At 40.3% G+C, this 288,358-nt stretch overlaps 5 protein-coding genes across 10 annotated transcripts; 2 read left to right on the top strand and 3 right to left on the bottom strand.

Annotated features, from left to right (window-relative positions):
- Nucleotides 1–23,071: 23,071 nt before the first annotated feature.
- Nucleotides 23,072–39,131, bottom strand: lrrc3b (leucine rich repeat containing 3B). The gene is made up of 2 exons (XM_029514701.1): nucleotides 39,002–39,131; nucleotides 23,072–23,997 (listed from the first exon to the last, which is right to left on the bottom strand). The coding sequence occupies exon 2, from the start codon at nucleotides 23,852–23,854 to the stop codon at nucleotides 23,072–23,074; it is 783 nt and encodes a 260-aa protein (XP_029370561.1). The 5' UTR covers nucleotides 23,855–23,997; nucleotides 39,002–39,131.
- A 12,666-nt stretch (nucleotides 39,132–51,797) lies between these two features.
- On the bottom strand, nucleotides 51,798–57,958 carry oxsm (3-oxoacyl-ACP synthase, mitochondrial). The gene is made up of 2 exons (XM_029514328.1): nucleotides 56,762–57,958; nucleotides 51,798–56,133 (listed from the first exon to the last, which is right to left on the bottom strand). The coding sequence occupies exons 1-2, from the start codon at nucleotides 57,748–57,750 to the stop codon at nucleotides 55,731–55,733; spliced, it is 1,392 nt and encodes a 463-aa protein (XP_029370188.1). The 5' UTR covers nucleotides 57,751–57,958; the 3' UTR covers nucleotides 51,798–55,730.
- A 214-nt stretch (nucleotides 57,959–58,172) lies between these two features.
- On the top strand, nucleotides 58,173–66,986 carry ngly1 (N-glycanase 1). Its single transcript, XM_029514327.1, has 12 exons — nucleotides 58,173–58,361; nucleotides 58,849–58,963; nucleotides 59,098–59,313; nucleotides 60,788–60,950; nucleotides 61,058–61,277; nucleotides 61,469–61,590; nucleotides 62,652–62,797; nucleotides 64,411–64,521; nucleotides 64,620–64,793; nucleotides 65,435–65,620; nucleotides 66,131–66,308; nucleotides 66,399–66,986. The coding sequence occupies exons 1-12, from the start codon at nucleotides 58,261–58,263 to the stop codon at nucleotides 66,572–66,574; spliced, it is 1,908 nt and encodes a 635-aa protein (XP_029370187.1). The 5' UTR covers nucleotides 58,173–58,260; the 3' UTR covers nucleotides 66,575–66,986.
- A 1,294-nt stretch (nucleotides 66,987–68,280) lies between these two features.
- Nucleotides 68,281–96,096, top strand: top2b (DNA topoisomerase II beta). Of its 4 annotated transcripts, none has more exons than XM_029514308.1 (36): nucleotides 68,281–68,779; nucleotides 72,595–72,759; nucleotides 73,382–73,472; nucleotides 76,437–76,500; nucleotides 77,303–77,448; nucleotides 77,538–77,635; nucleotides 78,956–79,168; nucleotides 79,831–80,004; nucleotides 80,089–80,190; nucleotides 80,276–80,413; nucleotides 80,521–80,659; nucleotides 81,327–81,484; nucleotides 82,332–82,457; nucleotides 84,021–84,131; nucleotides 84,561–84,666; nucleotides 84,796–84,905; nucleotides 85,868–85,960; nucleotides 86,226–86,340; nucleotides 86,431–86,552; nucleotides 86,877–87,025; nucleotides 87,203–87,434; nucleotides 88,397–88,531; nucleotides 88,730–88,930; nucleotides 89,017–89,212; nucleotides 89,296–89,387; nucleotides 90,328–90,483; nucleotides 90,583–90,666; nucleotides 91,226–91,420; nucleotides 91,498–91,624; nucleotides 91,777–91,935; nucleotides 93,107–93,326; nucleotides 93,718–93,800; nucleotides 93,991–94,086; nucleotides 94,362–94,490; nucleotides 94,584–94,669; nucleotides 95,475–96,096. In XM_029514308.1, the coding sequence occupies exons 1-36, from the start codon at nucleotides 68,738–68,740 to the stop codon at nucleotides 95,640–95,642; spliced, it is 4,821 nt and encodes a 1,606-aa protein (XP_029370168.1). In that variant the 5' UTR covers nucleotides 68,281–68,737; the 3' UTR covers nucleotides 95,643–96,096. The 4 variants fall into 4 exon arrangements, with proteins under 4 accessions (XP_029370168.1, XP_029370166.1, XP_029370164.1 ...); XM_029514306.1 differs by having other exon boundaries at nucleotides 95,472–96,096; XM_029514304.1 differs by having other exon boundaries at nucleotides 94,359–94,490; nucleotides 95,472–96,096.
- Nucleotides 96,097–97,655: 1,559 nt separating this feature from the next.
- Nucleotides 97,656–201,500, bottom strand: LOC115050626 (retinoic acid receptor beta). 3 transcript variants are annotated; one of them, XM_029513556.1, is made up of 8 exons: nucleotides 201,467–201,500; nucleotides 146,748–146,896; nucleotides 126,781–126,922; nucleotides 118,280–118,440; nucleotides 111,804–111,980; nucleotides 107,988–108,192; nucleotides 105,879–106,037; nucleotides 97,656–103,984 (listed from the first exon to the last, which is right to left on the bottom strand). In XM_029513556.1, the coding sequence occupies exons 3-8, from the start codon at nucleotides 126,890–126,892 to the stop codon at nucleotides 103,719–103,721; spliced, it is 1,080 nt and encodes a 359-aa protein (XP_029369416.1). In that variant the 5' UTR covers nucleotides 126,893–126,922; nucleotides 146,748–146,896; nucleotides 201,467–201,500; the 3' UTR covers nucleotides 97,656–103,718. The 3 variants fall into 3 exon arrangements, with proteins under 3 accessions (XP_029369416.1, XP_029369414.1, XP_029369415.1); XM_029513554.1 differs by lacking the exon at nucleotides 201,467–201,500 and adding an exon at nucleotides 162,371–162,603; XM_029513555.1 differs by lacking the exon at nucleotides 201,467–201,500 and adding an exon at nucleotides 162,371–162,603 and having other exon boundaries at nucleotides 107,988–108,054.
- Between the last annotated feature and the right edge of the window lie 86,858 nt (nucleotides 201,501–288,358).

Genomic DNA, 288,358 nt, shown 5'->3' with positions numbered 1-288,358 from the left:
ATGAGATCATTTACTAGTAGAGATTTTGATGATAATGATCGAATGTTCAACAGTCCACATTTGATCGCAGTGTTATTTGAGACTAAGTTTGTGGCTGTTTTAATTACAGTTAGGTTTTTGTTTTTAGCTCCTCTTTTGTTTAATTTGAGTTTATTAACTTTTTTAAATTTAGGTCGTCGGGGGACAGACACGGTTTCTATAGACCTAAACATAGACAGAGACTCTATTCTATTCTCGGCAGATGACCGCTCTGACTGAGGCGCAGAGGAGCGTGTTAAACTGCGGCTCTGCCTCCTGGTCTCGACCCGGGATTGTCAGGGTTTTGGATTTCTAATAAAATCGGCCATATTTCTAGAAATGAGAGCGGCCCCGTCCACGGTGGGATGGACACCATCTCTCCTAATTAGACCAGGTCTCCCCCAGAAAGACTTCCAGTTATCTATGTAGCCCACGTTGTTTTCGGGACACCACCTCGACAGCCAGCGGTTAAATGACGACATGCGGCTGTACATGTCATCACTGGTCCGATTGGGGAGGGGGCCGGAGAAAACTACAGTGTCCGACATCGTTTTAGCAAAAGTACACACCGATTCCACATTAATTTTTGTGACTTCCGACTGGCGAAGTCGGGTGTCGTTACTGCCGACGTGAACTACAATATTAGCATATTTACGTTTACCCTTAGCCAGCAGTTTCAGATAAGACTGGATGTCGCCTGCTCTGGCCCCCGGGATACACTTCACTATGGCCGCCGGTGTCGCTAACTTCACGTTTCTCAGAATAGAATCACCAATCACTAGAGTCGGCTTTTCAGCGGGTGTGTCGCTGAGAGGGGAGAACCTGTTGGAAACGTGAACTGGTCGATGGTGGACCGGGGGCTGCTGCCTACGACTATGCCTCTTGTCTCGGACAGTCACCCAGCCGCCCTGACTAGATCCCGGCTGCTCGGGAGCCACTGGGGGGGAGGAAACTATCTTAGCTGCCGTATGAGCTCGCCTAGGTTGGTCCGCACCGGCTACAGGGGGGGGGGCTAACTACACTAGCATAAGTTGGGCTAGCTAAAGTGCGGAGCCGGGATTCTAACTCATTAATCTTCGCCTCCATTTCTACCATCATCCTACATCTATGACAAGAGGTGCTATCATAAAAGGAGGCAGAAGAATAACTACACATGAGGCACAGAGAACAGGAGAGGAGAGGAGGAGGAGAAGGAGGAACAGAGAGTGGAGACAGAGAGCTAGAGGACATTGCTAATCGGGTAGTTTGATTAGTGGAGGAACAGAAACGGTTATAAACTTTGGAGAAAGGGGAGATATTGACTTCTAAAACCTAGTGTTGGTGTGAAAATAATTTTCTGCCTGATTACTCGAGTGAATTAGGAAATAATAGCAGAAGAACAGTGGAAACAACACAAGCACAATAGAGAGCACAACCGCCAGTGACCGGAAATGACGCAATACGCTTACCGCACGCAACACGCCTTACAAACCTTACAAAGAACTAGTCCATCTTCTCAGTCCAAGAAAGGACAAGACCCTGACTCTGCTGTGTTTATTACATATGGTAAAAAGTTTTGTTTATCTATGAAGGGTAAAAAAAAAACTATCAGGGTGTGTCTGGAGGGACAAAATCTTGGACTCTGCGTTTACCAGAAAAAACTCAATTGACCGTCAATCACAGATCAGTTACACTGACGTGACAGGGAGGGGTTTAAAAAACCAAGAAGCACGCAGAGGGCCACAGCGAGCACAGCCTGTGTATTGACAAAACGATCGATTGACAAGTTGTGATCAGTTGACCACTCGGAGCGACGGAAGAAAGAAATGAGCAACGATAAGTCATTTTAAGATAACGCAGTTAATTGATTGTTTCTGAAAAGGTTTTTTTTGTGATGTGTATATTTTCTTAAAAGACTTGTTTTTACAGGCGGCCTTTTAGAGGGTGAGTTGGAGTGTCTGACTTTTGATGATTTTTCTGATGGTAAGTGTTGCATGTTTATCGAGATTATATTCAAATTATTTTTATTTTTTACTATATTTTTTTCCGGGTAGTTTGTACGCAAGATCTGGACGAAATCAAGAGAGTTTTCAGAGAAAGTTCTCCCGCACCAGCAACCGCTACAGCCGTGACCAGGCCCGTACCAGAGACAGTTCCAGAGGCTGGAGGCTCCTAGAAAGCCACGGCTGAAGAACCGCGACCGTACAGGGATAAACAGCTATTCCAGGACCCGGAGGTCTCAAGACGAGAGGAAGCTTGAGGAGAATCTAGGAAAAGATCCAAGGAGTCTTCAAGCAACTCTTCTTCTTCATCTTCTTCCTCTGCCGCTAGCAGAAGAGATTGTAAGTTTATTCTTTCACATCAGCCTGTACTTCAAACTGTGTACCTGCATGAACAGACCGTGTATAGCTCTGTGGGAAATCATTTTATTTATTTTTTCAGACTATAGGAAGGAGAAGAGGAGGAATTTGCGCTACCGAAGAAACAGGTCCCCATCATACAAGAGACCAAGGTCCTCATCATACAAAAGAAGCAGGTCCTCTTCATACAGAAGAAGAATTAGATCGCCATCCTACACGCGGTCACCAAACTGCAGGAGGATACCGTGCAGACACCTCGATAGATTCCTTGACAGGTTGTATGCACTGGTGTATGAGGTTTGAGTTCAAAAAGGTGTGACATGGAGCAAAAAGGGAATGACGGTTGTAGGATTTTTTCAGATGACCCTTTTCTGGCGATAAACCTAGCTATAGATGAGTTGAATCATCCTGAAGCTCTAACGAATGCTATAAATGAACTTCGTTCTGATTTAACTATAGAAAATGATTCTGCCACTGAGCTCCCCGTCTCTCCTCATTTCTCTCGGCTTGATTCACCTTCTCCACCGGTTGTTTCACACACAGAGTGTTTGAATGCCATAGACAGGGCCGTACACCTGTTAGAGATTCAGGAGGGGGGAAACGCAGATGTAGTTTCAGGGGCTGAGGAGAGGGAGGGGGACAGAGGGGTAGAGCTAGAGGAGAGGGGGGGGGGGGGGGGGGGGGGTTGTGATTAGAAATAGATTCAATAATATAGAAATTAGGCAAATTTAAAATTTCCCGACTCTGACGGGTGTAGCCCATTATGGAGAATTTTACGGCTCTGTGATGGGAGCCGCTCATGACCTGTTTGAAAGAGCATTCTCACAAGCACAGCCTCATGACGTTGTACAGATGGAGCTGAGAGGCGACAGACTGAGTAAGAGCGTGTCCTCTATAGTCAGAGCTGAGAACGCTGATGAGGGTCTCTCCGCCTTTCAGAATCTCCTGGACGAACTGGTTCAGTCCAACATGTCTGTCATGATGGACGCCGGTCTTGAATTAGTGGTGCAGTTGATACGCACCACCACAGTTGATACGAGGGAAAAGAAGCGTAGATAAAATGTTGGACGAGGAGGTTTTGAAAAAGAGGAGAAGATTTTTGTACGTGGTGGAAAATCTCCACAACAAAATGTGCTTTGCTAGTTTGGCACACCTGCTGCATCCCCATCTCTGCGATAGAGAGGCTGAGAGAAAGGCCAGAGAGTTTCAGACGGCTGTAGGTTTCGATGATCAGACGGAGGTGACGTCTGATGATGTTTCAAAGTTTGAGAGGGTCTTGTAAAATTGTAGTGTTTTATAGAAACAAAGGCACACGAGCCCTCTCCAAATTCCTTACCCCTAACCCTAGAAAAGACAAAACTGTGTTTATGTATTTACACCAGAATCACTATTACGGCATAAAAATTTCTTTATAGGAGCCCGTCACGTGTGTGAGTACTGTTACACGGGGTATGACAGTGTTTGCAGCCACCGTTGTCCAGGGTGGTGCTCCGCGTGCTTGGACGGCTCGTGTTGTAAAGTCAGGTTCGAGCCCGTCCTCTGTGTAGATTGTAACATAACGTGTCGGTCTGCTTACTGTCTGAGTAAACACAAGGAGTCTGTTGAGAGGGTAGGGTTTGGGTTGTACGCCAGTCAATGTCAGATGTACAAACAGTGTGAAAAATGACTGTGGTACGTCGCTATGAACGGCAAGAGCAAACCTCACATGTGTCAAAAATTCAAATGCAACATATGCGGGGAGGTCACCGGTGACGAGGAGGAGGAGTCAGGGACCGAGAAGCATCTGTGTTACATGCAGCCTTTACAGGCAGACACAAATCATAACCAGAAAATAGTCTTTTATGATTTTGAAACCTTCACAAATGAGCAGGACGTGCACATGCCATATCTGGTGTGCACAAAAACCTTAGACGGCGTCAGATGGAACGCCTACGGCGTGACATGCGCTCTAGAGTTTGTCAGACATTTCAGAACGGCCTCTTATCAGAAAGCCGTCTTTATAGCACATAATTGTAAAGGTTTTCACAGCTACTTGGTCCTCAACGCCATGATAGAGCTGGGCATAAAGCCGTCCTTGGTCATGCAGGGTAGCAAAGTGATTTGTTTTTCAGAAACCGATTACGGTCATAAATACATAGTTTCGCTGAGTTTTCTGACCATGTCTCTCTCCGCCATGCCCAAAGCTTTAGGTTTTGCTGATAAAACCAAAGGCTATTTTCCTCACGGTTTTAGCTCTGAGCAGCGTTTGAAGTACGAAGGCCCTTACCTTCGAGCTGAGGATTACTGCACAGACCGCATGACAGCCGCGGGCAAGAGGGAGTTTGAGGCGTGGTACGAAACGGTCAGGGCGGAGTCTTTAACTTTGAAAAAGAAGCGCTGTTTTATTGTCAAAACGACGTGGACATTCTCTCTGAGGCTTGTACCTTTTTCAGAAACAGTTACATCCAGGAAACGGGTGTGGATCCTTTCAGCAGATCGACCATAGCCTCGGCCTGCATGAAAGTATTTCTCACAAATTTTCTCAAGCCCAAAACCTTAGCCATTCCTCTGCCCGATCATTGCAAACGTCAGTTTAAATCTTATTTGCACGACAGCATACAGTGGTTAGAATGGGTTTCTAACACCCGCAGCGTCTTTATACAGCACGCTCTGAACGTCGGTGAAAAACAACTGGGAAAGTACTTTGTAGACGGTTATGCAGAAGCAGGAGGCTGTCAGGTTTTGAGTTAATTCTGGTGTTTAGTCTTCTGTCCACATAACTTCCTGTTTTATTTTGTAGTCCTGGTTCCTTCGTGTTCCCCGTTATGTTACTTCCTGGTTGTGTCCCATGTTGATTGCTTTCCCTGCCCTAATGTGGATCACCTGCGTCTTGTTTAGCACTGTGCATTTAAGTCCTGTTTTCAGCCTAGTCCTTGTCGGAGTCACACCTGTTGTCATGACGGAGCACAGGTGGGCGGAGATGAAAAAAAAAACACACGAGGGGGTGAAAGATTTTCTCAGACATTACGACGCTCCTCAGCCTCTGTCACCCCGCGAGGCTTTGTACGGAGGCAGGATGTGTGCCGTGAAGCTGAGACACACGGCTGAGCCTGACGAGACCGTCCGTTACGTAGACTTGACCTCCCTGTATCCCTATGTAAATTGCAGTTTCCCTTATCCTCTGGGTCACCCTGAAATAATTCTTAAAGATTTTGAATACCCCAGCAGCTAGCAGTGACGAGGCCAGGGCTTTAAAGGGGGTCTGGGTCACGCCGGAGTTTAACAAGGCTTTGGAGATGGGCTATCGTTTGGCCAAGATCACAGAAGTGTGGCATTTCGATTGCAGGGATGACACCGTCGTTCTAAAGTACATGCAGACGTTTTTGAAAGGTAAACAGGAGGCTTCGGGTTACCTGCCCGAGGTCGTAGATGAGGAGAGCAGGGAAAGATACGACAGGGACTATCAGATGCATCAGGGTATTTTGCTGGACGCCTCCCAAATTAAACCAAATCTGGCTAAAACACAAATTTCTAAATTGTGTCTCAACAGCTTCTGGGGAAAGTTTGCTCAGAGAAATAACCTCTGTCAGACGTCTCTCATCACAGAACCCGAAGAGTTTTTCTTATGTTTTCAGAAAAGCACAAAGTCAAATACTTTTAACTTCATCAACGACAAAGTGGCTCTGATCCAGTGGGTGCATGGAGATCGCTACATCGCCCCTCCCAACAAGGTAGACAGTGTGTTTGTAGTCGCTTTCACCACGGCCTACGGCAGATTAAAATTGTACGGTTACTTGGAACAGATGCAGGACAGAGTTCTTTACTTTGACACAGACAGCCTCATTTACACCACTAGAGAGGGCCAAAACACACTGCCTTTGGGCAACTACCTGGGAGAATTGACCGACGAATTAGATGGGGACAGCATACAAGAATTTGCCGCAGCCGGTCCTAAAAGCTACGCTTATCAAACCAGGAACAAGAAAAAAGCAGTGCTCAAAGTCAAAGGTATTACGCAGACGCATGACAGCTGTCAAAGAGTCAACTTTGACAGCGTCAAACGACTGGTGGAGAGCTATGTGAGACAGCGTGGTGAGAGTGGGGAGGAGGGGGAGGGGTTCATTCAAACCCCTCAGCAGAACATTGTAAGGGATAAAAGGGGATTTCTCTTAAAAAATTCTTCATTTCAGAAAAAGTTTTGCGTTGTGTTTGTCAAGAGACGGTTGCTGCCTACCGATCGTACTTTGCCTTTTGGTTTTTTAAAAAATGTCACACCTTGTTGAAGAAATTGATTTTGATCCTAGATTGGTCCTGCCCTTTTCATGCCAGATTGTGGGACCCAGCGGTTGTGGAAAAACTTTTTTTGTAAAAAATGTATTGGAAAATTGTCAATATTAAATTTGTCGAAGGACTGCCGGATTCTTTTGAAGACGCTCAATTATTTCCCCCTCAACAAAACCATCTCATTATATTAGACGACGTGTTATTACAAGCGGTGGATCATCCGGAAGTGGTAAGAATTTTCACGCAATACAGACACCATCAAAATATGAGCGTGATGCTGCTGACCCAAAATGTATTTTACAAAAGTAAATACAGTCGCACCATCAGCTTAAACAGTAATTACCTGGTGCTGTTTAAAAACCCACGGGATAAATTGCAAATCAACATATTGGCTCAACAAATATGTCCCGGTCAAAAAGATTTTTTTATTTAAAGTTTTGAAGACGCTACTCGAGATCCTTTTGGTTATTTATTGGTGGACCTCACACCTGCCTGTCCAGAAAGAAACCGGTGGTTTACGTGCCTAAAACAAAGTGAAATCATTTACATATTTGAAAAAAAAAAAAACGGTATGTTGGCGAATATAAAAAGGAACGCTCCTCTACTGAGGGCCTTGAGTCGAGCCACGCCGCTGAAATGTAAAGACATTCTCCAGCACTGTTCCACAGACTTTCTTCAGTGTCTCAGAGAGCTCTGTTTAAACGTGCTGAAAGGAAACGTGCCGTTGAACGCTTGTCAATATAAAAAACTCAAAAGCTGGAAGAAAATGATCAGGCTGCTGGCAGACAAAAAAACTACTCTGAAGAGAAAACGAGGGGTTTTGATGAAACAGACCGGAGGTTTTCTTTTGCCTCTGCTCTCGGTTGTGGTACCCATGTTCGGTCAGCTTCTCGGCGGTCTGATTCACAAAAACTAAATCATGAGTCAGAAAATGAGCCAGAAGATGTTTCTGCTGAACCCTCAACAGCTGAGCTGACTGACGCAGACGGAAACTCCGGCTCAAACCATGAGACGTGAGACCGAAAGTGATGAAAAAATGGGATGAAAAAATGAGGGCTGAATTAAACGAAACGGGACCAACCCCTTACGAGAAAATTAAAAAATACAACGCCCTGTTGCAAAGATATCTCATCCTCGTCAAACAAGATGACAGAGAGGGGGTGGTGAAGAGACAACAACAGCAACAGGAAGACGTGGTCTCTGAAGTACTGCAAAGCCTTGCTCCTCGCGATCGTAAAAATGCTTCCTATATCATGAAGAAATTAAGCAAGAGCAACGGTGGGTGGACTCCAAACAGTGAATTTGTGTATAAGGGAAAGACTGTGAGAGGTTCTCACATAGTGGACCTGTTTAAACATTTGTCCTCGTCTTATAATAAAAAAAATCCACAGACCGGCGCTGAAGGGTTGAATGTTTTTTTTTTATACTCTAACGGAGATCAACATTACCCTATCCTCCGTGAATAACCCTCAAGCTCGCAAACAATACAGCAGACTCAGAACGGGTGATGAGGAAGAGGAAGAGAGGAGTGGTGGTGGCGCTGTTTTTGAAACCGCTCGGAAGGAAATCATCATATCCCCACGATGGAACACACCCTCCAAAGAGAGAAGACACAATGATGATGATGATGATGATGATGATGAAGAAACACCCGCGGTGGAGAAAAGATATAAAGAGATGAAGAAACCTCCATGGATTGAATTTTAATAAAGTGTATAGTTGGAAAAAAAAAAAAAAAAAACATGCTTGAGACCGTTTTCTTTTTTGTGCGTGTGCGTCTTTTATTTCTTATCCAGCTTGTGACAATCTTCAAACATTTGTAAAGAACAGACGGTGTGGTGAGAGTCTTTACGACTCCTCGTACAGCTTTGATATTTTTTCACAAAATGAGTTACTGTATCATAATTTTTTAATGCCTCGTCTTCACCGCCGTACAAAGATAAAACATTTTCAAAAGTGAAACCGCAGGCTCTGTGACATAAATAATAAACACAATGCTGGCCGCAGGCCGTAGACAAGGTGTGTTGCAGGTGTCTGCCGTGATATGACACGGTTTTGCACCGTCTTTCTAAAAATGTTAAAATGTCTTTAGGGTAGTATATAAAATCAGGTGGGAATCCAAAAGAGTCGAAGAAAGTCCCCGTTCTGTCTTCTTCCAGATTAAGGACCAATCAGTGTTCTCTGGGCTTGTGTCCCGGATGTGTGTTCACAATCATGTAGATGGGGAGTGTGAAAGATGACGGCAGTAAAGGCAACTGATCCAAATCTGCTGAGGTCCAAAGTCAGCAGAAAACATTTCCCAGTAAACGATGCATGAGACTTTCTAGCTGAAGGTTATTCATTTTTGCGTAGTAATCCACCAACAACACTTGTCACTTGGAGTTGATTTCCAAAATAGATTGGTAGCAAGCGTAAACGATCAGGGTGGTGGTATAAGGTAACGGTACCCTGAATCTCATTTCCAGCCTTAAATTTCCTTTGGAAACAGGGGATAAGGTGTCAGTGTCTTCGGCGGCGTTGAGGTAAAAGACAAACAGAAATTAGCCCTGCTCAAATTCTACCCTGTTGATGCTTAGAGGTAAATCTTTCAAGTGTCTCCCTGTGGCGGTAAATATGTTGTAAAACTCTCTGATGGACACACCTTGGTTAAATTGAAGTTGAAAAGCTTTGCCACAGGGCCATGTATTCCACGTCGTTGTGGATAAAATTGAACAGAGACAAGTCTCTTTGTGGTGCACCATAGCCAAAACAACGTATTTGGGCATGGTCCCCAAAAATAGATTCTCTTGGTTACATATTCGAGAATTCTCCGGGATGGAATAAGTTTTCACGTTCACCTGGGCCAAAGGATAGAGAGCGTTTCCCTTTGCTAAGGCCACAGCGTGTCCTAAACGCACCGCGGGGGCCATGGTGGCTTTTTTCACAAACAGATAGGCTCCCAGCACTTTTAAATGGTAGGTGGCATCACCGGCGCACATGAGGCTGGCTTGCTGGCTCTGGTGAGCTTGACTCTCAAATCCACCGCGTTCAAAAGAAGCCTCTCGCTGAAAAATATGTCAGCATGGAGAGGTCCCAGCAGGTGGACCTCTTTGCACTCGGAGGTGAAAGCAGCCCTCTCGCATAGGCCTTTGTTGGGCCCGTTAGTGACAACCACAGAGTCCATAGCACTGGCTGTGTCTTTGAAGAATTACCCGGCACTGAACAGACTTTTTAAGGCATCTTCTGAATAGTTTAGTAAGGTTTCTATCATGGCCCTGTATGGGTCATCATGGGCATCGTTGGCCAAGTCCGTGCCGTCCGTGTTGGTGATTTTTACCCTCAGGTGCAGCAAGGTGTCGTTCAGATCCAGATATTTGTCACCGTGGAAAACAACGAAGATGAACTTGACCCCCAGCGTGATATTCAAATTTCTTGTGAACGTCGTTAAAGACTAGTTTAATGTCCGAATCGATACGTCTAAGGAACGTGTTACCTTGTATTTCTTCATCAGCCTCTGGAAATTCTTGTTGAAAAATTCTTTACCAGGGTCTGTTTGTAACTTTTCGGGGTCCGGCACTCTTTAAAAACAGATTCAAAAGCCTTCACAGTCTCCAAGGCACTTTTATTCTTTAAAACTCTCACATAGGCCTTTTTGGAAAATACATCTATGACCGTCAAGACATAACGATAACCGTCGTTGTCCTCGGCCAAAGCCTGCATATCGCAGAGATCGACCTGAAATTGAACCATCGGTTGTGGCACAAACACTCTATTCCTAGGAAAATTTACTCTGACCGGCTTATGCAGAGTATAAGCATCCTGCTCTGATAGACTTTTTTCACATTTACTATTTTACCTGTTTCATCTTGCAAGGCTCTGTGGAGTCTGTCCGCTCCTCCAAAGCTGCCCGGGTGAACCAGGTTATAATATACTTTTTTCATGACGGTTTTCTCAGACATGTTAACACCTGCGCCTCTCCAGAGTTTATGAAAAAAAATCGAGACTCTACTTTTTTTAATACAATTTTTATTTTTCATAAAGCATCAGAAATACGTTGCAAATATATAATGGTTCAAAATATATGAAGGTTCAAAATACATTGAAAATATATGATGGCTCAACACACACACTTTATAATATTTAAACTTCAAGGCTGTACAGGGTGATCAAGGCCGCGGCGATGGCGGGAACAAATTTATCCGTCCAAAGACTCTCGTTCACCTGCTCAAAGTACTTCAGGTAGAAGTAGTCCGGCGCATCCTCCAGACACTCGTGCTCCCTCTGACTGCGGTGGTTGGTGATACAGCCGTAGCAGATTTCCGAACGAAAAACGCAGATGACGTGGTTCAGCAGATGAGACACCACGGCTTTCACCATGTTCAAAAGAACGGTGGACAGCACTCCGTCCGTTACATCCCCTCTCTCCACCGAGCTTTCCGTCGAAGATTGGCTCGCCTGCGGGGAAGGTGGTGTGTCATGAGCAATCTGCGTAGCTGTCGGGGAAGGTGGTGTGTCAGGAGCAATCTGCGTAGCCGTCGGGGAGTTTGGCGGCGTTGCGTGATATCCGATCAACGGATAAGGAGCGATCCGGGTCAGATGTCTTTTCCTACGAGACCGCAAAGTCAGTGTCCCAGGAGGACGAGGACTCAGCGGACGGACCGTTGTGGGTATGAAAGACATGATTTTATCTTTTTGTTCTCGTCGTTCCTTTTAAAGTACGGCTGAGAGGAGGTGGAGTGACTCGCACGCCGTGTTAGCCGTGGAAGCGTGTTGGAATTGGTCGGGAGGAGAAGGAGGAGGAGGCCGAGGGGTTATTCGTAGACCAATGGCGTGGAAGGGGTGGAGTCTAATACACCAGAATTTTTCTCACCAGCAGAATGTCTCTGAAACTGTAGGCTGTGGGCTGTAAACCTCATCTTTTTCCAACTGGTAAAAACACATCTCTTGAGAGGTATAGTTGAACACGTACCCCCAGGCACCGCCGTCCGACAGTCGGGTGCCGGAGTCTGAATCCCACACAAATACGTCACCCACTTCTTCGGAGCTCCTCGTAATTCGTGATAACTCAATACAGGAGTCTCGCAGATCACCACATTTGGGGCGGCAGACTCTGATCTCAAGTTGTTTTCAGCCATTTTTTTCTTACAATCCTCAACACTTTGTTTTTTTTTCTCCTTTCAGTGCAGCACACATCCAAACTCTTTGCCCGTCACTGTCTATATGAATTGAGCGCCGTTCTGCTCGTACCCGGCCCCCGTATGATCTCATTGGTTGTAACCTCAGGGGTGTGGACACACTAGGGGACTGGTTATGGACGGATCAGTAGGCAAAAACGTACCTCCTCTCCAGTCAACCCTGAGTAGAGAGAGAGAGAAACACAGAGTGTTGTAGGATCCGATCCTTTCATTACAACAAAGGTTTGAACAATGGATGAAAATTACAAAAGACCCTAGTAAGTAACCCCTTCACAGGAAGAAAACACAACTTTCACATGATTTAAAACCATTGTTTTGTACCCTCTTTGTAGAGAAACACTCTGTGAATATTTTTTTAAATACATACTCAATCTGCTCCTTTCACTCTAGCAAAACACATCCTCCCTCTTAGCCCGTCAACCTGGAAATGAATTTACCGCCATTCTGCTCGGCCCCGCCCTCGAATGATCTGATTGGTTGTGACCTCATCGCCAGGGGCGTGGAAAACACCGGGGGAGTGGTTACGAGTGGGAAACGCTCTCATTGGTCGAGACCGGAGGGGTCAAAAGTTCAACTAAGATCAAAGGACCTGTCAAGTTTGACGAGAAGGTGTACATATTACTCTCTGACGGTGGAAGGAAACCGGAGTACCCGGAGGAAAACCCACGCAGGCACAGGGAGAACATGCAAACTCAGTACAGAAAGGACCCAGGCCGGCGACCGAACCCGCGACCTTCTTATTGTGGGGCAACTAACCACTATGCCGCCGTACTGCCCGGTGAAAATATTTACAGGATGTAAATCCAAATCCTACACCATTACAATAACTGACCCAGAATCCTTTGCAAAGGACCCAGGGCCTGACAGCATTCTAGCAAGGATACTGAAGGCCTGTGCCCACAACCTCTTGCCAGTGTTCCATTTGCTCTTTTAGGAATCCTATTGGACTGCTACCATGCCTATCCAACCTCCATAATCCCCTGACTCAAAAAAACCCACTGAACCCAACCACTAAATAATTGACAGTTTTAAATACATTCTAGCATACTTTCCAGGAGCTTCCTAAAGACTTTCCAAAAGTAATAAAAAGTTTTTGTATGTTAATAGGTCATTCATACATTCATTCATCTTCTACCACTTATCCATCTCCAGGTCGTGGGAGGTGCTGGAGCTAATCCCAGTTCACATGATGTTTTTGAACAGTGGAAGTAAACCAGAGTACCTGGAGGAAACCCATGCAAGCACGGGGAGAAACCCGCGACCCACGACAAAGAGAATCTGATATATCTTTTTATTACTTGTAAGAATGATGATTCAGTTTGTCCTGTGATCTATTTGGTCAGTTGTCATACTGCGGACAGATTTAATTTGATCCTCTGAAATTGACCTGCTCTGGAGCAGCAGATGTTGCCATGGTGATCTACCTCTGCTAAATGTGAAGCATCTTCATGATATGAGAAATTGTTGCCTAAAAACAGTGGAACAATCCACCATTCTCACTTTGTAATACAGATTTCATGCTAATTATATGAGAGTATATGAGAGAATATGAGGTGTCCACTATAAATTATTACTATCCAGTCTGGACCAGATAGTACCTCAGTGGCCTAGTATTTCAAACAACCATTTATGCTTATATTCTCACCTACAGACAGTTTAGAGTCATCAGTTAACCTGGTGTGCATGAGTTTTGATGGTAGGAGGAAGCTCCAAAACTCTGAGGGAACCCACACAGGAACAAGGAGTACTTGTAACGCCCTGACTTCATACTTAATATGGGGCAGTCACTGAAGATGTTCCAGCCAAGCCATCATCAGTGTAAGAAATGTAACATATACAGAAATATACACAACGCATACACATGCAACACAAGTGACAACTCATCAGCAGCAATGAAACTAATGAAACGACAAATATCAGAACTTTACAGTCAGGAGTAGATTTTTATATTAATTGCCACAACCAAACTGCTTGACATTCATCATGACATTCACCTGGAAACAGATAAGCAGTAGAAGATTCATTCATCTTCAACTACTTATCCGTTTCTGGGTCGCGGGGAGCAGTAGTAGATGAATGAATGAATCAAATATTTCATTCCATAGGAAGAATCACAGTCTTCTCTTCTTCACGATTGTCTCCAGGCTCATGTATTTTTCTCTGAAAAGTCCAAAAAGAGAAAAGTGAGTGTTTTCACTATGTTTCTGTACACAAAGAATTAAAGAGATGCATGTAAAACAAAGAGCAGAACAGATGGGAGCATTCATTTGTTTCTTCTTTATTCATATGTGATAACTGGAGCTCAGTGTTACTCCATCTGTTGCGCACATGGCAGTGAGCCCTACAACCATATGAGCCACATACCAGTAAAATAATTCATCTCCACTGGCACATACAGAAATGTACACATCATCATCATTGTTTTTTTTTTTTTTTTTATTAGGCTAGATTTCTTTCAAAGTTTGACGGAAAAATCCAGTTGCATTAGAAATGTCAGAACATGTCTCAAAAATCAAAACACTTAACAACCAAATTTATTTTTTAATGAAAATAAATTACTGGTAAACCATTAACACTACTGTCCACATTGTAACTGTAGGTACATTTCCATGCAATGATCTTATGTAACAGTAAAGTCTAGTAAAACTACAAATCTACACAGAGTGCAGGGGCCTGGAGTCATAAATAACGATGAGGTTACACATTTCACTCTCTGTCTCTCCCTCTCCCCTGTCTCTCGCTCTTTCTCTATCATGCATAGGATCAGACAACACATTTTGGCAGGATGCAGGTGGAGGTGGACCAGTATGGACAGTACAGTGTAGGAGCAAGCTAATGTAGCGATGGGGGAAAAACCTGTGGGTAGCAAAGAGCTGTATTCACTGCAGTCCCCACATTAGCTGGATGACAAGTCAGTGAACATTGCAAAGAGGACAGAGTGACTGAATGAATTAATCTGGATGGGGTGGGGTGGTTCAGTCAATCCTCTGTGTGCATTCACAAGCACACTATAGTCTAAGTATTGCACGACAGCTGATGAGTCACATGATAAAACTTATTCAAAATACATCAGGGGTGGAGACAGCAGTTTTGGCCAGAAGGGAACTGTCAGAACAAACCCTGGTTCCTTACTGAGCCCTGTTTGTTTTCCCATGATTCTCTCCACAACCCTAACTATCAAAACTAAAAACTAAAAACCTGAGATCAATATTTACAAGTCAGATCTCTTTCAAGCCACCTACTCAGGGTGTACACAGGGAGGCTGGAAGAGCTGTTGCTTTTCAAAATAATAGTATGAGGCATCTACTTTCCATAAAAAAAGGACTGAACAAAGAGGCTTTCACTTTTATTATTCCCTCTATAAATCAGCTGGAGACTCTGTGAGCGACAGACACACATCTGAGAGTTACAGAGATGCAAACACTACCAATTTTTGCAAACCAGAATTAGATGACAATATGACATATGAGTCACAATATCAGATGGCATCATGATGTTTGCTTTTTTACTAGCAAAAATAGGAAGATGATAATCATGTACCAAACAAGCATACGCTGTCACATTTGAAAAATATAATTTGTAGGCAGGGATGCCTCTGTAGGTCAATGCTTTATTAATCTGAACTATTTTAACAAAACTGTGACAGAACCCACTGGTTTGCAAGGTGTAGTTTTGAACTCTCCAGTTCGTATTGTGTCTTCTAGCCATCTTGGTTTCTTGAAACCAGAACAAACCATATTTGGAGAATAAAGTGGTGGTGAGGATGACTGAGGGCTGGATCTGACTTACTTGGTACTCTTTCCTGATTGGGTGGTAGAGTCTGTCAATTACACAGTAGCCACAACCTAATAAATATCTTGCTTTCTGGTCTATTTTCCTCCAAATGGGAAGATAATTTGAAAAATTAACATTATGTTGCTTTGGAGATTTGAAACTAGAATCTAAGACTAAAACTCATTAGGAAAATTGAGAAACAATCAAATAAAAGAAATGCTAGCACAGGACTTTGTATATATAATAGTAGTGGTTTTTTTTTTTTGTAAAAGAGGATGGAAATAAAGTCTATGTTGATCTTTTTCCATGTGAATCATCTGCAGACTAAGGACATAGACACACCTCCTCAAGGGTTAGGAGGTGAATAATTCACTAAATATCTTCTTTTCCTTTGTAAAGCAGAGTATGCCAGTATTTTTCAATTTATTTATTTTTTAGATCTTTTTTTCTGGTATGCTTGCACCTTTTAATTTTGCAGTAATTTTGAGTGAAGGAACCAAGTCAGCATCACCAGTCGTTAGGTGTTTAAGTGACTAAAAACAGATTGTCTTCCCAGTGTGCTGCTCCTCAAGGTCAACCCACATACTGTACAGCCTGCAAGAACAAGAGCTGTGACCTCATACACAGCAGAAATCTGTTTGTAGTGTTAAAAACAACTACAGTAGCAGCAGAGATAAAAACAAGAGCATTGTGGGAGTTGTTGTGGCTTCAGTTTCTCAGACTAAACACAAATGTGTCCACAGCGCAAATACCTTGCTCTTACATAATGTAACTGCCATTGCATTACAGCTCAGCTTGAAATGTATAGCATATTTATAAAGGGAAAATGTGAAATGCACATTGTGTGTGTGAAGAATGTTTTGTTCATGGAATATATTTTTCAGGATGGTAAATTTGGGCTAGTGAATGCATCCAAAATCGTCACAAATCCTATATAGGAGGTAGTATATAGCATAGCGTGGCTGACAAAAGGGAGAGTAACTCTGCAGGCCTGAAAAAAAAAGAAGGTGATGAGGTGGTGAGGAGATGATGCATCAGATTTTTGACAATCACTCTGATTTATTGTCATGGCCGTACATGCTTGAAGTCAGTTCTTGACTTGAAGTGATAGGTTGAAGTCATTCTGTTCAGTCAGTGCATCAACAAGATATGTGAATGGACACTTCATTCTGTGTACTAGAAGAGCACGTTCAGGAAAACTAACACTTTTGATTAAAGCTCAAGCAGCCTCAGTAGTGTTTTTCCACAGAGTGACAGTAGGCATGCTCATGTCCCTTTGAAAAAGTCTGGTTCGTGGTGAAAAGAGAGCCATTGTGATATTGCAGCACTATATGTATATGCAGATGTGTGGAAACATTTGCATTAAGCTTTAGGAGGCAATAGCTGCAAAGTAAACAAGTGAATTGTCTTGATTTGTCATCTCTGTGTTACATCTGCAGTTAGATTGAGGCACTGATTATTGTCACAGGAGAGGAGGAGCCACTTTTAGGAATAGATCAGTACAAGAGTTGATGAGAGAGACAGAGAGGGAAAGACTGGTGATGTTGCTGAGTAAGTAGAGATTTAACTAGCTCCTTCAAAGGTAGCATTGTAGAATGTGTACACAGTGAGAAGCGAAACAGGAAACACAGAGGAAACTAAAAAGGAACAAAACAAACAAAATGGCAAGGACTGAGGCTGGGGGAAAGACAGGCTGTGGTTCAAAAGTGAAAATAATCTTACCCTAACCTTGCCATCTTTCCCAAACCCTTCTTCTAGAACATGATGGAAATGTCATGGAAACAGTGGTGCAGAAAGAATTATAACTGAAATTCACAGGGGGGGGGGTTTCTTAAATCAAATCTGTTTATAACACATGGATGATAAATAATCCTTTTCTAACCACAAAAGCAAACAGCCTTCAAGTGTTGAAATAAGAAAACACGGTATACTAGGAAAGAGAAGGGATCCAGTACAATTATAATCAAATAAAAACAATGAATTTAGAAGGGGGCCATATAATAAATGATATTCAGACATTTAAATAAACAGTGTCCTGATTTCTGTACTAGTTATGTTGGCAAAATAAATGCTCAGTGTTTCACACTGAAAATGATTTAGTGAAAAGATATAGTTAGTAGTACTTTGCTACTATGATATTGTTTAAATACAAAATCTGGACAGATTTGAAAGAGAAGAAATGTACATGTGAATTCGGAGCTCAGACAGTCAGAAGAGGATTTGTATTAGTTCTGGACTGCAGGTTTCATCCTCTCTTTTGGTCCAGGAAGGTCCTGGCGAGGCTGATACTCTCGTAGTTCAGGTCATTTTATTCAGTTACAAACCTTTCTGAGCAACAAAGACATCAACCGCAGCCATAGATTTAATACTCAGGGGAGGCAGGATGACTGGACACAGCTGATCCACATTAGAGATGAGCAGGAGACCTCAGCAGAAGGAAACCCGGCGAAGGCAGGCAGCCATTCAACCGTACCACAGAAAACACAAGTACTTTCAAAGTAAAATAGCAAGTAGTCAACAAAAACACATGGAGTTTGAACAGGTCATCATTACAGGGTCAGCCTATAAGACATGGCTGCAGCATGAACAGTTCTTTTATGCTATGTGTTTTTGCATTTTGAGTGTTTTAACACAATATAGGCAATAAATACCAAACAATGCAGTTAGTTTCTTGAAACTATTTTCATAAATATTTTATTTTCAATGTCACAGTTTTAGGGAAGACAACTATATGAGAAAGGCTTTCCAACTACAGCCTGCATATATACGAACACCGAAAAAGGCTATAACACTGCTGATAAACATTTACTGCCCACAGGTATTCATTCAACAGAGATAAAATATACCAAAGACAAATGTGTACTTTCTTTATTTAATTTTTTATGTCATGCCGTTACAACAAAAACATGATCACTATTGCTAACAATTTCAGTCTTCACTGTCTATCACACACTGCTGTTTGTGCACAGAGAACTATAATATGGTTTAATATAAGTGAATTGAACGGTACCAATTTCTTGTTTTTTTTAATTTCCAAAATCAATCTAAAGCAAGAAATACAAGAAACCGTGAGAATCCTAATTCCTAATCTAAGAATCCAGAGTATAGACGTGGAGGTGGAGAATAGTGTAAATGAAAAAAAAAAATGAAAGGATGAGCTATTCAGGCACTTAGAAAACTTTCAGTTCCTTGGCTACACTGTGCTTCATTACAATTTACATGCATTTTTTAGTCTATCCACCTCTACACCTCTACAAGACAAGGCTAAGGGTTGTAGTATATTTAAGAACAACTAATTAAACTAATTAAAGGGATTTCAGGTATTGAATACAACATCAATGTTCCTATTTACATGTGAGCTTAGTCTTCTATGCCTACATGTTTTTGTTGCACATCCCTTAAGACATCACTTTGACAACCGTTACTGAACAACGTCTGTGACAAACATTGTAAATGACCTGAAAGGAAGTTTTACAATACACCAACAGCCTGCATCTAACATGCCACTAACAGTACAGGATTTCCTTTGGGTAAAATGTTGCATTCATAAAATAAGCCTTTTTGGTGAAAATTTTATTTTCTTAAGTAACGATTGTCCTCCTCTGGTGTTTTAGTGCGCTCCGGTGACTGAGAAGCCATTTGTGAAAATGAAATCATCAAATTTCTCGTCACTGTGTGCTAGAAACATTACTGTAGTATTATTAAATGGAAATTATGCATGCATTGACTTGGAATAAGGAGGCTTGTATGACTATGTGATGTCAAAGGTGGTTGTGATAAATCTGTCCTCCCCTTGAAAGGACTAAAACCACCACAAACTGGCATTTAGTTTTGAGCTGACTTCTGATTGTGACAGATAACAAAAGTAGCTAATTAAACACAACAGGAACAAAAGCAGACACACAGATGTGAGGCAGTACAAACAGCACAAGATAGATTGATTGAAAGATTACTCTAATTCAATATGTATGTGAAAGAAGCAAATGACATTAGAGCTGATAATAACATAACAACCTTTGATGGAACTTGAAGGGCCAGAGTTCTGTCTGGTGATAAAATCAATTACAGTTGAAAACTGATGTAACAACTAAGTTTGCTCCGTTGTCATCACCATCAGTACCATCAACCCAACCAGTCATGTCAGATGGCAGCCCCCTCTGAGTCCCTGAGGTTTCTGCCTCAGGGGCTGATTTTCCTTACCATTGCTGCCAAGTGCTTGCTCTTGGAGGGATCTGTTGGGTCTCTTTAACAACTCCATAAAGAGTTTGATCTAGACCTTCTCTAAATGTAAAATGCCAGTAACTGTTATGATTTGGTGCTATATAAATACATTTGATTTGATTTGATCACACAGCATAGTAATGTCACCTTGTATATAAAGACATTCCAATAATCAGACAAAACTCTGACATTAGATCAGAACAACAATGGGTTTTTTTTTTGTTTTGTTTAGTCTTTTTTAACTTTCATGCCAAAGTTTAATTTAAAATTTTGAGAAATGTCTCGCTTGGAACCAGTGTGGAACTGGTGTGAATACTTTTAGGTGACTAAAACTCTCATGGTTAAGGTTATAAAAAGAAAAGCTAATATTTTTGTTTCCTCCAAATCTAATCATGCTACATGCTCTTCCGTCACATAACTCTCCACAACTTTAATTATCAATTTGATATTACCTTGCTTTATTTTTGCTTTTTTTTTTTTTTTTTTTTTTGCTTTATTCCCCAACTTACTCCGTAAATGACATACCAATTCTTGTATTGGCACTTAAGGTTGGCAAAAATCAACAGATACAGAATCAACCAATGGTAATGTACTGTAAGTTCTGGAGCACCTTCCTGGTTTCTGATGTTGAATGTGATTGCCCATCTTTACCTTTCTCTAACCCTCTGCTGAAAAAAGTCTGACTGAGTTGTTCCTAGCCAACGCCGTAACCGGCCCAGGTTTAGTGTACACAAACAGCTGATGGTGGGTCCAGTGGTGATTAAGTTTGATTCTTTGGGTCCTTACCTCATCACTGATGTTGTGTTCCTGACAGTTACTGCATAAGATATCAATCCTAGGTAGAATTGTCTGAAGTGAGTACCAGCAGACATCTTAAGGTGTTGAGTGCCTGTAAGTTCAGAAAGCTGAACCATGGGAGGGAGTCCTGCAAGATATTCCTGGTGGCTACAGCAGTGTTAATTCTGATCTAAATCAGCATGATATTCTATTAATTCACTCTTTTTTAATACAGAGCATTTCTGTCACCCGATCAAAATGGCCATGGTCCAGAATGATTGTCGTTTTTTGCTTTCTCTCTTCTTGAACAGGTCTGGAGCCTTGACAAAATGCTGTCAAGTATGTATTGTATCTTATATGTTCACACTTTTTCTCAACTGCAGCCCATTATTGTTTTAGCACCTCATTTTTAGTTGTCTGTTTCTCAGGAATGGAACTAGATGCCATTCTAGTCATCAATGCATATTTCTGGCATTTGTGTTGATACAGTATAGATCTTGATCTTATAAAGATCTTTGTTGACACATATGTTTCAAAAAAGTTTGCTCCCCTCCACTGGTTGGTCTGCTGTACACTCTATGATGCAATACAACTGGCAGTTTGGTACTGGCACCACTGTAGCCAAAATGCCGTTACAAAATTTTATTTTTGATGATTTCTAGAACTGCCCAAAAAGCTGAGCAAATCCCAGTCAATGAGAAAGTTTTTATCCCAAGTTTTGATTAGTTAGTCACAGCAAAAAAAAGAAAAAAAAAAGAAAAAAGAAAACTAAAGAATTTTGAACTTAATAGGAACCGGTGACAGTCATTCAGTCTATTAGTCATGGGCAAATGTAATTTACATTGCTGGTCCCTATTAGATATAATGGAACTGAGCATCTTGGGTGTGCCCAGCTGGACAGATTTAGAAGCACAATAATAAATATGATTTACAGACATAGTACAATGTACAGCAGCAACAACTTCTTTATTTTTACTTCCACACCTTTGACTTAGACAACAATACCTGTTTTACGAGACTGCAACTCAAATAAGAAAAACCTGTAAGCACAAAGCAGTCTGTTACAACAATTACATACTGGTAAATCAGGAAGAAAATCTGTTTGGAGAAGGAAATAGCAAATACATTCATCCAGAGAATGTATGGAGCTTTTAATTAGCCACTTGCATGGCCACTAACTTGAATATTAATCTTGCTCATTTTCATTCAGAATCATTATTGCCATAGCTGGGGTTCTTATAAGGTGCCAACTGTAAATTTTATATTTTAAAGGTTAATTTCTCAGCCCTGGACTCAAAACATTTTCTGACACAGCTAGGGCTTGGGGCAGCCCTAATTATTTCATAGTTGAAACTGTGCAAGATGTTATGGTGTGTTGTGCAGGCGATTACGTCCTCCTTCCAGGTCCTGTCTTCTGAGCCAGGTTCACATTTAGGGCAGCAGCCTTCATTTGTGAGTTACACCCTGTCCTTTACTAAGCTGTTAAACTGTTATCATGCCACAGCTCCAACTTGGAACTGGAACCAATAAACCACTCAGGCTCATTTGGCCTGTTGGAGCAGGTGACATGACAAGCTAGCTAAATCTAGAAACAATTTTAACTCACCAGCTCTCAAAAGGCTTACAAAATTTGATGTTATACTTCTACTATACTTTGACTCCTTAAGTATACTGCTTTTTTAATCCTCCTTAACATTTCATACTTTTCTTTTTCTTGGCAAAAATGGGCTTACATCCAGTATTCGCTTTAGCCAAAATGTGACATCATTCACTAGATTTTTCAGTGATGTCTGACGAGACTTTTAATATGCCTGTGATGTGATTTGTATCTCTCAACAAGAGAGTTACCACAGCTAAGGAAGAGCAAGGGCGATCCGATTACTTGATAACCCTTATAATAAGATGCAGTAGTCTAAAATATTACACAGTGTTAAGATCAAATAGTTTACATGGAAACACTATGGATTCAGAAGTGTTGGAATTTCTTTGTGGAACTGTCAAACTCATCAATATTGCAAATTAACTTTAATTTCAAGAGGCTTGAAAGGCGAAAATTGTTTCAGCAAGTGATAAAAAAACCTTTATATTTATCTTCCTATGGGCTTTGAGATACCAAAGTTGCATGTAGGGTGTCACAACTTACAAATATATTTCTCTTATATTTAGGAGATATTCCAAATTTTCTTCTAAAAACAGCTATAATCGTGCCAATATTTAAACCTGAGATCACAATTTTTAAAACCCAGTAATAAGCAATTTCTGTAGAAAAGATAACGTTGGTATTAGACTATTAGACTCTGTGGCCTCTTTTCTCATCTTATCAGATCAGTCATGAACAAACTGTACTACATTAAGGACAGTCAACATTTCCAAAATACAAATATTTACCAGCTGTTTTGATGCTCACATCACATGGTTAAATAGTAAACATTTGTGTGGGTCCTGTTACTTTAACATTTGCGTGCTCTTTAGGTTTTGATGGACATAGTATTTTCGATACCACCATCAGACAACAGTGCTAATATCATCAGCCTCATCCGGTTTCTTCGGCTTGCTTGGTAGAGATTTGAGGTACTCCAGGTGGCGTCGGGCATCTTCCTGGTTCTGCCGAACATAATATACCACATATGAAATAACCATTGCAAACCAACCAAACATGGTCACCAGCATAGCATAGTCTGTGGTCCTTTTGGCCAGGTTACAGAGGTCAGTGTCCACAGCCAAGAACGGTCTTCCTTCCTGGTCACGAAGCTCTGAGCTCCTGCAGAGTACACGGGCGGCAGCCTCATGGTTATGGGCCATTCCACTAATAGCCTGCTGCAGAGCGCAGTCACAATGCCAAGGGTTATCATCCACAATAACCCGGGCCTTCAGACGAGCAAAAGCGTCCTTGTGCACGCTAGTAATGCGGTTGTGGGAGAGGTCCAGTACCTGTAAAGTTGCCTCTATGCCGCTGAAGGCTGCTTCCCCTAAAGTCTCCACAGCGTTGTATGAAAGATTGAGCTCCCTCAAAAGCCTAAGTCCATGGAAGATTTGATCAGGTACGGCTCCTATCTGGTTGTGATCCAGCCTCAGCAGGACGGTATCAACTGGGAGGCTGGGAGGGATCTCTTTCAGACGGGACTGGCTACAGGTAATATTGAGTCCATGGAGGTGGGGGTCACGTTGGCAAATGCAGCCCTTTGGACACATGCTGGCCGAAGGGAAGCACAGGGCCATGAGGACAAGGCTCTGAAGGAGCAGGCACATGGGGATGGAGCGTGACAGCCACAGGTCCAACAGAGTCATACTGACTGGCCTTTGGCAGCATCCCGCCTGGGCCACAACCCCCACTGATCCCTTACGCACATCGCATGGTGATGGCTGGTCCTCACTGATTGCCCACAGGAGATACTACAGTGCAAATTGATATTATCATGCTGGGCTGAAACCTGAAACAAGATCAAACAAAAAGGCAGGTTAAGCCATTCAATTTATAGGATTTGTGTAACCTGCTTTTATTCTCATATAGCATCTGTTTCTGAGTTTGTGCATATTAGCATCAGTTTGAACTTGGCTAACATGGTGATAAGAGACTAACTTTTCATTTAGTTTGACTTTAATTTGAAAGTTGTTTGGACATTGAAATCAAACATCAAATACCTTTAAGCGGGACCTTTTTCATACGGTAAATTGATCAGACTTTTGGCTTCTACTTTAGGTTGACACACTACTTTGACTTGTTTGGCTCTTACTTCTGTCAGTGATGTACTGATGATAGGGTACACAACAGCCTGTCTGATCTACTCTTCAAATGGAATAATTATCTACTCTCTGAATGTGCTCATTGTTATTGTAGCCCTTGCATGGAATGTGTGCTCATTTGGGAGTGCATTCTGTACTTTCTCATGGCCTTGAGACAGGTATCTGCAGACCTTCCAGATATCAACCCTGTTTGTGCTCATCATATATAATTGCTGAGTGCTTTGAAGAAGGGGTCACTCACTAGTGATGGGAAACTCGAGTCCTTTTACTGACTCAAGTTTATATAAATCCCTCACCAAGGCCAGCAGGTCAGGTGACATGCTGGCCTATAGCAGATCACGGAGAGACCTGAGGATGGGCATAAGGGAGGCATGTGGAGAGGAATCAAGATCCTGATGTACTGCAAGTGCAGCAACACTCAGGTCAGCAATGACAGAACACTCAATGACACTTTAATCCAGTTCTTTGCACACTTTGAAACACAAGGTGCACCTCAGGGTTGTGTGCTCAGTCTGGCCATCTTCATACACGACTGCACCCCCATCCATGCCTTCAACACCTTTGTTGCATTTACCAGTGACAGTGCCGTGGTGGGCCTTGTATCAGACAATAATGAGACTCACTACAGAGATGAGATCCATCACCTGGCCCAGTGGTGCTCAAACAACAACCTGGTTTGGAACACCTTCAAGACAAATTAGGTAATTGTGGACTACAGGATGACTAGAAAAACAGCACATGCACCATTATTTATACATGGGGAGGTGGTGTAGCATGTGGATAACATCAAGTTCTAGGGAATCCACATTACAGCCGACCTCACCTGAGCTTGAACACCTCTCACCTGGTCAAGATGGCTCAACAAAGGCTCTTCTTCCTGAGGAAGCTCAGGAAGGCTGGACTTTCCTCTAGGCTAATGGTGAATTTCTACAGGAGTACCATCAAAAGCATCCTCTGTCTCGGCATAGTCATGTGGTACACCAGCTGCATGGCAAAGGACAGCATGGACTTGGTCCGGGTAGTGAAGCCCTCTTCCAGACCTGGACTCCATGCATACTGGCCACCTCCAGAGGAATCACCACAGACCACACCCACCTGGGTCACAGCCTTTTGACCACGAGTTCTGCCTGAGCGTCTCTTGTGTCTGCCAGCCTGTTTCCCTGGTGATTATCCCCGGTGATCTGTTCCCCTGCTCAGCATTCCTCCACGCTTCCTGCTGGTATCCACTCACCTGCCATCCTGAGCATTATTACTGCTGCCACTTTACTCTGGACTGTGCTGTTCCCTGGCCCCGGTTCTGATTCCCCGAACCGTGCGCCCCACCACGAACTCGCCCAAAGAACCCCAGACTCATTCACTCATCTGCCTTATTGCTTGCTGTGACTTACTCAAAGACATTACAAATAATTTCTTGCTGTTGTGCTGCATTTGGGTCCTACACAAGCCCGTTTCACGGAGGGCCTTAAAGACAAGGACTAGCAGACTGAGAACACCTTTACGTGCTCAGTACTCAGTCAGTACTCAGTCAGTACTTCAGCCCTGAAGTCCTAGAGATCAAAAATGATCAAAGATTCCTATCAGTGGAACTGTAGGCCAAACTAATGTCATCCAGAGTGGTTACATGATCAGCTAATGCTTCTCTGAGGTACTTACAGCCAAGTAGAATGACTTCAGTTTAGTCTGAGTTCAGAACTAAAAAGTTTCAGGTCATCCAGCTCTTTATGTCTGTAAGACATGCCTGAAGTCTGATCAGCTGATTAGTTTCATTTGGGTTCACTGACTACTGGGTCAAAAAGACAAGTTTATGGTTTGGATGATGAGACTGTAGAAACTAGCTCAGAGAGATTTAAAGGTGAAAAAGATTCCAAACAAAACAGGAGTTACAGCTGATTGAGAAACTGCCCATTGTAGGTGGAAGCTGTTGAACTTTGGCTCTGAGTTTTATGATTTTATAAGCAAAAAAGCCCATAAAATCATCCCTGCTAATCACTGGTTCCACTGAGCTATGACTCTGTCAGTCTGGCTACCGAACTGAAGAGAAACCTGGGATTGTTCTTGTTTTCTTCAATGAGTGCTGAAGTGTAGGAGCTTCTTTCACTGCCAAGAACCTTTTTAAAAGTGTTTTTAAGCTTTCTTTCCAGGCTAAGTAGAATTCATCTGCATTACTGGACCACCACTCCCTTTCCTATTTTCATGACATTTGCTTTAAGTCATGAATTTGAGTGTTATACCAAGGTGTCTGCCTACACTGTTTCATAATCCAAATGAAAAGAAGTCTTCTATTGACTTCAGACATGGCAGTTTAGCAAATGATGACTGAATATCCTCCTCAAATTTGCCCACAGCAATTTCAGATAAACATCTGACAGAGCTGAATTTATTCCTAGATGCTTTGCAGCCATTTACTGTAAACTCCAATGTTATTAGGTGATGGTCGGAGAGAAGAGGACTGTTAACTGGTCAATTTCAATACCATATGTTAACACCAGATCAAGAGTGTGATTGAAACAGTGAGTAGGTTCATTCACACTCTGGGAAAAGCCAACTGAGTCCAGCAATGACTTAAATGCAGAAATGTTGAGGCTGTCACTGACAGCATCTGTACTGAATATTAATCCTGCTAGGAACTCAGAGAACTCTAATAGAAACTCTGAGTGCGGAGCAGGTGGATGATATTCTGTAACTGGCAGAACTGGTTTTTAAATTTTCCAGTTTGAATGGGAGACACTGAGGTTAAGGCTTTCAAAGAGCTATAACCAGATTTTGGTCTAGGATTGATTAATAAACTGGAATGAAATATCTCAGCCTCCCCTCCTCGTCGACCGATGGTACGAGGAATATGACTGGGACTGAGTGGCAGGTTTACATTGATTTATACTGATGTACTCATTCTGCTGAAGCCAGGTTTCAGTGATGCAGAATAAATCCATAATATGATCAGTGATCAGGTCATTAACTAACAGGGATTTGAATGATTCTAATCTAACCATTCAATGCTCCACATTTCATTTGTGGAATATTTAGATCCCAATTGGTGGTAGTTTTGATTTCAATTAGTTGTTGTTTTTAGTTCCTTTTCTGTTTACTTTTGGTTTAATAGAGCTACTAAATGTAGGAGGTCGGGGGCAAACACAGTTTCTAGAGACATAGCTTCTATTTTATGCTGGGCAGGCAACCGCTCTGACTGAGGCACGGAGAAGAGTGTTTAACTGCAGCTCTTCCTTCTAGTATGCACTCAGGAATGTCATGGTTTTAACTTTTTAGTAAATTCTAAAATATTAACAGGAACTAGGAAAAGAGATAACATCTCTCCTGTGTTAGCTGCTCTTCATTGGCTGCCGTTAAATACGGAGTAGAATTTAAAATCCTTCTGTTAACATATAAAGTTCTTAATGGCCAAGCTCCATCATATCTCAGAGAGCTCATAGTTCCTTACTGTCCTAGTAGGCCACTCCACTCTCAAGATGGAGGTTTCCTTGTGGTTCCTAGAGTCTCCAAGAGTAAATCTGGAGGCAGATCTTTCAGTTATCAGGCTCCTCTTCTATGGAACCAACTTCCAGTATCGGTCCAGGGAGCGGACTCTAGCAATTTTCAAGACCAGGCTTAAAGGTTTTCTGTATGACAGAGCTTAAAGTTAAGGTCCATCTACTCTTTAGCTATGCTGCTATAGGCCTAGGCTGCTTGGGGAAGGACTGAGCATCCCCCCTCCCCCCACATATGCGCTGACAATTATCATGCTTCAAAGAAATCCCCATTTATCCTAGTTCTAAGCATGTGTACTGCATTCACTAACCATGTTCTCCCGAAGTCTCTGTCTCTCCCAGTTCCTGTCCTCAGCCTGCAGGTGGTGACTCATTGCCATCCCATGTTCCTGCAAGGCATGCTGCTCCCTTATCCTCATGAATTCCATACTACAGCATCATGTTCCTGCCTACACCTGTTTGAATACCCTTCCCACTGTCGCCAAGTGCTTGCTCATCAGGGGATCTGTTGGGTCTCTTTAAATAATTTGGTCCAGACCTGCTCTATATGTAAAGTGCCTTGATGCAACTTTGTTATGATTGTCTACTCATCACAGTTTTCAGCAATTTTATATCTTTCATACTTTTTAGGCAACAAAAGTTCAAGTATCATGCTTGATTTTCAGTTTATAATGAGTGCACAGAATGTTCAGAGGTAGAGTGATATTTAGTTTCATTAGAGTGGAGAGCTGAGGAGAACATTTTCTAAAAAATATGAATAAATCATCCTCACAGGCACATAGTTTGAGCTAGCCACATCATTTTTTCCAAAGTAGTAAAGAGATTTTTGTTCTGTTTCAGACAAACTGTCTACTTTAACAGTGAATCAAACAGAATTTGATCTGTGAGCCTCTGAAAGACATGTCCACCATCTATTTCTCCAATTCACTCCAATACAGTTTCTCAGGAGAATGGCTGAACTCTCTTGTTTCTTACGTCAGGCTCTATAAACACCAAAAACTAGACACAACTTCAGGAAGTGGTTGTAGTGATCACCATCTAGTCAGCTCTCTGATAGGAGAATTCCATTTGTTGTAAGTGGCCCAGTTTGAGGGCTTCGGCAAGCCAAAAATCAGCTTGTTTTGGGCTGTCTGCCTCTGCTCTCAGGGCGTTGTCCTGGCAACCATGGAGCAACAGGTGTGTGTGCATCAGGAGCAGACTACTCTGATATGAGAGCAGTTGATCTCTCTCACACACATACTCACACACACAGAGCTAATCTCAGTGTTGCAATGTAGCCCTTGGAATGTGTGCTCATTTGGGAATACACTCTGTACTTCCTCATGGCCTTTGTTACAACCCCCTAGGGCTCAACAATCAGGGTATATTTTAATTGACTGGCCAGCAGTCATGTGAACTAATGAAGAGTGTCTTTTATTACTCAAAAAACAAACCCTATAACTAACCAACAACTCAAACAACACAATTCCAGAGCAAGCAAACTTCAACTGAAGGGTGAGTTGGCAATAAATAAACAGAAGTGGTGAAGAATCCCAGGCCAGCCCACTAAAAGGACCATCAGAACAGGGCCCTTCTCCCTGCCCCTGAACAAAGCCCTTTTACCCTAACTTAAACTAAAACCAAGAAGAAAGACTGCCAAATTCCATCAAAATGAGAAATTAAGCATAACAAAATGTCGGTACCTGTTCATAGCTTGGCTGCTGGAGAAGAGAGAGAGTAATCACAGGATCAAGCCCTATTTATGGGCTGTGCCCTCAATCAGCAGACTGGCTGCACCTAAGTTCCCTCAGCTCTGCAGGCCCAGGGAGGGAAATATGTAGTAGCTCCACCCTAAGTTACTTAACACTGTAGGCTGCAAGAGAGGAAAGAGAGCACAGAATAACACTCTTGACAGAATACAATGTTTTGCAACAGAAATGGTCAGCTGTTTGTGGATGTTCACAGGTGCGACAATGCATTGGCCAGAACATTATCCCTGCCTCAGACATGTCTGACTTCCACACTGAAGGCCTGCAATCTCCAACTCCAGTTCATCAAACATCAGTTCCTTTCCCCATCCTGTTCAGAAAAACAAGAAGGTTAGGATGGTTGAACACCATTTCTGATGACAGTCCAGATGACAGTCAGGCCTTGTTACTTGTTACCACCCTCCCTCGTCTCTCTCGCTCTCTCTCCCTCTCTCAACTCAACCAGTCGAGGCAGATGGCTGCCCCCCCTCGGTTCTCTCCGAGGTTTCTGATTCTTAAAGGAAGTTTTTCCTTGCCACTGTTGCCAAGTGCTTGCTCATTGAGAGATCTGTTGGGTCTCTTTAAATCATTTTAGAGAGTTTGATCTAGACCTGCTCTATATATAAAGTGCCTTGATGAAATTTTATCTTTTGTTATGATTTAGCTCTATATAAATAATTCTGATTTGATTTGATTTGATTTACTCCATTCACTTTCCAAAAGTCGGTACAGAAGTCGTCCTCACAATTAGCCTTATCCACCAACAAGCACAGAGAACTTCACAGACAACAACTACAACTAGGCTCAGTGATGTCATGCTGTACCATATACTCCACCTGCTTTTTAAAATGGAGACACTTATCTGGATTAGCATATGGATGTTGTTTAACAGACTTTGAATCACCCTCATCAATATCGTGCTTCAAAGCATGTGTGAGTAGGAACATCAACAAAGTTTTGTTTGACTGAAACTCAATTAACTCCAAATGCTGTGGCTCAGAAAGCTGACACAAAAGAGAAAACAAGATCCTGCAAGAGCTCGGAGTTTGATTCTGGTTCAGCACTGGACAGCTCCTGTTCAAGTTAAGCACTTAAACCTGTTTGTGCCTCTCATATATAAGTGCTATGAAGAAGGGGTCACTCCTCACTCCTTGCCACAGATTCCTGAGCTTGGTTTGACTGAGTGCCTCTTGCTGAAAGATACATAATAAACAAAGAGCAAGATCCTAAAGCCTGCTATTGTTATTTTCACCAAAAAACATTTTTTCTCCTTGTTTTTGAAAAGGGTCCGACAATGCATTTGTCAAATCAACCAGTCAACCACCTGAGTATCAAAATTCAGTCCTTACTGGCAGTTGATAAGCAGCAGCCAGACCCTTTGATTAAAATGAAGATATAAATAGGAATACAGAGGACACAGTAACCAGCTTATGTGACACCACTGATGCTACATTCAAGTCATACCCTCATTTGTGTACTTAACAGTTTCCAACTGTTACCTATGGTGTAATTCTGAATGTGATATTGGATTTTTTGGGAGAGTTCAAACACCATCTTGCCACTTTCTGAGAATGAAGTGGGCCCCGATGGTGCGTAGAGCAACAGCACTTAAGGGCAGTTCTAACCACAAGGCCAGTTTAAAATCTCAGCTGAAGCTTTGATGGCTCCCCCCAGACTTTCTTTTCATTTCCTTACCATCTACTCTGACTAAGAGTGGAGTAACTCTTGAGCAACAGATAGAAACTGGTTGGAACAAGACAAAAAATGTCCCATGTTGGAATTTTTTGGCCACTGGCCACCCACAGCCAGGATAAATCAACACAAATATAATAGATATACTTTTATATTGTCAATTCACTGTGCTGCTTTTCAGTCGCAGCACCAAGTCGGGAAATTATGCCTGTCTTCATGTTGCTGCAAGTGATAAATGTTGGAAACATGCCTATTTATAATATCCAAAACTTAGCTTAGTTAGGCTTGGACAGTTTAATTGATGAACTGCAGATTTTTTTTTCCAAAAAGGTCAGGCAGTTATTTAGCCTGTTATGCTAAACTTAAGTATATCTCTCTTGGAAAGAGGTGATTAGAAATTATCCTAAAATAATTACATGCACTTCAGTTAGCATAACTAGGCATTCAGAAATTCTTCAGAACTCTTAAAAAAATAAGGCAGATGTATCCTGGTTTACCTAAATGCCATTTTTTAATGTTAATGTATGTTATGTGTTAATATGCTAATGTAACACATTTACCCCAGACATAGACAGCTCCAGTAAAAAGGTGTCAGTTTTATGTGTTTGATGTTCCTGGTATACTTCATGTTGGTCATCAGGAAAGCTCCCTGGCTATTTTTACTGCAGCTGGGAGGCAAGATGACGTACATGTCATGCAAGCAGTGTGTCTGCTCTAACCTGTTATCATGGGTGTCAAAATGAAAGCAAGATGTTCTGCAGCTGCCATGCGCACACCAAATTGCCAGTGTCTTTCTGGTGTGATAAGTACTGTCTGCTGTAAGCCTTTTAACAGCTGTGGATTATTATTGGAATTTAGATGCATTTATTTGCATTAAGACATCAACAAACAACATACAATTTGATGAGTTACATTTTGTCCTCACAGTGTAATTGCAATGGATATAGGTCAGCACTTGCACAACTTTATGAGGCCTTCAGAGTGTCTGACTTACAGTATATTGTTGCCTCAAGACTTAAAAGAACCCCATACCCAGCAGCCATCATTCTATTCTGGCGTTAAGCCAAGCTAGCAATATTTGTTGATCTCCCTGGCAGTGATATTTTTTGGACAAATTTATCCCAGACATTCATTTTCCCATTAAGATGAATTGTAACCATGCCTCTGCTAAGTGTCATAACTCACGCCTCCTTTTCTCAGTTTAATATAAGGCAAATTAACCGATACAGAAAAGGAATTGGAATAAGCTCTTGTGTATTCATTTAAAAGCTGATTTCACACCATTAGGAGAGAATTTAGTCTTGATTGAATACCTACAAAACTAAGCACAAGGTTTTTTTGTGTGTTTTGTTTTTGTTTGTTTTTGTCTCAGTTGCAGCAAAGATTGCCAGTTTACATAATCAAGTGTGTGAGCATTACCTGTTAAACATTAGCAGTCACTGTGGGCATGTTAGCTGACATGCTGACATTAGCATTTTGCTCACTGTACTGTTCCTAAGCAGCCATGGTTTTAAGTGCTTACATTTTAATTCTTGTTTCCAAGGCTCTGAGAAGAAACATAGGGCTAATTGGTCCCGGCTTGTCTTGTGTGACTTTGTGCCACTGTATGAGCAAATGAGTCCAGAAATTTTATTTTATTTATTTTTTAACAAACTGCCAAGTGACAATGTGAAAGCAATGAGAAAAAGCTTGGTTGTGGTGATGAACATATGCATAAAATTATCAGGTGACTCTTCCGATTTTCTTACCATAGTGGGCTTAGTAGTAAGTTTCAGTTAATTGTGCTATGCAGCAACGTATTCCATGGCACACCTGGCACTAAAAGGTGCTTCAGCTGATTGAAGTGTTGACAGTTCACACTGTGTTGAAAATGTCTCAACATGTCTCCTAATTGACCACTGTTGGATCTCACTTGCCAGCTCGATATGTAAATACACAAGGCTGTTTTCCTACTACACCTCCTACTGTGACGGACAAGACTGTTGTCAATGTGTTTGTGTGTGTATGTGTGAGAGATAGTGAGAGAGAGTAAGGCCATGAGTGGCTGAGTGAATCAATGTGTTTGGTTCATTATGGAACTGTGTTGGGACTCATCAGACTGTGACAGAGCACTTCTGCAGAGGAGATTGTTTCACAGATGAGCAGCGTAGGTCCTTCAGAAAACATCAGTGAACTAAGTCTTTCATAGGACGTCAGTAGAGGAGATCATCCTTGAGAATATATCAACAGAAGATTACGCTTTTCAGGGGGTCGCGAGCAGAGGTCTCTGCGGTACAATTTGGCCAAGGGGGATATTTACATTCGCGCAGGTAAAAAATGCTGGCCCCACATGGCCATCTTGGGTGCATTTGAGGACCTGTCAGATCACCGATAATGCCTAATTAACTGCTAGTTAAATATTAGTGTTTGAGCAGAACTGGTGTCAATTTAAAAGTACAGTTTATCGCCATGATGATATCAAAAATTGTTTACTAAGAAAGAGATAACCTGAGACAAATATTAATACCAGGTGTGAACAGAGCCTATCACCATCATGAAGTATGAAAACGGGGACATTGGTGAATGTTCTTCTGGAGATCCTTATTTTCCTGCTGCCAGCAAAGCCAAACAGGATTGAGTATTAAAATGTGTATATCTTTGAAGCTAGACACTAATATCAAGATGCTAATCGGCACCTATGGCAATATTACCTCTGATGTTTAACATTGTTTAAAATGTTCATCATCATATAGTGAATTTGGCAAAAGACAAATTTAAACATGAAGTTCAGCTGAGGTTAATCATACACTGGTTACACGAAATTGTAACCAGACGATGGGCCTGGCTGAAAAGTTCTCAAAATGGTTTAACAAAGGTACAGGAATGCCATAATGGTAAAACAGATTAAAGAGCAACAAAAAATAGAAATGTAAAAATCATGGTGACACTAAAGAAAAGGTCACTTATACACTGTTTGGTAGCCATGAATCTCAGAACTGGTGGTGCTTGAAGGAAACACACTATAATAATTGTCACCATGAAATGTCAAAAATGGCAATCAGTCTAACAGTTCTTAAAACATTCCAGTCCGGATCAAAGTGATGGATCGACATACCCTCCATCCCTTGGGGTCAGACAGTCATGGAAACATAAAAAACAAAATGAAAAACAATCAAACAAATAAAAAAGAAATTTGAAGTAATGTCAGGTGGAATTTGGAGGGATTGGTTTGAAGACCCTTTCAGATGATATGAATATGCTGCTGAGTGAAGTTTGTTTTTGCCTATTCAACCAAAAGTGTCTCAGAAAATCTTCCTCAACAACTGAAGGCTTATAAATGGACTCTGCTACATTTGGTTGAAAAGCTGTTTTTTGTTGTTGTTGTTTTTTTTTTTAAGATAGGCTCAGGTCTCAGTGAGCTTCAAATAGACTTGTTTCTTCCAAAAACTGTTTCAAAAAATTAACATCATACTGTATTAAAGACTTGAAACTAGAGACTGAAAGCATAAACTCATAAGGACACTGTGGATGAGGCCTACTATACTATGGACACAACAGCACAGACTAAAGCAGTCCTGCTGAGAGTCAAAGGAATGGTGGTAGACACTGCTAAAGTTGCACCCAACATCACAGTCCTCAACACTGAAGAAAAACAACAACAGCTCAATCAGCTAAACAAATTCATGTGCTGATTCCAGAAACCACTGCTATCTACTAAACTAAACCAACCATACCATTCTGATGAACACATAACTGATTGTTGTTAAATTTGAGTGTTTGACCAGAACTGGGGTCAACTTAAATGTAAAGTTTGTAGTTCATCACTGTGGAACGGTGATTAATAAGAAACAGCATCAATGAACATTAAAGTAACTCCAGCAACTGGAAATAAGACAGGAAACTTGCAGCACATCAGCATGGGAATGCCCACTAACTATTGTCCCTGAAAAGAAATGTTGCTTCCACAAAATGACTCTTGTAAAATATACTGAGATACATGTAAGTCAGTTCAAATGTACTTTTTGAGGGCAGAAAAGGTAAAACATGATATGTGATAGTGATCTAATTATATATGATAAAACTACAATTATTATCAAGCATCTTCAGGTCTGTGCATATACATGTGGGTGTATACTGAGTAACAGAGTTAGCTGTACTCAGGTCCTCCATTGGTCAGAAAATTTTATTTCCCCATTGACTATTGCTTTCTAAAGCTGAAAAGTTTACATAACATATTGTTAGATTTAGAAAGAAAGTTTAGCATGCACGTCATGAATAAAGATTGTACACTTCCATTTAGTGCCTTGTTTTTTTTTTTTGTTATATTGTTTTTCTTTGTATATTTGATGTAGTGTGCTGTTATTTCTGTTGTTTATTTGTGTTGGAGAGCACTAGGTGTTTTTGATTTTTTTATGAAAGGTGAGTTAAAATTTGAACCAGAATTAATTGGTAGACTAAAAGCTGAATATTTTCATTTTTGGACTCGCTTTTTACTTTAGCTTATGGTTTGTTTAAAGAGCTGCCAGCATATTAAATGTTATCAGAAAATTGATCGGGGTGCTGAGAAAATGCAATTAAACGCAAAGGGAAGATACATAGGGAAAGGGATAGGGAAGTTTCAATTTCTGTTTTGTTTTTTGTTGAAACATTGTTGAAACATTCTCTGCCATTTGGGTTCAGGTGTAGATGTCACTCTGCAGCTGCTGCTTACTGAATAGCTGGTTCTGCTAGCACAATGATATTTTAGCAGGTAAGTTAAAAGATTAAACAGACAAATTTGGTCTAAATTGTTTGGTAACGCCTTAAAAGAATGAGCTCAGTTGGTTTGTTCCAGGCTGTGTCTCTATGTTATTGCTCTTCAAATGCAGAGTCACTCTAAAGTCTTCATGAATTTTTAACTTGTCTGTACAAATTAATCAATTTTTTGGCTTCAATGTCCTTATATAATTTCCAAGTTTTGCATTGGAAAAAGATGGCCTGCCCATTTCTTTGCTTGTCCAGCTAAATTAAATTTCTGACTACGCCACTGCTTGATTCTATGCACCAATCCCAATCCAGGTGATAAGGGAATGACTGACAGCCAAATTAGATAATAAAAGAGGACTTAATGGCTTAATGTTTCTGTTCATGTTTGACTAAGGTTTTAACCTGAGACAGAAAACAACAGCACTCACATCACATCCAGAAAAGTTCAGAGTATACAGCTGTTATTTATTCACTTTTTGAATACAGCACCATGGATCATTACTCAAGATCAGCTGATACACAAGTTTGGGTAGCAGAGGAGAAAATAGAGACAGGTCTGACTTCAGCTGACACCAAGCGCGATGTTAATAGGATATGATCATGCATACAATGATTCCACAAGTTTGCAGTTTCGACCTGACTTTTGAACATTGATTGATACGGCTGTACAGTATTATATCACCTGGTTTAACCCGATGAAGGGGCTTCTTCGGCCCAGATAACCTCATCCTGCAGATATGACTGAGGACAGCAGAGTGAGGGACTGCACTTTGTCAACCTGGGAGGAGTTCACATAATATAGCTAAAACTAAATGCCTGAAGGCAGTTTTATGTACTAATTCCATATATTCAGACCTTTAGGCTGCTATGTAAATAAGTAAGAAATAAGTAAGTCTAGGCTTTCAATACTGCTTCCAATATAATACCTTACTGAGGAATATAAATGTTAGGGTACAATAGTGCATCAATGCCAAATGAGTCTGGTCTGTATGTATGCTTTGTGATTCAAACACGCAAATGGCATATCAAAAAAGTCTGAATAACTGTGGACCATATTCCAGTAGGCTCACATCTGCCACAGCGTCCATCAATATGTGGCAAGTCTGACCAATGAATACACAGTAGCTATTACTACTACTACTACTGTCTCTGGGCAGTTTAGGCCTTTATTGGACAGCACAGTGCAAAAAGACTAAGGAAGAATGGAGGAGAGAGCCTTGCTGTCCACGAGTCCAACCAGGGACTGGCCTGCTCAGAGTTCAGCACCTCAACCACTGGGCTATCAGGTCGTCCATGTAATTTCTGCAAGGTTAAAGAGGTTACTGAAGTTTGATACTCAGCTTGAAGTTGAATTAGATTTTATCACTTTGGATTTGAGAGCATTTAGATCTTCATGTTGGGAAGCTACAGTACATTAAGAGAAAAGAAATAGACATTGAGTTATGAAGAAACATCTTTGTCATTGTCCATTTTACACACTAAATGTTCTTCACAAAAATACTTGAATAAATGGGAAAGGTGAGGTTAATGTTCGATCTTGTGCAACAGTGTCCTCACCTGTGAAGAGGCATCTATATAATTGTTTTTATAACTGATTAACTCTTCTTGATTCCTTGTGAGGATAAGATTTATATTTGGGGTAGAAAGTCTTACCTGTCAGAAAAAAAAATTCCTAAAGGTTTGTAGAGCTGGAATCTTGTCATGAACCTTTTCACTACTTTTAATTTAAAAAATAAAGTAAGAGCTCATATCATTCATAATAAAAAATAATAGCTTGTAGATGTAGTTCCCTTCCCCAACAAATAGTCATTTCAACAATTCTAATATGAACATGCCACCACACAAACATGTCTTACGTGTATGGCATATTAAGATATCAATCTCTTACAAAAATTGAGTAACATCTACTGACATTTTGCCTCTTCAATTGGCCTGTATTAAAGGGAAGCAACGGCACCAACTGAACTGAATTTTAACTTGAGCTTTCATAGCTGCTTTCTTGTTCTCTAACAAGCCATTTCTAAAAGTTATTGATACTCAAAATATCCAGCAGCTGTAATACCTCAGCATTGAGGGGACACATCCTTACAGTGCCCTCCATAAATTCAGACAGGGCTTAATGACTGCTGAGGGATTCACCTCAGGAGTGTGCTTACTGTGAATGTGACATGCTTAAGGAAACAGCCAAAAGTGAATCACCAGAGCTGGTTGTGCCAGGTGAATCAGGGGTTTGCAGAGAAACCCTGCCCGAGGAGACACACCAAAAGGATCTTATCTTAATCTTCAGTCATATAAACCTGATGCTGTCTCAACTGTAGTTACTCGTCAAACCTTGGAAATGGAGAGCACGTCATGCAAAACTCAATGGGATAAATATGCATTTTAATGTATCCATCTTTACTTGCGCAAAAATATTGAGACCGATTGCACAATAAGCCCTGCAGCCCGAATCAGGAGGAGTGTTCTAGTAATTCGGTGACCATTGAATATATCCAGCTTCAGTTATCTGCATGACATTTCAACTTTTAGAGACGGTTGGCGCCGGCTGCTGTCGACCGGGTCATTTGATTGAGAAGAGATCACAGGGAACAGCAGATGAAGAAGGAATAAAGTGGGGGAAATAAAATAAACAAAGGTGCGAGCGCAGGTTCATTCAATGACGAATTAATGTGCGGTTAATAAGATCTTGAAGAGTATGTTTATTTATGTTTCTACATTATGTTGTTTCGGTAACTACCAATGAAATCTGAAATTAGACTTTTTCCAATGGAGTCTGGCAAGACATCGTTCGTGAAAACATCACGCAACAGCCTCCCAGAACTACCAACATAAAAATCTATGCCTGATATAGTCTGATCACCATAAAGGGAAGAATACGTCGTGATTGGGAAAACTCCACACGTAGAGCCGCGCAGTATCTGAATTATACATCACAGCAATGCAAAAACGTTGGTCCATGCAGAAATGCATGAAGACAGAGACCGCAGCAGAAGGAAAACAGTACAAGCATAACACAACACAGCAGAGACAGGCAAAGGAGCAACAGGCGACACAAGTCTCCTCACCAGCAGTCACACTCATCAGCTGTAGTTCGACTGTTCGCATCACAGAGCGGCAGAGAGCGCAGCCCGCCCGCTCCTAAGCCCGCTCCCTGGCGCCCGAGTCGCAGCGAGAATCCGCATCTTTACCTTCCAGTGTGAGAACGGACTGAACGGTGAGAAAGGGAGGGGTTCGCTGTGTGAAGTCACCGGGCGACAGAGCCAGCATCACTTCCGATCCCAGCCTTCAGTGTAAAGCCAAAGTTGCTGTCACCAGTAATTAGATGTCTGTGATGTATAAGGTGGACTCGTCGATCTTTTGAGGAGGGGGCTCGACCACAGGCGCACAAGGACGCTCAGGTGTCGCAGCAGCATGATATTTCGGAGATTCGACTCGTGTGCATGGTCGAAGGATTTAGTCAAGAAGGATGAGCCAAATCCATGCTTCCTTTGATAAAGTCCAGGACACACCCTGGTTCCCCTGTGCCGGGTCTGGCCTGTGTTCTGCCCACATATGGGTGGATTTGGGTTGGTATCCTCCAGTGTTGATTGACAGCTGGAAGATTTTCTGTGCATTTGTCAGAAGTGGTCCAGAGGTGGAAGTAACATTCGACAATATGTGGACCTGTCCAACGTGTTGAGCCACGGAACCGGGGTGTATACTGGGCCAGAGGAAACACAAGCATGTGGCCCAAGTATAGGATGGTTGTTTCTTGCTCACTGGGAATAAATAATTTTCCAAATAATTCAATTTATGTAAGCCCTAATGTTGACACACACTTCTCGTTATAGAAAGCAGTGATTATAGCCTGACTGTGGGGGGGGGGGACCCATCTGTGCATTGTATACTGTCTCCTGTCATCTTCAGTATCTCATCAAGTACAAGTTACACGGTAGAATATGATAGCTTCAATTCATGGTATGAAGAAGCCAGTGCTGGAGAAAAAGCCATTTCCTCTGTCTCTCACTTTACTCTCACTGTACTCTAAGAGTACAAACAATATTTCTAAAATGTCTTCTGAACTAAAATTATAGTGGTCCCAAGTCAGGAGTTTCATTGTTGACCATGGAAACATGCTTATTATATTTTGAGTACTTTTGCTCCAGTCTGAATTTTGAGTTTAAAGGAATTTATCAAATAGAGACTTTTTTGGCTGCCAAAGGATGCCATATCTATTTGGAAGGCCGCAATGTCAAGCACTGGGACCAGGAGTCACTGCTTCACAAGGTGATTAACTATCTAGTCCTGGGACTACCTTGCTTTGTTTCTCACATGGCTCACAGTCCCTGGGCACCACAATATTTTCAGCTTTTATTAATCCATAATAAACACACTTTTATCCAAAGCAAGGCTTTATCCCTAACTTCCTCTGTGCAACATATAAAATTGGCCTCAGCTTGTTTGGAGTTGCTAGAGTTTGCAGTGTTACAGTTACTCATTATGTATTACAAACTCATCACTTCCTGTAATTGATTCAAATTTGATAAAGTGAGTGGACAGAAACCATTTAAGCCTGTTTTTACTGCTGTGCTACAGTAAATGTATGAAATGATGTATAATTTCCCGTTGCTTGTGCTTCTGTTGTTTGCATATTCTCTTGAGACCCAGTAATTCATTTTTGTCCTCTGTAGCAGATATTAGTTTTTGCTTGAGTCTTTTAATACCTTCGGATGCACCTGATGCAGAACATTCAAACAAGCAGAAATCTCCTTTCTGCATGTTTTAATGTTTTATGATTGACATAAATTATGTCCTGTTGTCTACTGCAATGCATGTGTTATAAAATTTTAACCAAGTTTTTTTTTTTTTTTTAAATGTGTTTTTTACCACCCTCACACAATTTATCCCCAAAAAGTCAAAATGACACTCCTAGGTCTCAGGAGGACATCACTCTTTAATTAAACAGTTAAACAGCATTGGTTCTCCCTCCCTCTCTCTCGCTCTCTCTCTCCACACAATCTATCAGATGTTCAATTATTCCTCTTTCCTCCTTCCTTATTCCTATTCCTCTGTTAGAAAAGATGCATGTAATACAAGTAGTTTGACGAAAGACTCAGTATAAGTGAATCACCCCTTTTTTTTTCAACAGTTATTGGGCAGCCAGGCACCAGAGCAACTCTAACTGCCACAAGAGGTTGAAATCCTTAGGAGCCCACAGTCCCAGGTTGGTATCCATACAGAAGCCAGTCTGGTAGCAGGTTTATATACACAGTTTTTGTAAAAAAGTCTGGAACGAGACATAGTGTAGCGAGCCAAGTTAGTGTAGCGTACCTACCTCTGGAAGGTCAAGAGTTGAGGGGATGATACATGTTAGTACACAGTAAAATCGCCAGTGTAAATATGACAAGAGTTAATTTTAACACTACCTCAGTGAGGTAATGTTAAAAGAATTACATTTCCAGAGTCAATTTTACTCTGGCTAGAGCAAATATTTTACACTACACTGAGAAGTGTCAATCAAGTTTTACACTATGTAATAAGTAACACCCATAGTGTTATTTACATTCAGCACTAAGGAGTTAAGTGTTAAATAATGTTTCCAATGTTAAACCTACTTAACACTATATTGATTAAGAAACACTCCAGAGTGCTCATTTTTCAACTGACTCCTACCAGTGTTAGCTATCTACTTGTGCAGTCCCAGTGATATAACATAAAACTTAATGTTTGCACGGAAAAAAAACACAACCACACTATTATATCCATGCCTTAATTCATTTACTCCAAGTAAACATGAAATATTGGCATTAAAAGTAAACATCAAATACCATGTTATAATCGCCATCATAAAACACTTTCTGTTGAACTCTTGGTACATGTTCGACTGTACAATACTGTATTGACATTTCTCACAGCCATGAAAATTATTTTACAGTGCATTTAAAATGCTACACAGAATATTTTTTAAGAGCAAACCTTGCCATCACTAGAAAACAGCCAACCAAGTCAAACCAATGCTTTCCAAACAGGTCACTGAATAAGATATGCGAGTGCAAGTTTTTCCACAACAAATACAGACAAATGAGGTCTGCAAAATTCTCCTTAACAGAAACCTTCATTGTTAGTAGCAAAGATCTTGGTTGGAATCTGTCAGTATGGTGCTAGATGACAGAACAAGATCTAAGGTTGAATAACAATAAATAACTTTTGCTTTTATAAAACAATGCACCCTCAGAAAACAATGGCGAGTCAATGATTTTCAGTGAGAGGGAATACAAAGTCAAAACCAAAAAACTCTGGTCAAGGCTGCATCATATGGCAATATGGTACTGCAAACAGGGAAAAATCTGTTGATCCATATGCCATTTGAACATCCATAATTTTAAAATAGAGCAACTCTTGAAACACCTTAGGTACCTGAGATGGCTTGTACAAAACGCATGGAATGCATGGAAATTTTCACCAAAACAAAGTTTCCACACCGGAGGCAATATGTACAACTTGCTCATCTTTCACTATAATAGTGCTGATCTTAGAAAATACTGGAAACTCTTCATTAATCTCAAAACACACTACTAAACCAGGGCGATATTCAGAACCATAATGCTTTATCCATTTCATCATAAGAACATTAGCAGATGTGTCTACATTTAGTTTGGCAGCAATTTCAGGGCCTTCATGCAAATCTGTAATCTGTAACCTGTACTCTGTAATCTTTCCTGAAGCAATAGTTACTCTGCTCAGGCTGAAAGATTCCTAATGCAATGCCATGTATTTCTGGTGTTTTTTGGCCAATGTTTTTGTGATGTTTTTGAAACTTTTGAGTTGAGTTTTGAAAAAGTTATGCTTTGCCTCATAACACATACACCACATGTGCAGGAGTGGTCCTATATTTCTTATACATCAAGGGTATGTATCATGAAATGTTGCTTAGGCAAGAGATTTATAGAAGGAAACAGGCGTTTAAAAAGATGATGATGGTCAATAATGATGTGCTTTAGAAAGATGGTCATACCACTTGTTAGGATGGGAGAAAATATTTACTATCTGCAGCAACAACATTAACAGATGCTAGTGCTCATTGTCTCTCTGCACTAGATCACCAAATATTAACACAGTTAACTGTTAAATGACATACCTCCAATGATTTCATAGTAAAGCCAATAACATGATGGACATGATTTCAAGGATGACTGTGTCATCACTACTACCAGTAGACAGTGCACTGGAATTTGCTTCTTGGGGAACTGCTGGACAATGTTTCCTTGAAATCTGTAATTCAGGAGAAAGAGACATTTTGTTTTTACCAATACAAAAGTGCAATTCATCATTACATTCCATTGATTATAGTGAGCAACTATACCGCCATCAAACTTGATGGTTAGTATGCCAGTGTTGGGCTGGTGTGCTATGTCAGAAAAGACCTTTGCATCCACCTCTGTTCCTTTTTCATCAAAAACCTTGACACCTTCATTGACTGGCGGAACTGAAAACTTCAAGAAAGCTATGCCCCCCGCCGCCAAAAAAAAAACTAAATAAGATTTCAATTGATACTGCCAGCATCTGCATGTCCTAGACATGTTCCAGTATGCTCGACCAAATTGTGACGTCAACTTTACATTGACTTTGCAGCCCTACTGCCGACACGTGAAGTAGCGGCTATTTTAACGTTATTTAAAAAAAATTAAAAAGTGCAAGCATGAATTATAACACACCACAATAGCCGATCCTCGCTGACATTAACATTACCTGGTGTTTTTTTTTTTTTTTTTTTGTTTTTTTTTTTTTCAATTCGGCGTTGCATGTTCAGCCATGTGGCTGGTAACTTACGTTTTAAGCTAGCCGCCGACCCGATATCACATTAGCCGTGTGAAATTTGGTATTTGAAGACACACACCCAAGATTGACGAGTATGGAAAACGATGACGTTTCTTGGCTCTTACATAAAGATTCTAGCTGGATGAAAAAACAACAGCAGTAATTGTTGAACTAGATAAACTTAACTTACCGCAGTTCTTTTGGTGAGAAGAATATGGCGATACCAGACTCGACGTTCTCAGTTTGACCGAGAGGATGATGGTGGGGGGGCTTTTCAGAGGATTTTTTTTTTTACACTGGAAGGTATCTTAACTCTGAGAGTCAATGACACTGACAGAGTAAAACATCCATTAACTTCAACTGTTTTCACCAACACTGGGCATTATCTGGTTCAATTTTACTCTGTCCATTGCTGGAAGAATTCAGAAAGAATTCAAATACTTTGACACTGCATTTTTTACACTGGAAAATTTACTGTGTAGATTTACTGGGATGTTAAGAATAAAGCAGCATGCTAACGTCTGTGAAATACTGCAGATGGTGGCAACAAAGTTAAAATCCACCGTATCGACAAACAGCTAGTGCATGAAGTTTGATCCTGTGAAAGAGCAAGAGGAAGCGAATAGCAGAGCAATGTAAAGTGGTGTGGCACCAATTTTACTTGCTCCCTTGATATCCCTTGACATGTAGTGCGACTCACTGCTCTTGTCAGCGTTCAACAGGAGATAGTGTGGCGACTCAGAAAAGAGTTTCAATGCCACACATGGCCAAGAATGAAGTCCTGGATATCTTCTTCATGCTAGACAACATGGGGAGTGATGATGACTTTGACAGAGTGGTAAACAGTTGAATGCAAATACGCTCCTTAGAAAAATATCCACTCTGACACACATTAAACTAGTAGCAAACTAGAAGGAGGAGAGTAGAGAGAGGAGAGGAGTGGAGTGGAGGAGAGGGAGGAGGGAGAGAGGGAAAATGTGTGGAGAAGAGGGGGAAAGGAAGGAGAGGAGCAGAGGAGGGGGGAGATTAAGAAGAGAAATCCAGAAGAAAAAATATACTTTTTGGACTTTTTGGGCTTTAAGTTGAGTTTACAGAAGTTTTGCCACTGAGCCAAGAGGTTTATTAAAACGTATTTTATTCAGCATTTTAATTTTGAAAAGGGGTGATTTTCTTTTAACAAAAAGAACAAGACAATTACAGTGTTGGTGTCACAAATCACAAAAGAGGACCCTGATGCAAAAAAAGATCAGATAAATTAAAGTCTTCATTTACAGTAAACAAAGTCCAACAAAAAAACTTTATAACTACATGAACTTTACACGAACTTCCTCAGCAATTTGAGCAACAGTAGCTTGTATGTCAGATCAGATCACACAGGCCAGCCTTCTTTCTCCTTGGCTGCCCATGACCCTGTCATCAGTTTAACTCTGTTCCATCCTTGGACCACTTTTGATAGATATTGACTACTGCAGACCTGGAACGCTCCACAAGAGCTACAGTTTTGGACATGCTCTGACCAAGTAATCTAGCCATTACAACTTGCTCAAATCCTTCTGCTTGCCTGAAAACAAAATGTTCCCATGCTGTCCCATATATCCCACCTATTTGTTATTCACTTCACTTTGTCAGTGGTCAGAATGTTATGCCTGATCGGTCCCCAACACTAGAGCCTTACCTGTTTGAATGATGTTCTTATTTTATTCACTTCCAAGTCCTGCAGGATTGCACCTAGATGAATGTGAATTTTCAATTCACCACATTCACCAGTTTCGACCTATAATATTCCATGTATGATTAAATATTGATTTTATGCAATATCTGATGCAAACGTTGATTTCATGTGATCTTGGTGGAGAACCCATCCCAATACCTCTAACTACAGCACTCACGTCACAGGCTGATCCTCCACCCAGGGGCAAGACACGAAAGAGGATGAAGGACTGAGAACCCCCATTGTCATGCAGCACAGTGACTGGCGCTGGTCCTATGCTCTTCCTGTGAGGGAAACAAAAGTAGTGGAGATGAATAGTTTGAAGCACTTGGCTCGGTCTGAACGGCCAGCTGACCACTGGGAGAAATTGTCTTGTTAAGCCCCACCCCTTTTGGTTGCTCAGAGGGTGTAGCCTTCTGCTTGCACTTCAAAGCCAAGCAGTGTGCTACTATGTGACCAGGCTTGTGCCAGTAAAAAGAATTGTTTTTCACCCTTGCTATTTGACAGAGGAGGTTCATGGGTGACCTGCGGGTCGCTGGACTTCTGTGGTGAATCACAGTAGGAGAAGTCATGCTTGGCAAACACACAGCTATGTGTGTGAGCACAAACTCATTGTTTCAGGGAATCGGGTGGCAGTACACATGACAGTAAGAAAGAACTGGTTACCAGGTGTTTTCCTAAGGCTGCAGAAATCCTGACGCACTAGCACATATACACGCAGGCTAGCACCCTTCACCCTGTCATACACTACACTATCTTCAATAGAAAGCTATCTAGATGCATCCTAAACTTTACTGGACATCTTACATTGCAGCTGTATTGCGCACATGTCCTTTGGCCTGTGCAAAGCGGGCACTCTGACTGAAAACAGGGTCCAGAGAGATGTATTTGCTCCAGAAAAGTCCAACCCAATTTCCAACCTGTGCAGCAGGATTCTGTGATCTACAGTGCCAAACACAGCACTGAGATCTAGTAAAGCTAGGACTGATATGGGACTGGAATCAGTATTCAGCTTTACGCGACGTAAGGGGTTGGTAAGTGGACCCAAAAGCAGACACAGAGGCTAATTGGTAATAGTGAAAAGAGAGAAACGTGGGGCCTGAGATGGAACATGATGTGCTTCACAGTGGTGCAGTCTCTACAGTAGCAGAGAAAAGACTCTCTAAATTATTTCAGAGCCAGTGTTCTTATGCAGGATGTCAAAAGACCCTATGTGCATCATACTCCTCATGCCATCTGGGTGGATTGATAGAATGGTCAAATCAAATCAAATCAGATTTATTTGTATAGCGCCAAATCATAACAAAGTTACATCAAGGCACTTTACATATAGAGCAGGTCTAGACCAAACTCTTTATAAAATTATTTAAAGAGACCCAACAGATCCCCCGATGAGCAAGCACTTGGCGACAGTGGCAAGGAAAAACTTCCTTTAAGAGGAAGAAACCTCGAGCAGAACCAGGCTTAGGGGGAGTGGCCATCTGCCTCGACCGGTTGGGTTGAGAGTGGGAGATAGACATTGGGGGGAGGGTATATTCAGGAACATGTTGCTGCATGAAGTTCATGGAGTTGAGCTGTAGTACAGAATTCATGAAATATGGGACCAGCAGGTGTTGCAGGAACATGGGATGGAGATGAGTCACCACCTGCAGGATGAGGACAGGGAGAGAGAGGAGAGGAACTGGGAGAGACAGAGACTTTGGCAGAACATGGTTAGTAAATGCAGTATAAATACTTAGAACTGGGTGAAACTGTGTTTTTTAAGAAGGATGGTTCTTATCAGTGCATGCACGGGGGGAGGAAAGGAGAGCAAGCGAGAGGGAGGTTGCGAGAAAGAGGGAGAGGGGGAGAGAGGGTGACAGGGAGAGACAGACAGCGAGAGAGAGAGAGAAGCAGTCCCCCAGCAGTCTAGGCCTATAGCAGCATAGCTAAAGAGTAGAGGACTTTAACTTTTTAACTATAAGCTCTGTCATACAGGAAAGTTTTAAGCCCAGTCTTGAAAATGACTAAAGAGTCTGCCCCCCTTGACCGATACTGGAAGTTGGTTCCATAGAAGAGGAGCCTGATAACTGAACAATCTGCCTCCAGATTTACTCTTGGAGACTCTAGGAACACAAGTAAACCTCCATCTAGAGAGCGGAGTGGCCTACTAGGACAGTAAGGAACTATGAGCTCTCTCAGATAAGATGGAGCTTGGCCATTAAGAGCTTTATATGTTAAAAGAAGGATTTTGAATTCTACTCTATATTTTACTGGCAGCCAGTGAAGAGCAGCTAACACAGAAGAGAGATGATCTCTTTTCCTAGTTCCTGTTAATATTCGTGCAGCAGCGTTCTGAATCAACTGAATGCCTTTTAGGACATCCAGATGGTAATGAATTACAGTAGTCCAGCCTAGAAGTTACAGATGCATGGACTAGTTTTTCTGCATCATCCTGAGAAAGGATGTTTCTGATTTTCCTAATGTTTCTCAGGTGGAAGAAAGCTGCCTGACTAACTTGTTTTATGTGAGGGACAAAGGATATGTCCTGGTCAAAGATTACTCCAAGGTTTCTTACAGTGGAGCTGGAAGCCAAAGTCATGCCATCCAGACTGATGAGATGATTAGATTAGATTAGATTTTTCTGAGGTGCTTAGGGCCGAGTACAATAACTTCTGTTTTGTCAGAGTTGAGAAGTAAAACATTTCCAGTCATCTAGACTTTTATGTCTTCAAGACATGCCTGCAGTCTGACTATCTGAGTGACTTAATTTGGCTTAATTGATAGGTACAGCTGAGTATCGTCTGCATAGCAGTGGAAGTTAGTTGCTAGCTAGTTGATACTGGGTCTAATAGACAGGTTGACGGTCTGGATGATGAAACTATAGAAGCTAGCTCTGAGAGATTCAGAGGTGAGAATGATTCCAGATGTAAGAGGCGTTGCAGCTGATTCAGGAGTTGCTGTATTCAGTAGGAGATTTTTATCTAACGTAGGCAAGAGCTGATAAATTAACTAACTAACCCTAACCCTCTCTGATCGTGAGAATTTTATCTGCAAAAAAGTTAATAAAATCATCACTGCTTAGAGTTTAGGGGATCACTGGTTCAACTGAGCTATGGCTCTCTGTCAGCCTGGCTACAGTGCTGAAGAGAAACCTGGGGTTGTTCTTGTTTTCTTCTATGAGTGCTGAGTAGTATGAACTTCTAGCACTGCGGAGAGATGTTTTTAGGCTCTGTGAGACTCTTCTGACTTACTGGAACGCCAATTTCTTTCTAATTTCCTTGAGGTCTGCTTTAAGGCACGGATTTGGTAATTATACCAGGGAGCCAGCCTCCTCAGATTGAATACTTTCTTTTTGAGAGGGGCTGCATTGTCGAGATTCGAACGCAGTGTGGCCATAGTGCTAGTCACAAGGTCATCAACCTGCGTATGGGAGAAATCCTCATTTGAATTCAGATATGGCATTGTTGGGATTGATGACCGAATGTTCTCTTTAAATTTAGGCACAGCAGCTTCAGATAAACATCTTCTATAGCTGAATTTATTCCTCAATGCTGTGGAGCCCATTAAAGTAAACTCAAATGTAATAAGGTAATGGTCAGTCAGGAGAGAGTTTTGGGGAAGAATTGTTAGCTTGTCAATGTCAATGCCATATGTTAGAACAAGATTAAGGATATGATTGTAGAAGTGAGTGTGTTCATTCACATGCTGGGAAAAGCCAATTGAGTCTAGTAGGGAAAGAAACCCAGAACTAAGGCTGTCGCTTTCTACATCAACATGTATATTGAAATCTCCCAGTATAATGATTTTATCTGTACTGAGTACTAACTCTGATATAAACTCAGAAAACTCTGATAGGAATTCTGAGTACGGACCAGGTGGATGGTATATTGTAACTAACAGAACAGTTTTTTCACCTTTCCAGTCCGAGTGGGAAAGACTAAGAGTGAGGCTTTCAAAAGACCTGCAGCCAGATTTTGGTCTGGGGTTGATTAATAGGCTTGACTGAAATATTGCAGCCACCCCCCCTCCTCGACCTGTGGTGCAAGGGATATGAAAGTTAACATGAGTTGGGGGTGTAGCTTCATTAATGCTAATATACTCATCCTGCTGCAGCCACGTTTCAGTTATACAAAATAAATCAATATGATGATCAGCAATGAGATTATTTACTAGTAGAGATTTTGATGATCATGATCAAATGTTCAACAGTCCACATTTGATCGCAGTGTTATTTGAGACTGACTTTGTGGCTGTTTTCATTTCAGTTAAGTTTTTGTTTTTAGCTCCTCTTCTGTTTAATTTGGGTTTATTAACTTTTCTAAATTTAGGTGGTTGGGGGACAGACAGTTTCTATAGACCTAAACATAGACAGAGACTCTATTCTATTCTCAGCAGGTGACCACTCTGACTGAGGTGCAGAGGAGCGTGCTAAACTGCGGCTCTGCCTCCTGGTCTTGACTTGGGACTGTCAGGGTTTTGGATTTCTAATAAAATCAGCCATATTCCTAGAAATGAGAGCGGCCGCGTTCACGGTGGGATGGACACCATCTCTCCTAATCAGACCAGGTCTCCCCCAGAAAGACTTCCAGTTGTCTATGTAGCCCACGTTGTTTTCGGGACACCACCTCGACAGCCAGCGGTTAAATGACGACATGCGGCTGTACATGTCATCACTAGTCCGATTGGGGAGGGGGGTGGAGAAACTTACAGTGTCCAACATCGTTTTAGCAAAAGTACTCACTGATTCCACGTTAATTTTTGTGACTTCCGACTGGCGAAGTTGGATGTCGTTACTGCCAACGTAAATAACAATATTAGCATATTTACGTTTACCCTTAGCCAGCAGTTTCAGATAAGATTGGATGTTGCCTGCTCTGGCTCCCGGGATACACTTCACTATGACTGCTGGTGTCGCTAACTTCACGTTCCTCAGAATAGAATCGCCAATCACTGGAGTCGGCTTTTCAGCGGGTGTGTTGCTGAGAGGGGAGAACCTGTTGGAAACGCGAACTGGTCGGTGGCGAACCGGGGGCTGCTGCCTACGACTATGCCTCTTGTCTCGACAGTCACCCAGCCGCCCTGACTAGATCCCGGCTGCTCGGGAGCCACTGGGGGGGAGGAAACTATCTCGGCTGCCGTATGAGCTCGTCCAGGTCGGCCCGCACCGGCTACAGGGGGGAGGCTAGCTACACTAGCATAAGTTGGGCTAGCTAAAGTGCGGAGCCGTGATTCTAACTCATTAATTTTCGCCTCCATTTCTACCATCATCCTACATCTATGACAAGAGGTGCTATCATAAAAGGAGGCAGAAGAATAACTACACATGAGGCACACACAACAGGAGAGGAGAGGAGGAGGAGAAGGAGGAACAGAGAGCGGAGACAGAGAGCTAGAGGACATTGTTAATCGGGTAGTTTGATTAGTGGAGGAGCAGAACCGGTTATAATCTTTGGAGAAAGGGGAGATATTGACTTTTAAACCTAGTGGTGGTGTGACAATAATTTGCTGTCGGATTAATTGAGTGAATCAGGAAATAATAGCAGAAGAACAGTGGAAACAACGCACGAGATGACACAGAGCACAGCAGAGGGCACAACCGCCAGTGACTGGAAATGACGCAACACGCTTACCACAAAGATGAGCGAGATAGATGAAGATGAAGAGAGAATGGTCTCAAATATCACTATCAGCTCCCTGACCGATGTATCAACTAGAGCTAGATTTTTAGTTTTAGCCATTTTTATATGCCAGGTTATTGAGTCATCAATGACAACTGTGTCTGTTTCATTTGATGTGGTGTTGCTCATGTTTTTTCCATCCCTCAGCCTGGTAGCGGGTTTGGGGTTTTTCCTTGTGTTTTGGATGTCCCTTGACTGAGTTTGGGGCTGTTTCTTAGGTTTTTGCCCTTGCAGTGTTCACAGATTTAGCTGCTTTGCATTCATCATCAGACATTATTTGGAGTCAATGGATCATATCTTTTGTGTAATGAAACTTTGAGTGGTGGAGTGAGCATTGGCGCTTTCAGATTTAATTTCCTGCTGGAACTCTGGTACAACGGGCGATATCAGACCAAGTCCTGGCTGGGGTTGTTGATTTTGGTCTAGCCCTGGTGCTGTGCAGCAAGAGCATTTCCAGCTATTCCAATGTCATTCGGACACATCGACGGGAGTGTGTCGGCCAGGTCTGTGGCAGGAGACTCCACATCGGATATTATATTGCTCCACCGCTTGTGCAGAAGGTGCAATAGAGTGAGCGTAGCGTCCCGGAAAGCTATCTGAAAAAGGTGTAGTCCAACCTTAAAATGTTGAAAAAAAGGCTGCAAAATAGAATCTATTCAATAAAAAAGAGATGAAGTGCTTTATTGTCCTTAAACTACAGTCCAGGAAAATGCGTACAAGCAATAATGCCCTCAGCTCACAGCCCTGCTGGGTGAGAGGCATAGACCCTAGTGTCCACCAAAATACCACCCTTAATTGGGTGGGTCAAATAATCAATTAACCCCATGGGCCATTTTACATATCCAAAATCATTGCAAAACCAATTTACATATTTTCCACACCTGAAGGCAGTTAACATTAGCACAAGGGCTCAATTCAGAAATGTATTCATAATCCCATTTCAACCCCACATTTGGTATGGTCCAGTAAGATGGTCCAGGCATGCTCCCTACACATTACTCAGGCATTATAAAAGACAGCCTGAAACAAGCCTTGGGTATTTTGTTACTGCCCAGCACCAGGAAGCACTGTGGTAAAGAAAGAAATATTAGAAAGAAAGAAATAATTAGATACAAGCTTATTATCTCCAATCTTGAAATAATAAAGAGATAAGCCAAACAATAAATGTGTTTGTGCATGATTCCAGAAACTTTCTGGTCATAAATGGTACAGCTTACTAAGATGTTATATGTAGCTCAGTGTGTGCACCCACCAAACTAGGAATAGCATGCCTAGCTAATGTGTGGTCTGTGTAATGGATGATGGTGTAGTATGCTAATACGGTATTACCTGTGCCTGGAAAAACTGCCACAACATGCCTTTCTAGTTGTTTGGTTACTAAAAATTTCCAGTAGGTCTGAGTGTGACTGTGAGTGGTTGTTTGTTCAATTTGTCTCAATGGGTTGGCCCAGGAAGGGACCTGTGATCTGTCCAGGACGTACTGTCCCACCCTTGCCAAATGTCAGCAGTGGAGGATGAATTAATGCAGCAATGCCCTATATGCACACAATGCCAAAAAATATGAAGAATATTACGTGTTCAACAAAAAGTGTAACAAACTGAAATTCCAGAATTCCATGAATGAAGATCATGCTAACACTGGACCTGAACCATGAAGGCTATCTAGAATATGCCACAGAGAGAGGCGAGCTCTAATTTTAGAACATGTGATAAGCTTTGCTCCCGGTGGGACAGGGTGATATCAAAGGAATACTAGCTGACTCTGTTGCTATGGTGATCATAATTCAGCTTCGATATGTCCTAATTATATGGCAGGCATGAAAAAAGGGAAGAGAAAGGGGGATAAGATATGCTATGATACTATTTATATGGAGAGGAAAGATGTGGTTACCCTAAACTTTCAGAGAACCAAGGAAGACAGAGTCTTGATTCAGAGCTGCCTCTCAGAGAACATCACTTATACGTTTGATCATCATGTGCATATGTGAATTTCGAGTCAATAAAAGTAAGGAATCCCAGCCCTCTGGCTGTGCTACTTTCTGACCTGATGTACAACAAAAGAGTGGTGCATGTCAGCTCATCCTGCCAAGATGAACAACAAAGAGTAATAAACTGCTGAAAATCACTGACACATGCCCTTGAATGTTTGAACTGAAGCCAAAATATTCCAGATAAAAATGCTGGGCTTTCCCTTCTAACCTGAAAAACGGCTTGTGTTTCCTCATTTATCTGTGTCAGATTATTTCAAATTAAAAAATTGATGAATAATTGATTTATTCATTAGCTGGATGAGACATCCAGAAGAGATAATAAAAAACTCTGCTCTCTAAAAATGGGTCTGAGAAGACATTCCCCTGTACAGTAATACATCATCTAGTTCCAGCTTTACATCATGTTATTAAATTAAGTCATGATGGTACAGTATTCATCAAGTGAAACACAGAGCGAGGGCTCCAATCCACCCATATACAGTGCAGGACATGAACTATATATCAAAGCCATCAAAGCAAAAAGGCACCATTGGAATATTATAGATATACTATAGTACCTGATAGAGTTGTCATTGGAATAACTATTAGGATGAATTAAATCAGTTATTGAAAACAGCACTGTTTTTGCACCAGGGTGTAAGCAGGCTTATTTCTGCTATCATGGGAGTGTGAGGGGACTGACTCACTGTTGGAACCAGACTCTAGTGGACTCTAGAGGATCTACAGTTTTTGGTTGTTCTGTCAGTTGGATAAGCCATCGATAAAAACAGCATTTTATTTTTACATTCCCAAGAGGATAAACTGTACAATCTAGGTTCTTTCAGACAAATACAAGTACAAATATTTGGATCTAGTTTTCAGAATATAAATGAAGTGACAAGAAGTGTATGTTGGATCCCATTCCTTCTTTGAGACTTGATGATATTGCACCTACTGATTGTTAACTTGTGGTCACACCTCCATCCATTATCTATACAGCTTTTTCCAGACAGGGTTGCAGTGGGCAATCTCTTTTGACACTGGCTAAGGGCAGGGTTCACCCTGTCTATCACAGAGCTAATATATGTAGACAAACACTCAATCACACTCAAATCTCTCCCCACCGGCAATTTAGAGTCATCACTTAACTTAATGCTCTTTAAAGTGTTGGAGAAAGCTGGAAAAACTGAAGGTTACCCACACAACAGGGAGAACACATGCTGTAGAGGCCATAAGCCCATCACACGGCCAAGACACACTGACAGTTAGAGACGAGCAACCAGGCACACTCAGACCAACAGACAATTTAGAGTCACCAATGAACCTAAACATTCATGTCTTTGGATGCTTAGAGGAAACCGGAGTACCCGAAGGGAACCCATGCAGGCACAGGGAGAACATGCAAACTCAAGCTGGGATTGGTTCCAGCACCCCCATGACCTGGAAATTGGGCCCTCCCTGCCTCTGTCTCCTGTGTGTTTGTGTGCCACTTCCTGTTTTATTTTTATACTCGCATTTTGTCTCGTTTCAAGTCACCTTACTTCCTGTTCCCGCAAGTTTCCCACTCCTGGAAGTATCCTAATTTGCCTCATGTACTGAATGAAAAATTAATATGTTCTCTGTATTCTAAATTTATATGATTTTAGTGTAGACTTTGTCTTTTGTATTTGAAATTTTTTTTCCTATTCCATTGTAGTTATAAAATCAGGATGTGACAATAAGCACTAACTTTTAAGGTTTTACATATAAGAACTGGATATGAGGTAAATTCAGTAGTAAATTGGTCCAAATCATTTCTAAATTCATTCCAAGCAAAAAAAAAAATAATAATAAAAAAACTTGTTTAAACTTCTTTGTTAAGTAAATGTTTTTTTCTGCTTTATACCATAATAAACTGAAACATCTGAAAATTTTCCCTCTGGTTTCACTCTTTCCTGATATTGTATGTGCTCCTTATTCTCTCTCCCCTTGCGAGTGAGGATTTACTCATTCACTCACTTATTTTCCACCGCCTATCCATTTCTGGGCCGGGGGGGTGCTGGAGCCAATTCCACTGGCAAAGTTGGGGTACACCCTGGACAGGTCACCAGTCAATCGCAGGGACAACATACAGAGACAGACACAGACGACCAACCTCTTGCATCCATATCAAGGAGCAATTTAGGGCCACCAATTAACCTAGACATGCATGTATTTGTACTTGGGGTACTTGGATGAAACCCATGCAGATATGGGGAGAACATACAACTCTGCACAGAGCAACAGGGCCAACCACTATCCTGCCCTGCTGCTCAGGTTAGGATGTATTGTAGCCCAATTACTTTGTTTGACTGACCATAACCCACTTAAAATTTTTGCAATCCATCAAACAGATTTATAAACCATGTCATGTAAAAACAAACAAAACAAAAAAAAAAAAAAACAAAACTCAACAACAAAAAAACAAAAAACAGCACATCTCCTCAGAAACTTTAATCTTTGCAGTTGCAAAGGTTTCATTTCAGAGAAAAAAAAATCTAAATTTACTTTTCTGATGTAATTAGTTCATCATTCAAGAGCCAAGCAGTAACAGGAATGATCACTGATTTTACTGATGCATAGTCAATAACCAGAGGTAAAGAAAACATCTGATCTAATAAAAAGTCAAACACTCCTTTCAGACGCTGGCAAGGCACAGTGAGGCATTGGTGCCGCCAAATCCAAAAGAGTTTGTGAGAGCAACCCTCCGGCATTGTGTCTGCCATGACTGCGCTGTGCAGGGAACATAATTCAGGTCAAACTGTGGCTCAGTGCGGTCCAGGTTGAGAGTGGGGGGTAGGACCCCATGGTAGCAGGCCAGAGCGGTGAACGCGGCCTCCAGAGCACCAGCTGCCCCAAGCAGATGCCCCGTGGCTCCCTTGGTGGAGGAGACAGCCAGGCTGTCAGTGTATTGCTGGAAGAGCCTTTTGATGGCTGCATTTTCAGCCGCATCACCCAACACTGTGGACGTGGCATGAGCATTCACGTATGTGACCTCTGCTGGAGAGACACCAGCATCTCTGAGGGCTGCAGACATACACCTGTGAAGACAGTGGCGAGATGGTGAGAGTGCTAATTTAGATCAATTTTGATGTTTACTAAGCAATTATATCTGTTAGTAGGGTGGGATAGTGGTGCATTATTGCCTCACAGCAGGAGGTGGTTTTGAGTCCTGGGTTTGGTTCACATATCATGTTTACCAAGTCTGGTTGGCAAATTGCAAATTTAGTGGCCCCCTATCCACCCTCTGTTTATTTTCCCCATCAATCCATCTAACAGGGGTATTTGTTCGCTCATTTTTATTGACCCATTTTTAGTAATGTCCCCCCAACTGTATAGAATGTTTTATGCATCATCAAACAGCAGATGGACACCATTAAAGATGTATTTCTCAGGAGCCATGTGTATATATGTGCATGAATATATCCTTCCCTCTAATTCAGTTATTCACCCTCAAATTTAACATGCAATGTCTCTGGGTTTCTGAGCCCCACATGACGAACCATTGCTTTAATGACTAACTGTGGCCTTTGAAATAATCATGACATTTTTGTCATTATTTTATGGTGGAATGTGGAGTACAACCCAAAATCATTCCTTCTCACTTAAGAAAAAACAAAAACAAACAAACAACAACTCATCTGATCTGAAAACCCAACAATGGGTCACCTGAAAGCCCCGTCCCCGTCTGCAGTGGGTGCAGTGATATGACTAGCGTCTCCTGAGAGTCCATAGCCGAGGACCTCTGCGTAGATTCGGGCTCCTCTCTTCACAGCATGTTCCAGTTCCTCTAGCAACAGCACAGCGGCTCCTTCTCCCATCACAAAGCCATCTCTCTCTGGGTGAAAGGGTCTTGACGCGAGCGTAGGATTGTTGTTCCATTTGGTGGCAAGAGCACGTGCCCTTGCAAAACCAGCTACTGACAGCGGCCCTACACAGGACTCTGTTCCCCCTGTGACCATAGCATCTGCATCTCCATGGGCAATGAACCTGGCTGCGTCACCTATAGCATGTGCACCTGTTGTGCACGCTGTTGACACAGCATGATTGGGACCCTTTAATCTGTGTTTGATACTTATGTGCCCAGCAGCCATGTTGACCAATATACGAGGCACAAAGAAGGGACTCACTTTGTTATAGCCCCTTTCCTGGAAAGCAGTGGAGGTGAGGGCTATCTCATCCAGTGACACCATGCCCATACCAACTGCCACCCCTGTGTTGAGTTGTTCCTCTGGGGCGTGGGGGTACCATCCTGAGTCCTCCAGAGCGAGTTGAGCAGCTCCGAGGGCCATCACTGTGGCTGGTGACATGCTGTTGATCTCTCCGCGAGAAGCAAACCTTGCCTCATTAAACTGACCCTCTCCAGTCCCTCTGGTTACTAGAGCGGCCACTTTACAGGGGACAGTCCTGTACTCCTCTGAGTCCAAAGCAACAATCCCACTCTGGGCATTGATCAGGTGGTTCCAGGGCAGAGCTGTCCCAGTCCCCAGAGGACACACCAACCCTATCCCAGTAACAACAACCCTCCTTCTTTGCTGTCCTGAGCTGTGACGCCTGGATTCTTGATTTGGACAAACACGGACAGTCTTCAAAGAAAATGTCTTTATGTTGTGTGGCCTCAGGAGTTTGGTCCAACAGAACAGTGACAGAGCAGACATGTTGATGTCTTTCAACTTTTGTAGTTAGCTTAAGGTTATGTGAATGCGTTATTGGCATGAGGGAGAGAAAATGTAAACATATTTACGGCAATAGCTTCCTGTCAGAGAGACGATCTAATGGGTAGCGGTCGGTTTATCCACACAACATAACACAGCACTTACAACTATCCGTTCATCGGGTCGGCCTTAAACTTACAGGTTACGTTGAAACGCCTGTCTTAGCCCCACTCGCTTTTATCGTGAAAATGTTCAGTTTGAAGAATGATTAGAGCGATAAAAGAGCCTTAAAACTAATAAAACAACAAAAAAAATCACAATATCTTTGACTGAGAAGAAAATTTTATACAATACTCTTAAAACGGCAAACATTTATTCAGGCGTAGACGGGGCAGCTCTACTCAAAAGGACCCAAAGCAGCTCAGCCGAAGTTGTTTTATTAGCATTAGCATTAGGGTTAGCTATAAGACTCAAAAGTACAAGGACTACTTGTTTGGAAGACAAATACCGGGGATGGCTGTGTCACCGGCAGTCACAGCATTGTGTGAGAATCCAAACGAAGTCTTCCTGGACGTCGCCAAGTTGTTACTAACATACGCCGATAATATTTTGAGGTACGGTTACGGCCGTGAAGTCACCAAAGCAAAGCAATGCGCCGCTGTCCTGTCAGTTGAGGTGTTTTATGTTAAACGAAAATTGTTTTAGAAACTACCTGTAACTTAAACCCATCAGGAGCTCATATCATGTCGAATTCTCAGTCTAAAAGAGACGGTATAAAAGCCGTCAAGGCTGGTTGTACTGCGCCCCGCCCGATACACAGGATTAAACTAAACTGTCTGAAAAATCAGTCATGTATTTGGCTTGGTTAGTGAGTAAAGGCCCACCCACGGACCTGCCGTGATGTCGGAGCATTTCAAGGTTTTAGGCTGATTATGCATGTACGTGACTCATAGGTTAAAGCTAATGACACAAAGGAATCAATTGTGTGTATCCTAACAAATCAATGTTAGCCCATTCTAATATGAGATTGCTCCAGAGGAATAAACGGTACGGATAACAACCTGTGACTGCAGCTCCTTATCTGATGCTTCCTCCCCTCAGGTATCCCAATGAAGAAAAGTACAGGTCGATCCGCATAGGTAATCCTACTTTTTCAACCAAGTTGTTGCCCGTCAAAGGAGCCGTGGAGTGTCTCTTCGAGATGGGATTTGAAGAGGTAAAAAAAAAAAAAAAAAAAGCACTTAAGACAACCCTACAAAGCTGCTATTGTGTTGCCGCTTTGCCTGAGATGTATTTTGTCATCAGTTGTCTATCTGAGTAAATAATATAATCAGTTGTACCCCTTTTTAGGCTGAGACCCACTTGGTGTTCCCCAAGTCTGCATCAGTGGAACATCTGAAGCTCATCAGAGAGTCCATAGCAGCAGAAAGGGATCAGAGGCTACAGGGAGGACAGCTTGTCCAACCCATGGCTGAGGCTGCCTCAGCGTCAGCGTCACAGCCACAGAGCTCTTCTGCTTCTCCTTCTGTTCAGCCAGTTTCACTACCTCCACATCCATCATCCTTGGTAAAGATGTTACCAGTTCCTCATTTAAACACAAGAAACACTGACTAAATATATACAAAATTTATATCACATAGCCATAGTGTTATTGTAGCAGCGAAGGCTAAACTCAATGGAACTTACTTTGCCAACTCAGATCTGTTTTAATTTGAAGTGAAGACTACACAAATATATGTGAACATCTTATGTTAGTAACTAAAAAGCCCAATAAGTACTATGCATATTGCCAGACCAGGAACAGACAGAGATGGAAGTTCATCATCATTGGGTCTCCTGCTCAGTTACGGGGGCTGTGCCATGTGTAGAGCCAGTCACTTTCACCAGTCCTCTCCATCAGGCTCAATCCAGTGCCAGGGTCTTGGCCTCAGCCAGTGACAAGCCCAAAAGGTGCAGGCCTTTAGTGACAGCATCAATCTATTGGGTATGAGGGGTGATGTTGGAAACTCACTTATGCCATATAATACGCTCTATTGTGTGTAGCACTCTCGAGTCAAAATCATCAATTTTGTCAGTTGGGGTCTTGTTGAGAGGCCAAGTTTCAGCTCCACAGAGGATGGAGAGAACCAAGGTGTTGTAAATACTGAGTTTGGTCCTTTGGAATATGGGCTGGAATATGAATGGTTTCTACGGTGATTTCAAGACAGTGGCTGTCAGGGCATGTCACTGGTTTATCTCTGTTGTCATGTTGCCATTGTTTGTAATGATGGATCCCTGGCTGGTAAAAGAAGTCACAAACTCAACTTCCTCCCCACTGATATACAGCGGAGGGGGAGCTTCACCTCCGATTTGCATCAGCTTGATTGTATGAAACATATAGTTTCCAATTCCTCTTGAAATATACTCATTGGTGACTACAGTGATTTTGATAGTGGGGTTTAAATTAGGGTGCTGCTACTTGTGCTTTTTTGTATTTTCACAGTTTGGTCCACATAGTCTAAATGTGCCTCTGTGTTCTTTGACTCTAAAGTATCAAAGGTCTCAGTCCAAAGAAAAATGCTGATTGCTTGTATTCAGAAATTGAACCTTAAAATCAGCCATCAGAACAGTCACTCCACTCAGCATTACTAGGTCAACTTGAGCCATTACCCAGTCTAGCAATAGCTGGCTTCCCTGAAATTTTAAGTGACAAATTGCTATATTTTCATTAGGTCACTCAGAAAACAGCCAGCTGATTCACTGGCTTAGTGATGTATTGTTGAAAACTAGATTGTGATAGGTCTTATTGGTAGCAACACTTGAGAAAAGTGAAATATTAGACCTTTTAATGATGAAACACTGTTCTTATTTTATTGATTAATGAAAGGAACCATCTTCGTTTTCAAAAAATTTAAATAGCTTTCATCCACCCCCCCATCTCTCTGGAGAACAACAATATACAAAATGCCTCAGTCATTTAACAGTTGTGAATCCTGTTTTTTTGCTCTTCATTATTACTTAGTTTATTAGTGACCTGGATCTTTACTTGTCTTTCTGTCAGGAAAACAGTATGAGCTTCTTTGTGACTCTCCAGTCTAACTTCCAACATGTGATGCTCTATGAAAACTCTGAGCTGCAGCAGAAAGCCCGGAGCCACATCCCTTACCAGCAACTGTCCATGGCTGCTCAACACAAGCTGACAGAGGCTAAAGATCTCGACTCAGGTGAAATGTCCTCGCTATTGTATCACACCGTCTGCAAACAACTCTCAAACAAATCATGCTCCTTTCCACAATTATTCAGTGTGTGTTACTTCTGTACCTGTTTGTAGAATGTAAGCTTGGAATAGAAGACTTTCTGGTCCTGGAGTTGCTTAGATGGTTCAAACAGGACTTCTTCTCCTGGGTGGACAATTTGCCCTGCAGCAGCTGTGGAGGGACAACCCAGACTGCCAGCTCCCTCAGTCCCAGCACTGATGACCTCCGCTGGGGAGCTCAGAGAGTGGAGAATCATTACTGTCAGAGCTGTGGCCTGTCTACCAGATTCCCCAGGTATGTGTGTGTGTTTTTAATGTCTTGTACATTTTAGAGACTTTAATTTTGGAATTCATTGTTAGTTTCTTAGAATGTTAATAATTCATATATGCCTGCTGAAAACACAAACCACAAAAAATACAATGCTGTAATTGCTTGAGTTGATTACATTTGCTTTTTGTATGTTTCCTTTTTCTTATTAATACCAGGTACAACAATCCTGAAAAGCTTTTGATAACCAGGAGGGGGCGCTGTGGGGAATGGGCTAACTGTTTCACCCTGTGCTGCAGAGCCCTTGGCCTCGAGGCCAGGTACATCTGGGACAGCACAGGTATGTGTTCCATCGCTTTTTAAATTCTAAGAGGAAAAAACATACATTGGCAAGAAATAAGATGGTTTTAACTTTTTTTGTCTTAAATGTGATCTGATCTTCATCCAAGTCAAACACGTACACTAACTCACTGTCCTTGAGCTGATGTCATGTGAGCATTATAATCTTTTTTTTGTCTTTATTGGATATCCATTTGATATTTGCAGTGCTGGTGGAAACAGTAAATGAGCCCATGGAATAATTAAACCTCATTTGGTAGAAAAAGCAAATAGGTTCTTCTAGTAGCTTCTAATCACACGAGAACAATGTTGGTGTTGTGACCTTTTCAGCAAATGTAAGTCAGCTGTTCTTTATCATATATTATTCATGTGTTTACAAAATGTTTTTTAGACATTAAAGTAGCTCTCACCCTCACCTCTAGTCTGGTTTCAATGACTAGATTCCAGGTTTGAAAACTCCCAACTCCCTCCAAAGCTCTACTTTAGTGGTTCATACATTTTCCAAATGTTTATAGTATGTTTTATAAGCTATGATAAGCAATAGAATAATTAATCATTATTTGAAACAGCCAAATTAATCATGCAAGTCATGGAGCTGACTTGCTGTGGCAAACCCAAATCGGAAAAAAGCTGAAGGAGGGAAATTAGTAGAAATGCAACTGATTTAATTCTTGAAGTAGCAGTACAAACTTTGCTTTGAAATTGAACCCATTTATTGGCAAAACAAATAAAGGTTTAAAAAATAAATTCAAAAAGGGTAATATTTTTACTATATTTTAGTCTTCTTGATTGTATAATACATATCTTGGGTTTGTGAAAAAGTATACAAAACATAAGGAGGCCTTTTCTCCATGGATGAGGCTGAAAATATAAAGTAAAAAAAAAAACCTAACAAAATCTGAATAATGTTTTATTGGAGAGAAAAACAAACAAATAAAAATAAATAAATGTATCCCTTTAACATGACATAACATAACAATACACTTGGCTTCTTAAATCTCTTATGTTGACTCTTGGTCAACACAGTTGTGTAGTGTGATGTTATTCTCTGGTGTGTTTCAGACCATGTGTGGACAGAGATCTACTCTGTGTCTCAGTGCCGGTGGTTGCACTGTGACCCCTGTGAGAATGTCTGTGATCAACCTTTGCTGTATGAGGTCGGCTGGGGGAAGAAACTGGCTTATGTTCTGGCTTTCTCCAAGGACCAGGTCAGAGAAACGTACTACTGTAGTTTTATATACACTAATCACACTGGCTTCCCTTTACAGGTGAAGGCAATCTAGTTACAATGCCACCTGTCAGTGGGTGGGATAAACTACAGAATTATTGATGTTTTGGAAGCAGGAAATTGGCAAGTTCAAGCATGTGAGTGACTGAAAATGCAAAAAAAGTGGTAAAAAGTAGATGTAGTGGACACAGAGGTAGGTTTCTAAGCAGGAGCATCAATGTGAGACTCTGCTGTAATGTACTCCTCCATGGTCTAATTTCTCAGCCATCCCAGTTTGAGCTTCAGACAACAAGGACCAGGACCTCACCAAAACATCATCATAAAATAGGTTACATAGGACAAAAACAAGATTGCCAATAGTATTAGCAATCTATTAGCAATGGTTATATTACTATTTTAGAGACTGGAGTCCCTTACAGTAATGAGGAGAGTAATAATATTGCACTTATTCCTTCCTGTCAATCTTGTGTTGAAAGCTCCGCAGGGTAGTTTAAACTTTTCTGTTAGAATCAGAAGTATCAGAAGCCTTTATTGTTGTAGTATGATTCCACACAACAAAATTAGGCAAAAAAAGGCACTTGGTCGATGCATTTAAATAAGTACAAAATTACACAAGAAACAATCATTTAAAATGCAGAAGAAAAAAATATTGGGCGAATTTGCAGTAAGTATTTTGGATCAAATCAAGATATAATATGCATTCATATGGAAATAATAGGCAGGCAAACCAGCCTCAATGCTGCAGTGCTTGCAGCTTTCCATAGAATTTTGGTGGAGCGTACACTCGTCTCACTTCCTGGAATGGGAACTGCTCTGGTGCTGAAGCTCACCTGCAGCAACCTTCCTTCCATTGAGACATTTATATTAGCAGGTGCAAGAGCAGTGTATCATGGGTGATCTGACCCACCCAACCCATGAACTGTTTGACACCCTCCCCTCAGGCAAGAAGCTGCAGAGCATTAAGAACAGAAAAACTCAGCTCAAATGCAGCTTCTACCCAGAGACTGTTAGGCCAGTGAATTCCATTTGACACTTATAGAGTAATTATTATGATATATTACTTCATAGGTTATTTTTTGAGTTATTTTAACATATACTTACCAACCGGAGTCCAAATTTCGTTACATGTACAAACGTAATTGACAAAAAATTAACCTTTTAACCTTGAAATAGTACTGTGTAGAATTCTCACTGGCCCCAAAGCAGATTCAGATTGGTGTCCTCCTCATAAAATTGATCATGGAATAGCAACATATGTGCACACACTCACACAATGCTGTTAATTGTGTGCAGGAGTCATGCTGTGGAGATCGATGGTTGGACATAGAACTTTTGGTGCTTTTGGCTATATGCAGTGCTTTAATTATCAATGATAAATACTATGATGATAGTTTTGTTGTAAGAGAGCCATAGAATGAATGTGCCATCTAACTGTGATCATTTTCATGCTGAGTGTCAGGGTGATAATTGAGTTTTGCTGTGTACCTAAGGGAGCTGGTTTTAGATTTCAGATTAGATCAAGGGGTTAGGGATTTTCTTTTGTCAGTGATTGTCCCCACATTGCTACTTAAATGAATGTTGTGTGTGATACAGGTGGTGGATGTGACATGGAGATATTCTTGTAAACATCCAGAGGTTTTGTCGAGAAGGACCAGTGTTCAGGAGGCCTGGCTGCTTCACACCATTAATGGGCTGAATGCATCTGTAAGTCAGAACTCTGTAACCCTTAATGTAATACTGTTACTGTAAAACCTCCCTAGTGACTCTGTTGAAGCCACATTCTGTCTGCTCTGACCCTGAAGAGACAGCAGTCCCTGAGTTCAGACAGAATGAAGGTCCTGACAGAGAGGCTGCTTGTGGAGCTGGTAGAGTTCATTTCTCCAAAGAGGCCAAAACCAGGAGAGTTGGGAGGACGCAACTCTGGCTCTCTGGCCTGGAGGCTAGCAAGGGGGGAGACTAGAGCGCCCTCAACACAGGTCTAGTATATTATCTCTTTTTTTTTCTCTTTTTTTTTTTCTTTTTATTAACATTCACTGATACGAATAAACATTTACTTTGTTGTACATTGGACTAAAATCCACCTGAGTGTCCCTCTTTTTTCTTAACAGAAAAGAACCAAAATAAAAAAATAACATAACATGAACCTCAACCTGTAGGGAGTGTTTTCATTTTGCTATTTTATGTCTATTGTCTATTTTATACACATAACATTCTATCCCAAGTCTGCAAAATTAAAGTCAGGCCTGCTTGGTGTTACATAATTAATCCATTTCTTCCAACCTGACATAAACAAGTCCATTTTGTAGTTTACACGTGTCGTTATTCTTTCCATCTTATAAATGTCGATCGTAATGTCCATCCATGTCTTCATAGTTGGGCTCTCTGGTAGGTCAAGTATATTCTAAAAGACAAAGTTATGTTTTATGAATGAAATTGGTCAATATAAATTTTAGTTTTTGTTTATTTAAACGCTTTCATGTCAAATTAGCATACAGTAAACATGATTGGGCCTCAATTTTACACATATCATTCTTAACATTGCCAGAACTTGAAGAATTTTTTTATGTCTGATTTGAAGTCAGTGTTTGATGGTGTGCATCTTTGTGGTTTTTCTCAGACTCCAGGTTACGTGTTTACACCCACTGAAAAGGAGAAGAGTGACAGAATACTTCATATGTGCTACAGTTCCACCAAAGACCAATACTGTCGACTATCAAACGGCAACGAGGTCATTCAGAGCTGGGATCAGTGTGTGTGGAGGGCCGAGTCAGTCTTCAGAAAGGTGGAAAGTGACTGGCAAATGGTACGATGTTTAACAAAGCCATGCATTCCAGTTAAGATTAACTATCCTTCAGTTTTTTGTTATTTGTAACGATAAAGACAATTCTTACTTATCTCAAGGAAAACTTTCTGAACAATGTTAAGTTCAAATCTAATATTTTTCAGTCTAAACTGTCTACATTGTGATATTAAATATCTGATTTAGAAGTATGTAATAGTAGTGAAGACATTTCTAAATACAGTTATTTTTCAGTGAAAGATGAAGGTAAAAAAAACACCATTCCCAAGTAGCCACCAAGCAACTCAAGTTTGGCCTTTTTTCCATTTTCATTACATTTTGAATTTCTTTTTTTTTTTAAGTGATATGTTTTCTTTGTTAAAAAAGTGTCTGGAAACCTGTGATTCAAATGATGAAAAGCTCTTGAGTGATTTAAAATGACAACATTTGTAAAGCTTGAAAACTGATGGTGGATGAATTTACATTAATTCCATTAAATGAGTGACCAATTGTATACTACTGTTCTTTTTGAAGGTGTACATTGCTCGGACAGAAGGTTCTCCTATAGGACAAATCAGCTGGAAGTTTGATTTGGCTTCAGTGGGACTGAAGATAAAGTCTATCTCCGTCAAGGCCAGTAGTGAGACCTTCCACTCAGGGAAAGTCTGCTGGCACTTACAGTCAGGGCAGGGGACCACAGAATTCTTTGGAGGTATAGTTGTGTAGTAAATAAAGTTGTTAAAATTGAATTAAATGGCATGATTAATCCTGATAGTGTCCTCTCCTGTGTCTGAACCATCAGATGGGAAGATGCAGTCATTTCCTACTCTGTCCGGCTCTTCAGACTTTATCATCGTAGCAGAACTTAGTGGCGGAGAGGGGGAAACATCGTGGCAGCACTCTCAGCTGTTCAGACAGAGCTTGAAGGAGACAGAGGAGTCTTCATTTGAAATCCTCATTCGTCTAGAAGATGGTTAACAATTATTGTACACAAAAAAATTGGACCTTTCCACTTTTGTTTGCACTGGCATGTTCAGAGGTAATTGTTCAAAGGGATGTTTGGGCTCTAAAATTGGTGTATGTTGCAAAATCACTGAACTGTGTCATTCTCCATGATGATTAAATATGCATGGTCTAATGATAAATGGATGACAATCCGAGTTTTGCACCTTTTGATTGGATTGAAAGCTAAATAACCCACGAGACATGCAGTTTCCATGTGAAGAGTTCTAACTATAAAGCCATAGTGTTTTCTTACATATGCCTCCACTGTCAGTGTGTCTATAGTCTGTCATGCATGGATACATTCCATACAGCCAGTCTGTGTTAAAATATTTAGTTCCCTATACCTGAGGTGACAGAACTCTGTTTTCAGGGTATAAACTCAAAGGGTCAGAACTTGATTGCTTTTGTTCTTATTATTCATTCTTATTTTTATTCACTAAAATAGTTTGAACAGCAAAAAAAAACAAAAAAAGGAAAAGCAAAACTACTGTAATCATGTAAAATTGTACAGCAATCTAGAAAATGGCTTAGTTTAGGCAAATTTTATATTCATCTTCTCCATCACTCTGCTATTTGGTAAGTTGCAGATTCATATGAGATTTGTTTTGCACCATCTAGGTTTATTGCTCTACCTGTGCATCACCTTTCAAAAGAATGCGATGTAATGAATTCACTCGTACACCCTGCCGAGCAGAAATGTTTCACACCTCCACTTATTTTTGACAAAATTAGGTTGCTGCTGCCACATTTGGTCAATTCACGAGTCACTTTATACTTTCAAAATATGTTAAATCAACTTCCAAAAATATTAATTCATATTATGCTATAATTGACAGATGTTCTTTTGATTGATATCAATGTTTCAAATGGTGTTTGGATGTTAAGCCCAACTCGAGGTACATTGTTGCAATTCAACTCTTAAGCTACTCAGACTCAAACTATATTTGTTAGGGTCCTAAACCAAACCAGATATTGTAAAATGTGCACTACATCATTAAGAATATTTATATGTAGCCAAGATAAAAAAACGAACAAAAAAACCCAAACAAAACGTTAATTATTTATGACATGAACGAAAACCCTGCTCTGTTTGGAGATTTAAAAAAATTATTGTGAAGACCATCATACTTACAGGTAATAATACAACTAATAGAAAGAAAGAAAGACAAGTAATCAAGATTAGGTGTCAATTCTCGGCCTTCTGCGCTGCTCCATATATATATATATATATATATATATGTATATATATATATATGTATATATGTATATATATATATATATATATATATATATATACATACATACATATATATACTGACTTTGTTTGATACTGCACAACTGTATTTACAGACAGTCAATTATTTTTAAATACACACACTAATAACAATGTTAGTGGAAAGTGCATATTGGAAAATATGCCGGGTATAATAAGGATATTTTTACAATCTGGTAGTAAAGTCCAGAACAAGGTTACGGCATATTGCGCATTTGCACATATTACACTGGTCAGTCTTTCGATGATTCGACCTAAGTGGTTTTTGCCGCCATCTTGCGTTGAAGAAAAAGGACGTGAGCGCTTTAACGTTGAGTTTTCCTATTGGTCAAGATACCGGCGTCTATGAAAACCCGTTTCCTGATTGGTCGGTTTTTCCTCGGGATGATTCGCCGTCTGTCTTGCAGATGGCGGAGCCGGACAGCGGATGTTGCTGTTAGCAAATAGTCGTTTTATTTCTAAATGAAAAGTATTTAAGTCGGTCGTTTTCGGGGCGTTTCAGTTAAACTTATACTTTATTCGGTCGGGTTTTCACATGAAATTGTAAACCCATTAGTGCGCGCGCTTTGTACAGTATTTATTTTGCAGCAAGTAGCACGGTTAGCATCTTTGTTGGAAGTTTAGGCCTACTGTGCCACCGCTTGTCGATTTTAACAATAGCCGCGATACACTCCCCTCCTCCCCTTGTTTTGGTACACTCAAAGGCTTATCTTCAACGCAACAGAACAAAGAACATGGGAGATGGATATATTTGCGTACCTTTAAGCGACTGAGACGTTTGTAATGCTGACGGACTTTTGAGTTGACGGGAATTGAGTACATTTTGTGAGCTGCATCAGTAAAAATTTGGATCACAAAGGAAGATGTCCAGCAACGCAGCAGGAAGCGGTGGTCTGGCTTGGATGGTAAGTTAGTTTCATATCCAACTTGATGAGTAACTTATATGTACACTGTAGCGCTGTTTGTTCTATAAAATCTAAAAGTTTCATCATCGCACTTAGTGCTGTGTCGCTACAAGCTTTAGCTAGCATTTAAATCTCGTACCAAGTGTCCGTTCTACTGTCCACTGATAGGCTTACCGAGGACCAGCCGGCTGCGGTCTCCCATTTAAATTCTGACCGGGTTACAAAGACTGTGGTCTTGATGCAATGGCTCTGGGAGGCTTTTTGTAGTCTCTCTACATCTTGACAAACCACACTTTTACACACGGATGACTGTAGCGTTACCGTAGCTCACCGGGTCCATGATTTACGTGCAAAATAAAGTTTGGCACGAACTTAACGAGGAAATGTGGCCACTAATTCATTAGTGATTTAATAATTAATAACAAACGGAAGAACTTTGAGGCCCAGTCTTTTAACATTAAGTACTCTAATGAATTGTTTATTATCGTACAAGTACAATGAATCGCACAAGTTTCACCTAGGCGAGTCGTTATTGTTCCCAGTGGTCCTTAAAAGCCCCAAGTTTGGAGCAGTAGGTATTATAGTCAGGTATTTGGAAAGATCTATTTAATTATCTGAATTACTAGATTTTTAGCTGAACTCATTTAACTTGTTTGAGGCTAGTCTCCTATTCTTAGTCATCCTGCGGCAGATGTGTTAAACTACCAATAATGAGGTGACACTTCGTGGGTAATAACCAATATGGGGACCCCCAACCCACCCAAAGCAACCTCAGAGTCAAACCCCTCTGATGATGGGTTGCTGTAACAGTTCAATGCCATAGTAGCTTGCCTTGGCTTTCTTTTTCCTTTCTTTTTGGACTACAGATTATTTACCCAGCATTATCCCTTCACCCCTCATCACCCATATAGACGGTTAAACTATCGACAAATAAGTTTGATATATAATTTTTTTTTAAATATGCAGCGTTCCAAGTGAAGCCAGTACTTAATGTGTTCCCATCGAGGACATTAGAACACATCTCTCTTTGTAGTACTAGGTGTGATATGGACAAAAATGTATATCCTTGTATAGGTAATTTTATATCCAAATAACGATATATATTCAGATATAGCATTTTTTCCTTAAAATTATATAGATACACACATGAAATGAATGTCAATTTCTGTTATCTTTTTGCCTTTTATTTATAAAACACATTTTATATATATATATATATATATATGTGAAAGGATAACACAATTTAAACACCAAAACAACGAAATAAATACAAACTGAATAAAACACAAAAATCTAATTGACAAATACCATTCAAAATATCTGGTAGTGTAATCGGTTTTCCAGTAATGCACATTTCAGTTATTTTTCAGTTTTTAAGTCTAGTTTTTGTTGCATGTTTACGCTGTCTCTGTACTGTTCATACTGTGTCTTTAAGTGATAGAAACGATTAGTCATGTTGTAGACAAGTCCTCAGGGTGATGTAAAAATACTACCACAACGCAGTAGCATTGCTGCAATTGCATTAGCTGAGTTCACCCAGTAGCACACACTTTAAAATTACTATATGAACAATAGAGCGTTATATCCTACGATAGACATTTTTATGTTGCACTATAATATATATCGTAATATCGCACAGCACTACCTCAATTTGATAGGAATTTTTGGATTGAGACGTTTTATTACAGTGTTAGACACCTGCAACCAAAATGATCATAATATATTCATGGTGACGTGGTGTCGATAAAGGATAGAATAATGGTGAAAATAAATGAACCCCCTCTTGGTTTCAGAACCACGTCCTCTGGCGGTTTGAGAAACACCAAAACAAATAGCAAATGCAAGAGAGTTGCTGTGACTGTCGTCATAGGTTATGTTCTGTCTACTTTAAACTCATCCTCTTTTTACCTTTTGTGAAACTTTTTTTGTAATACAAGTTTCACTGTAATGGTGCATATAACAAAATTAGAAGATCAGTAAATTGTTGCTGTAAAGGGATTAACATGGTCCTCAACGATGCTGTCACAATGGCAGCCCAAAGTAAACCAAGAAAACATTCCTCACACTATCACACCAGCACCACTGGCTTCGAGCCAAAGTCTGAACCCATCATGAGTGATAGCTCTAGACACAGTTGAGGATGAAAATCCCAAGAGATCAGCAGTTTAGCAAATACTCACAGGAGCCCTCCTGACACCAACAATCATACCACAGTGGGATCAGCTGAACCACATTTCACCTCATTCTGATCTTTGATAGGAACGTTATCTAAAGCTGCTGACAGTAATCTGCAGGATTTTGTATTGCACTGCTACAACATGCTTGGCCAAAACAGTGCTAAGTGTATAAACTTGCTTTACCTTGTGTTAAGACTGTTACTAATGGAGACCACAACTTCCTGATTTCATCTAAAATGTGGAACTGCAGAGAATTATGACATTTTAAGCTGTAGTTGAAGAAAAAGATACTTTATCAAGTACTAGACTATGGGTTGTTTGTGATCAAAAATGGCCACTTATCCATCAAATTTTCCATCTATCACAAAGTGCAGACACTGAAGGGGTGCCTTTGCCCTCCATGTTATTGACATTTGCTCAGTGCATTAGGCTGAGCTTGACTTTCCTTGGTTTTAAAAAGTGCACAGTTAATTGAAATAAACTAAAAATGTGCTATATGTTTAAGGGCAGTATCCAAAGCTAAAATTGTGTGAGTGAATTTGTGCCGACATTGTTGTGTACTGCTTGCAACATTTAGTGCTGTGGTGCTGCAGAGATACCACAGCTTACAAATTAACCGCTGAATTACTTTTGACTTGCCTAATGAACCATTTTGGAGTTTTTCTTTTTTGTTGTTGTGTTTTGTTTTGTTTTTTTTTTCCTCAAGTAAAACAAACCATTTGCGAATTATTGTCATTAACTTCCATGCAGTCTGAGGAAGCACGAAGCTCTGCTGATGCCAAGATGGCAAATTAAGGGCGCGGGGAAGGGACAATTATCAGCATGAATTAATTTGATTTTGAAAAATAAATAACACACCTTTAATAATAGCCTTTTTATGGATTGCGATTAATGCTGACAGCTGTAATTATTTTATAATTGAAGCATGATATTTTTGCATATCCTGCATTTATTGGGTTGAATTGTGATGAACTGTGAATTATTGATTTCTTTACTGATTTTAAGTGTTACATCTAATAGCCTGTAGCACATTGACCCTGATGTTTAAGAACCATAAAATGCTATTCTAGTTTGTATAAAAGAAAAGATGAGTTCATTCTAAGCCTAGCCTTACACACTCCTGCCTTACATTGACACTATTTGGGATTAAACAAAGTTCTGCATTTTGACTAAACTGCAAGCCTAAATAGACAAGGAGTACCAACCTTTCTACATCATGCTAGTTGAACAGAGCAGTGGGCCCAGTGAGCGGCTCAGCTAACTGTGCTTCAGGACGGAGAGGCAGAGAAGGATCCTTTGTCCCCACAACCATTGGGCTTTTTAATTCCTATAAAACCCCCCCCCCCCCCCCCCCCCCAGGACTGTGCTGGGTGCAGCAATAATCATGCTGGGTTTTTTTTGGTCTTGATATTATCTATATATATATATATGTATGTGTATGTGTATATGTATATGTATATATATATGGACGGAGTATATATATATATATATATATATATATATATACATATACATATATATAAAATTTATTTTATTTTTTGGTGTGTGTGTGTGTGCTGCTGGACACCTGAATTTTCTCATGGAGATAAAGAAAGTATCTTCTTTATATTCTCATCAAAAAACAAATCTTTCCAACAGGAGGCTGCAAATGGCAGGGGTGATACTGGCAAGATGGAAGGTGCCAAGAAAGACAAGGCAGGCTCCAAGTTGTCCGTAGAAAGAGTGTATCAGAAGAAGACCCAGCTGGAACACATTCTCCTCCGTCCAGACACATATATTGGCACTGTTGAGCCCATCACGCAGGTGAACCCTGAGCACACTACTGACAACTGACAGATGCTGCAAGGGCTGCATTTATTTTCATGTTCCCATGTTGTTATGTAAAGCTTTTTTTATGTCTGTAGAAGAGTGATGATGCTTAACAGATTAAAATTTTTTTTAGGGGTCCCACCAGAAGTGCACGCCTTAGGTTCAAATTCACTCCATGGCCCTTTGCTGCACGTCATCCTCCCTTTCCCTCTATTTTTCTGCAAAGGCAGAAAAATTCCAAAAATAAACAAATGAATAAGAAAAGTCACACTTTAACTCACAATGTTGCATGAACTATAGGGGATCAGTTACTCATTTGACCCATAGAGGCAGCAGTTAACTTTTACATCAAGCTCACACAGTACAAAGATCTTATTGTTCCAGATACACTGATGGTCAGGGTGTGGTCAAAGGGTTAGGGTACATTGATGAATTAGTTGCCTACTGGACTTAACACTGCTCTATTGGAAGTAGATGGGAGATCGAGGGAATGAACTTTGGCATGAAACAAAATGTGGCATAATAATAGTCTTATTTTGATTATCTTGTTTTCATAAACACTGAAAGACATGTTGTATTTGTTTCTCTGCTCTTCATTTTTTTGTATACCTTTCAGCAAATGTGGGTCTTTGATGAAGACATAGGCATGAACCAGAGGGAAATCACATATGTTCCTGGACTGTACAAAATCTTTGATGAAATTCTTGGTAAGCGAATGCAACACTTCATTGTCCTCCACACACTAATTTGCACTGTTAGTTTATAGGGTTGTTGGAATATTGCAGTCCATAAAAATGTCATCATCATTTACTGAATTGCTGGCGGCTGTTGGCTCTACCTAGCTGTCATGATCTTAGTTTCTCTCTAGGAGCCTGTCGATGTGTTTGAATAGAGATATGAAATGTTTGTTATTGCTCATGATCAGAGCTGCAGCCATCCTTTGTAAAGTGGAGATGTTTGCTAAGTCAGCTTTTCCTTGGCAAATACGATTTAAAAAAAGCAGTGGCATAAAGTCTGTTATGTGTTAATTTTAATGACTCTTTGAAATCCTCTGAGTAATGCTGGGCTCAATGCTGCTGCTAATAAGACACAGCAGTGTAATCACTGTTTAAATTATGCTGGTCAACATTTTGCTCACCACATGGGAGCGTTGTTGATGATTGCTTTCATATCTGCATGCTCGACCCCCACCAAGCCTGAGTATTTGTAAAGGTGTTTGATTAATGACATCATTGTCTGCATATTATCATGGCATATTATCACTGTGTGCATGTAATTTAACGAGAGGCATGCAGCTGAAGGAGGCAGGCGCATTCTCAGCAAAAATGAAAGCTGTGTCCTTAAGCCTCTGTGAAATGAATGAATGATTTATGTATGTTCATTCAGTTAATATTTTACTTCATTTTTTCTACATCATGCTCATTTTCCACATGTTTCATCAGTTGTGTTTGAGTCATTTTAATTTACTGCTGTAATTAATAACTAACTAATAACCTGTAAAATACTCACAAAAGGCTACCAAAGAAATCCATGTGGAATTTTCAGATTTTAACCAACAGTCAAAAACCACAAAGCCAGTTTGGTGACATAAACATGAAAATTGCAGCTAAATCTCACAACGGAGGATTTACAACCAGTGAATTTTTGCCATTAAACTGAAGAATTGGCTTTCTAACATACTGTTGTGTGTCAGGTTGTCTACTTTTACTGAGAGAAAGTTTATATAGCTTTTGGACACCCCTGTTGGTGTTAACACTTGATGTCTAATTCGTCCTTTTGTCTGCAGTGTGCTGGGATATAGAAACTGCAGTGCATTGTCATCCTGCTGACCATTTTTTTATTTGTGACAGGATGAAATTCTACTTTTGATGTGCACTTCCAGTGAAAATGCTGTTGATCATTTATTCACCTTCTACCTTTTTCTGGGTTGCGGGGCTTGCTGGAGCCAATCCCAGCTCACTTGGGAGAGGGTGGGGTACACCCTGGACAGGTTGCCAGTCCATCACAAGGCCAACAAACAGAGACAATCACTCATTCTTAAGGGCAACAGTGCTAACCACTATGCTTCTGTGCTGCCCGCGATTGATCATTGTTCAAACTATTCAAGCTCCACACACACTGCACACCCGACAGGACATATAGCGAAAGCAGGAGGCTGTTCGACTTTTCCCTAATTGAGAAGAATAGGCCTAGTAAGCATCTCTATCCAACAAACAACACAGTTTGTTCTTGCTGCATGAAGTGGCCAGATGGTCAGTCTCCCACCTGTATGACAAGCCCCATCTGAGATGAGCGTAACAATGATGGTGATGTCTACAAACTTAAGAAGCTTGACTGGCCAATGACTGGAGTGCAACAGTTGGTGGTTTGTGAGTTTGAGACATGTCTCCTCAGCTTCATGTGCTGCCTCCTTTTGGACAGAAAGTGAGTGATCCAGCTGCAGGTTGAATCTGACCTGCTCAGCTGGGAGAGCTTCTCCTGTAGTAGGCCTGGGATGATGGTGTTGAATGCAGAGCTGAAGTTCACGATCAGGATCCTGGTGTAGGTTCCTGAGGAGTTCAGGTGCTAGGGGGATGTGGTGAAGGGCCAGTGTTCCCAGCGTTGTCTACAGACTTGTCGACTATGTAGGTGAACTGCATGACGTCCAGGAAAGGGTCAATATAGTCATTGAGGTGGGCCAGAACAAGGCATTTAAATAACTTCAAGACCACAGAGGTCATGGCGACAGTTGCATCGGGGTCCATGGTTTTTTGGGGAAAACTGTGTCTAAAAATTGATGTCCCAATTCTACATCAGGTCTTTCTTCTACATTTATACAATTAAAGTATCAAAAGTCTCAGTCCACAGAGAAATTCTCACAATATGTATTCAGAAACTGAGCCTTTAAATCAGCTGCCAGGACCACTGGGACTTTGTGATGTTAGAACAAAGCAGCCACCACAGCCACACTCCAAACCCAGCCCAAGAGGGGGTCAGACCCTCTCTTCTCATTTGCTTACTGACCTGCTGTTAATAAAAATTAAATTCCAGAGAAGTGCAAACTAGGAACCTTTTAATGTGGTGGGTTGCAGAGTGCTAGATTTCAGACAAAGCTCCACCCTTGGAGTGAGCAGCAGTTCATGTTGAAGTCGGTTGTATTGAAACATGAACACAGCTGTTGTTTCACCCAGTGCCCACATGTCTAACTAGCTGGAGTCATTGAAAACACGTGTGGACTGATTAACCAGCAAGCATTCACATAATAATAGTGGATTTTTACATCTTTTCCATATGATATTGAGTGATATGAGTGAAATATTTAATTTTGACACTACTCAGTGACTTAGTCAATGAACTGAGAATGATCAGCAATTAAAGTAAATTACCTATTTTTAACAGCAACAGGGGGGGGAAATGACCTGCTTTTCTATCTGCTTACCTGTCCTTTTTCTTTACTTTTTTGTAAAGGTTTTTAAGTTTTTAAAATCGAACATCTTGAACTGTCCAAGGAAAAAGTTAGGTGTTAAATTTGTCTTAGAAATGCAAATTCTTCATTCAGACACATTTGTAAGCATATTTGTAGTGAAGTGCTTATTCATTTAGATTTATGAAAACATTAGCTTGTAGGCTAATGTTTGCATAACTTATTATTTATAGTGTTGTCTTTTTTCCTTTTTTTTTTCCTTTGCCAGTCAATGCAGCAGACAACAAACAAAGGGATAAGAACATGACTGCCATTAAGATCAACATCGACCCGTGAGTGAACTGTTTTATGATATAATTACTGATATATATGCGTGTGAGAGAGAAATGCTCATGGTTACCCTGCTTAAAAAAAAATCATACCTCTGTTTTACTGATGGCTAAATAAATCGCTTCTCAATGTTTTTGCCTGACAAATCTCATTGGGTTTAAAGTCAGCTTTGAGTCCTGCACTAGGATGTCTGACACCCTCCCACAAAAACAAGTGGCTAAACAAATCAAAGGCTATATCGTATTGTTACTGTAATTAGTATTGAACTTAACTTCCCTTTAACTTTAATTGCATACCACACAGCTTTAACTTCATGACAGCAATTTTTGGTAGCTAGCATTGCCATTGTTCAGTGCCAATCATTTAGAACACCGTGATGCTTCTGGAGTCACTCAGCATCTCTTTTTCTCTAAAAATGAAAAAAGCCCTTAAGAGTGAAAATTGCTATGAACCCTATTGAATGGAAACAGTCAATAGATATAACTTAAGTGCAGAAATTGGATCCATGGACTATCAAATTAAAAAATCCATAATTTGTTTTGTACAGGCATCAATAACAGATTTTTTTTATTTGGTTAAATATAGGAAATGCATCAGTGTTAGCCATTAAAGAATAAATGGTCATTTAAATATAGCTTAATCAGGAAATAAGTCTAAGAATCTGACTAGATATTTCGTTGCTACCCAAAAGTCCAAAGGTTTATTGCCTGGCCCATATGAATATGTTTCAGATAGTACGCGTCCAGGCTCGATTCATTACAGCTTCTAAAACTCATTTATTTCTTTCTCCTCTGCCTCTACCAGTGAGTCCAACACTATCTCCATATGGAACAATGGCAAAGGAATTCCTGTGGTAGAGCATAAGGATGAGAAAATGTATGTCCCAGCTCTAATTTTTGGCCACCTGCTCACCTCCAGCAACTATGATGATGATGAGAAAAAGGTCACAGGTGGGAGGAGCCATCTTGAATTCTTTATTAGTGGTTGCTTTAGTCAGTTCAGGTTTCAAGGTGAGTGCTAAATGCTTTCTTTTCCACAGGTGGAAGGAATGGGTATGGTGCCAAACTCTGCAACATCTTCAGTACCAGGTTCACAGTGGAAACAGCTTGTAGGGAATACAGACACAGCTTCAAACAGGTGAGGATGACTCCTCTATTAAAAATTATTTCAGAAAACCATTATTTTTTGATCACCAGCCAGACATAGAGCCAGTAAATATTTATTGGTCTGAAATTCTCCAATGTTTTGTCTGAATTGTTATCCATAAGATATATTTATGCTTTTACTCATTGTTTTATTTTGGACAGCCAATATTCTGATTTCTCTTTCAGGTGGGCTGTGCTTGAGGCATGGCTGAGAGTGGTATATGTTTTGTTGGGACATCATAAGGTTACAGAAATCCCGACACTTTCAAGGCTTAGTTTCTTAATCAGGGTTAGATACTATTCTTTGTGATTTTAGCACTTTGATGCTACAACTGTTCTATATTAATACTGAAGTAATAATACACAGCTGCGGTCCCCCACTGGTGGGTGGGGCCCATTGGATGACCAGGTTGAATAGCAAGTGGACCAAAAAACAGATACATTTTGAACAAAAAACTTTCATAATGGTTCATGGCAAAAAGGCAAGGAAAAAAGTTGATAATAACAATGAATATCTTAAAGCAACATGAAAATTTAAAAGGAAAACTAGAGACAGAAAGTGATATCATCAAGGGTCAAGGGTCTGCTGATTTAGAACCAAGACCTCCTTTGGAATCCAAAACCTATGTAAATCTGATTTAATTCAATATGGGGCAAATGTAGTTTGATTTTCACAAAGATGCTTTCATCTTTAGATTATTACCATTACACTTAGAGATTAACCAGTTAGCTTCAGTAATCAATGTTTGTTTGTGTTCGTTCTCCATTTAATTCAATTTTTTTTGTGTGTCTGATAAAACTCAGTCTTTTGTTTGTGCGGGAAATTTTGCATCAATTTCCTGTTTTGTAGAAGCTGCTGTTTTAAACATTTGCTAAATCACAGTCGTATCCTGAAGACTTGTTCATTTACAGACAGTGACTGATTTAATCGGATTGTGGCCTGTTAAATATAAAATATTCACTAGTGCCACTTTGAATGAATTAAGTTGTTTTTTTATAGGTTTATGACATCTTTTCATATCTGAGGTAAGGTTTGGTATAAAATAACTTCTTCAGCTTCACTGTTGGGGGCTGAGTGAGGAAAACTGTGGAGTCACTGGGTGTTTCATATCACATTTGTTGGGGCTAAATGCACTGAATACACTATGGGTTTCCTGATTTTGAGTGTTTTATACATCACCAATGTGCACAACGTTATTAATTTTCTCCAATGAGTAAATGAGCAAATGAATTAGAGGTTGATAAGAAGACCTTTTAGGAACCAGAATGTATCCGTATCAGTGTCTGATACATTGTGCTTTTCTTACCTCAGACATGGCAGAACAACATGACCAAGACTTCTGACCCCAAGATCAAGTTCTTTGACGGGGATGATTTCACCTGTGTTAACTTCCAACCAGACCTCGCCAAGTTCAAGATGGAGAAACTGGACAAAGATATTGTAGCACTTCTTACCCGCAGAGCATATGATGTAGCAGGCTCCTGCAGAGGGGTTAAAGTGACATTCAATGGGAAGAAGTTGCCTGTAAGTGTTAGTCTGATCAGACACTGCTGAACGGTCTGTTTTAGACATTCTATTGTGCCTCTGAGACTGACATGTCTGACATGACATGAAGCTTGTAAATTCATTTTAGATGGGACATTATTAACAAGTAGACTACAACAGGTGGGATTCTGGACCCAGTTGCTGTTCTATCCAGACCTAGACATATGGCATAGGACATCTCAGCATTTGACCCTCTAATGGTCTCTCTCTACACTAGATTTTGATCTCACCTTGTTCTAAAATTAAGCATGAAGATGCATATTTTCATAGCTTTCTATTATTTGCTTTTAATTTATCAAGTTATTTATTATTATTTAATTTTTTTTAGAATTTGAGCTAATGCTTTGAACAGAAGACGACTCCACTCTGAACCTGGTGACAAAGGGGCTTGTACAAAGAACGTAGTGTCTGAATTTGAGACTTTTGCAAAACATTTCTAAAAGATGTATAGACTTGGTCGTTATGACATTGTATACACTCTACATGTACACTGTTACTGTTATTGTTTTCATGCTTAATGCTGGTGTGGTTATATTCAAAGAAAGGTTTTCTTATTCATTTTATTTATGTGACTGTTTTGTTTTTTTTTGCCGTGGACCATGACTAACACAACCTAACCTAAACCTGCCTGCCCACCATAGGTCAATGGCTTCCGCAGCTATGTGGATCTGTATGTGAAAGACAAACTGGATGAGACGGGTGTGGCTCTGAAGGTGGTGAATGAAACTGTGAATGAGCGGTGGGAGGTCTGCCTCACCATGAGCGAGAAGGGATTTCAACAAATCAGCTTTGTTAACAGCATTGCTACCACCAAGGTCTGAGAGTCAGTGGTGACATTCACCTCTTGCAAAGTAGAGTCACAAAGATTAAAGTGCTTAACATATATATGTGTGATTCAGGGCGGCAGACACATTGACTATGTGGTGGATCAGATTGTGGCCAAACTAATTGAAGTGGTGAAGAAGAAGAACAAGGCAGGAGTGTCAGTCAAACCCTTCCAGGTGGATTGACTAATTATTTCTAAAACTAAAGTGAATGCGATTGTCTCACTGCAGATATGTTGACCTTTTCTCTCTCTTGCTTCAGGTGAAGAACCACATCTGGGTGTTTGTGAATGCGTTGATTGAAAATCCCAGCTTTGACTCCCAGACCAAGGAGAACATGACACTCCAGACCAAGAGCTTTGGATCCAAGTGCCTTCTATCAGACAAGTTTATCCGGGCTGTAAGGGCACTTCTTCCTTCCTTTGACAACTTGCTCTGTCCTTGGTTTCTCATCTTAAGTAGTTGGACATCTGTCATGAAAGGATTTTGTCTGTTTGTCACCCACAGGCAACCAACTGTGGGATTGTAGAGAGCATACTCAACTGGGTGAAGTTCAAAGCTCAAACACAGCTGAATAAAAAGTGCTCATCTGTGAAGTACAGCAAAATCAAAGGCATCCCCAAGCTAGATGATGCCAATGATGCTGGTGTGTAAACTGTCTATTTGTTAGTGGTCAGACTCTGAATGTCCTCTGTTAGTGGCATAGCTATAGCTGTTACCCCTTGAGAGTAGCATTTTAATCAATCCATAATCCAGGTTTATCACTATCTTTGAATTTCCCTCATCTGGTAGGAAAAATGCACTTGATAGTTGTGCTCATTTAATGTGTGGTCATGTTACGGTTTCTTTTACCACTGAAGGCTTCTGTGTACATAAACAAGTAGTGGTTTGAAAACTGTGGCAATGCGCTTAGCGTTATCATTTTAACAATTGTAATTCACATGATTCCACCCAAAGGATTGTTTCTCTTTGTCGATCTACTATGCTGTTTTGTTCCACCAAAAAAGAAAAAGGCAAAGCAGATGTAGATGAAGTGAAATCCATTTAGCTGTTTTAGATTTACACTGTCTTACTGGGACTACTGTATAGAATATTTTGCCATTAGTTACACCTGTACTTGTACTACTATTACAAGTACTAATGTCTTTTGTTAAAACAAAGACTTTTGTTTTAAAACAACCTTTCCATTTAAAATCAATACATTTTGGAAAGTAGCTTTTCAGATAGCTACTCAAAGGAGAATCTCCTCTGAGCTGACATGTAGACAATAAAATGCTACACACAGATTAATTATTAATGTTATCATGTCCTAGGCGGCAAACACTCCTCTGAATGCACACTCATCCTCACTGAGGGAGACTCAGCCAAGTCACTGGCTGTGTCTGGGCTGGGAGTCATTGGACGTGATCGCTATGGAGTGTTCCCACTGAGAGGAAAGATCCTCAATGTGCGAGAAGCAACACACAAACAGGTTTGAGACCAGATATCAGACGCATTACCTACATAAACTGTCAGTCACAGAGTTTTAGTGACAATAACTTGCAGATGGCAAAAAAGATCAATGTTCACAGAAAAATTAGCATTTATGGTAACTCTTTTCCTTTTGTTATGAAACCACTTTTGCCAGAACAAGAGGCTCTCAGAAAAACTTGCCATAATATACAGGATTTTTTTGGGGGGGGCAGGGTGTGTATCTGTAAGGGACCGGAGTGGAATAAAAATTGGTGTGTGCACCGGTTACATTGCCAATGAAATTATTGCTGCTACAGGAACAATGCCAGATGAAGTTACCAATCTTTAGCCACTAATTTTGAGTGTGGTTGTGTATTGCGCTCATTATATAGATTATTCCAAACTAATAAAAACATTAAGCCTGAATGAATGCTGATAATACCATCAAAATCCATAAGCATTCCATCCCTGGTAGTCATCATCAGTGTGGCAATACATGGTTCACAGCCACATGACGAAGAGCACCTGTGGCTGTACTGTATTACTCTGCTTCTGCAGGTCAGCTGAGTGAAACTTCACTTTATTGTTACAGGAAGATAAAGAGCCCAAAATATAAATAAAATAAAAATATAAGTATTTATGAACAAATACTTTTTAAATATTTGACAAAATACTTTCCAGAATTTCAATTTAAGAATTGACAAAAATTGGGTACTGCATGAACTAGGGTTATTCTGGTTTTGCCGACTCAGTGAGATGAACCCACCATAATTTTGACATCATGTGGTTCTGAGATGATTATAAATAACATGGAGCTCAATTGTTGTGTCATATCTTCCATCTAAAGTTTCCCTTTTTGTTTTCAGATCATGGAAAATGCCGAGATCAACAACATCATCAAAATCGTTGGCCTCCAATATAAAAAAAGCTACGAAGACCCTGAGTCACTAAGGAGTCTGCGATACGGCAGGATCATGATCATGACAGATCAGGTAACCAGACACACACAGCTTCGCTATAAGCACAGCACCATTAGCTGAGTCAAAGTATTTGATGGAAACTCTTCTCCAATACAAGTTAATTTGAATGAACAATAAAATTAGTTACATTTTTTATATAAATTTAATTTTGAAGTTTGTTTTTTTTATATATATATATATTTAAGTATTCAAAAGTACATTATTTAACACTAGAACTACCAGAGCCCAGCCATTTGGCTTTTCTACCCACAAAGCACAAAGCTAGCCAAATGGCTGGATTAGTCTGGAACTAATATCCTAACTCAAGTGTGAACACCCAACTTGTCACCATTGTTCTGTAAATGAGGTGCCTAGTATCATTTACAACCACGCCCACCCTTCCGCCACACACACCCAGTAGGCCTGCTTTTACATTTTCCATCAATCATTATATGTACTTTTTAGTTATCTATTTTCTTATTTTGTTGTTTTCACCAGGATTCCTGTGTTTGTCAGCAATAAAGGTCAAAAATTTTAACTTTATTTAGGCTACTCAAAGCACCACGTGTCAACTTTGCATGCTTGAGATGCACTGCACAACACTCTTGAATTCAGGCTTTCAGCTGGTCAAACTTTTTAATAACACTGAATTTTTGTCATGTAATGCACATATTCAAAGTTAGGTCTTTAGGTGGCACCAGGAATGCAAATGTACGCACTCTGGATTTGTGCGCTCAAAAATCTGTCAAACTGTTTTTTTGTGCGACTTTGGCAAGCAATATCACAGATATTTACAGCTACAACATCTCTTAGATGTTTGAAGCTTCCAGGCTGTATTCAAGCATACCCCTCCCCCTGATCTGAGCATTCTTGTGGTGGTCCACCACATTCTGATGTAATGGCTGCATTTACAAAAGAAAGGTGGCTAATTGTAGGCTGTTGAGTTGTAAAATTTAAACCAGCAGCCTTTTGGCTGTCCTCTGGGCATTGTGGCAGGAGTAAGAAAACCTTGGGTTTTCTAGTGTTAATGCAAGTCATGATTTTTTTTTTTATTCTGAAATTACAGAATCTACTTACTCACATCAAGGAACCTGCTGAATGAACTGACTTTACAATCTGTAGAAAAAAGATTGCATAACCAAATAGTACTACAAGCTGTTTAAAAGTTTATATGGAATTGAAAAACCTTACATACCCCAACATGTGTACTTGATTTGAATGTTGGCAGCATAGAAGTTTGGTGGAGGTTCAGACATTTGCAAAGGATACTTCCCATTTTTACATGGATTTCAGTTAAACCATCTGTTGCCTCATCTTTAACAGAGGTGTTGCTCGGACAATGACAGGTTTGAAATAGACTGTTCAAACTTGGCTGACAGTGTAGCAATTGACTGATTATTATTGTTCTTGTTTTCAAAATAAAAGACATTGAGTTTCACTAACTAAAATCTTTATTCAAAGTCACAAGTGCTTTGTCTTGTAAGTGGGGAAAAATGTACTAAGCACAGGAAGCAATTGTATGTACTTTGTTACTGTCTACCCCTGGCTTTGAGTGATTGATGTTATATAGATATAACATGTCTTCTCTTGTTCCAGGATCAAGATGGTTCCCATATAAAAGGACTGCTCATCAACTTCTTCCACCACAACTGGCCCTCTCTCCTTAAACACACATTCCTGGAGGAGTTTATCACACCTATTGTCAAAGTAAGAAACACGCACCCTACACTTTTAAATGTACCAGATATATATAGCTATCAAATCAGATTTATTTGTATTGCACCAATTCATAACAAAGTTACATTAAGGCAATTTACACATAGAGCGGGTCTAGACCAAACTCTTTATAAAATTATTTAAAGAGACCCAACAGATCCCCCGATGAGCAAGCACTTGGCGACAGTGGCAACAAAAAACTTCTGTCTGTCTGTCTGTCTGTCTATCTATATCTATAAAAATGGCTACTGGCAACAACATTAGTTAGGGTCATCTCTGCTCTTTTGAAGTTACAGGTTGCAATACACCTTAATTCCTATACAAGTTATTGTATTGTATATAATTAAATATTTGATTGATAGGATAAAAAGATAAATACTGTAAATTTGGAATTCAGTTTTATTGTTGTGTTGTTTGCAGGCGACCAAGAACAAGCAGGAACTTGCCTTCTACAGCCTTCCAGAATTTGATGAGTGGAAGAAACAAACAGAAAACTATAAAACCTGGCACATAAAGTACTACAAAGGTTTGCTCCTCAAGTCTTCAAATATATCTGCTTAAACACTGTAAAGCAAAATTTTTGTAAATTCAGTCTTCCCTTTTTTTTGTTGCTTGGAAAAACATTGGACTTGGAGGCACTAAAATTCTTTTCCAGGTTTGGGAACAAGTACAAGCAAAGAGGCCAAGGAATATTTTGCTGATATGGAGCGGCATCGCATCACCTTCAGATATAGTGGTGTAGAGGACGATGCTGCCATCACTCTGGTGAGTTTAAAACAGGAAACACACTGTATAAATGTCTTCTGTGTTCTCTACCTATTTATAAAGCATGCAGGATACCTGTGTGATCTTTTTATCAAAATTTTTAATTGGTTTTGATACATTTTTGACCAAATGTCTGTCTCCACATACAGCTGCTGTAAGGATTAAAAAATACACTCAAATATTTTTTTTCATTTTTGTCACATATATCAGATTCAGCCTGGACACAGACTACAGTGGCAATTGTCAGTTTTGTGTACTGTATTGTGTTTTTTTTTTTTTTTTTTTGTTTGGTGTTTTTTTTTGCATTAAGGTGCAGTTTACAAGTAAAAAAAAAAAGCTCTAATTTACTAGCATGAATGCAGAAAGCCAAACTAAGACATCCTGCAGCTGCGACGCACTAGTAACTGCCACAATACCACAATCCCATAAGGATCGAAAAAATAATTCTATTAAATATCTGACCAACAATACTATGCAAAGAACACAGTGTTTTTGATAGATTGATTCTGCTATATATGTTACCTGACATTTTTTAGCACAACAATCACATAGAGTAGAGCAGAAGTCGGTCTGGTCAGCTCATCCAGTCCCCATATGGAGGTGTCTTTGGGTAGTATGCTCAGCCCTAAATTGCTGCTAGTGGTTGTTCCATAAGTGTATTGGTGTAAAGATGTACGGTAGCTTTATATGAGTACCAGTGGAAAGCTCTGTATCAATGTATGTAAATGGGTCAGTGTGGCTTCCTTTGTATGGCTTTTAGTGGAATAAGACTGGAATAGACTTGAAAAGATCTAAATAAATGTGTTTAGCATTTTCAATTAACAGATCATCTAAAGTGATAAAGTTGATTTAAACCAGTCAGAAAAGTCTGAACCTTTACTGAAACAATAACAAAAAAAAAAAAAAACACAGCTGCCAGTAAGTAGATGCTGCGGCAAAATTTTACAGCTGATTTGTTTCAGGCTTTCAGTAAGAAGAAGACAGATGACAGAAAAGAGTGGCTGACTAATTTCATGGAGGACAGACGGCAGAGGAGGATGCATGGCCTGCCAGAGGTTTGTGGCTTTGATCTATCCAGGAGTTTATTTTGGGTTGGTTTAGCTGGTCATCTTGGTAAGCACCACACATCGCCTCTTCATATTGGATTTCATTATCTGGTGTGGTTCTGCTCACGTTTGAACATTAAAGATGAATCTTCAGATTTGTTGGCAGTTTGTAAAATGATATAGGTCAGTCTGAAACCACACATGTAAAAAATACAAGAGATTGAAGAACACTGAACATGATCCAACATAGATTTTTATTTGAATCAATTTTCAGCAATACCTATATGGAAGTCAGGCCAGACATCTTTCCTACAACGATTTCATCAACAAGGAGCTGATTTTGTTTTCTAACTCTGACAACGAGAGATCTATTCCATCTTTGGTTGATGGTTTGTATAAACATTTCATCTTTTCAGAATTAATTAATATTACATTTCTGCAACAGTCTCCCACTGATGGGATGTGTTCCTCATTTCCAGGCCTGAAGCCTGGTCAGAGGAAGGTACTATTCACTTGCTTGAAGAGGAATGACAAGAGGGAAGTAAAGGTAGCGCAGCTGGCTGGCTCAGTGGCTGAGATGTCTGCCTATCATCATGGAGAGGTACAGTCAACTCATTATCTTCTAGAGATTTTGGAGAATCATCAATAGCAGTTAATTAGAATTTTCTATTCAAATCAGCTCATCCAGAGCCAAAATTTTGTATGCTTATTATCATAAAATGCATTGAATAACTGCTACGAAATACCTTGCATTTTATGAGGTGGGGGCACATGGATGTAAAATGGAACCGGAGTATTTGGTAGAGATGTGTTTATTTTTCAGCAGTGGTAGCTTTTTAAAAGGAAGTTTGGAGTTTGTATGTAAAGCATGTAATGTATACTCTTCACAGATTCTAACCATCTACTTCTCTTACAAAAAATGTAGCAAGCTCTCATGATGACCATAGTCAACTTAGCCCAGAACTTTGTGGGCAGCAACAATGTGAACATCTTGCAGCCTCTTGGACAGTTTGGTACTCGCATCAATGGAGGCAAAGATGCTGCCAGCCCTCGATATATCTTCACCATGCTCAGGTAGTGCAACAATGAAAACAATGTAACTTGTATTCATGTCAAGTTCAGGCCATGCTATGATTTTCAACTTGGAAGTAACTTTGAAGTATCTGTATTTCAGCATTGACTGTTCGGAAACATTGAATCCATTGATATTCAGTTACATTGGTTGTAACTTTTTTGTGTGGGTTCCCACAGTCCTCTTGCCAAGCTGTTGTTCCCAGCAGTAGATTCCAACCTGCTCAAATTCCTGTATGATGACAACCAGAAAGTGGAACCAGAGTGGTACATCCCCATCATTCCACTGGTGCTGGTGAATGGAGCTGAGGGTATTGGCACAGGATGGGCATGTAAGATCCCCAACTATGACCCTAGAGAGATCGTTAACAATATCAACCGCATGCTCAATCACCAGGATCCACTGCCAATGGTAAGTATCAACTAGAAACCATTTTTCTATAGCAGTTTGACTTGTTGACACGGGTGCAGTGTTTGCTGATTGATGTTGGGTAGATGAAGTTGATAAGGATTTGACACAATAGAAAATCTTGGCTTAATGTTTAGTATTGAGGTAGTTTACCTTCACAATTAATACTACTTACCTTAAACCATGTGCACTTTGATCGACAGTGCCAACATTGTCTCTTGAATTTACTAATTTACAAATGATTAAATTATAAATGATATTAGATAAATTACAGGAAATGTATTCTGGAAGTGAGTGAGACACCAGTTAGTGCAGCACGATGCTCCTTAGTTAAGGTTTATTTGGTGTAGCAGCATAGTAGGTACCATGGAATGTGAATTTTTGAGGAATTAAACACAAGACATTGACCAGTGCAAGGCATTTTTTATTATTTTATCCTGAAGGTTCCTAAACATAGCCAGCTATTTGGCACACATGAGAGTGGTAATCCGTTTCATTAGGGATGCCAGTCAAGGTAAAGTTTACCTGGTGCTTCTTTGGCTTTGACTAGCCAGTACCTATATTTTCATCTCTGCAAGCTGATGGAAAAGGCTTCAGATCCATTCACTGTCTCAAACAGGTTTAGAGACCTCAATTACAACTTCCATCAATTTAAAATCATCGGGCCAACCAATTACTGTGAATTACTGCACCTTTTCAATGCTGTAGTGAATTGCAAGTCTTAGTGGTTTTTGGCCAGTTATGCTTGTTCTATTTTTCTTTTTCTTTTTTCTTTTTTTTTTTTTTTTTGAGAGAGAGAGAGAATGAAAACACAGCAGCCCCAACCACCTGTTTTTCATTGATTGTTTGAATTTCTCAGTAGCTCTTTGCTTTTTGTACAGATAGCGGGAGTCCCCTCCCTTTTTTTAAATTTGAAAATGAAAGCATTCTCTCATTCCTTGTCTCTGTTGACTATTCCCATCCAGCTTCCCAGCTACAAAAACTTCAAAGGCGTGATTCATGAACTTGGTCAGAATCAGTACTTGGTCAGTGGAGAGGTGTCAGTCATAGATAAAAACACCATTGAGATCACAGAGCTTCCTGTCCGTACATGGACACAGGTAAATTCCTGCGACCTTTCTTTGCCTTCTCGTATTGCTATCGTAATTAAGTAGGTGTATCCACAGGAAGAATTGCATTATCCTATGCTTAAAATTTTGAATAGAAACAGGGGTAATCATGTCCTTATTGATTGGTTTATTTCTTGTTTGTTTTGTGTTTGTCCTTCTGAATAACTGTATGTGTCCACTTGCATTCAGGCCTATAAGGAGTCTGTGCTGGAACCCATGCTGCAGGGCAGTGACAAAACACCAGCTCTCATCAATGACTATAAGGAGTACCACACAGATACCACAGTTAAGTTCGTGGTTCGCATGTCTGAGGAGAAACTGGCCCAGGCTGAGGCAGCTGGACTTCACAAGGTCTTTAAGTTGCAGTCCAGCCTCACCTGCAACTCAATGGTAAATCTAAAACTGAACCAGAATATTTTTCTTTTGGATCTGTGTGAGATGTGTGAAGTGATTATTTTCAACTCTTCTGACCTCAGGTTCTGTTTGACCACATGGGTTGTCTTAAGAGGTATGATTCAGTCCATGACATCCTTAGAGAGTTCTTTGAGCTCCGCCTGCATTACTACAAGCTAAGGAAGGATTGGTTGCAGGGAAGCCTGGGAGCCGAGGCTTCAAAACTGTCCAACCAGGCTCGCTTTGTCCTGGAGAAGATCGAGGGGAAAATTACTATTGGTAAAAAATACCATTTTGAAAAAACACATTTATATATTGCAAACAGAAATTGTTTTCTGTAAGCTGTCTTTTTATCCTAATAGAGAACAAATCAAAGCGAGAACTGATGCGCATGCTCATCCAGAAAGGCTATGAATCTGATCCAGTGGTGGCCTGGTCCAAAGCACAAGAAAAGGTACTATTCCTCTACCTTGGATGCACATTGCATCTGCACGCATGTTCATATAGTAACAATCTTCCAGAAACATCTCCAGGATGCACTGAGACACATCATTATCATTGTAACCTGGGGTCATAAGGTGTTTTGGGTCTCGCAACATACACCCTCATCTAGACGACATCTAGCCAGGGTTAATTAGGACCCAACTTGCATCCCAGCAGCTACCCATGGATCAGCCCTCTTTAACCGAAGCCACTTAGGGTCTTTTTCTGTGGCCTCACTGGCAGATTGAATGGCCCTCTTCTTGGCTGCTCCTGTGAAGCTCAATCAAGTGAGGACCTTACAGAAAGAATGTCCTGCAAATCCTCTACAGCCAACTTCTTTGGGCTTGTAAAATCTTTTCCAGCCTCTGCCACTGCACTCCTTCACTAGTTCCTGGTTATTGGCACGCTTCCTCTCATTAATTTCCTCAATGCACTCTTCCCAAGTTGCTGTCAGTTCCAGCATGATCAGGGGTTTTTAGGCTTCTGAGATGATGATCATGTCTGGATGGAGTGAAGTTACTGGAATGTGCTGTGGGAATGTCAGCCACTCTCCTAGGTCAAGCTTCAGCTGCCAATCGGAGGCTGTGGAGGAGGCCTGTTATTGGTTTTGGCTGAGTCTGGGGTTTTATCCTCCAGCTTTTAATGAAAGAGACTGCTTTCTTTGGCGCGTTGTGTTGTTTGCAGATGTTAATGGCTGACACTAAACTCCCAGCAACAGCGTTAAGCACCCAGTCATGTCGCCATTGACAGCGACTATCTGCAGCTGCTGAGGAGATATTCTAATGAGCCACTTCCAAAGCAAAACAACATTACAGTGACAAACGAGATCTTTATCTAATGACAAACACAAGAGGAACATGTTCCTGGATCACTCGTTGTGTATGACAATGTTTCCGGTTTATCTCCATCAGGCACAGGAAGAAGATTACCGTGATGGAAATGAGAGTGACAGCTCAGTGGATTCGGGCTCCTCATCAGGGCCAAACTTCAACTACATCTTAAATATGCCTCTGTGGTGTCTGACTAAAGAGAAGGTGGAGGATTTGCTTAAACAGAGGGACATAAAGGTGATAATTAGTTAATGATCCAGGAGACCCTTTCAAGTTTAATGTATATTAATGTGCAGTGATTATATGTTGATGAGTAATGTATATATTGATGTGCAGAGAGGAGAACTGAATGATCTTCAGAGGAAATCCTCTGAGGATCTGTGGAAGGAAGACTTGGCGATATTCATTGAGGAGCTGGATGTAAGTGCTGTGTTTTACTAATACCTCAGCACATATATGTGCCTCCACGACCTATGTTAACTAGTTTGCCTCAAAGCAAATTTGAATATTTTCTGAAATATCAGAAAGATTTTTGGAAACGTTGTTACACTGATATCCTCACCTCAGATTGTAAACAGAGCAAAAGTTATCAATTTTAATGTTCACATATAGTCTAATATCATGTAAAGACTGCATTCGAAAACTGAAACTTCAAACCAGCTGTCATGACTTCTGTAATGTCACAACCCAGCAATCCCTGACCTCAACCCCTTTGAGGATTTGGTTTCTCTGAGCGTTTACCTGAAATATGCTATATTTTTATTTCTTCACTCAGAAAACTATCTTCTTTTGGGCAAAACAAAACAAACAGAATTTGAAATATGGAGCATTAGCAATATATGTTTTTTCAGTGCAGGTTATTGCACCCTAATCTTTTCTTAAGGTTTTATGTGCCATTTTTATTTGTTCAGGCCCACGACTTTGTATTTCAGAAGCTCAAAGTAATGGAACTTAAAAATGCCTGTGTGTTGTTTGTCAGAATTTGGAGGCCTTAGAACGTGAGGAGCAGAGTTTGGGGAAAGCCATCAAATTGGTAAAGGGGAAAGTGGGTAAGCCAAAAGTGAAGAAAATGAACCTGGAGGAGACCATGCCATCACCTTTCGGCCGCAGGGTGGAGCCTCCAACTCAGCCGATCAAGTCTGACGCTGCCAAAAAGCTTACCAAAAAGAAGAAGGTAACAACTGCTACAAACTGCTGTACGAGTCATATCAGGGTATCGGGGTTTGTTACAAGTTGTGTTTTTGTTCTCAGGGCGATGCGGATGTACCTGTGAAGTTGGAGTTTGACGATGATGGTTTGGGTGGAGAGGGAGGAACAGGCGAAAATTCTGTTGCAAAGCCAAAAACTCCACGTGCCAAGAAAGAGAAGAAAGAGCCTGGTTAGTGATCCTGCTAGTTTTCCTGTTTGCACTGGTCTGTTTTAACAATGCGACCCAAGGTCTGGTTGATGCTCTGCAGTCCCATGAGAAATCTTAAATCCATTATTGAACATGATCTGAACAGTCCAGTCTCCTTGTGTATTGTGTTGCAGGGGCACCTAGAGTGAGAAAACCTCCAACACCCAAAGGCACCCCTGCTAAGAAGGTGAAGAAGAGGAACCCCTGGTCTGATGATGAATCCAGGTCAGACAGCGATCTGGAAAACAGTGAGCGTCTCATCCCCAGAGAGACCAAGTCTCAGAGGGCATCAGGTAGGACGGTGCCCTTGTATAACTGTAAAGCTGCAACGATTGCTGTACTGATAGCGAGGTAACGGATCAAAGCTGAGGTGTTGATGTTGATTTTTCCTTTCATTGTCACTCGTCTACATTTTAATAATTTAGAAGTTGTAATTTTCTAAATTTCTAAGAAAGACGGTTGGGCTCACCTCACTGTGAGAATTTGTCGTATACAGTAGTACACTGTCTGTTGCTGAAATTGTCACTTCTTTTGGACCATGTTAAAGATAAAATAAATTAACAGGAAAAATTTTTCAGATTAATAGATAATAAAAGTAGTTGTTGCTCCGATTTAATATGAATATTTACTGTCATGAGTACTACTGACTTAAGGTTAGTTTCTTTAAGCAGCTGTCTTCCTTATACATATACTCCTTCCTGATACAACTGTCAGAACACAAAATGTGAATTAATAAATTGTAAGAAATCTACTCTTGAATTTAAGATACAGTGACAATTGTTTCTTTGGAAATCACTGAGCTTTTTTTTTTTGTTGTTTTTTTGTTTTTTTACAGAAATTATACCTTTTGGAGGTAAGGTTAGATCTTCAGTAGGAACCAACGCTGGTAGAAAAGTTTTGTCAATAAATAAAATAGCAGTTGGATCATTGGATGCATTTACAACAACTGAAAAATAGAAAAACTTATTTGTTGTCAAGTAATGTGATTCATCGTCATCAAGTTTCAGATTTTAATTTTAATTAAACACTCCTTGAAATCGAATTCTTGGCTGTGTGCATTTACGCAGCCAAGGATTTAATTATCCTAGACCTGATCTATTATCAAAAAGGACATTTAACTTTGTATTATACAGGACTTTTAATTATGCCATGTATTTTTAAGCATTTGTTTTTCTGTGAATATGTGAAAATATTTGATATGATCCATAGCCAGCGTTTGGCTGTTGCAGGGCGTATAGCATTTCATTTCATTCCACAGTGTGCTCCTTCACGTCAGACCACCTGGGGCCAAAAATAACTCAGCAGCTTAGGCAAGGTTACCCCAGGCTCATTATCATTCGTCAACTTCAAGTGTTTGAGCATGTAGCCTGATGCAACCCAGCTGAAAGAGGAAGGATGATTGTACAAGCATCAGAATCCACAGCAATAAGAATTTGGCTTGACACAGGCTCTGCTTTCTTCCAGCATCCAAGCCAAAATACACATTTGACTTCTCTGAGGAGGAGGACGATGCTGAGGAAGAAGAGAACGGAGATGATGATGTGGTTTCTTCTCCAGTGAGGTCATTCAAAGATGATTTTACCTTGCCTGATACTAAGGACTGCTACAACGATCAAAATGAGGATGATGATGATGATGACGAAGACAATGAAGTTTCATACTCTCCTCCCAAACAAAAGCCCATGTAAGCCTACAACAGACACTTCAGTGTACTGTGATTCTTTTATAATGTACATGGCAAAGAATGTCAAGAAACAGGTAGCAGCTAACTGTTAGCAAGAGGCACAACTGAGTAAAGGTGCTCAACAAAAACTGTACAAATTCATAATATTGATAAAAGTGAGTAAGTTGATCTTTTTTCTATTGCTACAGGCCATCTCCTAACATTGAATCTGTAGATTAGTTTATACATATGCCTCAATTCAGAGTCTCAGTGAACACGAAATAATACTTACGGAGATGGATATAGTGTGAAAGTAGCCATCAGATAGCTGGTTCAACATCTCTCGCCTGTCTATTGTCTGCTAAAGGCACAATCTGTTCCATTTTTGCTACGCACTCTGTACATTTTAAAGGTCTGCACCTGTAGCTAAAAAGAAGGTGACAACCAGCATCTTCTCAACCAAATCAGCTTTCTCTGAAAAAAGTAATGACAGTGGTGAGTACGAGTCTATACATCAATTTTCTCAATTTCAAATGGTAAAGGGAACAGCATGAAAACATTTAGAAATGCATAGTTTAATTTAGCTTTGTGTTGAGAACCTAATTTTCTAATCCGAGTGCTGTTCACCTTTCGGACTGCTGCATCAAGTGGCGGTTGAGATGAATGTTGACTTGTGTTTGTGTAGATGGGTCGAAGTTTGACAGTGAAGACGACAGTGGCCCAGTGTTTTCCACCTACTCCAGCAGCTCTGCATTTGACAAAGCTTCGCCAGCAAAGAAAGGTGATAAATAAGAGCATCCAGCTGGGGGAGCTGTAATGCAGCATAACAGCTTCCACACAGCAACATGTCTTGTGTATGAAGTTGGTCACACTCGTTCTCAAGTACAATATTTATTAAGTACTTTATGGATTTAACCGATCACAGTGTGACATATATAAAAAGAGGTGAATTAGTCATTGTGGTGTAAAACTCCCCATGTAAGTGCTTTAAAAGAAAGTGTGAGATCAATCATGGACATAGTTAACCACCAGGTTTTCATTTGTGCTTTGCAGCAGTTAAGAAGCCCTCTGATGTAGCTCCCAAACCTAAGAAGCCACCAGCACCAAAAGCAAAGAAACCAGATAAATCCATCTGGGACTCTGACTCCGATACTGGGTCCAAGAAGCCAGCACCAGCTCTTAAAGGTACATCCGAGAGAGATTCAAGATGACTATAGAGGGGGAGGACGTGTAATTGTGATGGTTTGGTCAATTTGCGATTTGGTTGACTTTGTGCAGGTAAAGGCCGGGGGAGGAAGAGGAAGGGCTCTGGCTCTGAAGACGAGTACAGTCCAATGAAGAAAACAGTCAAACCTGCCAGCAGAGTGAGTTTATTCCTGTGTTTATCAATGAAACGACAACTAAAAAGTTGATGGTCAGAACATGAAGGCAATTGTATCACATACCTTAGACTACCAAAATACACTTATCTATTTAAGAATCTTAATCAAATAAAAACAAAACTCCTTCAAAATGCTGCCAGTGGCAAAAAAACTTCCATTGGTAAATAATGTCCAAACGTCAGAAAAAAATTTGACAAAAGCAAATAGGATTTTATCTCCTGCGTGCCGAATCACTGAGCAGAATGTGATACATGATATATGGGCTGTCAAAATTAACGCAATGATAATCCATATTAATTCATTTGCATGACTAATTTGATAAAACATTTTTAACCCAGTTAACATGTTTTAAAATCCCCCCAATCTGGCGATGCATATCTGGCAGTGCAGTAATGAAGTTTGTACAAGCAGAGTTGCAGCGAGCCATCAAAATATTACATTTAAAGGCAAATCTCATTACAATTCTTACCACACAAATTACGCCTTGCTGTAATTTTTTTTTTCCCACACGTGAATAGTTAGCCTGTACTACACTCCTTTTCCCTTTTTTTTTTTTTTTTTTTTACACAGGACAGCCAGGTCCTCCATTACGACCTCAAATTGTTGCTAGCAAGCTACAAATAGACACAGCTCACTCTGTGTGTATATGTATATTATTACAGCTTGTTTTTCTTAGATTGACATTTTTATGTTTACGTTTTTTATTTTACTATTGTCAAACATGTTGGCTTAACACACAACACCAATGAGATGTACTTAATTAAGTATTTATGCTCCTTGTTAGCAGAAGCCTCAGAAACCTGCTTCTGATGATGAGGATGACGGCAGCAACAGCATGAGTGTGATGAATGCTCTATCTCGTGATCGGCCAGGCCGCGCCAAGAAAGAGGTGAAATACTACCAGGAGTCAGACAACGAGGAAGAAGACGACGACGACGACAACATGTTCGATTAAAACAAAGTTCGGTCATGTTCAAACACACTCTTCTTGTATTGAAGTAAACCTCCTCCTTCTGTGTTCCCACAGACTTTTGTACATTTCCAGTTTCATTTTATTTTCATTAATGGTGATGTTCAATGATTTTTAATGTGTAGGTGTTTTACACTTTTTATTATACATATACAGGTTTCTTTTTTATGCTCATTAAAATGTTATGTATTTGTCCAAAGTGGCTTTTAGATGTTTAGACGCTGTGCTTTAGCACATTTTAATTGTTAAAATACTATGTAACTTTTTGAACATGAAGTTGAAAGTAAACGATGAAATGTCAGTGGTTTTGCTGGCCTGGTCCTTTTGCTTGTTAGCACAATTACAAAATCACATTGTTACATAGAGAAATGGAATTGATTCTTTTCTTTCTTCGTCTTTCCTGTTTAAAGTCTGTGGTATAGGCCCCAGCTGTAAATAAAGATGTATGTAGTCTCTTGAGGTTACCCAAAAGTTTCTAAAGAGCAGTTCGGAAGCTCAGCAGGCTGCTCCACAGTTGCCATATTGGTAGTACCTGACTCCATCCCCAATTTCCCCACAGGTTCTAAATGACTTTTATCCTTAACAAAATGAAACTGGTAATTTATACAGAACTTGTCCTTACTGTCTACAGGGTTATGTTCAAGGCTGTAAACATGATTATTTCTGCTTTGGAGTCCGATTTTTATCCCGGGACTCAATGGGGACTGACTGACTGTTGCAGCCAGACTCTAGTGGTCAGTAAAAGAACTGCAGGGTTTTGCTAATTCTTGGCTTCATGTTTCAGCCTTTGGCTTATTGGTGTAAGCTGTTAAGCGAAGCATACTAGTATGGCATGCAGCAGCCACTGAAGATTTTCAAGACATTGAAGTTATCCGCTCCTTGGCTCTTTTAAGATTTTACTCCAAAGGGATAAGTGCAAGTTTACAACATTTCGAAAACCTTTGCTCATCTTTAATGACAAATAAAATACCCTCACTGAGTTTGAGAGACAGGCTACATCTCTCAGGGAGGAGATTGATTCTAACCTCCAGTTGATCATGAGGGGCACCCAGCAGGAAGAAAGGTTTGTTTCTGGGCCCAACAAGTTCTCCAACTCGCTGCCCTTTGCTTTGGTTTGCTATCTTTAGAAACTAATTAAGGTTTTTTGCTGACAAAAAAAGCTGAAGTTTATGTTGAGTTGGTGAGTTGCCACAATAACTGATGTTTTAGAGCAATTTTAATGGTATATACCATTACATACACATATGCATAGCCATGTCCCCATCACTCAGTTGTAAAAAGTTACTCACAATTTCCCAGTGTTGAGAAACATTTCTCATTAATGACAGTATGTCAATCAGTGTAGCTCTATGTAGCAGGTAAGCTATAAGAACAGCAGGAAATATTTAAGGAGGGGCGTGACAAGTTATCTGCCATTTTCCTGTGCTTAGTTGTGGCTAAACGTGAGTATTATAAAAACACATTTAGTCTACAGCTTAGATCTTTGACTTCTTAGGTGTGACAGAAGCTGTTCATGCAACCCTGGCATATAATCAACTGACATCAACATCACCCAGTTAGAGAGGACCATTATCCATTTGTTCTATTGCTACACATAGCATGTGAGCAGCTTCCTGGTTGCTGATGGATACTTGGCTTTGTGTTGCAGTGTAAACAGCTGCTGAACAAAAACAGAATGGGCACAAATTTCTCCAGTGAGGAACATGCTTCCACAGGAGCAGAATGCTTTTGGTTTGTGGCTCAGTCTATCACCGCAACCAAGTTATAAGTTCTCTGAGATGCAGAGGAACAGGAAAAATAATAAGTTGTTCATTGTTCATTGTTTTACTGATCGTTATCCATTAAATTGTATTATGTAAAAAAAAAAAACACTTTATACAGAGGCCACTGTCAGGGCTTTAGTCAATCTAGTAAGGCTGTTACCTGATAGAAGCAGTTATATAATGAAGGCAAACACAAATATTTTAAAATAAATATATTTTATTACTTTGCCAGGACAGGTCATGGTAAAGTTAAACAGTATATGAACATAAAAAGCATATGTTAATGTACAAACAAAGACAATATTCAAAATGGAGAGCAAACAGATCAAAGCTTAAACCTCAGAGCAGCTCCTGAAGTCAACTTCAACCAATGGGCTTGGCGGCGTGGAGCTCATGGGATTAATCCACATCAGTCCCACCCCAAATTTTGCCCTCAGCAAGATTTGACCCTCATGTCTCATATTAACATATGACTATACAACACTGCATATGATTGATAATGAGGTTCTCTGTAAGATGGAAAAAAGGCAACTATGGACGCCTAATATGTCGACCAAAACATTGTCAGGACTACATGCTGTTAATGCCTGATACTGAGGTCCATGGTCGTGTGTTCTGACTCCTGGTGTCAACCCGGGATGGACTGATACGTGGGGATGATACAGGGTTTATGTAACCCAGTTGTGTAGCTCAGTAGCTGGTTACCTACAAGTAAACGACTGCCAGGTTAACGTCAGTGTATGAGAGGAAACAACCTGTCCTTTGACTTATCCTGGGAACATTTAATACTCAGTGACAATAACTACATTAATTACAATTATTTATCTGGTTTCACTCTTTACCAAGTCATTAAAATTATATGGCCTAGTAAAAATAGCTAGTTTGTGTTTTTATAGTTTGACTACAGTCCTAGAGGTGTGGTAGCCTCCTTTGAAATCAACCTGTTTTAGTGTCCATATTAAAAGCTTTGTGATGATTTTAATATCTCCCTCTGACAGTATTTCAGGGATGCAAGTATTTGTTCATTTCAAGCATTCAAAAGCCTCTTTAATATTTCAAGAGGCAATTCAACATTTTGAGTCATTTATTTGTATTTCAAATTTTACTTTGTCTTGGAGACAGTGGGCCATACGTAAAAGGTATAATCACGCTTTAAAGCTGACAGAGACTCACATTCACACACGCACACACAAATAGATACTTTGTGAGGACATGATACCTTTCTTTGTCCCTCACCCTAATCTTTGATATCAAGTTAAATTAACTGTAATAAACTAATGCTAATTTGAACACAGACAGTGAGGGCTGGAGAAAATGTTGTCACTCTGCTGGGAAAATGTTTGGTCCTTACTATGATTCATTCACACAGCACAAGTACACTTCTGTCTTCCTCAAAAATGTTAGGCCAAAGTTGAATGTGTTCAGATAGATTCCTGACGTGGACATTTTTATGAATCTGGGCTTCCTTTTACTTGTGTAGCACTTTGTAACGCATTAAGAAAATTGCTATATAAATACAGTTATTATCATCTTATAAAACTACTTGAAGAGGCAGAACTGCTCTGTCGTGAAACTGGGTGATAATTTATTGTGGAGCTGTACCTATGAGTGATACCGTTCACATTTACAATAGTTAGAATGTATGGTGTATGATTAATATAAAAATATTTTGTAGTGCAGTTTTAATTTGTTCCCAGTGGAGGCTGGTTGTCTGGCTATCTGAGGGGTGATACTGTTAACTACAGCTGATTAAATCTGATTAAACTGAATCCTGCTGCTGTTCCAAGCACTTACTCATTTACTTAGTCAATTATTAGGTAATGACCTGTTTACCAAACAGCTGACAATTGATTGGTTTTGATTGATTGATGACAGCTGATTGGCTTCCTGGTTAAGAGTTAGAGGTAGGAACAGAAAATATTGACAATATTGACTGCTTACATGACTTGGTCGCCCATTTGTCCTATTAATGGAGTTCTCTTTCTCTCTGTTGTCCATTACATATGTGTGTGTTGTGTGAAGTGTGACTTGGATGCCCAGACCAGCCCACCACGTTCCAGTTCCTCCTTCTTTTTTATACTTAGATGTGAGTTGACGTTTCCAAGGACAAACAACTGAGCATCTTTTTAACAGAGCTGCCAAATGAAATGCAAAGCACACACCATTTATGTAACACCTTTGCAATGAGCTAGATAGAAGAGTATTACAGTTACGTCGGTACAACATTCAACAGAAACAAACAAGAGTAATTCAGCATTGTGAAGTAGTCTCCAAAAGGAACAGATAACAGCTCCTGCTGTGTCCTAAGCACCTGAAGGCTCGATGGACACTTCAGGGGTGGATGTGGACATTCGTCGGCTGTGAAGGTTTTCCAGCTTCAAAGAAGAAAAAAAAAGAAAGAAAGAAAAGAAAAACAGATGTTCTCACCAGGAGAGCAAGACAGAAATCAAGGGAGAGCATTTCTTTGTTACATTGATTATTGTAACAGGAGTAAATATTCCTTAACATTGGATATCATTCCTTTGACAAATTTCATGAAGCTATTCACATTCAAACACTTAAAAAAACTGAATAAATAAATAAATAAATAAATAAAAGAACAGCTCTGGTTTCCCTTATGATATGTATTTCTGGGTGGGGATGGAATGCCAATGGGTTTTTATCATGTGCTGCTGGGGCCCAGAACCCTTCATTGCCTGAGTCACTGGAACATGGAGTTCAGTTGTTTCTGCTAATATGTAAGGGAGTGTGTTTGTCCCCCACAACTCCCAAAGAAAGAAAGAAAAAAAACAGGTGCCCAAAATCCAATTTGATTTTAAAACAGGTTTCAAATTTGCATTACTGTGCATATTAGTAAAGCATCTTCTGTTCCAAAGTCAGGGTTTATCGAGCCTGTTTTGCGTCAGTGACGGGTTAAATGTCACATGACTCTATTATCTGTAAAGTGTTAGGGTTAGCTTTGCTGCTCCCTTGTTAGATATTTTGAGGGTATGACATTGTTCTGTTATTATAATGTAGTATTGTAGTATTCAGATGATTTCATATTGTTAAAATCTCCAGAAACAGCTAATCAGTGGGCACTGAGTTCAAAACAGAATTATATTTGTACATTTTAATGCTAAAGCTTCTCCAAAAGCCTGAGATAAGAGCCTGGCTCACTCCTGCTGAACTAACTGATTCCAGACTCCTGAGTGACTAAATTCAGTTCCCAAAATTTTGCTCCCTTTAGCATCATGGAAAACATTTATAGATCTGTTTATAGATACAACTAAGCATTTTCTATACGCTGATGGGGAAAATGTGTTTAATTCCAAAGCTAAAAAACAACCAAGTAAGAGGACTTTGAGTGACTTTATTTTGCAAGTTAAATAAAATAAATTTTTTGTTGATGAATTTTAATGAATCTGTTCAAATACATTTAAATAAATAAAAGTCTGAAATCCTGCTAGGTCAAATATGTTCTATTGCAAACTGGTGCATTTAAAACAAAAACTCAGGCTGTGACTGTTCTAAAGTCATCTTATTCACATATACTTGTGAAGAGGAAACCATTTTATTGAAGTAGTTTGATAATATTTCAATACCTGTTTTAAAATCAGCCTTCTTTTATGATCGCTTTATGTTCATTTGCTTTATGTTGGGTTATGATGGGTTGCTGCTGTTAGCCTTTGCACTGACATCATTGCTAAAGCTATGTTTGCAATATTCAAAGTGCTACAGTGAGTTTGTCCCCTGTGCTGTAAGTGATGACACTTGAATGAAGCTATTCAGCCAGCAGGGGCCAAAAGACATGGAGCAATTTCGGAAATATTTGGATATAAGTGGCTGTAATGGAGGTTAATTGTCTGATAAGTCTGACATCAACTTTGAAAAGAAGCTGCATTCTTGGATCATCTTTTAATTTTAGAATAATGACCACATCTAATACAATTCCATCCTCCGTGCCAATGAAATTAAGAGTTCAGCTGCATCTTCTGTCCAAAGAGCAGGTTGACTTAACTTCCTCTAAGCAGTGGAGGGTCATCTGGGATCTGCTTTTGTAGAAATGTCACTGTCAAGTCTAAAGTCTAAGGCGAATGCTTGTGGATACCACCCCACTGTGTGCTTTAGTGTACAATCTCCCCCGACCCATGGATCTTGGTCATCAGTGTTTTAAGGATTGCATTGCCCCTGTGTATCATTAGCTCAAACAAGACACTTCTGAAAAGGTAAAGAAAAGCAGGTTGAGGAGCTCTGCTCATAAGGCCATAACAGAGCCCATGTGTATGTGCAGTGCCTTGGTAGTTCTTGCTGTTGGTGAAAGAAACACACTCATTAGGTTGACATTCAGGAAAAGTCATTGGCTGTGATCAGAATGGAAAGTCCAAACCTAGAACTGCCAGTTAACAGAGGAAGCAAGGATAAAGGGGCAGAAGGCAACATAGAGGCTGATGGGAACAGTGCTGTCACTCATGTACCAATTAGAAATCAAGATCTTCAAGAACATGGTTAATATTACCATAACCAAGACAAGCAATAGCTCCACCAGCTAAAACCTTGGTTCATTTTATCTTGACTCTCTTTCTTTATCCATAATAACCACATACTCATTAAATATAACTGTTATGGAAACTGCATAAAATGATAACAGGACAAGTAACACACTTGGGTACTAATTTTAAATGAAGAATTTTCTTTGCAGTATTTATGAGGAGAAAGTAAATCGACAGATGAATTAGCACATTTGGTCTTACAGAGGAAAAGAAGAAACAGCCCTCACACCGAGGGTTTCTGCAGCTGCAGTCTTGTTCCTGCATGAATATTGGTGTCTCATGTTCGGAAATGTTAGCTAACATTGGATTGATATTGCGCAGAACTGCCATTAGAGACTTCACTGACTTGTTGATGCTACCATTTGTGATACTGTTACATTATGTTTTAACGATGGTCATTATCCTTTGCTACTTGTTTGTTTGGAGATGAACAGACTCATTAAACCAGAGGAGACGAATGCTGTCTCTGCTCACTAACAGGAGTATGCATACTTGTATGGATACTTCAATCTTGGCTTTTTTGTAATCCTTCATATTCTTGGCCCTGATATATTTTCTGAACTTGTGTTTTTTCCTCCCAGCAATGAAACCAGAAGATAAATAAATATGAATAATCTCAATGTGAAGCCACACACCCTCCTCATGCACTTGTGGTTCAAGGTCAGTGAAAATAATTGTAATACCTTTAGGAACCTAATCTTTTTCAGGGGGGGAATTAAACTGATAAACATTTGTATCATGGTTCAGCTGAGGTATAGGATGTCCTATGCGATCACAGCCTGTTGCAGAAAAATCTCTGGTAACTATCAGCAACATACTTTACTTAATTTTATTTTGACAGATAGTAAACTTTTGTTCTCAGGAGGCACAGCCACCAAAGGAGTTAAATTCATCCATTTTAAATCTAATCTGGTTTGTTGGGCCATGCAAAAGCTGATAGGTTATGTTAGGTTTAGTCAATCTGATGAGTGTGTGTAAAAGGCTTTTGCTATTGTGCTTCCCTCCTATGAGAAAACAGTTGAACAGACTTGGCTCTTGATGTGGAGAGAAGCTTTGCATTCTGTGGACATACACTCATTCATGTAGAGACATGAACTCATAAGTGTTTTAAAAGACAAAAACAGTTTTAAATATAGGAACAAATATAAAATATTAGACTTCCATAACGTCTATATGCAATAACATTCTAGATAACTTTTTGAAGGACATACAATTAGTCCTTCTTTAAACCTTGATGTATCGCCTCAAAGATAATATTTAAGATAATGAAAAAAGCACCACAAATTCATCATAGAAATGGAGATCTAATCATACAATGGTATGTACAATGTATGTATGCCAACAATATTAGAGGTGAAAAGACATCAGGACAGAGTAAGAGAGAGAGCATGAGAGAAAGAGAAGTAAAACCACTTATCCAACTCCCATCATGCAGATAAGAAGTTACACAGGAGACCTGAGGAGTATCGACTCTGGTGGTTTGCGAAGGCCACGCCTTTTGTGTCACAGTCCCAGAGACACCTTGCCAAATAAGAGCTCAATTCAGAATTATAACCAAAGCACTGATCCTTTGAGGCCTCCGTGTTGTTTCATTTTTAAGGAGGGAATCTTAGGGGAATGGGAGAAGAAGGATATAAAGATAGCGTAATACCAAGCGTTGAATACTTGGGGCGGAGGGACTTTAAGAGGTCAACGTCTTGCGCAGCCGTTCTTTTTTTGTGCAAAGTAATAACAGAGAAAGTCTCAGAGTCACCTGTGGGTGCCTCCTAGGGTTTGCCATTGGGTGGTGTGGCTGTGGTCCCATCAGTGTCCAAGGACTCCTGCGACTCCACGGCAGAGGTGTCATCACTGGGGCTGTCCTTGCTGCTTGAGCCATCCTCTGCCTTTGCCTCTGCCTTGGCTGAAGTGCTGTTGCTGCCGCTGCTACTGTTGTTCTGGCTGTCTTGGCCCTCTGAGTTTTCCAGCATCTCCTGGATAAGAGGTGGCATAGAACCCGGGATCTCCATCTTCAGAGAGATGACCCGCTCTGCTCCTACAAATAGAAAAATTGGAATCTGAATGTTCTTTCTTGACAGTGTAAAATGTAGTTTAAAAATGTGTAGTTTTTATTTGATTGGTCCTAGATTCTCCAGTATTTAAAGCTGAAGATTTGATTACGATGAGAAGATATATTTGCGAGGCCATCTCAGTACTGTTTTACGTCTTGTCTGTCAGGTTTCTCTCTGGATCTCTGGTAACAACAGATCAGTGCAGACAGCATCTGATCCACTCTTCTGATTGACTGTTTAAGAAATATATTGCAGATTGCAGAACACTTAGAGAAACCAAATCCGCCTAGGTTGTTTGGTGAGTGGGGGGTGGGTGAGGAGGACGGTGATGACATCACAAAGTCCTGGCAGAAGTCCTGAGACCTTTGATACTTTCACTAGATTAACATAGAACCTACACCTGATTTATAATCAAGGAAGACATTGAGGTCTAACTACAGACTGTATGAACCAACCTTTATGCCGTACTGTACTTTATCATCTATCTGTGGACTGCATGGGATCATCAAAAAAGACTTGATCTGGATATTTAGGTTACCATTAGCAGTTTTAAGGCAAATTGGGACAATTTTCATTAAGGGTTTTAGATACAACAGTAATTTCAAATAATGATAAAAGATAATAAAACACTGCAACAAACATGAATTTATGTAGCACAGCCATGATACACCGGAGTGGGGTGTTTTTGTTTGTCTCTCGCTCTCCTGTACTTATTAGAGAGAAGCCCATGATCTCCATCATGTAAGAAGGACACTTACTTGCCTCACAACATGAAGGCTGTTAGTGGTGGACTCATGAGCATTTTCTCTACCCATGTTGTTCTTTGTTTCTCATCATGGTCAAGAATCTTGGGTTCTGTTGTTTCTGTAATTTCAGTTTTGGGGTTGGTGGTGATTGGTGATTGGTTTCTCTTGTGGTGTAGTTGTGTGTGGTCTTCTTTAAGCAATTCAGGATGAAGACCGAGCTCTGCAACTTTTCTATCCTTTGTTCTTTTTCTCTACCTCCACTGACTGATTTTCTTAGTATTTTGAGCAGAGTTTGATATGTTTAAAATGTGTCAAGTTCCAGCATGGACTGTTTTAATAAACCAAAAAAAAGAAGAAAATAAAACCTAGAATACACAAGATTTCATGAATCAGTATTAAAATTTAACAACAAATGTTTCAAATCAGAAGCGTTATAAAAGTTTTTCCAAAACTGCCCATGCGGTAAATTAAGCCTCACTACTGGAAGACCCTGCAGATGTTTCATGCTGTTTACGGTCACCAGGATGACAACAGGAACACGCAAGATGTGTTGTGTGTGCATGGTGGCTGTGGTACATGTTGGGTTATGTGCGATCTAGAGACTTATCTGTTATTATGACAAAAGTTTAGGAACAAAATCAAACCAATAAAACCTTTCAAAAGTGACAGACAATTGAAAATTATTGACAGAACAATTTTGAAATTAAGAGAAACTTTTAGGTATCAGCTATTTATCTATTTAAAGAAATAGAGCTGGGAGCAGCTGAGCAGTATATGTGCACTTTTCTAAAGCACATTAGAGACACATAAATTGCACATCAATTGTGTCTCTGCTATGGGTTAGTTAGCTTGGTTGTAAACTACCAAGAATTCAGCCTTAAAGATAGGGTTAAGATAATAAACTGAATAATATCTATAGTTCCATTTTTGCACATATGTTCAAAACCCCAAATCTGTCATGAAGTATATGACACTTGCCTTTTTTTTTTCTTTTTCTTTTTTTTTTGCTTAATCACCACTTTGTCTTGTATTTGAGTTGAGAGGTCGGTTGTTCAGGTGGTAGCCAATATTTTATTCTGCTATTTACAATCCTGGAACATCCTGACAGCTTCAGGTGACATATCTTTCCCACCTTTAGCGCTGATGCTGCGCAGATCTGTGATCTTCATCAGGGTTTTGGGGAACATGTGCGGTTTGCTGGGCCGGCGCTTCCTCACATAGATTTTCAGAGCTTCCAGGAGTGGCTCCTGGAGCTGATCCACCTTGGAGGGCTCTTCTAGATCCTGACGATCTGACAGACAGACAGACACACACACACACACACACACACACACACACAAATCGTGTAAGACTTTGAAGCTGAACTATGAAAAATCCTTGTCTTTGCTTCGTCTAATGTAGACAAGCTAGAGGCTAATACACATGTAGCAGAGTGAAGCCTGGATTGATGTGGTGGTTGATCTCATTCTGTGTACTCATTTGTAACAGAGAAGCGACTGCAGTAACAGATAACTTGAGCAGACAATCATTCAAAGATTTATTCTCTAGAGTGATCATCTTTGAGGATTTAAAGTTAAAACTGATCAGCAGTAGTGGTCATATAAAAACACATGCATCTACTCAGAGATCATTTCTGTGCAAATAGTGATCATTAGGTTGAGTAAGTGGTGAAATGCACCAGTGCCTCAGCTCTATCAGTGAAATGTTTTGGTCTTTTAGGCTGGCAGTTCCTTTTCACTACAGAGGTTTTATACATCTTTATTATTTATTTATTTAACATTTTAATGGCTTTTATTAGACTTGATTATACTGGAAATCATATTCAGCCACTACCAATGTGGAGAAGACCTACATTGATTTGATTTTCATCACATTATCATTTCTCTGCAAATTTTACAGTCTATAGCGATTACACAACACAGTGTTCTAGGTGGTTGGAATATTAATTTTTGCATGATGCCAACCCTGAAGCTTATAATACATATGCAACAGCTTCATGTTCCATTGAGTTCCTTCAGTTTTCCATTGACAGCTTTTTCATTCTGGCTGAAACTGAACAGAGAAACACAGATAAAATCCAAGTTGTAACAACAACTTTCATTCTAGCCTAAAGGTAGATGTTGAAGGTCCATACAGCTCAAATATAGACTTCCATGCCTTCTTTGACTTTAAATCTTTTCTGTGATAGAAAAATTTGTGACATGGCCTTTTTAAAGACATCTCTTCCTAAAGTAAAAACTTTCACAACCTGCTGCCACCATGGCAGAAAAAGAAACAGACAAACAGCTGGGTGTGCTGGTCAAATCAGGTCAAAGGCTTTTTTGAGCAAATCAGGGAAATTGTGATGATAATGTTGTAGCATGAGGATTCAACCACTTGACTTTATAAAGACTTTGATGTCTTTAATCTGAGTAGTGTGTTCTGAACATGTTTCTCTGATGATTTAATTTCATTTTGTATCTATTCTTGAACATGCACTCTACGATTTGGTCTTCAGGTGGCAGTGTGTGTAGTGAAATCATAAACTGCTGGACCTGAAGTGAAGGTGCACGATTATAGATGCAATCAGATGTGTCTCACGCTTTCAACAGATTATGCAAGAGCCCGTAGTATTTACCAAGGCTCTGGGGAATGACAATATAATGAAATATTTTGTTGAATGGAAACCCGGCGGCAATGCCTAAGCACCAATGAAAATGATAGTTGGATAGAGCCATGATTTGAACTGTAGTTGTGTAACTTCCTGTTGCCATACTGTAAAACTTGATGTGTGTGTGTGTGGGTGTATGCATTAGCTGACATGAGGACATCAGTCATACAAACAGAGGGTAATTTTCTCTCGGGGGGCTCAAACACACCACTCAGCCAACTGATGCTGCTGTAACATACCTGTATTTAATGTCTCTCGTCTGTCACTCACATGTTTGGCAGAGTTTGAACGTAGAAAGGGTCAGTTTAATCACTCTGCTTGATGAAAGTCAAGACAACATTACTTTAAAGATCTATATCTATAACGATATATTGTGTAACAGTATGACAGGCAGGTCTGTGTACGGTCTGTGTATGTGCGGGCAATTTGATTTTGACATACTGTGTTGTGGTTGATGATGAATACCACCCATCATATTGCATAGAATCCAGCACATTCTAAATTGTGTCCTTAACTTTCTCTGTGAGTTGTGCTGATATTTTGCCCTCCCTCCCCTCACTAAACCCCAGCACACTGCCTGGACTCGCTCACCTCCCGAGATGAGACAGATGGCGCTGAGGAGGCCTGTCTCCGTGTCGTCCATCTCGATGGGCAGCAGCTGGTTGGCAAAAGTGAACACCAAATCGGTGAGTGGGCCAAAGCCTGCATTGTGCATCTGCGTCCTGTTGAGGGTCAGCCCATCGGAGAAGGTCATAGTGTCCTGGTCTGGGGTGTACCTCGTACAGATGCGCAGGATCTGACAGGGATGGAAAGAACGCAGAAAGAGGCTCACTCAGCAACATTCCGAACCAAAATGTGTTTATCTCTTCTTAGATAGAACCAGTAAATCCAAAAGAACAGCAAAAACCAGAATTAGCGCCTTTCAAATATTGCAAACTTCTCCATACCTCAAATATCTGTAATATAAACTATGCATTTCTTGTGTTTTTAAAATTAATGCTAAAAAAAATACAAAAAGTAAAAAAGTCAGTTTTCCAAGCTGACGCGAAAAAATCTACCCTCTCTTACATTACGATTGAACCACACTGACACATTTATCATTGAGATTTTGCTTTGTGGCAAAATAAAGGCACAACATTGATTGGGGGAATTTTATCTTGTTGACAAGTTGTTGCTTTGACAACTGTCTGGTTTCCCTTAGCTCTACCACCCACAAGACTTTGGGTATGCCTGTGCCAGGTAAATCTAAAGCTGGCAAAATGTTCATCATCAGGAAATGTAAGCTTGCATATTAATTGAAAAAAGCTAAATACCTGTATGTCAGCCTGAGTTACCCTGATTAGTGATGAGAACAATACAGTAACAGTTATTTTTGAAATGGGACCTACTGGTGCAACCCATTGTATCAATAGGGTGAGTGTTATGAAAACTAATGTTGCCAGTCTGGTTTTGCCTTGTTGGCTCATCAACTTGAGAAAACCTTTAGTTTTGTGTAGTTTTGTGTGGATTTATATGTAGCAAATTGTTCATGAGTAAACACCACAGTTGTGTTAGCATGTTCACTTCTGCAACTTTATTTATCAAAACTATTCCAAAATGGAAAACATCTTCAAAGCTTAAATGGGAGGTGTGACATTTGGGTGGTGTTTGGATTAGCCTGAATAAGATGGAGTCAAGCACCACCAAAATGGTGACAGTAAAGCAGCCAACTCCAAGCTGAAAAACCACTCTTATATTATTCATTTAAGTATGTCTTCATTTAAAGTTATATTCAGTAATTATATCTAAATTTGTGTATTTCTACTTATTTTTCATATATTACATTTATATTCCGGTGTCCATATGTTAATTAGGCAGGGAGTCCGAGCTCAGTCTTAAAACTGGATTGGTAATGGTGGTTGCATAGATCTGCTTTTTTTTTGTCAATATGATTTTATTTCCATTTATTTGTATATTTCAATATTTAAGCAATAATTTATTTCTAACTAAGTCCCATTTTTAAAATATTTTTTTTCCGTTATGTGTGCAGTAGCCTGTGGCTTCAATGACTGTATCTGCCAGTTCTACTTAGGTCTGTAGAGCCTTTTAGCACTATTTTGGTTCAATGGCAGCAGCAGCAGCAGCTGTTCTCAGCAACAGAGCTGTGCTGAATCCTCTGTTCACTGTCCAGCATCAAACAGCTATTGGACTAAAGCAGCACCTTATACTTTGGAGGCTTAATGTAAATCTGGAGTCATCATAAATCTGTGCAAAGACTCAATAAGCTGATAATATGCCATGCATTGTTTCCTGCCTGCTCTGCCTCCCCCCAGTGGCCAAAATATAAATTCATACAATGTCCAAGGGACAAAAAACTGAAAGTAATTTTGTTGAGCTAAACCTTTAATAAGAACGAAGCAGATGCAAACAATGGCCATATAAATAACATAAATAACTCTTCACACATCCACAACCTGAAAATGTTGCTCAGAGGTTTCATATTTGAGCAGTTCTTCTGAACAAATATCCTAGACTTATTGAGGTCTAGAAGGAGCCTGAACCAGGTCTAACAAGTCCCCCATAATGAGCAAGGAGGCAACTAGCACAGGCAAAACAATGAACTTCCACTCATTCAAAGAAAATAACCTCCCTTCTGTACTGCATGCTATACTGAATGCGTGTGTGTGTACGTGTACGTGTGTGAACACTTAATGAAGCAACTGTCAGTCGATGTGAAGTCTACAGTCGCCTTTGAAGCTATTCGAGTGGGATGCTTCTGACAGTGAGTGGCAGACGTGTCTGCAACATGAAACAGAATAAAACATGGCTACTGGCGGTACTCACACCGGCTGGCCAGGCCTGTGGTTAGACACTATCTCTCTCTCACACACACACACACACACACACACACACAGTGTTTGATCTTTACTCCGATACTCCATAACCCAGCACTTGTGCACAATATGTATGCCCTTCACCACAGAAATGTGCTGGTGAACGGATGCTGATGGTTGAATGAGAGCCAGAAAGTCGTCACAGCTGGCCTTCAACTTCTCACCCCTGTGTTCCCTGGAGTTCACTGCAGCTCCATAGCTTTGTCACATCTGACAAGTATGATTTACTCAATGAAAACTCAAAAATCCATGTATTAAAGCACCTCTGCCACAGAAACTATACCTGTTACACAGTTCAAACAATTCGTAATTTTAATCAGCTGTCACTCATCCACAATATGGCCAGAAGTTATGCTTACTGTACACCAGAAATAAATAAGTATCTTCATGTATTAATCACATAATGTTCTCACCAAAATGCAGATGATCCTGTGTATCACTTCCGGTTTATATACCTGGCTACAGGAAGAACATGCCTCTTTCTTTGTAGCCCTTATGCATTTTAATCAGTGGCTCCTCAGTTCTTATTTTTCTGGATCCACCAGAAGTCTTAACTTTTCTCTGAGACTCTGCTCCATGTTGACCTCACTGCATCGCATCATTTCCGCTCCAGTCTCTTGTTGTGCCACATCCCAGGGGTGGTCTACTGGATCCAGGTTTGGAGACTGTCCTGGATGCACTGTCACGTCGAGGAAAACAACCTCAGACTGTGACATCCAGACCAGGGCTGATTGGTAACACCCCAAGTCAGTCAAAAAAACAAAAACAAAACAATCCTCCAAAACACCACACTGCCAAGAATCCAGATCCACCAAATGGTGTCTTCAACAGTCCAGGTTTTAGTAATCGTGTTTCCACCGTTGCCTCAGATTTCTGGCTTTGGTGATGAGAAGTGGAACCTGACGTGTTCTGTGTTGTTGTAGTGTGTCCACCTAAAGGTTGGATGTACTGTTAACCGTGAAACTTCTCTGCCCAACACAGTTGTACAGAGCTCTAGTTATCCAAATGTCTAGAGCCTTTCTTTCAGTTCTAACCAATCCACTCTCTGACCTCTGATCAATAAAGAGCTGCATTTAGGATTTTATAAACTTAAGGATAGGTTATCAGCATGTTTTACACATAATCTAAACCACCCAACAGCATTATTCACAGAATCTGTAGACATCAGGTTTATTCTTCCTCTGAGTTACCAACACCTAAACAAAAACATTTGCAGAGTTTCTTAGCTGATCCCTTTCCATGTAATGGTACTATCACTGCTGACGCCCTGTGAGAAAGCTGTTCAGCAAGTTTAAGTCTTGTAACTTCCACCAACATTGAACAGTGAGAGGACGCTAGAAAGAAAGACGTGCTATAAACTTGGATGTAGACTATGGGTCTGTGAAATGAAGCCAAACTTTAGCTCTGAATCAGGTTAACAAAAGATCGCTTTATGCTTTTAGTATGCATGTCTTCTCCATTCTGAGTGATAATCAGCGCTGTATAAGTGTACAATGTAGAAATATGGCAGTGGCAGTGGCAGAGCTGCACCTACCAGAATGTCCAGGCAGGCAGCTTTCAGGAGCGTGATTTGGTCCGCGATGGTCAGCCCCGTGAAGCCAGGCACTCGTTTGGCAAATTCCACGATCTTGATAATGCACTTAGTGGCCAGTTCACTGAATTTGTCCCACAGGCCCAGGTCCAGTCTCACACGGTGGTCTGCACTCGAGTTCTTAAACACCCACACACACACACAATACAGAGGGAAAGAGCGAACAAGGCATCAGACAGATAGGCAGCTACTTTTGTCATTGCACAGACTGTTGCTAATGATTTCCTCTGTGCAGCCTCTTCACTCTGCTCCATATGTGTCAAAGTTACATACAGTAAATAAGCTCAATAAGAGCTGAGTTCTCAAACACACTGGCAGGATTGTAGCTGTGAATATCCTGAGCTAAACCGAGATGGGTGGCCAGGCCCAGCATTAATGAGCGCAACAATGTCAGTGGGATTCTATGGTGATGATGGGATGCAGAAACAACGCTGTGACAGGTAGCTCAGAGTGGTTTGAAGGCAGAGATACCATTAATACAGCTATAAGGTCCAGAACCTACATGAACACTGGTGGGGAGTGGATTGAACCAGGGAACAATAAAGACAATGACTGAAATGTGGTGACCGAGAGAGAAAAGAGAGGGAGAAAAGGGTTTACACTGAGAGGTGGATGGTGTGTGTGTGTGTGTGTGGGGTGGTGGGGGGGGCAATTAGGAGAAAAAAGAATTCTGGGTGCTCAAGGGAGGGGCGAGGTTTGAGCCAAGGTAAGATTGATGCATCATTTTGTTGATTTAAGCCTTTCTTTACAAATTAGTATTCATTTCAAATGTTCTGTGTGCTGGTAACAAATAACCACTGACACACTGTTATAATCCAAGCAATAACATGAAAGATGGCTGATTTCCATTTGAATGTTTCAGTTCAGTCTCAGGTCTTGGGCATGCTGGTTCACTGCAGCTAGTGACAGCAGTAACCCTTAACTCAGAAACTTTGGCAAAGGGGTCCCAGGTAATTCCCTCGAAGACTTACAACATCTACAAACAGGAACGGTTTTCAGTACAGTGGTGCCTACATACAAAATGACTACGATTATGAATCCAAAGATAATTAAACTGACTTGGAATACCTAAAATTTTTGAACAGCTCCTCACTGTTGTCTAACATCCCTGACATCTAATATAAAAAACTGTGCATCCTGAATACATTAGTGGAATAAATTGATAACTTGTTATCCTGACATTTACATTAACTCACCTGTTATACGCTCTTATCCAAAGAGACTTACAATGAAGGTCATTAGTGGAGCTTTAGTGCAGTACAGGTGTGGTGTCAGTATTGAGTTCTGCATTTATGACAGTGACATACAAATGTAACATGTAAGAGGTTCTTTCTGAATACATGAGTTTTCAGCTTCTTGAAGACAGAGATGAATGTCCCTGTTCAGTAGAATTCAGGATCAGGTTCCACAGTCAGATAAGAACAATTTGGACTGAGATGGTCTTGTATTGATGGTGAAAGATTATATATTGGGAGGAACACAGTCAGTGAGAAGGAGCAGAGACATGATTGACTGAGTTCAAGTAAATGGCAAACTTCAGTTACTTTGAGGTGATTTGGGTGACCATGGTGAGCCAGGAAGGTTGATCAGTTGGAGAGCGACATTTGCCCTTTTGGGTTAATTGAAAACCAGATGGACTGCTGCATTCTGAACCATCTGTGAGTGTAAGGGTAGGCTTGCCAGAAGAGAATGGCTGCAGTCAAGGTGAGAGATAACCAATGAATGGACCAAGGAGGAATGAGCCAGGTATATTAGCACTTCAACATCTGTATACTTTTGACAGCACAAGTAATAACCTTGTGTTATTCTTCATAAGTGAAGAACAACCCTCTAGGGTAGAGCTACAACACATCATCTCTTCACTTTCTCCGTGGGGTAAGAAAAAAACAAATACAGACTCAGATGTGTCATTAGCTCAGGTCTTAAAGGCTTGAATATAGATACGGTTTAAATTTGGGTCTTAATATCTGCACATTTCTTTCCCTCCTGGACTGTTAAGTAATGCTAATATGTTTTAGGATCTACACTGATCAGGGTTAGGGTTAGGTGATTGTAAGGTGTACCAATATGAACGATGTTGGCAATTGCAAAGAGAAAGAAGAATTTTCCATTAATTCTGATGGCTACAACTAAATCCATAATTACTACAATTTTGGGTTGAGCCCTTGTAATAGTTACATTTTCCACAACAACAAGAAATAGAACTTACTTCCAAGCACAACACTGTTCCCCTTTACTTCTTCTCCTACATCACTATAGCATCTCAATACTAATGGTCTGTTTTCTGCTCCAGCTTCTTTGTTATCAGCAGTTTGTTTGTCTGAGATGCAGGATAAGAGAAGCATTCAGTGGTGATTCGGCAAGGGTGGAGGAAAATGTTCAGTTGCTCTAAATTTAGTGTGGATTAAGGCAGCAACAAACATTGTAAAAGGGAGAGGAAAAAATGGAAAGAAGGGACCATCAGAGCAGAGTTATGATATGAAAACCAGATCCAGACAGGGAGGAGAATGAGCAGCAGTTGGAGAATTGTTTGGGTGGAGAAGAGGAAAGCTGCGATCTGCTGGCTGACAGTGGGGATGGAGCATCTGATGACCATTTTGTTTCCTGATGGTTTGCATGGAATAGCCCATCTGTTCTACATGGGTGAGTCTGCACACAGAGCAAGGACACACTCACAGAGAGGGTGGTGGCGACACACTGACACATTGAGGAGAAAAATTCTAACAAAATCTCCTTTGGAAGTTTGAAACTGTTGAAACATTTTAAATTAGAAGGCCTAATTTTTAAGCTTTAAAGGTCGAGCGTTAACCCTAACCCTAACCCTCCTCCGCCTCAAGGTAGATGTTAAAGGTCCATAAGAACTAAAGGTAGATCTCAATGTCTTTTTTGATTATAAATCATTTTCTCTATTATTACTGAAGGATCAGTTTCCACAATCAGGATCAGAAGAGAACTAACGATTGGATGACTGGCCTGTTATTACTAGAGATCCATGTATACTTCAGAAATTCAGTTACCAAAACCCCAAGTGCCTGCAGAATTTTATATGGTACGTTTTCTGGACAGATTTTCCTTTCTAAGACTGATCATGGGAGGGAGTGTGATGGAGGTGCCCTTAAGCCTTTGAATTAAAAAAAAAAAAAAAAAAAAAAATAGAAAAAGTGACAACCCGCTAGCAAACAGCAAACATCAGTGTGAGTCCTCCCCCCCAGGAGCTGTTTCAGTGTGAAGAGGTCTTGAACACAGAAGCCCCCTCCAGCCCCCTATAGCCCCCAGATCAGCTCACTGAAGTGACTGTGAAGACAGCTATAGCCGCCCTCTTCCTCACAGCACATCAATCCCCCTGAGGCTGTTATTGCAAGGCAGTTAGCAGGCCAGCTGCTGGACACTGTCACGAGCAAACAATCTATTGTGTGGCCACCCAGGAGAGGGTGGAGGGAGACAGTAGAGAAAGTGAGATCATTAAATATGATCTGGGGTTAAGTGAGAGGCACATTAAGGCTATGCTTAAATCACAGAAAACGAGCTGCAGTCGACACAACAACACTATGGATGCACATTCCACTGATTGACGTCTGATTTGATGAGGATGGATGAAAGAGGTAGACTTCTGTGTGTGTGTGTGTGTGTGTGTGTGTGTGTGTGTGTCTGCGTGTGTGTGTATGAGAGAGAGGGGGAAGTGTGTTTGTCTAATCCACATATGTTAGGGGTTGGAGGTGGCTGATATTAAAGCAACTTATCTTGCTCTTCCCTGTGGCTGGAAAGGAAAAAGGGGAGCAGAGGACGGAGGAGGTTGATATACTTTACCCCCTCCCCCACCTTTGCAATTTCAGTCAATTACACCCGTCTCATAATTCAATACAACAAAACAAGGAAGTTGCCAGGGAATTCAAATTTAATTTAAGCACATTTAACCAAACAAATTGTAAAAGTTGCAACATTGTAAAAGAAATTGGCGGTGTAGAGATGAGTGTGATGCAGTCCATCAGCAGAAAAGGCAAAGGCAGTAAAAGCAGCCAGCACCTATGACAGATAGAGATGGCGGACAAACTGTAATGTGGCTAATATCTCCACACCGGGGCCATGCACTGTACAGCTGCAGCTGCTGCCTGGAGCACCAGACCCCGCCAAGCACTGATGTTTTACTTTGTCTTTGAAACTGCCAGGCTTGTTTTTCATTGCCGTCACTGTCAATGACACATTATTCTTTGTTGAGCTAAGCTCTCTCACTCGCACAGCTATCTCTGCTAACCCAGAAATGAACTCCTAAATCACTGCAGACTAGGATTTAAATATTTCACCACATAATTGAAGCTTCAACCTAATCTGGGGGTGCAGGAGCTTCTCGTCTGTTTCCAATGAGGGGGGATTCAAAAGGCACATCAGGATCCAATCACTAATAATAAGGAACTTCTCAGCCTTTGAGCAAGCATAATTACCACTGATCCAGATTAAGGCTTTATCTGAGGCCTAACTGCCACTCCGACAAACAGCAAACACTGGCTTCATATTATAACAGGGGAGCAATATTATTGCTGTAATGTCCTGCTATTTTCAGCTGTGGATTTCGCTTCAATGCAGACTGATTTTTTTTAAATCAGGAAGTGTCTCCTGGGAGATTGAATGGTTTGAGGGTGGAGTTACAGCAATTAGAGGCTTTGTGTTTGGACTGAAAGGAAAGTTAGGGCTATGGAAACTTACTATATGTTGAATATAACAGTGGTAGCAGCTTACAGCTGCACCCAGCAGAGGGATAATAGCTACACTGCCAGTGATCTACTCATTTAGCTTTTCTCACCCATCTCCTCTTCAAACTTCACTCTCAGTGACTGAATGATTTTCATGACTGCAACAAGAGAGATACTACTGGATTTATTATTGTATAAAAGGTTTTTTACATGATTGACAGGTGTCATGAAATTTCCAAAACAAGCCCCACTAAACCTTTAGACATACCCCTCCCCACTCCTGCTCTGCAATGTTCCCCAAAGATGAGTGTTTGTGGAGCGCTTCTGTCAGTCATGGCTCACTCCTGTTGACTGTAATCTATATGTAAGTCAACTTTAAAAACAAACGTACTAGATGCTGTCAGCTGCCTGCACATTGCTGCCATGCCTACCTCCCAATCAAAGTCTATTTGCACTTGCTGTACAGTGACAGTCATTGTGCAAAGCCTCTCAAAACTCAGCTGAACTAGGGTTCAAATTGCAAAGCACATGGAGGAGGTTTTCATGCCGTTTGCTTGACCTCAAACCTGAGCCTAAGCAAACCTGAGGGTTTAGGGACAGCACACACCCCTCAACCTTGACTACTGCCGAGAGATGACAGGGAGGATTAAGCCATCTCAAACCCTTGCTTTTACTTGCAATGCAACATAATAAGGTACCCTTCAGCAGGTGTCAGCTGAAGGATACAGAGGACACGCAACAAACAAACAAATTCTTTTATATCTGGTAAATATTATCTGTGTATACGTATACAGTACAAGCAAAAAGTTTGGACACACCTTCTCATTCAAATGAATAGGAAAGTGTGTCCAAACTTTTGGCCTGTACTGTCTCCATAGCACGACAACGCTTATAGTGCTAAAAATTAAGAACAATGTTGTGAAACATTTTAATTTCATCAAAAAAATTGCATCTCCTGAAAGTTGGACAGTACACTTGTCCATATTGCGCCTTGATTATATTTTCATTCATTCTCACGTTGGGTGCTGGAACCAATCCCAGGTCACACTGGGTGAGGGAACGGTACACCCTGGACAGGTCGCCAGTCCATCACAGGGCCAACACACACAGACGAACAAAGACTCACACTCACACTCAGACCTACGGACAATTTAGAATCACCAATTAACCCAAACATGATGTCTTTGGATGGTGGGAGGAAACTGAAGTACCTGAAGGAAACCCATACAGGCACGGGGAGAACATGCAACCATGCACACCACACACAGAAAGGCCGCAGGCCCACAAACCGAACCTACATTTGTCCTGTTGTAAGGCAACAGCACTAACCACTGCACCACCATGCTACCCATGTTGAGACTATCAATGATGTAACTTGAATGCAATTGTATAACAACTTTAAGAATGACAATAATGTAAAAAAAAAAAAAAAATTGTTCCCTGACTGTAAAAGTGATTAAGAGAAGATGAGACATGTTGGTGAGGACTTGCCTGGACACTTAGTGACGTGTCCGAGTTCAGGCGCTGCCTTGGATGGGGATTTATAGTACAGTAGAAAATATTGATAATCATTAAGAGCCCTGCATTCAGGGCTTGTTCACAATATTGGATCAAAGAGACGAACCATGTTACTGGCCAGCTCAATCAATGTGAAAGAGTAGCTGTGTTATGTTTATGAATCAAAAGACACTCTGATCAATCCACTTTATAGAGGTAGGACAGACAACTCACCGTGGTGTATTTGCCAAGCTGGCAAAGGGACGGGAAGGTTTCTTGATGAGCCTTACGAATCTTTTCAATTATGCTCTCAAGTTCGGCTGTCAGCTCATAGCTCTCTGCCAGGTCTGACTTTGGGCTGTCCTTCTTCTTCTTATTCCGGTCATTTCGAACAGCTGAAGGAGAACAATGAATTAGGATCAGTGTCAACAATGAAGATTGTAAGCAGATGGTTTATTTGCAGCAAATGCAGTTGTTGAGGTGGTTGGAGTCAAATACAACACAATTTAAGGAAGAACAAAACTTTTGCTCTACTTTTTAGAGATGCAGCAAGTTGTGAGCTTCTAAAGTCAGACCTTATATAAGGGCAGAAAGTATGGAGCTGCAGACTGTTCTGTCAGATGAATCAGTCTCTGTCAGCTTAGTGCCTATGGCAATGTCTCAGAAAGACATAGTGCTTCACAAATGGATTGTGTGATTTGTGTGACCGTTTTGAAGTAATTTCTTTTTCATTCATTTCGTTCCACGTAGTTTGATGCTTTTACATGTGGCTCTCCTGAGTAAGCCATGTTCAGAACTGTAAAATAATGAATAATTAGCCATTTTATTCTGTCTTTATTCATAATACAGTATATAAAAAAACAAAAACAAAAACAAGCGGGATAGTGAGTCCACAAAAAGTCATTCATCTATGTATGAAGTAGTGACTGAACAGGCTGAGGTAGAAGCAAAAAGCTTATATCTATGCCAAACATTCTCATCATTAAAGGCTAGCGTTCAGAATGAAAGAAAACAACAAAATCCCTCAAACCTAGTTTTACAGAGCTCTCTTGAAAACTACAAGTGAATTACCGATTTTTAAATGTATACTTTGTTCATTCCATAATTTTACTCCAATATTAGAACTACATCTCCTTTTAATACCATTCTTTAGCATTTTGTCCAGTAAACTTCGTAATAACCCTGACATCATATTCACTCTCTCATTTAAAAAAAAAAAAAAAAAGAGTCGGGAAGTGACATTAATTTTGCTCTCCATATTATTTGCATTACTTTAATAATACAGCAAGTCATCAAGTTTCTTGTAAGGCAGAATAAGGAAGCAACAAATTCTGTGCCTTATAACTTAATATGTCTCTAGATTTAGACAGGATTGATACTGACTTTGAAATTTTCCCTTCAATACATTTAATACAGTACAGTCCAAAAGTTTGGACACACTTTCCTATTCATTTGAATGAGAAGGTGTGTCCAAACTTTTGGCCTGACAGTTGGTACTGACAGTTTATGGTCAATCACAACCCTGAGTAGTTTTGTCTCAAAAACTCTTTCAATAAAATTAGACATTATATATGCAAATACAAGACATCACAAATTAAAACATGCAGAAACCTTTGTTATAAGCTCTGTTATTCAAAGCAGACAGGAGCCACAACAAAGCCCAGACTGTTGTGCTCGCTGTGTGTAAAGTGAGTCCTTTGCTTCATTAGGTGGAGATCTTTGAACTGTGTCACAGCAGGAGGTTCAAACAGACCTATCAGGTTTCTAACTTGCGACACAGCACAGCCATCCCAACATCGCAGGTCTGTGGTCAGTAGCACGCCTCGCTTTCAAAACAAAGCGTGAAAGAGAGAGCCTGGTTCCATTGTCAGTGCTGAGACACCCAGGGGACCTTCCTTAGCTGACAAAACAACAGTCACATAGGCTGCCCTAGTTTCCAATAGAACCTCTTTATATTCACACAGTAAATCTAGGGTTGGAAACCTTTAAAGCAGATTTGCAAATATGCAAATGCACACAGCCACAGACACAAACACACAAACACACACACACACAGATATATATATGTAGAGAGAGAATAATTTTATATACAATGTCCTACCTAAACAACTTAAACAGAAAACACGGTGAAGCTTATGAAACCTCTGCTACAGAACCCACTGTTGCACCAACAGTTTTGAAACTTGACAATGGAGTGCCATGGCTGTGAAGTTGGATGCAAGTGTGCAATCATACAAAGGGTTGGACTGTTATTACTGGGGATTGTTGCATTGAAAAGCCAGGAAGGAGTTGTTGGTCGATTGTGTTGCGAAATTATTCTAGAGCACAAACGCTGCAGAGCCCTGATGCCTGTGACTCCATATTACATTAAAGTAGTTCAGTTGTAAAGTTTATTGCTACAAAAATACAGGAGGATAATGTTGTAGTTTCAGTGCTGGAGTTTGAGAGGGATGATGGGAATAAGGGAGAGAAACGATCCAACCAAAATCTGTCGCGGCTGTGACTCAAGCAGATCTTTGGTCTGTGCAAAATTACCAAGCAAGAGGCTATTTATATATCACTATGCAAATCTGTGATTCATTTGTTTAGTTAGTATGGTGGCTTTACGGTGCATGTTTCCATTTCAGCTTAACACCCCTAAAACAAACTCATGCCAAAAATCAGAGCTGCACTCCACTTAATTTATAATATTGATGATTTGTTAAATTTGCACTTACCAATATTTAAGTATTATAAATGAATGAAATGGTGTCATCTGAAAAGTTTATTCAAACAACGATGTTGCTGCTTATTCTCAGAAGCTATTACTGCATTATAATGTCAGTATTTAGAAATTATTTCTACACTATAAGCTCAGTGCTGAGTGGTCATTCCAACTTTATTACATCACTCCACAGACATAAACAACTTGTGACAGTCCCCAAAAACCCCCACCAGTTGCTACTACAGCAGGTGGTCATGATCAGACTTTGCCGTGATGACACACATGAACACACAAGAAAACATTACAAACTGCGCTGTAATGACATCTGTAGAATTTTGGAACGTCAACATGAGTGACAGATGCCCCAGCTCACATTATCCCAACACAAGATGTCTCTAAATTGACTAGAAGATTAGCACTAACGATTGTATCTCAAGTAACATCTGTGACCTCCCATTAGAGTGGCCCTCTAAGGTCTAGTTAGTGTGGATTAGTGGGTAACCAAAAAGAATTCTAAAAAAGAAAAAATACAAATATTCATGTGTGATATACAATGCAGTTTTTGTTGACAACATAAATTTCATTCATGGTGTGTGGGTTTTTGAGCTTCCATATTGTTGGCTGGTTGTATGTGGTCTATAGCCATTTTTGAGACTTTAAAGTGCTTGGAGTTTGGAAAGGGAATAGTTAATCCAAACAGTGTATTATTCTGTTTAAGTTTCCCGACCATTATTTGTGGCATATTTCTGCAGGAATTTCTCCCTAAACTGAATAGCTTGGGTCTCGAGGTGATTTTCAACCAAACCAAAGTTGGTAAGTGATGAAAGGATTTTCCACGAGCTGGAGGATTCAGCTTTTTGATACTCATGATGTTTAGAGGAAAAAAAATCCCAACTGTGCTGAGCTGTTTAAAAGAGCATCATCCGGTCTGTTAAGGCTCTAATTCTTTTGAAATGCAGTCAGTGGAGAGTGCCCTCTCTGAGAGACGACAGCCTGTCAGCTGTGTGGCTGTGGTTGGTGAACCTCCCTTTAGATACAATGCAATAACACATTTCCCCATGGTGTGTGTATGTGTGTGTGCGTGCGCACGTGAGGGGGGGAGTGAAAATGGGGAGGCATCACAATCTATTCAAATGTGAGGGCATGTCCCAGTGCGGTGAGAGTCTGCGTCTGGAGAAGGGGCTGTGGTCATCACACAGACCAGCAAGCCGCAAGAAGTGACGTGCCAAATCCCCCCGACTCATCCAAGGCAATCAATTATCACGGCGCCCCGGGCAAATGACTGTGAGTTTGAGCAGACACATCAAAATGATGCATCAGACAAGGAGCCATTCAAATATATAGCTTTTTAATAACCACAAGAGGGAAATCCATCCAGTGCAGGGGGATCTCATCATGATGCAGAGTCTGTGATCACTACTCCTGACTTCCACAAGAGAAGCATCAGTACATTTATGGAAAAATTTTATGGCTTTATCTGAGCTAAATGGACATTGAGATTGAAATCAGCACAGGAGGCAGCGTTGGTGTGAGGGTGTTGTTTCAGGTTCATTTGAAATGATGAAACACAACCCCGCAGGGTAACTTGTGATTATTTTAAACAGATCTACAGATGTGTGTGTCCCACATATGTTTTCCTGAATGTGTTGGATTGCACAGCAAAAAAGATTGAGCCAGGTTAATCTTTCTCTTTGTGAATGACCAGTGGTTTTTGTTTGTTAGAGCATGCTGAATTAGAGGGCTGTGGTCTTTTTACACTGACAAACAGTACAATTGTGACATTGAAATAGCAAAACTCTGATTTAACATGAATCTCACGATAGGGTTAGGGTTAGGGTTAGGGTTCATGATATATTATGACTTAATTAAATAGCAAGCATATGCTTGTTCATTGTTCAACACATTTATTCAAAAACTATGATGATGCTTAGTTTCAGTGCTACTTTAAAATGTGTTGGTGATGAGTTTCAACAGTCCTTAAAAATGTTCACTGTGCAAAAATTTTTTTCTTTTTTCCTAAATCAAGGGCATACACACAATTTATGGAGAAACAAAACTGAATTCCCTCTCTTCCTCTGGAAAAACATAGATGACTGAGACACTGCTGGTGTTTTAAATGTGAGTCTCTGGCAAACCATCTGATTTCAATCCAATATAAAAAGCAGCATTTGAAGCAGCAGCTGAAGGAGTGTGGTGTGCTCGCTGGCTGACAGAAAGGCTGGATGGAAGATTTTCACCCTGCTTCTGTGTCAGGCTTTGAGTGAACACTGTGAATGAGCAAGTGTTTAGTGTTTTTGAAGTGCTCTCCAGAGTGTTAGGCTAAGGGATGAAGTGAGTGGGAATCAGACATGCTGGTAAATGCACTCTTCACAGCAACGCCTACTGCTACTCCCGTCCCTAGGCGTTCCAAGACACTCAAACTCCTCCTATTTTAGCAAACCCCCAACATCCTACCCTCTATCTTTTGTCCTCTTCTTCATTTGTTTGTTTTGGGTTTTTTTTTTATAGCTACTGTTGTGCCCCTGGTGCATTGTCCATTTGTTCCCTTGCTCTGCTGCTTTAGCTGTATTAGGATGTTTTTTGGCTTAGGGGCAGCCAGCATAGATGACGGCTGTTGCTAAGAAAACCACCAGCGAGCCATCTGTGTGCTGCCAAGCTCCGCACTTTGTCTCCGCAAGCAAACAGATGCAACTGTAAATAAACACCATCTATCTGGAGCCCACGTGGTCCAGCCCAGGCGACTTGCCACAGCATTTAACATGGCTCTCTAGCACTAACCAGGTGGGTGTCAAGTAACAATGATAAGTCTTTGCTGCTGCCAGAGAAGTGAGTCTAAGCAAATTGTCCTAATGGTGCAGGCGAGCGAAGGGGAGAAGGGGTTGTCAGATGGCAAATCTGCTTTGTGAAAATATGACACTGGAAAAGGAAGGGGGATTAGGTTGCCACATATGTAGCTTAGAACTGATAAGACTGTGTCATCATGGTCTCACTGAGTTCCACATTGACAAGACTAAATAGTTTTTGGCAAATATCCTTATTTGGCATTCAACTCTGACTCAGACGAAAAAAGTTAAATAAATAAAAACAATCATCCTCTCAGCCAAACTGTACCCACTCTACAAAACCTTATGTCACATTCAGTGGCAGAGCTCATATTTCTGTAAAGCCTCAGGACACACATTGTCTGCCAGAAGGTTATTAATTATGGTTAGGTTTTTTTGACAGGTGACATCCAATGGTCATAGTTGTTATGAAAGGCACTAAGGGAAAAGACTATGAGAGTGGTGTTTATTCCCACGTGAAAGTAGAATTCCTATCTTTTCTTAAGCCTAACCAAGCCATGGCGGTTGCAATTGTAACTATGCCCGTGAAGGTATGTATGTTTCCGTCACATGTGGCCCACAGTCAGATATTACAAGTTTGCTTGATTTGGTGAACTGCTATTAATTTTGATTGACTCTCTGAGTGGCTGACTGTGTTTTCACCTGTCTGAATTGTAGTTTTTGATACAAGTGTCAAGACTCATCTGGTTTGTCATGTTTTTGTTGTACACATTCTTGCCTTCCTGTTTCATTTGGTGTGTACTCACCTTCTCATCTCATTTCAGCTGTCTTGACTTCCTGCCCTCATGCTATACTTTGTGTGCTGAACACAGCAGTCCTGCCCTGATTGTTTGCAACTGTATCTCTTTGTCTCCCCTCCCTTTGTGTATTTTTGCCTTGTGATCGGTGTTTGTCTTTGCCAGTTCGTCTTGTTCGTCACATCAAGAGTTCCAGCCTTTCCTTTTGAGTTTCTGTGCTAGTGGTTTTTGATCCTTTTCTGACTTAGCCCTTCTGGTATCATTGCTATTATCTACTGTCTTCCTGGTGAATTGACCCTGGATTGCCTGATGATTGCCTGCATGTTTTGGTCAAGTCAAGTTGTACATTACAGCCTTTTGTCTCTGAGTTGCGTCAACAAGCAGGTTGTAATAGCAGGTTTTTCACAGTCTTGTAGCAGTCTTGCTAAGTCGGCACATTGCCTCTAAATGTTTTTATTCACATAATCTAACAGGTATAAACCTGGTCCAAGAATTGACAATGGGGATCTTTCATGCCTTCTCTAGAGGAGCACTCCCACTACATGGAGCCTGATCTCATTGACAACAAATAAAGAACTTTTGTCCCATGTGTTCATTATTAAAGAAGCCAGAGGAATAACTACTGTAAGCATCTGGCACTCAGAGGAGCAAGGGCGGGAGAGAAACTATCACTAACTGCTAAAGAAACTAGCGCATCTGAATGACATTTAAACACCAGAAACTAGGCAATCCACTGACTGCAGCACAGCCAAAAAGATACGTTAGCGGTGTGATTATCCTTGGTTAGCATGGTTTTGTCAGCCACAAGCTGGGTTGAACAAAAGGAAATTTAAACAACAACAAAAAAAGGCAAAAAAAAGGTCGGATTCTGTAGCAACTCTTCTGGATATGCAAGAAAACAATTCCTTCTTGGCTGAATGTTGACATGAAAGATTTGCAGGTGATACTCCACCTTTCTCAACTACAGTACAATGATAATAACACAATACCAAAGCACAAATGTGAGTGCTAAAACATATTTCAGAAATTTGTCAACAATAAGTGCAATATCCAGTCAGTATGGATCATCTGGAGCAGGTGATCAAAAGACAGCAATACATCACCTCCATCCATGAATATAAGATAGGGAATAGTCCGCTTTCTCATCAGCAGCTCTGTGGGGGGTTAGCCTGAGGATTTCAAGGCATCATCTTTTCCATGATTCTTCTGCTGAGGTGTGAAACAACATAAGAGGAAAGAGCATGGAGCTAATGGACCATGAACTGGACCTGAGCTATAAATGCTGATGCAATCAAAGGATGCCAATTACCTGTGAAATGCAAACTCTTCCTATTGATGACAATGGATTAGACTGAAAATTGTGGCCTCAACAGCTGCACAAGCAAACAAGACTTTTTTCATCACTGCTCCAAACTGCCACAGAGAGCAATTTTAATCTTTCTGAAGGCAATGCAAAGCATCTCTAATGCAGAGTTTTGTTTCTTTACATTGTTGGCTGCTGGAGGCTGGGTGAATAAAGTCACAAAAGTCGCTTTACTAAGCTTATCAAACGAGAAGTAGGGCATTTTCCATAGAGATTAATACAATCTGACTTCTTCATGCAACCAGTGCAGACGCCCCCCATGGTCATTAGATAGAATGCAGGTTTAAGGCTTCAGCATTGGCTTTGCTTTGGAGACCCAGTCTATGGTCTAAATAGGTCCGATGTTTTCTACCATCATATTTTTAATTCCTAAATGGTACAGGCTTTTTTCATAAAGGCCTTTGCGTGTCAAGTGAGGAAAGAATCCACACATGGAAGTGGATGAATGTTTCCTTAGGAAAGGTTCAAGTTGTTGTTTGTTTTGGCGTAACTGCTATTTTTCTCACATTTTTTTGTCTCATTCAGAGGCCTAGATGTCAGCTGGTTGTATCCAAAGTCTCTGGGATCAATTTATTTGTATTTTTTTTATCTCAGCGTGAGGAGAAGATGTCTGGGTTTATTGTAGTGACAGAATAAAGGCAGAGAGACAATAAATATCATTACTGGTCAAAAGAACAAGCAGAACTCATGATCAGATAAAGATAGAAACCTCAACTCTAGAACAACACACACACATATGGAACTATCTGTGTCTTTGGATTTTATGGTTTAAAGTGTTTCATCTATAAAATAAGAAAAAGGTTGAGGTCTCTTTTTGCTTTTTCTTGTTTTAAGAGCGGCTAACCCTTATAACAGTGCATCTTAAAAAATGGCAACCAAAGAAAAACAAAAGGTAAGAAAAAAACAGAAACACCTTAATGTGGGTCTATAGTAAAAACAAAAATAAAAACAAACAATAAGTGACTGTCCTAAATTTGATCAGGGTCAGGTTGGAAAAATCTCTGAAATGGTCAAACCTAGGGGACAACAACCCCTCCTTTCCACCCCATAACACTTATGAGCACCACATCAGTCCATTGTGTACTCACACTCTTTGGACATTCCCACTGCAAAGCACTTCTGCAGGCGGCAGTACTGGCAGCGGTTCCTTGTCACCTTGTTGATAATACAGTTCTTTTCCCGGTGACACGTGTACACCATGTTCTTCTGGATGCTACGTCGGAAAAAACCCTGGGGAGAGAGAATGGGAGGTGTTTGTAAAAAGAAACCATTTATGATTTTAAACTCTTTTTTTTCTCAAATCGTCTGAGTTGCCCTATTCTCTCCAAAACATGGTCGAGCACCATTGAAATATTATTCTGACACAAGTCTGTTTTCCAGTTGCCATTTAGGGCTAAAAGAAAGGACGGAAAGTATGTCCCTGCTGGGAGCTCTGTGGCGCTTCAGACGCTGGATCTAAGCTCACACACGAAGACCTAATGGATACAAAGAGAGAAAAATTTCAGGGTATCAAACAGTGAGGCTGCTGGTGCAATACCGAAAACACTGGGGACTTTGGTGCAGTTATGGCTTTAGATCACCACGTTTGTACCTGACAAGGTGACATTGAGCTTGTGTGGAAGACCAAATCCACTTTACTTCCACAACAATACTTTCATTGTGAAGTAATGGATCTTAGTTGGTCCTATTTAATATTTGTTCCTACAGTCATATAAATGTCAAGAAATTTGCATTTAAAGAACTTTTTGGCAGACTTCTGGAATTGACATTATTATTATTGTGATCAAACTCATCACAATAACGTGTTAAACTTGAAAAACAACTATAAATACAACACTGAACAGAAAATACTGTTAGGGTAAATATGTTGTTGAACAAAAATTTCATCACATAAAAAAGAAAACTTGAGTTGGATGCACATTTTCATTTATGTGCTACTTTAAAACCTGCATGAGGCCTTCAACCACACCCACCACCTGTGGACTTCAGATTGACTGGTGAAAGAGTAGAAGTTGAAGATGGTCAGTGGAGCAAACCAAATCAGATTTAGTCACATGAGCCTCAGTCAGACCCAGACTCTTATTAGGAGACTTTCTAGATCAGAACCAGAGACAAGCAAAGATACTGTTAAATTATTTCATCTGTTTACAATGCCTATAAAACATATTCACTCTGTGGCTTTCTCTTTGTCACTCCCCCATACAGCTTCGACTGCTGAAGAACCCAGGCAACAGTTGTTGCATATAAAGTCTCTGAAGCTCTAAACTTCTTCATAGAGGTCGCAGGTGTCTTGGTGGCTTCCCTCAACAGTCTTCTTCTTGGCCGATCATTCAGTTTGTGAGAACGGCCAGCTCTAGGAAGATTTAGACAAGTGTCATACTTCTTCCATTTCTTAATTGAACTGGATGTCCCATAAGTTGGAAATCTCATCTCTTTTGTTATACTTTTCAGTTGTATTTTCTCTGAGTTTCTTGGGGTATTATTTTAGACGTTTCCCCCTTTTGTTGCTTTTATTAATTAAATCATGGTCAATATAGTTGATGTTGCAATTGCAGCAGGAATACTGACTGGACGTCCCAGAGACAGGTGGTTTTATAATACAATCAACTGTACACAAATCTTCTCCATTTAACTAATTGTGACACTGCTGGCATTAGCTAGCTGAATTAGGACAGTCCCTTTGCAGGGGACTGAACATTTATACAAACACTTATTTTACACTCTTTATTTTTTAATTAATTGACAGTAGTTTCTGTTTTTGCTTTGACATGAAAGAAGCTTTTTTCGATAATTCTTCTCAAATAGCCAAATTGTATTGAACATGATTTCATTAATAAAAGCAACAAAAGGGGTAACATCCAATGGGGGATGAATACTTCTTATAGGCATATATTGCTTGCTTTCTTGCAACTGGCAGTGGCTATGCTAATGCTAACTCACACCTGGAGTTTTAGATGGGATTAACCCCACTAACCCATCCCTACAACTCCATGGTGCTGTTACCTCAGGTCTGTGATGTATGAATCCCTGAATGTGTGAGTCTGTTATATGTAACAGGGCTATTATTGACAGTTTGAAGTTTGTCAAAATTAATTTCTGGGTTCATTCAGGTTTATACTCTTGGCTTTTATTTATTACTTTTTCAATCTTGTCATTTCCAATTTCTATACATAAGGAATACCTTAATACGTTTATCTGTTTATCTAAGGGCTTCCTTAAGAGTGTTTGATTATAGTGTGAGAGGTAGTAACTATAGTAACCGGAATTCGTCAGTTCGGCCCTTTAGCTACCGCTGATTTCAAAGGGCTCCGTGTTTTCTTTAAATACTGAGTTATAAAAACGATTTTCTCACGCCAAAATGTATATTAGGCGACATCAATAATATTGCAACGTTTTGTGACTAATTTGTCATTGCTAGGTATTCATTTGGTGTTTATATAGTTCTAAGTAAAAGCTAGCTGCTGCGCCATACACACTAGTGTTTTGAAGATGTTCGGTGGTTGCTTCAGTCTGTTAATTGTGCGAATGTGTAGGGGCAGACCTGTACGTTCCAGTGTGTGTATCACCACCAACCACTTCCATGTGTTTGTTAAACAGCCATACTGTGTCACGAATAAACGCCATGATCCTGAAGACCTGTGACTGGCGATTTCTTCATCCTGCTGCGGTAGAGCCAGTTAGAAGGGGCTACATATATTTATCAAACGGAAAGGTGAAATCCTGCAATATGATTGGTTGTTAACTGTGATATAATGAGCATATACCACAGCTATTATTCTAAAGCCTTGTAACAGCATATCATTCCGCGTCAGGGAAGCAACAATGTATCCAAGACAACAATCAACTGTGTTTTGGTTTTGTTTAAGGTTAACTTTCACCTCCAAGCAGTGTTGACAACAGTACAGTGGATTGAAAAGTGATTTTCTCCTGAAAAAAAGCAGAGGAAAAGACGACATGTAGAACGTCAGGAGAGGTGGGACTATTTTTTTCACAGTGGAGCAAATTTTATGAAATAGATTGTGTATTGCTTTTGCATATTTCCATTATTGGTAACTGTTTTATTAAACCAATACATTGCTTCAGGCCAGGGTGTATTGCTTATATACGCCATTTTTTTCATGTTTGTTAAATTATTGTGTGAAATTTGCCATAATTGCACAGCTTTGTTGACCCTTGACCTCTAACCAACAGATGACCTGTTCAGTTTATCTGAGTGTGTCCAAGAAAATATTTGTACCAAAGCTGATGAAACTCTTAAGGATGCTCTGTATTTCAAAGGTTAAACAAAGCTCTTAAACAAGGTTTTCATTTGTTAACAAAAAATAAATCATTCATGAACTAAAGTTTTTTTCAACCATTCATTACATTTTATTTATACCATCGTTCAACTAAATAGCCGCAGGACTTTAATATGATAGATTTGTTTGATACCAAAAATTACCCTTCTAAAACAATGGAGCCGTTTTCATCTAAAGCCATATTCAGCCATGTGGTGTGACACTCACTGAGGCACTCACTGCTTGAAGGAATGGGATAATGAAGGCAGTGTAGATCCTCCTTGAAAGTCTTGCTGCACAGAAACAGGCTGAGCTCAGCAGCATCTGTTGTTGAGCAGAGTGACAGGAAGGAGAGGAGGGTTTGTAGGAAGCTGGAGTCTTCGCTGCCACCCCCCGCTTCATATTAATTTTCCATAGCTCTGGGGTCCTTTGCAATGATCGTCCATCATCCAGGCCCTTTTAAACTTTGGAGGGGGAAGGGGTTAAAATCCCATTTAACATAGCTGCCTGTAACGGATGGGACCTTGCCTTTTCATTAGTGAAGCAGGATGCACGATGGGTAACAGATTAGATCACAGGAGTGAAACGGACTCCGCAGCCCATCTCGCCTCGGCCTCGAGCATCCGTCAACCCCCACACTGCCTTCTTGGTAGCGCAGATACTAACCAAAAGCAGCCAATCATGCCTCATCATTGATGACACATGATCAGTCTAAGGTCACCTCTCCTCCTTTGGTATTATTCATTTTCTTAATAGAGGCCTTTATCTTGGCTGATGTAAGCCAACTGAGTTGGTTGACATTACCTGGGAAGTCTGATTGATGACCATGGATGCAGCCTGCATCACCATTAGCTGTCATATAACAGTGTTCAGGTTGGGTGCAGAACCCAAGGCTGCTCAGCTACTTATGTCATTCAAGCCGAGAGCATGCAGGTCACTTAGCCTTGGAAATCTGTGTGTGTGTGTGAGTGTGATAGGTACTGCACAGTGGGCTTGTGGGTTATACTGTTATATTTTGTGTGTTGTGCACTCACTGTTTCCCAAGACGGATTTGCATTTTGTGAGCTTCAGCTATTTGGTGAGGGTTTGTTGACAGTTCAAGGCCTAAGCTCCTCATTTAAACTTTCCCCATCCACATTATGGATATATTACATTAAATATACATATTGATGGAGGAAAGGAAACAAGATCTTTTAGCATGAGGAAGTTATAGATTCCTGGCAACTAGGTTTTTCTAGTAGGATATTTCTGCTAATATTACCTATAAAAATAATTTTGATGACAAGAGCACCCAATGATTCCCCCTGCCTGCAATATCCAAGCAATATTTTCCTCTTAAAGGTTCAAATGGTTTAAAGGTATACCTCAATCTGGTCTTTAATATTAAATCAGGTCTCGCTTGTGTATTAATACAGTGAAAGTATCAAAGGTCTCAGTCCACAAGGAAATGCTCACAGTCTCTATTCAAAAACTGAGCCTTAAAGCCAGCCTTAAGGACTTTTAGACCTTTTTTGATGCCACAACAAAGCAGTCAACATGGTTCAGGCCCAGCCCACCTGGACACACTATCCAAACCTGCTGGATGTGGGCTCTCTGCTTGCTTAGTATCAGAAGAGTCATTCAGATCAGAAAAGAATCATACTTTTTTCCCCAGTCATTTTTATTCAAAAAGGCAAACTTTATTTTCTGGACCTATATAAAGTAGGTTTAAATATTTTAAGCCTTTTTTGTTTCAATGATCATTACAGTGTCATGTCTTGAAACTCAGTGTTGTCTTGTCATTTCCTGTTTTATTTTGAAATTCTTACTCTCCTTGTGTTTCAGTTTGCTTGCTCTTCCTCTTGAGCTAGCCTGATTGTCTTTCCCTGCCCTGACTGTATTCAGCTGTTCCCCATTACCTTGTGTATATATAGTCTGCATCTCCCTTTGTCCTGTGCCAGTTTTTTTGTGTCTCGTGCCACAGTGCTAAGCTCTCTCATAGTTAAGTCCAAGTCTAGTTTTCTCCAGGCACTGTCTTCTGGCTTTTGTTTCTAATTCTATAGTCTTTTACAAGCATTTCCTTGTGCTTTTTTTTGCTAATTTTGCTATTCATTTTGCACTGGTTTGTTTCCTTGAAGAGTGATTTTTGAGTTGAACTTTGTAAATAAACATTTATTAATTTTATACTTTGTTTCGCGAGTTGTGTTTCATTTCAGAATCGTATCGTTCTACCAGTATGAACTAGCCAAAATGGGACCAGCCAACTCAGAAATGCTCAAAGCCACTGTCCGTTTCCTAGGTGCCCGGTTAGACCAGCAGGAGGAAGTGATGTTGACTCTTCAGAGCGCAATCAAGGGGATGGTGAGCAGCCAGGAAGACTTCAAGTTCACCATGGTCACACAAGTGCCCCTTCTTACCTCCCAGGTGCAGCAGGTCCTCAGTTTACTAACTAAAATCACACCTGTGGTACACCTGGACACTCATTCTCTGCTCTTGGCTGCAGTTCCCGTCGAGATGGCATCTGTCCTCATCTGCATTTGAGTTTGATAAACTGGGGCTTGCCAGATAGATCGGGCTCATGAGTGAGCAGCTTCCTGGACCCCTGGAGGCTTGTGTTCTCAACTTGAGCCAGATTTTTCAGGTGACTCACAGGAATAAACCAGTGGAAGTTTTTGTGAATGAACATCACAGGAGTTCAGGAGTTTTTTTTTCTACCCATTTTTTTTCTACATTTCACCCATCACCCTTGAGGTTTCAATTGTTATTGGAACACAATCCCCATGTGGACTTGAGCACGAGGAAGATGTTAGAATGGGTGGAAAGTTGCCAGGACAGATACCTGAAAGTGGAGCCAAAAGCCATGCATAACCAGTTCTGCATCTCGCACAGGCTCTGCACCACCTGACCTGATTTTTTATCACTTTTCACTTGAAGTAAACCTCAATGAATAAGTTCAGATATAACACTCTGCCAACAGCAAGACCTTTCAGCCTTGACTTTCTGCACTGAGAGCAGTCTTCTGGATTGCTCACAGTGCAATTGGACCACAAGCTCTGCGTGGGCCATTGTCATCTCCAATGGTTACTGAGCAGCGGCAGCAGCGAACAGATGCTGTGACTTAGAGTACTTCATCTCTACAACACTCTACTTCAGGCATCATCAGTGTCTGAAATGACTCAAACAATTACCACATCTGCTCTTTTGCCTTGATTTTATTTTGCTTTTTCACGTTCTTTCTTTATTCTTTTCTGTATTCTTCCTTTTCCTTCCTTTTTCCTCCTTTTATTCCCCTCTGCCACCACAGGACACAAGTGTCCCCCAGACCCCAGACTTCTCTGACATTTGCCAGCATGAGCCCTATGGGCTCACTCATTTGAAGCTTATAAATGAGAAACCAAAGGACCCCCCTCAAGCTGAGTCTTGTATAAAGGTGTTTACCAAGGAAGTGTGCGGAGGGATCGGGGGAGCGACAGTGCTGGTGTTGGGGGTTATTACTGCTGGGCTAAATAAATTATTGGATCAGAAGTTTCAGCTGCAGGGCCATGCTGAGAATGAATCACATCTCATACCCAAGGATGCAGAGGAGGGCAGAGCTGCTAAACTCAGTTTACCTTCTGACACTCTCTGTGTAGAGTACTGCACTTCAACTAGTATAATTTCTGAAAGGTGATCTAAATATTTTTGTAAAGCTGCAAGCTGCTAAACAGCTTCTGTGCCATGACAGTGCTTTTTTAAGTGTGACTTAAATCCCATATTCCCATATTGTTTGGGAAAGAATATAAAATAGTATCATGGACCATTGGGTAATAAAAGCCAAAAACAATCAAATACATTCACGCCTGCATAAGATCTAATTTAAAACCAGTAAAGGTTCAAAGCGTCCTATATACAGTGTTTCACTATACTCGTTACATAGCATCACATCCATCATAGTATGACATGGATGATTTAAATTTTTGTGAAGTATTTCAAATGCAAATCTTATTACATTCATGGCGACAAAGGCCTGATAATCTTTTTAAGGTATAATCAACCCCATATATAATAATAATGATAAATTTTTATTTTTAATGCACTTTACATTTTAAAGAAAATCTCAAAGTGCGACAAGGTTCAAAACAGATAAAACACATAACAAATGGACATTGGTAAGAACAACAACATTGTTTTGGATGTATTGAAGCCTATTAGGCTCTGGCCCTAAATAGGCTCTTCATCCGTGCTTCTATCTCCTCTAGGCAGGCGGTCAGGGTGGATAGTGGCAGGGGTGTAGAGGGAATGGGGTTTGTTTTTAAGTATGGTCTGTGTGTCATCAGAATAGCAATAGAATGAGATTTCTTGCCTTCTGATGACAGGGGTGAAAAGGGTGGCACCCAACACCAACACTTGAGGGACACCGCAGGTGATGCTCTGGGTGTTGGATTTGGCCTGTCCTAGTGCAACATTCGGCTGTCAGTGAGATATGATGTGAACCAGTTTCTGTCTGTGGGGCCAATCGTAGAGTGCAAGCGGTGAAGGAGGAGTTAGGGTCCACGGTGTCCAATGCAGCTGTAAGGTCCAGGAGAACTAGGAGGGATGGAGAACCAGTGTCACCTGTCATCGGGAGGTCATTGGTGACCTTGACTACAGCCCATTCTGTGCTGTGTGCAGGGTGGAAACCAGATTAAAATTTTTCAAACAGACTGTTGATTTGACTGAAAACTGCTTTTTCCAGTCCTTTGTATATGAATGGGATGTTTAAGATTGGTCTGTACTTGGCAAGGATTTCTGGGTCTGATGTAGGTTTTTTGAGGAGTGGCCTGATGACAGCAGTTTTCAGTTGAGATGGGATGTGGCTGGCCTGTAGGGAGTGGTTTATGATGGTGGTGATGAGTGAGATAGCTGTGAGATTTGACTTCACCAAAGCTGTGGGGATGGGGTCCAGAACACAGGTGGATGCCTTCATTTTCCATGATGATGTCCTCAACTTCCTGCTGTAGTATGGGATCAAAGCAGCAGAGGAGTTGGGCTGTCTGAGGCAGGGGTTCAGTTAGGACTGGTAGGGTGGTGGAGAGGAAAGAGCGGATGGTATATACCTTCTTCCTGAAAAAGGTGATGTAGCTGTCGCATCTCTCCTCTGTGGCCTCCAAGTATGTTTGTGGTTTGAGAAGGAGATTTATAGTAGAGAAAAGTTACTCTGAGTTTCCAGGGTTATTGTTGATCACGGCAGAATTGAATTTTGGCCTATATAAGTTGGGTTGTGTTTGTTAAGGGGAAGATGTTGTTGATGACCACAATATAGTTCATCAATAAGCATACTGCACACACCAGCATATTTAACCAAATCATTATTGTTTCAATGGTTACTGCTGGAAAGCAATTTGTTCTTGTTATGCATTATATCTGAAGTGTGGCTATGCCTAAGAAAAAAAATCTGTGGCTCCAGTAACAACAGGTCGGTCAACCAGTCAGATTGTCATGATTCTGATTGAACCAATAAAAATAAATCAGTTTTCCAGTAACCACTCAGTGAAAGCAATTCTTCTGGATGTTGGGTCTGGGTGAGCGGGACTCGGGCCATGAGCAATGACCAACTTCATTGTGACATAGCAAAGTTATGTAAGTCCTTGTTCTCATTTCAAGGCTCATTTTCAGAATGTTGCTCTGAAACATGTGCATTTGTCTACAGAATGAGTACTTTGACAGTTTTGTCACTGGTGTGACAAGCCCCAGCAGCAGATTTGTCTTCAAAAATCAGACTCACACCAGTGTTGTGCTTTCATCTCTGATCACACATCCTGACATATATGTATAAAAGGTAATTATCAAGACTGCTGATTTACAGAATGGCCAAAATGATAAAAAAAAATACTTCCTTGTATTTGCTAATAATTATAAACAATGCTTTCTGAAAAGTAATTTGTATATCAACTACAGGCTTGTTCTGGCTCTTCATACCAGGACTTGTTTTGTTTTTATGTGCATTCAGCCATACTGAGCTGTAATGTTGGTGCATCAGGGAACACAAACCCAGCCACCTGGGAGATGAGGCCACTTCCCCCTGGAGTGATAAACTGCACCCTAACCAAGATCATTATCCAACATCTTGTTATCTTAATGGGCCGGGGATAGGATGTCAGCGCAACAGCACCACCATCTTAGGCCTTCTCATTTACAGATTAAAAAATGAAAGTACCTCTCATTAATTATTTAACTATAAGCCAATCCCCTGTCCACCTGGCCTACTCCTCTTTCTGTCTCCCTCTCCCTTTCTCTCTCTCTCTCTGCTCCTGCCATCAAACGGCTGTCCGGCTCCTTGGACTGGGTTGCACCGTTTTGTGTTGCCTGAGCATTCAGTACAGCCAAGGGGAGAGAGGCAGAGTGGCAGATTAGCTTTCACTCTTAATCGTGTCGACATCTTATCACTGCCGTGAAAAGTGGAGAGGACACTGAAGACCCTGGGGGGTTCCAGAAAAATGAGAAGAGGTAGAGTGGAAAGTAGGAAGAGGGGGAAGGGGTGATAATTATCCAGTTTATCCAGTCCACGCTATTACTTACACATGTGGTTTACAGAAGAGACACCACAGAGTTCAGGGAGGGAACATTATGGTGGCCCTGAGAGCTCAATGCGCTGCAACCTCAGAAATCAACAACTGACAAACTTCAATTATTAATTATAGTATTTTACATTATAATAAACACATATTGAGACGAAAGGTGAGACGAAAGGTTTTCTACCATATGCACACATTAATAAACACACTTTCCCAAGTAAATGCATCGCAACTCAAGTGGGCTTTATAGAAGCTGAAAATTGACATTTTGGAAACACAATAGTGTGGTGGGATTGCGGTTCACCCTCTGTATCACTTGGAAATACATAACAATGGGACAAGAATGAAGGACTGACTGAACAAAGACCTGAATTGTCCCTTTAGCAAATGTGAAACCTCAACTGATAAGAAACAGAGAAACATTCAACAGCTACAGCCCTGGAAAACAAGACCCCGGTTCCCCAGGCCCCCCACTTTTCTCTGTCCTCTAGACCCCTGATACTCAGCCAGTGATTATCTGTGCAAGTGAACACCCGAAGTGCATAGATGGACAAGGAAATAGGGTAAAACTGAAAGGTGAGATAAAGTAATGTAGAAAAGAGAGGGTAAAAAAAGGTAGAAAAAGTAGGTGAGAGATCTGAACAGAGGCACTGTGTGACTCGCCCAACTCGTTCTGAATAGCTAGAGACACAGAACTGGAGCCCTGACTAGAGGTTTTAAACAACAACAGAGAAGGTTTCAGATCAGCCAGTCTTCCACAGATGTCCCACTGTGGGTCTATTCTCTCTGCCCTGGACTGGAATCAGAAGTCATCTTTAAACTGGGCTTGGGGGGTCCTGTATTTTACGTTAACACACACTACAGAGAGCCTGACCTGTCCCATCCAACACAGCAAGGCATACATTAACTAAACCCAAAATTTATTTCACTGATAGTGGCAATTCCAGTACAATGAACTGCTCACAGTGTTGTGATCATATTTTCATATTACCTACTGTGAAAATCAATGTATTCTATCAGCAGTGAATTTATAGTTTTTTACGTGTGCAATGGGTCCTGTGTGTACTTTGACCATATAAATTCCAGTTCCATGTCTATAGCTTATCCTGGGTTGGTCTTCGATAGTAACACAAATCTTTATGTGATGGCTTCATCTCATGGTGGTTTATTTTCACACCATCAAATATTCTGCTCACGTCAATGTCATAATACGTTAAAATAAATTAAATAGATCCATGTTAAAATTAGCTAGTTGTTTTTTTTTTTTTTTAAATGGCCAGGGTGTAACAGGTCACCTTGAAACGTTTGAAGAGGAAGCGTTTCAAAGTGACAAATGTAAATTGTGGGAGTTGTTGAACCCCAAGCTAACAGATAGGGTCTCAATAAACAACGCAGAGCACGTCTATTATGATTTGTCAACCAAGTAAAAAAATAAATAAAATAAAATAACACAATGATAAACATATATATTATATGTGAGGATGAGAAAGAAGTGCATTAAATATTGTTTTGGACTGTGAATGTATTTGTATGTATGTATATGTAGTTTTCTTCAGAAAGGCTGGAATAAAAGCCCTGTGGTGCTTTGTTTCACACATTTTCTACAAAATCCAATAAATAAACAAATGTGTTCACAATAAACACCATCACACCATCACCCCAATGGTAAAAAAAATAAATAAAAACAAAACCATCGCTGGCATTTTGGAATACCTGTATCAGTAATCAGGTGCTAATTCATCTGACAAATTGGAAGTCCCCCTCCACTGCATTATGCACGAGGACACCCGGCACAGTTATTTCACTTCATACATCAACAGTAACCTGAGTTCTCTCCACTGCAGTCACACTCCAGCTGATACTGATGGCTATGTGTGAAGATGGACAATGTGGTATTGGCATAGATTGTAAATAAAGATGGCTGGAGTCTCCATGACGTCACCCATGGAGGTGGTATGCTAAGAAACTGCAGCTTTTATTTCTTCATCTCCACCACACTCTCCCTATACAATAAGGGAACGCAAAGATACAAGCGCCATTTTGTCCTGCTGACGTAATTTAGAACCAGGAGGTAGAGGAGTGGGTAGGCCCTGACACCCAAGGTAACAGTCAAAGTTAACTCAGTAAAACCAAACGTATCAACCTAAGTATAATAATAACTACCTCAAATGAATGAAACCATTTATTTTTCATTCATTCATCTTCAAGCGGGGGGGGATGTTTGAGCCAATCCCAGCTTACACTGGGTGAGGGTGGGGTTCACCCTGGACAGGTCACCAGTCCATCCCAGGGCCAACACACAGAGAAAAACAACCACTCACAATCAGACAATTTAGAGTCACCAGTGAACCCAAACATGATGTCCTGGGACGGTGGGAGGAAGCCAGAGTACCCGGAGGATACCCATGCACAGAAAGGTCCGTCATATTGTGGGACAACAGCGCTAACCACTATGTTGCTGTGCTGCCCTGAAACCATTTTTGGTTTATGTGTACTTTGATATGTTTGCTTGGCTGTAGGTCAATGAGCTAACATTGGTGGCAGGTAAATGAACTGTAGCACTGCCAGCCAGAGAGCATGTGTTTCATCTCACTTTTGGGGTGATGTATATTTACATACATTGCTTAGATGACACAGAATTCAAGCCTGGCTTCCAATGACTGAGAACAACACAAGAGCTTCACTTGCTGAGGAGTAGAGTATACTGTAAGGAAAGTAAAGTAAAAAGATGAATGTTCATGCTTTAACAGTCATATCTATTTCTTGTCACACCTCTGTGTTGCTGACCCTCTCAGTTAGCACTTCTTTTATGTTTTACAATGTTGACAAATCACATAATAGAGTGAGTGTGAGCACAGAGGGGAGCTGTATACATTATCGTGACAGGCAGAACGCAGTCGGAGAAAGGCCCCAGCAGATCCATGTGCTCTTTTCGCTCTCTATCTCTCCAGTCAGCTCTCTGGGCTCTTCATCATCGACATCCAGCAACAGTAGCAGACAGCACAGAGTAAATAAAGATATGAAAATTGCATGCGGGAGAGGGATTATGAGAGGTGAGGAAGGAGCTGCCAAGTCAAGCACTGCTGTGAATGTAGCCAAGGGAGTAGTGCGGAATATATAGATGGGTTAACTGTGACCAGCTGACACATGGAAAACCAACAGCAACAACATGTAGATGAGTATTTTACTACTACTTTATTACTTCATATATACTATTTGTATTAATCCCAGGGACATACACACAAAACTCAACCAATGTGTTTGTGAGATCCCCAAATCTGTGCATCCATCAAAGCCAAAAATAGATATGAAGTTTTGTTACCAGATTTATAAACTCCTGCATAATTCATTTTTCCACCCAGGAGGTTGTATTTTTAGTCCTGTAGATGTGTTTGCCAGTCAGCAGGATACCCTCTGACAATCGGCTGGCTCAGTGCTGTACTTGCAAGAGAAAGAAGACCAACTTCAACATATTAAAACTACGTAATTGTGCCTTCTATATTCTGAACAACAGTAAGAGATGTCAATAAAAAAAAGGAGAAGCTCAGGAAGAAGTTAAAAGTCGATAGAAATTTGGACTTACCCTTCCTACCCAAAACTCAACACTAGAACCCATCATCTGCAGCTGTCTCTGAATGACAGTAAAGTTCAGACAAAAGCTTCAGGGGTGAACAATACATACATAAGGCTGTTTTTGAGACTGTGATTGCGACAGCTTAGTGTTAGTTTCAGTTAACGTTTGTCTTAACATAAGAAGACAATTTAACCATTTGCCCTCTTCACCTTTGCTACATAAACCACATTAAAGCCCCCATGTTATACACTTCTCCGGTGTTTACTATAGGGTCTAACTTTAGTTTTTTACTTTCTGCAAGAAGATATGTTTGTGGCATTTGGGACCAAAAACTATGTTGCTTTATACCTTGTCTGTCAGACTTTTCTCTAAAAGCCAACTGCCAACCAAGTCAACATGCCAATCAGAAGACAGGATCCGAGTCTCTACAGGACCTTGAAAAAAATGTGACCATTAATACAGTTTAGATTTAAGTACAGTTATAAAATAAAAAAATATAAATTTTGTTAATGTGGTTATGTCAATATTTCTGTGAGATTATTGTTATTGTGTTCACAAACTTGAGATTCATGTCAACAGTTTATCATTAGACTGACACGGCTTTTGTGTTATGCACAACTGTATCTGTATTCAGCTATAATTGTAAAGGTATAATAATAATCATTATGATGATGATGATGATAATAATAACAATAATGATAATAGTAATAAGAAAAAGAAGAAGAAGAAGTAGAAGAAACTGTCCAGTGCAGAAGATACTGTTTATAATTATGGAGTTATATTTTGATTGCTGCTATCTATAGCTTTGATCCAAAATGTAATATTTCTGTATAGCCCAGTCCAGCCCAAGTTTAGGTACTAGCAACTTTTTGTCTGTGGGGAAGGTGGAAAAGGCATTTTTTAATACATTATTTATGTGTCAGATCCCCAGTAGGTCTGTGAATAGTGAAAAAAGCCCCCAAATCTCTAAATTCTGCTTTGGTTACAAAGTGGATTTGTAGGTGAATACAGGTGATTTATTCCTCCATTCACGCCATGCCTATGGGTCTGAGGTGGAAAAGAGAGAGAGCAGCCAGGGCTGTGGGTTCAGAGAGAAAAGTGTTTCTCTTTGCAGTGTGAGCATTCAGAATTGTGTTTTATTCACAGAGGTTATGGTCTCCCGCTTGTCAAACCAGTTCCATCAAACTAATCCCACTGTGTCAACATTGCAGGATCCAACATGTAAGGGAGAGAGGGGGAGGAGTGTTCACGGCTTTAAGTTTTGTCTTATCCCCAAAGGCCTGTCAGCACTGATGACATGCACAGAGATTCAAACCATCTTTCTCTCTCGACATTTTAGGGCTTATGCAAAACATTGTTAAGATGTCACTTAACGTATATATATATATATATATATATACGTTAAGTGACATAAAAAATAATATTATATATATACATATATATATATATACAAAAATGTTGTAATGGAGCAGAACTACCTTTCTGGCAATCGATTGAACTGATGCTGAAAAGGTAGAAGTCTTAGTTCTTAATTCTCAATTCAGCTGTTTTATGTTTGTCACAGGACTAAAAATTACAGAGTCCATTCCAGCAAAAATAGCAGATGAAGCTTCGGTACCTTATCAGACTGCAGTTTAGAGTAATTCTGCAGAACTTGTGACATTCTGTGGAGTTCTCAGAAGGACGTTGTTAAACATGTCAAATGGCAGGAAGTGTAGGGGTGACTAAATGTGAGGGCCGCCTCGACTTTGGAGCAATTTCATTGACTTTGGGTCAACACAAATGAAACTGTCATCTGTTGCATATGCATGTGCTTCTGTTGGCCCATATGCCATGCACCATTTTTAACAATTCAAATGAGCTCTGTCCATACAAAAAGTCTGCTACTGGCTAACACAGAGGGATTCAGTTATGTTTGAATTAAACTGGAGTCAAACTAGTAGAGGTAGTCAAACAAGTCTGATAACCATCACTAACTGATGCTATTCCCTGTTGGTTTAGGCTTGATCACAAGCTGGAGTAATACATCAATAGAAAAGGGAAACAACTGAAATCATCTCTATAATTAATTGGAAGCTGAAGTAATTGATCATTTAAAAACTTCCAACTTCTTTGTTGCTCTATAATTATAAACAGACTATCTTTAAAATTTGAAGGATTATAGATTATTGGGTTCGTAAAAAATGAAGTTATTGATCTAAACATCCATCTATATCGATATTGTACCATTATCCACGCAGAGTTGTGGTGGGACTGGAGCTAATCCTAGCTGACATTGGTGAGGGTGAGGGTGATGTTCGCCAGTCCAGGGCCCCCAGGGCCGACATACAGAGAGAAACAGCAGGAAGCTGGAGAACCTAGAGGAAACCCATGCAGGGAGAACATGAAAAATCCCTACAGCAAGCCTGTGGGCCCAGGGCTCAACCAAAGAACCTTCTTGCTATGAGACAACTACCAACAAACTAACCACTGCAACCACCATAGAAGATATTCATCAAATCATTCAACAATGAAAAACCTAGTGAAATGGACATAATTTGAGTGCAGCTGATGTGTGATTGTTTTGTCAAACCACCTGTCTCTGGGAGGTCCAGTCAGTATTCCTGCTACAATTGCAAATGAAGCGAAAATAATACTCCAAGAAACTCAAAAAAAAGATTATTGAAAAATATAAGACATGAGATGGCTACAAGAAAATTTCCAACTTACGGGGCATCCCACAGAGTTCAATTAAGAAATGGAAGAAGTATGACACCTGTCTAAATCTTCCTAGAGCTGGCCACCCTCACAAACTGAATGATTGGCCAAGAAGAGGACTGTTGAGGGAGGCCACCAAGACACCTATGACCTCTATGAAGAAGTTTAGAGCTTCAGAGACTTTGTATGCAACAACTGTTTCCCAGGTTCACATACAGCCGAAGCTGTATGTGTTGAAAAAAAAAAAAAGAAAGCCACCGATGAGAAATGTTCACAGCAAATATTGCTTGGAATTTGCCCTACAGTAATGTGGGAGACTCCAAGGTCGATTGCAAGATAGTTCTTTGGTCTGATGAGACAAAAATTGAGCTTCTTGGCCATCAGACTAGACGCTATGTTTTGTGAACACCAAACACTGCACGTAACCACAAACACCATCTCCACTGTCAAGCATGATGGTGACTATATAATGCTCTGGGGATGCTTCTCAGCATCAGGTCTTGGAAGGCTTGTAAACGTAGAGGGGAACATGCATGCAGAAAAATATAGCCAAATCCTGGTGGATAATCTGATTCAATCTGCAAGAGAACTACGACTTGGGAGAAGATTTACTTTCCAGCAAGACGATGACCCCAAACATACAGAAATGGTCCAAACAGGGTGAATGTTCTGGAGTGGACAAGTCAAAGTCCAGACCTCAATCCAATTGAGAATATGTGAGCTTTATCTATTTTGTAAAGAATTCAGCAAAAAATTGCAGTTTCCAGATGTGCCAGACTAATTGAGACATCCATACAGACTCAGTGCTGTGATTGCAAACAAAGGTGCATTTACTAAATACTGACCTGAAGGGGATGAATACTTATGCGATCATTTACTTTACATTATTTAATTTTAATTAATTTACATTATTTTGTAAAAATGTGTTTATTTTTTGATATTAAAGAGGTTTTGGGTTGTTGTTGTTGTTTTGTTTTTTTTGCATATTCGTGTCAAAAAAGCCAAATTGAAAATGTTTTAGTTTATAAAAGCCATAAAAGGTTGAAGCATCCAAGGGGGGTGAATACTTTTTATAGGTATTGTAACAGGCATGAGAGTCCATAAAGAACTCAGTATGACCCAGAGCCTGGTGAGTGAAGTAATCACGCACCTCCCTCTGGGCCAAAAGCTCCAAAGGATTCCTGGCATACCAATGGTTCTATTATAGAAGCGGGGCAGAGCAAACATTGCTTCGCAGTCTGAATGCATGGGTGAAAACTGGAAGGCCTAGGACAGGGGTGTTCAAGTAAAATTCAACAAGGTCCAGCACTATAAAAAGGCCTTGAGCAGAGGTCCAGTGGTGATGCATGTGTGTTCCTGCACCTTAAATTTCATACAGAGGGGTTTCCTTGTGTATCTTGTGTGTCTATCAAATAATTGCCTTTGCTATGTTATTATGTGATATTCAAGTGAAGTTAAAACTTACTTTTAAATCACAGGAAGTATATTTCAGTAATATTTCAGCAATATTTTCTGTCAGTTTTAATTTTTAACTTGAGTGATTTTAAATCATAACAAGGCTACTATAAAACACATGCTCTTTTCTCAATTCAAGTAAAACCAGGGACACATCAAAAAATACAATACATATCAAAAACTTAAGGTTAGGATGGTAAGGATTCTGAGTATAGCTTCACATTCCCTTTTTCTTCTTTTTTTTAAAGTCCATTTGGCATGCTAACAATGTCAAACATTTACAACAATCTCAACAGATCTTTACAATTGGACTACCTAAACAGTTCCAGAGTAAATGGTTTCCTGTATTTTCTGTTATCACTCCACATAAGAGACAGACGGGTTTGAACTGCTCTTGGGAAGGAGGAACATTAAGCAATATGTTAACTCTTCACTTCACTGTAAAACTCCTAATGCTTCTTTTTCTTCCATGCATTTATTGGCAGATAATTATTCTTGTCATATTACTGACTCCCGCTCTCCAACTATGACTCTGTCGCTCTCGGCTCATTTCTTTCCAGCCCATCTGACCGACAGATTTGGGAATGCACACTTTTCATTGGCTGAGCGCATCACATGAGATGACAAACTAGTACTTTAAAAGCTAAATATGCTGTGCAGGTCAAAATAGGAATGCCCAGTCAAAGTGCAGTAATTCTCAACAAATTGGCCTTGGTCTGGATATTCTGGCTTCAGGGTCCACACCTGGACTACGGTCTACCAGTTGGCAACCCATTAGGGCATTAGGGTATCCAAGTGGTATTCTAATAATATTTTCTAATGGCATTCTGCATTATACTTAACTAAGTAATTTAAATATTTAATGTTTAGTGAACAGCTAATATTTTTGTTTTTAAATGTTGTTCACAGAGCATCTTATTAATGCATTAAAGGTCCATACAGTCTAGGTTAACCTTCAAACTGTATATTCTAAATCAGGTCTAAGCTGTACATTAACACAGTGAAAGTATTAAAGGGCTCAGTCTGCAGAGAAATGCTCACTGTCTTCAGAGAGAAAATGTAAAACTACATTAAGATTTTTGGTTTGTAAAATCATACATGAAAAATTCCTTACACTCTGTCCTTGTTATGTATTGTTCATGTCTAAAATGTGTGCAGTTTCATGGCAACAACTGCCAAGAGCACTATAGGTAAGACAGAAGACAGAAGAAATGCTGGCAAGGCAGATATTGGAACAACAACAAAATGACCTAAACCCATCTATAGTCCAATCAACAATGGTGTAACCTGAATTAATCACACTTGCTAGTGACATCGGTGGCCAGTATATACGTCAGCCCTGCAGTTCAGCTCTGTTTAGACCTGGAGACTGGGAAAAAAACAAAAACAAAAAAAAAAACAGGAAAATGATGAGACACTCCAAAAGAACACTATGATTACTCATTGATGACCTCGGAGAGAGTACATAACCAAATTAAGTACCATTTACATTCTTCCTTGAATATGATTTTAGTATGTTTATGTTGGAATTGACAATTTTCCACTAGGCTGCAATTTAGAATCACCACTTCAGCTAGGACCACACTGTATTGGTGTCTGCTTCTTAGTTTCATTGTAAACTAAAAGATCACATCTATGGCACAAATGGGATTTTCAAAATGAAGAACCCATTAGAATGAGGAAGAATCAAAGGGAAAAGCGTCAAGAGACTCTTGTGTTTCCTATGTCAAACAAAACAGGAGGCTTGAGCTTCGACTGCTTTCAGTTCATTCCTTAATTTGCATTATCAACCAAATAAAAAGGAGTGTAAAAGCATATTGTTTCAAAGGTCAGATGTGGGTATAATTCAGATTTCCAAGTGGAACTGCTGCTTGAAACAGGAGGAAAGAAAAAAGAGGAAAATCAAACGCAGGAAGGCCATTCAAGTTTTCCTTGCTTTGAGGAAACTATTCAGCCATTATGCCAGGCTACCAAAGGAACAACTATCTATGGGGCCCAGCACTGTCAAAGGCCCATTCAGCTTATGGTTTAGAGACCTAGTCTTTCATAATTTTAGTACCTCCATCAAAATTATTTAATTTGCTTGCTTTCTTCCCAGAAGTTCAAAGTAAGTAGCAATGTTGATGCAAAGCTGGAGGCTAATGCTAACTGGACTGGCTACATAGACAAAAATAGTTGCACTGAGTTATGTTACTAGGTGCTACAGGATGCCAAAAAGAAAAATCAACTGCTACCCCAACTATTAGCTCCTTAAGAGGTGTGTATTATATTTCTCTGGTGTCTGTGGTTGGATCTTGATATTAATACACTGCACACACCATTATATATGTAGTAGTAAATAGATGTTTAAAACAACCATTTACCTCAATGGATTTACTATAGTGAAATACTATACTATAGTGAATAAACACCAGCAGTTGCGTAAAAACCACTCTCAATGATAAGCAGTCCGGCTAAAATCTGAGTGTCCATTGTCCTTGAGTCACAGACAGAAAGCAGCAAATCACCTAGTCAGAGACATACGTAGCAGGAGTACTTACCTTGCAGCCCTCACATGCACTGACACCATAGTGGTATCCAGAGGACTTGTCCTGGCAGACAAAGCAGGGTTTGTAGACTCTCGGAGGGGGTGGTGGGGACGGTGGGCTGGGGACGAGCTCCTCAGAGCTGGTGCTCTGTGTTTCGATGGCTGCAGGAAATGGAAACAAGAGGCGGAAGATGAGAAGCTGATTTTCAAATGAAACCTACAAAACCAGGTCCTAAAGTCTTTATCTTACATTTAGCAGTGCTAGGTTTGGTGCTATTGGTTGTGATTAACAGACAGGGTTTCCAATTAAAATGTTAAAATGTTGCAGTTTGATGTTTAATATTTCTAATGCAACTTTGTGAAGTTTTGTCTTTGAATGGAAAGTGTAAAAAGGTTTCATCATCACACAATAAGCAAATTACATTACATAATGATCTGTACAGAGTACACACTATAAATATATAGCATATATGTAAATTGTGCAAGGAGGAAAGAAGGCCGGGGGCTCATATAAGTCCCTTCCCTATATGAAAATATATTATACAAATTAAAAAAACAGATGAAAAAGAATATTTCAGTGGTTTAACTGTCTAAGCAATGTTTAATTCAAACTTCAAAGTTGTTATTAGTAAATTCAAGGTATCAGAAATTATGACATCGAAAGTACAATAGTCATTTAAGAGTGAATCCCAGTAGTAAAAAGAAAAATTATGAAGTGCATTCTGAAGGTCAGTATCTGTGAACATTGAATATTGAATCTCTGTTAAGAACCAACTGTGTATAAGCATAATAAGATATTTGTAGTACATAGTTCTAGTTATTAATAGTATTATTGTACATTTGATACAAGAAGACTAATGAAATTGCTTGTTTAAAAGTACAAGAGTAACAGTAAATACAAGCCTTAGGCTATTTTGATGCAATCAAAACAAAAATGTTTGGAAGAGACACTCTGTTCTTTTTCTTTAGGAATTTCTGAGGATCCATCACTTCTGGAGGGTGTTTGTCTGAGATGTTTATACAAAAAAATCTTTCCATTTCAAACTTCAACTGTGCATTTGAAGTACATCCAAAGAACTTTACAAAAACATCCCAACAGTTAAAACTCGTGGCAAGGGCAAAATCAAATACTGGTAACAGTATGTTTAGGCTGATGTGCGCAGAGAGGAGGGACTTTTCACAGAGGAATGCACCATGTGCATGTAAGAGCAAGAGAGCAAGAGAGACAGTAAAAAGTAAATGCATCTGGAACATCATGTTATCTTTTTTAAAAATAACATTTAAAAAAAAAAGGCCGCCGCAAATAAGTCAATGTATGGGAGACACTGGAGCAAAACACATCCAGCCTTCCCTACTCTTCCAACAACATGGCAACTGACATATTCCAAACTGCCTGCTTCAATGGCAGACTACACAGAAGGTTGACATTTGCTTAAAAAACAATAATTCTGGAGACTGTATGATTCTTATCTTTTTGATGGTTGGTACTGCACACACAGAAAGGTAACACTTTCTGTCACATGCAGAAGGAGAAATCTTACAAAATTTTCTGTCACCTAGGAAATATTCAGGGTGAATATTAAACAGCAGTCTCAATAAGAGATGTCCATGTAGTTTGTAATTTTCAGATACAAAACATGCATATAACGATACTTCAACATAGAGGTAAACAATCATTGCAAACTAAGCACTGTGCTGAGAAAATGTGGCAGTCTTTGTATCTGTGCTGAGACTCAGATCCTGCCCTCATGAACACAACTTATCTACACAGAAAATGGAGAACAGTCTCTCCAGCATCTCTACTGATTTGATTACATTCTTCCGTACTCAATCAGTGTAAACTCAATTACTGACGGTAGGGGACAAGCTCCCATAATTACTTGACTGTCATCCTTGCATGGCATTACCTGACACTTTAATCAAATATTCCACTACATTCTCCCTGTGCGACTTTTTTGCCTATGCCAAATATGCAGTTTTTTCATTCAGCAACTTTGGTTACTTGAGGGAAGACTTAACTAATCTGTATGTGAGGATAACAGTTGCCTCTGAAATAAGTAAGGAGAAAGTAAGATGGCCAAGAAGGTTAATTAAAATGGGATGATTTTGAAATATATCTGGGATTCTTATCTGAGTTTGAGGAGAACTTTGGACTTCAGGAAAAGTCTCTGTGACTTGGCATAAAATTGTGACAGCACCAAACACTTAAAAGTTCTGCAAGCTCTGTACATACACTCACATAAAGTTGGCATAATGATGCTGCGTCAGGATTTAGAAAAGTTTGCTGGTCTGAATTTTGAGTGGATCTGAGAATAAATAACTTCAGGAGGAAAAGTTAGCCATGTTGTTTCCTCTCAAACCTGCAGTGTGAGCTGGTTTTGTTGCAGAGGACAGAGACGGATGTTTGTCGTCTCATTGTTCCATTTGCACCAAGTGATTTCTTTCCCCTGCTGCAGAGGGCAGGGGCGAAGGCAGCTTGTGCATGCAGATGTTTGTTGAGACACCAGAATTGAGTCAAACCAGGGGTCTGGCACACAAAGCCCCCTGATGTAAAAGGAATAAGAAACATGGACACACTTGTCGAACAATCTGCCTTCACTTAAGATGCTACAGTGACACAGAAAAAATAACATCATTATGATTGAATGATTCCTACTTAATTTAATAATTTTCCTGTACTTTTACAATGTGAAAATATCAATAAAATTGCCGTGAATATACATATCTAATCAAAACTTAGTTAAAAAAAAAAAGCTCTATCTGTGAACACCTGAAAAATTTAAGGTAACACATGTTCAAATAGTTTGTGGGATAGGGGTTAGTGCTGTTGCCTCACAGCCAGAATGTCACAGGTTCAGTTCCTGGCCTGGGGCCTTTCTGTGTGGAGTTTGCATGTTCCCGCTGTGCCTGCGTGGGTTTCCTCCGGGTACTCCGGTTTCTTCCCACCATCCAAACACATCATGTTTGGGTTAACTGGGGACTTGTGTTTGTCTGTAGGTGTGAGTGTGAGTGGTTGTTGGTCTCTGTCTGTCTCTGTAAATTGGCCCTGTGATGGACTGGTGACCTGTCCAGAGTGTCACCCGCCCTCACCCAGTGTGAGCTGGGATTGGCTCCAGGGTCAGGACAATGAATAAACAAACTATTAAATTCAAGTTTAATACAGATGTAAATGGAGACAAATGACATTTGGACAAAAATTTTTTTGCTTGGCAGATATTTAATATTTTTTCTCATAATTATCTAATAAAGTCCAACAACTAACAAGCTGCTCCTTTGTATTGTGGCAGTATTTGATCATATTTATGTTTCATTTTTTTTTTTTTCACGATTAAAAATTCTTCACTAAACATTAAAAAGTCTGAAAACAGTTAAAATGTCTTAAAAACTTAACAGTTTTAACTATGAAAATAGGAAAAATATAAAAGGAACTCAGCAGCTCATTCTCAGTCCAAACTGAGAAGCACTTTAACTTTGGCATACTACATGGTGTATCAGCCATTCAGGATATGCTGCAGGGACCTAAACCTTGGCTGGTTTAGCGTCATGTCATAATCCTTGCATGAGACCTGAAGGAAGAGGCGGGGGGGCATGAGGGGAACTCTGAAATGTCATGTTTGGACAACGTCAAGTTATGCTTCTGATTTAGAGTTACAGTCTGCAAACAAATACTTTTCTGTAGGTAAGGTCAAGTCGGCACTCGTTTCTCTAAAGAAACTTCCAATTTTAAAGATACACAATCTTGCATTCACATGTGATGCAAATGTGAAATTAATTAAATGCTATACTTTACATGCATACAAACTCCTGTGCCATAGTCAATCTAACATGGAGGAGTCTTTAGGCTACTGAATTTTGTAATGTAAGTCATACAAAAGTTACACATCAGTAGACACTGTCCAGATAGACTGAGTATCAGCATAAAGGGTATACATTTAATGAAATCAAACATTACAATATATTATCCAATATATTAGCCAAACTTACTAGGTTTTACTAGGTTTTCTTCCTCAATCAACACATGAAAATAAATGAAAGCAGTGCTAAAGCCAAGATATGGTCAGGATACGACTACGACTGAACTATGAGATGGAATTCTGGGGAAAAACATCTTGGCCTCACGCCTTCAACAACCTCGGTCAGGGTAGGACAAAGCCACTGCTAAGGTGACCACAGTCCATATTTATATCATAGACCAATGCTTCTAAGTATGTCATGGTGCCTGTCTCCAGCAGGGACATCAGTCCATTGATCAGACTCGGAGATGATTTCATCATTATGAAATCCATCGACAATGATGCGCTATATCAAAGTTGACCTGTCGCTGCACATGGCTTGGCCATTGCCCAGTACAACAATTCATTTATTCATTCATTCACTCATCTTCTATCGCTTGTCCGCTTCCAGGTCGCAGGGGGTGCTGGAGCTAATCCATGCTAACATTGGGCTAGGACGGGGTACACCCTGAAAAGGTCACCAGTCCATCACAGGACCAACTTACAGAGACAGACAGAGACCAACAACCACTCACACGCACACTCAGACCTACAGACAATTTAGAGTACACAGTTAACCCAAACATGATTTCTTTGGACAGTGGGAGGAAACTCACGCAGGCATGGGGAGAACATCCAAACTCCACATACAAAAGGACCCAGGCCCGGGAACTGAACCCATGACCTTCTTGTTGTACCCCAACAGCGCTAGGTTTGCAGCCACTATGCCGCTGTGCATGCTGCCCTCCAACACAACAATACAGAATCATTCCAGATTTTTCTGTTTGAAAATTAATTTTTGGGGGATATGTGGTGGATTTGGCAACTATAGAGTGAAATAAGCTGTGCTCACATTCACTTCAGTCACTGGAATGAACATAAGAACCTTCAGAGAATCTCCTTGAAGAGCAGTGGGTAGACCAAACCCACTTGACAGAGTTACAGGAAATTAATGTTTCATAACTGTCTCTGGTATAAGAACAGTGTCTAGCATTTGGGTAACCTTGTAATCTCTGTGAAAAGGTGTATCCCCCCCTAAAGGGTATGCGGCTCAGTGTGACATGCCATGTCTTGGATGAAGAGGCGATAATAACTCTCCTCAGATCATCTTATGTTCTACATCATTTAGCAATAGTCTTCTGGTATTCTGAATACTTGCTCTAGGTTTCCCAGCTGCTGCTTAAAGCTGGAGGCGACAGCTATTTTGTATTGATACAAGGCACATGTTCTTAAGACAATGAAGAACTCACATGTCTCAAATGGGAGCAGCCTTAGCTGAACTAAAACAGGCTTGGGTAAAGAACTTGGGTAAACTCTGATCCTGCTTCCAATGACTACTGTACCAGTCCAATCTCAGACCAGAGAATGGCCCTGCAACTTCTACTCTGTTTGGCCCTTCATAAGATGATTTTTAGTTGGAAATTTGACATCAGGCCAAAGATGGATGGCTAAGCATCTCTACTTTATCAAACGCATTTTCAGTATGCTTGAGGAAATCCTCTGTTCCCTTGAGGAATGGTCTGACAGCATAGCCGATGACCTCATCCACCCTGGGGAAAGGGGGACCATCCATGAATACATCTCTAGGGCAAATGGATGGATATTGAGGCTCTAATCATGAAATCCATTCCGAGGATCAAAGGAGGTGGCAGGTTTTGGATTGCAAGGCAACCATATAAACTAGACTGGCTGTTCTAGTGTCAACCTTGTAATTGACTGGCAGTCTGTTTTGGTTGTACCCCGCCTACAGCCCAGTGTTAGCTGGGATAAGCTCCAGACCCTGCTTGACCTCAGAGATAAGCAGGAACGGATAGATGAATGAGAATGTGTGTACAGTAGTACACATTCGGTGTGATATGGCTAACTATTACACAAAAAGGAAATGGAGAAATTACTCACATTATGGTAAATTCAGGTCTGAAAAAAAAAAAAAGAAAAGAAACAGAAATATAACCTACTCTGTCCTATTGGGAAGCAGCACAGAATAGGAAGCAGTGTGAGATCATTAGGCTGATGGCTGCCTCTCCTGGCTGGCTCTCTGTACTCGAAGTGATTTTCAAATTTCAGGTTTTATTGTTCAATTGTGAGGCATGGGTGTCCTAGTTTGTTGTTCAACTTGCCCTACTAGAAAGAGTGACCATGCTCTTTCTAGGTCTCTCACCTTTAAGAAGCTTTTATCTATTTCCCTTTGTTTTAGTGTAATCTTTTTTCTTCACATACACTAAGATTTCATTTAATAGAATTGTAAACGGGCTGTGTTTAACTATTTTCACAATTTAATTTCATGATCACTTGGATAAAAGATGGAAGCTCCTCTCTCCACAGAGAACCTAATGCCTCCCATATCGAACATACAATAAGTGAAACAAGGTCTTCACATTCGATGATGATGAGGATGTATGACTGCTGGAGCAAAAAACAACTTTTGCCACTGATATCCCTCCAGATCATTTGTGATAGCTGGATAGTCCCACAATGAGGAGAGGCAGCACCAACCATTCAGCCCAATGCCTATTTGAAACCCATGGCTGCATCTGGGAGCCTGCATGACCACCTGCAGACAGATGGGATGCATAAACCTTGATGCATTACAACCCTCAGAATGTGTGTGGAAGAGTGCATGGGGGGTGGCCAAAGGGTACCTGTACATTGGTATATAGGCCGTATCAGATGCTGGGGAGGCTTTTTCCATTTTCTGCATGATTAGACTTTGAGTCAACTTGACTGCATGTTAACATACACAGAAAGCTCTATTAGAGAAATAAAGACTGGTGACAGACAAGCACACACGACGAACCTGGCTTAAGAGCAGGCAGAGAAAAATGTGTGGCTGCCATGGCTGCTCAGCCCGTAGCCTTTGGCTGAACCTGCTATAGGGGTCAAACAGGAAGGCACACACTCCCTGCTGGAGGCTACAGCTTGAATGAGGGGAAAGTCTAAAGAAAACAGACCCTTGATTGCTTTGTCCACTGGGGCTGATTCCACTGACAGAAGGACAGTACGGATATTCAGCGCCTCTGATAAATATCAGCCAGAGTGAGGCATGCGCTCAGAAGTGGATGAAAGGATATATAGACTGACCAACTTGCATCGTTCAGTTCATTGTGACTGACAACTTGACCTGTCATCATGGTTTTGCAATGGTCTAACTTTATCATTCATGTGTCATTGCTTGCAGTGTTTTACAATGTTGATAAAGAGTACATTTTGAAACACCTTAGGCTTTATTTTTGTGAGGCTAAAGAACTTGTGAGGGGCCCATATTTTAACTTGAGTGTTTTATCTGAAGTTTTGATACCCAGAAGAAACAAAAAACATCTCAGTGTAATTATACATTTCCTCTTTCTTCTCTTGGAGGTCAAGTAACAACAGGCCAGGTCCACCGATGAGAAAAACTGGCTTTATGTACCCATGGAAACAATGAACTGAAAGAGGCGAGCCCACACTGTAGAGTTGAGGAAGGACACGTTAAAAATAATTATTTATATATTTGTCAATAAAGAAACATGCAGCCTTAATATATCATTTTTTTAAACCTCTTGTAGCCTAAACAATCAGCACGTTTACATGCACAGTTAAGTCAAGCTATGGTTGTAGCTCGATAAAACCATTTCATTGTGCATGCACGGGAGTGAAATCGATTTATTTGTTGAAATCATGTTGCCTCCACTACGTTAGGTGACAATATGCACTCTTTTGACTTGTGGGGAGTGGGCCACTACTGACTGGCCCATGACGTCACAGACCACAACAGAGGTAGAAAGAAAAAAAGACTGGTGGGCTAACAAGTTAGCATCTGTATCCGTCCAAATATAAGTTTTTGCCATGTTCGACGCATAGCAGTTAGCCGGATTCTTTTGTCTGACCTCCTACATTTACATTTATGCTTTAAATGCTGTTCAACTTCTGGGTCATAGCTTGGTGCAAAACTGAAGCACATGCGCAGATCACCTCCTCCAGCTCCAGTCTGACTGTCTGTATACATGCCGCAGTAGCTCGACTTTCAATCGCATTATCTGGGTCTGTTAGTCCGACAATTATAAAATCGACTTCAGTCGAGCTAACATGTTTACAAGTCCAGTTTTGGTCGGACTGATGCAATAATTCATTTTTTTAGGTGTCACGTAAACATGCAGATTATTGTAGCTGTAGGTGGTGGCTACATGTGACATCTTTCAATTAAAACATTGCTATTACAATAGTGAATAGTGCATTCTCTAGGGATACTGAAGAACAACTACTAAAACATCTAAACTGCCCTTCATCTATATTAGGAAAAAACAAACAACTGCAACTTATTTCTTTATTACTATTTTAATGCTTACTTCACTACTGCAGTTGTCCTAGGGGAGAGTAAGGGTTCTCTTGCTGCTGATTTCACCCATTCATTCATTCATCTCGCAGGGGGTGCTGGTGCCAATCCACACTCACATTGGGTAGCTGGGATTGGTTCCAGTACACCCTGGACAGGTCGCCGGTCCATTGGGCCAACATACAGAGACAGACAAAGATGAACAACAACTCACTCTGAATAAACTTTTGTCATTTTACGACTGGAATGGTCTTTAAATAGTATTTGATCTGTAGGCATAATAAATAATAATAATAAATAATAAATAATATCAAAGTAATATGGAGAATAGCACCAAAATCAAACTGCATTCTAATACCCAATTGCCCCAGTCTGAAAACCAGTTACATGTTAAGTTACATGGTCCACACAACAGATGGCAAAGAACCTCAAGCAAAGTCTGTCACAGCACACAGGCAGTTGAACACCATGATGCCACATTTTGAAATTAGGACAGCGCCGTGTTTCTGTGTATTTAAAATCAGAGGCTTAATTTTAATTTAAACATCCACTGAACACCAAAGCCATAAATTGTAGTGATTGAATTAAAGCTGACAAATTTTAACTGATCACCAGAAACAGGAGGAAAAAGTGACAAAAGAAGAATAGAAACAGAGGAATTTCTTAAAGCTCCTCTGGGTGATTGTGTTTGGTTCGCAGTAAAGAGAAAAATGCGGTGTTGTGCATGTGGAGTAGTGAGCATAGCCTAAGAGGATTATAGGAATAGGAATAGCACTCAATGGATCCAGTCCCTTTCCTCCACCTTCTTTTCTTTCTCTTCTTCCTCCTCTCGGGTGATGCTCTGTGCAGTCTGGAAGTTATTCTTCCAGGTTTTCTCTGCAGGAGAAATGTGCCAAGCACATAGCTCACAAACAGCAGGCCAAGTCAGACTTCACCCAGAGTACACCAAATTAGAAGCAGCTTTGCACAGCTCTCCAGTTCTTAGAGGAAGGGACATCCAGAAGCAGTTTAAATGCTCAGGGAAAGAAAGAAAAAACAATAGCAAACAGTCGTGTAACTTCATGTCTGGTGGGGAAATGAAGGAGGATGGTGAGAAGAGAAGTGGGAGTTTTACTTTTATAGAACAAACTGCCAATACATGACCTAATTTCTACATATTATTAACTGAAAACTTATTACTATATGACTGGTGCTTGGATTTTGAAAAGTCATTTGACCAAACCCACATCGATTCTTTCCATCTGATCCCCCTCCGTGACCTCATGGCAACCCCAGGGTGAGTGCAGAACTGAGGTCAAACCAAATGTTGATGAGGAGCTTTCCTCACTTTACCCACCAAACAGGTCCAAGCCACGCCAAAGCTTTTATAAAAACTGACTGAGAGGCTAAGACAGCCGTAAAAGCAGATGATAGACAGGAAAGCTCAGGGAAAGAACACAGAAAAAGGAATAAGCCTGCTAAAATGCGAGAGGTTTCTTTTATAATCCGCACAAATTCACTGCCTTAAAAGCACGGAGCAGGTCGGCTAGCAGTCTGAGATGGAGCTGTTTTTTGATATTCAGTAGAAAACTGTTTGAAAAAACTAAACTGGATGCTTGAGGATGGTCAGGGCAAACAACTGGCCACAAAAAAACAAACAAACAAAAAAATAAGCAACAACCCAACAACAACAAAAATTAAAACAAAAAACAAACAGTGCACAGTTGCTGAGATCATCACTCATTACAGAACCATCTAGTTTAAAGTTAGGCCTCCATGTCTTGTTTGATTAGAAATCAGGTCTAGGTTCCATATACAGTCAAAGTATCAATAGTCTCATTCTACAGACAAATGCTCAGTCTGGAGGCTATATTCAGAAACTGACCCTTACCACCAGCTGTCAGGACCTCAAGAACTTTGAGATGTCACAACAAAGTCACCACTTTCATTCCCGCCAGGAGCAAGCATCCAGCCTTGGCCTTAGTTTCTCTGGAGTGTTGACATGAAATCTGCTATATTCCTATTAAATCACTCACTGTAAACAGCCAGCCGATCAGAGCAGAGAATTCCCTTACCTGTTGTTACAAGGACTCCAGAGAAAGGTATAAAATACATTGAGATTAAACGCTGGAAACGTGTTCAAATATTATCTCAATTTAAAGTAGTCTACAAAGCCAAGTGCACCATCTGAATTAGAGGAGCTGCAATTATCTGATAAATATCAAATGTGTCCAAAAAGATCAGAAACGAACCATAGTTGCTGCAGACGCACTACCCTTCAAGGTTCCCATATTCTCATATTAAAATTGTAAAAATGCCAAAATTATAACAATATGATTTTTTTAATAAAACATTTGAATTAGTAGCTGCATAGCCAAAGCCACATATGTTCATTTTAACATCTAGATTATTAACAGAAACTTGTCCAAGCTTTTCAGTTTGACGACAGTGATGTTGTCGGATGATCCTGATTAAAAACACTGCCAGTCTTCCAAAGTGTTTTGCATTAGCTGTCACTCCCATCGAATCAAGTAAACTCTCGTCCCTTTTTAATTACATGCCAACACGAGTTGAAGTTAACCTTAGATACCAATGTATATCAATGCACACTACTGTCACGCCAGCTGATCAGCTGTGAATTCAAATAGTAATAATATCATAATATCTTGATAATAATACTAATATTGGGGAAGTAATTTTTACACATTACATATAAATATAGTACTGCTATTTTGATTATTATAATTAAACAAATTGTTATTTGATCCAATTTTTCAATTCAGTGTCAATTTATATTTTGTTATTTCTTTATTTTTATCTTATATTTCTCTTTTTCATGTCTGGCTCTTTGCAGCTAAACTCGAGTTGTGTTCACGCTGAAAAACCTACTTGCTTTTTTCTTGAGGTTGAAGAAGCCTCTGAAACAGTAATAAAGTTTTTATGTGGGGACACGATTTTCAACTGGATTCACATTAAAAGATATTTTACTGTTTCCAAAGGCTCCAGCTATGATTTGAGAGACTATGAAATTAATTGCTCTTAAAGATATTAGACGTGAAAATGTGCTGTTCCTGCTGCTGTGGTTGAGCTGCAGCCTCGAGCAGTTGAGGCTGCTATGTATGACATTTTGATTGTTATCAAAAGACCAGTTTCACTGCCGATAGACAGTATCAGTTTAACCCTAGTGGGAGCCTAACACTGTCCTAATCAGGACAATTAACCATGCCTGGCATCATCCAACTCTGCTTTCATTTCACTTTTGTATGAGGCTTTTTATTTTCCCCCATCCACCTTTCATTTAACATGCCCACTAAATTAGCTTGGTGTTCAAGCTGTGCTAATAGCCTTTCATGTCCACATCAGAGGCGCTTAAGCCTTGAAGACAAAAAGGCACCAATTATCCCATACCATCCACTATACAATGCACATCACACTGGGACATCACACTTTCTTTTTAAGTGACACCAGCAGCAGTGTTTGTAGAGGATCAACTCATCATCACACCTTCTCTGATCATTTCTGGGTTTGTTTTTTCAAAAAATGACTTAAAGCCCTTATTTACAAATTAATTTTTATTTACACAGTGTATGTATCATATGCTACGATTCCTCAGCTGCAAAGCCCACTTCATCTGTTTAAAGGAGGTCCTTGATCATTCTTAATTAACATCTAAACTGGAAGAGGAAGTGCATTAATGGTCGGCTCTTTGTCAATGTGGCTAATTAACACCCAGGAGGTTTCCATTATCCTGAATAAATAAATTAATAAACCAACATTTCATTGACCCTGGGAGAGGCTTTCTCAAATCAAAGTCGAATTTAAACAGTTCCTTATTCAAACAGGAAAAGGTCAGCCGTGTATTGTCTGACAGCGCTAAAGGCCAACGCACAGCTTTACAAGTGGACGGCGCGTTTGTTGTGAGAAAGAGGGAAATCAATGGTTTCTTCTTCTGTCCCATATACTGCTTCATGAGATCTATCTCAAAGGCCAGTTACGTGTTAAAGGGCGCTGATTGTCTAATTGCAAGGAAAATCAAACACAGCTCAGTGTGTTGTTTCTTTAATTTAATGGGTAATAGAAAGGGTTGGTTAACCCATGCAAACTAAGCATTCTGTTTAAGTGAAAGTTCAGGGTTGTCATTGCAATATCTGCACTAGATTCAGGTTGTCCCTTTAACAGACAAGCACACTTGCTGGAGAAGTACTGCATGGAGTCTGTGGATGAGTTCTGCAGAAAAAAAATCATATCCCCTTAAAAGTACTCGCCTCAAAAAACCAAAAAAAAAAAAAAAAAGAAAATTTCAAGAATACACTCGAGTATGCATTGAATATTCTAACTGCTTGATCATGCCCTTTTTCTTGGTTTCACATCTTTGTAACAGAAATTTTCTCCACTTACGTCGCATTCATTTGACAAATGAAGGACTGCTCAGCTGCAACATAAAGCAAGGAAAGCATTCAAAATGCAATTTTCAGCTGCTTCAAAACATTTCTTTTTTTATTTGTCAGTTGGCCAGTTAATGTGGCCAAAATGGCTTTTTTTTTCTGCTTTCCCCATCCAAGGCAGCCCATCACTCATTGTTTGTACCAGTGCTCCCGCTTCCTTCTCCAGAGTGAGACTCTGCCACAAGGTAACACACTACCTACACTACACATGACTACCTTACAAAAAACAGTACCAACAACCACTTTAAATCCCATGAGAGAGTATACAGAGTTAATATATGCAACTAATTGAATTTTACTGTCAGTACTGTGTAGTAAAATGTGCAGAAAAAGTCATGCAGCTTTTTTACCAACCTGGGGGGACTTTCACCTTATAAAAGTAAAATCATGCATATGGTGGTTTTGTTGCAGCAGGATTTCAGGATGTTTCATGTGTTACAATCACATGATCAGTTTCATCTGTTTCAGTAAATAAGTGCCAAACTCAACAGCAGGATTTTCTTCCATTCATGGAGGCAGCAGCATTTTGACATTGATGTAAATACAGTGAAAGGAAAAAAGAGATTAAAAAGTTTCCTTCATCTTTGCGCCCGGTTATAATTTTATGTGGATGGATGATTGCACTTGACTTCAGTATTGTTAACTCCTGGCTACGAGCCCTGTCACAGAATATCTGCTCCGGCCGCTTTTAACAGGAGCAGATATTTACACCTCAGCAGTCTGAAATGACTTCACATAGTTTTAAATATTACAAACCCATTCAATGTTTCATATTAGGCAAATGTGTCCAATACCTAAATATTACAGGATTGAATTTAATCGTTATTTTGTTATAATTTGTACTTTATCCAAATAAACTGTGCCCTCAGGGGTTTATTGAAAACTAATCTGACGGTAAGTCTATTTATATGTGATTAAAGATATTTTAAATGAAAGTATTTTAAAGTAAAGTGTTATCAGTGATATTTGTACTTGAGTTAATAAAAAAAAGCTTTGATGCACTGAAAAAGGTACAATTAATCAAAAGATAGGAAATTTTAAAATGATACCTGGTATATGTGCATAAAAATTACCATTGTTTCCGTTATAACAATAACTGAACTTTGTGATAAAATCAGCATTTGGGCTTTCACAAAATGACATGAGAATAAAAGATGATTCCAACTGAGAAACCACATTTATTGAATGGATAGATTGTTCTTTGGTGATGAGTGCACAGAGAAAACTTCAGCTCTGTTTTTAATTAAATCTTGTCTTAAAATTGGATGCTAATATGAAAACATGGTAAATGGTAAATTGAAAGTTAACATCTTCTACACTAGTTCAATCCCATTTCTCTTAATTTCATAAACAATATTCACCAAATTCAGATTTAGTCAAAACATATGATAAACATTAAACCAACTTTATAGATGAATTAAATTAAATGCTCTAAACTCACTGCTGTGCTTTTACCACTTCATATTTGACACAAAATTGGATTCAACAGATTATCAGCTAATTGTAAAATTTATTTTTGCCATTTGCTGGTTGAAATTCCTTGCAATATTTTCCTCATATAACAATTAAATTTTTTGTAGAGCTGAGTTGGACTGTTGCTCTCAGTCCGTTTAAAGATGCCACGTTACACTCAGGGAACTTCAGAAGGAAATCTATTTATGAGAAAACAACCAGTAACCTCATGTTAGTCAGTTTTCTTACTAAAGCATCTTCTTCTGCAGAAGTGGGGCCAGCCATCTTAAGGAAGCTCCAGTTAAGGGTGGCAGCTTTAACTTTTTGCATTTTCTCTCAGCTGAGGAGAGCCGCTTTTGACCGAGTGCCCTTGAGCAAACCCTTCCTGAGGAATGACAGCAGGAGGCCCTCGGTCATCAGATGAAGATAAATAACAGAAAAGCAGCAGGGTGACAGTGAAAAACAAACATTGACAAGTGCCTCTTTAGCACATGTTCAAAATGAAAATGATAGCAGCTAATAGACTGACGCAAAAGCTCCAGTCAGGGCTTTTAATGCACTTTAATTAAAGAATTTTAATTCAACAACATTACAGTTGACCTGGTAATTAAACCCCCGAGTATTTGTTCTGCTCCTAATAATAATAATGATATTAATTCTTATTACAAATAAGATATAAGGTTCTTCATTGCCTTATATGTTCCAAATCCTTTCGCCCTATATTTTCAGGTCTAACAATAAAGCAGTAACGCAACTGCCTCCAGGCATTCACTTACTCGTCTAGACAGAAACTAGTTGTCACCCATCTATCAGTATTAGTCAATCAAAAAACACAAGATTTTTGACATGATGCGAAAGCACCCCCCGCTAAACTTGTTGACAATCCCGCGGGGTCGTTTATCTGATTCGGTGTCAGGGGAGAGCAGGTCGCGGCTCGTCGGCCGCTCCCGCTGTCATTTGCGGCCGCGGAGGAGGTGTGGAAACGCCGCCTGTGTTTACTCTGCGCATTCCTGCATCCCGGCGCTCTCTGGGCTCACACAAACACACAGGATGCAGCTCCGATCGCTCCTGTTTTATGGAGGGACATGAAATAGGACTTTTCTACTCCAACACTAGAGTAGAAAACTATGATCTAACCTTTTAATTTCAGACAAGCTGCTCCACGCAATATCCAGACAGTCGAGGCAGTAGATTGAATTATTATTATTGTTGTTGTTGTTGTTAAAATACCAAATACTCCTCCTCATATTTTTTGGGTCCCCCTAAAACTTTTACATTCTCTGGCTGCTGTTTGGTTCTTCACAACGTTCACCAATCAGACAATAATAATAATCAGCCCTGGAGCAGCTTGTTACGGGTCATGTGGATGGTGGCGGGAGCCACCAGTACTTAGAGGTCCAAGTGAGGCTCAACAGCAAGAAGAAGAAGAGATGATGGAAGAGAAGTTGGGACCTACAGTGTGCGCTCCGACGGTGCTGCCACTCTCTGTGCGCCAATCCGCTGATGCAGGCTTTCAGAGCCTTCTCCTGCAGCATGCAGGAGGACGGGCTGGGCGTGTAGAAATCCAACATCTGCCCGGGACTCACGGCCAGCACGTCCATGCAGTCAAACATGTTGACGGCTTGTCGTTCAACTAGTATTGTGCGCTAAGGACAAAAATCACTGGGGTACGCGCGCACAACTCCATCAAATTCCACTAACCAAACCCCACCACCACCCCCTCCTCTTCCTCCCCTCCTCCTTTTTCCTCGGAGCGCTAGATTTCGCTCATCTTCTTCTCATTCGTCCGGCACCGGAATGATAAATTATTATGTTTAACGGCTTCCTTTTCAAGACTCATTTTGCATTTTTTCGCACCCTGTCCTCGGTTGCGCGCCTCGTCTACACTGGAGTCTCCTTCCATGACAATAATGACATCCCGACGTGCTGACAGTCAGTCGCCCCGTTTCGGTTACCAACGCAAAGTGAAAGCAGCTGCAAAGCCCGCCTGAAATCGGACGATGCCTTCTTTTTCTCCGCTATCAAAAATAACACGCACGGCGTCTAAACGCTTTCTTTTCTCCGATGACAGATCGGCTCTCCGTCCTCGTACCCGCAGCTCATTTCCAACTAGTTTTGCCACAGAGAATGTAAGATTGAATAGCTTAATATATGCGGGTGAACTTTCTGTGAACCCTTCCGAGGCTGCTGACCTTCAAATGACCCAGGCGGGCTGACATCACTGCGGCTCCCTAGCTCGGAACAAGGCAGAGGGATGAAGCGCGGAGGAAAAGGAAAAAAAAAATCACGAAGATTATCTATTTATGTATTTATTCATTCAGTTGGTATTTTTAGAAATAAGAAAAGTTTCCTAATTTGAAATGTGATCCTTTTTCAAAGGCGGTTGCTATATGCGCTTACATTTTATAGTTTTTATCCTCAGTTTTCGTGGAAATTTGCCAAGAAATATGGATGCTCATAAAGAAAGCCAAACAATACTATTTTAAGGAGTTATCAAATAGAAAACATTGTCTTAAAGATAATCTTAAATAAATAAAGAAAAAGCTCACTTTCTAATTATCTGCATTAAGCCTTATAATGACTTTCACTCTTTGGTTGTAAAAGAACATTTCTGAACGTTACTTTGCATTGACATTTGTTAACCTTCATATTTTGCTTTTGTTCTCCTTTAAAATAGAAGAGAAAAAGAAAATACAAGATTTAAAGAGTTCTTTACTCAATATACACAAATGACGCCTGAAACTACATCGGAATTTAACACAAAAAGCCTTTATATAATCAACTAAATCCAAAGCATGTTACAGTTTATTCATATTTTCAATTTAGAGCATCAATATATTAAGATCCAATACACACAAGCTATATTAAGCCTAATCTAAATGTTGCTTCCTTGCTGCAAGTCTGTGATATTTTGATGACTACAGTCATATTCAAATTCAAATGATCTTAATGAGCCCATATTTTGCACCTCTATGTTTTTTCTCAAGTGCTGATCGGTCACTCATCAAAACTAGAGCTTCAGTATGTCTGGGCTGACTGTGACTAAATAATAATATAGGGAATCAGTCAGATTCAGGGGGGTGGGGCTTGCACTATGGCTGGACAGTGAATGCTTTGTTGTGATGTCATAAAGTCCCAGAGGTCCAGACAGCTAGTTTTAGGGCTCAGTTTCTGAATACAAACTGTGCGCATTGCTTTGCGGACTGAGACCTTTGATACATTCACTGTGCTAATATAAAAACCTAGACCTGTTTTATAATCAAAGACCAAATGGTGGTCTACCTTCTAGATAGCCACCTTCAAGTTTGCTGATGACACCACTGTGCTGGGACTCATAACAGAGGGTGATGAATCTGCCTACAGAGTTTAAGTACTGCGACTGAGAGAGCGCTGTAAAATGAGCAATCTCTCACTGAATGCCACTAAGATTAAGGAACTCATTTTAAATTTTAGGAGGAAGAAGGAAACCTAACCACCATTTTTGTCAACAGTGACACCTCCTCCACCTCTCAACAGTCTGGAGGGTGTATGTGCACATTCAACCACCTGGGCATTCTCATGTCGGACAGCCTCAGCTGGACAGGAAACACCAACGGCAAAGTCAAAAACGCAAAACAGCTGCTTCAGTTCCTGATAATCCTCAGGAAAAACAATCAAATCTGTGGCCTGTTAGCCTTTTACTGGGCTTGCATAGACTCTATACTGTCCAATGGCATTGCAGCGTGGTCATCTTTGGACCATATTGCCAACAAACGCGACCACTGCAGAGCTGTAAACATCACCAAGGACTCCACACTCTCTGCACACTATCTGTTTGAACTTTCAGCATCAGCCAGTTTTGCAAAAACACAAACTTGTAGACTCAGAAAAACTTTTTTCCAGTGGTCATCGAGACTTTAAACTCAAACTTGAAATCTTCCCTTCTGCAATATATGACCTCACTCTAATGGTGGCAGAGTGGTTAGTGCCACAAGAAGGTCATGGGTTTGTTTCCCGGGCCTGGGGCTTTGCATGTTCTCCCTGTGCCTATGTGGGCTTCCTCCCACCATCCAAAGACATCATGTTTGGGTTAATTGGTGCCTCTAAGTTGTCCATAGGTCTGAGTGTGAGTGGTTGTTGGTCTCTGTCTGTGTCTGTGTGTTGGCGTGTTGGATGATATCTTGTCATAATTCACAATTAATCATATTGCAAATGTTTGGGCTGAAATTAATTTTTGGGCTATACAGGCACTAGGCTAAAGTGTTTATATAGTGTATAGGTTAGGCTAGGTTTTAAGATCTTCGATGAGCAAAGGCGTGCCCGTTGGTTTTTGGTCCGGCTTGGTTATGACTCTGTAGGACATGTGTGAGGTTTAGACAGAGGTACTGTCCTCCTGAGAGACCAGAGATGCAGTGTAATTCATATCTAAGCTAGCATGGACGTGGCTCTTTATGTAGGTATATTATTTTTTTTTTTTTTTTGACAAATATAGTTATTTTGAAAGATTTGTAATATCTTGCATTTATAAACATATATGTATTAAAGCCATTGTAAAATATTTAAGTACCCAACAGTCCATAAGCAGCTTAAAAATGCTGCTTACAAGATGATGTGACACTAATAACAATCCTACAGCCTAATATAACATTCTTAAAGGGACTGTACTGCTGAGACTTTATGAACGTTTTACTGCCATGGCTTTGAAGTTTTGGCTCAACACACTGTATTTCAACATTTAGTCTGAACAACTTAAGGATAAAATATGTTTTTCCACCTCCCATCACAGATGTGGAAGAAATAAGATGTTAGGAAATTTCCTGACGGAGAATGATATTGGTACTGCACACAGATGTGCAACAGCATGAGTTGCTAATGACTTATTTAGGACTGCAAACCCAATGAACTGAGTCAGCTGAATCATAAACACATACAGTGTCTTTGCTATCCCATCATTTTTTCTTTTTAGCAAAGTCTTGGCTGATGCAGTCCAACATACCTCAAACAAATTAAACAAATTAGTTTGAGGTAATTAAATTAGACACATTACAAGCAGATTTTTCCATTGAATAGGAGTTTCATGGAATAGCAATACAGAATAATGGCATTAATCGTCAATGGCCTATTTATACATTCACCGTGCTGAGTAACCTCATCATAATATCATATTCCTATTATACTAATCATGCATTCATGAATAATCTTTTAGGTGGACTTCCATAGGTGAAATGCTGCCATTCTTTTAATTAATCAATTCTTTACCAGCTGTATATAAAGAAACACATGCCAGTTACACAATAAAGTAATCAAATAGCCACCAAACTTGGATAAAAAAAAAAAAAAAATCCAGCTAATCACGTCGAACTCTGGGCTATGGTGTTGGTGTATGGTGGGTATGTGTGTTACATTTTTCCCCCAATCTGCTCCCCCATCACTATTCCCTTTGGTTGAAACCACAGAAAACATCTTTCTCACTCTTCTTCATAGAGAGCAAAGTTTGCTATACAGTACGTCAGATAGATGTGTATTTTTTAAATCAATATTTAACAAATTGCTTAACTGATGGAATATTGATTTCATGACAGGTTTTGTGTAAAAATGCCAGCTAGACTATACTTTCTACTTTGGGGCATTAATATTATTACTTTAAAAGAAAAACAAGAAGGAAAATGATCCTATGAGTGGTACGTTTGCTGTATATTTTGGTATATATTTGGTATATGTAGATTTCATACAGACAGGGGCAGATTGGGGCAAGAAAGTGAAACATGGACTATATCCCTGGTCAGCCTGGGACGTAGTCTCTCTCTGGATTTGTTGGCCCTAGTGTCTAGCAGGCCACTGAGGAGACTCCTGGATCTCAAAGCTGTTTTTGTATGCAGAAACAGCTTCAAATCAGCTTTAAGATCAGCACCAGGAAGCCTGACACTACACGCATTCAAGTATGCGAAAAAAAAAACTTACAGTGTGCAGCATAGTCACACTAAATATAATGTGCTGAAAAGCAGATGCACACTAACACTCGTGATAATGTTTGATTGCGTAAAGGAGGTGGTTTCAGAGTGCCCGTGCACCGCACACCACATTGATCCCCACGGAGCTCATGAATATTGCAGAGAGCCTACAGCATAGCTGAAACAGAAACCCCTAAGCCCTCCTCTTACTACAGTCACAAACACACGCACACATGCACACCGGCTGACCCCCCAGTTGAGTCAGTGTAACAGTAACCTCTGGATACACACACACACACACACACACACACCTACACATATACACATATACACAGCCCTGGGCAACACAGGTAATGAGTATACCTGAAAATCCACCTGTAATTAGAAGGTGATAATGAACCCATCCATCAAGATAAGCCACTTTTTTTGGCAACAATGTTCAGCAGCTCATGGCTGCCTCTGCCAAAACTCACCAGGCTATGACAATACACAGCATAGCTGATCATTTAATAAGGCCGGGTAAAGCCTGACAGCTTTGTGAATGGCTTACATGCAGTGGCTGCTATTTTCAGTTTCAACACAACCGGTAGGTGGATAACACATCCACTGAATCTGCAGTTTCAGGTACTTTTAATTCCCTTTCCCTGTGAAACTCCTGTTTCATAGCATATTTATGAGCAGAGCTGAAATTGCTGCTCACAATTCGTCAGTGGGTTCAAACCTCATAACAGCTATATTTAGTTACAATTGCACTTAGCCCATTGGTAATTTAATTGAAGCTACATGGCAGAAGCAAACATATTTTCCACTAAGGTTAGGTATCAAGCCAAAGCGCACATTGGAATTATGCCATTGTGTCGCAACATGATACATGGAATGACACTGAAGATTAGGATTAATTTTGCAATGCATGATAGGCGTAAATTCTTCATATTGAAATATAAAGGGAGCATTTACAGATTTATATACCATTCAATTCTTGTCGTGTTAAAAATTAAAATACACAAATAAGTTTGTTGTTATTTATTTACAAGTTTTGTATTTATGTAGAATATGTGCAGAGGTGTTAGCATCAACAGCTTATTCCTTTCAGGTTTTTATTCAAAGGACTCATTTATATTGTCCCCAGAGGACAGTTACAACTCAACCAACCATCAGCAGTTCTTTTGGACAAGGATTTTTTTTCTTTGCCAACTAAAAATGGCATAAAAATAAAAAAAGTAAACAGTGAACATCAACATATTAATTCACATAGTAGAGTTCCCATATGTCACACTTTTTGTTAGTGATGTTCTGATGACTTGCAAGTCACTGAAAAATCATTTAGATTAACATCTTCAACTTAACAAATCCCAGAAAAAAAATAACTAGACCATGAGAAAGTCACAGCTGACGATGGCAGAGAAACCCTGAAAACAAAATGGGCTGTGTATTGCTGCCTGCACGCTAAGCTTGTTTTCTGACTGGCTTCCTGTTTTATGATGCCATAAGAATATAGCAGATTTAGATTTTTTCATCACAACATTCTGCAAGTCCTGATTCCTGGCTTCACTGTATTATTATAGAACCTAAACCTTATTTACAATCAAACACGACATGGAGGTCTAACTATAGGCTGTATGATACATTTAAAAAAAAGTGTTGACAATGCTATGTTTGTGGTTTGTGTTTATAATGTATGACGTGTGCTGTGCTGTGAACTCTTTCCACTAACTGGAAGTGTCTGTTTGCTTTAGTCACTATCTAATTAAAAAAAGGAAGCTCACTTTGACCCTAATGAAAGATCTCTGTCGTCTTCATTTTTACCCAGCATAAGACTTTGATTTATAATACAATTTAAGTAATAAAAAACACACAGCTCTTCATATAGATGTTTGAACAATTCACTACTTGATACAACTGGTGGTACTAAATGAAGATGAAGACTACGTCAAAACAAAGAAATGAGGAATATATTAAGAGCTCTGTCGAATAGGTGGTGATTTAAACAATGATTATGTACTTATATTTTCCCGCTGTTCTTTTCCAGTCAAGTTTCTGTTCACAGTGCTCCTGTGTTGCTGCATTTACTGTTCTTTTGTTTTGGCTTAAAAAATGTATGAATTGATGTAAAAGTGCTACACAGAGCATCTCAAAAATATTGGTTTGCACAGTAGGAGAGTCTGTAAACTGGCTGAAGGATATCATGCAGGTTTTTGATCAGCAAATCTCTAAACAACAAACAAACCCTCTTGCATAAATATATTAATTTTGTTGCTGTGCGGGAGAGGTGATTTAATAAACCATCTCTACCCCTCAGCTCCAATGCTAGAAATTGAACTGTACTGAGTTAAAGTTATAAGCACAAGCCTCCCATTGTCATGACAGCGCATTTCAAGTCAAGTGCACATTATTGTCTGCTGTGTACAAGACAATAGATAATAACCACTGCCTGTGTTCACTGATTCTGATTGGTTAAAGATGTGTACCACTGGCCAGAGGTATGGAAAAGAGACTCATTACAAACTGGAAGCCAATAAAGTGAGCTCATTTACTCCTAACAGCCTAACTACCTTCAGCAATGGGTCCCCTGCTGGAAATCTGGGTCGATGGAGAAGCAGTAATTACACTTCCGTCTAAGTGTCTTAATGTGACTGCCTCCATTGTTTACTCCTCCGTCTCCTACAAAACACTGGCCGATGGATCATTTTCATTTCCAATCAAATCTATGAGTGTACGCGTGCATGTGCATGTGTGAGATTATTTCTTCTCCATATTTGTTTGTTCTTTCTTGCAAAAGCTTTTTTTTCCATTGGCAGCGTAATGTTTTATTTTATTTTAATTAACTTTTTTTTATCTGTTCCTAAGAACTCTTTTTACTCATAAGATATCAACCAGTCATCAGTCTACAACCTCTGGTAACATGTGTTGAACATGTTTTACACCAGGACGTTTGGTGCATTACCTTTGCCATCTTTACACCTGGCTTCTATACTACACAATAAATTGTGCTAATTTACATTAAAGTTTCAGATGAGTTTCTGGATGTGCAGAAATATACAGTTTTGGACACGATCAAGCAGACATTGACATTAATGTTTTAGCAGTCACAATGTGGGACTCCAGTGGACCAGCGCAACCCACACAGTAAAAAAAAAAAAAAAGATTTTACAAAGATATTACAAAGATTCACTCTACTAAAAAACAAAAAAGGAAGAGCTGTGTGCAGTCACGCTACAGTACTTAACCAGAGTGAAGCTATGCACTTCTGCTATGAACAGCCACCCACTGCTATTGGCAAAAAGTCAGACTGGCATTACGCATTAAGGTGCATGTTAATGCTAAGTGTGGCAGAGATCAGGAAGATACTAGCCACAGACTTTAGTGTCACCATCCTGTCTCAAAGTCTGCACTGACCAGCTGGCCCACATTCTCACTCAGAATCTCTGGTTCAAATGTTACACAATCATCATCTGCACCAAGGTCTTGCTTATGACAGTTTCATCACCCTGACAAATATGTTCATGAAGTCCTCTGAAGAACTGGTGCTGACCCACCTGAAGGAAATCATAGCCTCCCTGCAGGCCCTGCTGCAATTTCATGAGGCTAGATGCAGTTAACATGGGACTGGACTAAATCCTGCAAAACCTTGACACATCAGCGACATTTGAAGTGCTACCAATTTATACCAATAACTAACCTTTCCTAACTAACAATAAACAAAGGAAAAAAAGAGAGCCATGAAGAAAGCTGCAAAGGACACGAGCATATGACAAAAGTCTCTGGGACAAAACAATAGATTTGCCCATTTACAGTGGAAACCACATGCACACATCATTTACAAAGCACCTTTCATTAGACATGGGCATGGTATTTTCTTCCATACAGCCACATATGAATCCTATCTTTAAACCTGTATCTGCAGGAGGATGCACCATAGTTAGCATCATTGTTTCTGATAGCTTGTACCTGGCTGAAACAGTGTCATTGGCTTTTGTGATCCATAAATAGTTGTGCTAACACTAAGTCTGGTCTTCTGTACTTCCATAAATTGATTTCCACGTTGTCACTGGGGTCACTTGGAGTCTTTCAAACTTTCTTTATGCAGCTAAATGCATATATCACTCATCACACATGCCAGGCTGTATTATTACAGGACCCACTGTTTGATTGTTTCCAATTTGAAAGAGTGGTACGCTTGTACGTTCTGTAGCGCTATGTGTTGATTGTACTTTGGCTCCATTGTTGTTGTTTTTCCTTGTCTGGATTCTTTTTTTTTTTTTCCCCATATGCTGACATTTACTCATCTTTGCTCGGTTTTGTTGGGCTTGTTTTTATTGTGTCATTGTGTATCTTCCTGAATATTATCATTGATACTGCATTCTGTGTGAGTGCATTGAGAGGCCAGTACAATGGAGACCAAAGTAAAATACATCACATTTGGACAGTGAAGCTGATTCTTGATAGCGCTGAGATATGGAAGTGAACTATTCTGTTAATGCAGCATCTTGTGGCCATTGTCCATGTTGCAGCGGGTAAGAAAGGTAGCCCAGATGACACTTTTCCCTAACGTCCAGCACTTCCAAGAGGATCCCAGGCCAGACTGTGTAATTGCTACAGTCCTCTTTACAAGAAAAGGCTGAGATGGACATGCCCAAAAACCTCCATAGGGAGGTATGATAATCAACTACTCAAACCACCTCACCTGGCGCACAATCAACAATCGACAAAAAAGATCAGTGCAAATTTAAAACATTAACTGTCGAAAACCTAGTAACTGGGCCTTCAGGTTTATTTCTCCTTAAAGTAAATGGACTACACAATAGATCTTTTCAAGTGTTTTTTCACCACTTGAAACGCTGCACAAAGGCAGCCACTTTCACCCATTTACACATATTCATACAGAGCTTTCCATCAGTACTATTATACATCTCTACTCTCATACACGAACGAGACTACCATTAGAGGCAATTTAGCGCTGACTATACAGCCCAAAGACCTTTCAACATGCACACTAGACTAGTCAGGGATGAAACCACAACCCTCAGTGGACATGCTCTGTCTTTGCTGCTGCCCCTGTGAGGTCTTTGTGTGCACATCTTTTTTTCCCCTTGAAATCCAAGAGATAGCAAAGCAAAGACCATATGGGTTACTTTATAACAAAGTCACCTTTCTCTTCAGCTCTCCCCAAATATCAGTTCCCTCTGCCCTCACCCCACCAGGCCGTCCTCTCAGTCCAGGCCATGATAACTGTTCTACTGGCAGGAGCCTGATGTTTGCAGTAAGAGGACCTGGCCATCAGTTGGATGAGCTTCTGTGCAGCTTGGGGAGGGATTACTGTGCATTCAGGCAGCTTCTCATGGTGAGCCACAGCACGTCTGATCAGAGAGGCACTGGCCGCTTTCCACATCTCAATCCCACCACCGCCCAGCCCATGATTTCACAAGGATTAGGATGCAAAGTCACCTAATCTCTCCCTACACTCTCTTTCTGTTGATGGCCATCAACATGAGCACACACACAGGGCGCTCCCACACTCACTTTGAGAAAAACAGTGAAGTGAAAAGAAAGTAATATACCATTATTGTAAAGAAGGGCAATTATTATGATTCTGTACCAATAGATAGATAACAACTTTAAACTGAATTTCTTCTTCTTTTTTTTTAGAGAGAGATTTTTCTGTATTTGACTTTTAAATTACAGTGAAATGTGAAGATAAATGTCATTTTCTTGTCTGTTTAGAGGTGGCTAGTTTATACTACCATATATATGTTGCATCATTTATTCATTCATTTCTTAATTCGACAGCAGAGTACACCCTGGACAGGTTGCCATTCCATCACAGGGCCAACACACAGAAAGACAGACAGAGACCAACAACCACTCACAGTCAGACCTACGGACAATTTAGTCACCAGTTAAACCAAACATGATGTCTTTGGACAGTGGGAGGAAACCCACACAGGCACGGGGAGAACATACAAACTCCACACAGAAAGGACCCAGGCCCAGGAACTGAACCCACAACCTTCTTGCTGTGGGGCAACTACCCTAACCACTTTTCGCAGCTCTCTTTAACTGGGTACCTTTGATTTTGGGTTGGCATGTTGAGTTGTCCCTAAAAAGAGGCAAAAGTGGGAGTTTCAGTGGTCCTGCCAAATGTCCCAACATGAGAATCCCTGGACTTTTAAAATAGCTGCTCCACTCCCGAGTATATGTGTTAAGTATCAAATACTGGCTGAAAGCAAAATGGTCCTGAAAAAAATTATTAAACACAGCAATTCAAGAGACGGACAAGACAGCATGCTCCTTTGTTTCACAGACAAAATTAGGGTCCCTTGAATTCAGCCCCTGACAATACTCACCTTTTCACACTTATGTGAGAAGGCAACCACAAACTGTAAATCCAGCTGCTCCTGGTCACTGTATGACATGTGACCCAGGTCTACAGAAAACTTCATGTACTCTTGGGCTCCTCTCTCTTGGTTCCTGGACCCTCTCTTGACTTGGATCCTTGGCTTGGCTCTTCTGCCTTGGAGGTTGGACCTGACATCCTTTTCATCCAACTTTTCACTCTTCCCATGGTAGTGATGTGAGGTCCTACCTAAATTCTGCAAGAGTGGACAAGCTGAATGCCAGCAGACTTGATCAAACGTCTCCCTGCTGTTTGCTGCAAGCAACAAGCCACAAGTTTGCGTCAACTGCTTAACTGCATAATTGGCAACACAACCAACTTAAGGAACTAAGGAGGGATTCCACCATTCAGACCTGCAGCTCTGGACTTTGGACTCTGGATTTGGACCAAGCTCAAGAAAGGACAATTTCCGGTTCGAGAAATGGATAATTTCCACTGGGCCAACCTAGCATAAAACAAGCACAGCTCAGAACAGGACTGTTATTCTTTGTATATGCAAAGGTTGTTGGTTAGCCACATCAGGAGTTGATGCTGATTGTTCACAGATGCTTTAGCACATCGTTCACCCTACATGCAACAAACCCTCCCTTTTTTTACTCTGGCACCTTGGAACTATTTCAGCTGGCCCTAACATAGGACCACATTAGACTTGTGGCCCCAGCAGTCATCTTTTTTATAGTTTCATTGTTTGCCATTTGGTCACTGTCACTTACACACAAGTGCTCAAATACATGATTAAAAGCCCATATTAGAATAGTAAGTGTGTTTGTTTGTTACTTTATAATAAATGTTCTCAAACACAACCGCTGGTCTATTTAATGTTTCACAGGAAGGCATATTGCCAACCGCTTCTCGGCAGAACTCAGAATCCTACTTTACTATGGCCAGTTGGCTATAGTTATTAAGTTAATTATTAGTCAGAGATCCAAATTAATGGTATTTCATGAGACTTAATTGGTGATTTGGCTGTTGTTTCCCTTTTTAGGGTGGTGCCCCAACTTTAACTTGATAGCAATTAAAGTTATCAGTTAACATTCATAATTTTAATTTTAAGATTTTAGTCGATCCCTGATAGCCAATCACCAATCAACTGGCAGGCCCCAATGAAATGGTGCCTTGTATAAGTTGTATCATAACATAGTCAATCAAGGGTGAAATCATAGAAGCCTTCCTTTGAGTTAGCTGATTGCTTGCCTACTGAATCATTGAATAAATATATAGCAGACTTTTGAGTGATTAAATCCTTTTAAGTTGGATGATGGGTCCTGGTGCTTGAGGGTAGTGACTGCGCTGCTTTGACGTCACAAAGTTCCAGAAATCCTAGCTATTGGTTTGAAGACTCCGCTTCTGAACACAGACTGTGAGCATTTCTCTGTTGAATGAGAGCTTTGATACTTTAACCACATTAATGAAAATCTAGACCTGACATAAATATTTACCTTTATACTATGTGGGGTCTTTAAATCAAAGAGATGTTGTGAATGTTAATCGTTAGCTCTATAAACACATAACATGAATTAATTATGAATTAACAATAGCATGAATTTTACATATTATTATTATTTATGTAATAATTGGAAAAGATTTTTTGTCTTTTTACCATCATTCACTTTTTACCATACCATTTAAGTTGAAAAATTATTATTTGGAGAAATCCACTATATGTCTCAATTTCTGAATCTATTGCCACAAAATCCCACAAACCTGTAAATAACAGTAACAAACAGTAAATAACTTTTGCCCCCAATAAGTGTTGGGAAAACTGGAGGCTGGTACCAAATGGCAGAACACAGACGCCTAATTCAATCAGAAAGCCCTAGGGCGGCCGAGTAGGGCTAACTACATCACAGTTAAGCATCTTGATTTTGTCAGAATTATAGAAAATGACAAGTGAACTTGGCATGAACCAGAGAGTTAGGGTGGAATCCTGGTATTGGCATTTCATAATCTAAGCAGGGCGGTGTCAGAAAATCAATACTTTTCTTCTGCTTTTGCCTCTGATTCTGAGGAAGACATCACAGTACAGTAACACAGAAAATATACACACAAATACTATAGAGTGAGAAACCCAGAATATGGCTGGGAGGGTCTTGAAAATGAAGCATGAAACTAGTGTTATACCTGATTGACATAATTGATGAGATATGTAAGAAGGACTGGACAACAGGGCCTATAAATACTTTATCTATCTATATTGTGATACACAGGGATGGCTGGTATCTATGGGCTAACAGGGGTGAGCCGTTGCTTATCTTAAAAACAAAGGAAAATTATTCAATTATTAAAAAATATATATTATAACATTGGTTATAATAGTTTGGTTATTTCGGTGAAAACAAGAGAGTCAAATGAAAAATTATATATATAGTATAGTATATATTTATAATATATATATACTATATATATATTTAAACTGGATGAGTTTTTACAGGCCAAATGTAGAGACATTATGTTTCATTCATGGTTCTGACTCTGGAGGAGTGTGGAGGCTCTGCCCCTTTCATTTACTGATCTTTTGGACTTTATTCATTGATCGGGTCAATAACTTCTGATCAATGAACCTGCAGATGGTTATTCTAACCAGCTGCTGGAGTGGAGAGGCAGGGGAGAGCAACTGGAGGGTGTTAGCATGAAGTGTTTTTTTACTTAATTTCACTAACTTGAAGAGAAGATACTGAGGATGTGTTATCCAAAGAACAGTCAAATAACACCAAGGTATAACAAAAAAAAAAAGTTTTCAGTAATTTCGACACAACAGGTAGTTATCTGACATCTGGCAAAATCAGGAAACATGCAGCACAAATCCTGAAGAATACAGAATAAGCTATGAATGCTGGGTAAAGTTAATATTTAGTTATACACACTTTTGCTACTGTAAAAAATACATTTCATTAATGTACAATTTCACTCCTGCTGTTCTGGGGCCACTGACAGTTGTGTGCATTAAAAGTTTCTTTGTTGTTGTTTATTCGTGATTTCTATTACAATTTTTATTGTTCAATTTATATGTGAACGCCATCAAGCAAAAAAAAAAGAAAAAAAAAAGGCAACAAATTCGTTTTGAAATCAAACACAGTGAAGTTTTTTCCCTGAATCAATTCATCTTCCTCCATCTTCAATTACCTTTGTACCAACTTGTTTTGGCTCTCTTCAGTTACCTCTGCTCCAGATACAAAGCACACACGCCTTATCTACGGAGAGCACCCAGGAGAGCTCCCAGCACGAGTGGGTGAGTGCTTTTTTTGTGAGGAGGGAGTGCTCACAGTAAAGTAATTTGCTACATTCCTTGTGAAACAAGCTGTGATACATTGAGTATTTTCATCATGTTTGCCAGAGAAGTATATGAGAGTTCACAAAGAATTAGCTCCTCCTCAAACTAACATCACCTGGATATAGCACAAAGTTGTTGTTTCAGTAACAGTTTAGGGTCTCATGTTTTAAAATTTCTGATATTCAATTTAAAATATTCCACATGAAGATAGGTTTGTGGTTTTAGAAACAAAACTCAATGTCAATGTCAGTGTAGTTTTGCATCTCCTCTCTTCTTTGGAGCTCGAGTAATAACAGGTGACAGACAATCTTATTATGGAATACTGTGCTCAGTAATATGGTAATACAACAATTTACAAACTGTCACTCCAAAGTAGGGGCTGCAGATACCTCCTCAGCTTCTGTGCTGCTCCTCTTCACTGATCTGACTCTACTGCAGGTAAGCACGTAAGAACCCAATACAAGCTCAAGTCAAACAAGCCCAACTATCACTTAATTAACTGTTCTAATTCCTCTAAGCCTTTAGTTTTTTCTCTGTTGTTTATATATATATATATATATATATATATATATATATAGTTAAGCCTCTGTGTTTTGCCTTAAGAGTGATGTTAGCTGGATCCTCACTTCTGCAGCAAATCTCCACAGAGGCAAATCATTTCCATTCAGTTTGTGTGTACTGATCAATATTGGAACACCACATGATAACCCCTTTCCAGAGCTATCCAAGTCAGTTAGTTTCAATTAAGAGTCTTTTGGGATCTCTTTTTTTGGGGCGGAGGGCAGCATGGTTCACATCAACAGATGTTGCTTGTGAATAGCAAATAGAAGTAACAGATGCTCTTGCACCTAAATGAATCTAATAGCATGTGTACACTAAATGCATCTGTAGATCTATCCAGCCTATACTTTAGTCTTCTACGATGCTCACACTTCAAGTTTATTTTCTTCTGATTTATGTAGCGATTGCAATTATGTATTTGTATTTTTTGTCTCAGAAAACAGTCAGCTGATCCGAAGAGAGGCTCAGATCTCCTCTAATTAGCGCACTGATGAACTAAATACAAAGAAAGCTACGCCTTTGTGGAAACAAGCTGATGGCAATTTACCTCAGGTGGCAAAAACTGAAGCAAAGGTGGCTTGGCGCCGCAAGAGCCAAAATGAAAAGGGAGGAAAATAGGTGAAAGCATCCATCATTAGCTAGCTACAGTTGGTCCACTAGCTGTTTTTCAGCAACCAAATCCACATTAATAATGTAAAACACAAATATGCTCCTTTAGAGATCTAAAAATACAGTGGATTGGAAAAGGTCAACTGGTTGCATAAAGCTACCAAGCAGTTAAGCTCCAGAGGTGATGTGTTTTTGGAGAACATGTTGTAACAGTGAAGTTGAACTCTGACCAACTAGATATAGAATATTATAAAATCATATTTTTGGCATTAGACATTATTGTTATGGTCATAAACATGCTTGTGAGACCAGCAGAATTTAATGAGTTCATTCTTGGGTCAAAGTAAATGCCTCTACCAAATCTGAGTAAGATTTTGTTGCTGAGAGCCGGACATCATCCCCAGCTGACAACCTACAATGACCCTCGTGACCTTTGAAAGGATATAAATTGGAGCATTTGATAAGGTCTTGTCCTCCTGTCTATTGGATGTATCGTCTACAAAAGGTCTTTTCTAAGCAGTGTGCCATATGTATGAATGGATCCTTCGTATGTAGTATGAAAATAGTTTGTGTTCTCCATCTCTTAGAATGAAATGTTTGTTGGTTTTCCTATGTTGTGCACTAGTAGGGGTAATTTGGAGCTTGGCAATTAATATCAATGATTATGAAAACTGATTGATATCTAGAATTATTTACTATCAATAGTAAATTTCAGGGCACCACCCTGTCACCAGGGACCAAAGTCTCAAAAGGGTTAACAGAAGGAGTAAATCCAAGCACTGGCTGTCATAAATCCAGCAATTGTCACAATTATAGCCACAATAATCAAACAACGGTTTAAAAGAAACATAATTTATTCACAGCAATAATTATTCAAAACAACATCACTCTGGATAGAGGGCTGCTATAGTGTGATTATTCAAAAGCACACAACTACTAAACTACAACAGGTAACACACGTAATAAGAATGGGTTAGCAATATGGATAGCCTTAGCGATGGTGATAGCTATAGCAGTAATAGTAACATCCTATGTAGAAACACTAATTAATAACGACAACAATGATAATATACAATAGCACAGCAACAGCAATCGCACCAGTCTATCTATGGATCTTGAGTGTGTGTGTATGTGTAGGAGGAGAGAGAAGGAATGTGTGACACGTCGCGTGAGTCACGTGGGTGAAGTCTGCAATGGCCAAGATGGCGACGGAGTGGCGTCGGCTACACACTCATCGGAGCCAAGATGGCGGCTGGTCACCATCTTTTGAGACGAAAGCTGGGACAGCTCTCTACTGCAACTGGGGCAGTAGGAAAAAAAAGAGAAATAAGCGAAGATGGAGAGCCACGGAGCGTCTTTATTACCTGTGTGACGTCACCGGGGACCCCTGCTGAGGGCGCTGGCGTCCAGCCAATGCCCTCCTGTTCAAACTCAGAACAACACCCTAGGGTGGATCCTGGGGTCGTGCAAAGTGCATTTTTAAATTGGGATAATTTGAAATTGTGGTTTCTGGTTTAATTTTTTTTCCCAGTTTGTTTAAAAGCAAATAACACTTCCCTTGGAATACATTGAAAACAACATTTGGACTAAAGGCATTGCTTCACTTCAAACCAGAGGTTTTTGCATCACATGACCAGTCAGCTCCATTATACACCATTACATCTCCACATTTAACTCATTTATCTCTCTATTGAGAAAACTCCTTTATGGTAAGAAATGAAACATTTTGCTGTTCAAACATGCTTTATGGTGTGGCAGGTTGGACAACAATTTTACATTACACAGACCATCTTTGTATTTTTCCTGCCTAACATAAGTCAGCTTATTTTGCATTAATTTGTCATCAAAGGGTAATATTTCCCTAGCTTCCCTTTGGCTTGGACAACGTTAATACTATTGCTAAAATTATTTTGCTGTCATGTACATTTAAAGAACAGTAATGGAGTATCATAAGCGTTGAATTTCTACACTGTTTGAGAGGGCATGCTAGAGCCCATCCTGCTCAGGGTCCATCATGTTTTCTGCTGGAGGAAGGGGCAGTGTTGCTTCGCCTTTGGAGTTAAAATTAGCTATTTATGCAAGTATTGTGTGGTGTGTGCTGCCGTGTCTCTCATCCACAGCTAATATGGTAATGGCACGGCCAAGAGCCAGCTCGGTGTCCATTTACAGCATATAACTGTTACGTTAACTCTAACAGAGCTTCGAGCTGTTTAAAATGTGCACTCAGTTTTGTTCATCCGATGTTTGTTAAATGTGTCAGCTTCATGTCTGGGTAAATGCATAGTAGGTACGTAAAGGTTATGTTTCCCCTGTGTAAAAAGCTAGATAAGTATTGAAGTCCCGGTGTAGTAATGCCAGGTGACTGAGGGTTTTCTGCAGACGTTCAAGAGTTGATAATTATGTCAACTCTGTGTTGGGTCAACTCCCATACAGATGAGGGCCCCAAGCACCTCAACCAGAACAGCGAAATCATCCAAAGATAGGTAACAGCACATCACCATCCAGACTTTGGTACCTGAAGAAGGAAATTAAGGCGGAAAGGAAGAGGACCAGAGCAAATGAACAGCAAAAACCAGAACTTAGGGAGGCAATGTCCATGACAAAACATCAGCAAATACATTCTCAGAGCCTCAGAGAATGTCAAAGTTGAATGGCTGCAGAAACACACACTACTGCATAAGGCGCTGGTTAGGATTCTGTAGGGGAGTGAAGGATTGTGGTCAGTGTAGACAAGGGTTTTTTTTTTCTCTCCCATGGTTACTACATCTCCTTGTGTGAATTTAGGGATGATCTCAAGGTCTTTTTCCTGCATGTGCTGTTATGAGGGCTCAAGCCTTGCTCTGACAAGTCAGAGAAAGCAGTAAGAAAGTGTGACAGAACCCTATCCTAGTGTCAAGTTTCCTTTGCCTGCCTTTCCTTCTCTAAAAAAAGCTGGTTGAACAATTGACAAGATGGACGTTGTGGCTCATGGATACTTCCTGGAGGAAGGCATGTTGGTGAAAAAATGGTTGCCTGAAGGGGAAAGGTTTGTTGGCAATGCCAAATTGTGGTCCCAAGTAAGTTCAGTCATGGAGTTTTGAGTACGACTGTGATATGTTACCTGGGCATTTAGGTGATAAAGACACATGACAAGATTTTCCTCTTTTTTTTTTTTATGGCGTAGGTTGAAGACATTTAAGCATACCTCAAAACCGGTCATAGCTGTCAACTCACAGGAAAACCAAATCAATCAATTAAGCCTGCTCCTTTGCAGCCAATGCCAGCAGCTGAACTGAAGAGAGCACTGATTTTAGCCTGAATGATCTTGTGTTTGGTCACTCCATTCAGGGTCCACTGGCTGTATTGCAGGATGACTGGAAGAAGCCACCTCCTCCTGCTAATTTCACACATTACGCAAATGGATTCGAAAGATGGTTGTATGAGGTAAGACATCTTCAAAATTCTCAGAAAAAAAACAAGGAAAATTATGCACTTGTGTGATCACACAGCTGAAGTGCAGGTGTTGAGCCAGGTGACCAGCTGTTTAGCAATTCTTCCAATGGTGTGCTCACTTTTTCAGGGGAGATTTTAAGGTTGAGTTTTGGACTTAAGTTATTAGATTTCCTCACCTGACTAGTGGAGGTCTGGTGTACACAGGTACACCATGTAAACATGCTAAAACCATATTTTCATGGAAATGATATTGATGTGGGTAATGCTGAACCGATCTGCCAGAGGTTTTTTTTGTATGTCACAGGAGAAGCAGTTCATGTTGGTGCACGTCATTGCAGAGCCCTCTTGTTCCAGTTGGGCCTCGCTTTGTGTGTTGGTGAGCAAACCAGACAAAACTTTCAGACCATGAATAGACTGTCGTAAAGTAAATAAGGTTACCAAGCCTGATGCTTATCCACTACCATGTATGAAAACGATGTCTTGATCACACTGCAAAGTTTGTGAGCAAGTTTGATCTTCTAAAGGGTCACTAGCAGGAGCAGCACACTGATCACAAGATGAAAGAATCCAAAATTTTAACCTTAACTTTTTCTTCACTGCCTACTAAAGATATAAACCCATCAGTGATGTGATATGGCTTGTAACCTGGGTCAACCTCAGTGGGCATGTCAGCCTGAGATGATTCTCCAGGGGGAAAGTAATTCCCCAAGAGAAGACACAGACTCTGCCAGCACAGAAGATCTGGCAGCTACAGCGGTTCACTTGGTGTGAAGTTGCACTGCAGCAATAGCCTCAGCCTTCTCTGTTCCCTGAGCCGAGGGAGCTACAGGTTTTACCGGGCAGTTACCTGTTTAAACTTTGTTTTTAGCACTGGACACTTAGCTTTCCAGTAACCCTTTCCCAGACAGTAATTGTAAGTCCAACTAGAATCTGACTTACCAGCATTGTTACCAGACTTGGGTAAGGTCATGCACTCCACTTCTGCCTCATCTTAACTGCAGCCACTCGCCCCACTCCCTTCTGTGCCTCTGTTGTGCTTGATTTCAGGAAGGGAGACAGGTGTGCAGGAGCCAGGCTGTCAGCTGCCCATAATCACAATCAACTCTGCCCCTCCCCCTACCCTAGCACTCACTGAAATGCATAGCCATGCGCTGTGGAAGAGTTCCTTTAAACTACTCCAACAACATTAATTCATCTTGAACTGCTTATACGTTTCCGAGTCGCAGGAATGCTGGAGCCAATCCCAGCTCACACGGAGTGAGGGCATGGTACACCCTGGTCAGGTTACCAGTCCATCACAGGACTCCAACAAAACAAGATCACACAATTCATCAAAAGTCTGAAGTCTGCTATGTCAGCCTCAGGTACCATTTCATAAGCTTATAAAACTGCTGTCTTTACCTTCAGATATTTTTCGCTGTCCAATGCATAAAACACTTCCTGGGCTTTCCTCACTCCATTTCCTGTTCTTAGCCAACCTCTCAGACAACAGGAAAAATGGGCTTCACAAGATTCCTCTTTACCTGCTGAGAGACCAGGCATCTTACTTTACCTAGCCTAAAATTAATTTTAAGCCACTCCATTTGCTCCTGAACCCTAGCAACGTTCCAGAGCCTGCTCGTTCTAGCTCATATTTGTGCTGCAAAGCAAACATCTCCTTTTGTTGTTCAAAAGTATAGGCTACTCCAACTCCAGCTACAGGCCTCACAAATTTAGTTGCAGGCTCAGCAGAACTAATCTGGGGACTAACGACTCTCCAAGCATCACCATTGCAGGAGACAAAACCCCCAACTGTACCAAACCTTCCTACAGAACTCCTAAAATATGGTTCTAACGTCACTGACTAGCAACTTCAACATTAAAATGTTTTGCTACTGTCAACAACTGATCCTTGGTACATACCTCGAACAGACCCTCACTTGGATCCTTCACAAATTCTTCCACAATATCATACTCTTTATGAAAGATCTTACAGTTAATAGGCCTAGACTGCTGGGGGAAGGACTGAGCACCCCCTTGCATGCACTGACATACCAATAACCATGCTTCCCTGTTCTAAGTGTACTGTATTTACTAACCATGTTTGCCTGAAATCTCTGTCTCTCCCATTTCCTCTCCTCTCTCTGTCTTCATCCCGTAGGTGGTGAATCATCGCTGCCCAGTGTTCCTGCAATGCCTGCTGCTCCCATATTTCTATGAACTTCATAGAGCTTTATATGTTCCTGCCTGCACCTGTTTTGAATCCCCTCCCCCCCGCCCAAAACATGTCTCTCTCTCTCCCTCCCTCACTCAACCCAACCAGTCGAGGCAGATGGTGGCCCGCCCTGAGCCTGGTTGTGTCTGAGGTTACTGCCTGTTGAAGGAAGTTGGGTCTCTTGAAATAATATTATAAAGACTTTGGTCCAGACCTTCTCTATATGTAAAGTGCCTTGATGTAACTTTCTTATAATTTGGCACTATATGAATAAATCTGATTTGATTTTGACAATAACTATGGTTCCCCAACCATTAGACAATTTGCACTTACCAGTACCTAGTAACTCAATACCTCTATCAAATAAAACTAAACCACTGTCATCTGCTGTGAACTCTAATACAACAGTCTGGCATTACAGAGAGACAAATGATATGCTTGACAGCCAAAATGTAGAACAACATTTCCCCTGGCTACCTACCGAACCAAGAACTAGCTGACTCGGCCTGGCAACCAATGTGTTGGCAACCCACCTACACAGTCATGGAGGTGTAACCTCAGCAGAAAAGCTAAGGCCACACTCATGCACAAAAATTAAAAAACTAAAATAACAAATGAACATTGGTTTAATGCCTACCAGGAAAGTAGTTTTGCTGGCTATTGCCTGTGTTTAAGCACACAAGATAAGGGGCAAAACAAAATTCTCTCTGGCAAACAATCACTTAGATTGCTGGCCCTCCAACCACACTAAATGCTTTAACCATTTGTGGATCTCTTCCCAATACTACTGCATGCCTAAGACACAGAAACAAGATCCATTGTTCGGTTTACCATAGTAGATGACCCCTAAAGGTTACCATACACCCCAGCTGTACACAAAAAATTTGCAGTATACAGTATACATTAACAGTATATTTATTCAACTACATTTACCAATACCGTGATAAGGCATGGGAGGTTGAGGAATCAGTGATGTAAAGCATGTGAGGATGGGTGAAAGGTGTGTGTGTGTGTGTGTGTAGAAATCAAAAGAGACTCAAACTAAACTAAAGAAACAATCATGTGGCAGGCCAGCTCAGCAGCTGGCCTGCCTGTTGTCTTGGAGTCTGGGACTCCAAGACAACAGCCCTTCTTATACCCTGAGGCTCCTCTCATTCTCAGGTGCGGGGAATCATGATGACAGCCTCCCAAACAGCACTTCCTGCGACAACTCAGAGACAATACATGAGCACCACTGGTGGGGAGAGCCGACACAATTGGGGTATAGATGTAAATTTGCTCTTTTTGCTTTTGAGACAACATTTTGTAATAAAATTATTGTGATGTCATATAACTAATGTTACTACATTTTGAGTGAAGAGGGATGTAAAATTCATCACGAATCTTAATTTAGCAATGTATACATACTACTGTTGTACTATTTATACTATATATAATTTCTTGGAACGGCAGATGTTAACCTTTTAGAGGATAGCTGTTAATAAATGTACCAATGCTTTTATTTTCAATGAAGTCTATGGCTTGCTGTGGCTTGCTATGAGCTTTTTTTTTTATTATTATTTAGATTTGATTCAGAGAATCTTTAGTTTAGATTTTTAAAATACTGGTTAGTTAAGTGGTTCCATCAGAGTACCTTTTTAATAAATTTCTTCTTTTATCAGGTAGGTCTGAGGGATAAAGCAGAGCGAGAGCTTCAGAGGTGTACCATGGCAGTGTTTCTTATCAGGTAGCAGAACGATCCTCTCCAGCCACCACAAGACATTGGCATTGATATTGAAGGTGATGAAGTCCTCAATGAGATGCTGTCATTCACACATGGATGTGCTGCATTATTTTTACTTATGAGCTGTTTGCAAGTGAGTTAAAACACACTTTTGATGCACTGCACAAAATATTAATGGATATAGAACCAAAGAAAATGACATGCAGAATGTCTCGAGCTCAAAATGTAAGATTGATCAAAGATCGATGTGGATACAATGTTCTTTGTTCTGTTTTATAGCTTGCATTCAAGTGCATTCCAGGAGATTGGAAGGGTTTTTCATAAAACACACAAGACAGAAACAATTTTTAATGTAGAAGTGATTTCTGATTTTCACTGTAAACAGGATTCTCTGTGGTATAAGTATTTTGACTCTGATAATGCATGTTGTTTTAAATGTAATGACTGCCTTTTAAAATAGCTTAAAATATCTGAAGTTTTAAAGGAAAGATAAAACTGTTATGACCTGTAGGGAAGTTCTATTTGTACAAAGTTGTGCAAAATGTCCAGGAAACATTTACATGCTAGGACTGGCTTTGTTGTTCATGTAGTAGCGGACAATCTCAGGGCCCTCAATCTTGGAGGTTATGTGGAACACTTTTCACGTAAATATGCAGATGTAGACCATTATTTATTAAAATTTTCTTTTCAAGTTACACACATGCTTTTTTTTGTTGTAGCATAAAGTAATGCATATTTTTCATATTAAACAATTTAAACAATAAAACTTTCTTGTCTTTATTTCTTCTAATTAAGTTAAACACAAAATTGTAACAAAATACTTTTACCAAACAAAATTTCTAGCTTTTTTTTTTTTTTACAAGCTTCTCTTTAAGGTAAAATTTAAGTTGTAAATAAAACGAACATCCTGTTGGATTGATCCATATTAAGAAATGTTTTGGTTTTTGACTAAAGAAAATAATGTGCTAATGGTCTAATTATCAGAATCAGAAAAAAATAGCTTGTACCAAAATTACAGAAATTTTATTTAGTAAGTTTATTCCAAAGTAAAAGCTATACTAAACTTAAGGGTAAATATTAAATGTTACCAAACTGAAAGGATTTGTAGCAAAGGGGAAAATATATTTAATGGTCATTACAATACATAATATTTTTGCTTTGAATGAATTTTAATGTAATAAAATTTTAATTTAATTTAATTTAATTTTGTAAAATAAATAGATATTTTTGATTCATATTAATTAATTAAAAAGTATCTTCTTTTTCACTGTGGTTTCACAGTGAAAGTAGGCTTGGGTAACCTTCCCCTGGCACTGTATATAGACAGCCTGATGTGAACAGAGGGCTGTTAGGAGAAAACCAAAGCAGAGATTTGAAAAAAAAAAAAAGTCAGAGCACACAGAAAAACTCAGAGGGACTCCTTTCAGGACAAACAAACTTACTTTTCATCAGGTGCTATTACATGCCCCATTCCCATCAACTCAATTGACTCCATGCAACAAGGTGCTGACAGGGGCTGATTACTCCAATAAGTCTTGCAGCCCTACAGGAGGGGTCAGTCAGAGGACAGGTATGCAGAGGGCCTTCTGGAGGGTCAACAGTGACTCAGGCTTAAACCTTGCCCAACCAATGACTTATATCCATAATTTTTTGGGTCATTGTTTAGCTTCTAAAATCCAGAACTAACACAACATTTTGAGAGTGGCCTTTAAACATTTTAACATGTTTACGTACTATTAAAGCTTGTAATAGAGCAGTAGTTCCCACCCATAGTGGTCTGGCTCCTGCAGTGGGTACCAATATAAATCTAGGGAGTCAAAAAATGATTAAATGAAATAACAATAATAAAATAACAAAATATTGTTTGACTAAATCATATCAAACAGTCAGGAAAGCTCAGGAAAAACAGTATGGGATCTCAAGTTAACTTTTTTCTTAATTTTCTTATTATTAATATTAATATTAATATTATTATTATTATTTTGTTTTTTGTTTTTTTCCTTGGACATGTTTAATGTAGCTGACTGACATAACTCAGTTCCTGCTGCTTCTCTAAACTGGCAGCTGATCAACCTGTTCAGCCTTTGCTTCACTTTAACAGACCACCAGCCAAAAAAAAATTAGGGCCCAATGCATCAGAGAACACCTTGATGTTTTGGGCCCAGTTGAAGGTGGATGCTCATTTATCATGGTGGCACATGTAAACTGTCTATTAGAAAAGATTGAAATGTAATGTATTTTTACAGTAGAATAGACAAATGCATGATGCACTAGAATCAGTGCACATACACGTAGTAAAACAAAGTCATATCAATCACATAAAGTAAATTTGACTTAGTTTCGGAAGCAAAGTATAGAAGAAAAATCCAGACTTTACAAATGAAGTGAAACAGTTTATAAAAAAATAAAAGCAACGCAAAAATTGATTTTGCGTCCTCAAGCAGTGTTGGGGAAATGAGCAAAAAAATATTAGTATAAAATAAATAATATTGAAGTGAAAGTAGCCCAGACCTAGTAATATCTACACTTCTCCAGCATTGAGGACACTGTAATGAAACCTCCTCCTGCTCAGCCTCTTCTTTTTGCCGCTCTCAGAAACAACAGTTTAACAAAAAACAGGCCTTTTCCAGGCCTCAAAATAAAATAACCAGGTTGACCATATTGTTTAGTACAGTGGACAGCTTGTGTACAACATTCATATTCTGGGTAATCAGTTAAACGCTTTAAGGAAACTTTTCACATTTCAGGCTGTCTCTTGAACCAAGCTGTTATGAGTCACCATTTCCCTCTGTCCATAAGCTCCGCCTGCTTCTTCCTGTGTTCTTCCTATTCCAAACTGACAAATTGGCCTTTAGCCAATCCCCTTGTGGCTGATCTTTAAATGCTTCTTGCTCTTGACTGTTATTCAGCGTCGCGACCATTCAGTAAGCCAATCCCATCATTTCACCGCTTCAGCCATGAACAACTAACCATCTCTAGTCAACATATCTGACCAGAGGTTTCTCCTGCAAGACTCATCACCCTCCATCACTCCTCAGTGCCATCATCAGGGTCTATGCCCCCTGGGGACCTTAACACCAGAACTGCCAATTTAAATTTAAAACTACTGACAGTTGACAGACAATTTTAACTTGTATTCAAATGCATTGATTTTCACAACAGGTAGGATTAATCAAGATTAATCTTGCTGTCCATTAAGAAGATGCTCAAGAGACAACAAATAAAGGACAGCAGATAAAATAGCAATGCTGAAAACAGATAACTATTTTAGGTATTCATTTTTACTCCTGGCTTTGTCTTGTCACCCTCTATCAATAGAGGGTGATAACTAACACTTTCAGGAAAAGTCAAAGACCAGTGGGCTTTTACATTTATTGCAAGCATTTTAGAAACAATAAAAAAAACTGAAACAACTGTGGGTACATTTAACCTGCTGGAAGATCTAGTTCTAGAGAGTCCTAGGAGCCACTTTAATGTTGCTCCACTTCCTGTTTGGGTTATAAGTCTATTGTTGCTTGCTGTTAGCTGTTAGCACCTCCTGATTGAATTCTAATCAATACTAAAGTGGTTCATTTTAAGTGTAATGGTAATAACAGTGACACAAGTAATTTGTTACCCTGAAATCATCCATCAGTCACTGAGCTGTTTCTGTTGGCCTCTTGATTCTCTTGGTTGTTTTCTGCCTCAGATCTATTCATCCAGTGATTGGTAATCAGTTGCCAGAGCTCTACAATGCTGCAGCCACTGATCTGCAGAACCCAGAAGTATGTGGCTTAGTGCCTTTCAAAGGCTCCCAGGGTCTGCGGGAACTTGTCTTTTTTATATTTCACCTTTACCTTATTTTATCTTATCTTATCCAGGCAGCATGAGATTTCTTTACATTGAAAATCCTCTTATTTTGTGAGAAATGTTGGAGGTAGTGGGCCTTTCCACCAAACATAGATTGTGGACAACGGGGTAGTTAAAAAGGTACTTTAAAAATAAATAAAAATTATACCTTTTCTTAGTTATAGTGTCAAACCCCTAATACATAACAGTTAGACTCAGCTCTTCCCTTCCCTCAAGAATGAACTGAGGATTAAGAAATTCCATTCACCCCGCCTGGACATAGACCCACAGATGTAAAAGGAACTCAGATTGTGCTGAAGTCTACGGGAATATTGCACTACTCCTTACTTAATTTATTAGCTCAGTAAGCCATTTCCCATTGAGTTTATGGTCTCAGTCTCTGGTTTCGAGTCTTCTTCAGTGCAATGATAATAGTCTTTTAAACAATGTAGAGGAAATACAATCAGCTTTTTGGTACCTCCATAGAAAGTTAAAACTGGGCAGCAGTTAGTGTGAAAACACGTGTGAGCCACAGCAGCTGAGTTTTGGACCAGCCTCGCACATAAAAAACTAGCACTGACTCGCTTGCTTGCTTCAAGTGAAGCAAAAAAATAAATAAAAATAAAAAAGCAGTCACAGTGCTGCATAGTCCTTTTAGTTAGCATGCAGGCATTTCAGAATGAGAGACTTGATGTGTAACGCATAGGCATTGGTGTCCGTCTAGTCTTGTCTCTCTTTTACACAGACATTGATCCAGTCAGTGAGGGGGGCAACATTCCTGCCTTGAACGGGAAAGCCTGCAGGTTGATGTGGGGGATGAAATGGGATAAGTCAAGGCCTTTGAAACACACATCTAAAGACAAGAGGAGCTGACCAAAATGCTTTACAGTGAAGAAACTGAATACAGCAAATATGATTAGGGCATTAAAAAGTAGGCAGCAATAAATATAACTGTAACAGACTAGATTAAATAACTTTGGAACAATAATGACATTTAAAAGACTCCAAAAACCCAAAGGTAGGTTTATACAACTAAAATGTATTGTAGTTGACACTTAGATGTGTTGGGTCCCGAAAAAAAATCTGTCCGTTCAAATAAGTCCTGTGTTTTTCTTGATACAATTTCTATTCACCAAAATTAGAAAAAAAATTAAGAAAAAAATTTCATAATTTCCTCTTTTATCTTTTGAGAGAGATGGGGCCTCAGTCTTCTTGGCACATATACAATCGTCGTCCCTGAAGAGCATTGTTAGTATTGCTAATGACGGTAATCGCCAAACCTGCAGCCTGATTCCAAAATGTCTACCTGCAGTATATACTGTGTATATTTTACTGGGCTGCTTTCAAATGTTTGTGCCTTTCCTTGAGTGTCCACGTGTTTTCCATCCCATGTGTATTTCAGGCTCAGGCTGCATATTGAGGAGTATCCATAGTCCTTTTAGCGGAGTAAAGCGCATTGGCTCTCCATGAGTGAGAGCGAAGAGCCATCCAATTTATCTCTCAGTGCAGACATGGGCTTTTTGCCTTATAATTGCAGGTTCATTCATACAGTCACACAATAAAGAGCATTTCTCTGGGAAGCTGAAGAATACCATTAATTTCCAACTAGCTTTTTTCCATTTCTGAGTCCAGATAAAATGAAAGGAAACACATGTGGAAACTGGACTTTGGCCCCATTTTGCTGCGACGACCAGACAATATCTGCTTTGCCATTTGAGTCTCTAATAGAACCCATGTTTGAAACAGCAGGAGCCACGTCCTGTGATCATCCATGTAAATTTCAAGTCTGAAATATTTGCATCCTCAGCAAGGCAAAATCCAAAGTTTCCTATGGATGTGAACCAAATATAGCATAGGAAAGTTCATGCTGGCCTGCATTTGACTCCTGGATCTCCAGCTCCACCCCACTTTCACTGCCCACACCTCCTTGCCTGTGATGAAATATACTCCTCGTGGTCATGAAGCCCCTCCTCCACTCCCTTACCACCCACCACCACCAAAAACTAAGCAATCTTTGAAGCAAGCTGCATTACTGCTGGCCCTGTCGAACAATGAGATGCTCTCATGCCAGGCCTCTCAATGAAAACAGAGCTGTGAGAACTGCTTTTTCATTGTCTAATCCTCAAGAGGTAATAAATAAGAACCCGGACAGCTAGACAAGCTGCTACAAGGCGAGAATAAGAATACCGCTGTTAAAAAGACGGGCTTTCAATCAATGTAGATTCAAAGAATAGATGGGGCTTTGTATGGACTCATGTTGTGCCTATTAATGAACATACAAAAGGGGTCGTTTAGGTGATCTATTGGTGGCTACTATGGAGAATACATTCTGACCACAAGCAGAGAAGGTCATACATTAAGATGCGTTTGGATTTGTACCCCGGACAAAACACCATCATCCAATGTGCCATTTTGTTTTTATGACAAAGAAATATATATTTTTTCTAAATAGATCAAATTAAAATGAAGTTGGATTCCGTCTCAGCAACAAGCTCTTCCCCGTTATCAAGCAGAATCTCTTGGTTCAGAGACAGAGCAGAAAAGCCTTCAGTTTACCCACAGGTGCAAGGCTCAGGATTCATATCAATAAACTGCAGTAAACTCTGTAATCAACAAAGCTCTGATCACAGGTTGCTTATTGCTTTGGGGAGTAAATACTATAAGACACCTTTCCAAATTAGCGTGTTTCTCAGTTACTTTGCCATGTTTTTAAATTTTCCCTGTTCAGACTTCTCTTCCCCATGCAAAATCCACATTGCTTGATTTTGCCAGCGAAGAGATGAAGGGTTGAAGTCTTACAACAACTGCAGACTGAAGGGGGTTGACGGTTGGCTCTGAGTAAAGAATCGGGGCAGACTGAGGCTCTCATTAAACAGCTCCAGATGTGTGCCAGATGTCAGGGAGTCTCTCCAATAAAAAAAAATAAAAAATAAAAAATAAATGATAAAAAAAATGCATGGCCAATGTGATCACAGTGGGTAACCACTGCTGCCTGCAGCGGTTGGGGCACCTTTCCAAATCCCAGAAAAATTGTGTATCATGTTGTAAACACTGTTTCAGTGCAGATGGAATGTGGGGCTGCATGTATGCATAATGCATAGGATTCTCCAAGCGCTTCATGGGGAAGGTGGGGGTGGGTGGTGCAGAGACTCCTGGCAATGTGAACTATGGTTGAACCGTAGGAGGGAGTGCACTGTAAGGTTGGAAACAGTGGGGGTAAGAAAAAACCCCCAAATACCTCCCACCCCCTTTTTCAGTTGTGCAGCCCCGACAATGGTCTCATTTTCAAACATTCCTCAGTGCATTGTTGATGACCAACACAAGCCTTGTACTCATCACGTTCAGCCCTCAGTGAATGAAGTCACACCGCCTATTGTAGACAAAAGATTTTTTATTTGGTAAAGGGTTGGACCCCATGAAAATAACAATGTTGGGAAACTTATACTGTGAGATGTGCTCCTCGCTCTCCTTTTGCCTCTTTTGCGGTGAGGCTGGTGAGTTAGCGCCATTCATTTGCCAACCATGTGAGTGCACACTGATTTTCAATCCAGAGCGTTAGCACATGGTGTAATGAGAGAACTCTGCATTATTCATACTTTGCCAGGGCTAGATACCGCATGTGACCTAAATACCCAGCGATGGATTCTAAAATAACAACGGGGAAACACTGACAGACAGGCAGACAGTGACTTGAAATGAGAAAGGCAGACAAAAGAAAGAGTAGAGAAGAGAAAGATAAATGTGTATGTGTGTGTCTGTGCATTTGCCAAGTTTGACAGCAAACTGACAGCTGAGTTTCTTTTAAGATTAGGTGTACAGCACCTAAAGTTTTGCCAGTCTGTTAGCAGAATGGTACAAAGACCGCACTAAGCAATCAATCAATCAATCAATCAATAAATAAATCAATAGAAATGTAGAGAATGTATGTCCCTGCATGTTAAAAAACTTCTATAAAGCCTGACTGGATAATGTAAATGGCTTTTATTACAAGGAAATGTTGAGAAAGCTTCTGTAATTGCTTTAAAAATGGTATCAGACACCAATCCCTCAGCTCATGCATCAACCCCAAAGTGCAACTGCTGCTTCAAAGGTGTCACGCTGCATATTTCAACTTATTCTGTAAGATGTGGTGCTGGATAGAAAGGTAACCTCCAGTCAGTGACCATCTTAAGGAAAACTTCACTGGAAAAAATCTGCTTTCCCTCCAAAATGCAATAAAAGAAATTCAATTCTCTCAGCCCTAGACAGAGACAGGTAAGCTACATCTCATGGCTTCAGTTATGAAATTGTATGTATTGTATTGTATGAGTTATTGCCATCAATTTGATTCCTTCAGTGTCAGCAGACCCGAGAGGTTTTACATGGAGTTCTGCAGGGGTCTCTTCCTCCAATACTTTTTAAGCGACTCTCACTGAAGTTACAACTTTTCATTAGCATTGTTACATATGAAAGACCTGTAGCTGCCCAACAGCTGCCCTCTCTCCGACTTTTTTCTGAATCTGAATTACAATCAGAATGGACTTTATTGTTGGTACTTGTAGCACTGGAATCTCTCTGTATGGTAAGGGTTAGGGTTAGGGTTATCTCTATCAATCAAAACGATAGACATATAATTAGAAGCAGAACAACAGCAGCTGGAAGGGGAAGTGTAGTGCGATTGCAGCCTCATTGTGCATGTACTCATACACACACACCCTCACTGTACACACATACAGCATATCTACACATCAAACAAGCACACATTCACACGCTATAAAGTGCATTTATAGTCTGTTAGTTCTCGTCCTCGTTCCAACATAGTACTGGAACTGGGTGTGTGTGTGTGTAGGGGGGGTGGTATAGCTCTCTGAAGCTCTAGTAACAACACATCAGTCAGCCAATTAGAGGAGAGTATCAGCCTGTTCTCTGATTTGCTGATGATTAAATTGAGTTACTGAAAAGGGATGCAGCTGATTGGATGGGGGGGGGGGTCTAGTTTGGTGCAGCTTCAGCTTCAGTCAGCGCAGTAGCTGTGTTTTCTCTTTGACAGTATAAACGGAGCACTGTAATACAAAGGAGCTGGATGAAATTTTGAAATTTTTCTGGTGCTTACAATAAAAAACAATACAATAAAAAAATGTCATAAGAACCCTCCACCTCCATTCAACTTAAATTAATAGCGTACATCTTACTGTAAGTTTCATTAGGGTTGGCTATGCAGAAACTTAAGTTCAAAAACATGAATACTTATCCCATTCATCATGACTGACATGACATTCTGTCTGAGCCCAGTTGCTGCGATATGGATCTCGGGGAGGAGGGGGACAGAAACATTTCCTGGGCTGTGGGGCAGGAATGTTTCTGCAAGAAGCATTCACTTGTCAGATGAAGACTTTGATAATCTGTTGGGTTTGTGAACAGCTGGGACATTGACAGGTTGGAAGAACAGGTAGCCTCCCCCCTGGCCAGATGGGAAGAGAGCACGGAGAGGGGATACGACAGATGGGGAGAGGATGGAAGTATGAGAATGACAGGATCCATTAACCAGCTTGGCGTGCTGCATGTGTGATGCTTTTTTTATACTGTTTCACTGGTCTAATGCTGCGAATAATGTCTGTGTAGCTGTGCAATTTTCTTTTGATGACAAAATACTGTGTTAAAAATTAAAACTTCAAAATTCAAAATTCAACTGGTCAACCTCTGACCTCTAACCGCTGGTAAATATTTATATTCCAGCTTTTGCTGTGTAATATCAGAACACGATATCCATAATAAGATGTATTTGTGGTTTAAGAACCAAAAACCATCCCAGTGTAGTTTTGCTACTGCATGATGTGCGATCACATAGATCCATTGATGCTGATTGTTGGTTTTCAGACTCACTTTCTGAGTACAGACTGTTTCTCAGTAGACTAAGACCTTTGATACTTAATATACAACCCAAATTCCATTGTGTAAAATTTAAATAAAAACAGCATATATTGATTTGCAAATCTCGAAAACAATATTTTATTCCCAATAGAACATAAACAACAAATCAGATGTTTAAACTGAGGCATTTTATATTCATTAGCTAATTTTTCAATTTGATGGCAGCAACAAGTCTCCAAAAAATTCACCATTGTGTTGCATCCCCTCGTCTTTTAAAAACTGTTTGACAATGTCTAGAAGATGAGGAGACTGGTTTCTGGAGTTTTAGGAAAGGAATTTTTTCCCATTCTTGTCTGATGCAAAATTCTAGCTGCTCAACAGTCCTGGGCTTTTGCTTTTTCGTTTTATAATGTGCCAAATGTTTTCTACTGGTGAAAGTTCTGGACTACGTGCAGGCCAGTTCAGCACCCCTACTCTTCTCCTGTTAAGCCATGCTGTTCTGATGGCTATTGTATATGGTTGAACATTGCCTTGCTGAAATATTCAAGGCCTTCCCTGAAAGAGGCATTGTTGAGATGGGAGCATATTTTGCTTTAAAACCTTTATGTACTTTTTAGCATTGTTGGTGCCTTTCCAGATGTGTAAGCTGCCCATGCCATGGGCAATAATGCATTCTCATACCATCAGATATGCAGGCTTTTGAACTGTCAACTGATAACAAGCTGGATGGTCCCTCTCGTCTTTAGTCCTCAGGACAAGGCGTCCATGGTTTCCAAAAAGAATTAAAAATTTTGATTCACCTGGCCACAGAACAGTTTTCTACTTTGGCCCAGAGAATACAGTGTTTCTGGACTGCGATCACATACGGCTTCTTCTTTGCATGATGCAGCATTAACTTGCATTTATGAATTGCATGGCGAACTGTGTTCACAGACAGTGGTTTCTGGAAGTGTTTCTGAGCCTATGCAGTGATGTCCAGCAGAGAGTCATGCCTGTTTTAAATGCAGTGAAGTAAGATCATGAGCATCTAGTTTTGACTTTCGGCCTTGTCCCTTGTGCACAGAAATTCCTCCTGATTCTCTGAATCTTTTGATAATAGTACGCACTGTAGATGGTGGGATCTTCAATTCTTCACATTCAAAATGAGCCAATATTTTCCTTGAAATTTAAATGTCTCAGTTTCAACATCTGATATGTTGTTTATGTTCTATTGGGAAGAAAATATGGGTTTATGAGATTTGCGAATCATTGCAATCTGTTTTTATATAATATTGCATACTTTTTGCATTACTTTACTTTTGCATACCTGATTTACAATCAAAAATCATATGGAGGTATATCTTTAGACTGTATGGACTTCATACTTCAGACTTCACATCTCCAATAATAGTGAATTAAAAATGTTCAATGGAGTTTTGTATATGAGATATTGCAATTTGTGAAAAAAAATATGTATTGAACGCCGTATCAGAGTTCAAGCTGCAGGATATCATTCATTCTTGCAACATGTAAATCAATATGAGGAATCTTGCTTCAGATATTTAATCCATAAGAGTATCACACATTTGGATCAAAGTAAAACACTTGCATTGCATTATATCATCAAAATGAAATAATTGGTGACAAAGTGACATCTGGATCATAACAAGCACATTCAAAATTAAAAAAATGCATGTTAATTGAGAGTGTGTGAATTGTGTTGAGGGTTAAAATGTGATATGGTTCTTTAAATCAATATTTAAGGTGGAAAAATTTAGTCCAAAATGGGGATAGTCTTCAAACAACCATTGTTGTGATAATCACACTGTAAAGAGAAGAAACAGTTGCGGTGTGAAGTTAAAACTGAAACTATATTAATGTGTGTGCTTCATTAAAATATTTCATTTTCATCTCCCTCATACATATTGTACTTATGCTGTTTCTCTCCCACACATGCATGCACAGACATACACAAAGATGCACATGCACTTCTGTAATGATGACTCGGCCACTGCAGTTCCCAGGAGGTGTGTAATGTTTACAGTGGAGTTCAGCTCCCTTTGCAAATTCCCCAGTGGAAGCACAAGTTGGTAGGCTGGCGAACTGGGCCGCTGACCCAACAGCAGGAAATGTTTGAGCGTGTCCCAGGGGGTGCTGCGATAGCCCACATCATTTGTGTGAATACACAAACTGTACTCAGCAGCAGTGCCCCATTACCTTGGTGTTTGTTTCATCTGTCTGAACTCATCAGACAGGCTCATATTTATTCTTTTGTCCCAAATTCTACAAATAATACAGTCCCTGCTTTGGTCTATTTTGCACACCAAAGATGATCAAGGAGAAGACAGCATCTGTTCTCTTTTTACTTACTCTTTGTTTTTGTTGTTATTTTTCATATGAATGAAACTGCATATTTAATGTCTATATGTTGTCCCACCTGAATTACAGAGACCAGATCATATTATTATGCTTGCTTTGTCTTCATCTTATTTTCAACTGGAAAAATGGTGCTACAGGAGCCTATTCTTACAAAAAAACAAACAAAAACTGTTCCAACATTGTTTTATGACTGTATGTTTGCAAAGCGCTGGGATGATCTCTATCATTACCACAGAGATAAAGCACAAGGATGCACAAAATGAATAAAAGAGGTCTCTAGATGATGATTGAGGTCCCAAAAAATGTCTCAAATTCTGGTTCATTCAAAAGACTTATGTGACCTTTGAAAAAGGGTCAAAGCAACAAGCAACAGGGCAGGTAAACACTGATGATGATGATGATGATGTTCAGTGAATATTTAAATGCTAAATTCAAATTCACAAGCTAAATAGTATCTAGGCACAAAAAGGCACAAACAAATATAATACCTAAGGGCAGGGACTTTTTTGTTGTGCCATCACAAAGTAATCCAAGCCCTGATGTCAACAGTATCATCAACAATATCACACTAGTTTTAGAATGAATTCCTGCAATATGGATGTAATATTAAACAATGTAAAGTCCTGACAGCTGGTTTTAAATTTTGGTTCCTGAATTCAGGTTTTCAGCATTTCTCTGACATCTTTGATGCTTTCACTGGATTCATATAGAACATAGTTTATATATATATACAAATTCAATCAAATGTGAGAGATCATGTCACAGATATATGACATTGTAGTTAAAATTGTAAATTAATTTACTTACTATTAAACACTGAAAATTGGAACTGTAGGCTCTAATATGAGAATGTTGTGTCAGATGAATGAATGCAATAAATGATGTGCTATACATCAATATGCAGTTGGCATGTGAAATGAAGCAGAAAAATTCAAACGGCTGTTTGTTGCACCCTCATCTGCAAATATCATGACCATGGACTTGATCTTCCTAAGCAAACCACATTTCTTCTGGGATAGTTGTTCAGTTCTGGCAGCCTGGCAGCGATGCATTCATAGACCTGCCATTATGGACATTTGCTGAAGTGGCCCTTGCCCAAGATCCAAACTGTTTTCCTATCTTCTTCTCCTTTCATAGTGTTAAACCTAGCTGAAAAAGGGAACCACACAGGGCAATTGTTCCACCACATCAGATTTGAAGTAATTTTGTGAATTTTATATTGTTGAGCCAACAGCTAAGTGTCAAATTTGCTTTCACAGCAAAGCAGCATCTGAAAATAGGGAGGGGTCGAAATTTATGAAAATAGCAAAACTCCTATTTAGAATGGTTCTTTTCTCTGCTGCTGAGATAGCTACTCATTGCCATTTTATTTTATTTTACTTTATTTTTTTTATTTTTTTTATTATTTTAAAAACTTTCTGCAGTTTGTTATTCAATGTGAGACAGAAATGGAAGTTTTATGCTGTAGCTGCATTATACAAACACATTTTCATCATAAATTCAGATATGGTTACAGATTTAAAAAATCAACATTTCATGTGAGAGAGGACAATTATCAGTGGGAATAAAAACTCAGCTCATCAAAAACGACCGATATTGAAATTGCCTGAGTCTTGATGTTGTCCTAATTTACACTACAGAGTTCATGTGCACACAGAGCCCCACACCTGAGCTCCTTGGTGGGAAAAGAACTCCCCTTGGGTGATCCTGCTGGTTTTCATGTCAGAGCAGATTTTAAGATGGTGAAAGGGAGGGAGGAGAAGGGAAGGACTAAACAAATGGGGCTCAAAATGGAAAACAGCAGAGCTCAGACAACCCAGACCAAAGTGTGCCAAGTGTTGCTGCAACAGAGGAAGCCACTGGGGCCCACTTAGAGCAGGAAGTAATCCGGGAGAAATATTACTGTCTGGCAATTGTGAAAGTCTACAGGGGACTATATTAAAATTATGGCATAAACCTGAATTGGAAAATGTAATTGCACAATACAATATACATGTGTGTAATATGCCAAAATAAATAAAATGAGCAATCCAATTTGTATTTCATGTCAACCCACCGTAACGTCACCCATGGATTTGTGGACTGCCTAAACCTTGAGCTTTTAATTTATCCATCAGCCAAAAAGGAAGCTAAAAATTAAAAAAAAAAAAAAAATTGAAACCCGTGGAAACCATACTTGGAGGAGAACATTGCTTCGAATGCAGCACTGCACCTATTCTTGCTGTTTGGATTGTTAATGCACATACCCAACACTGGTAACTTTGAACTAACTAGTTAGCTCTCCCATTGGCCAGCATCAATACTCTTTCTCTCTCTCTCTTCCTCTTCCGCTCTCTGTCTAGTGACTGATAAATGGGTATTTTTGGAGTACTCCATTTATTAAAAACTACAGTCTCATAATATTATTGAATTAATGATGGCAACAAAACTGAGCAAAATCAGTGGATCAGAAATCTTATCCTCTTTATTCCACATACAAATTCTATTTACCCACAATGCAGTTCCAGCAGTGCCACTTCAGGCAGGCAATGCTGGCAAAATTAATAAGGTTCGGTATCAAATCTTATGAAATCAAACCAAATGTATTTATATAATACAGAGATACATCAAGGAACTTTCCATATAGATGGGGTCTAGATCAAACTCTTTATTGAGTTGTTAAAGAGACCCAACATATCCCTCCATGAGCAAGCTCTTGGTGACAGTGGCAAGAAAAAAACTTCCTTTAAGAGGCAGAAACCTCGGGCAGAACCAGGCTCGGGGGGGTGGCCATCTGCCTCAGTTGGTTGGGTTGGGAGAGGGACATGGAGTGAAACAGAAAGAAAGAGAGCTAGAGAGAGAGAGTGTGAAGGAGTTTGTCATATCTCGTGCCATAGCACTCATCTCAGAGTTGAGTCCATGTCTGTTGCCTTGACTTTCCTGATTTTAGTTGATACTCTGATTTTTAGTGACAAGCTTAGCCTTGTGATTTGTGTTGACACCTTGTCTAGTTTTCTCCAAGCATTGTCTTGTGCCATTTGTTTCTAATTGTGCAGTAAGCATTTGCTTGCATCTTTTGTTGCTACTTTTGCTATTCATTTAGAGTGATTTTGAGTTGAACTTCCGTCAATAAACATTTATTAATTTGTTATTTTGTCTTGCAAGTCTTGTATGTATAGGCCATAAAAATGCAAGTAAGGACAGTAGGAACTATGAGCTTTCTGAGATATGATGGAGCTTGGTCACTAAGAGCTTTATATGTTGAAAGAATGATTTTAAATTCTACGGTGGATTTTACTGGCATCCAGTCAAGAGCAGCTAACACAGGAGAGATGTGATCTCTTTTTCTAGTTCCTGCTAATATACATGCAGCAGCATTTTGAATCAACAGAAGGCTTTTCAGAGAATTGTTGGGACATGCAGATAGTAATGAATTACAGTAGTCTAGAGGTAACAAATGTACAGACTAGTTTTTCTTCATCCTCTTGAGACAGGATGTTTCAGATCTTTGGAAAATTGCATTGGTGAAAGAAGGCTGTCCGAGAGATTTGTTTTATATGAGGGACAAAGGACATGTCCTGATCAAAAATGACTCCAAGATTCCTGTCAGTGGAACTGGAGGCCAAACTAATGTCATCCAAAGTGGTTACGTGATCAGATAATGCTTCTCTGAGGTGCTGAGGGCTATGTACAATAATACAATATGTTAACTTCAGTTTTATCCCACCAACCTCCGACAGCCCAAAATGAGTAAACTTATCTTTCCTTTTGGCATTTTTGGTTTGATAATCATTGTGTTTACAATGGTATATTCTGTCCAAAGGAAATATCCATATCCTTGATTTCCAACAGTAGCCACAGTGAAATGTTCTATTTTCTGATTGTTAATGTTGTATTATAGAAAAGCACTATGAATGTCTGTATGCGTCTGTGTGTGTGTGTGTGTGTGTGTGTGTGTGTGTGTGTGTACAAATGTGGCTTACAGGGTAAAGTACTCTGACGGGTTGAAAAATCTCTTGTGCTATATACTGTAGACGCTCTCTATTTAATTTCAATGTTGCATTCTGGGAAGTGTTTTGTTTGTTTCAGTACCCAATCAGGCCCAGCCAAACACTGCTCATAAAGTTAATACTGCAGCTCAGCAACCACCTGCCTGCCACAGTTACTGCATCTTTTCAGTTACTGTATGCACTGTGCAACATAATCATGTGTAATTACAGCGGGCAGTTCTTTATGAGTTAACGGCATCTGCAAACATGGCAATTCCATGAGTCACACATGATTCAGTATTATCACATAAGTTTACTGCTTCCAAACTTCAGATTTTCTAAGACTGCGCAAATATTTGTTTGAATCCGCAGCAGCCACTTCAGTAACTCAGACTCAGGCGCATGCCGTTTGGCTGATTCATCGCAAGACTCACCAACAGGCGAAGGTGTGCTGCCACTGCTGGCCGGTTGCTGGATCTGCAGCCTTTGAGGGGATGGCAAGTGCCTTTGTGGCAGGGAGCTGATAACTGAGGGGAACAGAAAGGGGTAGAGCCCAGGTGTATAGCGCCTCATCTGGACGAGCGGAGGGCTGCTGCAGGGCTGGGTGCGGCTGGCGGTCTTCATCACAGCGATGGGCAAACGGTGCACTGAGCACTGAGCAAGCTGATGTGTGGTGAGGCTGGGAGGCCATCAGCTGACCCCCTGGGTGTAGTTAGTGAGTCTCTAGCAGGTGAGGAACCACCTCAGCAATCCAGAGATGCATGGTGGTGTAGTTTGGTGTCATCCAGAGCGTCTCAGAGGCTTCTTCTGCTAACACTGTAACATACACGCATATTAAGTTTGTTAGTGTTTGAGCTAGTTACATCTTTGACTCTATCAACAACATATATGAGACAGGAAGACATGTCTTGGCTCAGCTTCACACTTCAAACGGAAATATTCAGACCTGATTTTATTCACTCCCTTATGACACCTGTCTGTCTGGACACCTGTCCAGATGTGGTCCAAGAAGTGCTTGGTGGTTCTTACCTGTACTCAGACTGTCCACTGACTGTATCCCACAAGACAGAGAGCCAGATAATTACATAGTTAAATGTTAGCATTGGGTTTCAACTAATTGCACACTTGTTCAAACCAAGGGTCAACCTCAGGCTTTTCTGAAGGTTGCTTGGCAACGGGAGACACAAAAGTAAAAGCAGAGAACAGCTAGTGACGCAAATCGAACATTCTCAGAAAACCAAACTGTCTCCTTTCAATTCATGCTTTGTAACAGCTACGAAGGACTACATCTTCAAAGACCGTGTCCTCTGAAGGATGCAGCATCAGAATCAGGACGCAGCTAAAGTGACCTCAATCCCTAGGGCAGCAATAGTGACACGTTTTGCATTAAAGTATTGCGGACCACATTTAGTAAACTGTGGATTCAGATGGTGATCATAACCATTTGCAGTTCTAAGTACAAAGCATGTTTTGGCTATGTTCTCCATGTCTGAGAGGCTGGTAGTGCATGTGATCCCATTGAGTTTGTTTTGGTTTGAGTAGGTAGCCTTCCATCTACAGCAGACAGACAGCAATAGGGAGCTTGAATCAGTGTATGATGTGTCTCTGCTCGTACTGATCACATGATGTGAGGCACTGTGATCATCAAAGCTGTGTTTAATGTCAATACTGATGTGAAGCTGCTGACCTGCTCAGCTGTCTAGCTGTGGATGGAGGTGGAATTCAGTCCGGTGAGGGCAGAGCTAATTAGATCATGACTAGTTGCACTGAAGGTAGTTGTCAGTGCACCATTGTGGGAGGTAGGAAATGGAGGGCTTATAGGCTCTAATACAGTTAATGTCACTGAATAGTGAGAGCTTGGTATGTGCCAAAGGGCTGATATTCATTTGTGAAGAGGGTGAAAAGGAAGTGCAGAGGAAACAGCCTTTAGTGATGGTGAATGATGGCTGATGATGTTATACAGGCTGTTTTTTACAGCCTGTGGTCTGTCTCTGAGGAAGTTGCTAACCCAGTGAGTGAGGCATGGAGGGGACTTTAGGGTTCATCATTATAGGCAAAGCTGAGAGCCACAAAATGACTGAAAGGAAGTTGCCTGCCAGGCAATGCCTGGTGATACCAAATGTTGTTGCCACGGCATTCGCTTTGGTGGTGGCATTGTTTGCTCAATGAGCTTGTCTTGATTCACAGCAGTATTATCAGTGATGTCTTTATGAAGCTCAATTTCAGTTTTGCTTTGATTTTACTAGAGAGTATTTTAAAAGTGAAGCCAACGCTCAAGACTTCTCACTCTATTTTTAGCTCAGCAAATATTTTCTTAATGACTTCATGGTCTCAATCTCTAGTTTCATTTCTTTGTAAACACCACATGACGAGCAGGGGTCACATTTGCCAGTAGCTAATAAAACTTTGACAATGTGAAACATAATTGACCATAGGCTTAAGATCTTGTCACTGAAAAGAGAATCAACTTACACCTCCAACACAACAAATACAACAGGCCGATGTAAAGGACATTTGACGTGACGTGAGTGATAAATATCGAGTTACATGAAGAGCACCAATTGTAGTGTTGCACTTGTTGAAGCTCAAGCCCTGTATCTCATAATGATTAATAAGGTATGAATATTTCATCATTTTAGACTCTGGCACTCTTCCCAGTCGACTGGACCCTCCTGCTTCGTTTTCAGCAAATTGTTCTTCTTTTCTCTCTCTTGATCTTTTGCTATTTATTTATTAAATTTCTTCTGTCTTATGCTGTACTCTAAGTGCCCTGGACACCACTGACAGCATTACACATACCTTATCCAAGAAGTCTGGCATCATGCTGTTTTAAAAAGTTGTACTTATGAGTCTATGTTTACAAATGCACTTTCAGTGTACTTTTTTTAAATGTGAAAATATATAATATTGGTCTTCAAATTGTTTGTGTCCATATTATTTGCCTCTATGTTTTATACAGCTATTTCTGTGCATAGCTCTTTCTTGATTGCTTAGCTGGTCTTGGGACACAAACAGCCTCTCTAGTCGAAGAGCACACTGTACCACTGCAATGGAATTGTTGCTAAAGCAGTGAGTGCCTTTTTTTGCCCGAATCAGTCTATCATAGGCCATTTATCTCTGGCATGTTTTGATTATTACTGCTCCACTTCAAAAATCATTTATGAAAATTTTACAAAATATGAAATACGAGACAGAGGAATTTTCTACATCCAGCTAATGCTTTTAGGTAACAACAAAGACAGGCTCCAGATTTAATAATAGGACGTTAAGACTTCATAACAATGCATGGCAATGAGTGATTAATGCTGCTCTAATGATTTAACATGTCAAAGAGAATGGAGGCGGAAAGAGGAATGGAAGAGGAATCCATAAAGAGGAGGAAGTGGGACCCTTCTGGGAATACTGTGGGAGATGTTTTTACAAAATATGACTTTCTACAGTCTGGCGTAGCTAGTGCCTTCTCTACATGCATCTTCAGTTTTATGACTTCTAAACAATCTCCTATAGAAAACTTTTTTCCTTCACTGTGGTGATAAACAAGAGGTAATGCAATACAAGAATAATTCATGAGGCTTAATTTAGAAATGTGGCTCCTGCTGCTGTAGCAGAAAGAAAGCTGATAACAGCCACAGCCACTGATCAAGAACTGAATAAAAATTGTAGACATTAAAAACAACTAGTTAGTGTGTGTTAAAATGACAGTTTGATGAGGCCTGTACTACTCCAGTGCACAAAGTGAGGTATACTCAGTACATTTTGAGTCACCAATTAACCTAAACATGATGTCTTTGGACGGTGGGAGGAAACCAGAGTACCTGAAGGAAACCCACACAGGCACTGGGAGAACATGCGAACTCAGCAAGGAATTGGAACCACGACCTTCTTGCTGTGAGGCAACAGCACTAACCACTATGTCGCCATGCTGCAGGCTTTTTTATTATTATTATTTTTTTTTTACATCAATGCTGCTTTTAAGTCCCGATCAGTCCTATGGACTGTGGCAGCAGCTTCTTTCTTCATTTCTTTGGCAACAGGTTCATTCAGGCCTCTGTACTCACTTTTTGGGATAATGATGACTACATATACTTATATAGCACTAATATTTTTAAGTTGCAAAGTTCTTTACAAAAAAAGTAAAACCAGATTAAGAAAAATGTTATTAGAAATGTGCAAATATAAAATATATTGTATCATATAACGCTGAGCAGCCTGGTCTTAAAAAAATCTGTGTTTTCATTGGAATCCTCTCTGTGCATCTCTTTTCTCTTTCATCCTTTTGTTTTGTCCCCTGCCCGATCAGTAAAGCAGCTCTCAGCTCCCTGTGATAGATGGGGGCTGTGCTGACGCTGACCCCTGGCATCTGGATCACAGCCATAATGACTGGGCCAATTGGTGCTAACATGCCTCAGAGAAAGGTCAATAGACCTGTATGGCAATACAGGTATCGACAGTGACATCCATCAGAAGCTGGAGGGGCTTGACAACAGCATGAAAACAATTGATTGTGCGTCTGTCACACAGTGATCTATTACAAAATAATCTTTCAGGTTTCAGTTTTCAGGTGAAAGATGGAAATGAAAAGGAGCAGCACCTGAACCCTATAGAGACAAGATATATGACAGGCTCAATCCTAATCAGACAAACACACACACACAAACATTACCTTCATTATTCACACAGGATCTATGAAGGAGTTTTGTGTGTGTGTCTGTGTGTGTTTGGGGGGGGGGGGGGGGTTGCCTTTTGCTATGTGCATTATTCATTGTACTAAATAATGGGCTCTTTTGGAGTGTGGCAGATGTGGGTGTCCTGGATGTTTCATGCTGATTATGTAGGACTGCCCTAGCTGGGGAGGATCAGTTGTTATAAAGACAGTGGAGTACTTGCTTTATTAATTCACGTGCAACCTGGCCGAACAAGCAGTAGATCTTTACATCGTAACTCCAGTGACTTAGTCTCACAACTTCAGGAATTGCAAGAAAGGGTCTAAAGCACAGGTGAAAAGATACAATATAAAAATAGTTTTCACATTATGAATTACATGCAGTTGACTTGTGTTCTGAGTGTATTCCAAGTGTTTCCATCAAGTCTCTCGCCTGTCACTGATGTCATATGCTTTGCCTGTTAGATCAAGGGTGTTCTCAACCATGCATCTGTACCAGATGGAGGATTTAAGTCCGCAGGCCTTCAAATCTTCAGAAAAACAAGCTGAGCAAGGACAGCTCAGCTCTGACTGCTCAGAGACTGCGCTATTTCTATCATTTTTCATCTCCTCATCTGTTTGCTATGGAGGCTACGACGCCTCTGTGGATAATTCTGCTGCTGGTAAAAAACCTCCTGAACATCTGCTTCATATTTTTAAACAAAGGTTTGCAAGAATCTCAGCTCCTGGACCTTCACTGAGTGTCTGCAAAACACTTGGTTATAATCAGCTGCTGTTTGTGTCACAGGAGATTTCTGTGGAGAACTCAGCTCCAAGTAAAAAAAGCAGTGACACTGAGGGAATGAGACCAGGACAAGCTGACACCAGCAACTCTCATGTTGGATTTAACAAGGTCCCTCAACATTGTATTTTGTTGCAGCATGAGTTCATACTGTGGGCTTCACTGGGTCAGCTTCCAAAAGTCCAACTGCATCTCTCTGTAGCTCGCTGTTCAACCCTTCTCAGCTGGTAAATATTCAAGTCTTTCAAACCTGGCATCTGCTCTTTGTGAGGAAGGCTGCAAATAGTTATCGACTACAAGGCACCATCAGGGGCCTGCTGGGTCCATAACTGCTTGACCCAGACTGGTCTCTATTTCTTTTTCTTTTAAGAACATGCTCCTCTGTGTGTATATATTTTCTTTGGTTGTTGTGGTTTCCTGAATGTAAATACCAGAACACCACTGAACCATTCCTTTTTTGCTTTTGGGAAGAAGTGTGACTTAGAGCTGTGGCAAACCCAAAACATTTTTCAATTTGTGAAGAAAACACGGCCTAAAATCAATCCACAATTAACCAAAAAATGTGATTAAAAAGTGATCTAAAATAACAGTTGTTTAATCTGCTTATTTAGCCTTTTTAGCTTTTGCCCAGCATTAGTGATGGGGTAAAAGACTGGATTTTTAGGGATGTTATACTATTCAATTAGATAATTGGTGAAAATTTTATTATTTTGGTTTATAGGTATGAAGAACATAGTGGTCAGTGCTGTTGGCCCACAATAAGAAGGTTGTGGGTTCAGTTCCTGGCCTAGGGCCTAGGGTCCAGTGTGAGCGGGGAATGGCTCTAGCGCCCCCCCCGCCCAGGAAATGGATAAGCAGTTGAAGACCCCTTCATATTAAAGTGGCTTTTGTTCCTTTCTGCAATAAAAACATTGTCACCCTTATCTAAACACACAGATTTTCAGAATCAGAATAAATTGGTGTTGAATCAGTGTATTTGAGCCATAAGAAGGTTGTAGATTAGAACCCTGGGCCTCTCCGTGTGGACATGATCTCCTCTCATTTGCTTGTGGCTGTTGTCTTTTTGTGTCAATACTCCCCAACCCCCAGCATGTTGCGATTGCAATAATTTCAACATGGTTAACTTTAACCGGTGAAAAAAAGAAACTTTACTATTATGCTGACAGTAAAACATGCATGCTACGCTGTAAGACTTGACTGTTGTATGGGGTGTACTGGGCGCTGTGGTACTGTACCTCTGAGTCAACATACAGTTATTCAAGGGAACTGTCTGCGTTCATTATTAATCTCACTGTATGGCATCATCATCATAACATTGATGACACACACTGTACACTGAATCATAAACCTCCAACAATAAATGAATGGATGAACAATCATTTCTTCAAATTAAAGGTGACAGTGAGGTGGCTCATTCAAAACTCAGCGAAGCTCAGCTCTTAATCCAAACTAAGAAGAGAAAGCCTATTATTAGAGCAGTATCCTGTTACATTTAGAAGTGATTCTAAGGCACTTCTCCTTGCACACTAAGCCTTCAATGGGTGAGGACCAAGCTACATTGCTAATCTGATTATCCATCTACCTCCAGAACACTCAAGTCATTTTCTGTTGATTTACTGATGGTTCCGGAGTCAACCATACTAAACAGGGAATGCTGCATTTGTCAATTACAGCTCAAAACCATGGAGCACATTCTCTATATATAGACAAGTAATACCTATAAAGGAAACATTAAAACTAATAAAGACAAGCCTTTATCTCTATGCAAAATTTTGCACTTTGCATCACATCTTGAGCATCTTAAGATGTATTTCTAATTAGGAAGGAGATATTTGAATAATAAAAGCATTTTTTTTTTTCCAATAACAGCATCTAAACATTCGTTGTGATATTTTATCTAAAGTAAGTTTCAAGTGAACAAGCTCATTTCCACAGCTAAAGAAAATAAACTGAAACAAATGGATGCCTGGAAGATATGATAATAAAAATGATGGCATGCTTTGGAAAACAGTCAGCAGCTAATGGGCTGAAACATAAAAATACAGTGGTTGGCTTTTTACATGATAAAGGTGGACATGTTTGGCAGTGAGCTCACATCCACAAATACACATGCCTGCACATCTGACAGGCTGAGAGAGGTGTCCAAACTATGTCTGTTCCTCTGAGTGTTATTATCTCCTCACAGAGGCACATTGGGAAAATGTCTGAAAACTGCTCCTAATCACGCTAAGTGTGACTAACCAACCATAGCCACTGTCTCCTCAGGACAGACGTATGGATGTATGCCTGTGAGGATAACTTCTTGAAGGATACGCTGTTATAAGCAGCCATCTCTGCTACTGTCGTTGATGTGATGGGTGGATCTACTCCAACAGGTACAGTGTATGCCATGTGCTACACAGAGCGCAACAAACCATGAACACTGGATGTGGATACCATGATCGATGAAAATCGCATCGTTTTCATCAATCGGTTCTCGACAGTTTTCAAACTTGTGAAGGACAACAAGCCAACTGATTTAGTCAACCCAATTTTTAGCATATTATTATGATTTATGGTGCCTGGTAAATGTCTGACTGTGTTTCAAGAATTCTAGTTAAAAAAATTAATGAGCCACCAACTATGTCAGCTGGCTATAGCACCACAACTCAATAAGGAAATTGAATATTATTTCCAGTTATGTCTAATTTGATACAAAGTAGAGCTTGTTTTACATACCAAAACAAAAACATTGATGAAAGACTTTATGGCTTTATGCTTTGATCAGGTCACACATGGAGATTTAGATCAGCATAATACTGTCAGGTCTAATGCATTGCATTATGGACCCAGTTTAAACCTGAATAAAGAAGAATCTGAACTGCTTAATTCTGCCAAATGTGGAAATGTGAGTGCTCTCCATACAGCCTGACAGACTTATTACTGCCTGGCTCTGGAAAATAAAATGGAAGCTGTATTCAAAAAGACTAACTTCTAATTTTGACATTGTATGTTCCAGCTTGAAAGTAAAAAGATGCTAAATGTAACATGCGATTTTATCATTAGCATCAGCTTGGCAGGAAAAATAAGCTCTTTCTTCAGTTATAAGCAACTGACAGGCAAATACAGCCTGCATCAGCTCTACCACTTCTAATATGCTGAGCATTATACTTCTCATTTCATCAGGCCCAGCTGACAGGGTCACTATGAAGTGGTGTAATTAGTGGAATTTGGTAGAAAGCCAGGCTCAGAGAAGCCCAGTGTCTGATAAGATTCCATTGAAGAGAGCCAGCACAGTATGTTAACACCAGCACTTAAGGACATAAACGCCCTTTTAGATTTGAAGAGAAACACTTAAAGAAAACTCATCACGGCTACATCCTCTGCTGTTTTCATAAAATCGTAGCCACACTAAGCTGTCTGTCCCTGTCTGAAGCCAAGCTGGGACTTATGCTATTTCATTTCTCACTGAAGCTCCGTGGCAAAGAGCCCATTTTTTTGTCTTGCCTCACATTCACACATCTACAGTTTTGTGCACTTGCAAACATAGCATACCTGTACTCAAGATGTGTTCACACCATGAGGCCTCATCCTCACTAGCTCAGTAGACTTGATTAAATTCTGTCCATCCAATTACCTAAGCCTGACCGCGAGCTCCTGCTGACCATTCTCAGGCTTGAGAAACTGCTTTAAGTTCTTTCTTTCTTAAGTCCTTTCAACTGTGACTTTAGTTAAATTGATAGAAAAATTTTATGTATGAAGCCAATACCAACTTTTGTTTTCAGGCATTAGGTTTTGCCTCAACATACAAATATAATAAACACAATAATAAACACACAGATTCTACAAATGTCTGGCTACTTTGGACACCATTGTTGTTGTAGTTACTATAGACAATGGCTTGGTTGAAGAACTCAGTTTGTTTTCAGTAACTACAGAGTCCAGAAGACTGTCTAGAATTGGAACACTGTATATGACAGTGAAAACATCTCTTTTTGGCTTGTTCCTGATTTATGAACCATTGTCATGTTAATGATAACGGCTGAGGCTGTGCTTATTGTTTCTCGTATGGGGAAACAATCTTTGAAAAGGAAAAACACAAAGGTATGAAAAAATAGAAAAGCCATAACATGGCAGCTAACAGGGTACTCTCCCGTCATTTATCTTTAGCAAATTTAAATCTAGTCACTGTAGCATTTGTGTCTTTCCACTGTGCCCTTTCATTAAAAAAAAGATAAACAGATTGATTGTGTTAAAAGTAGTACGAAGTAGTAAGAAGTACTGCTGTTAAACTGTTCATGAAATTGTGTTGTGTTTGATCACATAGCAACCAAACTCAACCAGGTCCTCAGACCCCTGTAGACTAAAGCTCTAAAAACAAAATATCACAATTTTACAAAGTGATGTCTTATGCTGTTGTTGCCCTTGGTGTATAATGCATTTCTGATCCCATTTATCCATTTATACCCAAATCCCCACAAGTCATGTAGCAGTCAAACAGGCAGAGAGGACACTCGATATTTGATCTGTATTTCAGTATACTTTGTACTTTGAACTTGTACTTTGAATAGGAATAATATTTAGGATGAGACTGATGATGTTTCACAAGGAGAAAGAAGAATGCAAATTAGCAGCTTTTTTTGGGTGGGGGGGTGTTTGAATTAAAATAAGTACTTCATCAAGATGAAATCAATTTCGTTGTCATGGTTTCAATAATGACCACATGGAAACTCTCTCCTGTGTCATACTCTATGCTACATTGATCTGTTCATCTCAACCTCCTGCTGACATGGACTTGTTGCTGTATTAATGACATCACTGCCGTTTCCCTTAGCTAATTTCATTATTACTACAACCACAACATCTCACCTCACAAACAAAACCTAACTATGAGGTCATAATAACCTGATCCTGTGTGTTGGTGGGAATCAGTCTAAGAGACCGACTAACTATAGTGACTTGTTAGCATTTTCCATACTGCCTGTTTGAACACAACCGCTCCTTAATCTGCACAGTCGTCCCTGCCAAGACAGCATTTCAGCAGCTACCTGTTCTGTTCACTTCAGAGTACCGACTATTCCAGAGGGTGACTTCACCATAGTGCTGTTCACGAATTACATCAGCATTGTGATATTCCTTTAGCAAACAAAGGATGATGTAGTCGGGCTTCCAAATGATCACACCATATTGAAGGCGTTTGTTATAAATGGTTGTAAAGGTCAGGCAGGCAAACTGATGCTTTGAGTGGCACAGTTAATGAGGATTGTTAAGAAGGCTTTTAATCTGACAGTCTTCAGATGTAGCAGGCTGTTGAAGAGCTGCCCTATTCCCTTCAGAATACCGCTTTATAATAATCTATAATGTTAAATTGAAATGGAGATGCATTTGTCAAATGTAATGACATATGTTTGGCACATTCAACAGGATGATTATTTAAAAAGTTGTTTGCTCTTTATCTAAAAAGTGGCTTTGGACAGTGTTTTTCCAAAGCTCTCTGCAATGTTTGCTTTAATAAGTCATTTTTTTTCTGCTTTTCTCAGCTAAATGTGTGAAATATAGACACAAATACTTGAAATTATATGTTTTTGACAGCCAGGAAGTTTAGGTTCTTCAACTCAGTCAGGTCATTTTAATGACATAGTAACGTTAATTATGGAGCTGAGGCTCTCAGACACCAGGCAGCGGAGAGAAAAGGGAAAATCCCAGCTGAACAAAGCTTGCTATTAAATTGCCTCCTCTGTGGGTCAGCGGCTGAAATCTGTGGCATCCGTTTTACAAACATGGGTAAACTTCACAGCTGGATCCCATGACACATCTGTGATTTGGAGCAGGAAACTTTATTCAGGGGCCAACCTGAAAACTGAGGGAGTAACTATTGCTTGAAGCAGCGAGTCCTGATACTCAATTATGCATAGGCCAATGGAAGCAGAACATTATTGAATTTTCCATTTCCACAGTGAATGAAAGACACTAAGATATATCACTAGAGTATTTTTTTAAAGAACTTATTAGGATCTGCAATGGACCCACATCTCAGGGGAAGCTTATGACTGACTCTCACTATCAAACTGGCTCCATGATCTTTTTGGACATGAACACAACGGATGGAAAGGAAATAGAAGAGGACTCACAAAACTATTTTGACATCTAGAATGAAGATATCACTGCATATATTGTTTGTTTGTTTTTAATAATGTTTATACTTACTTTTATTGCATGCATGAAAGCAAATAAATGTACAAAGAGATTTAAATATTTATTTTTGTATACAACAGAAACATTTGCAACATAGAAAAAAAATGCTGGGTTGAAGGTTGCTTGCAAATTAAATATTCAATGTCTATTTGAGTCCTCTTTGTATTTATGAAATAAAAAGCCCAATTTACATTATTCACCTGCACCAAACCCAAACCGCCGTCTGCTTCTGTGAGCCCTCATCATTTTATTATCATCCTCGGGTGTACTGGAACGAGCAGTCAGCTGTCAACCTGAATAAAAAAAGGGCTATTTCACTGAACAATGTAAAATATATATTTGCAAAATAATGACCAATTAGAATATTTATTTCACTTGGTCAATGTGATTTTTGCTCCTGAACCTCAGCGCACAGCATCTGCATATCAGGGCTGTTTGATGTCACCATCATCACGACATTTGACTTTTTGGTGTTTGCCAGTTTCTTACCACATATTAAGCATACTGGTCATCCGCTCTCGTCAGCAGTGAAGGCAAATGAATCTGCCCATGTAGCATTAAACGTTATGTTTTGTTGAGATGTCTGACCTTATGCCATTTACATACTTTTGTATGTATCATACTATTTTAACCTAATGAATCACATTTTGTATCATTACATGTTTTTATATGAAATATCTATATAGTATATAGAATCATGGCCTTTTTATTATTGAATGAAGGCGATACACTGGGGTTGTGGACTTTGTGGTTTGTGTCTGTTCTCCTTTCTCATCCACAGAAAAAAGGGACCTACAACAGCCGCTAGGGGCTGATCACGGGAACGGAGCCAGATAATACAAAGAGGAAGTGTGCAACCCGAAGAAGTCACACCCACATACCTCATTTCCTTTGTGTAACCATAACATAAGCTGGACCAGGGAAAGATAGAGCATCAGACTTTGTGAACTGATGCTGGAGTTGTCTGCTGGTCAGAGTAACATAGTCTGGTTCAGACTAGAGCTCCAGAGGATTGGCTCCAGCAACCCCCCCCCCCGCCCCGGAAGCATAAAAGCGGTAGAATATGAATGAATGAATGAATGAACCTCTAGAAAGTTGGTTAATTTGAAAACACGTGAAAGGTGAGAAGTGAAATTGCGAATCATGTGGTGCCTTTTGGGTAATATAATGTTAATATAGGACACATAAAAGTGGACCAGAAAATGAAATGGAGAGTGCTGAGCACTGCTAGGCTAAAGAGGAAAATAAATAAATGCTGTTCAGCAATCTGTACCTCTCTGCTAAGAGCACTTTCAGTAACAATGCAGACTCAACATACACCATATTACACTGCTGTTTTTAGACAGCTGGCCTGGCCCAACATTATTTCCCGTGCTGCAAACCCCCCTGTCCCCTGTCCCCCACCCACCCACCCACCAGTTCAGCATGCTACGTATCTGAAGCACAGTACATTTAATATAAAATCACAAGGGCATTGAAAATACGGAAATTTTCACTTTCACTTGCACATTGCGCATGTATTGAAAATTACAGTGTGACAAAGTCTTCAGGATAAGTTATCTGGAAATCATGACAAACTGTACTCAGTCTGTGCCAGATAATCATGAACTTGTTGGTATTTTTGAACTGAGGACTGAGTACAGCGTGTTTCTTCCTGTAATAATGCTACATGTATCAAGTGCTTGTTTTAAACAAGCCACAATATGCTTCTGCGAACTAAACAAGTTTGTTTTTTTTTTCCAAAGGTAAGCACCCTTCTGCATCTTTCTGGTCATGTGTGTGACGAAAGATTAGTGCCTACTTCTGCAGGGCAACTGCCAAAGACAATGCTATTACAGGTTGTATCTGTGGGAATGGAACAAAAATGCCTGTATGGTCATTTAGTGATACAGCACATTATGTATATCTAAACTCATATGAGCAAAACAAGGCAAAATCATGTCAAAAACCAAAGTCAAGTATTATACACATGCATTTCAAGTAGTATAGTATAGTAAACTGTTGCAGATATAAACCTCAAGTCCTGACATGACAAGAACACCTTTGAGGGTAATTCAGTGCAGAGAAGTTATGCTTTAGACCAACACAAACGTGATGAAATGTCCAAAAGAGCAATAATAGTGCTTTATCATGGCTCAAGGGCAAGGTTTTGACTGAAAATGGAAGTACAGTGGTGGGCTGATTGAGAGTCTGGTTTGTGTAGAGTGAAAGACCAGGTCGTAGCATTATTTATGAAAGTCATTATTCGATACAGGAACTGTACTGAGTGTAATAATCAAAATGGTTTAAAGGCGTTTGTTAGGTTCATTAAAAGCAAAAAACAAAAAATTAATCATCTTAAAGAATTTTGTTCCAAAGAAAAAACTTTCCTACATCAGTTTGAGTATTTTGCTAACCCTAACCCTTACTGTAAACCACCAGTCCTAACAGGTGATTAGCCTGAAAACTCAAAGAGGCTGTAATTCCACTCATGTGGCAGAATGAGAGCTGCTATAGAAACATAGTCACCTCTAACCACATGTTATTGACAGCACTCTACAACAGGAGCTTTGTTCACACATTCACAGATGATCCTAGATGGTGCTGAAGTGGTTCGCTAAGGGCATCCAGTTAACACTCATTCACAAAGCTAATGAAAACCAATTCAGTGAGGAAGAAAGAGAATAGTGGGGCACTTGATTTTATTAGTTTTTTTTTTTAAGCAAAATTGTCACGATCAGAGAAAGAATTTATCAGCTCTTGCCTACGTTAGATAAAAATCCCCTTCTGAAGACGGCAACTGCTGAATCAGCTGCGGCGCCTCTTTTACATCTGGAATCATTCTCACCTCTAAATCTCTCAGAGCTAGCTTCTATAGTTTCATCATCCAGACCGTCAACCTGTCTATTAGACCCAGTACCAACTAGCCTCTTTAAAGAGATCTTTTATGTAATTGAGCCGTTCATTCTAGATTTGGTTAATCTGACTTTATTTCTGGGTTATGTGCCTCAGGCACTTAAGACTGCGGTCATCAAACCCCAGCTTAAAAAGCCTAATCTTGATCCAGATGTTTTGGCAAACTATAGACCCATATCGAACCTTCCATTTATTTCTAAAATCATTGAGAAAGCTGTAGCAAAACAACTACACGAGCATCTGGATGGGAACAGTTTGTTTGAAGAGTTTCAGTCAGGATTTAGAGCCCATCATAGCACAGAAACAGCGCTGGTTAAAGTCTCCAATGACATTCTAATGGCCTCAGACAATGGATCAGCCTCCATACTTCTCCTTCTAGATCTTAGTGCTGCATTCGACACCATAGATCATAATATTTTACTACAGAGACTGGAACATGAAATTGGAATTAAAGGAACTGCACTAAAGTGGTTCAAATCCTACTTATCAGATAGACATCAGTTTGTTCATGTAAACAACAGCTCCTCCTCATGTACTGTAGTCAGTCATGGAGTCCCGCAGGGTTCGGTACTTGGACCAATCCTCTATACGCTTTATCTGCTTCCTGCAACATTATCAGGAAACACAGCATCAATTTCCACTGCTACGCAGACGATACTCAGCTGTACCTATCAATGAAGCCAAATGAAGTCAGTCAGATAGTCAGACTGCAGGCATGTCTTGAAGACATAAAAGTCTGGATGACTGGAAATTTTTTACTTCTCAACTCTGACAAAACAGAAGTTATTGTACTCGGTCCTAAGCACCTCAGAAAAATACTATCTAATCATCTCATCAGTTTGGACGGCATTACTTTGGCCTCCAGCTCCACTGTAAGAAACCTTGGAGTAATTTTTGACCAGGGCATGTCCTTTGTCCCTCACATAAAACAAGTTAGTCGGGCAGCTTTCTTCCACCTGAGAAACATTAGGAAAATCAGAAACATCCTTTCTCAGGATGATGCAGAAAAACTAGTCCATGCATTTGTAACTTCTAGGCTGGACTACTGTAACTCATTACTATCTGGATGTCCAAACAAATCTCTAAAAGGCCTTCAGTTAATTCAGAACGCTGCTGCACGAATATTAACAGGAACTAGGAAAAGAGATCATATATCTCCCGTGTTAGCTGCTCTTCATTGGCTGCCAGTAAAATATAGAGTAGAATTCAAAATCCTTCTTTTAACGTATAAAGCTCTTAATGGCCAAGCTCCATCGTATCTCAGAGAGCTCATAGTTCCTTACTGTCCTAGCAGGCCACTCCGCTCTCTAGATGGAGGTTTACTTGTGGTTCCTAGAGTCTCCAAGAGTAAATCTGGAGGCAGATCGTTCAGTTATCAGGCTCCTCTTCTATGGAACCAACTCCCAGCATCGGTCCGGGGGGCGGACTCTTTAGTAACTTTCAAGACCAGGCTTAAAACTTTCCTGTATGACAGAGCGTACAGTTAAAAAGTCCTCTACTCTTTAGGTATGCTGCTATAGGCCTAGGCTGCTGGGGGAAGGACTGAGCTTCTCTCTCTCTCGCTCTCTGTCTCTCCCTGTCACACTCTCTCCCTCTTTCTCTCTAACTCCCTCCTTGCATGCGCTGATAAAAACCATCCTTCTTAAAAAAAAAAAAACAACAAAAAAAAACCAAAACAGTTTCACCCAGTTCTAAGCATTTATACTGCATTTACTAACCATGTTCTGCCAAAGTCTCTGTCTCTCCCAGTTCCTCTCCTCTCTCTCCCTGTCCTCATCCTGCAGGTGGTGACTCATCTCCATCCCATGTTCCTGCAACACCTGCTGGTCCCATATAGCATAAATTCTGTATTACAGCTCAACTCCATGAACTTCATGTAACAACATGTTCCTGCCTACACCCCCCCCCCCTCCAATGCCTGCCTGCCTGTCTCTCTCTCTCTCTCTCTCTCTCTCTCTCTCTCTCAACCCAACCGGTCGAGGCAGATGGCCGCCCCCCCTGAGCCTGGTTCTGCTCGAGGTTTCTGCCTCTTAAAGGAAGTTTTTCCTTGCCACTGTTGCCAAGTGCTTGCTCATCGGGGGATCTGTTGGGTCTCTTTAAATAAATTTATAAAGAGTTTGGTCTAGACCTGCTCTATATGTAAAGTGCCTTGATGTAACTTTGTTATAATTTGTTATAATTTGGCGCTATACAAATAAATCTGATTTGATTTGATTTGATTTGACTTAACCTGTTTGCTATATGACATATTCCGGTATAGAAATTGCTTACTTACTGTGCAGCTGGTGTTTAACAAGTGACTATAAATATGAAAGAAATACTAATCTGTACATGAATTAATGAATCCCTCCTCTGTCTGTCAGGGATTGGCTCCACTGTCTGATGTGACAGTATGGACTATTTAAAACAAGAAGCCACTTCATTTTCATTTGAAAAAAAATTCAAATTTCATGAATTTCATGAAAAGCTTATGGGAGCATGAGCATTATGGTGTCAAGGAGCAGCTAGCTAACATTTGTTTCAATTGTTATAAATCTGATCATTTGTAATCCAGATGTCCAGGAGGATTTTTACCAAAAGCAGAATTCGCCACAGAGGCCTCCTGCTCTCCATAGAAAATAGAGTAGGAGATTCAAACCAGTAGAAATGCAGAGAAGTGCAGTTTTCACCTAAAGTGTTCAGCTGGCATTGCATTGTGGATAAAAGAAGGCAGAGCAGGCTTGGTAGCTGAGACCATAACTCGCCTTTTTTTCTTAATGATTATTGTTTCTTTTTCTTTTAATTGCTGAACCTCATTCAGGAGGTTTTTATCAGGGACTAAATTGTCCACACAGGTCGCTGCAAGACCTGGTGATTAAAACCAATAGAAGCAAGTAATTGAACTTTGATGGACAGAGGTTGGGAGCTGAGCTGTTTTGCCTTTTTGAAGACTGGAATCATCAAAAAAAATATGGTAGAAAACTGCCAAGTTGCAAAAATTGTTTGTTTTGTTTTGTTTTGTATTTTTTACAATTTTTGAATCTCTTGATTCTTTTTTTTTTTTGTTTAATTTTTGAAATGACAACAATCACCAAAGCCCTTCATTCAGTCAGCAAGTGACTCGCACTGAGTATTTATTTGATGATCATCTTGGCCGTCGTCATTACAAACCAAAGAAAGAAATGCCACAGTGTAATGAATCTGTTAACTGAGCCAAAATTGTTAGGGTGGAGGGTTGGAGGTGTTCAGGCAGGTAAGAGGGGAATGGGTGGGTGTTTTGATGTGGCATAAGCTCAGTGGAAAAGAAGAGCTTTGAATGTGTCAGAGCTTAGGCGAATTAGAAAGACACGTCCATCCCATCTGATTTTCTTAGGAGACAAATGAACATTACCTGATGCAGATTAATACTGCGCACACAGGAGTAATAGCCCTGATCAAAGATGGAGAAACATCTCCACTGTGGCTCCAGCAAGAAGCTGGGGGTTGTACAGCTGTCATGACTTTCCCTCTCTCTCATTTCCCTCCCACCACCTCGTTTATGTATTTTTTTTTTTTTTTACCCCTGGTCCCAACTATGCCAGAAGTTCACAATGCATGCTGGAGCCCTGAGGAATAGTGCATCAACTCTGTGCCGAGGAAGAGAGAGAGAGAGAGAAAAAAACAACAACACAACAACAACAACAGGCAGGCAGGGTGAAGAAGATTAACATATAAGACAGCAGCGAGAACAGAGCTGCATTCATCACACAGTTTGCTGCACGAAAGAAGAGGACAAGCACACTGTACAATCAAGAGCACACACTGCACTCAGTATAAACACTACAGTACTCACATATGCTGAATACAGTGGAACACAAAGTTGAAAAGTTACTTTCTATAAGCAGAGGATTGATCTGAAATGCTTTTCTAAGCTTGGCTCATAGTTTCTGCGTCTCACTCTCTTTTCTCCATTCAAGGACCAAAATCTGCCTGGGAGTGTATATACTGTGTGAACTGTATGTGTGTGTATACTATATGTTATCGCCTCACATGTGCTCTGAAAAGAACAGTAGAGAGGCTTACATGTCCCTCCAGAAGCCTGGGCCAGAGTTGTCTGCTTGTTTGAAAAGGGCACCATGACCCCCACGATCCACACTTAAAGTGTGGATTCGAGTGTGAACAGGAACTGAACGCAGACATTGGCTGGACTCAGGCGCCCTCAGCAGGGGTCCCCCGTGATGTCACCCAGGTGATAAAGACCCACGGCAACTGTCCACCTCCGCTTTTTCCCAGGCTCTGGTTGCAGTAGAGAGCTGTTTGTTTGGACACACACAGGTTGCACACAGGTGTAGTAAGGCAGCTCAAAGAACAGAGGCGACCTTACTGTGTTGTGCTTATGGATCAATACCACACCAGCTGGGTGAGCTTGCACTGCACCACCACCATGTTCGCAGTAAGATTCAGGTTTAGGGTCACCTCTGGCTCAGAATCATCAGATGGGCACCACCTTGAAAAGGAATAATAACAGGCTGCATCATCTCTGTTAACCTTTTCTCCCTTGCCATGAACATGGTGGTCAATTCAACTGAAGTGGAATTCAGAGGGCCCCTGACCAAGTCAGGTGTACGGCAGCCACCAATAAGAACCTACATGCATGATCTCACTATCACTACATGTAGGTCCCAGGATGCAGGTGGATCTTACAAGGTCTTGAGAAACTCATCACGTCGGCCAGGATGAGGTCCATGGTGTTGAAGAAGGAGAAGGTGATTCCTAATCTTAGGAACAGTCATTCCATCCATTACAGCAGCCAGTCAATAACTTCGGGAAGATATTTGACGCAAGCTTGGTGACCCATGCAAGAGCTTGATACTTGGCTCACCAAGGTTGACAGGTTGGGTCTACTTGATAGATTTTGGGCCTGGATCTACCAGCACTCCATCCTGCCCAGAGTCTTGTGGCCCCTGTTGGTCTACTCTCTGACAGTCTGTTTCCACTCTATACATTCATTCATTCATTCATCCAGGTCATGGATGGGTGATGGAGCCACTCCCAGCTCTCACTGGGTGAGGACAGGTGGCCAGTCTATCAGAGGGCCAACATACAGAGACAAACAATCACTCACACTCACACTCAGACCTGCAAACAATTTAGAGTCACCAATTAACCCAAACATGATTCCATAATACCATCCACATATGAGCATGCTAACTGGCTAAACGTATCTGAAGCACAGCTCATTTTATATAAAATCATAAAGGTAATGAAAATATGTAACATTGTACTTTACAATGGCACGATATTGAAAACTATATTATTATATTACAGTGACAAAGTCTTCGGGATAAGTTGTCTGGAAAACATGACAAGTTATATTTTATTACATCATTAACCTTCTGTTGTTCTTTCAGGCTGGTTGGTTGGTTTTTAAGCTACATGTAGTCAGTCTGGTGATTTTCTGTAGTAACGATTGAGCTTCCAAGAGGAGGCAAAGACTCTGTTCAAAGCATTTTAATCCACGTAGTATGTCGTATAGTCATATAGTGTCATGTAGACCCTCAGGCTTATGACCTCTAGAAGGATCATTACCCTCACAATAGTTTTTTCTGTTTCCTTTCTTTCTAATTTTATGTTTTGTCATAAAAGCAGACAATGCAGCCGAATGGGTGGGCCTGCTATCCTACTCTTGGTATATCTTCATAAATGAACTTAGAAACATGCAAAAATAGATTTCCACATTAACCAATTGCTTCATAAAGATTATTGACCTCAGTTATGGACTGCACCAAGCCTTGTTAGGATAACTATTTAGTGGCTGCATGTTGCAGTAATCAGTGATGCTAAATGAGGGTAAGGTGATCCAAAAGCATGGGCATTTATTTATCACAGCCATTAACAGGACAGATGGCAGCATTAGAGGTTGGGAGCTCTGACCAGCAGCAAAGACTGATGGAAACTGATGCCTTTTACACAGTCTACAAGCTTGGACACTTCCATTAACAGCTATCTGCCAAATCATTAACTGTAGAATAAATAATGGTAATGTATCAAACACATCTACTACTGCATTTAATCCCAAAACAAATATGAATACATTAAATACACCCCTGTTATTCCAGTAACGTGCAAAAATCATAACTACATGTTAGGCAGCATGATTAATGTGCATGAAGAAGCTATCAGATAATGAGAAAACCACCATGTGAAATATTTACAAGGACAAAATCAAAACATACTTGTAAAAGCCTTTATTTTACTTGGGAAGTAAACTGGTTTATTCTTTTATTTATTTAGAGAACATTTTGTTTTACCTTCAGTTTGACACTTTTCTATTTTGGTGTCTGTTCTTGTGATAACAAGAGTATGTTACAAAGAGCATTGTCTCAGTGAAAATGATCATGTTGTTGAAATCTTTATATATCCATATGTACTGCATAAAAATTATCAAATGTAAGTGAATTTAAATCATACAGTGTAATTTCCAAGAACTAAACATGACAAGGGGGGCTTTTTCTTTTGTTTTTTCTTGAGCACCTGCCAAACCAAAAGGTCTGTGCACAGCTCTGATGTGTCCTGACCACACACTGTACATAAACATGGAGGTAGACTGTGAAACCAATGCTTGAGAGCCTTAAACCTTCATTCCCTCTAATGACCATCAGGGGTGACTCCACTGGTTGGAAAAAGAAGTCAGATTGTGTTGCAGTCTATGTATTATTATTAATATATTGAAATGATGGCCCCATTTAAGGGAAAATGGAACCGTAGGCAGAGGCTGCATTATAGCGTGTCCCACGGTGTGTTTGATAGGCTGTTCCACTGAAAACAGGATACAGTAGAGAGCAAGTCAGATCCAGCCATCACTCCTCCTCAGGTCCACCTTCTGTTACAAATACTGTTTCAAAAAGAGACGATGAAAATTCGATGTTCACAAAGCAATGGGTGACATCATGGAGGATGGACACTTGGCTCACTCAATCAGTTATCGTGTCACCGTCAACTCACCTATTTCATAGTTATATCTATGTATAAATATCTTTGTGAACCTGTTGTCTGTCAGAAGTGTATGAAGTTGGCAGTTGTAGCTAAAATGCTTTAATGCATAGAATGGAGTTCAATAGTTGTTTTTAACTGTAGCCAGGATCTTTACTCAGTCTGCACTGGATGATGAACTAAGCAGCATAATGGATCATTCTCATTTTTTGTTCACAAAGCAGACACAAGCAGCTCTGCCGCTTGAGCCCAGTGACTCATAATCCATGTCGTCGTTCATTTAGTGGGAAGAGCAGTTGGCGTATTGCGATATGGAAATAAGAGGCCCTGATCAAAGCTCTCCTTCCCTGGATGAGCTCTACATCTGTCTCTCCATGGACTCCCTGCCTGCCAAGAGCTGCAACTCGTAATACAGACGTTTCAGCACTCGTGCCCAGCCAGCCACCATCATTAAAATTTCATACAGGCATACAGCATACAGATTCCTCTGAGCCCTACAGGCTCAACTGTATCCACCCAACTGATTCTGGCACTCTCTCACTCTAGTCAGCTGACTTTACTTGTCTGAGGAGAGAGCCATATCATTGAATAACTGTTTTATTACAGCAGTACTGAGAGAAAGACTGACGGCCACGGTGAGGCAGAGGACACAAATTTGGATATCTATCAGCTGATCTCAGCTCCCCTCAGGCCTGCAAGAATCTAAGAGCATGTGAAGAGGCTGCACAAAACTCGAGGATGCACAGCACAGAGATGCAGCATTTTAACAGAAGCACTACAATATCAGCAGCATGTGGAACTTTAGGCTTAAATGTATCTGCACCAGTTTGAGCTAATATCTGACTTCCTCTAGAGAAAAGGGTGGAACATCCACCATCTCTACTGCTTTTCCGTTTCCGGTTCGCAGGGGGTCACAGGTCACCAGTCCATCACAGGGCCAACATACATACAGAGACAGAGACTAAAGAACCACTCATACTCACACTCAGACCTACAGACAATTTAGAGTCATTAGTTAACCCAACTAGTCATTCTAAAGAGTCTGTAAAGATTTTTTCTTGTTGCACAGCATACAAGAACAATTTCATCATTCTATGCCCATTAATTTGGGAAAAATCTTGATAAAGAATTGTCATAGTGGCATAGTGGTTAGCGCTGTTGCCTCACAGCAAGAAGCAATTCTCAGGACTTGGGCCTGTGTGGAGTTTGCATGTTTTCCCTGTGCCTGTGTGGGTTTTCTTCAGGTACTCCAGTTTCCTCCCACCACCCAAAGACATCAATTGTCAGTAGCAGGGACGAAATTTTGATTTCAGAGGTTGGGGGGAAACAACTGGCTTGATTACTTGTGGGCGGTCTAAAGGGAAACAGGCTTCCGTTTTAGTGGCTGTTTTCCGCTTGGTCCTAGTACATGACTGGTCTCCATTTATAATAGCGTAACATTGTTTTTGGATGGTAAAATCTACAGGGGACCAAAACTGCCTTTTGAAAAAGTGCAGGGGACATGTCCCCCCTCATGTTAGCAGAAGTGTGTGCTTACTTTTTTTACATCAAATCATTAATTTTTCAAGATTCTCTTAGCACATCTGCTTGAAGAACTTTATGAATAGGAAACCTGGTTAATTCAGTAGAAATGGACAACAACCATCAGGAAACTTAATTTTATCAGACTAATGGTTCATGTCCCTCATTTTAGCACTGACATGCTAAAATCATGAAGAAGAAAAAAGTGCAGCAGTTGCAGGAAATAGTAACGTCAACTACTGCAAGCTACTACCAGAACATGGCTAGTTCAATAATGAATGAATTCATTAACATGGGTCTATTTTATTACTTGTGAATTCCACTTTTCATTATTAGCAGACAGATGCTATGTTCCTTATTTAAAAGAAAAGAGCCAAACCCCTGATCAGATTAGTTTTACATCTCTGCTTTGCGGCCTCAGGCTTTTGTTTGAATGAAATGAAATAAACTGTAAAATTTTCAGAAAAAGCAAAGAATCAGGCCTCAAACTGAGTTTGGGGCATGGCTGGTGACTGCTTTGTTGTGACACATACCATCTTCCTCTTTCCTTTCAGGCATTGCGGGGAAACCTCCAGTCCTATTGTCATTCTGCTGTGGTGTCAGGACAGAAGGGGAAGGAAATGTTGAAGATACACCCACATGTGCCACAATTTTGTTTGTAGCATGACATACAGCCTCCATTTTAACAATTTGATTGCAAACAATTTACTTTGGACAGGAGTCCCAGAAAACAGTGGGAAGTTTGGAAACAGTGACAGGACAGAAGAAAAGGAACGTTAAATAAAGAAAGTTCCTCACTACTCATGCTTCACACTTCACTCTGCACGTTTGAAAGGGCTATCTATGCTCTGTGCAGGAGAAATCAAGTTGGCATGTAAAATGGCAGCTGTGTCAGGTGTTATGATGAATGTAAAAATTGGAGCAGGATGATAACTTGCCACTTGACACTTCAGAAAAATCTAATGGCAAAATTGTTCTGAGCTCATTGATGACAAATGTGATGTCTAAAAATGCCTCATTGGGGCTGTTTGGCGTGGTGTTTCTACAATTAGAAACTTCAATTTGGTTGACTTAATGTTGTAAATTCAGCCTTACAAAAAAGGCTGCACGTTTTTCTCATGTTAAATTGTAAATGACATGAATATGATATGTTTGTAAGACATTTTATAAAAAAAGGACATAGACTGCCCATAAATTAAAAACTGGAGGCTTCAAGCTAACGAACCAATACCAGAGAAGCTCAGTTACATTCCTCTGAGGCACTAGTCTGGCTTAAACCGTTAAAAACAAATAGTATTGCAGCTCTTTGCAGTGGTTGGTAGTGCACACACATACACATACACACACTTGAACATTTCAGAAGTGCTGACTGCTTTTACCAAGCAGTAAAATGCCAAGAAACAAGAAGCCCATGAAAAGGCATTGAGTTTATTGAGACATAATCAATAGTAAAACACAGCAGCCCCATTTAGCATAATGTAGAGCAGACTGGGCAGTGATGCTCATTATGGGCTGTGTCAAGGCTCTGGGAGAAATCGATACAGGCATAAATTGGTCAAAGGGGAAAATGCTGAACATAACTCATGAAAAACGAAGACAACAGAGCACTGTACTGTACCATAGACAGGCACCTTGGAATATTGTTGATACCATTATGTACTGCCACTACTACTCAGCAACAGACCTGCTTTAACAGTCACTGCAGTGGTGTTGCTATTTAAAAAACAAGGACAAACACTGATGTAATCCTCCATTAAAAACCAATAACTGAACTAATCTGTTCATGATTTCTGTTGCTTTTCATGGATCTTTCTTTGTCTACCAAGGCCTTTCTGAAATAACATCGAAACAATGGCTGGCATTGTCCTGCAGGGCGGAGGCAGACAAATCTGCGTGTTGCGTTGATGTTTTTAAAGAGCTTCAGGGAGAACATGACTGATTTGTGCGAAATGAATGTAAAGGCAAACAAAAAACAAAGATGTGAATTTCCTCTGCCCTTCTGCTAAATCATGGGATCCTGTGGTGTTGAACACTAAGTCACAGTCTGGGCGGCCCTAAAGCTTTCATGCACTGTAAGTGTGCTGAGGAGATAAACACATACAACACTCACTATCCAGTCAGTTATCTATCCATTATCCATATATATATATATATATATATATATATATATATATATATATATGGTTATCTTCTTATCCGGTTTAAAGCTCAAGCTGATTTTTTTTTTTTTTTTTTGTTATGTGTGACTGGCAGTTTGTTTGGGGTACGTGGAAATTCATTAGATGAAGACATTTGGATCCAGACTTCTGCACCCATTCAAAACATTCTGATGCATAAGTGATATCAGTTGAAAATTGGTCAACTTTAAAATGTGAAAGCACATTCACATTCGCATTTTGCCCCACTGGTTTCATTTTCTTATAAAATTTTTTCCCCACCATTATTTTATTGTTTCTCCATCTTAATTTTTTGTTAATGTTGTGTACATTTTATATTTTTTCATACAACCTTTACAAATAAATTGTATATTATTGCAATAGTAATTATTATTTTCACAACCATTTTATTTGACCAAACAAAAATGTGATGCATGACATATACTGTACACTGAACAGCCACAATATTAAAAACCCTGACAGACAAGTGATTGGCACAGATGATCTGGTTACCATGGATACCTGTCAGGGGGTGGATATGTTAGGCAGCAGGTGAAAATTTACTCTAAAGTTTATATGTACCCTACAATGTACACCTGAGAACTGGACCACAGAGCAATTATAAGAAGGTGGGCTGCTCTGATGAATCAGGTTTTCTTTTTCCTCGTGCGGATGGTCAAGTTGTGCGCTTCTCTTAAGGGGATTCCATTATATTGAGAAGACCAGCTGGGGGAGACAGTGTAATGCTTTGGATAATGCTCTGCTGCCTTTCATATGCCTTTAACACAAACATAGATGTATAAAAAGATGTTCATATGTCATGCATCTTATCTTATATATGTTGTTTTGTTGTTATTAATGTGCATAGAGTCCGTTCCAAACTTATTGGAACAGTAAAGGCCAATTCCTTTGAATTTCTTGCTGATTGAACAAACTTACGTTTAAGATCAAAAGATGAATATGAGAGTTCAGAATTTCTGCTTTTATTCCGTGGTGTTTACATTTACATGTGTTAAACTACTTAGGACATAGGACCTTTTATGTCAGAGCACCCCATTTTTAGGTGGGCAAAAGTAAAGGAACAGATAGTTTAGCTAATTAACATTTAATAGTTGGTAGCATAACATTTGCTTGCAATAACTGCATCAAGCCTGCAACCCATTGGCAACACCAAACTTTTCCATTCTTCATTTGTGATGCCTTTCCAGGCTTTTACCACAGCCTCTTTCAGTTTTTTGTTTTGGGCAGGGGGCTCCTCCTCAGTGAAATTTATGATTCATGGTCTATTGGGCTAAGATGAAGTCCTTTGTTGTGTTGGCTGTGTGTTTTGGGTCATTGTCCTGCTGCATGATAAACTTCCTTCTGTCTAGTCTGGATGCATTTCTCTGTAAATTGGCAACAACACAATATTTCTATAGGCTTCTGAATTAATTCAGCTGCTACCATCCTGAATTACATCATCAATAAATATTGATGAGTCTGTTCCAGAAGCAGCCATGCGAGCCATGACACTACCTCCACCATCCTTCACAGATGAGCTTGTATGCTTTGAATCATCAGCATATCCTTTCTTTCTCCTCACTTTGGACTTTCCATCATTTTGGTAGAGATGAATCCTGGTCTCATCAGTCCAGAAGACTTTATTTCAAAACTTTTTCAGCTTCTCTGTAGTGCTTTGCAAATTCCAATCTGGCCTTCCAGTTCTTGTTGCATGTTGTAGTATTGCCTCTATATTTCTGCTCACAAAGTCTTCTTCATGCCTGCACTGTGGAGGTTGATGGTGATGTCACTGACTGTTGTTTTTGGGTTTTCCTTCACAGCTCTTACAATGTTTCTGTCATCAACTGCTGTTGCTTTTTGGCTGACCTGTTCGATGGCTGTTGCTCAGTACACCAGTAGTTCATTTCTTTTTCAGGATATTCCAAATTGTTGTGTTGGCTATGCTCAGTGTTTGTCCAATGGTTCCAATTTTCCTTCTTTTTTCAGCTTCAAAATGATTTCCTTTTCTCCCATTGACAGTTCCTCTCTTCTTCATGGTTTGGTTTATCCTTTTTACCTGTAACGGGCTTGTTTAAGAACCCAAGTGCAGCACAAACAGCAACAGTTGGTAATGACCTTTATTAGTGGCCACAGCAGATAAAAAGGATAAGCAGGATCAGAAGATCTTGGGGAATGCTCAGAGTTCATGGAGGAGTTCGTTGATTGATTTGGGTGTAATCATGGCAGGGGAGCAGAACAGAGCAATGGATGGTGCTTAGAACTCAGTGGAGGGGAGGAGAAGGTAAAGTATCCTCAGGAGCAGCTCACCAAGCAGTTCCACGAAGAAAGGTTCCAGAGGCTCAGTTGCTGAAGACATGGTTGGCAACAGAGAGCCACTCCAGAAGAGAGTGCTGGAGAGTCACACATGAAAAGGTGAAGAACAGTCTGGCAAAGGAGTGACGTGGAGTTGGTGAATATATGCTGGACTGATAGCAGTAGATGAGGAGCAGCTGTGCTCACAGATGAGTAGAGTTGGAAAATGAGTGAGTTCAAACAAAAGGTGGTGTGTCCTAAAGTGGTGAACACATCTAGATGTAAATACCAGGAAATAAAAGCTGAAATTCCAATTGAAACTCCAATGTCTTCAGTGAACAATGAAAACAAAGGAATTGGCCTTGCTGTTCCAGTAGTTTTTGGATGAGATTGTATGAAATTTGTCATTTTATTTTCAGATTACTCAATGACTTTTAGTAGTACATACCTGAGCATGTCAAGGATGTCTACCGATACACGAGTTAACATTCCCCATCTGTGAATGGATCTAATTTTTGTTGCTTTTAGCCATGTTTTTATTTGCCTGTACATTGCTTTGGCGAAGGTCCATTACAATAAGTATGGCATACAGTACACATGAAAACATTGTTTTGTAGCAGCTGTCCCAAATGTCCCATCAGCACCTGAATGTTAAACACCTTGCGACTAATTTAACTGCAGGCACAGTGCTAAGCTAAGTTTTCTTCTTCTGACATTCATGTACTGCTAATTAATATTGCTATCACAGTAAGATAAATGCAGCATGTTAATCCTTTGATTAATCTGTATCTAGAATCTATATCCATCTGTGGAAAACAATCAGGAGTAATATGAATATGACTTGTATAAGCATTTTGTATTAACTATATTAAATATTATGTGCACATTCAACCAGGTGTTCTAGCATGATTCATTTTCTAATCTAAATGAATCTTATTCTGGGCACCATGGCAACATAGTGGCCCACAATAAGAAGGTTGTTGGTTTGTTTCCTGGCCTAGGGCCTTTCTGTGAAGAATTTACATGTTATCCCTGTGCTTGTGTGGGTTTCCTCTGGTTTCCTCCCACCATCCAAAGACATGTTGTTTGGGTTAATTGGTGACTCTAAATTGTCTGTAGGCCTGAGTGTGAGAGGTTGTTGTTCTCTGTCTGTCTCTGTGTGTTGGCCCTTTGATGGACTGGTGACCTGTCCAGGGTGTACCCCACCCTTGGCTCCAGCACTCGGAAACAGAAAAGCGTTAGAAGATCGGTGGATGGATGGATCAAATTGTTGTGTTGGTTATACTCAGTGTTTGTCCAATGTTGTTCCAGCACCCGGAAACAGAAAAGCGTTAGAAGATGGGTGGATGGATGGATGACACGTGTATCATGAAGGGTTCAGCTATTGGTCCACAGCATTGTTTTCTAAAAAAATAAAATAAAATAAAATGCTTTTGAAATTTTGTCTAATTGGCACAACCTCTTTCACAAAAACTCTACATATATAATTCACTTTGTTTAGTTACCTGGTGATTAAAGTTTCTTTACCTCTAGAGCATTTATTCCTTTAAACACTTCAAGTGTACCTCCACTTTCAGTAGGTTTATATTCTCACATAACTCATCCAAATGTCATTTCGTGTGCAGCATATTCCTTGTTTCTTTCTCTGGAAAGGGAGGAGAAAAACCGCAGGGATTTTCTTTAAGACTGGAAAGCAGACACAGTGACCAGATATTTACTTGCTTGTAAAATGCAGATTTGCTTGCTTTTTGAACATTAGACATCAAGTAAATAAAATCTCAGAAAGCATGCCTAACCCTTATGCTAACATGTGTGCATTCTGCATGTGCTGACTGCTAAATATCACCACTCTAAACTGTGACTCTCAATAAAGATGGATTTAGACTACGGCACTGTCTTTCTCTGGGGTAAGACATCTTGGTTTCAAGATCTTTTTCTAAGCTTCTGTGGTGAATAGAATGAATCAAGCCCGCTTCATTTCTCACAGGCTTTGTTGGCTCTCTGGCTGTAGAACCTCTGGGTGCTGCAGGGATATACTTCTCAATCCAGTATACTAGTAGTAAATGTAATTATGTGTTGGGATTTTGACACTGTTTATCTGACAGATTGTTATTATCAGGGTTTGGTGCCACCTATACTGCAGAATACCAGACTGAAGTGAAAGTCAAGCTCCAGGTCTTGAAGGAGGGATAATTAGCCTCCAAATCCCTGTCATCTCTGATAGATCCCGAGGCCTTGATCCAATCTGAGAGCTCTCATTAAAACTGTAGAGCCCAGAAAGGCAGGTCCAGTCACATCACAGCCCTCTAAAACTCCAACACAGAGTAGACAGAGGCAGCCCACAGTGAGAAAGAATCAGCGATTAGGACATCTCAGCCCAGCTTTGCGATGTTGAGTGACCTTGAACTTAGAAAGGACATCCACTGGTGCCTTGATGAATGGTTTTTGAGCAATCATTATCCTGAAGGAATTCTTCTGACACTTTAAAAGTGACGGAATCTCAAACCTCTGAAAAAGCTTTTCACTCTTTGATAATTTACTTAACTAGAGGGGTATCTAGTGGAGCTGTCACTTAAGGGAAAATCCATTTCAAAAGAAATTTCAACTACTATACTATTATAAATAATAATCTGCCAGAGCAAACTGCTATAGAGGACATTCAACCCTTTTTTTCTGCAGCGTACCATACCATTCATGCCTGCAGAAAACTTATAATAAGGCAAATGACGCTGTGGTGTGCACACATATCTTATCAGTCTAAATGATTTTTCTAGCCGAGCAGGGGATTTTCATCAGCCCCAAACATGGAAGGCATCTCTGTTTCCAGGCTTCCTTCAGTGCAGCAGCTGCCAAGCTTAGATCCCTCTAGAATATTACGAAACTGACCTAATTTCCAAAGCTTGCTGCAGGCTGCAATATTGCTTCTTTGTACTTTTCATTTTGGCCTAAATAATTGATTCAACCCTCCTTTGTCTGTAATCTTTACCATAAAATTCCAACCTGCGATAGAGTCATATCTTTGCAATGTCATAAATTTAAATTGATAAATGTGTAATAGCTGTTGTCTTAATCAAATCATGCTAATGAGACAAGCAGCTCAGTTTCATTTCTGCAAATGCACTCTTTGTGTACTTTCTGGTCACATTTTAGCAGCAGCACTTGGCCAGTCAAGAAATGGCTGGGGCCTCCTGCAAAATAATTTAGAAAATGCAGCACAATTTGCAAGGCTGCTTGACAGAGACACTCCCGTGTGTGCACATATGCTAAGAGGACATGCATAAACCATTACACATTAAACAACTATACAACTGGAAGCATGTCTGCTCAAAACAGACCCCCCCCCCAACCCAAACAAACCCTCAAATATAAATAGCTTTTACTGCTGATATACACAACGCCTCAGGACTTCTCCACATTCTGTTTGGCACCTCTAGTCAAGCCCTCCCTGCTTGCCCACGGTCTGATAAAACATTCAGAGCAGGATCCTGGTGCTGAGTGCTGCTGCTGCTATGGCTATTCCTGTGATAAGAGCCCTCCGCCTCAAATTAAAGCCTGGTAAGCCCACAGTGGAGTTGCCTGCAGTGAGAAACCTGCAGAAACTGCTGGGGATGGCTGTTTGAGGAAGTCTCTGAAATATTAAGATGCCGCTGACAAATAGAGGCTCAGGTGAGCATTCTGCTGTCAGCCTCTAAGCCTCACTTCTATCATGGATCATTGAGGTGGCTTACCAGTGGAAACAGGTTGGAGGCTGCCTGACTAGGTTTGACCAGTGAAAAGTTTAAAGAGTCACACTCATATTTCTTGGCATGAGAAACCAACTACATATCTTCAGACTTAATTTTCATGCCAACAAAGTGATGAAATATTAAAGGTTTACAAGTATTTAAGGATAAGGCTGCTGGCTGGCTGTTTTTATTTTCTACAATAGTCACCTCATAAGAAATGTCTGAATATTTGTACCCAGGTTTAGCCTTTTTAGTTTATAATCATTTAGCTAATTGTTTTGATTCTACCACCAGCAACTTGAACTGCCTATTCAGAGCCAAAACTGAAAGGAGCGTTCCTGCTCAATGAACACAACAGCCATTTTGAGATGGCTCTAACAATGCTCTAACAACCGGTAACAGTGGCTGATGCAGCTGCTCTTTTAATGGGTCAGTTCCAACACGCAAAGACAAGACCTAGTAAACCTATTGTGATGTCACCCATAAGTTTGTGAACTGAGAAGGTGAAGCTTAGCAGGAGTGGGGGCTGGATTTGACCTGCTTGGTATTCTATTATGATTGTCAGGCAAGTAGCTGTAGTCTGTCAATCTATAACACACGCCCCTGTTTTTCAGTCTGTTGTCCGCTAAATGGGACCATCATTTAAAAGATGAGCATGTTATGTTGAAGACTTGAAACTTAAGACTGAGATCATAATTATTAGGAGAGATGGTGTCCATCCCACCGTGGACGGGGCCACTCTTATTTCTAGGAATATGGCTGATTTTATTAGAAATCCAAAACCCAGACAATCCTGAGTCGAGACCAGGAGGCAGAGCCGCAGTTTAACACGCTCCTCTGCACCTCAGTCAGAGTGGTCACCTGCCGAGAATAGAATAGTCTCTGTCTATGTTTAGGTCTATAGAAACTGTGTCTGTTCCCCGACCACCTAAATTTAGACAAGTTACAAAACCCAAAGAGGAGCTAAAAACAACTTAACTGAAATCAAAGCAGCCACAAATTCGATCTCAAATAACACTGCAATTAAATGTGAACTGTTGAATATTCGATCACTATCATCAAAATCTCTATTAGTTAATGATCTCATAACTGATCATCGTATTGATTTATTTTGTATAGCAGAAACCTGGCTGCAGCAGGATGAGTATGTCAGTATTAATGAAGCTACACCCCCCACTCATGTTAATTTTCATATCCCTCATACCACAGGTTGAGGGGTGGGTGGGTGGGTGGGGGGCTGCGATATTTCAATCAAGCCTATTAATCAACCCCAGACCAAAATCTGGCTGCAGGTCTTTTGAAATCCTCACTCTTAGTCTTTCCCACTCAAACTGGAAAGGTGAAAAGTCAGTTCTGTTAGTGACAGTGTACCTGGTCCGTACTCAGAATTCCTATCAGAGTTGTCTGAGTTTATATCAGAGTTAGTACTCAGTACAGATAAAATCATTATACTGGGAGATTTCAATATACATGTTGATGTAGAAAGCGGCAGCCTTATTCTGGGTTTCTTTACCTACTAGACTCTATTGGCTTTTCCCAGCATCTGAATGAACCCACTCACTGCTACAATCATACCCTTGATCCTGTTCTAACATATGGCACTGAAATTGGCAAGCTAACAATTTTTCCTCAAAACTCCTGACTTGCCATTACCTTATTACATTTGAGTTTACTTTAATTGGCTGCACAGCATTGAGGAATAAATTCAGCAATAGAAGATGTTTATCTGAAGCTGCTGTGGCTAAATTTAAAGAGAACATTCGGTCATCATTCCCAATAATTCCATATATAGGTTGATGACCTTGTGATTAGGACTATGGCCACACTGTGTTCAAATCTCGACGATGCCGCCCCTCTCAAAAAGAAAGTAATCAAACAGATCAGGCTGGCTCCCTGGTATAATTACCAAATTCGTGCCTTAAAGCAGACATCAAGGAAATACTAGAAGATCATATTACTCAGCAATAATAGAAGAAACCAAGAACAACCCCTGGTTTCTCTTCAGCACCGTAACCAGGCTGACAGAGAGCCATAGCTCAGTTGAACGAGTGATCCCCTTAGCTATAAGCAGTGATGATTTTATTAACTTTTTTATAGGTAAAATTCTCACAATCAGAGAAAGAATTCATCAGCTCTTGCCTACATTAGACACAAATCCCCTACTGAATACAGCAACTTCCAAATCAACTGCTAACGCCTCTTTTACATCTGGAATCATTCTCACCTTTGAATCTCTCAGAGCTAGCTTCTGTAGTTTCATCATCCAGACCGTCAACCTGTCTATTAGACCCAGTACCAACTAGCCTCTTTAAATCAAATCAAATCAAATCAGATTTATTTGTATAGCGCCAAATCATAACAAAGTTACATCAAGGCACTTTACATATAGAGCAGGTCTAGACCAAACTCTATAAATTTATTTAAAGAGACCCAACAGATCCCCCGATGAGCAAGCACTGGGCAACAATGGCAAGGAAAAACTTCCTTTAAGAGGCAGAAACCTCGAGCAGAACCAGGCTCGGGGGGGGGTCGCCATCTGCCTCAACCGATTGGGTTGAGAGTGGGAGAGAGAGAGAGAGAGCGAGTGTGACATAGGCATTGGAGGGGGGTGTAGGCAGGAACAAAGAGATCTTTTATTTAATTGAGCCATTCTTTCTAGATCTGATTCATCTGACTTTATTTCTGGGTTATGTACCTCAGACTCTTAAGACCGCAGTCATCAAACCCCAGCTTAAAAAGCCTAATCTTGATCCAGATGTTTTGGCAAACTATAGACCCATATCAAACCTTCCATTCATTTCCAAAATCATTGAGAAAGCCATGGCAAAACAATTACACGGCCATCTGGATGGGAACGGTTTGTTTGAAGAGTTTCAGTCAGGATTTAGAGCCCATCATAGCACAGAAACAGCGCTGGTTAAAGTCTCCAATGACATTCTAATGGCTTCAGACAATGGATCAGCCTCCATACTTCTCCTTTTAGATCTTAGTGCTGCATTTGACACCATGGATCACAATATTTTACTACAGAGGCTGGAACATTAAATTGTGATTAAAGGAACTGCACTAAGGTGGTTCAAATCCTATTTATCAGATAGACATCAGTTTGTTCATGCTAACAACAGCTCCTCCTCATGCAATGCAGTCAGTTATGGAGTCCCACAGGGTTCGGTACTTGGACCAATCCTCTTTACAGTTTATCTGCTTCCTCTAGGCAACATTATCAGGAAACACAGCATCAACTTCCACTGCTATGCAGACAACACTCAGCTGTATCTAACCTATGAAGCCAAATGAAGTCAGTCAGATAATCAAACTGCAGACATGTCTTGAACACATAAAAGTCTGGATGACCCAAACCTTTTACTTCTCAACTCTGACAAAACTGAAGTTATTGTACTCGGCCCTAAGCACCTCAGAGGAACACTATCCAATCATCTCATCAGTCTGGACAGCATCACTTTGGCTTCCAGCTCCACTGTAAGAAACCTTGGAGTAACCTTGGACCAGGACATGTCCTTTGTCCCTCACATTAAACAAGTCAGTAGGGCAGCTTTCTTCCACCTGAGAAAAATTAGGAAAATCAGAAACATCCTCTCTCACAATGATGCAGAAAAACTGGTCCATGCGTTTATAACTTCTAGGCTGGACTACTGTAACTCATTACTATCTGGATGTCCAAACAAATCTCTGAAAGGCCTTCAGTTGATTCAGAACACTGCTGCACGAATATTAACAGGAACTAGGAAAAGAGATCACATCTCTCCCGTGTTAGCTGCTCTTCATTGGCCACCAGTAAAATACAGAGTAGAATTTAAAATCCTTTTGTTAACATATAAAGCTCTTCGTGGCCAAGCTCCAACATATCTTAGAGAACTCATAGTTCCTTACTGTCCTAGTAGGCCACTCCGCTGTCTAGATGGAGGTATACTTCCAGTATTGGGGACTGGGGGTCTGACTCCTTTTCAAGACCAGGCTTAAAACTTTTCTGTATGACAGAGTTTATAGTTAAAAAGTTAAAGTCCTCTACTCTTTAGATATGCTGCTATAGGCCTAGGCTACTAGGAGAAGGACTGAGCATCTCTCTCTCTCTCTCTCCCCCTCCGTCCCCCCTGCCTGCGCTGATAAGAACCATGCTTCTTAAAAATCACTGTTTCTCCAAGTCCTAAGCATGTGTACTCCATTTACTAACCGTGTTTTTCCAAAGTCTCTATCTCTCCCAGCTCCTCTCCTCTCTCTCCCTGTCCTCATCCTGCAGGTGGTGACTCATCGCCATCCCATGTTCCTCATGAATTCCATACTGCAGCTCATCTCTATGACCTTCATGCAACATCATGTTCCTACCTACACCCCCACCCCATGCCTCTCTCACTCGCTCTCTCTGTCTTTCTCTCTCTTTCTCCCGCTCTCAACCCAACCTGATACGGCCCAAGGTTTCTGCCTCTTAAAGGAAGTTTTTCCTTGCCACTCTTGCCAAGTGCTTGCTCATCGAGGGATCAGTTGGGTCTCTTTAAATAATTTTATAAAGAGTTTGGTCTAGACCTCTGCTCCTCATGTAAAGTGCCTTGATGTAACTTTGTTATGATTTGGCGCTATACAAATAAATTTTATTTGATTTGATAAACTCATTAGGAAAACATTTACTGAGCTAATAAGTAAAGTAAAAAGTTGGGACATTTCCATAGGGAGTAGGGGCGTGCATGTTTTTGGACTTTGGGAGGAAAGTAACCAGAGCACCCTTCCGTCCATCCATCTTCTACTGCTTTTTCGTTTCTGAGTCGCGGGGGGTGCTGGAACCAATTCCAGCCAAGGTTCTGGGCTAGTGGGGGTACACCCTGGACAGGTCACCAATCTATCACAGGGCCAACGCACAAAGACAAACAGAGACCAACGACCACTCACAATTGCATTCTGACCTACGGAAAATTTAGAGCCATCAGTTAACCCAAACATGGTGGAGTCTACATACAGGGCTTGATTGGTGGAGATGAGCTGCAGGTGAGTAATCAGGTGAGTAAAGATAAGTGTGAGGAGTAAGCTGGTAATGGGGTGTAGCTTGGCAGGTGGAGTGAGGCAGAGGCAGGTGAATGGAAAAGTAATGAGTCCATGCTGAGGAACATAGGAAGACTGGGACACTTGTTTCTCAAGCACATGTTCATTTTTCCAACCTCTAGTACTAGATGCTCCTATGGGGTCACCTCACTTGGTCAGGACAGATCAGTGAAGATGTTCATGTTGGATGACATGTTGAGTTTGGGGTAAGTTGTTCATACATGGCATTAAACAAGCATTTCAAACTTTAAGACCTTAATATATAAGGAGAAGATGAAAGTTGAATTTCTATTTCACTCAGTAGGCAAAACATTCTGTGATCTTAAAACTAAAATCTATCTGTGACAAAAAGAAAAAAAATCACTTTTTTGCAATGATGACTTTGCTGAGGGACTCACATTGGCAGAATAATTGGATCTCATATTCTGTAATGAGATTCTTCATTCGATCACAGTTAACAAATGGACTGTAAAAGTATTGATATATTGAAATAACCTTTCATTTTCTCAAGGGGGGTGGCAGAGGGAGCCATGATGCCAGGGCCATTTTCCAGAGTTATTCTGTTTTCAGAGTAATCGCACCATTAACAATTCATTACCATTTCATGAAATCAGAACAACAGCGCTGAGAGCTGCTAATATTCCTCACAGCATATTTATACACAAATGTACAACTCATTTAGTGTGTGACTGCGTGGCTTAATCTATGGGACTGATGACTGAAATCATTAACCAGGCCGTTAATGACGGTGTTAGTCATTAGCTCTAGATTTAAGGTGTCAGGGAGTCAGCACATTAGCTGAGCGATGTAGATGAGTTTGGACAAAGAGGTGGCAGGTGGGTGGGTGGGTGGTGGAAATTACAAAAACAACTGAAATAATGTCTTTTGTACAGGTTGTGCCCCTATAGTGTTATTAACAAACACAAAAGCAATAAAAAAGCTTTTTTTTTTTTTATCTTATCATTTAACAAGACTGGGTCAAAGCCCCAGGACACATCTGAACCTACTATGGTCCAAACCTGATGTTATACCTGTGTAGTTATCAAAACCTGAATTAAAGATCAAGAATGTGATGTGATGTCAGTTAGGCATATATTTACTTGAAGGATCATCAAACATCAACTCAGAGAGAAAGTTAGAACAAACCCTTAACAATCTTTCAACATTAGAATGTATCAGACTTTTAGAAGAGGCAGGTCTTTATTTCTCATTCATTCATTCTAATTCAATCAATCATATTTGGCTTTTAGTAAGAAGCCTTATTTCCTGTTACTCGTGGTCAGGACCAATCCATTTCTCATTCTTAGTTTCACCTACCCTAACACAATTTCCTTCAAACAGGGTGGAGGGGTCAGGATGAAACTGTTAACCTTAAGAAATGAAACACCACTACAATAACATTAGACGTCATCATACTCCATAACTGGCTCCTGTGTAGGTGCAAATGTTTACCAAAACAAACTTCCAGGATACTAGTAGTTTCTCAATTTTTGAAGGTATAGGGATCTTTTTGTGGTTGTCTATAGCCAAACATATAAACCACAGCAGAATAGCATGCAACATGTAACAAATGTCTCTCTTATAAGTTTGTTTCGTATTTTGACTTTAGGAAACACTTTCCTTTTTTTATTTGGAAGAATTTGAACAATAATTTCTGGTACCCCTGGTTGATACAGGACGTTCAGGTACAGGTGAATAATACTGCAATAACCAAGGAGCTGAAAAACATTGTTTACAACCTCAATCTTACATATCAAGTGGTAAAATAATAAGAAAACTTACTGAACTTAAGTTAAATTTGGGATACAGTGTGTTGTCAAGTGAGACTGTTGTGCAAAGTAGAAACGCTGACTTGTGAACGAAATTACAAGGTAAGGAGAGAGCACTGCAGCAGGAGGACCAAGGAAAAAAAGGGATCCTGGCATCAGCAAATGACTGGGAGATGCCAAAAAACCGAAAAAGCGACTCAAATTCCCAGAAGAAATAGCCCATATATTCTCTGGTCTACAGGTACTGAACAGGTGGTGCTCATGGAGCCAACGGTAGCCTGGGAAGAGAGGATAGAGAAAGGACATGAGTGCAAGCTAAAGAAATATCAAGCCCTGATCCTCATGAGCCAGTGAAAAGGATGGAAGGCCTGAAACTAAGCAGTTGCTCTGGAGAGCCCTTGGGCTTCTGAGTATTGAAGGGGTGGCTAGAAAGCAGCTGACAGGCAATGTCATCAAGCAGGCTGAAACAACATGCCAGTGGATCTGGATACAGCGGGAGGTGAGGTGGCAGAGCCAACCTGCTGAAGGGACAGCTTAGAGTTGGGTGAATTTCAGCAGGGGCAGCAGCAGCTCTTAAATGGATGAAACACCAGTGAAGGTGTGTGCCCACCTGAAGACCTGTTGTATCCACCCAACTCTCTTGCCCAGTAGAGTCACGGGGCCAAGTACTCCAGGTGGTGTCGGGAAGAAGGGATGGAGAGACTGATGCTCCTTGCTCACAGATGTCGCTGGGCTACCCTGCAAATTACGATGTCCTATTGTATTTTGCATATATATGGGCACAAGATTACATTCAACATAAGACAATGATTAGAAAATAGATATGTTTATGTATCCACGTTGGCAGTGCTTTCTCCTTCTGCCAGAAAATGTGTCATACCCCATGGAGTGTGGTCTTTGATGAGTTGTGTGGCCAAACCCCCTAGCCCTACCTGTTCCTCTATAAGAGAATCAGGCTACCACTACTCCAAATATGAACGCACAAAATGAGGGGGTAGAGTAAGGGAGAGGGGTACAGGGTCAAAATGGGATTAGCCCTTAAAGCCATCTAACATTTAATGGGCAGAAAACCTTACTGGGGCATTTATCTTTCTGCTGCAATCAGCATTTCCCCTGTATATATATATTTTTTTTGGTCTCTTAGTTTTTCTAACCTGGTAGTTAGCAGTATCTTCTCTCTGCCTCAGTTCTCTGCCTTTTCTCAGTTTGTCTGATGTTTAGTTATTCCTCTGTCTCGTATGTTGTTTATTTGCTCGACTAGAGGAGAGCTGCAGTGTGGTGGAAGTGCTCCTCCTCTTCCTTGCAGTTCCTGATGAGCTGGAAAACCAGAATGGCGTAGTACTGTAGATTGTCTGCAACAAGATCTGTAGCCCAAAGCCCCTGATCAGTGTGTATAAAACAGATGTAGTGACCGTGTGCTATTTAAGTAACACTGCAGATTACAAACAGATTTTAATAGACCCTGCTTTTACCAGAAACTACAGCTCACATGACATCTGGGGAAGTGGGGAACGTGTAAATCTATAAAAAATCAAAAGGTTTTGAAGGGTGAATTATTCCTAAACTCAAACTGAAGGCTTTAGCTGGTTGTGTGATCTTCATGTTTAAGCCTCTGTGATGCTGCTTGATGTCTGTGTTTTGTGTTGTACACAGATACCAAAGTGACAGGCGTTTGGCTGGGACTATGTCCCTTTAAGCTAGCCCACAGGAATGGCCCGGGTAACTCTGACACATCTTACACCACCACTTGCCAACTAGATGTGCTGAAATTTGGAAACTTTTGCACCCACCGTATAAAAGTTTTAGAATTTGTTTGTATTGATTACAAATCTCTGGCTACAGGCGTTGGAAATGTATGTAACTTGACAGCAGCAGCTGTTGCCCTAAGCACGGTAATCATCGTAATCATTTCTGATTAAGACTTACTCAACTAATCAAACCACACGGTAACATTTGAGCTGCTCCTGTTTAGCATTCTGTCACTCCCATTTTAGGGAAGGCACCTCTGAAGAAAATGCAATGCCAAATCCAAAGCAACTATTTCCACAAAGCTTTGTGAGACTTTTAAATCACAAACTGTTTCATAAATCTCTTTGTTTATGGCCTTTTTTTTTTCTTTTGTTTGTTTTTTGTTGCCTGTTTTGTTTTTTTCCCCCTAAACTACTGTGCCCTTGATCTGTCAAGTGAGAAAATGTGCCTTAGTGAAGATGCTCATAAATTCATATCTAAAAACACCTCAGAAGGATTGTGGAGGAAAAATCCCAGTTGTGGAATAGCGATGCATTTCAGTGAACTTCTATTTACCTCATGTTGAACACTCTCACTTATTTATTTTACCATTATTTTGAAAACTAGACTCAGTTTTTGTACCAACAAGTGAGCATTTACAACATATTTATTTTGGCTATGGATATATTTCCTTTTCCATATGAAGTGCAGCATGTAGATAAATACATAATATCATCTCCCTTTTTACCACAGCTTCTGCTATCTTGTTTATCTCCGCCTGTCTCTCTCAACATATTCTCATCTTCCACTGACCTGCATCTCAATCCTCTGTAAGACTAGCAAAAAATGATTCCTGCATGCTTTGAAACTTTATTTACCATAACCAGATGTTGCAACCAAATGTGTTATTACTTTTGGGGGGAATTTTAATCAAGTCATTATTTTCTGTAAATAATTAAATTGGTAGTTTTACATCAATAAATGATTCAACAAATTGTCACCAAAGAAATGAAGTTCATCATCACAGTATAAAATTCATTCGTTCATTCAGTCACTTTCTACCACTTATCTATTTTCAGGTCTGCTGGAGCCAATCCCAGCTCCCACTGGGTAAGGGCGGGGTACACCCTGGACAGGTCACCAGTCCATCACAGGGCCAACACACAGAAATAGACAGAGACCAACAACCACTCACACTCACACTGAGACCTACAGACAATTTAGAGTCACCAGTTAACCCAAATATGATGCCTTTGGATGGTGGGAGGAAACCGGACTACCCAGAGGAAACCCACACAAGAACAGGGAGTTTCAGTTGTTTGGACCCAGCAACCCCCGTGACCTAGCAACGGATAAGCGGTTGAATGAATGTATCCATGAATAATCCCATTCATAGTACTGATGGTTCAAAAACCAGGCAATTGGCAATCAGCCACAACCCTTGAACCAGCTGTCTGTTTTTACAGACTGTCTTATGTTATTGTGAATAGGTTCCATATTAATATTCTGAAAATATCGGTGCTCAGTTCACAGAGGGATAAGACAGGTTTAAAACCAGCCATTTGGATTTTCTTTGTGAATTCACAGAAGTACATCTCACGGTCACAGCGCTCAGCTCTCATCCCAGCTGTGAATTTGCAACCCATTTGGTTTCTTGGGGTGTTTACCTAAAATTTCTGTCATTTTTGTTTGACAACTCAAAAAATAGTCAGCGAATCAATTTAGAATCTTTTAGTGCCTCTTTTGCTTGTCTCACCAACTTGTTTCCTGTGAGAAAAAATAAAATTACATTTACATGGTAAAATGGTCACTATACCATAAATATACCATGTTAACGCTACCAACTCATAAAATATGACACAGAAAAGGGTTTCAATATGGGACATTTCAAATTGTGGCTTACAGATCAAATTGTGGCTTGGCTAGTCTGTGATGGCTCACCGCTTCCTCTCTCCCTCCTGGGGAGCATTAGGGGCTTCTCCCGGTGCATGGAAGATTTCTCCTCAATCTGTGTGTTTGGGTGTAGGTCTGGCACCTCGCGGCACCACAGACCCTGCCCCTACAGCCCTTCCCCTCTTTGGGCGCTTCGCTGGCATTGCTTTGGCTCATTGTCTTTGGCCAGTTGGGGGAGGGGTGAAGTTTGGGGTGTGAGATGTAAGTGACGGGGGCTCTCCTGTCCCCCTCCCATGTGCACTTGCTTGGACAGTTCAGTGGTGCTCACTGTTACCCACCTAGAACTGGGGCTGCAGCTTGCCGTGTGGCTGCAGTGGCTCTCTGGGTTTGGTATGTGCACTCACACACAGGGTGGCGTGACCCAGCCTTGACCCGATCAAGGCCCTGGTGATGGTCTCACTCATATTTAGGGAATGCCCACATGCATATGCGGTTTCACTTGCTAGCTCGTGTTGGGTCACATCAAGAAGAATTGATGAATGCTGCCTAAAATGGGCTGAGCTCCTATTTCATTCCATCACTATGTATCCTATCTTTGACTCAACTCCACAGTTGGGACACCTTCGCCTAGCTGGACTATTTGGATCTCTCCAAAGATCTACACAGAAACCCTCTGGACTCTCTCAATCCTGAGTGAGGTAACAGGAAAAGAACAGGATCCTTCACTCCATCATCCTACCAGCACCACCTGCTTCCCTTCCCCTGTCCATCCTTCTGTATCTTGTCTGTCCTTTGTTCCCCCCTGTATTCAATGAGGTGTAGCACAAAGGTCATTCCACTCAATAAAGATCAACAAACTAGCTTCCAGGGAGGGATGGTGATGGTCACACATGCACTGAAATAATAACATATTTAGCTGCAAGACTATAACTGCATCAATCTAAAATAAAAAGTTGCTACACCCTGTGGTGTTAAACTATGAGGACAAATGTAGACCAAAAAAAAAAAAAAAAACAGTGATGTCCTGGGCTTTTTCTACACTATTTTGCATCTTATTTAGCACAGTAATGCATTGAGCTATATATATATAGGGCTGTCAGAATTAATGCGGTAATCCAGAATAATTTATTTGCTATTTCAATTTGATAAAAAATGTTAATACAAATAACGTCTCAAAATCCCCCCCAAAAAAACCCCATTACTGGTGATGCATATGAGGCAGTGCACTATCGAAATTTTTTCAAGCTGAGGTTCCCCAAGTTGCTGTCCAAGATGATGACCGGCAGGACAGAGCGTAGCCGAGCATTAATATGAGGGTACTATTAAGGTACCTGTGGTCACAAAACCCTGGAGTAAGTTACTGTAAAAGATTCATGCACATGCACTTTTATCTAGCATTTATTAATTAGTATATTATCATTATATAGTTCCTTCTGTCATGCGTTTTTCTGCCCCCCCCCCCAAAAAAAAAAAAAAAAAAAATTAAGCCTCACTACAGCCTAACTTATATACATAAAGTCAGCAGTAAAGGTACTTAAGTCTAACTTAATAATGTTAGAACAAAGTTTTCCTCAATAAAATTAGGATAATGAGATACTGTTATTTGTTAACGATTTTAATAAATCTGTGGCTGACATTTGCAATGAAAAATAGGAAATTTAACAATTATGGAGTAATAATCGTTTGGCGAGCTCAGTCCCTCCTCCCCCTATTGATTTAGTTTGAAAGGTTCCTTCATATTGACAAATCCAGGCAGGCAGATCTGTGTTCCAGCCACTTCTGCGGTGTCATCCATCTCCCACTGAGAGTCTCTCAGCAAACCCCACGCCTTAATGCTCATTTAAATGGGACAGAAATCATCTTTCAAGACAAATGGCTCACTTTGAAGCAGTGTAGCATCCACAGCACCAGGCTGTCGTAAAATGCCATGGAACCAGAGCGAAAACGTGGTACTATAATTTTCATGAAAAATCATGCTGCTGTGTGGAAAAGACTTGCTCGATTGAGAGACTTATTGATTTATTGGGATGCATGAATGAATGGATGCAAATTACATTAAAATATACACTTGAACTTTAATGGAACTTTTTTCACTTGCAATCACTAAACTACTCTTTTTTGGTTTTTCACAGTTTTATTTCCAACAACCGTGGATTGTGAGAAACTTCAGTACTGCTGTCTTTCCCCTTTTTTCCTCCACTGTTCCCCTTTGTTGAGTGTTTAGTTGTTTGTATGCTGTGTGTCTCAATCTAGGTTTAGCTGGCCTACATTCTTCTCTCACACTCACTGCTGATCATCACCGACTCTCCTCTCCTCCAGTCTCAGTCACTTTGTTAGTATAAACCTCAAACTGAAAAGTGAAGCCAATGCTGAAGAGCTTTAGCTTAATCTACATTCTATTATTAATCAATTTAATTTAATTGAAGTATATAGGAAAATGGCCCTACTTCTTACTTGATTTAATCCCATACCTCAGTAAATGTTTTCCTAGTATATGGTCTTAGGCTTTTGTTTCAAGTTTTCAATAAAATATGATTTCCTTTTTTTTTTTTAAATGATGGTTCCATTTAGAGGAAAACAGATCATAAAGGAGGCCATGGATTATGATATGGCTACCACTTGATTAAGAGACTACCAAAACATCTGACCTGCAGGAAAAAGTACAATGCAGATTCAGGCCTCACTTCTTCCCAGCTCTGCTTTCTCTTACAGAAATCAGTGGAGGTGTGAGCAGCATTTGGCAGGCGTTTACAGCACATTTATTAAGCTGTAATTTTCTCACCAGTTTAGCGGAAGATGTAAGAATCTTTGTAGTGAAAAGCACAGCTATTATTTTTCAGGAAGTTTATTTTTAGAGCAACCTGCCCATGTATGATTTATACATCATTTTGTGTACAAATAAAGTAACAACAAAGATTTTTTGTCGCATAGAAAATAACATTCAAAAAGTTGTGGCCATTTTTATGCAATATCCTGAACACTGAATATGATGATAACAGCAAGCTCTTTGTGTCCCTGCAATCTGAACTTGGCATATATTCATATATGGATTACCAAGTAGCCTGGTTTTCATGGTATCTCTTTATGAATATTTCTTACCCATTTCCTACAACTGGCTTCTAAATTTCAATAAGTGATCGATCTAATCTCACAATGCTGACTTTCAAGAGATATTTCAAAACTCATCTTCAGAATAATAGTATGGAGATCAATTTCAACAAAACAAATAGGACCACTAAGTCAGCCGATAGATGCAGGATACACCAAGCTCAACTTTACATCACTAATTATCTACAGTGGCGACGGTGATGGCATGCAGGTGGCCAGCAGGGGACTGGGCCATGCGGCTGCTCCCACTACTGTTGGGAGAGGCGTAGACACCAGCGCTCGGCCTGCCCGTGTCCTCATAGGGGAGGTTTGGGCTGTCCTCGACCGCATGAGCCAGTCGGACCACCGGAGGTGGTTGCACTCTACCAGGCTGGGGCCAGCCGACCACCCCTTCATATATGCCCATATATGCCCATGTTATGTAGTCATGTAGAATTTGATTTTTTTTTTTTGTTGGTTTTTTTTTTTAACTTTTTTAGAATCTGTAACTGTTAAAGCCACATGGATACAATCAGGAAACAGCAGCCAGGGCTCCACCTATATATCTGCAGACACACCTACAAACTCACACACACTCACACAAACAGGGAGACCCCCTATAAGAACAAACATTTTCCTCCAAAAGAAAATGTTTGACCAGCTAAATAATGTATATGATTATGACTTAGATAGGTCATCAGCCATGACATTACTTACCCCCTTCTTATATTTTTATATTATACGTTAATACTGAAGTCTCAAAGTAACAAGGACCAGTGCATAATCAAGGATGTTTATCTTCAGACCAAGCCTGTGATACAGCCACTTTTCACACAGCAGGCACAGCAGACCGCAGTAGGAGTTACGGAAAATGAAATGAGATTAAATAACGAGAAAAATAACGAGATTATCTGGACACTGCCCCAGTGATTCTTGTGGTGTTTCTCTGGCAGTGAACAAGAACAATGCTAATCCCTCATCCCACTCACAGTTTGGCTCAGCACAGAATTTATGCAGTGTCAGGTAGAAGCATTCCAGTGTGCACTGACTTTGCACATTATACGCGCTGGAGATGTTACACATAACATTTGGCTCACACAGGAGAGGATGCGCTGCAGTAGACCAAAGGTGGAGAAGAATCTGACAAGTGTTTTGATGAAGGCACAGGACTTTAATGAGCACAGTGGAACCGCCTCGGACATGGTAGCACACATCGTGATGAAGATGTACTGGTTGCCAGACTTATTTTTGGTAAAGGGCCAAGAGAGGGTCAATAATCACGTGTTCAAATAGTTCCCCGATGGCATGCTGTGGTCGTGTGCCAAATTTAAAACCTGGGAACGAAACAGCTGAAGCACCACGGATTACCAACTCATGGGTAAAACCAGTGGGAGGGGTACATCTTCCACCCAGCTAAATCATTCCCAGGGATAAGATCAACACCCAGCACCGGCAATTGTGGCACAAAGAGCAGGCGACGAGAAAACATTTTTGTGAGTGAGAGCAAACTCATCAGCCAGGATGGCAAGCTGCTGACAACAGACAACACCTGGATTTCCTCCACACCCAGGCAGAGAGACAAAGGGCCCTGCTGGAGAGGCTGACTGCAAAGGCAGAGGTGGCACGGCCAGCTTCCCCATCTCCCCTCTCAGGGATGATATAACAGCGGATGACAGCGGCGGACAATCCCCAGTCCTTCCTTAAGGCATTTGAGGCGACGGTGATGGCATGCAGGTGGCCAGCAGGGGACTGGGCCATGCGGCTGCTCCCACTACTGTTGGGAGAGGCGTAGACACCAGCGCTCGGCCTGCCCGTGTCCTCATAGGGGAGGTTTGGGCTGTCCTCGACCGCATGAGCCAGTCGGACCACCGGAGGTGGTTGCACTCTACCAGGCTGGGGCCAGCCGACCACCCCTTCATATATGCCCAGTAGCTGAGGGACGCCACTTCCAGATGGCTGCAGGTGGGAGAGTCCGCAGATGAGGGGCAGATCCTTGACCAGGTGGTGCTTGAGCGATTTGTGGACGGCCTCCCCAGCAGACCCTCCGAGTAGGTGCCGTGCCCCCACCCCAAGGACCTGGCGGCTGTGGTCACCCTAGCGGAGGGTCACCCTGGCAGAGGATCACCTGGCAGTCCATGGCTGAGGCATGGAGGGACAACCACAGGGAATCGGCCGGCCAACACCGGCACTCCGCAGCTGGCGAGGACTTCCGCTCCCACCCTCTCCTCAACCCTGATCTAACCTTCTGACTCTCTCCTCTACCACAGGGTCCAGCCACTACGGGCACTGCTCCTGCCTCACAGGGGGGTCCTTAAGCACCAGGGCAGGGCTGCTGGAGGTGCGGCTGACCCGGACACATCCGCCGGGAGTGCCCCCTCATGGAGGCTGGTCAGATGGTCTGGGTGGCGTGCCCTCTGACTCCCTCCCCGGGTCCAGAAACATACAGTGTCCCGGTAAGGATCCAAGGGGGTATACATCAGGCAAAGGTGCACTCAGCTGTACACAGTCCTTTGTCCACCAAAGCCTGGTTCGGCCTAGGGCTTTGGTAGAGGCATCATGGGTGGATATATGTCAGCATGGGGACATTCACAGATACCCTGTGGTGCCAGTGGAAATCAGATATAGGGGAAAAAGCATTGTGTCAAGGGCGCGGTTAGTTCCCGCTTGACAAAAAGAAGCACAGTCTAAGGGGAGCTCAACCACGCCATCTTGAAAAAAAAAATTATTACTAGCTCATCTTTGCTCTCAGGTCCTCAGGTCCAGTGGGACCATTCTGTTGTGGTACTGACCATGCACTGAGAAAAAAGAGAGGCCTACAACCATATCCAGTTCCTGATAAGAGTTGAGCTAAGAATTAAAGAATATGGGATTCTTTGAAAATAGCGCCAAACTGCTCAGCAGGCCACGGGCCCCCCATTGGACAGAGACACCATAAATTTTATTCACGGGACTGCCAATGCTCCAAGAAGATAAAAGGCAGAATCAGCAGTGAATCCTCGCTTTTTCCCCAGCAAGCTCAGTCTGTACACACAACATTCCTACTACAGCAGCTGTAATGGAGTGGCTTTAAAGCATTGCTTTGTTCAGACCGTGGTCTGCAACTTCTGAGGATGAGAGGGACTGTTCCCTATCCTGAAATTGGGTAACTTTTGTTTGAAATTTACTTTTTGTTTTTGTGTTTCAACTTTTATTTTTTTATTTCAGTTTTCCTTTTGGATCTTCACTATAAGTGGGACTGCACCAAGAGCCGTTGGGTCATAATAGAGAAGTAGTGTCAAAGTTGACGTGCTAGACGGACTGCCATGTCAATGCCAAGTCTCATGCAGCGACAGAGAATGTCTGTTACTGATTGTTTTATTCTTGGCCCTAACTCTGCGGGGAGCAGATTGGAATTTCACGTATAGACCAACACCACATCACTGTCCCCTCCCCGTACGAAGTGTTGGATGTAGTCCTTCTGATCCGCCATTTTGTGATCCACTCTCCAACACACCCACCACCATACAGTTACACATACACACTTCAACTCACACACATACATTCCCCCTCTAGTTGCCTTCATAGATATAACAATTATGTGTTAGTTAAAGATGACTTCACTGTTCTTCAGAAACATTGATGGCTTATTGATGTTTTTGATTAATAAATAGTGGCATTCAAAGTGGTTGACTTATGTCTTTACTGTGGATGATCTTGCATTAATTCCTGGTTGACTGGGGTCAGTACTCAAAATCACGCCTTCCCCCTTATCTTACTGGCTACTTGGCCCCTCCTTAGTTAAGCCATAGCCCCTTTTTGAGAGTATAGAGACCTAGTACATGTTTTCGGGGTGGTGCCTCTGAGACTCAGATCCTCTCTTCTGATTGGCCAACCAACCTGTTGTTACTAGAGCTCCACAAAGATATCTTTGTGAGGAAATGTAAAACACTGAGATGTGTTTTTGGTTCTTTAAACCACAAATATATTTTCTAATGAATCTCAGTACTTCAAATGAAATGCCCTGGATCAAGTGTTGTGTTATTTGGACAGGCCAAGGAACTATGAACAATCTCTGTTACTCTAAGGAAGCAGTGGCAGCTGGTCAGAGGAGGGTGCTAGGGCACTACGCCCATTAAATCAAGAGATGAAAATCAAAAGAAAAAACATGCTGTAAGATGCCAATAATTATTGAAAGATGGTGCCCTTAAACATTTGATAAGCACGTGACCTGAGGCTCTCTTTTAATTGGTTTGAATTAGATTCTTCATGGGACACATCTGTATGTATCTCATATGTGTCCAAGAAACATCAGCGATCAGTATTGTGTCGTGTGTTTTTTATCTAACGTGATTCGACAATTCATTCCCAGATTTTTGATATTATCAAATATCTGAAAGGAAGGAATTTTATCTTTGCCAATAATATAAATTCCAGACAGAACAATGGAAATGTTCGTGTTTTTCTTCCTTCCAATGTGTAAAACAAACTGAACCCAAACCAGGAAGAAAAAAAAAAACTATACAAAAGAACAGTAGATTTGTTAAAATGTTACACCCCTTCTTTATGTACAGTTTTCTTTTTTCACTGCAGCATAACTGAACCACATCACTAAAAGTTATGACCAATGAACCATTGTTGGATGCTCACCTTTTTCGAAATAAAAGGACCAAAACATTATTTTCTACTTTCTTTTTTCCCCGCTAAGCTTGTACTGATCCGTGACTTCTGTGTACTGTTACAGTATGCCAAGGTACATTGCGCCCCTCCAAAAATTTTTAACACCAGCCGCCACTGTAAGGAAGTCTGTTTTGGCTTTGGGTTATACAACATACTAGCTGCATGACTCAGTCTCGTTGTTGTCCTCACTCCATTTGGTTTCCCTGCATGTTTATCTGAAATTTTCTTTTTTTTTTTTGATCACTCCAAAAGAAAGGCTCATGGCCCACACACCAGTTTTACCATAGTCACAGGGAAAAGCAAGTGAGAGTAGCTATAAAACTACATTGAAATGGTTTTTGGTTCTGAAAACAATAAATAAGTCTTTTCATGGATAATATTACAGTAAAATTAGAACCTATAAAAGCACAAAAGCTGTGGGATAGAGGTGATTAAACCATCTCTCTCTAAAAATCATTATTATAATGGCCCTGTATCCTGTTAAAAAAAATGTGGTGCCTACAACCAACCAAAACGTAGAAACATAACATTTTTGAGTAAATAGTGTGAAATACCATCACCCTGTCAAGCTGTTCACTTCAAACCTGCACAGAATTGGCAAATCAAAGTGTAGAAAGCAAAGCATGCTGGGTAAAGAGCCTGAGAGCACATGCCAGCTATGACAAATGCAGCTTTGGTGGATACAAATTGAATTATTCAGACTCTGAGGCTTTGGGCTGGATGGGAAAAAGATCATTGGTTTGTGTTTCTTCATCCATCCTTCATAGTGATCCCTGGTAGCCATCATGCCTTCCTTCACAATAACAACAGCAGAGGCGAAACTGAGTTCACCATCGGTCATCTGCAACATGCAATTAATCAGCGTTTTTGTTTGTTTGTGTATTGGTATGTGTAATAGATTGATGAGGGCAGGTGATGGAGGTTAATTTCAATCCTGATGTAATCAAGCACACCACATTAAATTTGTCTGACTCAGTGTGAATGGTGAAAATAGAAACAGATGCAAGGTCAAAAGAGCTTACTCACTTATAATATTCTCTGCCATTTGAAATGTAATACATAGAAAACAATAGAAACTAAACTTTGGATGATATCCTAATCGCAATATCCTTATATAGTACAGACAAAATATTGCAATTTACAATATTTTCAGGTTTTATAATATCACATCCTTATATTTAATGTTTCAGTTGCTTTTGATTATTTTTGGTTAGATTCTTGTATTTTATTTTTCGGGTATAAGCAAGCATCAACCCATCAGGATTTACCCCTGCCACAGTTGATCGCTCATTGGTTTGTGAACTGCCATTTTGAAGCTACACAGTATCCACTCCTTACTCCACCCCCTGCTTTATGGTTTATTTCCCTCTAAATTGGACCATTGTTTAAAAAAATTATATCATGTTGTATTGAAGAAGACTTGGAACTAGGGACTGAGACCATTAGGAATAAATCAAGTGAGAAGTAGAGACATCTTCACATAGACTATCACTATCATCCATCTGCTCACCTCAGCTTCAGTGCTCAATGATTCCCTGCCCAACCCACAATATAAATTCAACCAAGGACACTAAACCGATACAGGGTATTAAAACAGACTGTTCTTTCAATCCTGGATTCAGCAGATGTTGATATTTTCATCTGAGACTCCACTCCCTGTTGGCCCGCATCACATAATTTTAGTTGTCAGATTTCATAGTGTCAGTGTGATGAGTGAAAGGTGTTACTGTCACTGTTATCACGATGCGAGAGTATATGTGCATGTAGACGTGTAAGTTCAGTTGCTGTTGTGGCCTGCATGTACTGAGCATTAAAGATCATTGCATACAATAAACCCACGGAGTGTTATTATGCCATTGAGATAGCAATCTACAGACATTACATGGTGTCACAGAGCGTAGGGCTATGCAAGTGCAAGAATGTCGCAGTTTAATCCACTGAGTGAGTTTAAGTTTGATTGGCCAGAGTTGAAACAAACATTTTTGCGCTTCAGGCTGAATATTAAGATGAACAAGGACAATGGGGAGATTCAGGTAAGCTTGCTGATCTATGTTATGGGAAGCAAGGCTGAAAAGATATTCAGCTCCTTCATCTTCATGTCAGAGGAGCAGGATTACGATCTTGGAAAAGGGACATTGGGAACAAATATGCCACTCAACAGCTGTGGGAGAAATCACAGAAGAAGTAAAACAGCTGTACTTTCTCGGAGAATCAGAATGAAAGCATGATCAAGAAGGTTACTCAGCCACAGAATGGTGTGCTCCAATGCAGCCAGTGCTCAAGCCCGACAACAGAGAGGTCCAGTGCTGTGCAGACCTCAGGTGTATGTGCTCCCCACTATGGAGGAGATAATGCCAAGGCTGGCCTGGTCAAAGGTGTTCACATCACTGGACACAGCAAGTGGGTTCTATCATATCCCTCTGCACAAGGACCACAGGAGGCTGAGAGCTTTTGTATGCCTTCCACCACCTCCCATTTGGGATAACAAGTGCTCGTGAAATTTTCCAAAGGAAAATGGCAGAAAACATGACTGGGCTTGAAGAGACAGAAGTGAAAATCTATGGCATCCTCATATGTGGAGAAAATTAGGAAATCTATGATGAGTGCATAGCCAGAAGTATTGAGAGTCATGGATGCAGAAGGCCTCACTATGAACAACCCTAACCTAACCCTAACCCTAACCCCAAAGTGAAAGTTCAATCAGGAAAAGGTCAGTTTCCTGGGTTGCCTCATCAATGAGACAGGTATGACCTGATCCAGACAAAGTTACTGGGATAGAGAACTTTCCCCAGCCCCAAAACATAATTGAGCTAAAGAGGCTCCTAGAGATGGTCATTTTACTGGCCAAGTATGTACCAAAGCTCTCCACAGTGGGTCAGCCCTTATATGACCTGCTGAAGTCAAAGACAGAGTAGTTATGGGGGCCCACACAGCACACAGCGTTCGACAAGCCTAAAACTGCAGTAGCCATTGTCACCTGCTACGATGGCACAAGGCCTACGACGGTATCAGCGGGCACCAGAAGCTACGGGTTAGGAGGTGTCCTGCTCCAGTTGCACGAGGACCAATGGAAGCCCATGGCCGACTTCTCAAGACATCTGAGTGACACAGACAACATGTGTTCAGACAGAGAGAGAATGTGTCTGGCCCGGTGAAACGTTCAAGATGTACCTCTTCAGGATTGTGACTGATCACAAACCCCTGGTGCCTCCCGTGAATAGTAAAGACTTGGATAATGTCCCCATTAGGTGTCAGAGGTTGTTGATGCGGCTAACGTGTTTCAATGCCATAGCTCAATATGTACTGGGCAAAACACTGGCTGTGGCACATGCTTTCGCCAGGGGCCCAGAACAGCATGTTGGACATGATGATGTGGCTGCACACATTGATGCTGTCACACATCAAGTGCCTGGCACTCTAGGATCGGGGAGATAAAAAGACACACACACAGCTCCAGACAGTCGGGCTTCATCAGATGAGAATGGCTGGAGTGTGTGGAGAGGGTTCTTGAGTCATTCAGAGACCTTTACCAGGTGAGAAGGGAGTTATCTGAGCTAGTGTGCTTAGTTGTTAAAGGGTGTCACATTGCCATTCCTGCTACCACAAGAGAGATGATTTTAGAGAGAAACCAAACTAACCAAACTAGTTAAGTACAGAGAAAGAGCTAGCCAATATGTATGGCGGCCCAAAATGTCAGGAACAGACCACTACGAAAGGGTATTAAAGGCATCACAAAGATGGTCTATTGGATCCAGATCAGCTGACTACAGTTTGTTTTGGCCAGCTGTGAGTTTCCCCTTTTCTTTTAGCATCACACTGGATTTTTGGGTGAACAGTGGCCATGGAAATCAGTTTTATATTCTGGTCTGGTCAAAAGTCTGTATAATAAGTGGTCTCTTATAGTCACTGCAGTTGCGAATCCAACTTCTCCCACAGAAAAATTTAAAGCCTTTTTTTTTTTTTTTTTATTTCTATGAATATCAGGAATTGGATGTTTCGTGTGTTTTATTTTTTTTGCTCTCTGTCTATATAAAAGGTAGCATATGTTCCTCTGTCTTTTGTTATGCCGTTTCAGTTTTCTCTGTTGTGTAATTGTATATTACAACATAACTGCAGCAACCTCAGTTCCACACAGCGATCAATAATGTTTCATCTAATCATTTGTCACATTATATCTTCACTCACCCCCAGGACAAGCGAGTATCAGTTGTCAAAAGCTGCTTTCAACAGCACACAACAGATCATTGTACCTTTGGTGCACATGAACAACTCATTCCTCCAGGGCCAAATATGAAAGTAGCCATTTGTATTCTGTGGGCCATCCAGTCTTTTTTCCCCTCTTTCTTTGGATGCCTCAGAAGAGCCCATCTCACTAAAGAGGTGGAAATCACAGAACCATTTGAAAGGCCCCTTACAGCCTGGTATCATTTACTAGATTGGTTCGGCATTGTAAAGTCAAAAAGCGTTAGTATGGATTTTGCCTGTGAGAAGCCAGTCCTGAGATCAAAGCAGCTGAGGCCAGATGATCTGCGCAGTGTTTAAGACAACTCAGAGTGCCTGCGTGACGTGACTGGACTACCTATACCAGGTCAGAGGCCTGGAAAATAAGTTTCATCATGTGACGAGTCATTGTACTGAGCAGCTGAAAATGCTGTCAATCTGGTTGGGACATTATTATTATTATAATACTGCTCTTTTCAATGGCACCCACTTTTTGAAAATGTTAGTTGTTTTTTTTTTTAAATAGAGATAGATTGAAAAAAAAGGAGAACTGTCTGGGTGCTCATCTGTTCTGATAAAGTTTGGTTAGGGTGTAAGAGCTATCAGAGCAGTTCGACTTGTATATTCACATACTAGTTCATCACTGGCAGTGGCTGCTGACACAGTGTTGGGAGTTGTGCAAAAGCAAAATTTCAGGGTTAGGTTATGGTTATGTTGTGTCTCATGAATTCCTGATCTATTGTTATGAGACTTTCACTGCAGTTGTATATGGAAAAATGCAGCCCTAGTGACCGGCTGCTGTCATGTTTAATATAATAAACAACATATGGGAACGCCACCAAGATGACACAGTTAATCATTATATTTATTTATTAACTAATACAGGATAATGCCAATGATTGTGTTGGTGTTCTCTTCACAATATGGCCTGTTTGTTTTTAATTTAGGAGTTTTTTGTTTTGTTGTTGATGTGATTTGAGTCCTGTGTAGTCAATTTGCATAGAACTGTTTTGATCACTGTTTAGTTTTTTGTTTTTTTTGTTTAATAAGTTTATTTGTATCAGGGACAATGTACAAGATAACATTAGTCTTGAAAAGAGAAGAGATGCCTCGTACCGGATTTAGCTTACGAAGCTATTTCCCATCTGTAGTCCCAACGTGACGTACATCTAGGATATACATTTTCTTAAAAAAGGCGACTTTTTCTTCTTGAATATAGAGAAGCTAGTTTCGTTTGTTTGTGTTTTCTATATTCTAGCTAACTTTTTTAAAAACCCTTTCAAATGTCTTGATGAAAGTGGTTCAAAAGTCATTTCAAGATACAGTTTTGGTTTGGGTTAATAAGTGACAAAATGGTCCGTAGGTCTGAGTGTTTGTTGGTCTCTGTCTGTTGTTGTGTGTTGGCACTGTGATGGACTGGTGACCTGTCCAGGGTGTACCCCTTCATCCAGTGTGAGTTATGATTGGTTCCAGCACCCCGCAACCTGGACATGGAAAAGCAGTAGAAGATGGATGGATGGATGGATGGATATTTGAACCGTTCTTTTTCCAGGGTGGAATGATTATTCAATGTATACCTTCATTTCATTTTTGAAAACAAAAATTGGGTGCACAAGACTCCCCTTTTTCCTTCACTGGACAAAGAGGTCAGTGTCCAGTCCGCGTTAGCCCTCATTTGGCCCTGTTGCCATACCTGGCTGGATGCACTCTGATGAGCAAAGCTGAACAGTATTAGAAGGTGGTTAGTCCCAGATGCCCACTTACAAGGAGGGGCAGAGGTCTGGATTACTACCCACGACCTTCCCCTTCAACTAGGATCCTGCAATCTGGCTCTCAAAAGTAATCAGTCTGTCGCTGTCCGACTCTATCCTCCCATCATGTAACAGGCTGATCAAATCAAATCAAATCAGATTTATTCGTATAGCACCAAATAATAATAAAGTTACATCAAGGCACTTTACATTTAGAGCAGGTCTAGACCAAACTCTTCATAAAATTATTTTAAGAGACCCAACAGATCCCTGATGAGCAAGCACTTGGCGACAGTGGCAAGGGCAAAATTCCTTTAAGAGGCAGAAACCTCGGGCAGAACCAGGCTCAGGCGAGGAGAGGTGGCCATCTGCCTCAACCAGTTGGGTTGAGAGTGGTAGAGAGAGAGAGAGAGAGAGAGAGGGAGGGAGAAAGAGAGGGAGAGAGAAGAGAGAGAGAGAGAGAGAGGGAGAAAGAGAGGGAGAGAGAAGAGAGAGAGAGAGAGAGAGGGAGAGAGAAGAGAGAGAGAGCAAGAGAGGCATGGGGGGGTGTAGTGTAAGGTGAGAATGAGCAGGAGAGAGGGATATTAAAAACAGGTGTAGGCAGGAACATGATGCAGCATGAAGTTCATGGAGCTGTAGTACAGAATTCATGAAGATAAGGGAGCACCAGGCATTGCATGAACATAGGAATGGCGATGAGTCACCACCTGGAGCATGAGGACAGGGAGAGAGAGGAGAGGAGCCAGGTGAGACAGAGACTTCGTGAAAACATGGTTAGTAGATGCAGTACACATGTTTAGCATTGGGGGAAACAGTGATTTTTAAGAAGTGTGGTTATTGTCAGTGTATGCAAGGGGGGGGGAGAGAGGGAGAGAGAGAGATAGAGAGATGCTCAGTCCTTCCCCAAGCAGCCTAGGCCTATAGCAGCATAGCTAAAGAGTAGATGGACTTGAACTTTTTAAATATAAGCTCTGTCATCCAGAAAAGGTTTAAGCTAAAGAGACCGCCCCCCGGACAGATACTGGAAGTTGGTTCCATAGAAGAGGAGCCTGATAACTGAAAGATCTGCCTCCAGATTTACTCTTGGAGACTCTAGGAACCACAAGTAAACCTCCATCTAGAGAGTGGAGTAGCCAACTAGGACAGTAAGGAACTATGAGCTCTCTGAGATATGATGGCGCTAACTAAGAACTAAGAGCTTTATATGTTAACAGAAGGATTTTAAATTCTACTCTATATTTGAGTACTGATGATAGTTGCAGACAATTAACTTAATCTCGGAACAGGGTAACTGTAATCAAGCTTCTTGCTCACACAAAATTATGGTATGAAAACAAAAATGCTCCGATACACGGAATCACATGTAAATTTGAAAATTCAGATTTAATTGTCTGTTTTATGGTTAATACTGAAAACAACACATAGCTCCGTGGTCACTTGGACTGTTTGAGAAACATCACATGAAACGTGGTATGTGAACACATTTAAGCAGCAGACTGCTGGTTTGACAGAGGATATTTTAAAGAGCAGTAAAAAGCCTTTGAGGTAGAGTTTCAAAATAAATGTTTCGACAATGCAACGCATTCTAACAGGATGTTAACAGTGGTAAGGGAGCAGATTGGAAAGGGCAAGTGGGAAAGGAGGGAAGTGAGAGCAGATGCTTCCAAAGGACGGGGGTTGAACAAAGACATATCTGAGGTTTGAAACGGCCCTCATATCTGTTACTTCCCAAAAATAGCCACTGGAATACCCGCATGCAAACACATCTAGCATAAATAACACTGAGTGACGGCCAAATAAAAGGGCAATGTGCTCGTCTGCATTGAGGAGGATTTTCTTATCATTGTCGTCTTGGAAAATCAGGCAGGTGGGGGTGGAAAGAGAGTGGCAAGATGCCAGGGACTCCCCTCTTGCCAGACAAGGTGGAAGATAGCAAACACTTGGAAGAGCATGGTGACAAATTTGCCAAAAGCCACTCTGACAATAGTAAACTCTGAAGGTTCAATAAGAGGTGAATCATCACTCAGCAGCAGTAAACATAGAAGCGCACTGCAACTGCAGATGTCATCAGCTGGAAATTGCAAAACAAAGCAATGCAAATTACGTACTAAGTACTGGGCAGTATTTGTGTGTACTTGTGTGTGTATATGTAGCTTACAACTGCATTTTTAGCCATGCCAGCTTCATTGCAGTAGCAACTGAGGGACTGACATGGCGTTTGGTCCAATTATACAATTATTTTGACTTTAGGGTTACCTTCACTTTTTGTTTGCACATAGCAAGCTATCAATGTTCAAGCATATGGAGACCAAAATCAGAGCCTGATCTCAACATCTCTGAGTTAGTCTATGATTACGTAAAGACACAACAGGAACTGGAGCATTCCATATGGCAAGCTCTCAGAAAATGCTTAGAACAACATACTTGCCAAAGAGATTGAACAACTGTGCACAACTGCAGTTTAGTGAACTGGCATTGTTGTAAAGGCAAAGGGTAGTCACAATCTGTTTTTGACAATGTTTACCTTTTCAAACGGGTAGTTTATCCAGGACTCTTTTCTGTATTATTATTATTTTTTTCTTTTCTGAAATTCAGAAAAATATTAATATGAGCAAATTGTTTGCTGTTCCTCACAGTTATAGCTAGCCCATTAAACACATTGTTTCATATTTCAAACCATGTAAAGTAATTTGGTCAATCAGTGTGTTTACATGGTCTTTAGTATCCCAGTTTTGATTGGGTTCTTGAGGTATCCTGTTTTTGTGTTTGTGCACACTGTATCACAAATTCAGAAACCAGGTTATGCTCTTTTCCCAGCTTCGAGAAACCCGGTTTTGCCACCTGTAGTAGTCCGAGAAGCCTGGATACTGGAGCATGTCAACGCCGTATCCCGGGATGAACCTCAAAACTGGGATACTAAAGACCATGTAAGTTACAACTTTATTGTGCCATCACAAAGTTCCAGAAGTCGTGACAGCTGCTTTCAAGGCTCAGTTTCTGGATACAGACTGGAGCATTTCTCTGTGGATTGATAACTTTGGTACTTTCACTGTATTACTATAGAACCCAGAGCTGATTTATGATAATAGAGGACATGGAGGCCTCACTTTGCAGGACCGTTAAAAGGGCCGCATCTCCCCACACAGTTCTTTCAATTTGTTAAATGAATGAGCTATTGATGGAAACCTAGTGAAATTCTAATGGGCCTTAGTTTTGATGGATAGAGTATTCTCTGTCATATAACCCAAAGCCATGTGAACCAAGTTTCAGGTCTGCCATTTATGCACCAAACTAATCTGCATGCTAATAATACTGTAATGCACTGTATGTAAAAAGCGTATGTTTTTTTTGCAGTATATAACTCAGTGCCCCGTCTTTGATATCATGAAAGCTGCAGGAGTAAAAATGCTTAACAAGTCTCTCTCTCTCGCTCTCTGTCTCTCCCTGTCACCCTTTCTCCCTCTTTCTCTCTAACTCCCTCCTTGCATGCGCTGATAAAAACCATCCTTCTTAAAAAAAAAAAAAAAAAAAACAGTTTCACCCAGTTCTAAGCATTTATACTGCATTTATTAACCATGTTCTGCCAAAGTCTCTGTCTCTCCCAGTTCCTCTCCTCTCTCTCCCTGTCCTCATCCTGCAGGTGGTGACTCATCTCCATCCCATGTTCCTGCAACACCTGCTGGTCCCATATAGCATGAATTCTGTATTACAGCTCAACTCCATGAACTTCATGCAACAACATGTTCCTGCTCGAGGTTTCTGCCTCTTAAAGGAAGTTTTTCCTTGCCACTGTTGCCAAGTGCTTGCTCATCGGGGGATCTGTTGGGTCTCTTTAAATAAATTTATAAAGAGTTTGGTCTAGACCTGCTCTATATGTAAAGTGCCTTGATGTAACTTTGTTATGATTTGGCGCTATACAAATAAATCTGATTTGATTTGATTTGATTTGAAGTTGGTATGAAGCACTGCGATGGGGTGTAGTGGTGAACATACATAGGTTTACGCTGTTGCCCCACGATAAGAAGGATGGTTTCCACTGGGCACTGTAGTTTCCTCCCACCGTCCAAAGACATCATGTTTGGGTTAACTGGTGACTCTAAATTATCTGTGTGAGTGTGAGTGGTTGTTAGTCTCTGTCTCTGTATGTTGGCCATGTGATGGACTGGTGTACCCCGCCCTCACCCAATGTGAGCTGTGATTGGCTCCAGCACCCCCCATGACCCGGAAACAGATAAGGGGCAGAAGTTGGTATCAGACAAGACCAACGTGATGAATTGATGCACACTTAGACATAACTTAGACATAGTGATTTGGCTCACTGCAGAGAAGGAACATTAGAACAGCGTGTGTTCATCCATTGTTAACTGAAATCACTGAAAAAGATAAAAATGTAAATAAATAAAAAAATTTAAAGAGTGGCTAAAAGAGGAATCATGAGAGGAAGATTGAGAGAAAAGGGGATAATGGAGAAAATAGTGGGTTTGCCCTGTTAACATTCAAGGCACCGCAATGCACTCCTCAACCATTTCACATTTTTCACCCCTCCACATTTCAGAAAGTTTGACAGCAACTTTGCTGCAGTGTTAGGAAAACCTTCATTAGTTAGTACTTGTCCATGTGGAAACAGCATGAAAGAATTCAGCACTGAGCTGGATGTACTACCTTAGAGAGTAATACACAATAGATTGGTGATGCGTTCCTTGTTGATCAACTTCAAGTTTCCAATACGGAACTCTCTCAAATGTATGAAAGAGTTGACAGCAGTAAGATATAATCCACACATTCTCCATTAGGGTCTGGTGCTCCATTCACACAGAATGCTGAGCAGACACAATGTCCCTCCACATAAAGTCAGAGTGGAGATACAAATGGATGTACATTCACTATACATAATGAAAACTGGGGTGAAAATGCACTTGCACCAGTTTTCAAAGTTTAATAATGTAGGCTCATTAACATCCAGACAATATTAAAAGGGATATTAAAAAAATCTTGCAGGTGAAATTACCACACACCCACTTTATCAGTATGATAAAGTTTATGCTAACTACAAGTTATACATGTTGAAAAACCAAATAATACACTACAAATATTTTTGTCCGTTAAACAATTCCAAATAAAACTGAAGGATAACTAAACAAAGGTTTGTTCAGTTATCCTTTGTTCAGTTATCCTTGGTTTGTAAGAACTCTGATCTGTCAAATGTGTTCTACTTTTACCAGTTGTTAGACTTATTGATCATGCAATACAATAATTATCACACCCATCAATACTCACAGCTCTAATCAATTTTAAATTGTTATTCAATGATGGGAAAAAGAAGCAAAAGATTAGTAAATTCTGAATTTGAATTAACAAAACTAGCCATGGTTTATTTGGTCACTTACTGGTTTACAGTGGTTTATAAAATTGCAACTGTTGTGCCCTTATTTCTGATGACATCTAACAACTGTACTTTAGAGCAGCATTCCCCAACCATTTCAGAAAAAACAGTCTTTTCACAGAAACAAAAAAAAAAAGAAGTGTATAAAAATACAACTCACCATGAAGCTGAATGTATGAAGGGTGACCAAAGCGCTGATAAAGCATATGTCTCCATGTGTCAAAGGAGTTTTGAAGGTTCCATTGCCTCATTTGCTGGCCTGCCACCTCATATTATACAGAGCGAGCTCAGTGCGTGAAATCATCTGTAGCAATAAATCTGTATTTTAAGTAGGACTCCTGATATTGTAGGCTCTTCTTTTTCTATCTCCTCACTGGGCCTTCACTCCTTTCCAAAGCTCTCCAAAAACATTTTTCACTAATTTTTGCTAATTTGTGGGCTTCATTTTTGTACCGTATCATGTGATCAAGATGAGTGTCCGGACATGTGTCCAGAGACACAGACAGATGTATCTGGTCATTTTTTTTCAAAAATAAAACAGCTTAATGACTCTGATAGTCAAAAAATAAATACATAAACAAAAAAAAATTAATTCAGTCTTTTTGTGCAGCCCAGAACCAAATGACCCCCTGACCAGTGCAAGTCTGTGGCTCGGTGGTTGGGGAGCATGGTCAAAGGGTTTGCAGTTTGTTGGACATTGTTTCTGTAAATAATATTTCTCCTTTCACCTTATTGACTTTAAACTTCTTTTGTTTTCTCTATTAATACCTACCCTCTCTCACTGCTGTCACAATTTAAAGTTTCATCTGTACGATCAATAACATTACGTCTCATTTTGATTTGCTTAGTTTCAGTAAATGTTTAGCCTAGAATTTAAAGGGCCAATATTGTACAGGTTTAGGTTCTATATTAATCCAGTGAAAGCAACAAAGGTTTCAGTCCACAGAAGCTGAGCATTAAAACCAGCTTTCAGGAATTCTGAAACTTTACGATGTCACAACAAAAGAGTCAACGCCCTCAGCCACACTCCCAGGGTCCACTCACCTGGATCCACCATCCAAAATTGTGGGATTTAGTTTCTATATCTGCTACATTTCTTACTGTATCACTCAGAAAAGAAAAAGGCCAATCAGACACTCAGATCCAACACACAGAGACAGACAGAGACCAACAACAACTCACACTCACACTCAGTATCCAGAGGAAACCCACGCAGGCACAGGGAGAACATGCAAATGCCACACAGAAAGGCCCCAGGGCAGGAACCAAACCCAATTACAGCACTGTGAGGTAACAGCATTCATCACTATGCTGCCATACTGCTAACAAATATGCCGCACCAGTAAAAACTTTGGACACCTGACTGAGGAAGTGTTCATTCTCTCTAAAAACACTGGTTATAATGTGACCTGTATTGAAGTGGAAAACCACCGTGGTAAGCATTGAGAAAGTGTCAAACAAAGCCTGTGTGTGTTTCATTGCGTGTGTGAGCTAAACGCTGTTTGACCTTTAAGTTTAGACTGCACTGAGTGAGCAGGAGCTGACAAAGAGTGCTAACAGTTTACCACAGACACATTACAAAGTATGATGATGCCAAAGTATTAGGTAACCAGGAAGATTATTCAGTTGAAAATGAAACTCATTTGCATTGCAAATTAAAACCGTATTTAAAGCAGAATAACATGCCCTTGAAATAACATTTGCCGCAGAGAAATCCCAGTTCTCCTCCCTTTTAAAATAGTTGTACAGAGAGAAGGGCAGCACATGAAAGAGTCAGTGCTTCCACACTCAACATCATCATCACACTGAATTAACTTCGGCTCTGCCTCTTCCCAGAGATACAGCTGACTATATCACAATCATTTCATGGACATTTTTGTATGGAAATTGAACATGGGATTAACATTACTGTGTTCCTCCTGCAGGTTCATTATCAATAATCAATAAGCTATTGTGCTGCGAGGGGTTCACGTTGTAGGAGTTAAGGTCATGGACATAAGCAAGGTGCTGTTAGCGTAGTATTTGTCCGTCAGTCATTTCACTGTGTCTGAGCATAAAATGCTGCATAAAGAACATACTGCACCGAAATGAAAAAGCATCAGGCAATATAAAGAGTGAAAACTTCAAATGTTAGGTCAGAGTAATTTTACGACTGTGATCAGAGCTTATCAGAGTTTTTCAACTTTTACTGCACAAGTCTACTACAACAAATATTCTATGACACTCCATACTGAATCTTTTCCCATAAGAAAACTTTACCTTTAATTATAAAAATGATCACGTTGAGTAACGTATATATATAAAAGCATAAGACTAGTGTTACACTATTTGTCTGTCAAAACCTCCCAAGTTTATACACCATCTTAAACCATCTGTTGTTGATTCCCTGGTAGACAATCTTGGCCACATCCTCACCACAGAGCTCTGGGTTTGAGTTCAACCCATGGCCCTTTCTAGAGGTAACAGATTAAAGCATGGAACACTGAATATTTTCCCCAAAACAATCTGATATAAATATACTGAAAAGGACATAGATGTGGTTACAGTTGCCAGGGAAAATAACATCTGGATTGTGTTATCTTGTTTTCATTCTTTCCAGGTTTCTTGAGTTTGTTCTGGAAACTTCCACCTTTAAAGTGAATAAATTACACAACAGTCAAAATAAACATCCTCATTTCACATTCACAAACTCTGGGGTTCAAATCAGCTGCCCAGTGGCCTGTCTGTGTACATTCTTCATGTTCTCCACTGCGCTCGTGTTTGTGTGTTTATGTTGTTTCTATTATCCACGACTAGTTGTCAAAGCAAACCAAACTGCCAATATTTGTTGACCATAACAACAAACATCGTCTAATGTGGGGAAATGCTTACTTACATACAAACTTACATATTCTCTGGAACCTGTTATATAACCTACAGGACACAAATTAGGACTTCATCAGTTGAGTAAACACATCCACATAACAGATATTGGTAAAAAGAAAAAAGACAGCCAACTTCTTTGTGTTTCTCTGTGTTATTGTTTGTACAACACAGACGCCTTGGTCTACTACTGTTATCAGTGTCAGCTCCTTATCTGACTGATGAACCACAGATAGCACCTTGATGCAATTTTTACATAAGGTTCATGCTAACAAATCAGTATGCCAGTTATGTTCAGTCTTCCACTGAACAAGATATCTTTCATTCATTATTGATGTTGTGTGAGAGGAGCTTTCCCCTGAAGGCACACTAGGATTCCCATCGCCAGACTCAGCATCAAAGGCTGCTCTATAAGCTTGTCTTCTCTTTTTCTTACCCTTGTACTCCCTGACTCTCCAAATTACATGGTTCATCTTACTCATCTACTGTTTTCTCTCGCCATATGCGTTTAATTATGCTATCACTTGTAGCAGATAGTATGCATGATAAACAGTGCAATAGCTGCTATTCATGACATACTCATTAAGAGCTGAAATTTCCATGAGTAATAGCATTGATACTGTGTCGCTGACTTTGTTTCATCTCTGCGTTAGCTCAGGCCTATGAATGTGCATTTCACATTAGCAAGCTGTGTAGCTGGTAAAGCAAAACAATAACCCCACCTCGAGAGTTAGGAGGTTGACTATGGATGAGGACGGTACTGTCTTACATATAACTTGCACACCGAGCTGGTGCTGTGGCCACAACTGAGATGTCACTTGCTGAGCAAATTATTTATAGGCTGTGTCTGAGGCCCTGGAACAACTGGTTTGAATGTAGGTGCAATTCAAAAGCATTTAAAATTGATCTAAGAAGAACTGCTTATACAAAATCAAAACAAGCAATTTAACTTGCATAATGTTAAACATCATTTATTTATGACAACTGTTTCTCCATAAAACAAGTACGATACGTACATCCTATCATATTCAAAACAGATTTAGATGATGCTCTTTCTAAGATAACTATAGCAACACCCCAACCAGGGAAACTTTGACAGTTTTCACAAGTCAGCATATCCTCTGTTCGCAGGGACTATGTGAAATGCATTCTAAAAGTCCACATCAATTCAACATAAATAAAATTTCTAGTACATATTTTATGGTACATATTTTCCACATTTTGGCTTGCTCCCTTTTTTTCCTTTTTTTTTTGGCTTCCTCTCTAAAGTCACATGGATGGAACATGGCACTGAGGTTTTTTTTTTGTTCGTTTGTTTTTTTTCCAAAGACACTGTGGCCTTTTATTTTATCTGTGATTAAGTATTATATAACATCGAGACCTGGTTACACTACTACACCTGGTAGTCTTAATTTACCAGATTCACAACTCAAAGTTTCTTACACTTTTTTATGAGTTAACTCAATGCACTTTTGTTCAGCTGCCTCACAGTGTGCAGACAGATCCAGGAGAAACCCAGTGGCAGACTGTGAACTTCACAAACCGCCTCTCATCCTAAAATGACCGAACCACAGAAACCAACTTTGATGGGAATAGAGACGGCCGATGGAAATGGAGGACAGCACAGCGCTGGGCAGCTTCAGGGGGAGTAGTGCAATTCTCAGCTCTGGAGTCCAGCTGACAGCAGCACTGCAGTAAGATTTCAAAACTCAGCTTTGGCAGAGACATAAAGTTTAACTTTCTAAAAGTGCTGAAATCTGATCTGAAGACACGTGAGTCATGGATAGGAATACGTTTGTGAATACGTTTGTGAGGCTGAGGTGAGCTGACAATGACTGATGTATTTGTACTATTTTCAGATAAGAACAATGTCCGGTACTTCTGAAAAGAAAAACTACGGATAAGAAAAAGAACAAACCAATGACCCAAAAGCACCTGATAATTGGCTAAAAACTTAGGCAATTTTTACATTGAAATAAAACCTCTGTTCCTTGAAGTTAATAATGTTAAAAATTTAATTGCAGTGATTAAAATTATTTATACAAAACAATAGTACAGGGTATAGAATTGTGTGTACATGTTTTTTTTTTTTTTGGTTATACACTATGTTTTTATATTCTTTTGAAATGCTATAACATAGTATATAAAATCCATTTGTATTTTTCATTTATTTATTTTATGAGTACTTTATATGAATACATGTAGGATTATATATCAAAGAGACCTTGTCACATACTTGGTTTCAGAACATCAACATATTTCAAATCACTTTTAAACTAAACATTTCTTGTGCTGAAATGTATGACTGTTGGATTTTTACTTCTCACTTTAATATAGTTGGAATGGAACGTGGGCACAATGTGCAGTTGTAAGAGGTTGCCCCATCACAAGTGCTGGGTCAATGTTCATGTTATATTTCTTTTTTTTGTTATATTTCTTTTCTTCCTTCTATTTGTCTGTGTCTTACAATGCATAGATACAGAGATGTCTTATATATAGACCACATATATACATATTTTATAGCCACATCATTAATATAGTTGGATTTATTTAACCTCAATCACAATTTATCAGTAGCACAACTGGACTTACTTCATGCATAAATATCTGCTTAGCTCATGGATTAAATCTAAGGTAATATTCAGATTTTTGCCATCATTTTCTCTAATTTCTTAACTTCTCATAATTTCTTATTTATTTCACCTAAAAAGGTGGCCTGTTTTACTATTTTTTCATTTGTTCTGTCAACTCTCTCTTCTCTTATTCAAAAACTTAAATATACATCTCATTAGAATAGAAAAACCTTAGCAGATTTTAAAATCTTATCTGAAGTGGCTACATAATAAAATAGAAAACTTTATTTTCAAACTGGAGTTCACCAGACAGGGCCACTTTACATACAATGTACATTTTGTGCACTAATGGTGCAGCTTCTTAGGCTACATTTAGGAAAAGCAACAGAAGAAATAATCTTAAGGTCCATTTATTTGTTCTTTCTGGAGCCTTCAGTTGTGCCGAATATTTCAGCAGATGAAGCCAAGGAAGAGCAAATACTTAAATTTTGTTTTTAAAGGTAAATGGAGCTTTAACCAAGATATTTTTGCCAAATTAGTCATAAATCAAATTGCACACAGTGAACCTCAGTAACCCTGTGGCTTTGGCTTTATGCTTGGCCTGTTGAATATATTAGCATGCATCAATAGAGTATGGTTGTAACCATAACTTGCCCTCTGATACATGACACGCCACAAGTTCAACGGCCCATAGTCCCTGACAGTGAAGATAAATATGCTTTTTAAAGAGGAGAGAAGAGCCTGAGTTTCATCCTCAGAAGACTTAAATGGGATGAGACAGAGGCAGCAGCGATGTCTTTGAAACTCAGTCGAGCGTCCCTGACTACTCTGAGCTGCCCTTTACACTGTTCCACTGCACTGTAATAGATCTCCTCTTATCCCTGAGAGCATTTTGCCACCTGCTGACTGTTAGTGGTAATCACCTGACTAATCACATTTCACGTGCACATTATACATCCATACGCATGCAGGTGGCAGGTGTGCATGGTTTAGGGTTAGCCATGTTCAAAAATCACTTTTAAAAAATCTCTGATGACAAATATGAGTCTTTCTCCTGCACAGAAATGTGTAGATACTGGGCATGAAAAAGGGAAAAAGGAAAAGAAAAAAATGGCCCACATCACGGCAATGTACATTCTGAGAAAATGAAATGTATGGAATAATTTAAAAGCTTTGATTTTGGCAGAGGGCTGAACATGAAAGCGCTGAAGAAACACTGGAATTGCTGATGGAATTAAGCACATTATTAATGTAGGCTTACTTCAGGCTATTGCATCTCTGAGGTTCATCCTTTGATATCTTCCAGAGTCATTAATATTGCAGCTGAAGTCTTAATCACCAGATCCACCAATGTACAAAGCACTACTTTTTTTCTTCTTCTTCTTCTTCTTCTTTTTTTATCCAGGAGGATTTCTCACAGAAATAAGTTGCAGACAATATCAAGCTGGTAATCATTTAGCCACAAAACTGCCATTGACTTTGAAATTCCCAATGACAGCATGTCATTCTGTCACGGCTCCATTTCCCCCGATGGCATTTCACAGAGGACAATGCTGCTGCGTGCATACAAGTGGGTTAATTAAAAGATTCATAAGTCAATCAGAGAACATTAACATACTCAAGAGGGGCTTCAATGCACAGGGTTCAGCACAAGAAAACATCAAAGGGTTTAAACTGCAGGCATGAAAAGCATGGGAAATGAGCTTTCAGAGGGAGAGGGACTGCCAAAGCCTGCAGGAGGAGAGGAGCCTCTCACTGCCAGTCAGGTACTGAGAGCCTCCCTCCACTGGAGGCCCTTATACCCCACCGGCCGGAAGAGGGATCGGAGGGGCGGGTTATTCTCCAACAATAATGTCAAGAACGAATTTTAATCTGTTTGAGGAAGTCACATTATCGTTTCTTTTGTTTTTTTCTGAAATGGCCACAAGTATTTGAAAAGAGAGCCCCTGCAGTCAGCGCTAACTGAGTTGCTGGATATTAATTAATGCATTAACCCATTCCCACTCTTATGTCTGCTCTTCTCCATTGTTGAACTTTCACTGATTTCATAAAAAGTAAGATTGATGCAAACACACTTCCTGCTGCACGAAGTGATGCATATGCTGCTGTTGTTTTTGTGGCATGTGCATGCATGCAGGATGTCTTCACTGAGACTCTTCATGCCTGCAGCTCCATCTAGTAAAGGAAATTGACACGGGCCACTTGTGACTACAGTCAGTGCCGTTTATGTCATCGTCACCATCATCTTATCATTGTCATCCAAACTGTCTCCGCTACTGCACCACATTCATTGCTCGTGGTAACCACAGTGGAATTCCAAAGAGTCCAAAGCTCGACGACTTCCAGACGCACCAAAACTAACCCGAGCGGAGCCCTGGATCAGAGCGTCCACGCGTCACTCCCTGACCCGAGACATGGCAGCAGCAGCTCGTCTCCGTGCCACAAACTTTTCCCATTCACGTCCCACACATACAAGAGGTTTGATTAGCCAGTAAGACCCGTCCCCTGCGGATGTAGGAGCGGGGTGGGGGGGCAGATCCAATTTGGGTTCGTCAACACTCAACTTACCCGCATCCCGCAAATGATCCAGACATCTTTATTTGAAATCCTCAGCGTCTGCCCCGCGCTCTCAGCAGCAGCGGAACCTTTGGGGTTGAACGCAGCCGACCAGAAACAGAAAGCCGCCTGGGTGTCCTCCTGACGTACGGCAGGTGAAGCCCTCTTGGCACCGAGCAACCGAACGCGCGCAGCCACTGCTCACCGCGGAGAGCGCACGGAATGTTTCTAACGGGCGCGTCACCGCAACATGGCAACACGGGCTCTGACACAGCGCGAGGGGAGCGCTCCTTAAACTGACACTATTAACCACATGACACCAGCACTGAGGTGGCTCACACCCACAGCACAGAGATCACGTTCTCTCATGACTCCAGCCAGACTGGAGAGGATCGCGCGTTTGGGGATCACTTTGTAGGGGGAAGAAGCAGGCACTGGGAAGGAAATGTTGAAATCTGTAGAGATATTATTTATGAATGCCAGGTATCCAAGGTGGAACTTGTAAGATTGATTCACACAGAGGTGGTGGTGTTCTGGAAAATGGCCCATGTTGACTTAATAATGGTAGAAATGAGCTGACACAGGCTGCTTGTTGCAGTTTTCTCTCTGAAATGGAGTTTATATATGATGCTGCAATGAGCTTTTCTCTTCACTTGGAGGAATTTCTACAGTGGCCACGAGAACTCATCACACTGCAATGTGCAAACAGACAAAATGCAAGCAAAGTCAGAAAACATCTTCATCAAATTGGTATCACAAATACTCCAAACACCAGTGATTACAGAGGTTATTGTCAGAAAGGACATCAGCTGTGTTCCCGAGGACACGAATACTTGACAGAAATTGCTTAAATGCTGTGTGACGTTCGAAGTTAAAAACATGTAAGCGTGCATTTAAGCATGTAAATATTATTATTCTTAAAACATTACTGTAAGTGTAAGTTTACTTCTCACTAAATAAAGCTAAAATTTGAGTCATGGATAAAGCAACATAATAGGGACAATTTTAAGGTCCGCTCACTTCTTACAACCACAGAACATATTGAATACTACTCTACTGGTATAATCCTGAGGAAATATGTATATGGAGCACGTATAGCATGTCGTCATTTAAGTGCTGGCTGTCAAAGTGGTGTCCAGAAAACAATGAAAGCTACGCAGATGACTGGAAGACTTTCTGGGGGAAAACTACTCTGATTAGGAGAAATGGCATCCATCCCACCATGGAGGGCGCCGCTCTCATATCCAAGAGTCTGAGTGAATTTACTAGAACATTAAAACCGTGACATTCCTGAGTCCATACCAAGAGGAAGAGCTGCAGTTTAACACTCTTCTCTATGCCTCAGTCAGAACAGTTGCCTGCCCAGCATAAAACAGAAGCTATGTCTATAGAAATTGTGTCTGCCCCCAACCTCCTACATTTGGTAGCTCTATGAAACCAAAAGTAAACAGAAAAGGAGCTAAAAACAACAACTAATTGAAATCAAAACTACCACCAATTGGGATCTAAATATTCCACAAATGAAATGTGGAGTCAGGATCATCCAAATCCCTGTTAGTTAATGATCTGATCATATTATGGATTTATTCTGCATCACTGAAACCTGGCTTCAGCAGAATGAGTACATCAGTATAAATCAATGTAAACCTGCCACTCAGTCCTTGTCATATTCCTCGTACCATCGGTTGAGGAGGAAGGGAAGCTGAGATATTTTATTCCAGTTTATTAATCAATCCTAGACCAAAATCTGGTTATAGCTCCTTGAAAGCCTTAACCTCAGTCTCTCCTATTCAAACTGGAAAATTTAAAAACCATTTCTGCTGGTTACAGAATATCGTCCGCCTGCTCCATACTCAGAGTTTCTATTGGAGTTCTCTGAGTTCCTATCAGGATTAATATTCAGTACTGTTAAAATCACTATAGTGAGTGATTTCAATATTATACTATTGAAATCACTATTAAATTTATCAGTGACAGCCTCAACATTTCTGCATTTAAGTCATTGCTGGACTCAGTTGGCTCTTCCCAGAGTGTAAATGAACCTACTCACTGTTTCAATTACACCCTTGATCTGGTGTGGTATGGTATTGAAATTGACCAGTTAATATTTCCCCACTGTCCTCTTCTCTCCGACCATCACTTAATAACATTTGAGTTTACAATAAATGGCTGCAAAGCATCTGGGAAGCTCCTACAGTCACTCACTCACTCGCTCATCTTCTAATGCTTATCCTTTTCCAGGTCGCCGGTGCTGGAGCCAGTCCCAGCTCACACTGGGCTAGGTTGCGGTCACCCTGGACAGGTCCATCACAGGGCCAACATACAGAGACAAACAACTATTCGCACCTACAGACAATTTGGAGTCATAAATTAACCCAAACATGCCTTTGTTTGGAAACATAATTTCCAAACATGAGTACCTGGAGGGAAAACATGCAAACTCTACACATGCCCCAGGGCAGCAACTGAACCCCCAACCTTCGCATTGTGGGGCAACAGCTGCCCTTGATTTGAGTTAACAAAATAAATCTTTTCATACATTTGGCTGTGGGCTATGGCTCCAAAATCTATGGTTTCATTTCAAAAGGAGCTATATCATTTTTATGTCACTGAGCCAGGAGGAAATTGTCAATTTGGGAGGTAATGTTTTCAACGGTGGCTTGAATACACGTTTGGTGCTGTATTCCCGGCCATGGGAAAGAGTATCTATAGTACTGAGTAAAATAAACTACAGTGAACATGTTTTTCATAAAATTACTGACCCCATCTTATACCTTTTCAGCCAAACGTCTATGTGAAAAGAGGGTGATGTTGTGTGAGATATACAGTAGGAGGTTCCTCTCCAGGATCTAGACACTGGTGGCAGTCCTGTTATTGGGGAGGAGAGACTGTTGAAATTCTGGATGCGTTGAGGAGCCTGAGCTGGAGCTGGTGCTGCATATGAAGACTGGAGAGGAATTTTGCAGAGGAGGGTTTCAACAATTTGACAGCTGACAGCAGCAGAGAGAGTAGATTATGTATGTAAGTATGTATAACTGGAACACAGTGATCAGCTGGATAAGGTTGTGGATAAGGTTGTGGCAAAAAATATGAAAACTCTTGAAGTCAGTTGGGTCTGAATTCAAGACTGAAGAGCCTTTTGAGCCTTTTGAGTCTTGAGCATTCTAACTAACATCAGGGGGTGACTTTTGTTGTGTGAAGGCAGAGGTAATCGTTGTATAAGGAAGTCAGATTACATTGAAGTCTATGGGAAAATTTTCCTACTTCTCACTTGATTTATTAGCTAAGTAAATGTTTAAAATTTTTAATAAAACAGTATACCAATTTTATGGAAAATAGGCCATAAAGTTCTGGAGCGAATTATGGGGGCTTGGTTACTGTATGATTGACAGACTGTACCACTCAATCATCAGGTCAGATCCAGCCACTGACTCCAAATATAGTTTCTACTTGTAAAAAAAACAACAACAAGATGGCAGTAGCCAAATTGCAAAAATTCAGCTTCCAAACAGCAGTTTATTCTTCATTACCTAGTGATATAGAGATATACAGGTGTAGCATATAGCGCTGTGTCTGTGCCTGCACTGGGCCTCATGCTGTTAGCTGTGAAGAGTACTTCAAACATTGCACTATTTGCAATTGACTTCTTAATGTACTCAACGGGCCCCCTGTTCTCTGCAGAGCATTCAGTGGCAAAAGATGATGTTGTTATCAGCACTAAGGGCTGAGTGTGCATTCCTCTTCCTGGAGATATAGTCTGTACACTCCTCTGCAGACAGCCAGAGAAAGAAAAGAGTGATGGCAGCAGAGAGGTGGGGAACTTCTCTTTTTGACACCATATCAACTCAGCGTTGCTTATCACTCCCATTTGCTGCTGAGCCAGACGATTACTGGAGTGGTTTTATTCACCTAACCCTGACACTCAATTAGTCTCCCACACCCACTCACTCTGTTAGCGCTCAGTGCTGGGGATCCACAGCAGCTGAGACAAGAGCGGGAAATTGCAGATGAGTTGAACCGCATCAAGCTTGCTGTATTTTAAAAGAAAATTCACTCTAGACGTCATGTCTCAGAGAACAACTTTTGTGCTATGTGATGGGATGGAAAAGGTGGTTCGTAAGTGCTCCAGCTTTTGTTTATTAATCTTATGTAGAGCAAAAATTATGTTGTTTCCTGTACTTCAGGTTCACTAGTTAAATACCTGCTCTTCTCCAGCCACTTCTCTTTCTCCACATTTGCTGGTCCTACTCTAAGTCTCTGATCCTGGTTCTCTCCATCAGTGGCAGCAGCTCAACTGCCCACCACTGGATTCACCCTGAACCCTCAACCACATTCTTCTGAACTCAACACTGTCAAGGGACTCACCTATAAACTAGAACACAATCTACCTTGATGCCCCTGCTCAACTTATTCACCCCTTCCGCTTCTCATTATTATTTGCTTTGCAAATGAACAGGTTCAACTTTGTGGGTATCTGCATCGCTTGCATTCCAGTCTTGTCTATTACAAACAGTAACAACACAGAGCTAACACGGTATGATTAAACAATGATGAATGTGAAATCACATGGCTGTCCTGTGTCCAGCTGTGAGAGGGAGGGTCAGACTGATCTTTCATTCAGCAAATGTTCTCTGTTGTGTCATCACTGAAATCATAAGCGCAGCAGAGGAGCGGTGTCGCTGTCTGGCTGCAGTAAGGTTAATGACAGGGACAGAGGTTACAGCAGGAAAATGGTCCATTTGTCACTTAGTAGAATTCTTCTGCCATGCTAGCTCCTACAGCTTATGTTTACAATCTAACCAAGACGCTTTCCTGTCCAGCTTCACAAGATTTAACAACACTATTTCCAGGGGGGAACCATCTATTGGAGTGCAGGTGTCTTATTCACTAGTGTATCTGTTATTACTGACAGCTGCTACAAAACATATGTCTCTTTGTCCTTTTGGATGAGCTTGGGGCAGGTTTAGCATGATGACTGTGTTAAAGAGCCAATTGTTCAGCAATGTTTTTATTGTTTTTAAATTCTATTTGAACATCTTAATATACTATTCTATTTCATTGTATTTCCTGCATAAAACAGCTACATTTGTGTATGTTGCCAAATGCATTCACCTATGTTCTCTTTTCAAAATGGAACTGTTCAAATTGTTAATTTGTTTGTTTTTTTGTATGTTTTTTCCCCCCTGAAATTTAGCCATGTAAATAATTACCTCGCTATGGTTAGTCTTACTGATTATGCATGCCACATTCTTCTTGATTGAGAATTCTGTCTGGTCACTGTGGGTGTCACTCGTGTGGCTTTGCTGTGCTGTGAGGTGTTTAAACTCTTAGTTTTACCTCTACATGAAGTGGTTTACACTCTTGGCCTCCTCCTTCTTGCTCATCTGCTCAAATGTATCTATTCTTAATGATTTTGCCACATTCCAAGCCCCACCAATTATTGTATACTAAGTGTTCCTCTAAAAACCTAATTACATCTGAATTGAATTCCCTACAGAGCCTCAAAATCTCAGTTTTTATGGCCATCAGTAATTTCAGGGCTCCATTCAGTTGGTACTGTAAAAAATGTCTTCATGTAATTCTCTCTGTTGGCTCTCAGAGACTCAGCTGCTATTGATGTGGAGCCTTTGACAGGAAATGTTGTCATTTATCCCTCTATTGACTGCCATTCATAGAGGAGAAGACAACTTTGGTGTGTTTACCAGAAGTTGAGAGGATAAATGCCCCATCACTCAGTGTTGCGCTGCGCCAATCACCAACATAATTACACAGTCTATTTGCAAGGGAGGATTTGCTTTGGTTTTGCTTTTGATTTGTGTCCATGCACGCTGACCCTCAAGTCCTTGGTTGTTGCAGTTAGTCTGGCCTACAACCATCAGTCAGTCTGTCTGTTTTTTTCTGTTATATTTCTTCTTTTTTTTATCCACCCAGGATTGGATTTGTTTTAAAGAATGTGAAACTGCAAAGCCAGCAAGCAAGATCTAATGTCTGTCATATTTTAGTATGATGGGCATTATTGCCAAAGTCTTTTCCGTTCAAGAGGTTTTTGATTATTGCACTCTCCTCACTGCCTGCAGACACAGCAATGCTGACGGGATTGAATTTTCTTTTTCTGTGTGTTTATTAAAGGGCCCATATACAGTAGTGTAAAGTTAGGCCTCCTTGTAGTCTCTAATTAAAATCAAGTCTCAGTTCTATAGTAATATAGCTAAAGTGTCAAACCAAGCCTCAAAAGCACCTGCCAGGACATGTGTGCTGTGCAGTCATCCACCAAGACCAACCACCCAGCCTTGCAGGATGTGATGTTAGAAATCTGCTATTTTATATCCAGTCAGAAAACACTTTGGATACCTCAGTAAAGCCCATACCTATAACTCATCAAATCTTTCAGACTCAGACATTTATCTGTGATCTATTTGAGTGTAATCCATTGCATTTTGCACGTTAACACTTTCTTAGGTGTCATCAATTGACTAAAACACAGAACTTCAGTAACTGATCAATATATTAACAATGACATTGCATCAGTGTGACAATTCAGGGGTCTGTTGACAACCCCAAAAAGATTAGGGATGATATTCACATTTGAAAACCATTGTTGAAGCACTAGTAGCACAATAGCAGAATTTGAAGCATTAACCAATTGTCCTGCCCTACAAGCCCATTAAAGCTTCTTTTTGTCATCCACAGTATATTGCACATGCAAAAATAGAAAAGCTATGGTTTCACCATCAGTCACCCCACAGTTTGGAATTTATTAACAACAAGAGTTTAGAAACCTAGCTTTGCAAAGATAACTGCAAACAGCTGTTAAACAATATGGTCTTGATGGTCCTGGTATGCTGGGGTCAGGGCCTACCAAAAGTGGACCAAGAAAGAAAAACTACTGATACACAGACAGGGTCATGGGTCATGTGATAAACATGAGGAGCAAAGGCTGATCCAACAGAAGAGCTACTGTAGCTCAAACTGCAGAAGAAGTTCATGCTGGTTCTGATAAAAAAGCTTTTTAGAACCCACATATCAGACACACACTGGCAAGCAGGACCCACAAAGCAGAGCCGTTGGAGTTGGGTGATCGGTCAGCACAGGCAAAGGTACAGATCCAAGAAGCAAGAGGAAATCCAAAAACAGATTGTTACATGAAAAACACACAGGAAAAGCACAGGGAAAATGTTCGTAGACTTCAAAATAAAACAGGAAATGCATACACCCAGACCACCCAGACTCTGACCCAATGGACTCATGAGCATCAGCATTGGAAGAAGGAGGTCTGGTCTGGTGATAGTGTCTTATCTGAGGGAGGCATGACACCAAGATGCATGAGTGTGATGCTGTGGGGATCCACTCTGGCCAGCTGGTGGAGGCTTTGAGATCGAGCATGATTTGTGCCGGGTCAGTGCTGTCTGGGGAGTCTCAGAGGAGTTTTGCTTCTGACTCCTGCTCAGACACACCACTATGAAGCTTGAAGATCCTGCTGTGATCAGAGTCTGATGTTGCTGGCACCTTGAAAATATCTTCCCAATGCTAAGAAAAAAGCAGGGCTAGCTGCCCAAGTAAGACAGAAGTGAGCAACTCATTAGATCAAAAGAGTGGGAAATTAAGTCCTGGCAAACAGTTTGGTTTCCAAAGCGACCAGTGTCAGGTATAAAACAGTTATCGTAAGTTGCAGTTACTGATATTTGTTTAGTGTGCTGACTGAACTTCCAGTACATGCTAACTGAGATTTAAATGAGTTGTTTATGTTCTTTTGATGGGCCAACGTACACCAAGAAAAGCAGTCTTTAAATTCATCTTTTCAGGTAATGGGATGTTTCTTTACAGCATTCCTTTTAACACTATCTACAACATGAGGTGCGTGGTCTCCTCTGACTCTGATGGAGGTTTCCTGATAAACCTAACCATAATAACGGTAAGTGACTTTAGAGTAAGAAAAATAAATTTGTCAAATTAAATTGTATATATTGTATATATGTGTATATTGTATATATATATATTGTAATATATTGTTTTTCTTCCCCTCTGAGTTGGGGTGGATGGATACCTTGAGCTTGCTGCATCCTTCTTGCCCTGATCCCTCACTTTTACCAGCTGGACTTGTGCCTGTTCCTTACTGGATTTGTTGGTCTCCTGTCCTGCTTTGTTGTAAATAAACTGAATTTCATAGCTTTCCTTTTTTCTTTTTTCTTTTTTTTTACCCTGCTTATGTTCTTACTCACTTGTAGGAGGGGAGGGAGGCATGGGACTGGAGTTTGAGGTGATGCAGATCTTCATCATTGGTGGGAGCACAAGCAGCACACACAAATACACAAATTACATCATAAACCATATCAAAAGGGCACATTTTGACCCATGTACAACAACCCATGTATATGCTGGTTTTTAATGAAATGATACAAACCACAGTTCTGTATGTATGGCCACCTCTGTCCTTTCAGCCTCTATCTCTTGAGTTATACTCCAGCACTAGACACTTCACCATTGTTGGGACAGTACTGCAGGGCTTACAGGTTATTAACATGTTTACCTCACACGCACTTCAAGCAAATCAATGCCCACTTTGTCCCATTGATTGATGGAGGGAGAGGTGGTGCAGGGCCGAGCTGCAGTAATGAATAGCTATTGAGCCGATGTGAGAGGACAAACTGCAGCTCATCCTAACTGGGTGCAACATAGACTGGAAGACAGGGCTCTAGATAAACTGTACAGCTGAACCATGCTACTGACAGGTCCAGAGGAAAAATCTAGTTTTTTATCTTTTCTTACTTTTATTGCAAATTCATTCATTCATCTTTTACTGCTTATAATTTTCCAGGTCACGGGGGTGCTGGAGCCAATCCCAGCCTACGTTCCCAGCGAGGGGCAGGGTACACCCTGGACAGGTCAGCAGTCCATCACAGGGACAACACACAAAGACAAACAGAGAAAAAGAACCACTCGCACTCAGACCTACGGACAATTTAGAGTCACCATTTAACCCAAACACGATGTCTTTGGACAGTGGGAGGAAACCAGAGTACCTGTAGGAAATTTACGCAGGCACAGGGAGAACATGCAAACTCCACACAGAAAGAGCCAAACTCACAACCTTCTTATTATAACTTAATATATTGTTATATATTATAATGACCATATTTAAATTATTTTAAAAATGACATCTCATTATTTAGGTTCGACGAGATCTTTGAGAGGTGGCAAGGTTGACAAAATCCTCCGTAGACAATACTCCAAACACACTTTATTCAAGTGTGTTAGGAGTATTGTCTCAAACTGGGGCCCTGATTAGAAAGTCTGGGATCCCAATTGTTTGTGCAACAGTGGAGTGGTTTAGAGATAGAGGTTGGTATCAAACAGAATTCAAATGATTTTACCCTTAAATTGAACCTAAAAGACAAAGGAAGTGGGTCTAAAGAGGTTAAAAGTAGTATCATGCAACCACTTTTTTTGACAGACAAAGTGAATTCTAGGGAGCTTTGGTAATTAAGACAGGATGAAGCAAATGTGTTCATAACCTTGTCCAGATCAACAGATGACACAAATGATTTGTTTCGTCAATGACCTGTTTCTGGTGAAAACAAGAGCAGAGTTTCATTTTAAAGTAAGGTTAAATAATCAGACAGCTTCAGGTTGGAAGATGGGATGGGGACATATCTGTTTTGTTCTTTTTTACACAATTTAGTTTTATATTTGGAAGCACCAGCATCACAGGTTGCTTGTAAAATCATGTGAATTTCTTTTGATTTTACTGAAGGCTTGAAACAGATATCCAGAGGATGGATTGCTTTCCAAAAGCTTATGACTAAGAAACTTTGCCTCTCTCATTCAGTTTCATCTTAAGACATCTCATGAGCTCTTCCATATTTTTGTTATATATGTTACATATTTTTTCCATATATTTCCTGACCATCTTTTGGATTCTTCTGAGCATCTAAAACCTTCCAATAAATTATATTGTTAAAGTTGTTTTGCTGAGGACAACATTTCTCATTTGAGACGAATGGTGGTCCGTGTTCACCGCATGGTGTATGATCTCTTATCTCTGTCAGCAGGCAGTGGAGGAAGCTCAACAGGTTTCAGCAGCCTATCTATTTAAGTCTCCAGCACAGCTCAGGCGAACTATTGAAGAGGTCAAACTGAGGGCAGCATGGGCAGCAATAACACAAAGCTGATAATGACAATACAATACAGTCACCTAATAATAGCCGCCTTATCATCAAGGATATCATATGTTGGGGGCAACACTGTGACAGGGATATAAGAAACAAGTACTCCCCCTAGTGAGGAAACACATGCGATCTGGATAATTTGAGAAGGATGTTCCACCTGACATAACTGAGGTTGATGTAAAAAGGCAGCTCAGTAACACCAGCGGGGACAGAGCAATCACCAGGGTACATTTGAAACATTTATTGGACAGTTTTGACACAGGGTGTTCTTTGATTCTTGAGGTTCAATTGCAGTGAGGAGAGGTGTCATGGGGAATCTGTCGTAACACCCAGGCAATGACTGACTCCCTTGGGGTTCGATGAGAGAGGGAAGGAGAGGAAAACGAGAATTCAGAAAAAGAGCAAGAGAATTCAGTGTTGGCTTGGTATTTATGGACACTCAGGGGAGTTTTCGTGGAGGTCTAATCCTGTTCCTGAAACTTTGCTGTGAACTTACATAAAAAAAAAAAACAAACAAAAAAACAAAAAACAAAAACTGAACTTCTCTACTATATAGTAGCTACCTTTTTCAGTAAAAGGTTGTGTAAATGGGACATTTTGAATGGCATAATTGAGGGCAGTCACTGCACCCTCTGTGCTTGGTAGAGTGACTCTTCCTGTGCCTCATAACTGCTGCAGCATCAGTCTTTAGTTTAGTGTAGTCAGCAACCTACTGATGCTCCTCTCTAACGAAGTCTAACAAGGTAGCTTCATATTTTCCACGTGGAGCAGTGTTACATCAGACAGGACTGAGGCCAAAACTTAGGTAAAATTATTCATTTAGGTAGCCAAAGTTGGATATCACAGGTATAATAACTTTTCTTGCAGGAGTAGCTCACAATTCTTGTATTGCATTTTTCAGTATTCCATCTAAGATGGCTGTGAATAAATTATGCATTGGATCAAATATGTCACTATACTCACCAGACCTGAATCCAGTAGAGCACCTTTGGAATAGGGCATAACTACCAGACAACACTGCCCCGCATCTTTTAAAATTTGACATGATGCAGCTGAAGGTTTTTCACAACTGCACAACAACAGAAGAAGACAGAGAAGCAGAGCAGATCAAGTATTCCTGCTATTTGTAGAATAAAAATCTTTACAGACAAACACCCAAATAGTCAATGGGCAGCTTCTACTGAGAAACCTTTCGACCTGCATTCTATTTAATGACCATCAAGGACAACTCCACTGGTTATAAAGGAATTTGGATTATATTCAAGTCTATGGGAAAATGGTCCTACTTCTTACTTGATTTATTACCTCAGTAAATATTTTCCTATTCATTTATGTTCTCAATGTCCAGTTTCAAGTCCTCAAAACACCATGATGTTCATTTTTAAATGATGTTCCCATTTAGAAGAAATAGGACATAGTAAAGGGTATACATTTGAGGGGCAAGGCTACTGTGTGATTGACAGAATGCCACACAAACAAGAAAAAGTCAATCCAGCCCTAACTCATCTGCAGCTTTACCTACTGCTCCAAACAGGATTTCTTCTAATTTGAAAAACAAAAACAACAACAACAACAAGGTCACAGACAAATTACAACCTGGAGGGCCCTGGCAAATAACAAACCAAAGGGTGACATCATAGTAGGTTGACTCAGTTCAGAGTCTGGCCATTACTTTTGTAAATCATATTCAGTTATTGGTATTTGGATAATGCAGCTTTGGCACCATGATGGAAATTAATAAATATGAATATAAATTTGAGAATATATGAATATATATTCTCCTTGTTGTCAATACTAGAACCAGAAAGCATATGGTTTCATTTGACCCAGCTATTCATTCTTTACAGTTTAATTTTTGTACACTGAAAAATGTAAACTTGTGCAAAAATGTCTAGAATTATTAAAAAAATGTCTGTAAAAATTTATTTTATTTGCATGTTTTGGTTAATTGGTGACTCTAAATTCTCCGTAGGGCCTAGTGTGAGTGTGAGTGGTTGTTGGTCTCTGCCTACCTGTCTGTTTTGGCCCTGTGTTGGACTGGTGACCTGTCCAGGCTGTACGCCACTCTAGCCCAGAGTGAGTTGGGATTGGCTCCATGAAAGTTTCTGGATCAGTTCTCCACGCAGCTAAAGGGGGCACCATACGCAGGTAGGCAGCAAGGTGATGAACTAAAATTTTCTTCACTAATCACTGTCAAAAGTCAAGTGACACTTTGCTGCAGTTAGGTCTGGTGCAATAGAAATACACTTTACCTCTTTCTGTTATTATGTTTTTATTTATCAAGTTATTTATTGGGATTGAATGACACTACTTAATTAGAAAGAGGAAAATGTGAATTTAGATGGTTAACAAATGGAGACTAATTATGAAATAGTGAGCATTAAAACGATCCCCATACATGCAGTTCCTCCATGAATTCACTTGATGGCAGCAGCAGACTGCCTCTTTGGCTCCAGAATGTGGCACAAAAACAAAACTTTTCTGCTAATCAGATAAAATCCTCAAACTAAAAATGTAATTCATTCATACTTTAAACGTGCTTGGGCTCAGTGAGGTAAGAAAAAATGGTGAAGGATTCATACAAATATGTAAAAGACACAAAAATACGCATTTATCTGTGTTGTGGGAGACCTGCCAGGATCCAGGGAACTATTTGGTTTTTTGGCAGGTGGGGTAAGCTTCGTGATGACACTGAGAGACTGACGTTGGCGTGTGCTTAAAGTGTCCAAACAGCTGTTAGGATTCCACATTTACAGAGCCAAGCAGTGGGAACCCAGAGAAATCTCAGTCTGTTTCTAGCAGTCTCACTGAATCTGTGGCCTGAAATGACCCTGAAAACACTCAATGGGTGTTGAACTGCTGCCAAAAGATGCTCTAATATGCTGTCTCATGTTCCAGGGTGTGTTTTGGATATGTTCTTTTAATTCATTAAAGATTTATTAAACATAGTTTGAAAACAGTCCAAGTTTACACACATTTACATTCAAACTACGAGTATGAACTGAACATTTACATAATAAAAAATTTATATGAGTCACATTCTTCTAGACATGATTTTTCATTTGGAGATAGAGGAGTCAGGCTTTCCAGACCTCTGAAACCTACTGCTGATTTCGTCTTGAGCCAAGAGGTTTGTGGCTACTTTAGAGGATCGTGGCACAACTCATCATAATCTCTGACCAAGCTGTTAGTGGCCAACGTCCATTGTGGGCCCAGTATAGCAGAGGCCCAGTAGTCTGGGATTACTTTCAAGATCATGTACTGTTGGGGCATTCACCACCTTTACGATATGAATATGAATATGAACATTGACAGAAATATAAATATGTCAAAACCCCCTGTTGAGTAACTTCTAACTATCTTCAAACCCTCCCAAATGCAATGCAAAGTTTTCAGGTGAGTTTGCCGAGCTACTTGTATTGCATGAATTTTGACTTTGTTCTTTTAGGTTTGTAATCTCAAATGTGAATAACTACGCTTCCAAAACCTGTCTTGGTATTACTGGATGTCAGTGCTTCATTTGAGACTGTTGAACATTACACAATCCCTGGCAAACTGTAAAAGCAGGGGGGACTTATTTGCATGTGTTCAGATCTTTCACAGAGTAAATGTATTCATCAAATCATCAGGTGGAAGTGTCAGAATTTTCCGCAGCTCAATGCAGACAAAACAGAAGTGACTGTTTCTGGCGTTTAAAATGGAAGGTCAACGATCAGTACTCCCTTTAATTCCGTGTCATTGACAACTACAGATCAAGCCAAAGATCTTGGTGTAATTATTGACTCCGACCTGCCAGAGTCTCTTCAACCACCAGAAAGCTGGACCATATTACAGCAGACCTCAAATCACCTGTGAGTCAAAGGATAGATTATAAAATGTTACTGTTAATCTACAAAGCACCAGCTCTGTTCCTTTCTAATTGCTCAAAAAGGGCTCAAAAGTAATTGGACAAATGATCGTTATTCATTTTTAATACTGAGAACCCCTTGCAGGCAATGACTGCCTGAAATCTGGAACCCATGGACATCAATAAACGCTGGGCTTCGTCCTTTGTGATACTTTGCCAGGCCTTTAGTGCAGCCAGTGTACGAATTATACAATGACAATTGGGGGGGTCAACATTTTCTCCAGGGTGTAAAGGAAACCCAGGTTTCAACCCCCCCCAATTTGTTATTTGTACCTCTTTTAGGGGGAATGAAGTCGTAATTGGGGGGGGGGGGGGTCAACCCTCCAAAGCCTACCGTAATTCGCAATATGACTGCAGCTGTCTTTAGTTGTTTCTTGTCTGTGGGTCTTTCTGCGTTAAGTTTTGTTAAGCAAGTAAAATGGATACTCAATCGGGTTGAGATATGGCAACTGACTCGGCCATTGTAGAATATTCCACTTCCTTGTCTTAATAAACTTCTGGGCTGCTTTCGCAGTATGTCTTGGGTCATTGTTCGTCTGTACTGTGAAGCGCTATCCAATCAACTTTGCTGCTTTTGGCTAAATCCAAGCTTCTTCAGATGTTTTTTGGCAAAGTCTAATCCGGCCATTAAATTTTTGAGGCTAATTAATGGTTAGCACCTTGTTATGAGCCCTCTGTATTTGCTCTCATGAAATCTTCTCTTTATGCTGGACTTAGACACTGATACACTTGGGTGGATATTGTGAAGGGGTTTTTCTTCAGCAAGGAAAGGATCCTGTGATCATCCACCACTGTTATCTTCTGTGGATGTCCAGGCCTTTTTGAGTTCCTGAGCTCACCAGTGTGCTTTTTTTTTTCTCAGAACGTACCAAACTGTTGATGTGGCCACTCCCAACATTTCTGCTGTCATTCTCATGGATTTATTTATTTTTCTTTTTTTTTTCAGTCTGTTTCACTTACACTGAGAACTCCTTTGGCTTCATGTTGTGGGTTCACAGCAACAGCTTCCAAATGCAAATGCTACACCTGGAATGAACTCCAAGTTTTACCCGCTTAATTGATGATGACATAAAGAAGTAATAACTCAAACCTGTCCATCAAACAGCTTTTGAGTCAATTGTTTAATTACTTTTGGTCCCTTGAAAAAGTGGTGGCTACATCTTAAAGAGCTGCAATTCCGAAACAGTTCCTCCAGTTTGGATGTGATGAGCCTAAAATTAAAGCTGGGGGTCTGCACGTAACTGCATCATCTTTTGGTAAAAAGCTAAAATAACAAAACTTGTCTCACTGTCCAAATATTTCTGGTCCTAACTGTATATCCAGTCTGTCTGTTTCAACAGGAATTTTTCATTATAGGAAGGTGGGGACAAAACAGATATTAATACCTACCGGCCTATTTCCAAACTGTCCTGTTTTGACGAAGTTTTATCGTTATTAACTAATAATCAAATCAAATTGTTTCTCCACAGTAATCATATCAGAAATTCGAAATAACCACAATACTATTACCACTGTCACACATGCTATTATATCATCTTTGACTAACAAAAGTGTTTAATACTGTCAACCATTCTTTGCTCTTTCAGAGGTAATGTGAGGTTGATTTTGATTTTGAGTTCTGTAAATGGTTCCAAGACTACCTGTGACAGAATCAGCAATGTCTTATTTAGGTAAGTCAAATCATGTCTGGATGGAGTGAAGTTATTGGAATGTGCTGTGGGAAAGTCAGCCACTTTCCCAAGTCAACCCTCAGCTGCCAATCCGAGGCTGTGGAGGAGGCCTGTTATTTGTTTTGGCTGAGTCTGGGGTTTTTCTCCAGCTTTGATGAAATTATTGCTTTCTTTGGTGCTTGGTGGTGTTTGCCGATGTTAATGGCTGGCACTAAAGTCTCAGCAACTGCTTTAAACCTGGTCATGTCGCCATTGATATCAGCCATCTGCCAGAGCCTTTGGACAGCCGCTGAGGAGATGATCAAAGGAGCCCCTTCCAGAGCAAAGCAGACAGGAAGGCGTCTTGCTCTTTCCCCAGGTGTGGAGGGTTGCTGGGCTTGATAAAGCGTTGCCTGCACCAGGAACCGGATGCAACAGAAATCTGCCGGTATGATGTTTGACCAGGTGATCCTGCACTGCAGTGTATTCTCCCATCTGGTTTTGGTATCTTTCAAGCTTGGGTCAAATATCTTCCCCATGTTCTGGGCTGGACTGGCTGCACTGTAATGGATGGAATGACTGTTCCTGATATTAGGAATTAGAATGTATCAGATACCCTTCCCTTCTTCAACACCATGGCCCTTGACTTGGAGGGCTTAAAACTAATCCATGGTTCAATTCTATACTGCTCCACTAACAATTCAGGCCTTCGTCTTAATAATTTTAATTCTGAATGAGTCATTATCGTATTTTCACAGCACTTTTATTTACTTATTTCTGTGATTTTACATAACAATTCTTAATAATTAATGTTCCTCTTTTAATTACTCTTTTTCCTTTAAACATTAATCTTAATGATTCATTCATCTTCTACTGCTTATCCATTTGCAGGTTGTAAGGGGTGCTGGAGCCAATCCCAGCTCACACTGAGTGGGGGGGGTACACCCTGGACAGGTCACCAGTCCAGCCAATCAAGCCTGTCAAGCCAGGTCATTAGTACAAAGACATTGGATTTCCCTGAGTTGTATTCATTCAGTTGAAATATTTTTTTTATTACTGGGCTGTACCTCTAGTTTCCAACAGGTCATTGCTAAATGTGTAGCATTCAGACAGAAAAATAGCATCAGGACATTAAATAGGTGTCAAAAGTCAATTCCAATTTTTTGGAAAGCAAAACATGGCAAGGGTAAAGCGTTCATTTCATAGTACAATGTAGAGAACACCCAACATTTTTTGCAAGAACTGAATCATAAAGACAAAATGTGGCCAAATAACCACCAAATCGGTCCATGTAACTTGGTCCCCTGCAAGACAGAAAAGTGATGTCGCCAGATATAGAATTTTCTACATAAAAAATGCTAACGTGCTCACTCCAAATCCGTTGTTAATGCTTTAGTACAATCTGCAATACTATTCCGGTCCCCACCTGGACTAGGGGTGCGGTTCAGATCAGACTGTTCACAATGAATGGAAGTCACAACAAACCTGCTGTTTGTGTTTTTTGATCCGGTCTGGGGGGCTCTGTGTTGATTTGGAGCATAATGCTACTTGACAGCTCCCAGAACAAATGGCCCAGTTGCCAGAGGGAGCAGACACTCAACTACACACAGATACTTTATTTATAGGTAGAGAAATTCAGAGAGAGGACAGGTTCACAAGGTCAGTACCTGACACATCACTATTTGTTTTGTTTTTTTGCATTGCTGAGTGACACTACAGACAAACCACCAAAAAGCAACGAATGCTCTTTGAAGCAGAAACTTGAGCAGATGGATGTAGTTTTCACTGAAGTACCATTTGTATTTTAAAGTCCTTGATTGTATTTCCTAGGATGTAAATGTAAATGTCTGTTGATTAAAAAGCAGGTTGAGGGTCTAGATTTATATTATGAAACTATCGAAACAGTCTACACAACAATTCAAACTTTTCTATTGAGAAACTGACTTTACAAACAAGGTCCCAGGACTTCTGCAACTTTGAGATGTCAGAACATACCCTAAGCCCAGTCAAGCCAGGGAGTGTTGCATAATTTCTTATCTCCAATATTAGGTAGTCAGCATCTTTCCATTTTTGTTTCTATGGTGTGTTGTCTTCCTTATTGTTGAGTGTTTTCTACCATCTGTCGCTCCTATCTCATTTTGTCTGTGTCTGGACGTGGCTGACCTACATTCTTCTCCCCTGGCAACTGAGTCCTACCCCTGCCCGTCACCATTGCTGATTGCCACATATTCCTGCTCTGGACATATGCCGGACCTTTCTCTCCAGTCTCCACCACTTTGTTTTTGACCCCGCAGTGCTAGTGCGCAGTGGCACATTTACTTGGTTCTGTCTAGCCACTTACAACCTTGGCCTGCACCATGTTCTGTCTTGCACAAACCATCTCCTGGTTCTGGTTGTTGTTGTTGTTACTTACTCTCGCTCATCAGTTCCTGATTCCACAACTAACATGTTTAGCTCGTGTCTGCTGCATTCAGACTTTGAGGCAGTTTTTCCCCTTGAGCAATTCAGTTCTATGCTGAAGACCAAACCAAAACCAAAACCAGTCTGCCAATAAACATCTCTTTCAAACAAAATAGGGGACTATATTCAAATGAGTGATGCCGCAGCTTTCAATTATAGTTAGCATGCTAGATTCTGAAATTGGATTATATCCCATACATAAGGAAAATCTTGGATTTCTAATCTAAGATTATCTTCTCTTAAATCTTAAACACACATACACTACAAGATTTCTAAATAATGACCAGCACACACTATAGGATTTCATCAAGCTTATTTTATCAGAAAGCGATGCACCACGTGATCCTACGTCATTTCACAAGGAAGCGAATATAAACAAAATCACAAAAAATTGAGCCTAATGCGGTGCTGCTGGCTGTAGCCATTAGCTACAGTGGATGGAGTGAATGGAGGGT

Source organism: Echeneis naucrates, chromosome 11 (assembly GCF_900963305.1).
Source record: "Echeneis naucrates chromosome 11, fEcheNa1.1, whole genome shotgun sequence".
Classification (NCBI taxonomy): Eukaryota; Metazoa; Chordata; class Actinopteri; order Carangiformes; family Echeneidae; genus Echeneis; species Echeneis naucrates.
Note: the sequence above shows the minus strand (reverse complement) of the source record. Positions and strands in the feature narration are given on the sequence as shown.

What these genes read in the sequence shown, in the direction of transcription:
- oxsm (XM_029514328.1), bottom strand. Translation starts at nt 57,750, where the DNA reads ATGTCTGCTCTGTCACTGTTCTGTTGGACCAAACTCCTGAGGCCACAC. An exon ending in GACGGGGACGGGGCTTTCAG is followed by an intron (nt 56,134 to 56,761) that starts GTGACCCATTGT and finishes CTGTCTTCACAG; the next exon opens with GTGTATGTCTGCAGCCCTCA.
- LOC115050626 (XM_029513554.1), bottom strand. Translation starts at nt 162,527, where the DNA reads ATGTTTGACTGCATGGACGTGCTGGCCGTGAGTCCCGGGCAGATGTTG. An exon ending in GTGCATGTGAGGGCTGCAAG is followed by an intron (nt 126,923 to 146,747) that starts GTAAGTACTCCT and finishes CTCTCTCCCCAG; the next exon opens with GGTTTTTTCCGACGTAGCAT. An exon ending in AGTGGGAATGTCCAAAGAGT is followed by an intron (nt 118,441 to 126,780) that starts GTGAGTACACAA and finishes GTTCTCCTTCAG; the next exon opens with CTGTTCGAAATGACCGGAAT.
- lrrc3b (XM_029514701.1), bottom strand. Translation starts at nt 23,854, where the DNA reads ATGACTCTGTTGGACCTGTGGCTGTCACGCTCCATCCCCATGTGCCTG.
- ngly1 (XM_029514327.1), top strand. Translation starts at nt 58,261, where the DNA reads ATGGCTGTGTCACCGGCAGTCACAGCATTGTGTGAGAATCCAAACGAA. An exon ending in TCGAGATGGGATTTGAAGAG is followed by an intron (nt 58,964 to 59,097) that starts GTAAAAAAAAAA and finishes ACCCCTTTTTAG; the next exon opens with GCTGAGACCCACTTGGTGTT. An exon ending in TGGAAAGTGACTGGCAAATG is followed by an intron (nt 65,621 to 66,130) that starts GTACGATGTTTA and finishes TTCTTTTTGAAG; the next exon opens with GTGTACATTGCTCGGACAGA.
- top2b (XM_029514304.1), top strand. Translation starts at nt 68,738, where the DNA reads ATGTCCAGCAACGCAGCAGGAAGCGGTGGTCTGGCTTGGATG. An exon ending in ACAGCATTGCTACCACCAAG is followed by an intron (nt 80,005 to 80,088) that starts GTCTGAGAGTCA and finishes TGTGTGATTCAG; the next exon opens with GGCGGCAGACACATTGACTA. An exon ending in CCTCCCAAACAAAAGCCCAT is followed by an intron (nt 93,327 to 93,717) that starts GTAAGCCTACAA and finishes TACATTTTAAAG; the next exon opens with GTCTGCACCTGTAGCTAAAA.